General features: G+C 35.3%; 2 protein-coding genes across 2 annotated transcripts; both read right to left on the bottom strand.

Annotated features, from left to right (window-relative positions):
- Nucleotides 1–11,510: 11,510 nt before the first annotated feature.
- LOC149559030 (pectate lyase 1-like) lies at nucleotides 11,511–13,678 on the bottom strand. Its single transcript, XM_089828361.1, has 3 exons — nucleotides 12,962–13,678; nucleotides 12,622–12,725; nucleotides 11,511–11,980 (listed from the first exon to the last, which is right to left on the bottom strand). The coding sequence occupies exons 1-3, from the start codon at nucleotides 13,613–13,615 to the stop codon at nucleotides 11,626–11,628; spliced, it is 1,113 nt and encodes a 370-aa protein (XP_089684487.1). The 5' UTR covers nucleotides 13,616–13,678; the 3' UTR covers nucleotides 11,511–11,625.
- A 124,106-nt stretch (nucleotides 13,679–137,784) lies between these two features.
- LOC149559029 (small RNA degrading nuclease 1-like) lies at nucleotides 137,785–276,873 on the bottom strand. The gene is made up of 12 exons (XM_089832987.1): nucleotides 276,815–276,873; nucleotides 275,536–275,718; nucleotides 269,649–269,738; nucleotides 239,469–239,537; nucleotides 207,149–207,289; nucleotides 206,899–207,015; nucleotides 206,753–206,822; nucleotides 206,421–206,521; nucleotides 178,259–178,393; nucleotides 178,047–178,154; nucleotides 177,832–177,936; nucleotides 137,785–138,811 (listed from the first exon to the last, which is right to left on the bottom strand). Exons 1-12 carry the CDS (start codon nucleotides 276,854–276,856, stop codon nucleotides 138,398–138,400), a joined length of 1,575 nt encoding a protein of 524 aa, XP_089689113.1. The 5' UTR covers nucleotides 276,857–276,873; the 3' UTR covers nucleotides 137,785–138,397.
- Nucleotides 276,874–288,358: the final 11,485 nt, after the last annotated feature.

The following is a 288,358-nucleotide window of genomic DNA, read 5'->3' as shown; positions in this document are numbered from 1 at the left end:
ACTATTGTAGTGAGTTTGGGAACATAGGAGAAAATTGTGTGAAACATCACATGAGGAAAAGAGATACTACAAAGAGGTGTTTTATTTGTACAAAACTTGGACATCTTAACAAGAACTGCATGAACACAGGAAGAATTGAAGATGAAAAGAAAGCCAAAGCTGATAATATCATAAAGCAAATGAGGCAACAGTGGGTACCAAAATCTCTAGAGAATGCAAACCAAAGTCATGAAATTGTTGACACCCAAGTTAGTGAGATGGGTGGCTTGACCATTTCAACTTAGTTCCCTATGGAGATCACTAGAACTTTGATTAAGAAGTCATCTAACATCAGTTACATCAAACAAGCAAAAAGATCCACATCAACATTCAAGATGCACAAGGGTCATTGAGTGATGATAGAAATGCAAGACCCTACTGAGCAAGGTCAGGTCACAAGACCTTACCGAGCATGGTCGGATTATATATCAGTACATCATGCAAACATAGTTGGTAACTCTACCAAGTACCAAGGTCAGATCAAATGGTGGTAATGTTACCGAGTTTTGAAGTTCTCTGTTGGTAGTTCTTACCAAGTTAGGAGACCTTACCAAGTTGAAGGTGTCTTCTGAGCATTAAAGACCAAACCAAGTGGAGGAAAACATGTCACCAAGCGAGTATATGTGCAAAGCATTAATGGTGATTGAAAAGAGGAAATTTATTAACAGGAAGAAATCAAATGCATTATTTCACCATGAATATTTAGAGCACAAAGTGAAGAGTGAATTCAAAAATTTTGAGCAATGACATCTTTGAGAAACAAGAACATAACTAAGAAATGTTGGATATTGCATCTTCCCTAACCAATTCTAAGTTTAATGATATTAAAGACTGCACTACTGCTCATGTAATGAGGTAAAGGATAACATCTATTCATGCAGGAGACACAAATGTACTGAGAGATAAGTCTGAAAGCTTGAGAGCCAAGTTTGATGAAATGAGGATAATAGAAGGTGGGAATGTTGCTTAGTATGTTGATTGAAAGAAATAATTTTATTATACTATGAAGGAAGATGAGCACACAAATTGAAGAAGAGATGGGGTTTAGAAAGGAACTAAGAAATCTACTTCCTATTTATACAATTAGAGTTTCTGCTATTCAAGAACTGAGATGTGCTCCTGGTAATGATTTGACCTTAGATAGTTTGATGGGTAGGCTTGCTACATTTGAATTGTAAAAAATTGATAACTACTCCCCTCCTACTATTGATTCTTCTTTCAAATCTCAATTGGTTGTTCATAAGTCTAAGAAAGGAAAAGAAAAGGATGTATCTAGTGATGGATCACTCAAGAAATGATGGATCACTCAAGAAGTGATGGATCACTCAAGATGCATTCTCCACCCTTAATTATGCTTCTTTTTCATCTTAATCTCTACCATCCATACTTCTTTAAGAGAAGGTATCTCTCCTCATTCTATCATTTAAGTTTTTTATGCCAATGTTATGATGTAGGTTTTCTGGGTGATTTTGGAGCACTCATCTGGAATTCATATTACATCTTCATTCTCTTGTATTATATATTCATGGCATACTAGTTTCTAGATTTTCTTTATGCTTTAGAGTAGCTCATATAGCTTAACTAGAAGGATTTGTACTACTCTTATTTTACATTTAATATTATTTGGATTTGTACTTGCATTGCATACACATTTAAGGATTCTTGAATATTGGCACTCATTGCCTCTACTCTTTGAATCTCTTATTCTATGGTGTACCTTGAAAGGGTTACATAGATTTTTTTCATTTGAGAGCCACTGTAAATCACCATATGCACATTTGCATGTCATAGATAGAGAGCTCTAAGTTTCCATTCCAGGTTCCTAATCTATTGGATCCCTTGGATAGAATGTCATGGAGAAGTGTGACACATTTTTAGCATACAGACATAGCCCAAGGATTGGGTGAAGCATGTTATAAATTTGTTTTTTATGTTCTCTTCTATGCAATTTTTCATTTATGATATTGGTTATATTTCTATGCAATTATTATTTTTTCCTATGGTTGGTTATATTTGCATGCAATTATTATTTATGTCCATGGTTAACCCTTGCAATTTTAAATTTCTTAAAATTCCAAGGCCTATAACCAAATTCATTAATTCCATATCCAACAAATATACATTTCTTTGACTTATCTTCTAGCTTGGTTCTATTTTTAGAATCTATATGTGCAAATGCTTCACAACCAAAGGTTATGAGAAAAGAATAATTTACCTTCTTAGTAGTTCATGCTTCATCTAAAATTCCACATCCTAAAGGAGTTGACAGACCTCTATTAATCAAATTTTTAGTAGTATTAATAGCCTCCACCCACATGTTTAAGGGAAGCCCAACATGCAACCTCATGCTCCATGCACTCTCCATTATTATCTTGTCCATGCATTCAGCCATTCCATTTTCATGTGGAGTCCTTGGAGTAGTTTTTTGTCTATGAATACCATTAGTTGAATAATAATCTTCAAGTTCATTTATGCAATATTCACCACCATCATCAAATCTAAGACATTTTAGCTTATTACCAATTTCATTTTTCAACCAAGTTTTTTCATTTTTTAAAAGTTTGAAATATATCATATTTTTGTTTAAGGAAATAAACCCATACTTTTCTAGTTGCATCATCAATAAATATAACATAATAATGAAATCCACCAAGGGAAGATACCTAAGTCAGTCCCCATGCATTTTTATCCACAAGATCTAAGTACTCATCTTTCTTTTCCATCTCACTCTTCACAAAACTCCCTCTCTTTGTTTTTCATAAAAACAACTTTCATAGAAATTCATATTAACACATTTTAGACTTGGTAAAACTTTCTTTGAATGAAGTAATTTCATTCCTTTCTCACTCATGTGCCCAAGTCTATTGTGCCACTGTGTTGTATCAGATTCTAAAAAATCTATTTATTCTCCTTACTCAATTTTATAGCAACTCTTCCTGAATATTCATTCTTATCTTAAACAATTAAAGTAGAAGGAACAATATGACCTATACAAAGATATAAGATGACTACTTTCAAACCTTTTTCTACTAATAAGGAACCTTTTGAAACCTTCCAATTTTTATCATTAAAAGTAACTATGCAACCCTCATCGCCTAGTTGCCCTACTTGAGTTAGGTTCCTACTTAGCCTTGGAATATGTGTAACCTCTTGTTGTAGCCAACAATTCCTATTCTATAACTTAATTTTTCTCTTGCAATCTGATAGGGTTCATTACCCCCCCAATAAACAAGCCCAAAATTCCCTTGTACATAATCAAGAAAAATGACCTCTATAGGGAGTAGTATAAAATGAAACCCCAAAATATAAAACCCATGAATCATAAGCACTTTCTAAAGAAAGAAGCAAAACATCCTCTTCAGATTTATTACTTACTGCATTTTCCTTCTTGTTTATTTCCTTCATTGTTCTTTTGAGTCAATCAATCTTGCTTCTTCTGCCTTAGTTTCCTACAGTACAAACAATCTCTTAGTCCTCTTGATTGTGATCTCTTCCCCTTTGATTTTCCTCTTGATTTCCCCCAATTTCCAAAATTGTTTCCTCTCTCATTCATTCTCCCTTTACTTTGTGTGTTCAAAACACTTCATGATATAGATCCACCTGAGTTTTTCCTATGTGTTTCCTCACTCAGAATAACACCAATCACATCATCAAATTTTAGGGTATTAGATCTAGAAATAGAATAACCTATAGTCATGACCAAGCCATTCCACCATTCAGGAAAAGAACACTAAATCAGAAGAGCACTAATTTCTTTATCAAAATTTACACTTATAGAAGATAATTGATTGGTAACCATATTAAACTCATTTAAATGATCAATGATATATCCATCTTCATATTAAATAAATGCTTCTCGAGAAATACCTTATTTTAAGTAGAGGGCTTTTCATACAATTTTTCTAGGATTTGCATCAACTCTTTCATCATCTTAGCTTTCATAATATTAAATATCACCAATCATGTTAGGCATAAATGAATACTTCCAAGTGCATTTCTATCTAGAATATCCTAGTCCCCATCTATCATAGCTATTGGTTTCTTGGTCTTTCCTTCTAATGGCCTCCATAATTTTTTTTGATAAAGATAGTCCTCGATTTGCATTCTCCACTATAGAAGCAAAGCATGTTTCTACAATAGAGGTATCCAAGGAGATGATATGGCTTTAGATCTTCATAGAATAATTAGGATACCTATAGAAGGATAATTATTTGTTTACAAATAGACAAAGTTTCATTCATCTTGTAAAGAATTTTGCTCTACATTTTAAGACAAAGCATATCTAGTTGTGGTACCATTTCATTTCGTTAGTTTTGGATGATAGATAGTTAAAGATAGAAAATATACATACAAAGATAATCTAGAAGACATGTTTACAAAGGTAGTGTCAAGGGAGATGTTGAACTTCTCTTTAGCTTTGGTTGGTCTTCTAGACTAAACAAAATAAAAGAACAACATTGTCTAGGGTGGTTTGATATTCCAATGTGAGCTACAAGTTTATTAGTATTTTTTATTAGTCCCTAAGCGGGGGATTTGTAACGCCCCGCCAAGGGATCCAAAAGAATTAACCTAAAATTTTACTAAGTTTGCCAAACAATTTTTTTTTTGTTAAACATGAAAGATAAACCATTCATATCAAACACATAGTAGTGGAAGTAATAACATACATACAACTAAAAACATTCCTAACAAGTTACATTCCTTAAGGATCCCAAGATGTTGAGTCACATTTGATCTAATTAATACTAAGTCTAACCACTACCACATCCACATGAAATAATAAAAAGAAAGTCCAATGTCCATATTACACATTTTTTTCGAATGCCTATTCAGAAAGCTCAATCATCCACTATACATGTCACAGGGTATAAAAGGCTTAAAACAATATACATACGTAAAAATAAAGATACATCATCCTTAACGAATCCATGGTACAAGTGCAATAAAGTAAATGAAACCAATAACATACATGATACATGCATCCATCAATAAAGGTATAACAACCATCGTAAAAGATAACCATCCATCATAAAACACAACTAACTAAGTGTGTGTTTCCTCCCAACCGTCAATAGCATCATTAGACCATCATGGGCCCTAGCCATCCCCCACGTGTAACATCCCAAATCACTAAAGAAATCATTAGCATTATCATAGTAGGGATGTCACTCCTAAAACATACTACAACATATGCATAAAGAAATCTAACATGGAAGAATAAAGCATAAGATGATCCTACAAAGTAGATAACATCATCTATCACATGCTAATAATCAATATAAATAAACATGTTAGTAAATACATCCATCATAATGATCCAAGAATAGAAAGAAGATAAATACCAATAAAGAATGCTCCAACCATGGTGTCTCAGACGGATCTCAAACGGTAAGAGTGAAAAAGCACTACCACCCAACCGCGTGGAACCTAAATAGTCCACTCCCACCGTGCTAAGGAGGTAATCTCAAGTCCCAAATAGGATATCAAATCACATAACACAAGATAAAAAATCACATAACACAAGTACCCTCTAAGTTCAAGAAATCCTAAAAGTATACTAACTTAAGGGTTCCAACACACAAATCGACATCTAGACCCAGAGGCACAACAAAGACATGTAGGAAACCTACTGCATAAGCGAGAAAGTGTCATCACATGAATCATGCTAGAGTTACCCTGGTAGTCTCTCAATAGACTCCGGCCCCCTAGTGATCCCTATACGGCCACTAGTATCCTCTCGTACTAATGAGGCATACTACAGAATGCAAGGTCGCAACCAAGCGTTCTCTCTACTCCCATCCTAGTCTGTACTAGCACTCGAGGCATGGGCAAGAACATACAATTATCTTATTAGGTTCATTTTAATCCCCATTTAGTGTAAATGTTTTCACTAATGAAATAACTTATAATGAGTTACCCTGGCAGCCACTTAGGGCCTCGGCCCCCATTGCAAGCCACCTCCCGACACTACAAGTAGATAACCTACCCTAGGCTCAAGAAATCACAAATCACAAAATCACCTCAGTCCTATACAAGTGACTAGAATGCATCATAAAGATAATCAAAATAATCACATCAGTTCTCCACGAGCAACTGAAAACATCAATGATAATTCACAAATATTCATCGGTTCTCAATGAGCAACCAGAAAATATCTCAAAGTAATACTGATCGAAGACTCCAAAATGGTCAAGTCAAACATGCCACAACATGACATCATCAAGGTCAAAACAAACACTTCAGTCTCATCAAGGCGACTGAAAAGTAAGCCAAGTATAACTGATCAATGACTCAAAAATGGTTAAGTCAAGTATCTCAAATACATACACCTTAGCTTCACACAGGAAAACTAGAAAGCAATAAAAATCAATAAAAACAAACATCTCATAGAGCATGCCATCACATTATCATGGTTGGATTTTAAAAGAATCGAGACCAAATAACATCAACACGTCATCACATTCGCGTAACTCCCAAGCCTCCGGTTGATGTCCTATAACTGGTCAACACTCTAGGACCACCCAATCCCCAAATATGGATAGCATAAAGAACAATATACAAACAAATATTTTAGTTTGCTTTCACAATCACATGGTTAAGCCAAATATTAGGTTTCAATTTTCATTTCAAGTATACTTCAAGTGTATAAGATTCTTCATTTAATCTCCAAGTCAACCCATTTATCTTTTTGAATAAAAAACAATTGTCTAAAATAAACATAAGATAATAATTTACTTATTTAAATCATTGAACTAGTTCCCATTGACTTTTAGATAAAATCATTCACATTATTCAAAACATTAGAATAATACTTATCAACTTTCAAATAATTAGTTTACAATTTTCTTTAAACACTTCAAGGACAATCATTTATTTAAAATAATCCTAATTGATTTTAAGTAAAATCAATTCAATTATTTAATTCCACTGAACACTTATTAATATCTCTTTTCTTTTAATTTGTTGTCATTTAAAAATCCATTTACTTAAATTGACTAATAATTATTCACACTTCTTCTACTATTAACTAATCTTAATTTAATTTAATTTAATTAGATTAGTTAATAAATCATATAAAACTAATGCATAATAATAAGATTCTATTTTAATTCGAATCCAAACCCGAATCAATTTCCAAATCTTGATTCTACTAAGGAAAGATTGCAATAATATTTTTAATTCCCATAACTAGATGAAACAATATGCATGCCCAAATTCCAAATTACAAAATTGAAGATTCATTCATAGAGAATTATTTAGACACACATAACAGACACGACGAAGACAGAAAAAGAAAGAGGGTAATAAAATATGTGAAATAATCATGAGTGCCTACTTGGACACTGATGCTAATTCACTATGCCTCAAAAAATTGTAGAGAAGCTCCCCCTCTTAGAACCTTCTCATTTCTGAAAATTCCTTCCTTCTCCAACATCTGCAATTTCTCCAAGAACTGAACCCCCTTCGAGTGACTAGGAGTGCTTGTAGAAGCATATGAGGATGTAGAAGCATATGAGCTTGTAGAAGCATATGAGGATGTCCATACACACTAGGAGAGCCTCTATATAAAAGCCTCTAAGATGCATCTAGAATGTGTGTAGAAAGAACTAAAAGATAAGCATGACAACTAAGCACATATCCTCTATGATAAGAAGATAAAGATGATGAGGTTTCTAGAATGTTGTAGACACCATGTGCTCAAATAATATGCTAACTCCTAACACATACATAATTAGAGTGCAAACTCATGTGTTGTCAACATGACAACTCCCAAGAGCTCACATACACCTATGTGAATAAATATTAAAATAATACACATTAATTTATTTAATATTCACTTGGCTCTTTTTAAATTAATTTATTAATTTTAAATCTCATGCACTCACTTTATTAAATCCACTTTTTTTATCTTAATATATTTTAATCACATGCATGCATCATGCGATCTAGAATCTTTTAATAATTTTAATATCTTTTCCACTTTTAAATTTATTTTTGAAACTTAATTGATAAAATATTTATTAGCTTAAATAATATTATTTATCATTTTTTAAAAAATGAACTCTAAATATATTATTATTAAATTAAATAAATATTATCACATTCCAAATTCAAACTTATAACTTTTATCTTCAAATTTAATTCTTTTTATTTAATTAATTTCTCAATTAATTAAATAAAATAAATATTAAAATATCATATTAATTTTCCATTAAATCAAGCCATTAATTAAATCTTTTAATTAGACTTAATTATTATAAATTCACTAAGAAAGAGTTCGGCAACAATAACAAATTGCAAACTAGGGTAGGTACTACAAGATTATTGTTGCAGAATCTGATCAGTCTCCGCTCCGGAGAAAGGAGCAATTCTAGGTCCATCCCTCTGGTGGGTCCCGCCCGGTAGGAGCATGGCCCAGTAGGAGGAGTAAGTGGGAGATTGTTGGGATGTAGAACCTAATTAGACTCAAAGGTTACTCTTTCTCCACTTTATTTGGAGTGGTTTCCTCCATATTATTCTAAGGGGGTTTGGAGGCAGTGCCTCTTTTGGGGTCCTGGAGTAGAGCCCGAGGTGTTTTCCCTATCATAGTATAAGGTGGGGTCAAGGGGCAATGCCTCTACGGGTTTTTTTGGGGGGTAGCACCCCTGAAATCTTGATTGACTTTATTATTGTAAAAGACATCAGCTACTATTTTTTTTTTCTATTAGATGACTTATTTTAGGCCTAATTTTTTAAGCAGCAAAAAGCTTGTATAAAATGGCTTAAGGTTAGCAATTTTAGTATGTATGATGAGATTGTAGATTCTTGTGGCGGTATTGAGCTGTAAAAGATTGTGGATTATAATCATTGGATAGTAATAATTTTGGACTTGTTGTTGGTGGGCATAGCCCAAGGATTGGGTGAACCACATTAAATCTTTGTGTTTTGTGTTCTCTTCAATGTAATTTATCATTTCTAATATTGGTTATATTTGCATGCAATTTTTATTTCTATCTATGGTTAATCCTAACAAGAAGTGGAGAGAAAAATTCATCTCAAATGAATCCTTATTACAATTTGAAATTATAAGTTTACTAAAATAATCTCTTTTTGAAAATATCTTCATAAAATAAGAAAATTAAACATCACATAAGAAATTAGAGTACTCAACTCTTGCCTCTAATATTAATATCAAACTACATACAAAATATTGTAATTATATTTGTCTAATTATATTAATATTAAATATTAATAACTATATCAATATCAATATTACTATTAACAAATATAAATCAAGATGAAAACCTTCATATAATTATGTTTTCAAAACCTCACTTAATGGATATTCAATGTAATCTCTAATTAACTCATTATTGAACCACATTCCAACAAAATTAAGAAATTTGCAAATGTAAAGTATCAATGCAATCAAGTCTACTATAGATTGTGAAGTGAGTTGAGTGGACATGAAAATGTTACACATTCCAAGTACGGTCCATGGTTTCTAAATAACCCATCTCAAATAAACATAATAAAAGAAAGACCTAGTCAAAATTTTATATAATAAAATACAACCATCACCTTCTCCTTTTCAATTAGATAACATGTTATATTTAAGTATTAATTTATTTAATTTTTAATAATAGTTTTCATTTAATTGAATGATCCGTTCTAATATTATCAAAAAATTTACAGTCAATTAAATCTATATTAAAATATAAAATAGAATTTACTCATAATTAATAAAAAAGTCATTATTCAAATTCGATAATAAATAAAATATTAATCAACAATACCAATAATAAAAAATAATCTTTTTTTTTTTAAAAAATATAACATATTTTATCAAAAGCTAAAATAAGATTTGTTAGCATTTTCATATAAATTAATCTAAAACTAAAATGATCTTAACATTACTTTATTACATAAGAGTAGAATGACAAGTTTTAGAGAACAAAAGTGGCCATGTTTGGTGTATTAGTACTAATACTTGCCCAATTGAACACCTCTTCATCACTTTTCCAACTAGACTAATGTTAATTGCCACTCTAATTCTCACTCGACAATCCAACTATCACTTGATAATTGATTGTGCTATCAAGACATACATTTGGTAATAATGCAAATTGTGTTGACATTGCAAAACTTCAAGAATTGTTTGTACTTCATTACCAAATATTCATCTTTGGAAAGAAGAATTTAAATTATCAATACTATAGCTACTTTCATAATTTACAAGTAGAAATAGTAAGATTCTCTTACAATGGATGATACACCATTTGCAAGCATTGCACAGTTGAAAACGTATTGCTTGTCTATAAAATTATAAAGTTTTTTGAGGAACTACTAATTATTGTTGTATATTAGAAAATTATAATTTTTCATCATTACTAATTTTTTCTTTAAATTGAAATCTTTATTTTTAAGTTTTGTTAATAATTAACAAAATTTGTTAACTTTTGTGATTGATATCTTTTAATTTCTAATATATTTGAGTGATCACCATATAAATTTGGTAATAGCAAGCCATGTAGTTTGCTTCTATAGTGGCCCATTCAACTATAGGTTGGGACTTCTCATCAACCTAACAACTCCTTCAAACAAAATGAACACATAGCTAACTGTCCATAGACCTATTGCTATTGAATTATTAGCTGAAGCTGAATCAACAAAGCCGTTTATATCAAGCAGCTTCCCTACAATATCAATCTCATGATAACAAATAAAATTATTTTAAGTCCTTTGGAAAATATTATAAAATCCTTTTTACATAATTGTTATACACTATACTAGGGCTAGACATAAATTTGCTAAGAAATTCCACTGCTTAGGCAAGGTATGGTCTCTACCACATTAACAACCTTTCATTCTATAGGGTTTTTTCTTTGTTCATAGTTGTTAGTGTTGGATGTGTTCATATTTCCAACAAATCATCCATCATGGGAGTTGAGAGCTACTTAAGCATGGAAAAATTAAAATTGTTAGAATGTTTGTATTCATTTTGGCACTTGAATTGTGAAAGGTTATTGATTGCAATAATTTATTTGTCAGTTATGACCAATTAATCATCATTTAAACAACAAAGAGCATGGAAATGTGGGGTAGATAAATGAAAGGGAGGTCAAAATATATATTGGTCTCCAATACATAACCAAAGTCCATAATATGTGATATGGCTTTAGAATTTTTTTCAAAGCTTTTCAATGAGTTTGAATACAAATTTTGTATATTAAAATTAAGTAGGTTTAAAATGTAGTTTGTCATTGTAATAATTAAATTTATTATTAACATAAATATTATAAAACTCTTTTAATTGATTCCTAAATAAATATAAAATATACAACATAGAATATCCTCTCAATTGCAAGAGTGTACCTTATTTTAACTTTTTTAAAGCTATTTTAAGAAAACACATGCTAATTTTATTCATTACATTAGATGAAACATACAAGGTTATTTATATGAAAGCATGATATTCTCTTAGTAAAATCGACTAATAAACCAAGAATTTATTTACATAATAGTGACATTTTGTTGAAATTCTTTGTCTGTAGATTTTCAAAGCTGAAATATTACAAATAACACATTATTATATCGATTGAATTTTCATATCACACATTGTTTGGTAGGTATACATTTTAATGCTCCAGCATGTTTAGTCAATGTTGGCACCTCATTTGCACTTTCAACCTTGAATGCCTCTCCACCATTATACCCCTTACCTGATTGTACAAAATAGGCACCATTAAGGAAGACATCATCTTTTGATCTCCACTCCCATGCATCACAACTTGTAGATTTACAACCTACACGTATTGTCACCTCCTTTTTATAAGATTCATTTGGTGCAAGAAACATATTCCCTTCACTTATAATTGTTGGATCAGAACTTCCTCCAATAGCATATTTCCCCCATGGCTCATAATTATTATTAACAACATGAAAGTGTCCATATCTAGCCCTGCAAAATATAAATTACAATTTATTAATACTAAAATATAATTAAATTATAATATTGGTCCTTGAAAAATTAATTCTTAAATAATATAATAATATTTACATTAACTTCTAAACAATGGTAGAAAGTATGGTTACAAAAATTGTATTCACTTTGTTCAATATAAGAGAAACACATGATTACACAATTTTCATTTGATCTAATACTAAAATGAAGGAAAACATATGATTACACAATACTAATCATTTTGTTCAATGTAAGAGAAAAGACATGATTGCACAAATTTAATTTGTTCAAAATTATACTAAAATGAAGGAAAGCATATGATTACACAATACTAATCATTTTGTTTAATGTAAAAGAGAATATATGGTTACACACATTTCATTTGTTCTAAGTTATACCAAAATAAAGGAAAATATATGATTACACAATACTAATCATTTTGTTCAATGTAAGAGAAAACACATGATTACACAAATTTCATTTGTTCTAAGCTTTACTAAGATGAAAACATATAAAATTACACCAATTTTATTCATTTGTTAAACATATGATTACACAAATTTCATTCAATCAAAAAAAAATTAAAAAAATTTGAATAGTCATATAATTTCACCCAATCATAAATGAAGAATAGTTACCTCGGCAATCTTTGCACACAATTAGGTCCAAAATGGTTAAATGCAACTGTGACTTTCATCACTTTATCATCTTGGAATGAATCACTGTGTCCTAACAACATCACCTAATCATATCAAAAATGAGTAATCACACAATTAAATACCAAAATATAAGGGCCAACAAATTGTTAACAACATTTAAAAACTTAAAAAATGAATCAATTACTCAATTAAATACCAAAATATAAGGGCCAACAAATTGTTAACAACATTTAAAAACTTAAAAAATGAATCAATCAACAATATCATCAGAAACATTAAATTCCTACAATCCATAATTGATAAAAGAAATCTTGCTTACTTCATCATGGTCGAAGAAGTGGTTATTGGAAATAGTAACAGCAGTGGAAGCAAGAGTAACGTCGACGAGGCCATCAGTGCCATTGGAGAGAGTATTATGGTCGACCCAAATATGTTCAGAGGTCCTCACAGTAATGGCGTCACCATCTTGAGCATAAACAGGAACCACACCAATAGACTCACTCATCAAAACATTACCATAAGAACTAGGCTTACACCCATGAAAATGCAAACCATGGACAATAACATGACTCACTTTCCTAACAAACATACAAGGCCCCCCATTGCCAATACGAACTTCTGCTCCCCTCCCATCAAATGTCTTATGCCCGGCAACATACAAAGGCAAACTGAGCTTTATGTTCATATCCTTGGAGAATATGATCCACAATGGCTTTTCTCTTGTTGCCCCATAGCGCAAAGTTCCTGGTGTAGGATTAACTGGATTATCGTCTGAGCTTGTGACGGTGTAAATATCTCCTCCTTTGCCTCCCGTGGCGGATTTTCCATAGCCCGCTGCACAATCTGCAAGCTTCATTCTGTTTTGATCCCAGTTCGAATCTCCTCTCCAACACTTGTCTATGATATTATCAGAATAACAAGATACAATTGTACAAAGGAAAACAATGACTGCTATTATGCATGGTGAAGCCATTTTTAGGGTTCAGAATATAGAATTTCTCTATAAGCTGGTTGACTGCGTTGTTGAGTTGTGAGATGATTTCTGTGAGGTTTTATAAAGACCCAATTGAAGTGATGTGGTGGGATTGTATGTCTTCTGCTTGATGGCTATTCTTTCTCAGGGAAGAACACATTTCAAAACAATGGCGACGTGGGTGTATGATCCACAGTGATTTTGGCTAAAATGATATGAGATCTTTTTATGATTTGAATACTTTTGGCGATGTAAGTGGAACACGTGTTATGAAGGATTTGAGTTTGTGTTTGCGAAAGAAAATGCGCTACCAATTAATAATTTCTTACAGTTAAAAGATCGTATGATCGGTTTCAGTTTATATGTTGTGGAGAAGATCTATAACTCTTTAATGGTGAAAGCTGGTCAACCAACATCATCTTAATTACACCATCAGTCAATATAAGTGCACGTCAAATTAACAAACAGATCAAATAATGCCAGTGAGTCAAAAAACTTTTTGTATGGAATAGTGATATTTCAAATGTTACCAAACCGCATTGTCGAAAAATAAAATAAATAAATCTATTATATTAATTCGTTACTAATGCTAACATTATCTTTAGTAACATCATTTCTAGTCACTTCATTATTTTGATTCATATTATTTATATTTTCATTTACATTTTCAAAATTCTAAAAATTGACTTCAATAGAATTTATAGTTATAGTTGAATCATGAGATATTGAAACACACCCTCTGTCTTTATGGTCTCTTTAAATTGTTAGGAAAATTAGATGTTCTAAGTCTATTTTAATTCCTATTTGTATAATTTAACATTGCATTTGTATAGTTATCGATCTACCAGCTCTCACTAAATCTTTCATGCATGAATGATCTTTTATTGATATCAATAACTAATATAGTGAGATGTTTATAAGTATCTTTTATGCATAATTAATAAATCTGATTTCTTTTTTCTTATATAAAATTTAGTCTGTAGAATATTCCTTCTATATATGAAGTTTTTTATAATTTTACTATGTTGCATGACTTGAGAGATCTACTTTATTAATATAATATATTTATTTATTTTATTTTTCGACAAATGTAGTTTGGTAACATTTGAAAAATAAACTTAATTAAAACCCTATATTGATATATATTGAAACAAGTGTCATCAACATAGAAAATAAATAGTATATGACTATGTGTGGCACATACACTTCTTTCAAGGATAAAATATCTTTCAATTGTTTTATATGTTTCTCATTACTATATTAATAAGATAATGAAATAATGTATTTTTAAAATATGTTAATTATGAGGGATATATTTATAAGATAATGAGGGAGATATTTATGTTTATCTTATTCAAGTTATTGCCTTGTATAGACTTTCTTCATGATCTAGATGTCTCCTCTAGAAATTAATACTTTAAGAAGATCATACATATTGCTTTAGATCTGTATTTTCTAGTTTAATATTGATTCATTCAAATTGTTCTACTTTGTATTAAAAGAATTTATTTATGAAAAGTGAATTTTTAGAGCATAATGCTATTGGGTCTCGCATCCTTAAAACTAGATATAAAGTGTGCTTTTCTCTTGATTTTCAATAGGACCATTCAAAATGGTGGAAGAGATATCATTATATTTCTAAGAAGGTGGATTAGGAATAAGACAAGGAGGGATGCTTTTATCTTGCAATGGAAGGTTATCATCTCCAAAGAAGTAAAATAGCATGAGAGGTTGATCATTATGGGACTCTAGGGATTTGGAATCTTGAACATGTGTTGGATGGGATTGAATGTTATCTTGATCTTGATCTTGGTTAGGACTTATTTATTCATTCTTATAATTTTCCTCTTGATATGAAGTTATTTCTAAGGAAGGGATATGAGATTCTTTGAGGGATGATAGGGGATAATTTTGAATAGGTATCAATAGAGTAGAATCACATAATACCTTAGGATCTAAGACTTTTGGAGCATGGGAGGTATTTAAATCAATATTAGGATAATCTTGGATTTCTTGTAAAGATATGCCTTGAGGGTCAACATAAAAAACATCGTTATTAGATTCATTATTTTAAGGTTGATGGTGAAGATTTGATGAGGGCACAACCCAAGACAAAATGAATAGACAAGAAAAGGATAATTTTATTATCAAAAATGATATACTATTACATTGAGTATAATGAAAATGTAATCAACTACATGCTCTCTAGGCTTACAATATTATCAGATTCTAGAGAAAAACCCTTCTCACAGTACTTTCTCCCAAACTTTACAAAAACTTCCTTTGCAATGCAAGAAATGACCTTAAGTAACCCAAGTTAGGTGTAGAGTTAGGAATACATTTAGAATATTCCATTTGGCATCCACTACCAAAGCATAAGGTTCTAGAACCCATGCCAGAGGTCGGTGTAAAATTAGAAGAATACAAAATTGGTAGTCCAACTTCCAGGAGGCATAACTTTTGATCCGTGACTTTGATTGATGAACCATTTATATTTTCAGAAAGATCTCTGAGCTCTCTATATCCCAGAAGACCATATTTTCTTGTCCCCCCTTTTTTGGGCCCATAGAAGGCCATTTAGTGCCTCAAATCTGACTTTAAAGCATTCTTAGGGGGTCTCCAAGCAACTTAAAACAACAATAACTTTCAAATCGTAAAGCTTTTTGACCTAATTCTTTTCCTGAAGTGCTTGTTAAAAATTACAAGTACACTCATCCGTACACCTTACACCTTCTAACTCATCATCATTATGGCTCAATTACAAAATAACTCTTTTTATACACTATCACATATCCTGATGTGCTCAAAAACACTAACCCAAAAAACCAATAATGGAAGTGTGAGAGTTAGAATCTCTATTTGGCCCAAATGAGTATCCACAAATATAAACACATTAAATAGATACTATCACTAAGAATATTTTTGTGTGATACAAGATTGCTCTTACACCACTAGATGCTCCTGCATCAGACACTCAAGGTAATTAAAAAAGTAACCCTATAACTTTACAGCCGGTTGAGTAAACCCCAAATAGGAAACCTCCATCTTGAATAACCAGGTTGAATCTTCCATTGGTTGTCCTTGCCACTTCACTGGGTACTCCTTATACTGCATGTTTCTAGTGCTTTGGCCCACTCAACTATCCAGAATTTCTTCAATCTCCTCCTTCTCAAAAATAGGAATGAGACATGACTCCAGTATCAACTCCTCCTCTGCACCATCTTCATGATATTTTATTAAGTCTATAATATTAAAAATAGGAGAAATATGGGTCTCATTTGGCAACTCCACTTCATGTGCATTCCCTGAATAATGTTTCTTCAAAATCTTGCAGGATTGGATATTTCTTCATCTTTAGCTTTTTGTAGATGCCTATTGGAAATCATCCCTTTCTCAAGTGCACCATAACCAAATCCCCAACTTGGAACTCCATATTCTCCTATTTTGATCTTCTTGAGCCTTATACTACAGGTTCATCTTGGTAATATGTACGTGTATCTCCTCATGTAGGGTCTTGACATGTTCAACAAAGTCTTCTACCTTAGCATTAGTCCTCACTCCTTGTTCCAGCTTCCTCAACCCTGGTGTAGTCCTTGGACTACTCCCATACCTAATTTGGAATGGTGACCTAGTAGTACTCATATTCATAGAATTATTGTAAGAAAAATTTTCTTGTAGTAGAATCAAATCTCATCCATTGGGGTTATCTCCTACTAAATATCATAGCAAATTGCCTAGACTTCTATTCACCACTTTTGTTTGTCCATTAGTCTATGAATGATGTACATAACTGAACTTTAAATTTTTCTTCAACTTCTTCCACAAATTCCTCTAGAAATACCCGACAATTTTTTTATCTCTGTCATAAACAATACTTTTTTGGAGACCATGTAGTCTCATCACTTCTCTAAAAAATAAATATGGAATGAAATGTATCATCTTGTAGAATCTATCAACCACCAAAAATACAGAGTCATTTGTTGTGATCTAGAGACTAATTAGACTCAGAGGTTTATTCAGCATGGTTTCTCCCTAGATTATTTCTACGAGGGTTTGGAGGTAGTGCCCCCAAGACGGTGTCAAGGGGTAGTGCCCCTCTACTACATTCCCAGTCACAGTATAGGGTGGGGTTGAGGGGCAATGCCCGTATAGGGGTTTTTGAGGGCAATGCCCCCAAATCCAAAAATGACTTTATATTGTAAAAGGTGTTGACTGCTATTTTATATTGGATGACTTATTCTAGTCCTAATTTTGTAAGAAGAAAAAGCTTGTATAAAATGGCTTAGGGTTAGGGATTTCAAAATGTATGATGAGATTGTGCCTTCTTGCAATGGTATTGAGTTGTAAGGGATTATTGATTGTAATCACTAGATAATAATAATATTAGACTTTTGGTGGTGGACGTAGCTCATGGATTGGGTGAACCATGTTAAATCCTTGTGTCTTGTGTTCTCTTCTGTGCAATTTATTATTTTTTGATATTGGTTATACTAATGTTACTATTATTTCTATTAGTGATAAAAGGATTTGCACAGAAAAAGGGCATTGATTTTGATGAGATATTTTCTCTTGTTGTTTAAATGACTTCTATTCACACTATTTTAAGTATTGTGGCTACTAAAGATTTACATTTGGAGCCATGTCTCATTCCTACTTTTTCTCTAGTGCCATTATTAACCTTTCACAAAGATACGTTGCAACAACATGAGAAGAAAGAAAATGATTATGTACTATTGGATGATACTCCAAAAGATGATGTTCCAATAGTTCCTCATGATCTACAACAACCACAACAACAAATACCACACACACCAGTGCATGTTAGATTTTCAACAAGGCTAAGTAGACCTCCAAAAATATTTTCACCTTCTTTGTATTCTATTTTACTTATTGATACTAGTGAACCTAAATGTTATGATGAAGTTGTGTAGGTGGATACAAAGACTTAGTGGGAGTCTGCAATGAAAGAAGAAATGTACTCTTTACTGAAAAATAAGACATGAGATTTATGCAAGTTTTCTACAGGTAAAAGGGCTTTACAGAATAAATGAGTTTATAGGTTGAAAGAAGAGGATGGAGGTAAGAAAATATTTAAAGCCTAGTTAGAAGTAAAAGAATTTGTATAGAAAAATGGCATTGATTTTGATGAGATATTCTCTCCTATTATTAAAATGAATTATATTCACACTATTTTAAGTATTGTAGCTACTGAAGATTTGCATTTGGAGTAGCTTGATGTTAAAACAACCTTTCTTCATGGTGATATATATATATGGCACAGCTATAGGGATTTGAGTTCAAAGATAAGGAGAACTTAGTGTGCAAACTGCAAGAAAGTTTATGAGGCTTGAAGCAAGAACCTCAAAAATAGCATCTAAAATTTGATAGTTTTATGCATGAACATAGATACGGTAGGTGTTATTCATATCATTTTTTTAAATTTAAGAGGTTAGATGATGACAACTACATTATTTTATGTTTATATGTTGATGATATGCTTGTAGTTGGGTCTAACATGGATCACATTAAGGGGTTAGAAAAACAATTAGCTCATTCATTTTCTATGAAGGATTTGAGGGAAACAAAACAAATTCTCAGTATAAAAATTTGCAGAGATAGGAAAAATAGAAAATTGACATTATCTCAGGTTGATTATATTGTGAAGGTGTTGCAGTGTTTCTCTATGGAGAATGCTATGGTTGTTAGCACACCTTTACCTAGTCAATTGAAATTAACTAAGGAGATGTGTCCAAAGACACAAGAAGATGAGGCTAAGATTTCCAAGGTAACTTATGCTTCAGTTGTAGGAAGCTTGATATATGTTATGGTATGTACAAGGCTAGATATTGTACATGCAATGGGAGTCAATAGTAGGTATATGAGTCATCTAGGAATTGAGCATTGGAGTGTAGTTAAATGGATTCTCAAATATTTGCGAGGAAAATCCAATAAGTGTTTACATTTTAGGAGCTCTACTACTAATTTACTAGGCTATGTTGACTCACATTTGGCAAGGGATATTGATACTAGGAAAATTACTACATGTTATATATTTACTATTGGTGGGGCAATAGTGAGCTAGGTTTCTTGGTTACAGAAGGTTATGTTGAAAATAATTGTGTATTGTATTTGATGTTACACAAAATTTCATATCTTTTCTAGTTAGTGTATGCTGAGCTCACTCAAGTGATGAAGATAGCTTCCTATGTCTTTTGAGCATTCCAGTGTCTGCCATGTTTTGAAGATAGTGTCAACTGAGTTTACTCATGTGATAAAAAGAAGTTCATAGAAGTTGAGTGTTAACTGAACTCACTTGGTTAATGAAGAAAAATTTGGATGGAATCAGTGTTAATCAAACTCACTTGGTTACCAAAGGAATTTTGTTAAGATTTAGTGTTAACTGAATTCACTTGGTTAACACAGGAAAATCATTTCTGAGTTAGTGTCTACTGAACAAGGTTGGCTAACAAAGGATTTTTCGTGTTTTGGCATATTGAGTTTAATGGATTTGTTTGTTGATTCTAACTAACTGAGGAGATGAATATTAATTATTCTAAGTTGTATTCAAGCTGACTTGACAATACATAAGATATAATTATAAGGTGAAGTCAATGATTGAATGTGTGAAAGTGTATAGAAGAATAGAAGATGCTTAGAGGAAGTGAATTTGAAGGATAAGAAGAATATCCTTGTGGAGTTGCAAAGATACATTTGATCAGAAAGAATCAAGTCTATAAGCTGGAATTGAGATCTGTAATCAAAAATTTAGTTGTATCATAAATTAGGTCATCTCATTATTACTCTCTAATCATTGTAGTAGTGATCTAAATCTCTTAACAGAGTTGACTTGACAGCTATTTGTAAATCCTCTAACAAGATGGCATTTCTAGATTGAAGTTTCTAAAGACCTCTAACAAGGGCATTCCTAATATTGTGATTAAATCCTCTAACAAGGTCACACCTAACAATGTATTTTGTAACCTTTAATATGTTTAGCTCCTAATAGGGCTCACTTTAGAAGAGTGAAAATCAATAACTAGTTGCAGCTAATGGTTTTTCCTAAATTGGGTTTCCATGTTAAATCTTGGTGTCACTTGTGTTCATGATATTTCCTTTATGTGTGTAACTAACTTAAGTAAGGTTAATCACTAATAATATCTTAATATTTTCATAGTTACAGTTGTTATTCAAGTGGATACTAAGTTATAACATATTATCAGTATTAACTGAGTGCCTATGAGTTTACCAAGCAACAGTATGTTTGGTGAATTTTATCTTCTATATTGACATCTAAAGTATCTAGGATTTATTTTAGTGGTAATTGATTCACCCCTTCCCTCTCAATTATTCCTCTAAAGAAGATGCCTATCGATGATAATCCAACATATATGTTTACCAAGGCAGTAACAAGGGAGAAGATGAACTCCTTTTCAGCTTTGGTTGGTCTTCTAGACTAAAAAAAATACAAAAATAACAGAGTCTAGGTTGGTTTGATATTCCAATGGGATCTATAGGTTTAGTAGAGCTATGATCAGTCTCCAAGTGGGAGATTTTTGGTGTGGAGTATAATCAGTCTCTAAGTGGGAAATTATTGTGATGTGGAGCCTAATCAAACTCAAAAGTTTATTTGGCATGGTTTCTCCCCAGATTATTTCTATGAGGGTTTGGGAGCAGTGCCCCATGTGCACTCCCTATTGCAGTACAGGGTAAGGTTGAGGGGCAATGCCCCTGAAGCCAAAAATGACCTTATATTGTAAAAGGTGTTGACTAGTATTTTTCTATTGGATGACTTAATCTAGCCCTAATTTTATAAGCAGAAAAAATCTTGTATAAAAGTTCTTAGTGTTAGGGATTTCATAATTTATGGTGATATTGTAGCTTCTTGTGGTGGTATTGAGGTGTAAGGGATTCTAGATTGTAATTACTGGATAGCAATAATAGAATACTTGTTGTTGGTGAATGTATCCCAAGGATTGGATGAACCACATTAAATCCTTGTCTCATGTTCTCATTTGTGTGCTTTATTATTTTATGATATTGGTTATATTTTCATGTAACTTTTATTTATGTCTATGGTTAATCCTAATAGGTTACCAAGGAACTTACTATTAACTGAGTAACTCAGTTTCAGTTTCAATTGAACTATAGTAGAATAATTTTGTTTATTATTTGGTTTATGCAAGATGACTTAGTTAATGTTAATTATTCTATTTTAAGGGTATTCATGCTGACTTGACATTGGATTTCATATATATGAAAGGTCAAATTGTGGATTGAAAGATGAAGTTGTGGAAGAAGATAAGATGTGAATAAAGAAGGATATATGATTAAGGGAAGAACATCCAAGGAGCTACAAAGAATATTTTGATCAAGGAGGATCTAGAGGATAAATTAGAATCGTAATCTAAATCTACAAATCATTTTCTTCAATAATTAGGTCAATCATTGTTACTTTCTAACAATTATAGTAGTGAAGAAATCTCTTAACAGAGTTGACTTAACTGTCATTTCATTAATCCTCTAAGAAGCTGGCATTTCTAGATTGAAGTTTCTTAAAGGCCTCTAACAAGGCCACTTCTAATAGGGTGATTCAAATCCTTTAACAAGGTCACACCTAACAGTGTTCTTTGTAATCTTTAACAAGGTTGGCTCCTAATAGGGCTCACTTCAAAAGAGTGAAAAGTTGTGACTAGTTGCATTGGTGGTTTTCCCAAATTGGTTTTCCATGTTAAATATTTGTGTCTCATGTATTCATATTATTTTCTTACTACTTTATCATTCTACAACTAAGTTACTAAAGATTAATACACATTAACATCTCAAGGTTTCTTTGTTAATCTAGTTATAATGAATATCTAGTTCCAATTGAGGTGTGCAAGGATTTGAGTTAATAAAAAGTTTCTATTAACATCTAAGGGATTTGGAATTATTTTAGTGGTAACTGGTTCACCCCTCCCCTCTCATTTACTCCTCTTATATTTCCAATAGAGTGACCTTATGAGAAGACTTGCATAGAGTAGTGAAACGCTCATCCAAGGCCTCAAATTGTTCCTTAAGGGTCACTAGCTCCTCCTTGATTCCCTTGACATTACTAGACAGTTCCTGGTAACTAGCATATTTTCCTTTCCCAAAATTTTGTCATGCCCAAAATTATAAGGAAAAAACACGACTAAAATTTTATTTTTATTTTTATTTGTTGTAATTTAAACTTAAGGTATCACATATTGACATGTACATGTTGCAACCAGGTTATCGAATAGTTTGGTGGCAGTGTTAGATGATCTGCTCATTCGATACTTTAATATCACTACATAGATAATTTAATGCGAGATCATATATCATTTATTAGAGTTTAGGTTATGACACATGGGCTAGATTATAATTGCTTCCAAAGCAATAGATTTGTCTCGAGGACTTGTTGTGCATGTGTTGATAAATGATATCACTTTTAATTCCATAACCTAACTTGGAAGTAATGTTGTATTCATAAATGTGGGATATCAAGTCTTTTTATAGGTTCACAACTTAATCATGGCAATGTATTGACGATAGATGACCATATTCATTCTAGTATATATATATATATATATATATATATATATATATATATATATATATATATATATATATATATATATATATATATATATATATATATATATATATTTCCAACATTTATAAGGCAACCTCAATTCATTATTTATGCATTCTAAAATTTCATATTTCAAAAAGATATTTTAATGAACTCTTACAATTTCTAGGTATGCATTTTATAGGTTATTCACATGTATAGTATTTGCATACAAATTTAGTATTACGACACTAGTGTATAGATTCATTATTACCTCATGATACTAAAATATAAACCCTTATGCTACTATAGGATTATTGACCCTTATTTATGTACTACTAATTTCTACTTGTATTGATACACTTACACTTTATCATTTAATAAAACTCTAAGCACACTAATAACCTACTAACTATGCTATGGAGGTTATTTACTAATTAAGTTTCAATATACCCCATAGAAAAACTAATTAATGTGGATCAATTGTATATATTAAATAACCTATTATCATTAATTCATCATTTAACACCTATTTGAACACATTATATATACCTTAAGAACATTAACTTATAAATTAAGGAATGAAATAATTATATGAAAATATTGTACTTATATAATATGAAAATGTATACACCATATAACATAATCTCTATTACTCCTAATCATAAAATCACTTTATTACTAAAACTAACTAATAGACCTACACCAATCTCAAATGTGATTTCCATGAACTTATTTGATTTTCAATTTAATAACCTACGTCTATCCTAACTCTAAAATTCCTTAACTACTTTACACTCCACCTGATTATTAACTATCCTAACCACTAACTCTCCAAAACTTCAATCCCACTTTCCCCTAACCACTTAAATTATCCCCACCCCTACTCCCACATGCTCCCTAATCTCCTACTCCACTTGCATAATTCCTAGAACTTCCTCGAAGCACTATCCACTCACGTACTCTCCCCCCTTCTCTTAAAAAAACACTTATCTACCCAAAGACCAAGACTTCTAGGGTGGTGGCATGCATGGAACTTCAAGCTCATGAAGGGATGGTGTTGGCGAATGGCAAGAGGGAGTTGATAGGATTGGGGTCCCCATACTGTGTGCTAACTGAGGTGAGGTGGAGTTGTGGCAAGTTTTTTTGTCCCTCATACTCTCCCTACATACCTCTTGTATCGCCCAAGGGAGAGGTTAAGTATGTGGAGAGAGGATCGCTGACCCAAAGAGGCCCCTCTCTCGAGATTAACCTTATTATTTACTATTTATTTAATATATGTATTTTGGTTTAAAGGGTACGTAACCCCTTTTTGAAAGTGATGTCACCTAGGCATAGATAATATATAAACTTTTTATTTTCTTTTCTTTTAACATGATTGTTAGGTCACTTTATTAGATACGTGACTATCATGAGCCATCACATATCTATCTATCTATCTATCTGTGTGTGTGTGTGTGTGTGTGTGTGTGTGTGTGTGTGTGTGTGTGTGTGTTCTTATTTTTAAGGTGATTGTTTAGGTTTTATCCTCTAGAGATTTTGTTATTTTATTGATTTCTTATTTCAAAGATTTTGAGGAATATTCCTTTTGTATATTTTTAATGGATTGTATTTGACAGTAGGGTATTTTTCTCATCCCCATACAAAATCCAAAGAGCAAAATGCTCACTTTCAAACTTTGATTTGTTTTCTCATGTATTCTTGTCCAATAACTTCTACTTAGTTTATTTTCCTTACTTAAAGTATTGTGTCATGAAATGTGGTTATGTTATGGAGTTCAATGTTAATATTAACATTCTATTAAATACATCAATTGAAAACTCTATTGGAGCCTACTGGAATCATTTGAGATTAACCATTAGAACTTAAGAATTTGTACACACTAATCACTTGCAACTATGAATCCAACCCTTCAATACTTTTGAACAAGATCAACTATGAACTCAACTAGATCATTCCCTAAATATCAATGGTTATTACAATGAATCACATTTACATCGAGCATTTATGTCCATTTTGATAAGTAAATCCTTCCATCTTAATGCAACTATAAAATTAAATCTTCTATGATAAGTCAATCCTTCCATTTTAATGCAACTAAATGCATAATATTAAATCTTACAATACAAATACTTATAGTCGTATCCCAAATTTCTTTGTCCCTTTTCACAAGACTATATTCACAATAATACGCATTTAAATGAACATCCTCGTTTACAACACATTACACAAAACAACAATGGAGGTCTTGTTATCACAACTCAATACATAATGGCTTGAAGGAAAAATGCTCCTTCCAAATACTTTGCACATTGTCACATCTTTTGCTTCACCAATGCAAGGAAAAATCCCTCATTACTTCCATGGATCCAAAAGCACAAAAATTTCAAACTATTTACACAAGAACCATGGAGGCTCACCTCCCATCATAGGCTTTTAAGAAGCCACCCACCGAGCAGGGGAAACAAGGCTCAAATGGTGTTACACTCAAACATTTCACAATGTATGCAAACACAATATCACAATAAATTTATGAATCCCTCAAAGGTTTAACACAATGATTCACCATTGGAATAATGAAACAATGGTCGAAGGTGTGCTTTTCAAATAGAGGACTTGCCATATCAACCAATATCTGCAATAACAATTTTCATGCTCTATTGGGGCTTTCACAAATTAACGAATTTCATGCCCTTTTTGGGGCTTTCACAATCATTCTCCAAACACACTACCATCAGTTATAGCTTCCTTGGAGCCCATACTCCATAAACTTCCTTTCCACACATACTTCCCTTATCACCCCCAAAGCAAGATATGAATGAATATGGCATATAGTGGAGCCCATACTCCAAGGTTCTCAACTAAAATTTCAAGCCCAACTAACCCCTTCACCCAAGGAATCTCTTCCCTCCCAAGGGTGAGCGAAGCCTTCACACCCATTAACGTTCATATATAGAAAAAAAACAATTTAAAAAAAAGAGTGAAAAAATCTAAAAAAGAAATCCATCACAACAATGGCACATACCAGCATTCTCAACACAAACACATGAATTGAATTTTACAACAATATGAACAAGAACAACATCATTGAGAAAATGCAATGAGAGTTATGGCATGGTCACCAAACTTGATCCAAGCTAAAGGCAAAATGAAAGTTGTTGCAGAACTCCATTCTCCTTAGTCCTCCTCCCTTCCAAACCCTAATTGTCTCTAAACTTAGAGAGCGGGTAAACACCCCACTAATTTGTCCAAGTCCACTAAAAAGGCTCTCCCACTATCTTTTTTTGGAAAAAACATCAAGCCCTTATCTCTTATAACTTTGTCCCTACAAACTTTTCTATTTTGACCAAGTGGAAAGATGGGGATGAACTCATGGGACAACTCAATTTTCGAATTGGTGGAAGAATGCATTGGTTAAAGGGCCCCCTAGGCTAGCTAATCACTAAAATGGTCAAATTTAGGCCCCTAACATGTTATGCTAATGTATGAGTGGCTTATTTTCACAAAAGTGGCACTTTGGGACCACTTATTGACCCTTAGAAATCCTTGTCAAGTTTGAATTCGAATTTCCCTTGATGATGACCCATCCTATCCTTTCTCCAAGTGGGTTTACTTAATCTTATGAAACGTAATTAGTTTAAGGTTAAGTGTACCCATGACCAAAACCCTAGGTGACATGTCATCAACAAATAAATAATTACAAGTGTCAAGTGACACATTAAAACATATTACACATCAAAAAGACATGTCCCTACTTACTCATGAATTTTAAGTTTATTACACACATGCAAACTCACATTTACAAAATAAAAAAATCACAACGAGGCTTTAAATCTCCCAAAGATTTACCTTGGCTTTATACTATGTTCACATAAGTTTAGACCTTGTTTCCCCAATAAAATTCCATGGTTCAATTGTCTGCACACTAAACTTGAACATCAGTAGCCTAATGAAAAAAAATCATATAAAATGAATGTATATAGGTGCATGACAAATTTCATATTGAATAATTCACATCAACATGCTCAATTTTCCTAGTCAACTTTTATTTGCTAATCAACTTTTATTTTCTAATAATTTTCATATAAAGCATCTAAAACACTAAAATATCAGGATCTGCATATCAATATTAATATCTAATCAAATGATCCAACTAATATTTTGAACCACATCATAATCCATTTCGTATCATACTAATGCAATGTTGAATCTACAATGTTAAATCGGCCAACATGAAAATTAGTTCCAAATACATATCTTAGGTCAAAATCTCCTAAATGTAAACATCACAACAAGTATCCTTTGATTCAATTAAATATAGTTTGATTAATAATAGTATCCCATTATCATTATGAGATAATACATTATAAGGTATATCAATTATGTCAAGAAATTAGGATATTTGCATAGCCATATAGTTTTGAAAATTAATTATAGAATAAATCCAACACATTTTATTGGGCCATAAAATTTACCCTCGTGAATATCAGCATATCCACCTAATACTACTTGCACGATATTTAACTTATTAAATTACATCATATCGAGTTCTACCATATAGACCCTTATCTCTTTTGATATCAATTTTCATCTATGACTATAAGTAATATTATAAGGGTTGGTGTTGATTCATCTTTCCCTAATAACCATATAATTCAATTATCCTAATAGGTCATAAAATATCATGAACCCATCGACATAGTTTCTAAGTTATGATATCTTGAGTCTTCATCCCATTATCATTATGAGATAATACATTATAAGGTATATCAATTATGTCAAGAAATTAGGATATTTGCATAGCCATATAGTTTTGAAATTTAATTATAGAATAAATCCAACACATTTTATTGGGCCATAAAATCTACCCTCGTGAATATCAGCATATCCACCTAATACTACTTGCACGATATTTAACTCATTAAATTACATCATATCGAGTTCTACCATATAGACACTTATCCCTTTTGATATCAATTTTCATCTATGACTATAATTAATATCATAAGGGTTGGTGTTGATTCATCTTTCCCTAATAACCATATAATTCAATTATCCTAATAGGTCATAAAATATCATGAACCCATCGACATAGTTTCTAAGTTATGATATCTTGAGTCTTCATCCCATAGGGTCTCATCTTATCAACCTAATGTAATTTTGAATAGGGTACTTAGTACAATAATAACTAAAATATGCATCAATCTTAATAAGATCTCAAGTTCATAATCGATAAGGAAAATGTCAATCATGGCATACTTAGACTCAAAAACCTTCTTACCATCATTCTATCGTAAAGTGCATGGTAACAGTCTATAATTCACAAGAGACGGAACATAACATCTCCTTTCATTTTCTCTTCCTAGATCTAATCATATTCATGTTATTAAGATTTATAATTGGGTACTAGGGAAGGGGCCTTACATCTTTGTATCCTATACGGGTAAAAGTACACAGTTGTACATCACCTTTTAGGCTGACTTATCAAAATGACTAAATTTGAGTATTTCTATCTAAAAATAATTTTTGTTCAAATACATGACCTTGATAAATTTATTCTAGCTAAGTTATAGATAGTCTCGCACTTTTCCAATTAGAAATGTCTATTAAATGCATGTTTTATACTAGTTAGTATCCAATTACTAAAGAAATAAAATTATTTCAGAAAATTGACATTTCAATAACTCTTAGTATTTTTATTATATTTTTTTAATAACATATAAACACCATCTTATAGAGCTCAAAGTTATGAATATTCTCATATAGACTTCATAGTGTTTAAATTACATATAGTATATTGTAATTAAAAAATTATACAAACTGTATGTATTTTAACACTCGAGAAGATGTCGATTTTGTGAAATAAAAAATATTAAATCATATCAAAAAAAATTTAAATTATATAACGTTCTAGAGGAGAGAGTCCTCTTCTAGAATCTATAATTTTTCTTTTCGTTGGAATGCATTTATTTTGAAAAATGTGGTGTGAGATGAAAACTATCGATTTTAATAAGTTGAAATTTGAATTGTTATAAAAGAGAAAATATAAGTCTAAAGCTAATTTTACTTTTTGATTGTTCTAGCTACATATGTTATCTATAACATAATCTAAGATCAAAGGGTAATAAGTTTATTTCCATGTCATTCTATTGTGGGAACTAAACCCCTAATTTTCAACATCTAAAAAGTTATCTTTAAAAATATGAAAATATATCATTTCTTAGTCTGAATAATTATTAAAAATTATAATCCTAAACTTCATCCATTTGTACACATTTCATTAGTTTACTTCATTTTCAAATTCTAAATAATACTACTAGTTTTATGTCATCGAAAGTGAATAGTTATACTTTTGTTAGCATTTTCCTTTGTAAAAGGGTGACACGGGTTTGTTCTTTTACCCATACCTACAAAAACATGAGGTTAGTAGAAACCACATTTTTACCAACACGCACAAGAGAAATCATCCTCATTGGTAAGTCATATTTATGCTTTCTCAAAGAAGGGACCACACTAGATATGAAATCCATTATGTTCATAATGAAGGTAGTCGACACGTGAGTTGTGTCCTAGCTAACCTTTTCCTTCTTTTTCTAATTTTTCATCACCTCTAATGATGAACTAGTCTCCTCATTTCCCATCCCCTCCAAATATTCTTCCTTCTCTATTATCTTCTTCGATTTTTTCTCTTCTTTTCACTTGTTTTTTACTTTGTTTCCTCATTAATATCACAATTCCTATAGGTTTCTTTTGTTTCATCCTGGCCCTACTTTTAGTAAGTCTCCTAAATCTTCTTCTACCCCTGTCATTATCTTCCTTTGAATCAACTAGATTAATTTCCTCATTTTCTACTTTTGGCTTTTTATGGGTCCCAGTCTTTTTGGGGTTTCCCAAGGGTGTGGAAGGTCTAGATTGTTAATGATAGAATAGTGAGGGGCTAGGGAAAGGTGGAAACTATAAAGCCTAAGGATTAAACCCTATTGTAAAATTGTATAACATTTTCATCTTTTTTCTCCTATAGCTAGCATAGGCAACAGTGGCTTCAAGGGCATGCAAAAGAAAAAATAGAATATAATTTTACTATGTTGTGTGACTTGAGAGATTTACTTTATAGAGAGGTTATTAAAATTAAACTTAATTAAAACCCTATATTAATATATATTTAAACAAGTTTCATCAATATAGAAGATAAATGATGTATGACTACGTGTGGAAAATACACTTCTTTAAGGATAAAATAACTTTTAATTGCTTTTCACGTGTTTACCATTACTATATTAATAAGATAATCAAATGATGTTTTTAAAAAGATGTGAATTATGAGGGATATATTTATAAGATAATGAAGAATATATTTATGTTTATCTTACAGAAGTTATTTCCTTGTAAAGACTTTCTTCATGATCTAGATATCTCCTTTAGTAACTAATAGTTTTTAAAGAAGATCTTACATGGTCCTTTAGATCTATATTTTCTAGTTTACTATTGATTATTTTAAATTTTTCTAATATTTATTAAACCTTGTCATTTATGAAGAGTGATATTCTTTTATATCATAATGATATTGGATTTCACACCCTTAAAATGGGATAGAAAGTGTGATTTTCTCTTGATTTTCAATAGGACCATTAAAATGGTGGAAGGGATATCTTTATATTTCTGAGAAGGTAGCTCAAGAGTAAGGCATTGAGGGGTAATTGCATCTTGTGATCGAAGGTTTTATTTTGTGGTTTCACAATGCACGCCCCATTTCTTAAGGACAAATGGGGACCCCCTAGTAAATTTTTCTTTCCCAAACCCCTAGTCCAATTTCTAAGTTTTTATTAGGGTTCTACCTAGAGTCTAGATCTTGTTTTTCCCTCTGCCAGAAAAACCCATGTGCCAAAAGTTGAGAGTTTTAGAAGGAAATTTGATTTTGAAAGATGAAGGGGTGCACTAGCACACCTAACGCACCCTTCAAGGTGTGCTAGTGTAGGAGTGTACACATGCGTAGATGCACAGGTGCACACTCCCAAAGGATGTACTTCATCCTAGGCCTATAAAAGCCTAGGATCCCTCCCTCTTCCTCATTATTTCTTCTGGTTGTTGGCAAGTGCACCTCTGCACCCTCAGAGGTGCGCTTCATCTTCAAACCTACATGTACACAAGAACAAGTCACCAAGTTAGAAGATGTGCACTTGTGCACTTGTTAAATGTGTGTAATTGTGCACCTTTCAATCACAAAATTAAACAAACAATAAGAGAGAAGGTGCGCACCTATACAAGATGTGTAATTTGTACACCTTTTCTCACAAAACTTAAAAAAAGAAAACATTAAGGCAACATTGTTAGATTGTGGTGACTGATCAGGAAAGTACTGTACATATTATGGCCAACATGTTATAACCCTAAAGTGGTTTAATACTTGTATAAAAAGGGCTTAGGGTTGGGTATTTTTCATATGTGGTGATACAAAATTGGTTCTTGTGGCGCTATTGAGCTGTAAGGGATTACGGATTGTAATCAGGTTGTAATCACTAGATTGTAATAAGATCGGACTTGCTGTTTGGTGGACGTAGCCCAGGGATTGGGTGAACCACGTTAAATCTTGGTGCCTTGTGTTCATTTCTGTGTGTTCTATTATTTTTTGTTATTGGTTATATTTGCATGTAGTTTTTATTTTTGTCCGTGGTTTATCCTAATAAGTGGTATCAGAGCCTAGTTGTTTTTTCAGTTATCCTCTGCAGGAAAGTCTCATGGTTGAGTGGGAGCAATGGCAGATGATGGTAAGCTGAGGGTTGATAGGTTTAATGGGAAGAACTTCCAGTTATGGAAGATGCAAATGGAAGACTATTTATATCAGAAGGATTTATGGAAGCTGTTAGAAGGAAAAGCCAAGAATCAAGGAACTATGTCAGAGGCTGAATGGGATCTTTTGGACAGAAAGGCACTCGGAAGCATTCGATTATGCTTGGCACCATCGGTGGCATTTAATATTACAAAAGCAAAGACGACAGAAGATTTGATGAAAACCCTAGCGACACTGTATGAAAAGCCCTCCGCTTCAAATAAGGTATTTCTCATGAAGTGTTTATTTAATATGAAAATGGTAGAAGGTGGATCTTTTACAGATCATTTAAATGAGTTTAATACTATTACTAGTCAATTATCTTCTGTGGGTATCAATTTTGATGAAGAAATTAGGGCTCTCTTGATTTTGTGTTCTTTTCCTGAAACCTAGAATGGCTTGGTAATGGCGGTGAGTAATTTTGTTCCTGGATCAAGTACCCTAAAATATGATGATGTGATCGGTGTTATTTTAAGTGAGGAAACTCATAGAAAATCCTCAGGTGGATCTACATCAGGAAGTGCTTTAAATGCACAAAGCAGGGGCAGAACGACTGAAAGAGGAAGTAACTCTGGAAATCATGGGAAATCAAGAGGAAAATCAAAGGGGAGGAGGTCTCAATCGAGAGGACCAAATGATTGCTGGTACTGTGGGAAACCAGGGCACAAAAAGAAAGATTGCTGGACTCGAAAGAAAAATGAAGGAGATAAATCAGATGGAGACAAAGAGGCAAATGTGGTAAGTAATAAATCTGAAGAGGATGCTTTGCTTCTGTCTTTAGAGAGTGTTGATGATTCATGGGTTTTAGATTCTGGTGCTTCTTTTCATGCTACACCTCACAGAGGTTATTTCATTGATTATGTCCAAGGGGATTTTGGGCTTGTTTATTTGGGGAATAATGAACCCTGTCAGATTGTTGGAAAGGGAAAAATTAAGATTAAGTTGCAGAATGGGAATCATTGGCTACTACATGAGGTAAGACATGTTCCAAAGCTGAGTAGGAATTTAATTTCAGCAGGGAAACTCGGTGATGAGGGTTGTGTAATTACTTTTAATGATAAAAATTGGAAGGTTTCAAAAGGTTCCCTTGTAGTAGCAAAAGGTGTGAAAGTAGGCACCTTATATCTTTGTACAAGTCATATTGTTCCTTCTACTTTGATTGTTTCAAAGAAAAATGAATATTCAGGAACAATTACTGCAGTTGAGCAGGGAGAACAAATAGCTACTGTAGATTCTGATACAGCGTTGTGGCACAATAGACTTGGGCACATGAGTGAGAAAGGTATGAAAGTACTTCATTCAAGGAAAGTTTTACCAAGTCTAAAATGTGTGAATATGGATTTCTGTGAAAGTTGTGTGTATGGAAAACAAAAGAGAGTGAGTTTTGTAAAGACAGGGAAGGAAAACAAAAAGGAGAAATTAGAGCTTGTGCATACAGATGTATGGGGACCAGCTCAGGTATCTTCCCTTGGTGGCTCTCATTATTATGTTACATTTATTGATGACGCAACTAAAAAAGTATGGGTTTATTTCCTTAGACAGAAATCTGATGTATTTCAAACTTTTAAGAAATGGAAATGCTTGGTTGAAAACAGCCTATCTTCATGGTGATTTGGATGAAGAAATATATATGGCTCAGCCACAGGGTTTTGAGGTCAAAGGTAAGGAGAACTTAGTGTGCAAATTGAAGAAAAGTTTATATGGCCTAAAGCAAGCACCTCGGCAATGGTATCTGAAATTTGACAGTTTTATGCATGAGCATGGATATAACAGGTGTCATTCAGATTACTGTGTTTATTTTAAGAGGTTGGATGATGATAGCTACATTATTTTATGTCTATATGTTGATGATATGCTTATAGCTGGGTCTAACATGCATCATATTAAGGGGCTAAAATGCCAGTTAGCACATGCATTTTCTATGAAGGATTTGGGGGCAGCAAAACAAATCCTTGGTATGAAGATTTGCAGAGATAGGAAGAACAGAACATTGACGCTATCTCAAGCTGATTATGTTGAGAAGGTGTTGCAACGTTTCTCTATGGAGAATGCTAAAGCTGTCAGCACACGTTTACCTGGTCATTTGAAATTGACTAAGGAGATGTGTCCCAAGACATAGGAAGAGGAGGATAAGATGTCCAAGGTACCCTATGCTTCAGCTGTAGGAAGTTTTATGTATACTATGGTATGCACTAGGCCAAATATTGCACATGCAGTGGGAGTCGTTAGCAGGTATATGAGTCATCCAGATTTTGAGCATTGGAATGTTGTCAAGTGGATTCTCAGATATTTGAGAGGAACATCCAATAAGTGTTTACACTTTGGGGGCTCTACTACTGATTTACAGGGCTATGTTGACTCAGATTTGGCTGGGGATATTGATACCAGGTGGAGTACTACAGGTTATGTCTTTACTGTTGGTGGGGCAGCCGTGAGCTGGGTTTCTAGGCTATAGAAGATTAATGCTCTCTCCACTACAGAGGCAGAGTATGTTGCTGCTACAGAGGCAGCCAAAGAGATGATATGGCTTCAGTTCTTCTTGGAAGAATTGGGACATCCTCAGAAGGATAATTATTTGTTCACAGATAGTCAGAGTGCCATTCATCTTGCTAAGAATTCAGTTTTGCATTCTAAGACCAAACACATACAGTTGCGGTACCATTTCATTCGGTCAGTTTTGGAGGATGGACAGTTAAAGCTGGAGAAGATACATACCAACGAAAATCTAGCAGATATGTTGACAAAGGTTGTCACAAGGGAGGAGCTGAACTCCTCTTCAGCTTCAGTTGGTCTTTTAGACTAAATATGAATAAAAGAACAGCAGAGTCCAAGGTGGTTTGATCCAGTGGGAGCCCCATGCGGTAGTTGTATTGCTACAGGATCAATCTCCAAGTGGGAGATTGTTGTTTAGTGTGGAGCCTGATCAGTCCCCAAGTGGGAGATTGTTAGATTGTGGTGACTGATTAGGAAAGTACTGTACATACTTCATAAATAGTGGGGTTCGGGGCATTGGCCCGAAAAAAAAAAATTTTGGAAGTAGCCGACATATTATGGCCGACATATGGCCGACATGTTATAACCCTAAAGCGGTTTAATACTTGTATAAAAAGGGCTTAGGGTTGGGTATTTTTCATATGTGGTGATACGAAATTGGTTCTTGTGGCGGTATTGAGCTGTAAGGGATTACGGATTGTAATCAGGTTGTAATCACTGGATTGTAATAAGATCGGACTTGCTGTTTGGTGGACGTAGCCCAGGGATTGGGTGAACCACGTTAAATCTTGGTGCCTTGTGTTCATTTTTGTGTGTTCTATTATTTTTTGTTATTGGTTATATTTGCATGTAGTTTTTATTTCTGTCCATGGTTTATCCTAACAAACATAATGAAAATGGTACATAGTTGCACACCTTCCTAAGGTGCACAATTGCACATCTTCCTAAGGTGCACAATTGCACACCATTTTCTTTTAAAACCTAAGTCTTACCCGCATAGGGTGCACAAGTATACACCCTATCTTTAACACTGCACATTTTGTAAAGAAAAAAAGCATGCACATATGTGCACCACACAAGGTGTGCATGTGTGCACCCTTGGTTTTTAAAATCTTGCTAAGGAGAAAAGTGCACCTAGGACACCCTCAAGGTGCGCAAGGTGTGCAAGGTGTGTTACAAAGAATTTATCAAAGGAATTGATTGGTTTTTTGAGTATTTTTGTGATATTTTAGCATTATGGGTTGGATTTTGTAGTAATTAGGGTTTAATTAGGGTTTGAGTTTGCACCTTCTGGAATAATGTGTTTAGGTTTGGTGTAGATAAAATGGCTTCCTCATCATCCTCACTCACGAAAAAGATTGTTCCAAAATTGGTGGTCTTTAAGTTATAAGGTGTCCAACTGAAATCACACTTCCGAGTATTTGCAGGATCATGGTCAATCAAACTATGGCCTTAAGTGGCAGTGAAAAATTAGCAAATCAAGGTTATGTCAACTTGACACATAATTTTAAAGTGGTTATGGACTTTATATCAAAAAGTTGTAAGAAAATAATTTGTAGGAAATTGAATGTAGTTTCTAAACTACTGGGCCTTATCTGGAGAAAAAAATTATTGATTGGTCAAAAGTTTGCATTTTAATGTAGTACTACAAAAATTTTAGAGTGAAAATAAAAAGTAGGTGTATGTCTGACCATCTTAATCAAAATAAAATAAAATATTTTTTAATATAATTATAGAATAAAAAGTAGACTCATGTCCAGATGTGACGCATATTTTTTAGTATTTTTATTCCAAATAAATAATTAAATATGAATTTTCTACTTTAAAAAATTCAGAAAAAAAAAACTCTCGTGTCTGACCACCTTAACTAATAGAAAATTTTACCAAATTTTATTTTTATTTTATTTTTCTTATACTAGGTGAAGCATAGAATGTGATGCAATTTTTGGATTTAAAAAATGTTATACCATTTGAAAGTTATAGCTATTTTTCAATCAATATATCAATCAACACTTTATAATAATCTTCATGAAAAATTAACTAATAAATACTTATCTAACTCAGAATTTGATAGAAATTATATTGATGTAATCTCGAGAGTGATAAAAAAAATTATTTTTGTTTCATTCAATTTCGATGAAAATAACATTTTCAGATGGCTACCTGAAGTCTAAGTGTCAGTGAAACCCTTCTTAAACACATTTTTTGAGTTGACCGAATAGGCTTGGTAAATACCAAGCCTAATTGGATATCTGATTTGGAATCGGATATCCTATCTGAAATCAGATATCCGATCACTGTTGGGAATTTTCAACACTAATTTGGAGGGAAATTTGAGAGGGGATATTTTTTTCAATTTTAAATTTGGAGGGAGGGAAATTTGAGAGAAAATAAATTTAAAAGGGAAACTTTAGACTGTTTTAAAGGGAAATTTATTTTGAAAAAGTGTGGACATTGATATTATTATTATTATAATTATTATTATATTATAGTAATATGTATGATTATTATTATTAAATATAATATAGTTATAAATCTAATTATTATTATTATAACTAAATATAATATAGTAATATATATGATATATATTATTATTATTAAATATATATAGTAATATTATATAACTAAATTATTATATATAACAATATATATGGTTGTTATTATTATTAAATCTATAATCTAGTAACATATATGAATATTATTGTTATATAATCTAATAATATATTATTATTATAGTAAAATATACAATATTATATAATTATTAAATATAATATTGTAATACAATGCATCATTTCGATGCATTTCATGACAACATATGTCCCTAGGGCCACTAGTGACCCTTTCAACCCATATAAATGATTCTAATATGATTGTATGGGTACTAGGACCCCTAGAAACATATGTCATCATGGAATGTGTTGAAAGGGGTCATAAGTCATCCTATGACCCCTTTCAACCCATATAAATGATTATAATATGTGCCTAAGGGTCCTTGGACCCTTGGACACAAATGTCATCATGGAATGTGTCAAAAGGGGTCATAAGTCATCCTATAACCCCCTTCGACCCATATAAATGACTCTAATATGTCCCTAGGGGTCATAGGACCCCTACGGACATATGTTGTCATGGAATGTGTCAAAAAGGGTCATAGGTCATCCTATGACCACCTTCGACCCATATAAATGATTCTAATATGTCCCTAGGGGTCGTAGGACCCCTAGGGACATATGTCATCATGGAATGTGTTGAAAGGGGTCATAGGTCATCCTGTGACCCCCTTCGACCCATATAAATGATTCTAATATGTTCCTAAGGGTCATAGGACCCCTAGGGACATATGTCATCATGGAATATATTAAAAGGGGTCATAGGTCATCCTGTCACCCCCTTCAACCCATATAAACGATTCTAATATGTCCCTAGGGGTCCTAGGACCCCTTGGGACATATGTCATCATGAAATGTGTTGAAAGGGGTCATAGGTCATCCTATGAAACTTTTCAACCCATATAAATGATTCTAATATATCCTTAGGGCCCCTAGGGACATATGTCGTCATGGATAGTGTCGAAAGGGGTCATAGGTCATCCTATGACCACTTTCGATCCATATAAACAATTCTAATATGTCCTTAGGGCTCCTACAACCCCTAGGGAAATATGTCATCATGGAATGTGTCAAAAAGGGTCATAGGTCATCCTGTGACCCCCTCCAACCCATATAAATGATTCTAATATAGGGACAGATGTCATCATGGAATGTGTTGACCTATGACCGCCTTCAACCCATATAAATGATTCTAATATGTCCCTAGGGGTTGTACGACCCCTAGGGACATATGTCATTATGGAATGTGTCGAAAGGGGTCATAAGTTATCCTATGACCCCCTTTGACCCATATAAATGATTCTAATATGTCCCTAGTGGTCTTAGGACCCCTAGGGATATATGTCATCATGGAATGTGTGGAAAGGGATCATAGGTCATCCTATGACACCCTTTGATCCATATAAATGATTCTAATATGTCCCTAGGGGTCCTAGGAACCCTAGGGACATATGTCATCATGGAATGTGTCAAACGGGTTCATAGGTCATCCTGTGACCCCCTTCAACACATATAAATGATTCTAATATGTCCCTAGGCGTCCTAGGACCCCTAGGCACAAATGTCGGCATGGAATGTGTCGAAAGGGGTCATAGGTCATCCTATGACCCCCTTCGACCCATATAAATGATTATAATATATCCCTAGGGGTCCTAAGATCCCTATGGACATATGTCATCATGGAATGTCTCGAAAGGACCTATGACACCCTTCGAACCATATAAATGATTCTAATATGTCCCTAGGGGTTCTAGGACCCCTAGGGACATATGTCATCATGGAATGTGTCAAAAGATATCATAGGTCATCCTATGACCCCCTTTGACCCATATAAATGATTCTAATATGTCCCTAGGGGTCCTAGGACCCCTAGGGACATATGTCATCATGGAATGTGTCAAAAGGGGTCATAGGTCATCCTATGAGCCCTTTCGACCCATATAAATGATTTTAATATATTCCTAGGGGTCCTAGGACCCCTTAGGACATATGTCATCATGGAATGTGTCGAAAGTGGTCATAGGTCATTCTGTGAGCCCCTTCGACCCATATAAAAGATTCTAATATGTCCTTAGGGCTCCTAGGACCCCTAGGGACCCTTAGGGACATATGTCATCATAGAATGTGTTGAAAGGGGTCATAGGTCATCTTGTGACCCCTTCGACTCATATAGAAGATTCTAATATGTCCTTAGGGGTCTTAAGACCCCTATGGACATATGTCATCATGGAATGTGTCGAAAGGGGTCATAGGTCATCTTGTGACCCCCTTGACCAATATAAATGATTCTAATATGTCCTTAGTGGTCCTACGACCCCTAGTGACATATGTCATCATGGAATGTGTCGAAAGGGGCCATAGGTCATCCTGTCACCCCTTTCGATCCATATAAACGATTCTAGTATGTCACTAGGGGTCCTAGGACCCCTAGGGACATATGTCATCATGGAATGTGTTGAAAGGGGTCATAAGTCATCCTATGACCCCCTTTGAACCATATAAACAATTCTAATATGTCCCTAGGGGTCCTAGGACCCCTAGGGCATATCTCATCATGGAATGTGTCAAAGCCTTTAACCCATATAAATGATTCTAATATGTCCTTAGGGGTCCTAAGACTCCTAGGGACATATGTCATCATGGAATATGTCGAAAAGGGTCATAGGTCATCCTATGACCCCCTTCGACCCATATAAATGATTATAATATGTCCCTAGAGGTCCTAGGACCCCTATGGACATATGTCATCATGAAATGTGTCGAAAGGGGTCATAGGTCATCCTATGACCCCCTTCAACCAATATAAATGATTTTAATATGTCTCAAGGGCTCCTACGACCCCTAGCGACATATGTCATCATGGAATGTGTCGAAAGGGGTCATAGGTCATCCTGTGACCCTCTTCAACACATATAAATGATTCTAATGTGTTCTTAGGGGTCCTAGGACCCCTATGGACATATGTTGGCATGGAATGTGTCAAAAGGGGTCATAAGATGACCTATTACCCCCTTCAACCCATATAAATTATTCTAATATGCCCCTAGGGGTCCTACGACCCTTAGGAAAATATGACATCATGGAATGTGTTAAAAGGGGTCATAGGTCATCTTGTGACTCCCTTCAACCCATATAAATAATTCTAATATTTCCCTAGGGGTCCTAAGACCCCTTAGGACATATGTCGCTATGAAATGTGTCGAAAGGGATCATAGGTCATCATGTGACCCCCTTCGACTCATATAAATGATTTTAATATGTCCCTAGGGGTCCTAGGACTCCTAGGGACATATGTCATCATGGAATTTGTCGAAAGGTGTCATAGGTCATCCTATGACCCCCTTCTACCCATATAAATGATTCTAATATGTCCCTATGGGTCCTAAGATTTTTAGAGACATATGTCATCATGGAATGTATTGAAAGGGATCATAGGTCATCCTGTGACCCCCTTCAACCCATATAAATGATTCTAATATGTCCCTAGGGGTCTTAGGACCCCTAGAGACATATGTCATCATGGAATGCATCCAAACAGGTCATAGGTCATCCTGTGACTCCCTTCGACCCATCTAAATGATTCTAATATGTCCCTAGGGGTCCTAGAGCCCCTATGGACATATGTCATCATGGAATGTGTCGAAAGGGGTCATAGGTCATCTTATGACCCTTTTTGACCCATATAAACAATTTTAATATGTCCCTAAGGGTGCTAGGACCCCTAGGGACATATGTCATCATGAAATATGTCAAAAGCCATCATAGGTCTTCCTATGACCCCCTTCGACCTATATGAATGATTCTAATATGTCCCTACACATCCTAGGAACCCTATGGACATATGTCATCATGAAATGTGTCGAAACTCATATAAATTATTCTAATATATCCCTAGGGGTCCTAGGACCCCTTGGGTAATATGCCATCATAGAATGTGTCGAAAGGGGTTATAGGTCATCCTATGACCCCCTTTGACCCATATAAAAATTATAATATGTCCCTAGGGGTCCTAGGACCTCGAGGGACATATGTCATCATGGAATGTGTCAAAGGGGGCCATACGTCATTCTGTGACCCCCTTCAACTGATATAAATGAATCTTATATGTCTCTAGGGGTCCTAGGACCCCTAGGGACATATGTCATCATGGAATGTGTCAAAAGGGGTCATAAGTCATCTTGTGACCCCCTTCAACCCATATAAACAATTCTAATATGTCCCTAGGGATCCTAGGACCCCTATGGACATATGTCATCATGGAATGTGTCGAAAGGGGTCATAGGATTTGACATATATAAATGATTCTATTATGTCCCTAGGGGTCCTAGGACCCCTAGAGACATATGTCATCATGGAATGTGTTGAAAGGGGTCATAAGTCATCCTATGGCCCCTTTTGACCCATATAAACTATTATAATATGTCCCTAGGGGTCCTAGGACCCCTTGGGACATATGTCGTCATGAAATGTGTTGAAAGGGGTCATAGATCATCTTATGACCCCCTTCAGCCCATATAAATGATTCTAATATGTCCTTAGGGGTCCTAGGACCCCTATGGACATATGTCATCATGGAATGTGTCGAAAGGACCTATGATCCCCTTCGACCCATATAAATAATTCTAATATGTCCCTAAGGGTCCTAAGACCCCTAGGGACATATATCATCATGGAATGTGTCAAAAGGTTTTGACCCATATAAACGATTCTAATATGTCCCTAGGGATCTTGGGACCCCTATGGACATATGTCATCATGGAATGTGTCGAAAGTGGTCATAGGTCATCTTATGACCCCTTTCGACCCATATAAATGATTCTAATATGTCCCTAGGGGTCTTACGACCCCTATGGACATATGTCATCATAGAATGTGTTGAAAGGGGTCATAGGTCATCTTGTGACCCCTTTTGACCCATATAAATGATTCTAATATGTCCCTAGAGGCCCTAGGACCCCTAGAGACATATATCATCATGGAATGTGTTGAAAGGGGTTATAGGTCATCCTGTGACCCCCTTCAACCCATATAAACTATTGTAATATGTCCCTAGGGGTCCTAGGACCCCTAGAGACATATGTCATCATGGAATGTGTTGAAAGGGGCATAGGTCATCCTCTGACCCCCTTCGACCCATATAAACTATTCTAATATGTCCCTAGGGGTCCTAGGACCCCTAGGGACATATGTCATCATGGAATGTGTCGAAAGGAGTCATAGGTCATCTTGTGACCCCCTTCGACCCATATAAACAATTCTAATAGAAATAATATAGTAAAAATAATAATATTATAGTATAATAATCATATATATATAATATTTATAGATTATAATAATAATAACATAATATATTATTATATATTAATAACATAGGTCATAATAATAATAATATATTATAGATTATAATTTATAGATGAGAATAATAATAATATATATTAATAACATATATATATATATATAATATATTATATTATTATATTTAATAAAAATATAGTAAAAATAATAATAATATAATATAATAATATATATTATATTTATAGATTATAATAATAATAATAACATAATATATTATTATATATTAATAGTTACGTTATTATATTAAATAATAATAATTTAATTTAATTTAATTTCATATATATATATTAATATATTATATATTTATAGATTAGTCATAACTCATTAATTAGTCATATTATATATTTATAGATTATATATTATATCTTTACATATTTCATAACTCAAATTAGTCATATAACTCACAAATTTATTTTTCCCTCCAATATTTTTGTGCTGCCAATATCGGATATCCGATTTGATATCAGATATTCAATATGAAATCAGATATCCAATCTCAGATTAGATATCCGATTTTACTAGCATGATTTTTTTCTAATATTCCCTATCACTACAGAGCCGACAACATTGCTTTTTGTGGGTATTTTTCACGGGTTTTAGAAAAAGTCACGTTTTGGAGCCCAACCAATTGAAAAAAGTTTGATAATATAACCCTAGGTTTTCAATATTGTCATCTGAATGGGGGGCAATAGTCATCAAAAGGCTAAAAACAAAATGAAGGTATCCAATAAAGACATTGCGGCATATAAGGAAAGGGACAAAATGAAACACTGAAGGAAAAGACAAGGTATGTTAAATATTAGTCAAGTTGACGATGAATTAGAGCTATCAAATTTCCACAATCCATCAATGCTGAGATTTGCTATCTGGATTTGATTGTGTGACCAATTTTTTTACATCAACGTTTCGAATAACACTCCATGATCCATCATCAGGATGCATAAAAAAGAAGAGAAGGATGAATTAGTCAAAGATAAAATCATAGAGTAAGATAATGAATATGTGCGGTTGGGGAATGAAAATGTACCAATTGAAAATGATAATGCCAAAATTGAAAATTTAGAGAATGAAAATTTTGAGGACAAAATGCTACCAGTTCATAATGTAAATTGCATAATTGACTATGTCGAACATGATAATGCAGAGGAACGTAATGCACAAGAACCTTACATATCTCCTAATTATAATCAACATGAAGGTTCTAGAACACCAAAATGGATAATTGAAATTGATGAAACGATTATTACCAATTTCGAAGGGAAAAATCAGAAAGAACCATTCGGTTATGGGCTTCAAGACTATATAAGATATTTTCCGGCAACAAGACAGTGGTGGAGCAATGTCAGCTTTTCATGCGCTTATTAAAAATGCAAAAGATGAGACCTATGCTTTCCAAATTGAAGATTCGTGTTAATAAAAAGTTGGAAAGAAATGTCATTATTGTGAAGAATCTTTTTAGTGCTCTCAATAGAATTGAAAAAAATAGCAGGGAGAAGGATAACAGAGCTACTCAAAGGGTTATTACAACCTCTTTGGTAAGTCATCATTTGAGAAAGGGTAGATATATGAGACAAACTAGTATTGATTTGAACCTAAATTGTACTACTTTGAGAAGAGCACTTAGTCAATGAGAGAGAATTGATGATCCTCTTCAAAATGAAACATGGGCATTTGGTGGGTGACTTCCACATTTTGATAAGAAGCTATCTAATGATGTTAAGGAAGAAATTATACAATTTTGGCACTCTAGCTCACGAGTATCACCCAATGCTAAAGACATGTTAAAGTTGAGAATTCGCATGAGAGAATGTATGACACATCCTAAACACTATTTGGAGGTAAGTCAAACTATGTTGTTCAAACAATTTAAAGAGAGTCATCCAAGTCTTCATATATCACAAAGGGCTTTTGAATCTTTAAAGTTGTTTTATTGTGTTCCACTTAAAATTTGAAATATATGTTGTTGCAAATATCATGTTGAGTTTTCTATGCACCATGAACTATTATGCTCCATCCATTCTACTTTGCATAGTAAAGAAATGTTGGAGAATTGTGGTGCTAGTGGGCTTCCAAAATCATCAAGAGACTTGCTAGATCAATTTTAATGTCGTACAGTTGATGGTTGTTTCTTTTATAGAAATGCTTGCTTAAATGAGAAGTGTTCAAAATGTGGTGGCTTATCCAAGTTTGACACATGTTTCCATGAGGGGTGTGAACAAGATCTTGGAAAGACAATAGTAAAAAAAAAGGTATATGAAATAGTGAAATACACATTGAAGAGTGGGGGTGAGGGCTCTACATGTGAATTGGTTGGAAAATAAATTAGTGTGGCTAGTTTTATTTCAGATTTCAAGGCAAATCTTTTCTACACATATGCAAGACATAGTCACAGGTCTCAGTGGTTGGATCAAAAATTTAGAATGTGTAAGGAGACTTTTCCCATTGGCACTATTATATCAGTTGTTGATTTTTTTGAGAACTACACATTGCAACCTCAAAATGAGACACAATCTCAGTATTACAACTCCATTCATATTGCTATTTTCCTTCATATAACATATAGACATGCCCCTGATAGTGCTAAAGATAATCAGAAGATTATTAGAGAGTATCATTTTTATTTGAGTGATGATAGATCTCACTCTCACGAGTTTGTGCAACATTGTTTCGAGAATTGTTTTGATTTCTTACATGAGCATGCAATTGCTATGGATAGACATATCATTTGGTCCGATAACTATAAAGGTCAATTCAAGAATGCTCGCATGTTTTATTGGTTGTGTAGGATGCACATAGAGATGGGGGTGCCTCATATTTGGAGTTTTTTTGAGTTCGGCCATGGGAAAGGGGAACATGATGGAGAAGGGGCATTTGTGAAGAGAGCTCTAGTTAAGGAGCAATTGAAGATTTCAGCAGTAGAGCTTCTTGATGCTCGTAGCATTTTTGATTGGTGTAGTTTAGCATTATCATAGGCGGGGACTCTTGATTCAGTGGTACACAGGTTCTTTTGCTTGGTTGAGGAAGGGTGCATAGGTGATAGATCAAATTGTGCTACAGTGAGAGACTCATCAAAAATGCATTCATTTTGGAGCTCTGATTCTAGTACATGGACCATTTGGACATGACAACTAGCTTGCTTTTGTCCTAATTTTTTTCAATGTGATTGGGATCACTGTGAGTCAAGTGAGTGGGTGGACACATGAGCTCCACATTATCTTACTCCGTTGTCTATCATAACCTCTATCAGCAATGATGACATGCAAAGTTCACTTGAGCATAACCATCTATCAAATCTACTTCATCCAAGACATGTCTTTGCATTGGTTGCACCACAAGAGAATGATGAGAAATCTGATTATTGGTTAGCACATTGTGTAAGAGGTAAACAAAAGCTTGCACAACCGATCATAGATGATGATGGATTCACATATCCTACTAGTTTAGTGGTTGTCCCTGGAACATGGTTGCGGACATACATGCTTAGAAGGAATAGAATTCTTGCATTTGAAGACTACCAGAAGCAAAAAATAATTCTCATATATTCGTATCTTATTATAGCAAAAAATGCAAAGTTTTTGAAGCATCAAAGAAGACCAAAAGTAAAAGAACTTTTTACTATTACTAATGTTGATCATGAAGCCCTGTTGGAGACCCTAAAACAAAGAGAGGACCCTACTGGAACACTTGACTAGGTATATTTACTTCTTATGTTATTTTATTCAAAATGATTCAATGAACCACTGATTATCATATTTAATACAATAAGTTACTAATTTTTTTATGATATTGGAATGTAGGTACATCATGAAGAGTGGGGGGGGGGGTGTTGGGGAGAATTCCTAAGATTTATGGTATATTATGATGTAAAATGTGAAGTTTTTTTGTATATGGTTTTTGTAATAATGAAAAAGACAAGTTATTCAAAATAACACATACACATCCAAATACATGCAAAAGATTTGAATTATTCTATTTTTATTTATGATGAGTGGTCTAAATTACATGATATAATTTAGTACTTGAAAAGAAAAGATCAATTTTTTTTTTCATGATTATCTCTTTTACATCATTGTGATATATTAATTTCATAGAGAGGTGGTTTTTCAATTTTTATAAAATTTCTATAAGATTTTTACTCTTTAGTTACATTTCAAATTTTACTTTTTATATATAAAGGGGTTGGCAGGCCCTTGAAACCATTTATAGTGAGAAGATCCTTAGAACAACAACACAACATAAAAAGAAACTTAGTTGAGGAGGTAGGCCTCCAAAGACAAGTCCAATGGATTTTTGAAAGGAACCTAAAACCCTAAACATTCAATGATTTTTCTAAGGATCCTAAACATTCCAAGTCTACCAAAATTGCCATGTCTTCCCAACCAAAGAAAACATATATCTAGAAAATGCCCTTTTAAACTATCAACCAATGTTAGTAAAACTAGAGAAAAACCAAAAATAACTATATCTGCCCATACAAAGGAAAAATTTCTTCCTTTTATAGAAACCCAAAAGGGAAACAAGTCATATAGAGAAACAAACCCCCTAAATATAAAAACACACAGAGAAAATAATAGAAAAGAAATTTAAAGCTCAACAATTGGGAGCCAACAACCCTTCCATAAGGAAATAACAAGTATTTTTAACTCCTCCAAACACATCCCAAAAATAATCCCTGTCATCTTCAAAACCAATAATTGATCCCCGAAGAGAAGTTATACCATCACTCAACGAGAAGCATGAAAACCTCATTATTTCTCTTCTTTGAGCCAATTTCCTAGTGCAAAAATCATAGCATGGAAAAAAAAATTGATCTTCAACCATACAACCTCCAGATATCCAAAAAAAAATGCTATTAAATAAATAGAACACTTTCCACCCTTTAGAGGGGAGATCTCTAGCACGTAAGATGATCCACCAAAAACAACCATAAGAAATTTAATCTTCTAAGAAGGATGAGAAATAGAGACACTATAGAAGAAATGAAGAATCCTCATAGAGAATCCCCAAAAAATTCTCAACATCTACATGGAGAAAAAATCAAATGGAGGAGAAAGACACAAACTACTATGGCATACTTACTATTAAATTTGCATCCCAACTACCACAAACATAGATTTTAAAAAAGAATAAACCTTGAAGCACAAAGGGTATTAAAATATCATCACCAAGATAAAGAGAGAGGGGGCCAAATAAATAGCATAGAATCTTGATCTCTCACAAATTTCCTAACATTGCTCTCACATATCAACATAACCATTCACCATAGGTAAGAAAAGAAAATAATCACGAGTAAGAGAGAATAAAGTCATCACTAAGAGAAGAAGTAAGAGATTGAACATAGAGTTAGGTTGTACTGGGAAACACAAAACCTATCTCAAGCACTCCAACATGAAGACACCCTCCAAGATAGAAACCTAAACCCTATACAAAAAATTGTGTTGCTTACATAAGCCAAGACCCCAACCTAGTGAACACCAGTGTAACCCAACCTAGCCAAGACCCATGATGGTTCTAAAGACAACTTGATCACAAAGCTAGGGTTGATGTTAACATAAATTAAATGTATGAAATACTCTTTTTTTCCTTCTTATAACTTCATGCTTTTGTAGCCACATGTTATACAACTTTCTCTCTAAATGATTAATGTATGCGATTATTTTTTATAGAATATGTTTATTGCAAGTAACAATCTCAAGATTTTGTTCTAGAAAATTATAGAATATTTCTTGTAGTATCACAAGAGATTGATGCAATGCATAAAATTTTTTTAAGAATTTACAATAAAACATAGTATACACAAGCTTCATTAAATAAGATCCTCCATTTTTACTCAAAAATTTTGGATTTGAATGTTGTTTAACAATAAAAGGGGCGCTCATCAAAAGAAACATCTAGAATTCACAAAACATTTGTAGGTATCCAATTATATCAAAAAAAAAAAAAATTACACTTTTTAATATTAAACATTAGATAATATTAATATTATTAAATCTTTAATTAAAGAGTTGAGTTGTTGTCATCAAATTACACTTCTAATGTTTTCTTCACTTCATAAGTAGTTCAAGAAATGGGCATGTGGGAAATGTTTATTCTCTTCACGAAGAAAACTAAGCATATTAAATTCCCCTTGGTAAGTTGTTATAGCCACTGTCTTTATGAATACACCCACCTAAAGAGATCTATACACCTATCTAAAGAGATCTATAATATAATATTGAACTAACTAGACTACTTAAGGATTAGATTCATACTTATTAGTCTTTGTCTTTTAGACATGAGACATTAGTTTTCATGTTTTTGAATTATTCAATTTGCAAAAGTTATTCAATTTCCAAATACACATCCATAAAAGTGCATAAAAATAACATTCTAACATTAAAGGATCACCAGAGCGTAACTTTGAAACCGTTGATCTTGGCATCGAATCGTCAGCACCATTAGCTCTGGGTGGGTGGGTAAACCCTAGTGACACCCTTTTTCTATCCATGGAGACCATCCATCGTCCACGACCACCCCATACCAAAGAGTCTCAAAGGTGCTCTAAGTGCATTTTGAGGTCGATCTTTCGAGGGTCATAACTCAAAGCTCATAGGGCTATTGATGAAACATTGAATTCTACCAGATGATGATGTCAAGGCTTAAAATAACCTATCTCATTTTTGAGAGATCGCATTCTGTTTAGATTCAGCACAGCTATCTTACTTGATGTCAAAACTCACAGTGTGCCTCAGTTCATAGGTGCACCAGAGTGTAACTTTGAAACTGTTGATCTTGGCATCAAATTGTTAGTGCCATTGGCTCTGGGTGGGCAAGTGAACCCTAGTGACACCCTTGTTCCGACCATGGAGACAATCCATTGTCCATGACCACCCCGTACTGAGGAGTCCCCAAGGTGCTCTAAGTGCATTTCGAGGTTAATCTTCCAAGAGTCATAACTCGGAGCTCGTGAGGGCTATTGATGAAACATCAAATTCTATAGGACGTTGATGCCAAGGCCTAAAATAACCTATCTCATTTTTGAGAGATCACATTCTATTTGGATTTGGCATAGCGATATCGCTCGAGGCCAAAACTCGCAATGTGCCTCAGTTCATAGGTGCACCAATAGCATAACTTTGAAACCGTTGATCTTGGAATTGAATCATCAGTGCCATTAGCTTTGGGTGGGCAGGTGAACCCTAGTGAGACCCTTATTTTGGCCATGGAGATCATCCATCATCTACGGCCACCCCATACTAAGGAGTCTCCGAGGTGCTCTAAGTGTGTTTCGAAGTTGATCTTTTGAGGGTCATAACTTGAAGCTCGTGAGGGCTATCAATGAATTTTCAAATGCTACAATAAAGTGACACTAAGACCTAAAATAACCTATCTCATCTTTGAGATATCACATTCCATTTGGATTCAGCACAACGATCTCGCTTGATGCCAAAACTCAAAGTGTGCCTCAGTTCATAGGTGCACCATAACGTAACTTTGAAATCGTTGATCTTGGCATCAAATCATCAATTCCATTAGCTTTGGGTGGGTGGGTGAACCCTAGTGAAACCCTTGTTTTAGCCATAGAGATCATCCATTGTCTGCGGCCACCCCATACCGAGGAGTCTCCAAGGTGCTCTAAGTGTGTTTTGAGGCCGATCTTCCGAGGGTCATAACTCAGAGCTCATGAGGGCTATCAATGAACTATCAAATGCTATAGGATGATGATGTTGAGAGCTAAAATAACCTATCTCATTTTTGAGAGATCACATTTCATTTGGATTCAGCACAACGATCTCACTCGATGCCAAAACTCGCAGTGTGCCTCAGTTCATAGGTGCACCACAACCTAACTTTGAAACCAATGATCTTGTCATCGAATTGTCAATGCCATTAGCTCTAGCTGGGTAGGTGAACCCTAGTGACACCCTTTTTTGGGCCACAAAGATCATCCATCATCCACGGCCACCCCGTACTAAGGAGTCTCCAAGGTGCTCTAAGTGTGTTTCGAGGTCAATCTTTCGAGGGTCATAACTTAGAGCTCGTGAGGACTATCGATGAACTGTCAAATGCTACAAGACGGTGATGCTAAGACCTAAAATAACATATCTTATTTTTGAAATATCACATTCTATTTGGATTCGGCACAGCGATCTCGCTCGATGCCAAAACTCGCAGTGTGCCTCAGTTCATAGGTGCACCGCAGCGTAACTTTGAAACCGCTGATCTTGGTATTGAATCGTCAGTGCCATTAGCTTCGAGTGGGTGGTTAAACCCAATTGACACCCTTGTTTCAGCCACAAAGATCATCCATCATTCGTGGCCACCCCATACCAAGGAGTCTCCAAGGTGTTCTAAGTGTGTTTCAAGGTCGATCTTTCGAGGGTCATAACTCGAAGCTCATGAGCACTATCGATGAACTGTTGAATGCTACAAGATGATGATGTTGAGACCTAAAATAACCTATCTCATTTTTGAGAGATCACATTCTGTTTGGATTTAGCCCAATGATCTCGCTCGATGCCAAAACTCACAATGTGTCTCAGTTCATATGTGCACCATAGCGTAACTTTGAAACCGTTGATCTTGGCATTGAATCATCAGTTCCATTAGCTCTGGGTGGGTGGGTGAGCCCTAGTGACACCCTTGTTCTATCCATGGAGAGAATCCATCATCCATGGCCACCCCGTACCAAGGAGTCTCCAAGGTGCTCTAAGTGCATTTCAAGGTTGATCTTTTGAGGGTCATAACTCAAAGCTCATGAGGGGTATCGATGAACCTTCAAATGCTACAGGATGGTGATGTTGAGGCTTAAATAACCTATCTCATTTTTGAGAGATAGTAACAAAGTGAAAAAGGTTTGATCCAATCAAATCTCTTAAGTTGGGATATTTTGAGGTTGTATTGAAAATGAAAAATTGTAGTATGAGGATAGTAACAAAGTAAAGTGCTAGTTATCAAAGATTATGAGTCTACGAATGAGTTCATGGTTGGGAATAGAATCCATGGTTGAGGAGTGGAGTCCTTAACTATGTTGAGATTAGATTTGAAGCCAAGAGTTAGTTTCAAGGTTTAAGGTAGAGTTTAAAATTAGATTTGGGGTTATCTGAACCTTGTGTAGGAGGTTAACAAGTGTGTTTATGTCATGATAGCACTTCAAATTAAACATTGCATCCAAATTTGATACTAAAGGTATTTAAAATGTTATTAAAAAATTATTGCATTTTAATTGAATATAACAAGCATAATTAAAATTAATGATATTCCATAAACATGAACAATACACATGATCCACGATAAATTGAACAATACTAGATACTAAATTAATATGTATATCATTGTGCACATAAATGAAAAATATATATATCAAAATACATGTATCCATAGACAAAATTTTACACAAATATATATCAAAGATCATGTATCCATAGACAAAGTACTCAAATATATATCAAAATACATAGATCCATATACAAAATGTGGCTAATCATGCCATCGGAATGTGTATAATATCAATGTTTCTGTAAATAATGTGGCATATACCATCTCAAAATGTCTCATGAAGCATCCTACAACAACTATACTATCCTAGGGTGTTGGTGGATGATCAAAATGTAGCCTCTTTTCTGTACTAGGTGGATTGGATGCCTCCTACATAAACAAAAAAGGAAAACCCAAAGTTAGACTACTAATTTATATGATTCTTTGTATCTAACATTGAATTACTCAAATGCATAATGATCCTTTTTGTAATGAAGATTTATACTATTAAAATTTCATAATAAATACCTCTCTCATCGACCTCCTGTGCCAATTAGGAGTCCTCTCGTATGCCCTCGACAATGCTTGTACCTCATTGATTGTGTGTTGTATATGTTCAAATATGTTTGTCAGATGAATCTACAACTTAAACTATAATATTATAATTTATAGCATGCTAAATTTATAACATATTTAGTCATGAATTCAAACTACAACTTACTATTGTAGGCTCCTCCTCAGGATAGAGTGGTTGCATCATCAAATCTCCATAACTCTCCTGTCGAACCTCATGTATACTAGGAGTCTCCTACGAGATATAAAATAGTATTTGTTAATATCACAAAAATCAATTTTGAATTTATTTATGAAGATAAGGAAAATAAAAAATAAATGATACTTATACATACAATGGGGCTCTCAATACAAATGGAAATGTCTGATTGTCTACAATGCAGAATCTGTACAGGCTCATCGCTAGTAGTCATGCCCTATATACAATAAAGAATGTAATTAAATTTCATTACCAAAAATATTTTACAAGAATGCATCGATATTCAATCAAATAGAAAGCACCCAATTACCTTTCCGTTGTCAATGCATGTTGGCTCATCCCCCGCACATTGTCCCCCTGGGACACGTGGTACCTGCAAGATAAAAGAAAGATTAGCCACCATATATGCTACAATATCAAATAGAAAAAATAATGCGAACACAACATAATGTACCATAGATGTCTCAAGGCCAAATGAAATGGCTGAGAGCATGGCATCATCAATCTATCTAAGCTCCTCCTTAGTCATCAACTAAACATGAATGAAGATGTATAAGTCAGTATGGCTTAAAAATTAAATTACTCTATTATAAAAATTATATTTAAATCTCATATGGCATAGTAAAAAAATGTATACACGTACTGACACCAAAGGAGTCCATGCCTCTGCATTCCCCTCCTCTCTCGCATCAGGGTCTGTAGCCTCTGCACATGTATCTTGTGTATCCTCATCTAATACAAAATGATACTCAGGAAGATCACCTATGGGACCCAAGCAAATACTCGTGCACATAATGTAAGTGTGAGGCACAAAAATGTGTGATGAGCTAGTTGATGATGAACTGGCATCAACATCATCAACATGGGGAGGCAAGACTAACCTAGCCCAAGATATCATTAGGCTACTCAGCCTATGAATGGCTCTGATGGTTTAAGAGCTAGCCTCTGCCATAATATCAGGATGCTACACTCGAGGAGGGGGGAGATATCAATGGGGTGGATAAAAGTGTCATCTTTCTTCCACTGGGAAGAGGGTCTATCCTAAGGAGCTACTAGTCCTACACCCATGTTGGGCTTCATGCTCCAATAGTTCACTTTAAGTTTCAACACAAATTCTGCATATAATTTTCTAAAGAAATAAAATGGCACCTCTAAATTGCTATGTGGAGGGATATCAAAAACCATCCACCAATGATCCAAAAAGTTTGCACGTATGGTGTCATTTGTGCACCATTTAATTGATAGTTTGGAATTTTTTTTGTTGACTGGTATACCCATTTTTGGGTTCGCAAAAAGGCTAGCCAAATCCTCTTGGTTATATTGAGGGCTGCAACCTCATCATAGTCCAAACCATCATCAAACATCTCGTGCATTTCATCATGCCAACGAAGAGTGACATTTTTTTGGTTGGTAAGGGTTTCAATGTTATCCACTATGGTGTTTAACGTGGATAAAATAGGAGCCAATGCGGGTACATTATTATATGTTCTTCACAAACCCCTCAATTCAGTGAGATTTTCATTTATCAAATCCTCGATTTGAGGAGGGTTTTGAGGGGGTAGAAGATCATTTGGTGGATGGTTTTGTGGGGGCACTGGATCATTTGGTGGGGGGTTATGAGAAATATTATTCCTTGCCTCAGTGTCATCATTTTGATCAGTCATTCCTATTCAATTGCAAAACATAATATATATTTTTAAAAATCTTAATTTTAACAATTTTTATCAAAAAAACCCTAAATTCAACTAAAACTAACAAAATCATGATAAAATCTATTGAATTTATATTAAAATTGATTAAAAAAACAAAAAAAAACTACCTTGATATCGTATATCTGATATGCGATTCGATATCCGATCGCGAGGGCACAAAAAACTATTGAAATGAGCCTGTAGGCTCTGTGTTTTTTTTTATAATGTTTGATAGATATTGGATATCCGATATACCATGTCACCCCGGCTTTGAAACAACCCGCGGGTCAATAGTATATTACATATATTACTCGATATATTATATATTATATTATAATATATAACTTTTTTATTATTATATTATATTGTATTATATTATATTATATTATATTATATTTTATATTATATTATATTATATTTTATATATATTTTATTTTATTTTATTTTATTTTATATTATATTATATATATTATATTACATTACTATGTATTATATTTTATATTATAATTTTTAATAATATATTATATTATAGTATAATTATTATTATTATATTATTATAATAATATTATATTATAGTATAATATATTATATAATATCTTATACTATTATATTATATTATATTATAATATTATATTATATTATTATATTATATCATATTATATTATTATACTAAATTATATTATATTTATACTATTATATTATATTTTACTTGTATTAATCTTCGTAAATAATATAATATATATTTATTATTTTATAATTATATAATGTAATAACCAATTTATTATTTCATATATATTTCTACATGTTATCGGGTATCTAATAATAGATCGGATATCCAATAATATCGGGTATCCGATATCAAATCGGATATATGATAAGGCCCAAGCCTTACTTCCTAGGTTTGGTACCTAGATAGGTGAAAAAAAGTCAAAGCAAATTTTGAAGCTCTTTAGATGTCTTCAAACTCTAATTTTTCACATCGCCACTTTTTGGCACACCACGATCCTGCACATACCCTTCTAAGATGTGCATTCAGAGCTTTGGGACACTAAATTAGGACATATTGATTGGAATACATTATTAGTACTCTGCAACCTACAACCAAATGAGAGATCCCCAATGATTTTTTCACTTATCAGATCTGGGTTGGTAAATGTGGCCTCACATCTTAGTTTAGTATAGTCTTTAGAACTTGTTATGGCCTTGGCAGAGAATTTTGTATCAGAAGAGAGAGTGGTGAAAAGCATAATAGGAAAGATCATCCCAGGTCTAAGGCCAAAGAACATCAAGAAAATATTCCATCTTCTTAGGGAAAATCAGTACATTAGATTGACTTATCAGCAAGCATAAAGGTGGTACAGGGATAGTGAACAAGAAGCTACAGAGATTATTCAATCATCATATTTGATTTATAGGACACCTACGGAACAAAAAGTTGGAAAAGTTGACATGACTAGGAGGTATATGAAGGAAGATATCAAATATTCCATTGTGTTTTTGAGTAGGATTATGGGTCTACTAGCAGCAAGACACTTGAACATTTGGATGGTACATTTCCTCGAGACCATCAGAATAGCTAAAATAGCAATTGATTGGGCCACAATTCTTAGTAAGAATTTAGATGAATAGCTAGTGGTGGTAAAAACTAACCTTAGATTATATATGACTTCATATTTGGTATATCTGTTAGTAGCAAGGACTAAGGACTACCCAAGATTTTTCAAGAGGGGAAGCATGCAAGATGCTAATGCCTAGCCTTATGTGGTAAACCCCCAACTGGTGAACAAAAATTTGTTGGATTAGAGTAAAGGATATAGGATAGTGAATGATGCTTTCATTTTTTCAATCATCTAATTCATTAAAGGGGATTATGCAAAAAGATGTAATTAGATGCAGTAGCAAGAATTGCAGAAATAGGCACCTACTAAACCCAATTCAAGATATTCACCTTCCTAAGGGTAGTTGTTACAACTATAAATCCTAAGAAGCTCCCTAGGTATCCATGTGATAGACTCATTTTGTTGGAGATTGCATGACAACTCACATTTGCATATGATAGAGTGAGAAAATAACATAAGAAGTCCTAGATATGGCCCATCACCATAGGTCCATTTGAAGTCAAGCAGAAGAAGGATATCATGACTTTTGGTTCAAAATGGGATTAGTATCCCTTGGAGGACTATAACTCCCCTCGTCCATGTTTTGACAATATTGGCAGAGTTCAATACTTGGCAAGAAAATGATTTAAACATGAAGATGCCATAGAGGATCATTGGATAATTGTGGTAGATGACTATGATATCTAGATAAGGGATTATTTTAGGATGACTCTTTATTTGGAAAGAAGTACCTTAGAAATAAAGGTCCCATTGAGGGTTGTTCAACAAGACACTATAGAGGTCTTAGATCCCCTGTATATCAAGATAAGATATATGATTGATTGATCACAAATGCAAAAATTGATAGAGAATAAAATGTGGATATCAATCACAGGGTGAGGCATATCATCTATTTGACCAAGTAATGGATTAAGAAGCCATTCAAATTGGATCTAGTTCCTAAAATAGTAGTCTTACAGGTCATAGCTTGCTTAGTAAAGAGAAGAGGAAGAAAAGTTACAGTCCCAACATTCACAGCCCAATCTCCAATTAGGCCAAAAATGGTGTATCAACATGATAGGGAAGTTGGATACTTCAAGGCACAAAAAAGAAAGAATAAAAGGAAAAGAGTTTCTCCAAGCCCAAAGTTGAGGAGAATCAAGCCTAGGAAACAACTCAAGCCCAAGAAGCCACTCAAGCTTAAGATAATCCATAAATGCCACCGCCAAAATAATGATAGGGACCTAAAGAGGAATCACAAGAGGTGTCACCACAGGTTCAAGAGGAAAAAGCCTCTCCATCAACTCCTAAGAGAGAAAAGGCTAAACTCTAATCAAAAGGACTAGAAGATAGAAAGATTAAAGAAATGTTATTCCTATTCCGTTAGTTCTAGAAACCATTCCTAAAAAAGTTGAAGAGGATAAAGAAGATGAAGAGGATAACCTTCCCTTAAGTCAGAGGACTCATCTTGCTAGGTCTACCAAAGTATAACAAAGAAGGTGTTTCACTATAATGCCACCATCTATTCCTACACAACCTATTTAGATTACAACCTTGAAGGATGAGCAACAATAGTGGGTTGATGAACAAGAGGACCAAGTGACTGATTTCTTTAAAATGTCACATTTTGAATTCATGCCTATAGGTATTCAACTCATAGGTGACAAGATAAGGGATACACCAAAAAATTTTCCTTTGGGAGAAGATTGGAGTCGATTGCCACCTTCTCCACAAGGACCTCTAGGTGCCCCACCATCACTATGTTAAGATTTATCTTTCTTGGATAAATGTTCAACCACTCCTCTCCCTCCTAGTAATGAAGAGAAAGTAGAAGTTGTGCAGGAAGAGGAGCCACAAAAAAGACTCATTGATGAAGTATTCGAAGAGAGGAAAATATATGAAGAACCTCAACAAACTTCTCAAGATATAGAGGTGAGGACTATGGACTCAATAGACATAGGGATGCTTGATATAGATCTCTCACAGAAAGAGAAGACTCTAAAGAGGAGCGATAAGGGAAAGGGTATAGCAAAATAAACCAACTCTTCAACTAAGTATATATCTCTAATGGAAACTACTCTAAGATGGTCAAATAAAGAGGTGATGTTTAGGCATAAAAGGTAGTTGTATTGTAGTAAGGAAGAGGAAATGAAAGAATTAGTTAAAGCCCTCAAGAAACCTAAGTTACCTAAGGGTGATGCGTGTACATTGGCCTTTATTATGAAGAACCAAAACTAGGACTCATTTTCTCATATTTCCATCCCTCCTCTACAGGAAGATACTAGAGATTTGACCCTGAAAGATTATCAGATTAAAGAAGTCTTTCTAGGAAATCCTACTATGGTCACTGCTAAATTGATGGTTACTATAGGAATTAAAGAACTATTTAGCTACCTGGAACAAGATGAGTCTAAATTGCTAAGGCTCTGGAAATAGGATGAGCTTCTAAGAGGTTATTTGCATCAAGTGGTTGGTCCTTTGGACCTTGATCATCCTAAGGCAACTCTAGGTGAGGCACTCAATAGAAGGGAGAATATAGGTGTATAATTGGATCCATTTTTGAAGGTGTGCTAGCAATGGTGAGAAAGTTTTGAGAGAGAAGGTGTACAGATAATATAGGGAACCTTAAACTATTACACCATATGCAAAATAATGTAGATAGGCTGGTTGCTATACTAAATCAAGATTTTGGATTGATGGACAAAGTACATACATGAGGTAAAGACTTGCAAGCATTACAATCAATAAAGGGTCAAAGGTATTGTATGCTTTGATGTATATACCAGGGATGAATTTGATAAAATAGATGATTTGATTGAGAATATTGTTGCTGGTTGTTGGTGTAAATACATATTTACTATTTACATTTACTTAAGTTTACTTAGGTTAATGCATTATTTTATTATTTTATTATTTTATTTTGTGAGACACTTAGGAGTTTGTGTACCTTTTTGAGTTGTCATGTTGACAACACAGAAGTAAGCAACTCTAATTCAGCACATGGTGTTTACAACACTGGAGTTTACATCATTCACTGAGTTTTCATGTTGACAACATAGTTATTCACACTCCCTTTTTAGCACATGTTGTCTACAACACTAATTTGCATGCTACACCATTGTAGGCTTATCCTCTCATCATCGCACTTACTTTTGTGCTTAATGGAGGATAACCCATATCTGGTGGATATGTGCCTAGTTGTATGACTTATTATGTAGTTGATTCTTAGTGATTCTAGATGCATCTCAGAGGCCTTTATATACAGGCTCTCCTAGTGTACTTTAATGTATATTAAATCGAATACATTGTTATTTTGATCATACTCCTTTCTAGTCTACAATTGTGCCTGTGTTTGAGTTCTTAGTTCTTGGGTGAATTTTTCCCTAAGGAAAATTCTTACACTGGTAATAAAGTGATGGAGACATTACATGTAGATATTCATAAGCTCAAGGATCAAACCCAAGAGTAGATTTTTGAAGCTGAGAAGTATTAGAATGATGCTTGCCTTGACATTTTTGAAGATGAGTCAAGGGATAAAAGAATGTCTGTGCAAGCAGTTGTTGAATAGTTTTGGAAGACTTTTGAAGAAGCTTCAACTGATGAAGACATTAGATAAGTATTTAAGATAGAGGAGGTGTTGCTAGAACTGGATGTAAAATTGGGAGACTTTGCAAAAACTCACATAGAAGTGGGAAACTACTGGCAAATGGTAAAGGATAAGTATGATGCTTTGGATTTGGAAAATGCAACCCAAGTGATGGAGATCATAGAGAAATTCAAGAGAAAACATCCAAACATAGCTTTGGTTTGAAGGGGAAGAAAACCTAGAAGCTAGAATTTTAGTTTTGACACTTGGAAAAATTTTACATTTTTTGAATTTTCCACTAAGGTACGCTTCTCCAAAGGTGTGCCAAAAGTTTTTGAAGAAGTCAAAGGTGCACTGTCAGTTAACTACGAGTTCCAAATTTAGAGCATCAAAAATACATTCTAACAATACTTTAACTCCTACAAACATCGAGAAAAGGTGGAGCTTCTATTTTTGGCATCTGCAAAGACTTCTACATCATCTGACAACTTCCTTCTTATTTTCTCATGCTTTCAATATTTTAAAGTCATGTAAAGGCTCATGCACCCATTAGTTGATATAAACAAAGGTGGAGTCCTACTTAGCACCATTTAGAGAGTCATTTTATATATAATTAGATTTTTTTTATTAAGTTTTAAGCATATATTTGCATGAAGGAATCTCTCACTCTCAACACAAATTGAGGAGATTATTTCTTATATATTCAAGAATGTAACATGTATTCTAGGCCGATATTTTGATACAATAATATATGCTTTTGGTGCTCTCATTTTGAGTGTAGTTATTCTTGCCAGAGTCTATTATTTTTGTGGATTCTTTTTCACGATAATAATGGAGCCAATATTTTTTTTTGTTATTTTAGTTCTGGTATTTGTTGTGTATTGACAAATTTCACTAATGTATAAAGTTGGAGAAGAGATTGCCTATTTTTTCTTACATAGCTTCTTGTCTTGCATGAGTGCACTTTCCATGGCCTTGTGATTTGATAAAAAGTGAAACATCTTTCAATTTTACTAAGTTTCTATCAATGATTGCATCAGTGGATTTGAGGAAGTGTTTCTCCTATTTTCATTGGTTTCCTACCTGATCTGTTCAATGATTTAACTCATAGACATGTTGTTACCGTGGTTTATGTTCGTTAGGAATTTCTATTTCATTCTATTTAATTTTATCTATTATTACCTTATATTTGTTATTTTCTTTTCTAACCCTTGGTTAAATTAGGAATTCATATAGTTGCATTGTTAGATTGCATTGATTAAAAAAATAGAAAATACCTAAAAACATATCTTATTTTGGTTAATTTTGAAATAGCAAGCAAATTGATCATCTTATCCAAAATTGGTTTGAACCAAAAAAGGCCTCTTTGTAAACAAACACATTTATCTTCAACTAAGTGGATTCCAGTAGGTTGCAAGATCACCCAGAACCTTGGAGTTGGTCACAAATGACCTTTTCAAGAGAGGAGTTCGAAAGGATTCCTATCATTAAGCATCGTGCAAAAAAATAGGTCAATAGGTTATCATCTTCAAATAAGTACAAGGCATGAGGGGTTGATCATTATGGGACTCTAGGGATATGGAATCTTGATCATATGTTGGATGTTATTGAATCATATCTTGACCTTGATCTTGGTTAGGACTTGTTTATTTGTTATTTTGATTTTACTCTTGACATGCAATTTCTACGGAAGGAATAGGAGATTCCTTGAGGAATGATAGGGGATAATTTTGAATATGTATGAATAGAGTAGAATCACATAATGCCTTAGGATGTAAGACTTTGGAGCATGAGATGTGTTTGTATCAATATTAGGATATTTCTTGTAAAGATATCTCTTAAGGGTAAACATGGTCAACATAAAAGACATCATTATTAGTTTTATTATTTTAAGGTTGATGGTAAAGATTTTTTTCTAGGAAGCTTTAGGAGACAAAAAATGGTATGAGAAGTGAAGGCTATAAATCAGATATTGCTAGAACTAGGTTCATAATTTTGATTATGCTTGGGAATAGTATATTTTTCTTCTTTACATTTTCATTATGGTCTTCAACTTCAATCATCACCAAGGTCTTAGATTTTATGTTTTACTCTATTTAAACTTATATTCTTATTAAGTCAATGGTATGGTCAATATTTACTCAAAAATTTAAGTCTACATGAGTTAATTTTGGAAATATGATAATGTTATGCTCCGTAATATCTTTTAATGTCAACTCAATGGATTTTCCCAAAGGTGTAAATGTTCTATGCATAGGATACATGATTATGCATGTGCCTTTGGGAGAAATATCTAGTTATCTTGGAGAAGAGTACATAGTTTTTTTTACGACTTATCTTTTCACTTTAAATACCTTGTTGTTCAATCTCATATAGTATTTTTATAATCTTTTGAAGTTGTTCATTCTCCATATCTTGGATACGTCTCTCAAGAGTGATCATTGGTTGTATCCATTTGATGTGTACATCCTATATTTACCTCTTCATATCTTGGATGTTGTGAGACAAGGAAGCCATATAAATGTGAGATAGTTATAATCTTGACCTAAGAAATGGTAATTATAGATGTCACAATACTCTAGGTTATGAATTAATAGATATGCTAAGGTATGAAGACAATTTAAGACATGATGTAAAATTAAGGCATGATGTGAAAAAAAGAATGATATAAAGAAAGCATAGAGAATAAATCTAATACATTACCATGATATGAAGAAATAATATGATATGGAAGTGACATGGGTAGAGATCAGATAACTAGAGCCAAATGCACACCCAGTTATTCCAAACTACTTGCAAGGGTAAACATAGTAGAAAATAGACACAAATAAAAACAACCAAGAGATAGAGGAACAAATGCTTTTATTGATTCATTAAATCATCAAATATATGCTTAGTTTTAAGGCCTTCTAGGTTATGGCCAGCATTACAATTTAGATTCAATCCATAATGATCAAACTTCACATTTCAACATGCTTATGTTCTTCTTACTCTACTTCCCTTTTAACTTATGTGCTAAAACTCTAGAAAAGACCCTTTTAAATTTATGCACAGTCAAAAGTTGTCCTATCAAAAATACAACAAACAAACCCTTATATTAAATGCTAAAACAAACCACAAGTTGGCTCTTAGCAAATAACTATCACAAAATTCAATGTAAAGGTCGACTCCAACTAGCAACCACACATAGACAACTTGGAAAAAGGAGGACCAATGAAAATATTTTGTTAGAATTAAACGTCAAACAAAAATAACAATTGCATGCAAATATAAACAATAACAAAAGATAATAGATCACATAGAAGAGAACACAAGACAATAAGATTTAACATGGTTTACCCAATCCCTGGGCTATGTCCACCAAACAAAAAGTCCAATATTATTACGATCTAGTGATTATAACCTAAATATTGAGCCCCAAAGAATTATGAAGTATGTACAATACTTCCCTAATTAGTCACTACAAATTAACAATCTCCCACTTGGGATCTGATTAGACTCCACACTAGAAAACAATATCCCACTTAGAGACTAATCTTCTAACAATACCATTACCACATGGGGCTCCCACTAGATCAAGCCATGCTAGACGTTGTTGCTCATTTATTCTTGTTCAGTCTAGAAGACCAATTGAAGTTGAAGAAGAATTTAGCTTCTCCCTTATCACTACCTTTGTAAATATATCTGTTGGATTGTCACTTGTATGTATCTTGTCCAGCTTTAACTATCCATCATCCAAAACTAACCAAATGAAATGGTACCGCAACTATATGTGTTGCTTCTTTGAATGTAGAGCTTAATTCTTTGCAAGATGAATGACACTCTGACTATCTATAAATAAATAATTATTCCTCTAAGGGTGTCCCAATTCTTCCAAGAAGAACTAAAGCCATATCATCTGCTTGGTTGCCTCTATAGTAGCAACATACTCTACCTCTATAATGGATAAATCATGTACCTTCTATAATCTAGAAACTCAGCTCATGGCTACAACACCAATAGTAAATACATAACATGTAGTACTCTGCTTGGTATCAATATCACTAACCAAATTTGAGTCAACATATCCCTATAAATTAGTAGTAGAGCTCCCAAAGTGTAAACACTTACTGGATGTACCTCTCAAATATCTGAGAATCTATTTAACTACATTCCAATGTTCAATTCTTGGATGACTTATATACCTGCTAACAACTCCCACTGCATGTGCAATATCCGGCCTACTACATAACATAACATACATCAAGCTTTCTACAACTGAAGCATAAGGTACCTTAGACATCTTATCCTCCTCTTCTTTTGTCTTGGGATACATCTCCATAGTCAACTTCAAATGATAATGTAAAGGTGTGCTAACAGCTTTAGCATTCTCCATAAAGAAACATTGCAATGCCTTTGCAATATAATTAGCCTAAGATAATGTCAATTTCTTGTTCTTCCTATCTCTACAAATATTCATACCAAGGATTTTTTTTTCTTACCCCAAATTCTTCATAGCAAATGAATGTCTTAACTATTCTTTTTAACCCCTTAATGTGATCCATATTAGACCCAGCTACAAGCATATCATCAACATATAAACATAAAACAATGTAGCTGACATCATCCAACCTCTTAAAATAAACACAATGATCTGAATGACACCTAATTTATCCATGGTCATGCATCAAACTATCAAATTATTACTACCATTTTTGAGGTGCTTACTTCAACCTATATAAAATTCTCTTCAATTTGCACACTAGCTTCTCCTTACCTTTGACCTCAAATCCTTGTGGTCATGCCATATAGATCTCTTCATCCAAATCACTATGAAGAAATTTTGTTTTAACATCAAGCTACACCAAATGTAAATATATAGTAGCCACAATACTTAAAACAGTGCAAAAAGAAGTCATTTTAACAACAAGAGAGAATATCTCATCAAAATCAATGCCTTTTTCTATAAAAATATTTTTACAACTAACCTGGCTTTAAATCTTTTCTTACCTCTATCCTCTTCTTTCAACCTATAAACCCACTTATTCTATAAAGCCCTTTTACCTGTAGGCAACTTGCATAAATCCCAAGTTTTAATTTTCAGCAAAGAGTCCATTTGATATTTCATTGTAGACTCCCATTGAATCTTAGTATCCACCTACATAGTTGCATCATAACATTTAGGTTCACCAGCATCAGTAAGAAAAATAGAATACAATGAAGGAGAAAATCTTTCTAGAGGTCTACTTAGTCATGTTGACTATCTAACATTCACTAGTGTGTGTGGTATTCATTGTTGCGGTTGTTTCACATCATGACGAATTATTATAATATCATCTTTTGGAGTATCATCCAGCACTACATAATCATCTTCTTTCTTCTCATGTTGTTGCAACAAATCTTTGTACAACACTTTCTCATTATATATGACATCCATTGTTCTTACAATTTTATGATTTTCAAAATTCAAAAGCCTATAACCAAATTCATCAATGCCATATCTAACAAATACACATTTCTTTGACTTAGCTTCTAGCTTGGTTCTAATTTTAGAATCTATATGAGAAAATGCTTCACAATCAAAGGTTTTTAGAAAAGAATAACTCAACTTCTTATCAGTCCATGCTTCCTCTAGAATACCACAATCCAAAGTAGTAGAGAGACCTTTATTAATCAATTATATAGTAGTATTAATATCCTTTTTTCACATGATTAAGGGCAACCCAGCATGCAACCTCATGTTCCTTGCATGCTCCATTATAGTCATGTTCATGCATTCAGCCACTCTATTTTGCTATGGAGTCCTTGGAATAGTTTTATGTTTATTAATACCATTAGTGGAGTAATAATCTTCAAATTCATGACTGCAGTACTCACCACCATTATCATATTTGAGACATTTTAATTTCTTTCAAGTCTCATTTTCAACCAAGCATTTCCATTTCTTGAAAGTTTGAAATACATCATATTTTTGTCTAAGGAAATAAACCCATACTTTTCTAGTTGCATCATCAATAAATGTAACATAATAATGAGAGCCACCAAGGGAAGATACCTGAGCTAGTCCCCATATATCTGTATGCACAAGCTCTAATTTCTCACTTTTATTTTCCTTCCCAGTCTTCACAAAAGTCACTCTCTTTTGATTTCCATACACACAACTTTCACAGAAATCCATATTAACACATTTTAGACCTAGTAAAACTTTTTTTAAATGAAGTACTGTCATACCTTTCTCACTCATGTGCCCAAGGTTGTTGTACCACAACGTTGTATCAAAATCTAAGCTATCTATTCTCCCTACTCAACTACAGCAATTGTTCCTAAATATTTATTTTGTTAGATTGTGGTGACTAATCAGGAAAGTACTATACATACTTCATAATTAGTGGGGTTCGGGGCATCGCCCCAAAAAAAAATTGGTACTATTCGCCAATCGTTTTGGTACTATTCGCCATTCATAGATTCACCACTAAAGTTATGGCTAATTATGGCCAACATGTTATAACCCTAAAGTGGTTTAATACTTGTATAAAAGGGTTTAGGTTTGGGTATTTTTCATTATGTTGTGATGCAAAATTGGTTCTTGCGGCGATATTGAGCTGTAAGGGATTGCAGATTGTAATCAGGTTGTAATCACTGGATTGTAATAAGATCGAACTTGCTATTTTGTGGACATAGACCAGGGATTGGGTGAACCACGTTAAATCTTGGTGCCTTGTGTTCATTTCTGTGTGATCTATTATTTTCTGTTATTGGTTATATTTGCATGTAATTTTTATTTTTGTCCATGGTTTATCCTAACATATTTTTCTTTGAAACAATCAAAGTAGAAGGAACAATATGACTTGTACAAAGATATAAGGTGCCTACTTTCACACCTCTTTCTACTACAAAAAAAAAAAAATTTGAAGCCTTCCAATTTTTATCATTAAAAGTAACTACACAACCCTCATCACCGATTTTCCCTATTGAAATAAAATTCCTACTCAACCTTGGAACATGTTTTACCTATTGTAGTAGCTAATGGTTCCTATTATACAACTTAATCTTAATTTTTCCCTTTCCAAAAATCTAATAGGGTTTGTTATCCTCCAAATAAACAAGTTCAAAATCCCCTTGAACATAATCAATAAAATAACCTCTATGAGGTGTAGCATGAAATGAAGCACCAAAATCTAAAACCCAATAATCATCAACACTTTCTAAACACACAAGCAAAGCATCCTCTTTAGATTTGTTATTACTAGATTTGCCACCTTATTCCCTTCTAGTTTATCTCCTTTATTATTCTTTTGATTCCAACAATCTTTCTTCTTATGCACTGGTTTCCCATAGTACCAGCAATCTCTTGGTCCTCTAGATTAAGACCTCTTCCCCTTTGACTTTCCTCTTGATTTCCCATAATTCTCGAAACTATTTCCTCTCTCAGTCACCCTACCTCTGCTTTGTGCATTCAAAGCACTTCCTAATGTACATTCACTTGAGGTTTTCCTATGAGTTCCCTCACTTAACACTGATCACATCATCATATTTTAGGGTATTAGATCTAGAAACATAATTACTCATAGCCATTACCAAACCATTCCTGCTTTCTAGCAAATAACACAAAATCAAGAAAGCCCTAATTTTTTCATCAAAATTAATACCCATAGAAAATAACTGACTAGTAATAGTATTAAACTCATTTAAATGATCTACAATAGATTCAGCTTCTTCCATCTTCATATTAAATAAATGCTTCATGAGAAATACCTTATTTGAAGTGGAGGGCTTTTCATACAATTTCGCTAGGGTTTCCATCAACTCTTCTGCTGCCTTCACTTTTGTAATATTAAATGCCATTGATAGTGCCAAGCATAATTGAATGTTTCCATGTGTCTTTCTATCTAAAAGATCCCAATCGTCATTTGTCATAAATTCCTGATTCTTGGTTTTTCCTTCCAACAGCTTCCATAAATCCTTCTGATAAAGATATTCTTCCATTTGCATCTTCTAGAACTAAAAGTTTTGCCCATTAAATTTGTCAGCCCTTAGCTTACCCTTGTCTACCATTGCTCCCACTCAACCATAAGACTTTCCTATAGAGGATAACTAAAAAAAAGACAACCTCACTTTGATACTACTTGTTAGGATTAAATCTCAAATAGAAATAACAATTACATGCAAATATAAGCAATAATAGAAAATAATAGATTGCATAGAAGAGAACACAAGACAATAAGATTTAATGTGGTTCATCCAATCCCTAGACTACATCCACCAAATAGAAAGTCCAATATTATAACTAGATTACTGAGCCCCAAAGAAGTATGAAGTATGTACAGTACTTCCTTGATTAGTCTCCAAAAACTAACATGTTGCAACTTGGCAAACTCAGCAATCAAAGGAACTCAGTAACCACTCTAACTTGGCAACCAAAGGATAACTTGGCAGCAACTATGAACTTGGAAAACAAACAAACTCAACAACCAAACAAACTCAAAAACCAAAGAGAACTTGGCAACCAAAAGGAACTTGGTAACCAAAGGAACTTAGCAACCACTCTGATTTGGCAACCAAAGGATAACTCAGCAACAAATGTGAACTCGAAAAACATAGAGAACTTGGAAATGCAAGATATTGCAACTTGGAAACAACTAAGAAATTGGGTAAACATGTAGGATAGAAATGTAACCTAGGATGCTCCTGCATCAAACAACTGAGGTTGAAAAAAATGACTCTCTTGAATCATTGAGATGTCACAACTCGATCTGAATCAAACTCAGATTAAGAAATCCATATAGCAGTTTCAACTAGCTTGTTCTTTCACTTTACCAAATACTCATAGTAATCTTTTCCTCTTGTGCTCTTACCAACTCTTTGATCCAATACTTATTCAACTTCTTCAATCTTCTTCTTAGGATTTTCATCTAATACAGAAACTTCATTATATGACTCAAGATATTTGTACAAATCTACTAACATTGAATATAGGAGATATATCCATGTCATCACATAACTCAACTTCATAATCATTACCACTGTCAAACTTCTTCAAGATCTTACAAGGTCCAAAATTCTTCATCCTCGACTTACTGTATGTTCCAACAGGAAATCTACCTTTATTCAAATGAACCATCACCAAATTCAAAAACATGATGTCTCCTAGACTTATCAACATTCTCCTTATACTTTAGATTACTTTGTTCCAATCTTAACTTTAATTCTTCATGCAAAGACTTCATAAAATTAGAAAACTCTTCTCCATCATCTCTTCTCTTCTCTTCACTAGCAATATCCCTTAAATCTAATATCCATTTAGGTTGTACTCTAGTGATAATCTCAAAAGGTGTTTTCACTATACTCCTATTTATAGAATTATTATATGCAAATTTAGCTTGTGCTAATACCATCTCCTGATTATGTAGTTTGTTTCCTACTAAACATCTCACCAAATTTCTCAATTTTCTATTCACAACCTCTATCTGTTCATCTATCTTTGGATGGAAAGTAGAACTAAACTTCAACTCAATGCCCATGTTCTTCAACAAATTCTTCCAAAAATAGCCAACAAACTTATTATCTCTATCAGAAATAATACTTTTTAGTAATCCATGCAATCTAACAATCTCTTTGAAGAAAATATCAGCAACATGATTAGCATCCGATGTCTTCTTACAAGGTATAAAATGAGCCATCTTAGAAAATCTATCCACAACAAAAAAAATATAGAATCATACCCATTCACTATCTTAGGCAATCCAACAAAATCGAAACTGATGTCACTCCGAGGTTTCTCAGGAGTAGAAATAGGTGTATACAATCTAGTATTCTAACTTACTCCTTTTGAAACTTGACAAACTCCACAACTCTTTACAAACATCTAAACATCCTTATACATTTGTGGCCAATAATACTTATCCTTCAACAAACTCAATGTCTTATCAATTCCAAAATATCCAACCAATCCACCGCTATGCTTTTGCTTAATCAAATTCAATGTCATAGAACTCTTAGGAATACACAACTAATTACCCTTAAATAGCATACCTTCTTGAATAAAATATTCATCAAACTTACTTGGTTTTTCTATCAAACTAGGTGCTCTACACTCTCTCAACATCTCAAAAAATTTAGGATCAGTATCATACAACTCGTTCATCTCATCAAAACTAAGAACTTCAACCTTCATCTTGTTCACCAAAGAACATCTTCTACACAATGCATCGGCAACTCAGTTAGTGACTCCACTCTTATGCTTAGTAACAAATGTAAAAATCTACAAGTACTCAACCCACTTCATATGTCTCTGATTCAATTTATGTTGACTTCCCAAGCATTGTAAGGCTTTATGATCAGTATACAACACAAACTCCTTAGGAATCAAATAATGTATCCACTTCTTCAAGGCTTGAACAATAGCATATAACTCTTGATCGTACACATAATACTTTGTTTTAGTATCATTCAATTTCTCACTAAAGAAAGCAATAGGTTTACCTTCTTGACTTAATATAGCTCCTATTGCACTACCACTTACATCACGTTCAACTTGAAATACCTTCTTGAAATTAGGCAATGCTAATATAGGCAACTCAGAAACCTTTTGTTTCAACATTTTAAAACTATTATCAACCCCATGTGTCCATTTGAATTCCTTTTTATCTTTTCTCATTTTCTTAGTTATAACATTACAAACATAACTGAAATTCATTATAAACTTCCTGTAAAAACTAGCCGAACCATGAAATGATCTTACCTCACCCACATTCTTAGGTGTAGGCCATTCCAAAATTTCTTTAACCTTCTTCCGATCCATCTTCAAAGCATCATCTAAAATCACAAATCCCAAATACACAATCTCCTCTTGCATAAAAGAACACTTCTTCAAATTAATCATCAATTTCACCTCTTTCAATCTCTACAATAATTTTCTAACATGCTCAAGATTTTCTTCCTTAGTCTTACTGAATATCATAATATCATCGAAATAAAAAATCACAAACTTACCCAAGAATCTCTTCAAAAATTTATTCATCAACCTCATGAAAGTACTAGGTGCATTAGTCAAACCAAAAGCATTTCCAACAATTCATACAAATCATATTTTGTCTTGAAAGAATTTTTCTATTTGTCACCTTCTTTGATTCTTATCTAATGATAGCCAATCTTCAAATCAACCTTGGTAAAATATTTTTCTTCACTAAAACAATACATTATGTCATCCATCCTCGGCATAGGAAACCTATATTTCACTGTGATTTTGTTAATAGCTCTAGAATCAGTACACATTCTCCATTCTTCATTCTTCTTAGGTGCTAATATGGTAGGTAAAACACATGGACTCAAACTTTCTCTGATCAAACCTTTCTACAACAACTCATGAACTTGTCTATTAAGTTCTTCATTTTTTGTAGGTGTCAATCTATATGGTTCTTTATTTAGAAAACTACCTCCAAGAATCAGATCCATGCAATCACTTATATTTCTCATTGGAGGTAAACCATCAAGTATATTCTCTATAATAATATCCTTACACTCATTTAGAAATTATATAATTGCTACTGGAACTTAGTCAATACTACTAGTTTATGTTGTCACTTGGTTACCACTACCTTTGGTCACTCGGTCACTATTGACTAGCACTCGGTTAGGATTATTTTCTGAAACTTTGTTGTTACTAGAACAACATGGTTTCCTAGGAATTATGGAAAACTAGAATTTACTCTTCTTCATTTCCTTTTCAAATTTCTTTCCATTAACCATGCAAATTCGCATACTAATACAATTAACCTCATCTAGACTTTCAATCAAAGGCAACAATATTTTCCTTTTCCCATTCACCCAAATAGTATATTGATTTAATATTTCATCATGTATAGCATATCTATAATATTGACAAGGTCTACCTAATAGAAAATGACAACAATCCATAGGCATTATCACATAGAACTTTATCAAAATAATGTCCAATCTTGAATTTCACAATACATTGTTCACTTACAAATATCTTATGCTTGTCTTTTATCCATGAAAAATGATAAGGTTTAGGATGCTCCAACCTCTAAAACTACAACTTTGTAACCAATTCTTTTGATGCCAAATTTATAGACATTCCACTATCAATGATCACCTTGCCACATTTTCTTGCCATCTTACATCTGGTCTTGAAAAGACTTCTTATTAGGATAGGTTCCTCTTCACTTCCCTTATTACATATGGTTCTTCTCACCATCAAATTTTCTTTAGCATCAAGTCCACTAGGTGAACCCTTAGTGTCTCCTTGAACCTTAGAATTTATGTTACCTTGCCCACTTTTAGAGAATCTACACTCAAAATATATATGCCCTTGTTTACCACATCTGAAATAATTACCATGAAAACCACCTCTAGAATAAAAATTACCTCTTCCTCAGTAAGAACTAGTACCTCGTCAGTAAGAATCACCACCTTTCCACTCAATCTTTCCTTTATCATCATTCTTCCATTCAGGTTTTCTCTTATCTTGTACAGAATTGTTAGATCTACCACCTTCTCCATAAGGTCTACCTCTACCTCTCTAGAATCTTCCACCTCTACCTCTTTGTCTTTTTTCATGCTCCTTTATCAAGATCTCCTTAGCTTTCAAGGAATATTGATATGCTTCCTCTACACTTTCCAATTTCACAAAACCTATCTCATCTTGAATTCCAAATCTCAATCCATTTAAGTACCTTACAATTTTCTCAACATCGTCATCTACATGTCCAAATCTAATGTCCAATCTATAGAATTCCTCAGTATACTCCTTCATAGTGGTGTCTCTTTGTCTCAAATTTTATATCTTTCTCAACAAAATAACTTGGTAATCAACCACAAGGAACTTGTTCTTTACCTGGTTCACCACCTTTGGTTAAGTCCTGATATTTTCCTTTCCTCTCCTCTATCTATCAATTTACAAATGCTCCCACCAGAGTGAGGCATGTCCTTTCAACCTAGTAACTAAAATCTTCATCGTCCTATTATCAAGAGTCTTTTCATACTCAAAGAACTTCTCCATTTCAGAGATCTAATCCAATACAACATTGGTATCCAATTTTCTATCATAAGGAACAACTTCAACAATAGGTTTTGAATGTGCCCTAGTCAATACTCTCAACAACCTTGCCTCATCTTGATCTTCTTTAGGTTCTAGATTAGGGTTCGGTGTTGTTGCTTTGTCATCACTCACATCATCAATGTGCACTCCTCTCCTCTAGGTTGTCTCCATAGCATCAAATTGGCTACAATTTGTCTCAATGTACCCAATATGGCATTGTCAGTATTTCCTCTACCTTGAACCATCTTTACAATTTGGTTCCTGTAAGATTATAACCCTGTGCAAGTTATAGGTCAAATCCACAAATCTTCAACCCTATAACCAAATTCACTTAGGATTCTACATGATCTAATCTCCATAAGGATGAACCTCTTGCTTTGATACCACCCGACGTAGGGAGAGATGAGATAACTAGGGCCAAAGGCACAACCAACTATTCCAAATAGCCTGTGAGAGTAAATACAATGGAAAATAAAGACAAATAATAGTAACCAAGAGATAGAGGAACAAATGATTTCATAGATTCATCAAATCATCAAATATATGCCTAGTTGTAAGGCCTTCTTGGTTATGGCCAACATTACAATTTAGATTAAATCCACAATGGTCAAACTTCACATTTTAGCATGTGTCTACTCTTCTTACCCTACTTCCCTTCTAACTTACTTACTAAAACTCTACAAAAGACCCCTTTAAATACATGCATGGCCACAAATCAGCTTGTTGCAAATACAACAAAATAAACCCTAATATTAAATTTTAAAACAAGCCACAAGTTTTCTCTTAGCAAATACCTATCACAAAATTAAATACAAATGTTGGCTCCAACTAGAAACCATATATAGACAACTCAAAAAATGAAGGACCAAAAAAAATGCTACAACTCAGAGAACTCATCAACCACTCTGACTCAGAAACCAAAGGATAACTTGGCAGCAACTATGAACTTGGTAAACAAAGGAACATGACAACCAAAGGAACTCAGCAACAAAATGAACTCAGCAACCAAAGGAACTTGGCAACCACTCTAACTCAGAAACCAAAGGACAACTCAATAGCAACTACAAACTTGGAAAACATAGAGAACTTAGCAATGGAAGACATTGCAACTTAGCAGCAAATAAGAAACTCGATAAACTTGCAGGATAGCAATGCAACCCAAGATGCTCCTGCATTAGGAAGATAATAAATGACCATGATATAATATTAAAGAAAGTTTGAATATATGGTATGATATGAGAAGTCAAAATGAAGCTATGGTACGATATGCAAGGATGAAATGAGGCTTGGGTATGATATAAAGGGATGGTATGAAGCTAGTGTAGAAACACCATGAAGATATATGATGACCCTATGATATGATATTAAGCTAAGATAGTGTCCAAAGAAGATCAAATGAGTGAGAATAAGGGACAGATTTCATACTCATAGATGTGATAGATGACCCTAATAAATCATGAATTTGAGGTCCTTGGGAGTGAAATTGACTTATAGAATGTTGATTGGTCCTTTGAGAGTGTTTTTGTAAGTTTAATCTCAAAGGAATAAAGGTATAATTCTTGGAGACCTTTTGAAAGGTATAAGTGGTTCCCAATTTCAAGCACTAAGAAAATAGTTATGAACTTAACAAGTTAATCTAAAAATGCATATAATTTCTAGTATGATTTCTACAATAAAGAAAAAATATCAAGCTCAAAAATATAAACCCGTTTCTAAAAATGATGGTAAATTTAAGGTAGGATTGTGTTATTATGCATAGACCCAAGAATCAAAAACTAAATGGTGATATACCCAAGACCTAGTTTAACTAGTGAAAGGTAAATGCAAGAATGTTGACTGACTAGAATGATATGATTGATGAGATAAAAACCTAAATATTAGAACTAATTTTTTCAATCCTAAGAAGAAGGTTATGTCCATATTTTGAGTGGTCTATGTAAAAAGGTAGGCCTAGTAAAGAAAGAACATAAGTGTACAATATGAAAAGAGAAGCACATAAAAGGGATAATTTCCTTAATCCAAAGGGTACATTGGAATAGAAAACAATCACGAGACAAATATGATTAACAACACTTGGTGAGTAAGATGTTAATACAATATTAATACTTTGAACTTTTTATTCCTTTGTTTCTTAGAATTGGAAGAAGAGGAATGATGTTAACATTTGAAAGACTAAATAAAAATGTATCTAACCTAATCCAACTAAGAAAACTAATATAAAAGCGAATGGAGAAGAATTTGAATGAGCCTAGAAATCAAATATGAGAAGTTGGTTTTCAAACTCAAAATATTGATTGAAAAATCTCAAAATTACTTATAACTATATATCTAAGACCTAAGGGATCTAACTTTAAAAATTTCCAAATTTGATCTTAGAATGGGAAAAAAATTATGGAAATGGTGTTGTGTTTTTGGATATGATAGTAATGGTAATATTAATTTTCTTAATGTTTTCATTTGTATTTTTAATAGAGTGTATGACCTCTCCTAAACTAATAAGATCACATCCAATAGCTTTGCAACTTGTTCTTACAAAGAAATGATTTGGTAAGAAGGTTGGATAAAGGGATTCCCCTTATTAAAACCTCTATTTATGAATCAACCTTTAAAATGAAGGAATATTGTATTAGGAAAGACAAAATAGATACTAAATCTAAATTGTAAATCACCTCATTCCTTGATGTGCAATGCTTCTATGGATGTAATCACAAATGTTGATGAAATATTTTGATTAAAAAAAAAAATTCATGAAAAAATGTATTGAAAGATAGATGTTGTTATTTTCCAACAATTATTGATGAAGAAAGAGAAGAATACTTTGAAGGATTGAATACTTTAATGCTCAATTGTAGAAGAGACCTTGAGCTTTTATTTTTCTTGATTTCTCATGAATTCTTGAAAACTTTGAAGTTAATGATTTCACTTGATAAGGGATACCAAAATGAGGATAGATAGGGGGTTTATATACATCTCACATTATTTCAAGGATTAAAAATAAGTAGATCAACCACCAATACCTTGACATAGGGCACCAAGGCAAATTTTGAGCTTCATTCTAGGGAAGATTTTATCATTGGAAACATGTACCCACCAATAAGGGTTTAATTTTAGAATGTGATTCCTTGATAGTCAACGAGTGTAGGATTTCTAGTTATAACTCAATCTAAGGTTGGAAAAGGTCACACATGCCACAAATAGGGATATGTGGCCTAGATTGTGGAATGAATTATTTGATTAATTAAAAAATAGAGGAACACACTTAGAAATAAGGTCTAACCTTGATTTTTTTTAAAACTAAACCAATATAAGACTTAAAGTTAATTCAAATTCTAATAATTTCTATAAGAGAGTAAAATCAATGTGGGAACCCTTACATACTAAAAAAAGGCTTAAATAAGAACCTAATTAAGGGTGCTTAGTTTTTAGGATATTATCCCACTTTAGTCTAGGTAAGATCATGCTCATGGTAAAGTAGGAGGAAGGGAGAGAAAGATGAAGATCATGGGAAAATATTTTTAGTACATAAATTTTTATAATTTCCAAGCCAATTCAAAAGAACTATTCCAAAAGAATTACATGACAAAATTCTAGTGAGATGGAATTGTAGAAGTTGTGAAAACCAACTTCACAGATCGCCAAGAACACCTGCATGCAAATAACCTGTACTAAAGAGAAATCAGAAAAGGAAAAAGCAGAGCTTGGAAAATCTCAATGGTGTGAGAGAAAAATTTTATTGCAAGTTATAAAAACAAAAAGTACAAAATTTCAACCTTAAAGGTGAACAAAACCCTAAAGGGAAAGAAAATGAGGTTTGCACATTATAATTAATATAAAATATTAATTATATGCACCTAAGAGAAATCTTAAGTAACTAGAGTAATGAAGAACTTGATTAATTAAATCAACATGATCTAATTAATAAGCAAAAAAAATAATTACTCTAACACCCCCCCTTAATCAAAGCTCGGGAGGAAGCCAACCTAGCAAAGCTATGAAAGTAGGAAAATGGGTCCTGGCAACAAGGCTTGATCAAGTACCCAAAACAAGGAAATCTTTGTAGACTAGAGACAAAGGAGAAAACCCAGTGGGAAAAACCCCTTTCCAAAAGGAGATAGAACAAACATTCTAAAAAAAAATGAAGGAAGGAAGGCCTCAAGAAGACCCCCCAAGAACAACTTTCATAACCCCAAGCATAGACCACAATTGAAGATAGTGAGGAAATGCAAATGACTTGGTGAAGATTTCAGCAACCTAGGCATTAGTGGGAATATACTCCAAAGAGATAACACCATCCTAGATTAGATGATGAATGAAATGCATATGAAGCTCAATGTGTTTAGTACATTCATGGTTCACTAGGTTGTGATAAATATGAATAACACTCTAATTATCGCACCACAGAATAGTGGGATGATCAGGAGGAAAACCAAATTCATTCATCAACTGTCGAAGCCATAAAATCTCCTGACTAGCAAGCACTACTACTCGATACTTAGCCTCTATAGATGAAAGTGTGTGAGCATGATGCTTCTTGCATGACCATGTGATAGGACTAGAGCCAAGACAAAAAACAAAGCCAGAAGTAGACTTCTAATCATCAACATCATGGGCCCAATCTGAGTTAGTGTAGCCAACAATGTGAGGAGTCCTTGATGTGTAATGAATTCCATACATCAGTGTGCCTTGAATGTATCTCAAAATATGCTTTGTAGCTTGCCAATGACTCTCATGAGGCTCATGTGAAAATTGAGAGACAATACCCACTACAAAGGAGAGATCAGGATGAGTGTGTGTTAGGTACAACAAGTTGACAACCAACTATCAATACAATGTAGGATCCATTGAAGGTGAAGAGTAGGAGGTAGAGAAGGTGACACCCAACTAAATAGGTGTTGGAGCAAGCTTGCAATCAAGCATGTCAAAGTGGTGAAGCATGTCAAGAGAATACTTTTGCTGATAAACAAAAATCCCAATAGAGGACTAAACAATCTAGAGACCAAGAAAATAGTGTAGCAGACCAAGATGAGTCATCTCAAAATGTTTCATCAATGCTCTCTGAACATTTGTAATCATAGAGTATGAGCTACCTATGAGAAGAAGATCATAAACATATAGCACAAGGATCAAAACCTCAGCCTCAAGATGCTGAATATAGATGGTAGGATCAGAATGGCAGTGTGTGAAGCTTGTAGAAAGCAGAAAAGAGTCCATCTTCTCATACCAAGCTCGAGGGGCCTATTTGAGACCATGCAATGACTGTCGAAGTCTAAAAACCAAGGAGGAAATTTAAACAAATCCCTGACGCTGCTCCATGTAAATATTTTCAATAAGATCACTATATAAGAATGCACTCTTCACATCCATCTAAAAAATGGGCCATCCCTAAGAAGCTACGAGGGATAAGACAAGGTGAATAGAGTTCATCTTGGCAACAAGGGAAAAAAAATTAGTGTAATCCATACCCTCAAATTGTGAAAAAAACCTTCACAATAAGACAAGCCTTGTGCTTATCAATGGAACCACCAGCAACAAACTTAGTATAATAAAATTATTTGCATTACACTAAATTTCTTCACTTAGGAAGAGAACAAAGATCTCAAGTATGATTCTTTATCAAAAAAGAATACTCCTCCTCCATTGCACTATCCCACTCAGAATGTTCTATCACTATTGTAAATGTCTGAGGATCATCACAAATAGCATGACTAAGAAGACTAGAACCTACAGTATGAGAACAGGTGCAATGAGAAGTGGAAGGATCACCAACTAGAGATCCTACATCCTCAACTATAGCTCGAGCCCATTTAGGCATCTGGGGAGGATCCTATGGTGGAGGTAAATGGGGATCGCCAAGATCATCATCCTTATCATCTAGAAAAGATACTAGAAAGGATAAGGGAGTAATGGTAAGTGAAGTAGACTCTAGAGATAGGGTATCTACTACAGGAAGGTGCTCATCAAACTGGACATCTCATCAAAATAGGACCTCTCTAGAATCAGGATCAAATAACCTGTAGGCCTTAACATCCTCATAGCAGCCAACAAAAATTAGGTGTCGACTCTTCTACTCCATTTCTCTCCTCTAAGCATCTAGTATAAATGCCCATGCTTCACTACCAGAAACTCAGAGTGAAGATACATCAGACTTGACATGAGACCAAGCCTCCTTAGGAGTCATATTTCAAACTGCTTTGTGAGGCATTCGATTCTGAATATAGTTGGCACAATTGACTGCCTCTGCCCAAAAATATGAATCCATGGACCTAGACTAAATCATACAATTAGCCATCTCCCAAAGGGGTTTTTTCTTTCTCTCGGCCACACCATTCTACTGAGGGGTGTAGGGCATTGAAAACTAATGTTGAAGACCATGTTTAGAGCAAAAATCCCTGAAATCTTGGTTCACATACTCCCCCCATTATCTGTGTGTATATATTGAATAGAAAGACCAAACTGCTTCATAAAAAATGTCTTAAAGACTTGAAATGAATCAAAGACATTAGACTTGTACTTCAAAAAGTACACCCATGTATGTCTAGAGAAGTCATCAATGAAAGTAAGCACATATCTGGAACCTAAAAAAGAAGGAGTGGGAAATGACATGAGGTTACTATAAATCAACTCCAATGGTGCCAAAACATGAGTGGCTCCTCGATGTGGAAAAGGATCCCTATCTTGTTTGCCAAGAGCACAACCCTGAAAAACACCATCTATGCAGGAAATCTGGGGAAGCCCAAGAACAAGTGCTTGTGTGCTCATCTGCTAAAGATATCTATAATTGACATGGAAAAAATGCTCATGCCAAAGTCTGCTTATTGAATCTACATGTGCTATAAGAAAAGAACCTATGCCATGAGAAGACTCAAATCCATCAAATCTATAGAGGTGAGATATAGAGTCAACACTCCTAGTAGCCACGATCAACTCAGAATCAAGGGAATTTTGAATAACCACATCATTTGGTGAGAACTTAACTATCTTACTAGAGCCAGAGTGGAAAATCTAATAAATAGACAATAGGTTCATCGATATGTTAGGGACAAAAAGAACATCCTAAAGAGAGCCCCCAGCTAATGTGATAGAACTAGAACCCACAACTGATAGATGTGATGAGTTTCCAACAATAATATGTGAAGTAGCACAAGGAGCAAGTGAGTTGACCAACTATTGAGTGTTTTTAATATGATGAGAGGCACCAAAATTAAGAATCCAAGTAGGCCCAGAAGTCATAGCTTGTGTAGTAAGAGTGTGACCTTTCCCTATAAGGGGGATGAAGACATAGGAGCTGAAATGTGATGCTCTTGCATGGCTTCCTCTAAAGCCTCTAAATGTTTCTAACACCTAGAAATGGGATGTCCATCCTTTCCACAAAAACTATAGATCTCAACTAATTTCTTCTTACTCTTGGACGTAGACTCAATAGACTTTGAAGTAGATTTACCCTTAGAAGGGTTAGCTGGAGGTTTGGCATCAGTTTTTGGTATATCTTTCTTCGATTTGGGTTTTTGTTTTGGTTTCCCTTGAGAAGTTTGAGTAACCAATGCTTGGCTGGAAGAGCCAGAGGCATCCACCTCTTGGATCTTTGCCTATTCCCATGTCAACTGATCACAAAATGTCTCACTAGAAGGCATCTAACGTCTATTACCCAAGGCAACCATAGTGGAGTAGAAAGTGGAAGAAAAGATTTGATACTGCCCTTGCAACTTTGAGAGTATCAAAAAAAGACGCTCATTATCTATTTTATTTTTCCTACATCCCTGCAAAACTATACGCAAAGATTTGAACTTCATCAAGAATTCCTCAATGGCGGGGAAGCTAGTAGGTGTTAAAGAAGTCAACTCTACATCAAGTTGTAGTGCCCAAAACTCATTTACTATGCCAAATAAGTTGTGAAACTTGGTCCAAGTAGCCCAAGGAGTGGTTAAACCATCCAGGTGAAATAGTAGACTATTGGAGATATTTAGTGCAATCAATCCCATGGCTTCATCCATTTTGTTCCTATGTTGAAGAACCTCAAAAGGGCACTGCAAGATAGGTTGATTCCCATCCAAACATGACCATAAGCCACATGACATAAGAAGTCAAGTCATGTGTGTTTTTTAATTGTGATAGTTGTGTGGCATTAGCCAGGCCACAGAGGGGTCTGACATTTAGAGAAGAAGATGGAAGTAGAAGGGTCAATTATAAAGTAAATTACAGAAAAGAAAGTGCTCCCCCCTGCAATGGATAAATATATCCCTCCAAAACCAAAGCAACAACTATTGAAAGCACAAAAATTGAGAAAATAACCTAGATTCTGGATGTAGAGTGAGAGGAAATTGAAGCCTCTTCTTCAACACCAAAAATGGGAGCTCAAATGAACTTGGAATGAAATAAAATTAGCCTCATTGTCTCTATCTTGGAACTAGCTTTCTGGTGCTTCTTTATGATCAAAAAAAGACCTCCATTTGCTCAAGTTATGGCCAAAAAACCAACTGCCACTCCAAAAGACAAGCTCATTGGAAAATTAGAGACATAGCAAAAAATTTGATGGCCATATGATCGTCAACTAGACGTTGCTAGCAAAAAATCAAGCTACCAAAATGATGACATCAGCTGCCAAATGATGACATTAGCAACCAAAATGATGACATCAGCAAGGTCAAAAAATCAGCGTCAAAAAATGACATGGCTCACGAGGAAGATGACATAATCAATCGAGATGTTGACATATTCCAGTCTAAAAATGACATCACACCAACACAGGGGTTATCGGCAATGTTGCTAGCAAAGGTTATAGCAATGGTGGTAGATCTCGGTGACACCACTAGTGTTGGCAGTGGCAAGACTAAGCAAAGGTGGTCGGAGGGCGGCCCGTTAGTGGTGGCCAAGAGCAAGTTGTGCGGTTCGTAGGCTGGGCGTGGGCTATGCTCTGGCAATAGTGGGGTGGACGGTGTGTGGTCACTAGGAGGAGTAGCCTATGCAGCTATTTTTTTTACTTTTTTTTTTTTTTTTGCAATAAATGCTTCTGTACAGCCTTCCAGGAGGTAAAAAAAAATTTCCTGATGCTACAATAGCTGAAAAACAAACTAATTATATGGATTTTGACTGTAACGGGCCTTTTGAGCTCAATGGCAGCATCAGTTTGGACCCAAAATGAGCTGAAAAAATGTCATCCTCCTAATTGAATAAAAAAACCTCTAAAAAGCTAGGGTTTCTGACTCTGAATCATGGCTTCAAACTCTTCAAACCAAGAAGCAGCAGGAACACTCTAATACCATGTAGAAGTTGTGAAAACCAACTTCACATATTGCCAAGAACACCTGCATGCAAATAACCTATACTAAAGAGAAACTTGAAAAAGAAAAAGAAAAGCTTGGAAATTCTCAACAATGTGAGAGCAAAATTGTATTCCAAGTTATGAAAACAAAAAGCACAAAATTTCAACCTTAAAGGTGAACAAAACCCAAAAGGGAAAGAAAACTAGGATTGTGTATTATAATTAATATAAAATATTAATTATATGCACCTAAGAGAAAGCTTAAGTAACTAGAGTAATAAAGAACTTGATTCTTGATTAATTAAATCAACATGATCTAATTAATAAGCAAAAAAAAATTACTCTAATAGGAACAATGTAGAGGAATTGGAAATACAAAGAGAAAGAACATTAATAATAACAAATCTAGATGTAAGTGTTATAGATATTGATAGGTTATTACAAGTACATGTAAGTAAAATTCCAATCAAGAAAATAATAGCTAAAATAATGGTTAGATCACATGATGATGTTGAGAGAGACAGATCAAGACTATGGAATATAAGCTTTCATATTAAAGAGGCTGCAACAAAATAATCAACACCAATCAGAAAAATATGTGATTTAAATGAAAGCTAGAATATAGTGTACACCGTGATCTAACTGGAGAGAAAATCTCTATAGTTATTGAAAATGAATATGACAAGAAATCTACATATGTAGGTGTTGAGTTAGAAGAAGAAGCCAAAGAGGATGAGAAATCAAAAGAGAAGATAGGAGACCATGTAGAAGAGAATTTAAATCAATGTGATGAAGGATAAACTCAAGAAGATATACCATCCACTGATAAGGCCCCTAGTGTGGGTGAGATGGCCAATATAATTACTATAGGAGAATAGACACAAGAAATAATAAAATTTGTGGAAGAAAAGGTCAAGCCATTAGAAATGTAGGTTTCCAAAACACTACATGACATGGAATTAGTGGAATAAATGTGGGAGAAAAGGAAAAGAGAAAAAAATGATGAGGAAGATGAAGTGAATAATTGATCTAAATTTACAATATTGACGATGAATTCTTCATAATTGAGCTATGAAGATAAGATAATATAAAGATAAGATAAATTTATTAATGTCCAACAAGAGAAAAATGAGGCTCTAAGGAAATAGTACAAAGGGAAAATGCTAGCAAGGGGGAGCACCAAACAGTATCTGCAGAAAGAACATGAAAGGAAAACAACAAAAGAACAAAGAAAAGGAATAAAAACAACTAAGAACTCCTCACAGGAAAGGAGTAGTTCATAGTGGAAAGGTGGACATTAGAGCAATTAGGTACTCTAGAAGGTTTCTATCGAGTGTGATCCTTGCAAGGTCTCATAGATCTAGTATGACCCGTGATAGTATAGGGAGGCCACTTCAATCCTTGGATAGGGACTATAGGACTGAAGAAAGAAGTGATGAGCTATGTAGGGGTCAATGTCAAGAAAAATTGGAGTTTTATAGTATCCTCGCAAAGTAGCATGGTCTTCTAAAGGTAGACTACAAGACAGTGCTGGTCAATATATCTAAAGAAAGAGGGAAGAGACCAACACTTTGTGAAAAAACAATAGAATCTCCCCCAAAACTCATAGTAAATGGGACAACAAAAAATAAAATGACAAAAGGTTATGTGTATGACAACTATAAGAGAGAATTTAAATTTTAAATAGAATGGAAGATAAATAGAGAACAAAGGTTGTAAAAAGAATAGTAAGTAATTTTCAAGTTCACTACTTGAGGTAAAAATTGAAAAGGAGAAATAAAGTACAGAACACTTGAAAATGTATTTAGAAGAAATTAGTAATGATTAGCATATCAAAAATGAATTGAAAGAGAGATTGCATAAGGGATCAGATATAATAAAGTTAGTAGAAGCTACAGACATGCTATCAATAAAGAAGAGAGAATTGAAGGAATTAATAATTGAAGGATCAAAAGTGATGAAGCTAATTTTTATGACAAATGAACTTACTATTGAAGAATCATGTCAACTATCACTATATATGGATCTAATTCAAAAGTAGATGCAAAAGAAAAAGACATTCTTGAACTCATTATAGTCTACATAAGAAGAAAACATGATTGATAGAATGGTACAGGTAAAGAGTAGTTTATTAATAGCATCAAAACCTTAAGGGATGAATGTAACATAACTTTGATGAATAATACTGGCAAGAATAGACATATTCAGGTACCAATATAAAGTCAAGAACATATTACTATAGGTTCGATGCCTTTGGCATTGTTGTCAAAGGGGAGAAGAGAGTTAAGCATAAGGTATAAGAGAAGTATAGAAGAAAATATATAAGAAAGAAGGTGAATATAGTAGAGAATATATGGAGAAGCAAGAGAAAAGTGGGAGTAGGATATACTTGTAAATATAGTGAATGATTTTTTTTCCATCAATGCCAAAGAGGGAGATTGTTCACTCAATAAAATCTAGAATCTTGTGTTGAAGATTTTGAAGTTTTCCATTTTTGGAAAAAAGGTAAAAGGACACATTTACACATAAAGAAACTATTGGCATAAGAATTGCAATAATAAAAAGTGTTATCAGAAAACTAGCAGATCAATACTATAACAAAGCTCCATAAAGAAGCTTATTGGAGAAGCTAAAGAAAAAAGGTAAAAAAAGGTCAAGGAAATATTGAGAAACCTTAATTAGGTCATGAAATAGAAAAAATGACATAGAAGAAGGATGAAGAGAGAGAGAGAGTGATGAGAGAATATTTTGAAAAGTGTTGCATGTTCATAGAACAATGATTATCTATTGGAAGGAGGAACAATTGAATAGTACAACAAGCTATCAGAGAGGAGAAGAACAATACATTAAAAAAAGGACCTATCAAGAAGAAAAGGAAGACTAGTACAAGTCAAGTTTCCTATTTTTTATACCTAGCAAGTAACAAGATTTTTAAATCCTTTAACAAGGTTGTCTTTAATATGACTTAGAATTTCTTGTTTTGAACTTATTGTAAATCCTTTAACAAAGTGAACATTGTATTAGAGGGATTAAAAATCTTAACAGAGTAGCCTTTGATAGGACTATTGATAGTCCTAACATGGTATTATAAAATTTAAATAGGGTATAGTTATTCATAAGATGGTATTATTGTAAGCTCTCAATGGGACACCTTATTACTACAATAATGAGTTGTGGGTGTCATCTCCACCACAGTTTTTCCCTTTGACCAAGGGTTTTCTGAAAGGCCAAATATTGTGCTATGTTGTTATGAGTTTGATGTTTTCTTTAGTTACTTTACTTTAGATTACAATGAATAACATCAATAAAAATTCTATCTATAAATTCTATTAGCTACACTAAGAGATATTGATGTAAGTGGATTAATAGTTTATCAGTTTAAGTTATTAAAAAGTGTTCAAGATCAAACTTTTTTCTCATACTAACCCCCCCTCCAACTTAATACCTCACTTTGAACTCACCAAAATAGTATAATCATTTATTTCATCTAAATCCATGTCGTTTACCATTGGTTTCTTTTCAGCAATGATGTCATTTAAAGTCTTCTTCTCTTCTTTGGTATCTGCACCTTTTTTGAAGATATCTCATTTATCTTCAAAGCTTGAAGATAATGAAAATAATGATGAATATGTTGTCACATGTATAATTTTTTTTCTTCTCTTCATGGATTATTCTCCTCCTTCAATTCCCAAAAATGCTTCTTGCACTTCTCTTTCTTTTTTATCCAAGTGTTTTACTTTCCAACACCTTGGATCTTGGAGACATTGGCCCTAATGTTGTCGTCTCTACTTCTTCATGTTGGACTTCTTCAATTATAGAATCTTTTTTTTTTTAATGGTGACTTCTACTATATATTCTCCCTTTAAGGAGATATTTTCTCTTGAGGATCTTCTTATACCTATATAATCTTAGTTGTTGTCTATTTCTTCTTTTCCCTTTCTTGTATTGGTTCAACTAAAATAGTTACAATCTTGATGATCTCATCAATTTGTTGTTGATTTATTATATCTAGTGATTGGAGTCTACCTTCACTAGCTTGTGGAATATCATGTATGATTAGTGAGGTATTGTCTTTTTGTTTAGTATTGACAGTTTGAATTCCATGTGTGCTATATTGTAATTAAGGTTCTCAAGACTTCTATTTGGTTGCATCTATTTCCCTTTTTATGCTCTTCACTTTTGTCTCCGTCTCCCTTTGAGGACTAGGTGTGTGTTCATTTTCTCCTACTTCATATGTGCATGTGTCTAGTCTTCCACCTTGTTCTTTTTTCCTTCCTTCTCTTTCTTTATATACGTCCTTGCCTCTTGAAACTGATAATTATTTGATACTTCCTTGTGGTTGCTTCTTATGGATGTACTCGTCTATCTCATGAGCTATGGCATGCTAGTATTTATCTACACTCTATTCAACCCCATAGATATGGTTGGTTAGTATATCAATCATATTCATATGCATACTAAATTGGTCATGTATACAACTATACACATCCTCTTATGCATTTCTTCCATATTTGGCCTTATCTTGGATAAAGATTCATATAAAATTATTCCAAGATTTTGAGTATCTATATTCAAATTTTGATAAAGTTTTTTCCTTAATTCCTTAGGTACCAATGTACTGACATCTTCTATTTTTTCACTAGTTTCTTTCATGCTTTTAAGGATTGCTTTATTTTTATTATCTTTAGAAAAATTAGAGAATTTATTCTTAAATACATAATAATTATGTTTCTTAACAATCATATCTGCAAATTCATCTATAGAGAGTGAGGTATATTTTGTCTTACCTTTCTTCATTTTTTTCCTACCTTTATGTCTGTCTCAGTCTCAGATGGTTCCTCCTCCTGTAGTGGTGGTGATGATCCTTTCCCTTCCACTTGTGCTTGAGACTTGAGTGGGGAACCTCTTGTAAGTTCTTCTTCTATTTCTTCTTCACCTATCACTTTGACCTGTGTGTCTTTAAATGGCTTCACTTCTTGGCATCTGGTTAACCTCCTTGTCATAATCTCCTCTTCTTTCTTCTATTCACTAACAAGTATATTTCTTATTTTTGTACATAGGTGTTGAATCATGGAAAAATTGCTCATTCTTCCATTTCAATTAGTTGTTCTATGTTTGGCTTTTGTACTTCTTTACTCGCCTCATATGCAAAAGTTATCAACCAGTGGGTTCTTGGTTGCACAACACGAATGATGCACCTATCTATAATAACTAGAAAACATATATCATTTTTGTATTTTTAAACTAGGCTAGTGGGGATTCTGTCCCTTATGTGAATTTCCTTCTAGGGGTTTCTAAATTATTTCCACAGAGTATGTGCAAGATCATGAGCGAGCAAAAAATGGCAATATGAAAAAAAAATCATTTTTCATCTAAATTTGGTGAAACAAAAAAGTGTTTTCTAAAGGAATTATCAACTTTCCATCAATGTAATTTCTATCAAATTATGAGTTCAGTAAGTAATTACTACATATTTTCTAACAGAATTACTTATAGTGTGCTTATTTGCATACTAACTGAAAAAAGGTATAATTTTAAACTAGTACAACCTATTGACATTACAACCAAGTTTTTTTATAGTAACACACTTATTTAGATGACTAGTAGCTACGTAGCTTATAATACAGTTAACAGTGTTAATCAAGTAATTTAGGCTCTACCAAGTTCTACAATTGCTATCAAGTTCTAGGAATAATATTCAGTTTGCACTAAGCAATTTCTACCAAGTTGGTGAATATTAGTGTAAACTGAGCTTCATAGTGTTTACCAAGTTTCTCATTACAAACTGAGTTCTCTAGTGCTTACCAAGTTGGTAGCTTCAAAAATTTGAATCCAATGTTGACTGAGTCATACAATGTCAACCATGTGATTTAGTTTATAATAAGCTCATAGTGATAGTGTTGACCAAGCTATGCAGTGTCAACCAAGTGATTTAGTTTATATGTTGAGTTTCATAGTATTCACTGAGTCACCAGTGCAAATTGAGTTTAGACTACTTGGAAGTGATTAGTATGAACTGAGTTTCTACATTTACCAAGTGCATGATAATGTTGAGCATTGACAATGGTTCCCAAGTGTCAGAACCTCACTGAATTTGTCTTCAAAACCTGAGTATCTATAGTTGGGCTAACTTTATGTATTTTGGTGATACTTGTATTGTAATTGACTTTGATGAATTGTAATTTGGATTGGTATATATATAATGTATTGTATCACATCCAAATATATATAAATAACAAGTATGACAAGATGATTCTTAAGCAGAAGTGTGAAGTAAGAAGGCTACAAGTAGTATAAGGAGCAGCAAAGATTTATCTATCATAGTAAGGTGATCATTACACTCCAAAGGAATCTCATTTAGAAAATAAAGTTTGCAGATCAAAAATCAACCACTGGTTCATCCTAATAGGTGGAATGGTTAAATCCTTTCACAAGATATACTTAATAGTCTTTTGTAAATCTCTTTACTGAGTGTATACTTCACTGTATTTTTGTAAATTCTTTTGCAAGGTGGACCTAACAGTCCCTATTTTCTCTTAACATGGCAGATCATTAGAAGTGATCATTGTAAGCTTTAACAGGCCAACTTTATACTACAATACTAAAGCTTGTGGGTATCATCCCCACTCCAATTTTACTTTCTATTTGGAAGGTTTATGGGTAACCATATTTTGTGTCAAAGTGTTATGAATGTTTTAATGCTTTTACTTCATCAAGTATGCAATTAGATTAAAATACATATCAAGGATTAATTGGTAAATAAAGATTAAGTTTTATTGGTTACTGATTCACCCCTCCCCTCTTAGTAACTTATTCTATCATAGATTTCCAACAATTGGTATTAGAGCTTTGTGGTTCTTAGTGAAGAAGTTTAACAACTTGAGCAAATATCAGAGAAAATGGAGGTATTCATACTTGATAAGGCTATTGATAATGAAAAGCTAGATTTGGAATTGGCTATTGGGCAACTCAAGAAAGCAAAGGAACAACTCTCTCGATCCCTAAAAAGAAAAAAATATCTTGCAAGGAAAATGAATGACAAACTGTACATTGAAGAAAGATTTGAAGACATCCATTCAGATGAAGCTAATGAGGTAATCAAAGAACTACTACAAAAGAATGGTACACTTCAAGAAGAAATTAGAAAACTAAAAAGAGAACAAGAAATTTAGTCAGTAAGATTTTGTGAAGTCATGGAAGAGAAAAACAAGATAAAATAATAATTAGAAGGAAATAATAATGAAATTCAACACCTATCCCTTCAACAGGTAGACTTTATTGATCAACTTATTAATGAAAATGAAGAAATCATGAATTTAAGATCAGAAAATGAAATATTGTAGAATGATCTAAACACTAAAAAGCAAACCAATGAGAGGATGATGAAATCTCAAGCAAACATGGATCAATTAAATGAAAAAATCCAATACAAACAAAAGGGCAAAGCAGGAATTGGATATACAGAAGAAGGTAAATCATCCAAGCAAGGAGCTCAAAAGAATCAAAGACCTACTTGTAATCACTGTGGTAAGTTAGGTCATACATCAAAAAAATGTTGGAGCAATGATAAAGCTAAATTCAATAAAAAAAATACTACAATTCCAATAAGGATGGTCATAGAGCTAATGAATGCAAAGAAAAACCTAAATTTGAAGGTAAATGTCACAAATGCAAGAAGCATGGGCACAAATCTTCTAAATGCAAAACTAAGATATTGAATCTAGAAGAATAGATTGTAAAAGTAATATTTGGTTGGGACTACAACACTTGGTGCAGATGTCACTACTGTGGAGAATTTGGACACACTGGAATAAATTGTGTAAAAGATCACATGAGGACAAGAGACACCACTAAAATATGTTTTATTTGTATAGAACTTAGACATCTAGCCAAGAACTATATGAACAGTAGAAGAATTGAAGATGAAAAGAAAGCCAAGGTTGATAACATTAGTAAAAAAATAAGACAATATTGGATTCTACAATATTCTAAGCATAAAAGTTTGAGCAATGAAGAAAATGTCACTCAAGAATTGGTTGACTAAAGCATTTCTACTTGATCTACCACAAGGACAACAAGAACTAAGATTTTGAAGTAGACATCCTACATTAGTTCTAGTCAAGCTAGAAAGAAATATCCATATTAGCATTCAAGATGCAAAGAGATCACTGAGTATCTAAAGAAATTCTAGACCTTACCAAGCTAGGTTGGATTGCAAGACTCTACCAAGAAAGATTAGAAGTAACTAAGTTATTGTGTGGACACCGAGTCATGAATGACTCTGTTGAGAATTTAATTCAAACCAAGTGGAAGATAGTCTATCATCAAGAAAGCAAACATACCAAGCACTTATGGTGATAGGAAAATGAAATTCATTAAAAAGGGGTGAAATTAAATTCATTTGTCAAGGTGAATTTTCAGGAGCTTATGCGAAGAGTGATTTATGTGCATCCAAGCGATTTGTGTGAATTATTTTTTAGGTTTTCCATTTTTTCATAAACCTTACCAATTAATGGCATCCTCTAGTAGAAAAACCAAGAAAGGGTCTGAAATGTTAATTTGAGGAGTTGAATGAAAGGCACCTAACTTCAAGTTGAGTCTAGCAATTGTGGAAACTCTTGACCCTACCAAAGCTCAATCACAGATTCCACCCAAGGTATTATTGGTTATTGATATTCACTCACATTTTTTATGTTCAATTAAAGACATAGGAATACTAGAAATGGATGAAATTTTGGAAAAGTTGTGTGTGAACAGTGCATTGAAACTCGAGCATCAACATTTGGAAACCAAGGGTTTAACCCACATTCCACACATACCCCAAGAATTTCAAATAAAATGGATAAGGGTTATCCTTAGTCATGTGCACAATGGGTGGTTATGGTTGGAATAGCCTATTCCCATAACAAAGAAAATGATTCATCAGATCACAGGGCTCCCAATGTTGACAAAGGCTAAAACTATCAAAACCCTAAGTCGGATAGAACTGGAGAAGAAAACCCTTGCCAAATGGGATGGAAGAGGCATAAAGATCAGTTATGTAGCTGACATGGAGCTAAATTTTGGAATTCATGTAATTGTACACAAGATATATAGCTCTAGTCGACTCAATAGTGTATCATATGAAGCTATGGATCTCGCTTTCAAGGTGGTGAAGAACAACATGGCCTTCAACCTTGTCGAGTTGATGTTGAACCAATTCAAGAAAAACATGGAAAGTTTCATAACTTCAAAGAATAACCCTTGTAAGTTTGGTTCACTTTTAGCCTATTTATTCTTCTTTATGCAAAAAAATTTCCCTTCAAAACATACAGTTTAATGGAGAAAAGATGTGCCTGTACTATATCAAATCAATGAGTATATAGAGAAAATGGGTGAAAATTATGTCAATATCATGGACAATTATTTTGATTCATTCAAAAAAAATATGAATAACAAATTTAGAATTCCAAAGAAACTTGTAGAAGATTACAAGCATGACATTTTTTTATGGTAGATTTTGACAAAGTGTACATACAAGTAGTCAAATAGAGATTGGTATGGGTCAAGCCACTAGGATATGATTTTAATATTGATGACACTAGGGATATAATTGAGGAATTTTTGAATGAACTTGTAGATCCCAAGGCCACATATTTTGGTACATATGATGAAGCTAAAGTCTAAATAGAACTAGAGATAAAGCTTCCTCGGGCTATCAGCAAAGGTAAGAAGAGGATAGAAAAACTAAGACAAACTAGTTCTACTCTTCTATTGATAGAAGATAAAGGAGATGATATAATTGAAGATGATGCAAAAGATGAGGAAAAATCATAAGAAGAAGAGCCAGTCAAGAAGAAAGGTAAGGTTTTCATAACCAAACTTGCCAAGTCATCTATAGTTGTGTTGGCAAGAAGAACATCTAGAAAGAAACTGAAATAGGGTGAAGAAGTAGAGAACGTGATTTTCAAATGGCCTCCACCCACATTTCAAGAGAAATTGAAAGATATTGATTCTTGAGCTAGCATGGAAAATTTTAAATCATTAAGGTATGAAACCAAAAATGCAAAAGAGAAGAAGCAAGTTGAAGACATGGTTATGTCTAAGATAGGTAAATGGAAATATTCACAGACCAACTTGTACAGTAGATTCCCAATGAATTAATGGAGAAAATTAAGCCAAGATGGGAACATACCAAGAAAAATGCCAAGGACATATATGAGCAAACTTTAAGGCAACTCATGTTGAGTCTAAGTGACAAAGAAGTAAAAGAGTTCATCAAGAAAAATGAAGAAAAACTTACTTTGAAATTTAACACGTGTCTAATATTGATCAATGGAATTGAACATGTGGTAAGGAATGTCACTAATACATGGAAGAATATTTACAATATTCATAAGAAAAGTGATTTTATTGTTAATGGCAGTCACAAGGATGATGATGAGGATGACAAGGAAGAAGAGGACAAAGATGATGATGAAGAAACAATTAATGAGAATAAATATGATGAGGAACAAGAATAATAAGCCATCAAGGAGAATCTCCCTGAGATTCAGAGCATTGAGAAGACCAACCCTAAAAAGATTTTAGTAGCAGTTATAGCCTCACTACCTCACTCTTTAAGAAAAAATTTAAAGCTATCTAGCTCAGAGAAAGCTTCTATTGAATTGGTTGTGACAAACATTGCAAATCCAAGCACTTAACCAATCTCTACACATGTTCAGCTCAATACTTCATTGACTGAAGTGACCAGCACTTCATCTACCGAGTAGACAGTGCTTCCTCCTTCATCAATTTTGGCTACTCTGCAACAAGGTAGTTCTTCAATCAGTTCCATATCTACTTTTTTTGCTAATCCTTCCATTTCCACTATTTTTACTATTCTGAGTATGCAAATAGTTAGTTCAAAGATAATTGAGAGTAAGTTTCAACTGACTACTAAGATTTCTAGCCAAGGCAAACACAAGGAAGAAGACATTTATTTTGATAAGGATATAGTTATTCCAAACTAGGATATCTCTACTCTAAATCTGTATCAAATTCATATAGTAGGTGAACTTCTATAGAAGAAAGCTAAGCAGTAAAGGCTTAGAGAAGAAAGGAACAGAGAAAATCAAGTGCTTGAAGATGCAAAGAACATTCTTGCAGATGCACTTAGCATTAAGGTTGACACTTCTCAACCTATTTTGTCTTAGTTAGCATAAGTGGTTCAAAAATTCAATGAATATTTGAATGGGTAAGAGAAATTATTGCAAAGAGAAAAGAATAAATTTGAAAATGTATTGGAGCTAGTTGCACAAAAGATTGCCATATACCAAGTAGACTTTTCTACTATTCTAAAGCTCATTGGAAACCTCTGCCAACAATGTCACTTCTCTATTTTGTAAACTATGTAATACATCTATCTTCACACAAGAAATCAAAGATAAACTCTCCAAGATAGACAAAGATCTGAAAGTAAGTGCACACCAATTGTCACTTGATCTAAGCTATAGTTATGCTCATTTCACAAAGATCAAATTTCTGACTGATATGCAAGCACAATTGTCAAGGGAAGAAGCCAGGATAAAGGCTACACTTGTAGATATACAAGGCATGATTCTTCCAAACATGGATGCATTATAGAAATATATTTCACATGCTAAAAATCTCATCCATGATAAAAAAAACTTCTTTGTAGCTGATCACATGATGGAATTATTAGTAGAAGTTTAGACTGCATTACATGCAAGCAAGGTGTTGCAAGGAAATTGAGACAAGAAAATGTCAAGAAAGTTGGGACAAGACAATGTTACTGATTCTAAAGGTACACTCTAATTTCTTGTCACATTTTGGCATTACCATGTAGCATACACCTTTGGCATTTATGTCAAAAAGGGGAGAAAATGTAATGTATAAAAGGGGATAATATGTGATGATACAATAAAAAGAAAAGGGGGAAAAGATGAGAAGATTTATATAATGTGTAAAGTATATTAAATATATATGTATGGGGGAGCACCATAATATTATACATATATAGATATTCAAATAAACATCTCTTACAAAAGCAATTTTGAAAAACTTCAAAAACAAAATATGTTATCTAGGTGAACCACATGAGATGGAGACTAAAATTGGTTTGAACTTTTGAATTCAGTTTTGATTGATAAGTGTTTTTTTCACTAATGCCAAAGGGGGAGATTGTTGACATTACAATGAAGTTTGTTCATTAGTGACACACACACTTATTCATATGACTAGTAGCTATCGAGCTTATAGTAAAGTTAATAGTGTTAATCAAGTAATTTAGGATATACTAAGTTCTATAGTCACTACCGAGTTCTAGGAACAATATTTAGTTTACACAAAGTAGTTTCTACTAAGTGGTGATTATCAATGTAAATCGAGCTTCATAGTGTTTACCAAGTTTCTAAATGCAAATCGAATTCTCTCATACTTATCAAGTTAGTAGCTTCAGAAATGTGAATCCAATGTTGATCGATTCATACTGTATATGAGAAATATGTTAGCAAGTAATACTAATCTATCAAAAGAACAAAGCATTAACTAGCATAAAAGACATAACTTAAATGAGAGACTAAAAAGGAAACCCCAATTGGAAATGTGAGCCAAATGAATGGACTCTCCCAATGGGATTTAGCTCCTTGCTTGGTAGATGGGTCTAAAGATTGGGATGTATGCTCAAGGTTCCCAAAAACTAGCTTCAATGGAGATGAAAAATGGCAAATTGGTAGCTTTGTGAGCTCTCAATTTGGCATCATAAGGGTATGGTTGATGGCTTTTTGGCTCTCAAAAAGGAATTATAACTTTAGCTACAAGATTGTGATTGAAAATGGCTTGGGAGGGGATTCAATTTATAGGCTAAGGGCTTGAGAGATGGAGGGCTAAGATGGAAGGAAAGATGAAAGCTTAAGGAGGGCTAGGATGCACTCAAAAGGGAGCACATGGATTGTGCTTGTTTAGCACTAATCAGGGAGTGACACATGTCACAAGGTGAGTGGATGGAGGAAAGGGGAAGGATGAGTCAACAAAGGAGGCTCAAAGGATAATATCTTCATAAAGACCCTTCATTATGGCTTGTAAGAGCTTGTAAGAGTCTTTATGGCTTTTGTAAGAGCATTCATTGTTGGGTGGTTGGGATATTTTGGAGGGAGTTGAGATGGTTGACTTTCCTTGGCTTAAGAAAGTCTTAAGCTTGTTGAGGGAATGTGACAACATTAGGGGGTGGATTAGGCTTGGGTTTAGGATTAGATTAGGGATGTTAGAGATTTGCAAGTAGATGGCATTCATGAGGGTGGGTGAGTTAGTGACTAAGCTTAGTTAGTATGGGTGGATGGGGTGGATTAGGCTAAAAAGGGGATTTAGGATAGGTTAGGGGCTTTTAGATTTGAGGGTTTCATTTATCAACTATGTTTATTTAATAAATGGGGATTTTGGATTTAGATAGAAGAATAGGATTTAATTGATAAAAAATAGGTTATTTGATTTATTAATTAGGACTATAGATGATTAATTAAATTAATCAGCTAGGGGATGGCAAAGGATTAATTAAATAGGAATTTAATTAATGATGCCTTTAGAGATAACTAAATAGGATTACCAAAGCAATGTAATCAAATTTAGGTGTCTACACATACAGTGTCAATCAAGTGATTCAATTTATACTGAGCTCGCAGTGATAGTGTTGACCGAGCTTTGCAATGTCAACCAAGTGATTTAGTTTATATATCAAGTTTCATAGTATTCATCAAGTCACTAGTGTAGACCGAGTTTAGACTACTTGGAAGTGATTAGTATGAATTGATCTTCTACGTCTATTGAGTGCATAATGATGTCAAGTGTTGATAATGGTTGTTGAGTGTCAGAACCTCACCTAGTTTGTCTTCAAAACTTGAGTATCTACAGTTGGGCTGACTTTATATATTTTGGTGAAACTTGTATTGTAGTCAACTTTGATGAATTGTAATTTGGATTGCTATATATGTAATGTATTGTATCACCTTCAAATATATATAAATAATAAGTATGACAAGAAGATTTTTAAGAAGAAGTGCAAAGTAAGAAGGCTACAAGTAGTATAAGGAGCAGCAAAGATTTATCTATCATAGAAAGGTGATCATTATACTCCAAAGCAATCTCATTTAGCAAATCAAGGTTGTAGATCAGAGATCAACCATTGGTTCATCCTAATAGGTGGAACAGTTAAATCCTTTCACAAGGTAGACTTAACAGTCTTTTGAAAATCTCTTTACTGAGTGCATACTTCACTCTATGTTTGTAAATCCTTTTGCAAGGTGGACCTAGCAATCCCTATTTGCTCCTAATAGGGCAGATCATCAGAAGTGATCATTGTAAGCCTTAATAGGCCAACTTTATACTATAGTACTAAAGCTTGTGGCTATCATTCCCACCCCAATTTTACCTTCTATTTGGAAGGTTTCTGGGTTACCATATTGTGTGTCAAAGTGTTATGAATATTTTAATGCTTTCAGTTTATCATGCATGCAATTAGATTAGAATACATATGAAGGATTGATTGGTAAATAAAGATTAAGTTCTATTGGTTACTGATTCACCCCTTCCCTCTCAGTAACTTAGCCTATCATATATTTCCAACACAACCTTTACAAATCTAAAAGATGTGTCACATTCTATTTTTTTACCATTATGAGGAAATAAATAAATAAAATTAATTTTGTATAGTTTTGAATGAGTTAATTTGGCTAGACATGAGAACTTTTTAATTCTAAAAAATGTTGTAGCAGAAAATTCAAAATTAAATATTTACTTGGAATATAATTACAAAAAATATGCATCAAATCTAGGTATGATTATATTTATTATATCTAGAATCTTAAAAATAAATATTATCATTTAATTATGATAAGGTGGTCAGACATACACCTACTTCTTATTTTTCAGAGTTTTTTTGTACTTTAACATTGAAATTTTGAATTTTGATCACTTAAATTATTTTTTAATTGGAAAAAGGCTAGTATTTTAGAAACTAAATTCATTTTACTATAGATTCTATTTTTACAATTTTTTCAACATAAGGTTCATAACTAGTTCAAGGTTTCACATTAAGTTGGCTAACATTGATGACCTAATTTTTCATTGTCACTTAAGGTCATAGTTTGCCCAACCATGATCCTACACATACACCACAATAGAACATTATCTCTTCCTTCTAATTTCTTATACATCTTGCTAATTTGTGTGGTGACAAGTTGATCTTCTTTCCACTTAAAGAGTGGGCAATCTATGAATTTTCCTCTAATATAGAAGAGTATGCAAACTAATATTGAACCAAACTTCATAATTTGATCTTTATAATCCTTCTTGAATGTACCTAGATTACCCATTATTTAACTATAAAGACATCTTTATAGGTCAATCATTTTTATGTTGTGAATGTCTTGATGTGCTACATAGGTTGTGTTGGAATTTTTTAAAATAACTAAGAGGGGGGGTGAATCAGTTAACCAAGGTCCAAATGTATAAATAATTTTTTCTTTCACAGTTTAGTGAACCCATAGGAACTTTTTCATCATACATGCATCCATAAGATTATGTGTTCACTTAAAAACTTATAGGTCACTATTAAATCAATTTGTAGAAATGTAAACATGAGACACAATAGATTTAGCAACACATTTGACACAATGATTTATGTGGAAACCTAATTTGGGAAAAACCACAAGTAACATGCTACTCTTTTTCACCCTTCTAAAGTGATACCCTATGAAAGGCCAACCCTATTAAAAGTTACAATACACGCTGTTAAATGTGAACCTGTTAAAGGATTTTAATCACCTTGTTAGGAGTGAGCCTTATTAGAGGACTTTAGAACATTCACTTGGAATGTCACCTGGTTAAAAGATTTACAAATGATTGTTAGAAAAACCTTAGTCCAAAGGATTTACTCTAGACTAATACAATTATTAGAGAGTAACAGTAAGGCTTTGATTTATTAACAACTCACAACTCCATTTTTAGATTACAGATCTCTATTTCAGTCCTCCATTCTGCTTGGTTTCTGCACATTTTAGCACTGATAGCTTGTTCACCCTTCAAGCATTCATACCCTTAAGCCTTCTTTCTTAACATGTCAATGTAGACTCTTCACTTAGGTCACTCGATGAAACAATACCCTTGACTCCTTGGCTTTCTTAAGTTCTCACACATGACAACCCTTGCTTCTAACTATCCATCCCTATAAATAGATAATTAAGATCTTTTTTCATTCATTCTCCATCATCCAATTTAGAATTAGCAAAGATTAGGCAGGATTCAATGAATCTACCCCTCATTCCATATTACTTCTAGAAACTTCTCCTTAAATCCTCTTTGAATTCACCTAAAAATAGTTTACCATAAATTTTATGCCACCAGCTCATCAATCTTATCTTCCACATGGTTCACACAATCCAAGAAAACAAACTTGTCAACTTAGATCCATCAAATTCATGATCTTTCTAGTAATGCTAACACTCGGCATTAACTTGTTTTTGATGCTCGTCACAAACTACTTTGCTCAGCATCCTCTAAAAATCACTTGGCATGAACTAAAGTTTATTGGTGCTTGGCATCAACTAAATTTAACTTAGCATCCATTGTTTTGCTCGGTATATACTAAGATTAACTTTTACCCAACTCTAACTAATTTTTTGCTTAGCTTGCACTAACTTTTCTTAGCACCTACTATCCATTTGGTCAAGCTTGGTAGACAAAAAAAATTTAACTTATTATTTTGAACTTTCTTAATGTAGCCAACCTTTGCAACTTTAAATATATTATCAATACACTGTGATATCAATATCTTAGTTGATTCTTAAACTCCTCTTTTATATCATAACTCAACCTTTCCTCTAGGTGCTTTTGTTATATCTTTTTGATCAAATATTCATCAATCAAACAAGTGATAGTACTTAAATCATATAAGTAGTTGTCTTACCACCAAAAGGAAGGTTTGATATTAGTGAAAAAATAGTGATTGAAACACATTTATCATACTTATATCAATCTGATTTCAACAATCTCCTTCTTTGGCATTGATGTCAAACCAAACTAATCAACCAAATTAACTAGGTTAAAATAGTAAGACCAATAAAATACCAAAAAGAAAATAATTCCTTGTACTAAAATCTCTCCCTCTATCAACAACTTTCATCTTTTGAATAGGTTACAAAATTCTTTTGTATCAGCCTTATAACCCCCTCTAAATTACTTCTTATATGTCTCTTCTACAGTATCTCCCCCTTACTAGGTAGATTTTATCAGTAGATATATTATCTTTCTCATACTGTGTGTTTAGGATTTCTCCCTCTTTGTCCAATTTCCAATCTCTTGTATTTCTCCTTATTAGTAAAAATCTTCCTTTTTCTTGTGTTTCACCTAATCAATAACTATCTCCTTCTTTGACAAAAATGCCAAAGACTTGACATCTTAATATGTAGATATGAACTTCTTTAGTTTCTTCTATGTCACATTGCTTGTGACTGATTTGTGGTTCCAACTCTTTGATTACTTTAGGCAGCTCCTAAAGTAAGATCCATTGCATCAATTCGTAATATATGGCAATCATCTTTTTTGATGTAGGGCACTCCTTTTGTTACTCACATAGCCTTTGATAGGGGTATCACCCCCAATTTACCTCTTAGATACTCATGAGAATCCTTATGTAATGGTTTTGTGAAGATATCAATAATTTGTTCTTTTGTGTTAACATATTCCATCTTCACCTCTTTATCTTGAACTAATTCTCTCAAGTATTAATACTTGATTGCAATGTGTTTAGTCTTTGTATGCATCATAGGATTATTTGATATATTTATAGAACTTGTATTATCACAATAAAGTGTCACTAGTTCTGTGATCTCTTCCTTCATACCTTTGAGCAGCTATTTGAGCTATACAATGTTTGTATAATTTACAATAGCAACAACATATTCAACTTCAGTAGTAGGATGTGAAGTGTAGTTATGTTTCTTGCTAGTCCATGTAACCAACCTCTTGCTTAAGAAAAATCCTCCTCCACTAGTGCTCTTTATGTCATCAATGTTTCCATCCCAATCAGCATCAGTGTAGGCTCTTAATTCAAATTTCTCATTTTTCTTATAGTATAGACCATGTTGTTCTATTCCTTTTAGATATCTCAAAATTTTCTTTATAGCTATCAAATGATTCTCCCTAGGATTAGTAGAGAATCTTGCAACTATCCCTACAGATAATGCAATATCAGGTCTACTATGTACTACATATTGTAATTTTTCAATCATAGACCTGTACAATGTTTGAATCACCCTAGTTGAATCATCATTCGTTAATAATTTATGGCCTATTACCATAGGTGTACTTATTGGTTTGGAATCCTCCAATCCAAAAGTTTTCAATATCTACTTGACATGCTTTGACTAAGTGATGTATAAACCATATTTCATCTGACATATTTGCAAACCCACAAAGAACTTGATCTCTCCAAACATAGACATTTCAAATTCTTGCTTCGTTTCTTTTTCAAAAGCCTTACATACAGCATCTTGACCTCCAAATATGATATCATCAAAAAAAATTCAAATAACAAAATACCTTTGCTTTTCTCTATCTTCATGTATAGATTTTTGTTATCGTCAGTCCTTTCAAATCCAATCTTCACAAGATAATCATGACGTCTCTCATACCATTCTCTTAGTACTTGTTTTAGATCATATAGAGCTTTGTGTAATCTACACACCATGTTCTTATTATTAACATCAAAAAATCCTTCTAGCTGGTCTATGTAAACTTCTTCCTCTAATATACCATTCCAAAATGTAGATTTAATATTCAGTTGATAAACTTTGAAACCTTTGTATGCAGAATAAGCAAGCAAAGTTCTCTCTCCTTCCAGTCTAGCAACAAAAAAAAATGTTTCTACATAGTCAATTCCTCCTTCTTGTGCATATCCTTTGCAAACTAATCTTGCCTTGTTCCTTATAACTTCACCATTTCATCTAGCTTATTTCTAAATACCCATTTGGTGCCAATCACATTTTTGTCTTCTAGTCTAATTACTAGAGTCCATGTCTTATTTTTCTCAAGTTGTTCAATCTCTTCTTCCATGGCTTTACTCTAGTCCACATCTTCTAAGGCATCTTTTATTGATTTAGGCTCTTTTACACTTAGCAAGCGTGTAGCATTTCTTAAATTTTTTCTTATCATTGGCCTAGCATCATTATCTCCAATGATTTGTGTAGCAGGATGATGTCTCGACATATTTGGACAGTCTTGGTTCAACTCTGGTTTCTTCATTTGGCCTGTCTACTTCATAGTCACTATGTATATTTTTGTCAAAAATTTAAGCATCTCTCTCATGTACACTAATCTCAGAATTAGAATGTGCCTCAGCTTCATTCTGTAACTCAACATCTGAATGTGGCTTAGTTCCTAAATGCAACTCAGCATTCATATTATGTGACGTAGCAGTTACAGAAATTTTTTATTGGTTTGTAGCTTGATTTGTAGCATCTTCTTCAGCAGGCATACCTTCATAGAATTATACAAATGATTTGTATTGTTCTTGTTCTTTTATAGGTTCAGCCTCATGAACTTTTGTATATTCATCAAAATTTACATTTACACATTCCACAACTTTTTTACTATTAGTATTTAAACACTTATAAGCTTTACTTCTTGTGGAATAACTTAAGAATATACCTTCTTCACTTTTTGCATCTAGTTTACCATTCCTGGAATCTTTGAGAATAAAGTATTTTCTTCCAAATACCTTAAAATATTTTACATAGGTGATTACCCATATCATAGTTCAAAAGGTGTTGAATGAGTGCCCTTCTTGACTTGTACATGGTTCAAGGTATACACAATTGTACTTCTAGATTCTCTCTAGTATTTCAAAGTAACATTTTTCTCCATCATGAGTGTCCTAGCATAGTTCATTATAGAATAGTTCCTCCTTTCAACAATTCCATTTTGTGGAGGGGTTCTAGGAGCAGATGTTTTTCTTTTGATTCCTCTATCATTATAGAACATCTCAAACTCATTTGATGTAAATTCTCCTACTCTTGTCAAATCTCAAACATTTTATACTTTTACCTACTTCCTTCTCAACTCTTGCTAAGTACCACTTAAACGTTTGGAAAGCTTCAAATTTTTGCTTCAAAAACATAACAGTCATAATTCAAGAATAACCATTAACAAGTAGGATAATGTACTTATCTCCTTTGTATATTTGCACTTCAATTGGTCCACACAAGTCAGTATGAAAAATCTCTAGTATTCCTTTAGAGGTCTGAGTTTTCCTCTCAAAACTTGGCTTTGTCATTTTGCCTAACTGACATTGTTTGCACATTGTATTATCAGGCTTCTTCAACTTTAAGCAAACCTCTAACTTTTCTCATGATACTGATACTGACCAAGTTATCAAAATTAACATGAAATAACCTTTTGTTCCATAGCCACACATCATCAAATTTTACAATTAGACAAGTAGCATCCTCTATATCAAGGTAGAATAGATTGCTTCTACTTTGATCACCCTTTCCAATCAGTTTTTGACTAATATCATATATCTTAGCAATCTTGTTTTCAAGCTCAACCTTACATCATGAATTATTCAGTTGTGACACACTCAATAGATTATAGTTAAGTCCTTCCATATAGTAAGCATTGTCACATAAAATATTTTATGTGACTTTGATAGAACCTTTTCCTTATATCAAACATGGTGCATCATTACCAAATATTATACTATTTTCATCATAACAATTCAAGGTAATAAACTTACTTTTATCTCCAATCATGTGATGTGAACACTCGCAGTCAAACCATCTATCACTCTTGTTCACACAAGACACAAGTGCAGTTGCCTCATCTTCATCAGATTCATCCTTCATTGAAACATACACCACTTCATCATCATGTTCATCAAATTCATCTTTTTTTTCCTCTTCAACAATGTATCAATACGTCTTGCCTTTGTCTTTGTAATATTTGTTGTCTTCATCTCTTCTGCTTTTGTACTTGTTGCCACCTCTATAGTTCTTCTCTGGACATCTAGCAGTTATATGACCAACCTCATTTCAATTGAATCAAATGACAAGTAATTTACCTTTAAACTTGCCTTTACCTCTATGAAATCTCCTAGCCAACAGTACTTCAAGTTGATCAACATCCTCCTCATATGTCTCACTATCACTAGACACATATTTTGTCTTTGTCTTCTTCACATTAGGTTCTTTTGATGACAGCTTAGCTTTGAAAGAAGATTCAATATTTTTAGGTTTATAATTATCAAAGTTAGATAGCTCAAAAGTTGTGAGTCTACCTACCAAACCTTCAAGAGTTAGAACATTCCTTGGTACACATCTTAGTTCTTGTATAGTAGAAACTCTAATAGCATATATAGGTAGCAGTGTTCTCAAAACTTTTCTTAGTACTCTATCATCACTTATTGTACCAGTAGCTCCTCTTATTACATGAACAACATCTTTTATCCTTAAACAATATTGAGCAATATTTTCACCTTCTTGCATTCTCATATCATTGAACTTACCTCTAAGACTTTCAGCTTTGGCTCTTAGAACATTCTTAGCTCCTCTATAAATAGTGTGTAAAGCATCCCACATTTTCTTTGCACTGTCAAGACTTTTGATATCATGAAACTCAACATAGCTTAGGGTAGAGGCAATATCCAACATTGTCTAGTTGTGTTCTTTCTTCTTTTTCAAATCCTCAGTAGTTAGGGCTCCACTAGGATCAACATGCTCAATAGTAAGGTAGATTATGCATGATCTCCAAGTCCTCCAAGGTGTAGTTTCATCAAAATTTTTCATGCAGGAAAGTTATCTCTATTAATCTTGGGTACCTCTCTTTTTGACATCTTGATCTTTGTGCTTCTAGTACCTTCAAACTAGTCATCTTAAGTAAATAGCTTTGATACCAATTGTTGAAATTTTTTAGAATAACTAGGGGGGTGAATCAATTATCCAAGGTTCAGATGTATAAATAAAACTTTTCACAATTTAGTGAACCCATAAAACATTTTTCATCATGGATGCATTCATAAGATTATGCAATCACTTAAAACTTGTAGGTTACTATCAAATCAATTTGTAAAAATGTAAACATGAAACATAATAGATTCAATAACACACTTGACACAATGATTTATGTGGAAATCCAATTTGGGAAAAACCATTAGTAACATGCTACTCTTTCTCACTCTTCTGAAGTTATGCCCTATGAAAAGCCAACCCTATTAAAGGTTATAATGCACACCGTTAAATGTGACCTAGTTAAGGATTTCAATCACCTTGTTAGGAGTGAGTCTTGTTAGAGGACTTTAGACCATTCACTTGGAATGTCACCTGGTTAAAGTATTTACAAATGACTATTAGGTCAACCTTAATCCAAAGGATTTACCTTATATTAATACAATTATTAGAGAGTAATAGTAAGGCTTGATCTGATAACAACTTACAACTCCATTTGTAGATTATAGATTTCTATTTCAATCCTTCATTCTGCTTGGCTTTCTCACATTTTAGCTCTTATAGCTTGTTCATCCTTCAATAATTCATACCCTTAAGCCTTCTTGCTTAACTTTCCAATGCAAACTCTTCACTTAGGTCACTGAATGAAACAATACCCTAGACTCCTTGTCTTCCTTAGATTCTTGCATATAGCCCAGCCTTGCTTCTGACTAGCCATCCCTATAAATAGAGAATTAAGTTATTTTTCCATTCATTCTCCATCATCCAATTTAGGGTTAGGACTAATTAGATAGGATTCAATAAATCTACCCCTTATTTCATTTCATCCCTTTCTAGAAACTTCTCCTTAAATCCTCTTTGAATTTTCCTCAAAATGGTTTACCATGGATTCTATGCCACCAGCTCATCAATCTTATCTTCCACATGGATCATACAATCCAAGAAAACAAACTTGTTGGCTCAAATCTCTCAAATTCATGGTCTTTCAAATAATGTTGACACTCTCCATTAACTAGCTTCTGATACTTGGCACATACTGCATTGTTTGGCATCCTCTATAAGATCACTAAGCACGAACTAAATTTTATTGGTGGCATTAACTAAAATTTACTCGATATCTACTGTTTACTCGACATACACTAAAATAGACTTTTACTTGGCTCCAACTTATTTTTTTCTTGGCTTGAACTAACTTTTCTTAGCACCTATTGTCCACTCGATCAAGCTTGGCAGACATACTTCATTTATCTTGTTCTTCTGAACTTGCTTAGTGCAACCAATCTTTGTAACCTTAAATAGATTATCAATGCACTGTGATATCATTAACTTAACTGATTCTTCTACTCCTTTTTATATCATAAATCAAAATTTCCTCTAGGTGCTATTGTTATGTTATTTGATCAAATTCTCTTCATCAATAAAATAAGTGATAGTACTTAAATCATATAATCAGTTGTCTTACCAGAAAATAGCTAGTTTGACATCAGTGACAAAATAATGATTGAAACACATTTATCATACATGTATCAATCTATTTTTGACAATCTTCCTCTTCAACATTCAAAAGTCATTTTGAGTAGAATGAGTATAACTCATGAATTTCTTTATCACCCACTTTTTGTATCTCAACATCAAAATATGCACTTACATATTCCATAAGTAGAAAACCCTCAAGTAAGTATGAAAGTTCTCCTTCTTCTACATCCTTTCCTTTCAGTGGTGTGACCTCATATGCAAGATGGTCCATTTCTCTACTATCGATCAATTTTTCCTTATTAATCTCCTCAACCATTATATTGTAGTGCTTTTTTTATTTTCCACTATTCTTTGTTTATTGATTTCACTCAAAGAGCTAGGATTTTAAAATCTCAAATTTCTAAGTGATTTTAATCATGCAAATTAAAAAATGACTTGGAATGAATCTATTTTATATCAAGGAATTATAACATTATGGTTACAACACTCAACAAAAGATTTACCTAGTACTTAACATGAGTCATTAATGCTTTCAAATTCATTGAGTAATGGTCACTTTTCATCCTGTATTCTATGAGACATAGGTTGTGCTTTCTTTCTAGTGGAATGATTCCTCATCATTATCAATCAACACAACATGACTTACTGGTTTAGACTAAGGAACTAGTATAAGGTTTTTCCTTTCTTTTCTAACCCATTTAAGTTTTTGCAAGCTTAATTTATCTAGTGAGGCCCTACCAATAACCAGTGATTTTATGACCTTATTAATGTTGACTACCTCTAAAAAATTTCTCTTCTTCATCAACATTTTGGTGATTTCTTTCTCATATTTCTCTTTGTTTACAACATTTCTCTTTACTTTACCAATAGGTAATTTTCTTCTTGGTCTTCTAGTGCTTCTTTAAACTCTTACTTGATGACCAATCTTGTGACATGTCACTCTAGTGCCTCTCCATGGTTTGGCATTGTTCCTTTGTTTCATCATCAATCTGCAGTGAGTTGTTAGATGATTATTATTCCCGTAGGTTGTGTAGACTGGAGTAGGGAACCTATCCTTTCTAGTGGGACATGTTTCTTTTGGAGATGACTAGTTTGATCTTTCTCTCAATCTATAGCCCTCATCTCTATGCCCATAATTATTGCAATAGTAAAATTCCCCATCTAATCTCTTCTTATTAAAATGAGATATACACTATTGTGATGTGTGGTCATATAGATGGCAATTATTTTAGTACCCATAAAAGGTGTAATTCTTAATACTTGTGTCATCTTCTTAAACCAACACATTCTCGAAGTGTTTCCCTTCTTACCACAGTGGTAACACGTGAGTTTAGCAATCTTCTTACCTTTTAGTGACATGTCTTGACCTTATATAGTCTAGTTTCTATCCTCTCGAGGTCTCACCTTCAATTTTTCTATCACCAATGTAACCAAGATTGGTGGTACAATTGTTTCTTCTTTGAGTTCACAGTTATTTATCAATATTTTTTGAGCTCTTGTTGAACTTTATCAACTTCATGTTTCTCTTATTTGTACTCCTCAACTCTTCAATTAGCTTGAGTACTTATTTAGTTAGCTACATGAACTATTCTATATGAGTATGACCACTCTCCTCTCTCTTTTAGACTATTTGTACATACTTTCTTCTCGGTGAAACTTTAGCTTCATCTCTGGTTGAGATGACACTATCATATTCTTCTTGAGTTCTTCTCACTTCTCTTGTTAGTTGTTCTTTCTTTTTCCTCATTTGTATAATAGTTTGTTTTAGCTTTTCATTTTTATCCATTAGATTGGATATGGCTTCTTCTAAATTCTCAAATCCACTATGATCTTCCAGCAATTGTATGATTTCTTGGCTTTCACTTAGTCTTTTCATTATCTTATTCATTTCGGTCAAGGACTTTCTCAAGTTATCCTTCAAGCCTTAAATGGTGTCAAGTGCTTTATTGAGTTTTTTTTTTGTAGTCTATAGGTTGCCATTAGATCTTCCCTCGAGTTTTTAGGCTTGTCACTACTAGGTAGGCACTCTGATACCAAATGTTAGTTCCAACTAGTACTAAGAAGGGGGTGAATTAGTACAAATTTTTCTACTTGTTAACTATGCTAGCACAGAGTATATTCCTAACATCAGTCGTCTTAATAGTAATACAATAATGAAATCAATTAAATAAAAACATAAAAACTTACACACCAATGAATACATCAACTGACATGGTGATTTTTCATGTCAAAACCCTCAACAAGAGGATGAAAACCATGGTGGGATTAATATACCCACTAGCCCTTATAATGCATGTAAAGGGTTATTTGGTTAAAAGCTATAGCTATTCATTTTAGGAATTAGTAGAAGAAAAGAAGATGAAGTTCACATGCAAAAAATTAAAAGGACATGAAATGATATGGTGGGGTCACTTCCAAAAGGAAAGAACTAGAAAACAAAAGCAAAATATTAGAACATGGAGCAAGATGGAGAAAAAGATATGGGAAAAGTTCTTACCCTTGGATTACTCACAAACCCTATTTCATAAGTTCTAAAATTTGAAGCAAGATTTGTTTCCTATACAAGAGTACACAAATGAGTTCTATAAGTTATCCATGAGAATAGAGCATCAAGAAGATGATGAGAAGATGGATTCTAGGTACATAAATGGCCTAAAATTTTCTATCCAAGGTTAGTTGAGCATGCATCATATTAGCAATATAGAAGAGGCCTACCAACTAGCCCTAAAGGCTAAAGGAAAACATAATTGACAATACAATCAGAGGAATAGAGGAGGAGGAAGGGGTCCCTCAACACTATTTTGAGGAGGTTCTAATTACGGTCGAGGAGAATCCTCCCAAGGATTTGAAAGAAATATAGATTTCAAAAAAGATCCTACAAAATAGGAAAGAGGAAGGGGATTTCAGCAAGGATGAGATTATGGTAGCAGAATAGAATGAGAAAACCAATGGAGGTCCTTCACCTATTTCACATGTGGAGAAGAAGGACATAGAGCCTTTGAATACTAAATTTATAACATTTTAGAAATAAATCAAGCAAGATAGCCTAGAGTGGACCTAGTTCAACTAGAAGAGGAGGAGTAAGAAGTTTTACCAAATGTGGGAGAAACCCTCATGATGAGGAGATCAATGATCATTCCAAAAAAAGATGAAACTCCTGCAAAGAACTCTAACGATTTGTAGCTCCGAACCAATATTTTTAGAACCAGATGCACTTTTGGTGGAAAGGTATGTCAAGTTATTATTGATGGGGGTAGTTGTGAGAATATTGTATCTAGAGAAATGGTAGAGAAATTGAATTTACAATGTGAAAAGAATCTGCATCCTTATCATATTGCATAGTTTAAGAAAGGAAATGAAGTAACAGTTGATAATATATTTTTAGTCAGATTTACCATAGGAAAATTTTATAACAATGAGATATGGTGTGATGTTATCCTTATTGATTCTTGCATATGTTGTTTGAAAAACCATGGCAGTATGATAGGAAGGTCATACATGATGGGGAGAAAAATACTTACACATTTTAGAAGAAGGAAGAAAAGAAGAATGAAAGCATGTTGTCTACAAAAGAAGTTTTCAAAGAAATGAAAGTAACAGGTTGTTGCTATGCACTAGTACTAAAAAGAGGAGAATAACAAGAAAACGTGTGCCACCTAGGGCAATGAAGGTGCTAGAGGAGTTAGTTGATGTTGGTCCTGATGAACTACATGATGGTCTCCCACCCAAAAGATATATTCAACATCATATTGATCTTATTCCTAGAGAAACTCTACCTAATCAAGAATTATATTGGTTGAATCCAACATAACATGTAGAGTTGAGAAAAAAAAAGTGATAGAACTGATGCAAAAGGGTATGGTCAGGGAAAGCATGAGTTTGTGTGCAGTACACACATTGTTGACTCCAAAGGATGGTACATGGAGGATGTGCACTAATAGAAGAGCAATCAATAAGATTACCATTAGGTATTGATTTCCTATTCCTTGGATAGAGAACATGATGGATTAATTAGTGGAGGCTAAGTACATCAACAAGATTGATCTCTGAAGTGGCTACCACCAAATCTACATTTGAGTGGGAGATGAATGGAAGACAGAATTTAAGACAAGAGATAATTTGTATGAATGGATGGTTATTCCTTTTGGGCTTTCAAATGCACCTATCACATTTATGTGGTTACTGAATATAGTGTTGTGACCTTACATTAGTTGTTGGAAATGATTGAAAAGATCATGAATAAGGAATAGTGGAACTGGTAAAGAATGCTTTCAATCATTGTTTTGTCATTGATGTCAAACTTGCTACTTGCAGGAATGACAATTGCTTTAGTGATCCAAATACTATCAATTGGTTAATTGACAAGGAGGTGGCAATCAATAAGATGTAACTAGAGCACCTAGAGAAAGGTTGAAGTTATGATGTTGTAATGAAGTATAAGGATCAGCTAAGCCATTGATGAAATAGTGTATTGATGGCATACTCTAAGACATAGGGAATGGACACACTAGGACACATCAAAGATGTAAGGTTTAACTAAGTCATTTGTAAAGCCTAATTAAGTTCATTTGAGAGAGCTGACCAAGCTAGTTAGAGCCGAGAAAATTCTTAGTTGAAGCCGAGCAAGTTCAACTTCAGTGTGTGCCAAGCAATCCTTCAAGTGCCAAGTAACATAGAAGGTTTCGAACAATCCTTCGGGTGTCGAGTAACACTAAATGTAGTAGAAGTCGAGTAACTCAGGATCCAACAAGAGCTAAGCACTACGAAGTAAATAGAAGCTGAGTGATTCAAGAAAATAGTAGAAGTCGAGCAATATAGGAAAGCTTCAGGTGCCAAGTAAAGCAGAAACTATAGAGGATGTCAAGCAATCCAGACCCAGTTAATGTTGAACATTAGTAAACCAATGATGTCGAGTTGTTGCATTATTTGTTAAGTCACCAAATCAGTAACGATAAGTTTGTTACATTGAATTTTGTGAATTAGTTGGATGATAAGGATGATGAGTAGATGTCACAGAATTTCATGTAAACCATGCAAACCAATTCAAGGTGAATGTTGATGGACTTATCATGAAGTTTCTGGAAGAAACAATTTGGAGGGAAAATAATATCATTTTCCTGGATCAAATAAAATTGATGAGTGAGAAGATTTGAGTGGGAAATGAAGAATAGAACTTCTTTATAAGGAGTTATAGGTCAAAGATCGAAAGTGAGGAGTGAGTTGGTCATAAGTGTGGTTGTGAGAAGAAGCCAACAGAAGGCTAGTGTGAAGTGTCAAAAGGAGGACACAGTGAGGAGTAAGTACAGGTGATTAAGACTTTGAGTTGATCAAGTGACCATAGAGTTCATTGGCATAATGAGTGGAAGAACTTAAGGAGATAGATCTTGAAGGGTGAACAAGTTGTCAACACTACAAGGAAGAAAAGCCAAGCAATGAAAAGAACTGAAGAGTGATCTGAAATCTACAAGGTTAAAGTTGCAATCTTTATTAGGTCAAAACCTTTCTAATACTTTCTTACCATTGTATTAGACATTGAAATCCTACATTGCTAGGTTAGCTTAACAGCTAGGTGGATAAGCCTCAAGGGTGACTGTAAATCCCATGGACTTGGGTGGGCCTAATAGCTCTATGTAAATCCTTTGACAGGGTGGCATTCTAAGTTGAATGTTCTTAAGTCCTCTAACAGGGCACACTCCTAACAAGGTGTAGAAATCCTTTAACAGGGTCACATCTGATAGTGTGTAAAGCGTTTAACAGGGCAAACCATCAGAAGTGGTTGAAATATATTGCGCAGTAATTTTGTGGGTATCATCCCCACCCCTGTTTTAGCTTCTTATTCCTAGAGGGTTTCTGGGTCATCAAAATCCTTTGTGTTATGTGGTAATGCATGTTTACTTTTCATGATTGTTTAATGTTTAATTTCATACATGATAAGAAAGTAAAAAGGCTAGAAAGAAAAGATTTGAATTGGACATTATTGGACCTTGAATAACTGATTCACCCCCCTCTTAGTTATTCTAAAAGAATTCTAACATTAGTATGTTTGTTCTAGTTTACTTTGATGATATTCTAATTTATAGTAGAATCAAGGAAGAACACTTGCAACACCTATGAATCATCTTGAGTGTCTTAAGGAGAAGCTCTTTTAAAACTTGAAGTGTATATTCATGCAAACTAGTTTGACCTTTCTAGGATTTTTCATTTCTCAAGCTTGGGTTCAAATGGATTTGGAAAAGGTAAAAGAAATCCTAGAATGGCTCAATCCTTCTAGTATAACAGGAGTACAAATTTTTCATAGGTTGGCAACTTTTACCAAAGTTAGCAATATTGTAGCACCCATAACAGGCTATACAAATGGAAGGGAGTTCACATGGACAACAGATGTTGAAGAGAGTTTCAAATTCTTGAAGAAAAAGGTAATTGAAGCTCCTATATTGAGCCTTCCAAATTTTGACAAAGTTTTTGAAGTAGAGTGTGATGCTTCACATGTTGGGATGGGTGTTGTTTCCTGTAGCCTTCTTTAGTAAGAAATTGAAGTAAGAAAGAATTATTCTACCTATGATCTAGAGTTTTATGCAATTGTTTAAGCATTAAGACATTGGAGGCACTATCTGGTCCCAAATGAGTTTGTGCTATTTACTAATCATATTGCTCTAAAATATCTCAACACACAAAATATCTCAAACTAATGGACAAAAAGAGGCAGTCAATTAGAGTTTGGGAAATCTGTTACATTGCATTGTGGGTGAGAAGCCTAAATAGAGGGACTTGGCATTGCCCAAGGCAGAATTTTCCTATAATAGTTCTGTTAAAAAATCCACCAGAAAATATCCATTTCAAATTGTTTATGGTCGAAACCTTCAAGGTGTTCTAGATCTTGTGTCGCTTCCCTTGGTAGACAAAATTAGTGATGTTGGAGTTGTCTTTGTTGAACACATTCGCCAGCTCCAACAAGATGTTAGACAAAAGTTATAGGATAGTAATGCATGTTACAAGATTGTTGTAGATGCTACTCGAAGACAACAAATATTTGTTGCAAGTGACTTGGTGATGGTTTACTTTAGGCATGAATAATTTCCTATAGGCAAATATCATAAATTGAAGTATAAATAGATTAGGCCTTGCAAAATCATCAAAAAGATTAATGATAATACTTATGAGGTTAGCTTACCAACAAACCTTGACATCTCCCCTATTTTTAATGTTTCTAATTTACACACATTCCATGGAGATGTTCCAAGTGTAGATGACATCTAGGGAGTCGATTGGCAACATCACCTTCCCAATAAGAAGGAAAAGATTACCAAAATTCTTGACAAGCAAACTACCTCCACAAGGCATGGCCAACATAAAAGATACCTAATATTGTTGGACTGGTTACCTAGAATAGAGAGTACATGGTTATCTAACTAGGTATTAATGTAGTTAGATCCAATAAAATTGCAGCTATTCACAGACAGCCACTTGCAAGAGTTGTGTTTCTTTCAAGAAGGGGAGAATGATGCTTCAACTTTCGAGATTCATAACTTTTGACTTGGATGTGGGTTTTCACCAAAATTTTACAGGTAGTTGTGTGAGGAAGAGCTATTTGGATTGCCAATAGAGCTTAGCTGGATTAGTGGCCATTTTGATATTTTTTTGGGAGCCTGAAATATCATCTTGGCCTCCGAAATTGGATTTTTGTATTTTTTTCTAGTTTTTTAGAAAGTTATTTTTGTAATAAATCCGAAATCATATTCTTGATTTCGTAGATTAGTTGGAAATTCATCTTTCCTTAGTTGGTGGCTTTTCTTGGGAAAAATTAGTACTCATAGGATGGGTTTTGAAAATTACCAAAAATGGAAAAATATGTTTTTCCTAAAAATCTACCAAATATGGTACTTTTTGAAATTGTAATAAGTAGTTGTGTTTCTTTCATTGTAAAGGAGAGTAGGGTTGGAAAATTTTAATGATGAATCTGGCATTCTAAAGTGTTGTGTAATTTTCTGAGTTATTGTTTTGAAGGGTTTAGGCTACATTGGTTAGGAATGTCTATAACCTATTAGGATTACATAACTCTTTAAAAGGTACTGGGTTTTGAAAATTACCAAAAATAGAGAAATATGTTTTTCCCAAAAATCTACCAAATATGGTACTTTTTTAAATTGTAATAAGTAGTTGTGTTTCTTTCATTGTAAAGGAGAGTAGGGTTGGAAAATTTTAATGATGAATCTGGCATTCTAAAGTGTTGTGTAATTTTTTGAGTTATTGTTTTGAAGGGTTTAGGCTACATTGGTTAGGAATGTCTATAACCTATTACGATTACATAACTCTTTAAAAAGTACCTAGTTAGAGGATTTACAAATCTCTTTCTAAGAGACACCCTATTAAAGGATTTACAAAAGCATACTACTAAAGCTTTCCTTATTAAGAGATACAAATAGATGCAATGGTAAGAGAGAAATATAAATGAAAATGATCTTATAGTAGCATTGTCTTTCCATGTAGATCTCTATTGCATAATCTCAAAGATGCACTCATCTTCTATGAACCACCCTAACTGGTCTCAACTTTTGGAAGAGGTATTTCTTCATCAAAGTAGTTAGATAATGTTGTCTCTTGCAAAAGATTAAATATTGGTATCATGTGCATGAAATAAGGTGTTCAAAGCTTCCATCTTAGACAATAGGATGATCTCTCTCACCACTAATAATTCACATAAGGAAATGAATAACCAATTTTCTCATTAACCTAAGTAAGTGGAATCTAAGTCCGTCTTGGGACTCTCTAGCCTCATCAAAAAGGTCTTCTCTCATGATAATACCAAGATCACTTGTTGGTGTGCAAATTTCTCAAAGTTCACAAAAAGAGGAACATGGTAGACATCCAAAAATGAGGGATCAAGAAATCAAAATGATGAAGGGTGCCCCCTTAATACCATAGACCAAAAAGAGAAACAAAGAAACAATAGCAATTGCGAGAACAAAATATGGACTTCTTATTATTGCCACATATGCAAAATTACAGAATTCACAAGTATAATATGCTAACCCACATGGGTGCCTTCATTACAGTAATTTGCAAGACTAAGCTATGAACTACCACCCAGAGATGCCCTAGACGATGTTTGGGCCTTTCTTAGATAGGCAATTTTATGCCACCCGAGAAGGTCCTAGACATTGAAACTTAATACCTAGGGCTGACAGACCCTAACAATACATATAAAGTTGGCCAAATACATCTTTGACATTTATTTTAGGAATTTTTGGTAGCCCAACTTCAGAAGGCCATAACTCTTGAACTGTTGCTCTGATTGGCTATTATAACCACTTTTCGAAAATACCAACTCTTGATCTACAAGCTTAGAATCTGTCAGCCCTTTTGTTGAATTTTTAGACCTCTTTTAGGGCCTCTAAGACCTTCAAAACTGAGTTCAAAGATTTTTCTCCAAAATTTTCCACCGAAAATCCACAATAACTTCTCTAATACTTAAGCTAGAGAAATGATTTTTTTATGGTAGGCTTATAATTCTAAAATGAACCATCATGTAGAAAATGAAAACATCTTGAGCTCGTATGAAAAACTTACTAAAAATAGTAAGCTCCCAAAAATAGTAACCACCCTATCTACTAGTCCTTATTAAAATAGAAAAGACTGAAAAGGAAAATATTTTTGGGTGATGCAAGACTGCTCTCACACCTAGGATTCTCCTACATCACAAACATCACCTCTTGGCCACACAGTATAAGTGTGAACATGAGGGTGCAAAAGGGAAAAGAAAAGAAAAAGGTATCATAACGGAATTCCTCAAAAAAAATAGGTCAAACAAGGTCAATAGTACTTAATTATTGCCTTGCTAAAACAAAATTAAGCTCCAAAGGTGAATCAAGTGGAAACACGTGAACCTTGTGAAGTTAACAAAAGACCTACAAAACTAAAATAATGCAAAAATGATGTCTCATTAAGAACCCTCTGAATGGATTCTCACATCAAGTCAACAGTGTTCATAAGTATAATTGTGAAAGAACTCAAGAAGCTCTTGTCAGTTAGTAAAATAGTTATTTTGAAACTATTAAGTGCTCATGGCGACAAGCGCTCAGGAACATTGGTAGAATTAGCCCACCAAAGCACATGTTGAGTGTGAAGATTGAAGTTCTAAGTTTCAAGTCAAGCCCCCAGGTAACCTCTCATAAACACCAAGAATCAAGTCCTAACTTCATATACATCCCATGATGGCTTGTTGATAAAGAAATGTCTACATTATATCCTCCTTTTTTTTGGGCTATTTATTGTGGCATCACAACACACGCCCCATTGTTTACTCAAAAATGGGGACCCCCTTTTTTTCTTTTAGGGCAAGGGATTCCATTCTCGAGAATAGTGCATCTAGGTAGGCACCTTGGAGGGTGGATCCCATAGTGGGTATAGGTATTCTAAGATGTATAATCAATCAGCGTCGTTCAAGGTCAAGAAGCCAGTAAGCCATGTTTTGATAGAGAAAAGAAAGATGTGCACATATGCACCCTTCAGGGGTGCACTATGTTCTCACAATATCATCAACTTGAGGGGTGTATATATGCACATGCACACCCTTAGGGGTTGTGCTAGGTGTGCACCTCAAGACCTGGTGGATCTATGAATAGGTGGTTAGACCCCCCATCCAATTCATTTACACTTGTCACCAACTGATCATCACACCTCTGTTACCTATCAACTTGAGCCAACTCTTCTCAAGCACCCAAGGTATACTTGGGGCGCACATGGGCACCCTCACAAGTGTGCATCATGCTAGATGTTTTCTACGTGTGTATTTATAACTAAGGCACCCCACACCTATAGAGTGTACAACCAAGAAGGAAGTGCACATACACATGTATGCATGTCAAACTTCCATTAGATCTTGAAGTGCACCTTGCACATATGCACTAGCAAGCCAGAATTGGTCTTAGGACCTTTGTATCAATTTTTGTCAGTCTCTGGCTAATCTAGCCAACTTGTTTTACATCATTTTGGTTTGATAACACCAATATATTGACATCATCTCTTGTGCAGGTTAAAATACCATCTTCATCATCCTTCATGGTAACAAAGATCACACCAAAACCAATGACTCCAAGTTTTAAGGTGCACTAAAAAAGTCATGGCTCATGGAGAAACACTCAGAGGTTCACAATACTCAACTAGTCCACATAGATTGGAATGTAATATTATTGGTCCTATGCAACAAACCAGGAGAGAGGTAAGAGATTATTTCATCATTAATTTGAAGTGTCTTCGTAAACACAACTTGACATCTTGTATCTGTCTAGCCCTTAGAGTTTATCATGGCATTGGCCCATCATTATGTGCCTGGAGAGAAAGTAGTGAAGAGCATCACTGGAGAAATAGTTTTAGACATCCTCCCTAATAACATCGAGGAGGTCTTTCACCTACCAGACTTGGATTAATACCACGAGATAACTTATAATATAGCATATCGATGGTGCAAGGAGCAAGAATGAGAGGCTAAAGAACTAGTTCAAGTACTTCCTTGCCCAACCCCCTCCTAATAGAAGAGTTGACAAGGTATACATGACCCAAAGTTATATGGTGAATGACATTGGCTACTACATAGTCCTTTTGAGTAGAGCTATGGGACACCTTGTGGTTGGTCATCTGGAAACATGGATGGTTCATTTCCTAAGGACCATCAGGAGAAGATGATTTTTAATTGGATAGGCCACAATAATTAGCAACAACCTAGATGAGAATATCATCTTAGTGAAGTCATATCCTTGGTTTTAAATGATTTCATACATTGTGTATCTTTTGGGAGAAAGGCCAATGGGTTATCCAAGGTTGGTAAAGATAAGGAGCATGAATGATGCTAATGCATGGCCATACATAGTGTACCCTTAGTTGGTGTGGAAGAAGCTCCCATTCAAGGGCTCAAAATATAGATTGGTGAATGATGGTTTTGTCTTTTCCATAATCTAGATCCTTGAAGGGGATTATGCAAAGACATTGTACGTAGAAGTTGTCACTCGTTCAGCACAAGTGGATGCTTACTTCATTTAATTCAACACATTCTCTTACATCTAGGTGATTGGAACTCTCTTGTGTCCCAATAATCTTCCATTCCATCCCTCGGATGGACTTATACTCTTGGAGATTGCTAGGCAATTAGCCTTATCTTATGAAAGGGTGGGGAAGCGGTACAAAAAAAATGAGTATGGTCAATTACCATTCGAGATTTATAGGTAAAGCAAAAGAAAAATAAATTGATCTATGAAATTCAATGGGATCAGTATCCCTTGGATGATTATCTAGTTCCACAACCCTAATTTGACAACATTGGGATGGCCCAGCATCTCATAATTAAGAATAAGATAATGGCATAAAATAGATACTCAAAACAAATTAGTAACTATGTTGTATGCATAGTATAATAGAAAGGAAGGTTGGAACGTGTATGAATTAGATATTGATTTATTAGATGTTTTGTATATATGCGAGTGTCATTATATGGTCTTATATTTATAGATATCAATATGGATATGATGTGGTAGAGTGTTCCTCCCTCGTTCAGCATTCGCTGCTAGTGGTTGGAATCATCATGAAGATCAGATTCGTGCAAAAACCCTTGATTTCCCTAGTTCCTGTCTCATGAATCAACAAATCAACCTAGTCGACCTATCTTTGGCACCGGTATGAGCCACATGAACCAATAGCCTTTTATCTTTTTGCCACCCTACAAGGTCTTCCTGAGTTTGACCACGTCTTTCTTTACTAACTGTGCCAACTTGCAAACCCTAACTGCGACAGTCACATTAACCGCTAGCAGCTAACTGTTACTGCCTACACCGAACCCACTAGGACACGTGTCACCTAGGTGCTATGATGCTATGTGTATCCTCCGGGCACTTTCCCATAGCGAGATAGTGCCCAGTGTTGATTTTCCTTAATCTGACGATCGTGAAGACTCGCCGTATACTGCGCTATGCCCTCAAAACATTTGGGCCCACGAACCACTTGGTTTCTGACTCAGTAACCATACCATACCTAGCAACACATGGCATCCAACTTGCGATCCACAGAGAAACAGGTCTCGTAGAAACACATGGCGGCTACCTATTTTCTCACATTTTTTAATTTCCTCGCATCTCCATAATGCAAGAAAGCATTAGCCCTTGATCTGAACCTCTGAGAACATCTGTCATGACACCACCTAGATGCATGTCAACAACCTGCTTTCCCGCATTGTCAGAGGGTCTGACAAAGCTCAGAATGCGGGGAAGCAAGCACCAACTGATCTGCCAGCTCAGCCACCACCTATTCATCCTGCGGCCCACAAGATAGAAACGAACCCACATGCCATGCATCACAAAAAGGATTTCCCACATTATTTAAAGATCGTGCATTTTGATAATGCAGGGAAGTGGCGAACCGTAGATCAGCCTGCATCGGACGGTGCTCAAAGATCTGTATAACTAGATACCTGGTAAGCTAGATGGGCCAATGAGATGCCTTTGTACTTTGACCTGCCTGATAGCTGCCACGAAAGACAAGCCCCCTATTGATACCTTCTGAGAAAGTGGGCTCATGATGTCATCCATACCATGTGTTGCTAAGGTGCTATGTCGCTATGGTTAAAATTCTCGCAGCTCTCCATAGCGAGATAGCGCCTACCATCAATTTTTTGAGATCTAACAGCGAGCAAGATGGATCCAACTTCTCAGTATACCAACCAATAGAAACTGGCCATGTGCCAACCTATCTGAAAACCATCATTTACGGCCCGCTTAGTGAAGCAGGACCCACATTCTACACAGTCATTCCTTAGCCAATGAGAACTAATCAACTGCCAACATGTTTGACAAATTCATCACTGGTATCCGATGGGGCATACCTGGGACCCACCGTGTTTCTGAACTTCGCCGCAGTAACACTTTTCGTCGAGGTGCTATGTCACTAACGGCAAGAAGCCTGGACTTCTTGATAGCGCCATAGCGCCCTCTATTGATTTATCCAAAACTGACATCAAACAAACAACCAAGAAAAGAGGGACCCACCTGACACGCAGTCAAAAGGTGCTATGTCGCAATGGGTGTCCAACGTGCAACTCCCCATAGCACGATAGCGCCTGCCATAGATCTACCTCGATCCGACGATGTCTGTAAACTTGCGCGTTGAAACTTGGCTAAGGCCCTACATGATGTCATGTTGTCCACGTGTTAGAAAGGGGTATTCCTACATTTTTTAACTCCCTCTCATCTTGATAATGCGAGAATGCAGTGATCGTCGATCTAGGAAGATCTGAAGGTGAGGAAAGTTGCACGCCGGCGACGCAAAACATTAAAATACCTTGGGCATTAAAATATCATAAATTTGGCAGGTAGCCGTTAGATGGGGCAACATTTGAAATTCAAACTTTTGGCGGGGCGGGGGGGCAAAATGGATAACATTTCTGGCGACTCAGAGGGGATGCGAGCCTGCTACGCATAAAACAAGTGGCCTGAAGCATCCATTGGGCTACAAAGTCAAGAAAATATGAATCAATGTACTATGAAACCCTAACCCTACCTCTAAGAGGAAAACCCAGAAACCTCTATCTCTGCAACTAGAACTAGAGACCAAAAACTCCTGTGGCTCTCAAAAACTTCAAAACTTGTTGCCTCATAGAGAGACAACCCTGTGCTCATGCACTTCTTGGAAAATAGAGAACAACAAGAAACAAACTAAACTAACTATGTATAGAACCTCAACCCCTATTAGAAACACGGCTTAAGATAGATCCCATTGACTGGGATGGGCAGAATCTCACCATTAGGCTTGCCTAACTGGAAAGCATTGGCCTATTTACAACTTTCAATTAGGTAGGGACCACTCCACAGCATGTAAAATTTTGAATGTCTTCCTGGTTTTTCCCTATTTGCATCCCATTTTAGAACCAGGTCTCCCGCTCTGAAAGTTTTGACCCTAGCCTTCCTATCAAAACTCCTTTTTACTTGTTGTTGGTGTGTCTCTAGGGTCTGCATGGCTTTACTTCTTTTTTCTTCCAACTCCATCAGCTCTGCCATTCTCACTGTCATGGCATCATCTTCAATCAACTCCAGTTGATGAGCTAGCTCTAGGGATGGGAACTCCAATGAAATTGGAAGCCTTGCTTCTCTACCATAGACTAACACAAATGGTGAATTCCCTAATGATCTTTTAGGTTTTATCCTGTCAACCCATAGAGTTGTCCTTAATTTTTTATGCCAACATCTTTGGTTATCTTCTATTGTCCTTTTCATGATCTTGGTCAGGTTCATGTTGGAGGACTCAGCCAAACCATTACCCTGGGGATAGTAATTTGAGGATGTGCTCAAATAGATATTATGATCCACTGCCCACGCACAAATCTGAGCTCCAATAAAAGACTTTGCATTATCTGAAATAATGGTTGAAGGGGCACCCCAAACCTAGTCACAATTCCATCAAGGAACTCAACAACTGAAGATTCAGTAGCATCCTTCAATGCAATTGCCTCTGTCCATCTAGTAAAGTAATCTATAGCAGCTAGAATCCACTTGTGACCAAAACTGGAAGAAGGATTGATAGGGCCTATGAAATCCGATCCCTATTGAGAAAAAGGTTGATCCACCTAAATAGGATGAAGGGGAAGAGCTGAAAGCCTTTGTTTGCCAGAGAAGAAGGCACATTTTTCACACTTCCTTACATACCTATGATAGTCATGGAACAGAGATGGCCAGTAATAACCAGCCCTCATGATCTTCATTGCAGTTTTCTTTGCTAAGAAATGACCGCCATCAGGACCATCATGAAGCTCTTTGATCATTCTTTCAACCTAGTCTATATCAAGGCATCTTAATAGGGCTACATTAAAATCTTTTCTAAAAAGGATACCATCAACTATGACATAAGGAATTGACTACAATCTATACTGTCTCCTTTTAGTTCTATCTAATCCTTGGGGGTATCCATTGCCTTATAAGAAATTCTTCATGTCATCCATCCAATTCCTTGGGTCACCATTTCTCGCCTCTTGTTGCTCTGTCAGTATCATAGAAGCCTCCTGATCAAGTTCCCAAGATGATAGCATCTGCTTACACAATTCTTTCCCTCTTACCAGCTTGGTGATCTGAATGTCAACATCATATTCCATTACCTTAGTAATCCAGCCAGCTCTTTTCTCACTAATATCTTTGTTCAAAAGGAAATCCTTCACACTGGCATGGGGTACTAACAAATGGATCTTATTGTGGGATAGGAGGTGTCTAAATTTCTTTAAAGCTCCGATGACTGCAAGAGCTTGCTTCTCTACATAGATGTACTTATCTTCATATTCCTTAAGCCCTTTACTAAAGAAAGCTATAGGTTGCTCTTCATTCTTGTCATTTGTTTGAATCAGGACAACAGAAATGCTTGACTCACCACCTAAGGTATAAAGAATGAAGTCCTTCTCAAAATTTGGATTCATGAGAGTAGGGGCTGAGGCTATGGTTGCCTTGATTTCTTCAAAACTTTCCTTCCCTTCCTTGGTCCATGCAAAGACCATACCTTTCTTGAGCATAGTTGTAAGGGGTTTCACCATGGTAGCAAGATTTGGAATAAATCTTCTCACAAAATTTATCCTACCTAGAAAAATTTGCGGCCCTTTCTTGTGTTTAGGAAGAGGAAGGGCAAGTATTGCTTTTGTTCTCTCTGGATCAATAGTTAACCCATCCTTAGACACAATGTGTCCTAATAATTTTCCTTGATTAGTATCAAAGACACACTTGCTTGGGTTAAGGGAAACCCCAAACTCTCTGCATCTTAGGAATACCTATTTGAGATGATCAAAATGATCTTCTACATCCTTTGAATACACAGTGATATCATCAAGGTAAACTAAGACAAACTTTTCAATCAATCTTTTGAAGGCCATCTCCATTTCCTTCTAAAATGTAGCACCTGCATTGGTTAGCCCAAATGGCATCTTACAATAAGCATAGGTACCCCATTTAGTGGTAAATACAGTCTTGTAACTATCAAACTCTTTAACCAGCACTTGATTGTAGCCAGAAAATCCATCAAGAAATGAAAACCTCTTTGAACCACTGACCTTGGACAAAATTTTCTCCATAGAAGGGAGAGGATGGTGATCTTTAAGGGAAGCTTGGTTAAGGTCCCTAAATTCCACACACAATATAATTTCTCCATTCTTCTTCCTAACAGGGACAAGGTTTGCTACCCATGATGAGTGTTTGATGGGAAAAATTATATTTGCCTCAACCAATTTGGATAGCTCCTTTCTCATTAAGAGTTCAATTTTGGGATTCACTGGCCTCTATTTTTGTCTTACTGGTTTTACATCATCAATTAAATCTATGGTATGCTGAAATAACCTTGGGTCAAAATCCTTTAAGTCATCATATGTCCAAGCAAATACATCATTAAATTCTTGACATAGATGAACAAAATTTTCTTGTTCAATTTCAGAACATACCTTCCCCATGTTTAAGGACTTTTCATCAGCAACCATGACTGGAGTGTAGTCACCTTCATTAGCAGCTAGGTTCATGCCTCTGCCTCTTGCTTGATCATCAGGATTGAAGACACTTTCTAAGGTAATGAGACCCCTAGCAAACTTGTTAGAACTGAGATGAATGATCTGATCACCATATTGATCCTGCAGTCTTGACTGATTTCTCTCTAAAAATTCTACCTCATTCTGCAAGAAGCTAACAATTTTCTCATCAGACTCAAACACTTTCCAATGAATGTTGTTATCAAGGATGGCAGGCCTTACTACCACTCTAATTTGTTGCTTCTTCTCCTCCTCAAGATTCCCTAGCACATCATAAGATGCACCTATTGTTGCAAGTCTATCAACATGTCTATTTTCTTTTTTAGGGATGCTTTGAATATTAAATGCATTAAAACCTTCAAGCAAATCCCATACTCTATGTTTATAAGACTTGAGCAAACCATTCTTGGTGATATTTTGATTTCTCACTTGGTTAACCACCAACTCACTGTCTCCATACACCCTTAAGGCTTGTATTCCTCTTTTTTGAGCAAGTAGGAGACCTTGAATCAAGGATTCATACTCGGCTACATTATTAGTGCAACTGAATTGGAGCTTAAAGGAGAAGTAGTACCTTACTTGTGTAGGAGAAATCAACATCACACCAGTCCCTGATCCATTTTTATTTCTTGAGCCATCAAAGTACATACTCCATATCCCACTCACATCTCCTTTAGTACCCACAAGATTGGGAACTAGAGCATCTTTCTCCAATATACAATATGTACTGAGACCTATCTCAAGGATTTCTGACATAGGGTCAAATTGATATAAGTTAGCCCACTCATCCAAGAAAAAATTAGGTATCTCTACTAGGGAAGTGGTGGGCTCACTCACTATGTCATTCTCATCCATCTCTAGAATAGGGCAATTCATGTTGATGGGGTTGGGGGTGTAAGATTCAGTATGATGGAGGGCTTGAGGCTCTACTCTAATTGAAGCATTGGCTCCATATCTCATCTTAAAAGACATATATGACCAATCAGAAGATATGAAACCACCTATTTGGGCAGTGAAGTCTCTTGACAGACAGATGGCAAAATATGGCTTGACCTCAACGATAGAGATATCTTGGGTCATAGTACAACCAGGGGATTCATGTAAGGCCACCTCCACATTCCTAAGGATCCCTAAAGTCTTGACAGTACTACCATACAACTGTAATGCATCCCTAATAATGGGCTCATATTTCATTCCCAAAGCATCAACAACACACCTAGGCATCACTGAACTGCTAGCCCCTGAATCAATCATGCAATTGTGAACTAGTTTTCCCCCTATAATTAGATAAACATAAAATGGAGGAGGTCTAACCTTTTTTCTTGTTTCTACTTCCCTTGATGGTTGTACTAGGCTTGTGGCACTTTCCATGTTGGGTGTCTGATCCTTTGGTTCAATTCTTTCCAATTCTTGTTGCAATAACCTCTTTTGCATGGGTATAGTAGCAACAGCATCCCACATGGAGATATCCACATTTGTCTTCTTCATTTTCTCTACCACACTGAATGGCATAGTAGGTGTTTTGGTAGAAACTTTGGAAGCTGCAATTGTATCAGGTTGAGATGGAATAGCCTGAGGATCACCTGCATCCTTTCTGCCATGATTTTGCCTTTCTTGCTGAAAGGTACTTGATTGGTTATTTGGTACTTGCTCATGAGGTATTGCACTTGAAGTTGAGGCCTGATTGGGAGGAGGAGGGACAACATCTTCCATAGCTCTTCTTTTGCTTCTAGTTTTATGAGCAATGGAATCCTGGTTTACATTACAATGATCCTCCATCTAATGATTCATAAAAGAGCAATCACCCTATCTTTGCACATATGAGGCATCCTTAAATTGGTCCTCCTTGGATGATTATTTTGCTACAGGTTCTTGGACTGTCAAGGCCATAAAAGATTCAGCCTTCTAACACATACAATAGGCATAGAAGTAGTTACAGGAGGGACAAAAATCTTGATCTTGAGCCATATTGTTTTGAGGGACTATGGCCCTACTTTGGTTTACATTTGAGGTTGAAGCATGGCCACCCTACCTACTCTGATCAAAAGAATTGTTCCAATGATTAGGATTTGGAGGCCTGCCACTATTGGGAGCTTGATATTGCAATTGATGAGGCTTACTACCTTGATCTTGATGTCTTTCTAAAGTCACCACCTTGTTGCTCATTTTTTGCATCATAGAGAAATTATCCTCCAGCCTCTTTCCTTGATCTTCTAACTTATTCCCTTGATCTTGCAGTCTTTTATCAAGGTTCTTTTCTCTTTTATCCATGTTTTGCATCAGAGATTGCCTCATCTCCCTGATTTCATCTATCCCATTTGAAGATGTGGAAGCTTGAGGGATTGGGACAAGGGACTATGATGTAGAAGTTGTGGGAAGAGGAGCCATTGTTGGTTGATGATTTGGAACATCAGGGAAGAAAGGCATAGGAGGCCTTGGAGCTAGTTTACCTCCTTATATCAATATATTTTTTGCCCTTATTGCCATGTCATAGGCATTAGGCAACGTATCTCCTCCCATAGTTTGGATTGTACTGGCAATATCACTGTCAAAAGCTCTAAGATAATGCAAGAAGGCAGTACCAGGGGTAGGCTTCACTGAAGCAGGTATTCTATCCCATGTTTTTTGAAATCTATAATTAAAATCAGTCATACATTCATGGGGGGCTCTTTTTATGGTAGTCAACTGCTCTAGAAGTGACAAATAGTCACTTTTATCCTCAAAATGTTTGCACAATCCTACTCCTAATCCATCCAAATCTGTTATAGAACCATGAGCTAAACCTCTATACCATTGTAGTGTTTTTCCTTTCAAAGATGAGGCTAGGAGTCTAACTGCAACATCATCCTCTATAATACCATGGATATTGCAGACATTTGCAACCTCTTGAATGTGTTCTGTGGGAGAGATAGAAGTTTCACCAGTAAACTCTAGTAGACTTTTGAGTGCAGCTACTGGTATGTCATGTCTTTGGGCTAATAAGAGAGGGATTCCACCATTAAAGGTGGCAAAAGTATGAGCTCTAGGCAACACCATATAGACAAGTGATCTATTGATGTGTATTGATGGCAGTCTAGGTTGAGATCTAACAGCAGGAGGAGTAGAGATAGATCGTGTAGGGGTATTTGTTACTATTGCACTTCTAACTGGTGACAAAGATATTCTAGTCTTCTTTCTTCTAGGGTTTGAAAATGAAAGTTCTTGATACTGAAACTTACCTCTAGAAGATGCCCTTGTTTCAGCTCTAGGCATGAATCACTACAACTTTGGTCTAGAACCAGATATGTATTGAAGCTCAGATTCACCAAGTACTTTGAAGAATGAGCATCTTGAAGGCTTGAACATCGAAGCCAGTACTATCTCCTCGGTATTGGTCTTGAAATCTTCCCTTTTGACACTAGTAAGCTTGAAGTTTCCTGAGATGTTGTCCCACCGAGCGTGCCAAAAACTGTTGTCACTTAGGTTTGTACCCTTGTCCAGAGCCTATGCATGAGGACAACCTAGTGAAACATGGAAACAACCTCCAAGCTGTGGGACTTGAACTGTGAGGTTGAGTCTCCAGAGAAGGTCGGCTTCCTCTTACTATCAAGATGCACCTAACTACTCTTGGAGAGGAAAAGGGAGAAGGAGAGCATGAAAGAAAATCTACCTAATCTAATCTAAAGAGGTGATGCACCAAAATAGAGTGCTCAGACCAATCTCTGGCCATATATGCACTATTGAACCAGAATCAAACTAAGGATATACACATTCAGACTTGCTTTTAATCTAATAACCACATTTAGATCAGAAAACTAGAATGAATGACACAAGGGAGAGAGAGATTCACTTATATTATCATTCATAGGCCAAAAGAGATACACTCATGTAGGTTACAGACTTCCACAAAACAATGGCAAAGGCAAAGAGTTCTTGAACTTTCATACCAATGGCTAAAGGAGATAGAGTAGAAAATCATGCAATTCAGAGGCATAGGGGAATTTACACTGAAATTGCAAAGCAATAGCAGAGAACAACAGAGAATGATCAACCTTTTCAAAATCTACAAAAACTGCCTTTATAGTTCATGCATAACTGAGATGTCCTCTAATTGTAATAATTCTACAACCACTGCATTGAAGTCCTGTAGAGAACAATCATGGGAATCTGAAGAAATTTGATCTAAGTATAGCCTTTTGGTACCATGAAATCTGATTATTAACTAAAACAGGGCCTTGAGAAGATAGAGACGGTGCCATAATTGTTCTCTGACCAAGTAGATGGATTGGATCGGGGTGGTAGAGTGTTCCTCCCTCGTTCGGCATTCACTTCAGGTGGTTGGAATCGATCAGAAAGATCAAATTCATGCAAAAACCCTTGATTTCCCTAGTTTGTGTCTCATGAATCAGCAAGTCAACCTAGTCGACCTATCTTTGGCACCGGGATGAGCCACATGGACCAACAGCCTTTTATCTTTTTGCCACCCTGCAAGGTCTTCCCAAGTTTGACCACGTCTTTCTTTACTAACTGCACCAACTTGCAAACCCTAACTGCGACAGTCACATTAACCGCCAGTCGCTAACTGTTACTACCTGCACTGGACCCACTAGGACACGTGTCACCTAGGTGCTATGTCACTATGTGTATCCTCCGGGAACTTTCCCATAGCAAGATAGTGCCTCGCGTTGATCTTCCTTAATCTGACGATCGTGAAGACTCGTCGTATATTGCGTTATGCCCTCAAAACTTCTGGGCCCATGAACCACTTGGTTTCTGACTCAGCAACCGTACCATACCTGGCAACACATGGCATCCAACCAGTGATCCATAGAGAAGTAGGTCTTGTAGAAACATGTGGTGGCTACCTGCTTTCCCACATTTTTTAATTTCCTCGCACCTCCATAATGCGGGAAAGCATCAGCCCTTGATCTGCCTGCATCGGACGGTGAACAAAACTTGCACTTTTGAACCTCTGAGAACATCCGTCGTGACACCACCTGGACACGTGTCAACAACCCGCTCTCTCGCATTATTAGAAGGTCTGACAAAGCTCAGAATGTGGGGAAGCGAGCACCAATCGATCTGCCAGCACAGCCACCACCTATTCATCTTGCGGCCCATAGGACGAAAATGGACCCACATGCCACGCGTCACAAAAAGGCTTTCCCACAAAATTTAAAGATCGTGCATTTTTATAATGCGAGGAAGCGGGGAATCGTAGATCAGCCTGCATCGGACGGTGCTCAGAGATCTGTAGAACTGCATACCTGGTAAGCTAGATGGGCCAATGAGATGCCTTCAGACTTTGACCTACCTGACAGCTACCACAGAAGACTTTCCACCTGTTGATACCTTCTGAGAAAGTGGGCTCATGACATCATCCGTACCACGCGTTGCTAAGGCGCTATGTCGCTATGGTTAAAATTCTCGTAGCTCTCCATAGCGAGATAGAGCCTAACATCGATTTTTTGAGATTTGACGACGAGAAAGATGGATCCAACTTCTCAGTGTACTAACCAATAGAAACTGGCCACATGCCAACCTGTCTGACAACCCTCATTTATGGCCCGCCAAGTGAAGCAGGACCCACATTCTGCACAGTCATTCCTTAGCCAATGAAAATTGATCAACTGCCAACGTGTCTGACAAATTCATCACTGGTATCCGACGGGGCATACCTGGGATCCATCGTGTTTCTAAACTTCGCCGCAGTAACACTTTTCGTCTGGCACTATGTCGCTAACGGTGAGAAGCCCGGACTTCTTGATAGTGCCATAGCGCCCTTTTTTGATTTATCCAAAACCAACGCCGAAAAAACAACCAAGCAAAGAGGGACCCACCTGACACACGGCCGAAAGGCACTATGTCGCAATGGGTGTCCAACGTGCAACTCCCCATAGCGCGATAGTGCATGCCATAGATCTACCTCGATTCGACGATGCCCGTAAACTTGCACGTTGAAACTTGGCGAAGGCCCCGCGTGACGTCATGCTGTCCACGCATCAGAAAGGGGTATTCCCGCATTTTTTAACTCCCTCGCATCTTGGTAATGCAGGAATGCAGTGATCGTCAATCTAGGAAGACCTAAAGGCAAGAAAAGTTGCATGCCAGCGAGGAAAAACATTAAAATACCTTGGGCATTAAAATATCATAAACTTGGCGGGTAGCCATTAGATGGGGCAACATTCAAAATTCAAATTTTTGGCGAGGTGGGGGGGGCACAAAATGGATAACAGTAACTAATAATTATAATAATTATTGGTGAATTATTTTAAATTTCTCCAATAATATATAATATTTAGGTGAATAAAATCTAATCATTTATCAAATATTGTGGCAAATCTTTGAGTTTAATTTTTTCAAGAAAATAAATTATTGAGCGATTTTAAGTATTTTTGAACGAAATTTTATAAAAATGTGATGATTTAGGTTGCATTAAATCTTAAATTATTAGCCAAAGTATTGGCCAAAATATTCTAAAATTAACCAATTGGCATATATTAGCCACTAAAAATACCTTGATGAAAAGCCTCCAATGGCTTCTTGATGGTTTGGTTTCCTTCTATGACTTGAGACAATTAGTGGTGAACATGCGGAAGACCTCAGTGATAGTATTTAATTCCCTAAAGACTCCCCATATTGGCTTCTATTTTTAGGGGCACGAGATTGAGATTGATTCTTCATATACTTATCTCGAGGTTAAGTTCTCTAGTCCTCACTTTAGCTTGAGACCCACTATGTAGCCTAGAGTCAAGAAAGGGCTCGGATTCCTAGTTATTCTTGAGAGACAGTGCTTCAGACATCACTTTCATAACACTACATCCAAGTTGTCACTCATGGACTCCTTGGTCAGACCAACTATTTTCTATGGTTTTGTTTTCTGTGGATCTTCTCTTCTTGACACTGACTGGACCTCATTTGAGAGAGCTCAAATCCTTTTCCTTCAATGCACCATCAGATGTCATCAATCCACTATTCACAACATTATTTTGGTTGAGTTCGAGGCTCATCCCTTTAGGCCCAAGGCCATCTTTGAGCTGGTCTAGTTTCTTCACCATCTCCAGGGCTTTGCAGACTCTGTCGACGGGTGTCACAGGTACTCCTACAAGGATTATTGCTCATCTATGTCCATTGTTAGATCCTACCTTGATAGTAGAGCCCGTTGCTAGTGTGTGCACTCTTCTACCTTGCTAGGCTCAGTTAGGATTGAAATTGATCGCCTCCCTCCTTTCTTGTACTCTTTGGATTCCCTCGCCCACCTTCTCCCCTCTCAGCAGGAGTTGACTGGACATGTTTGATTTGAAATCTATAGACAATACATTACCATGACCTCATGCAATCCCATAAGTAGTCTTCAACTAAGGATTGCCTCCTATGTTGAGCACTTTTTGGACATTTAAGATAGTGTCATTATGCGCCCCCTTATATGTCTTGATGTTGGAACCATGCCCTCCACATCACTTTGGGCTCTTTCTGTGTTGGCTCTCACTATCTCTACATCCAAACTAACCACCAGATTGATAGAATCGATCGGATCTATTGTCTTTGTACCTTGGTTGAGGTTGAGACTAAGTTTCACTTTATCTTCTAGTGTTCCATCTACTATGAGATTAGAGAGAGATTATTGTTTGCTCAGAGAGTGCAATTTTTTTTATCCTTCTTTAGCTACATCGACCAACAGTGCCTTGCTATTTACCTTTAGGAGGCCACTTGGCTTCATGATCATAGCTTGCAAGCTCTTTTCCCTTTCAGGTAGGTCTATGACTAGCTTATCACTTCTTCTTTTCCTCATTAACATCCCCTGCCCAAGGCTCGAAGTGACGGCTTGAGCCTCCCACTTCTCGCGACTCTAGGCACGTGAGGTCTCACATTGGGTATTTTCAACAATGACACTCCACTTCCAACAACAATCCAAGACTCTTCCTAGACCTAGACCCAATCATTTGGTGTTGGAATTTTTCTCACTCATAAAGGATCCTTAGTCTTTCTACTTGGGTTGTTTATTTTTCCTTTTCTTTTTTTGTTTCTTCTTGAACACTGTTTGGAGCTCCTACTACTGGTTGTTTCCCTAGTTTTTTTCTTTCAATCCCTTAGACCCTTTGTAGCGTCTTGTTGGACATTAATAAATTTATCTTATCTTATCTTAGCATATTGGATTTGATTTTGAGTCTTTTCAATTGCAATATCAATTACTATGAAAAGGTTTAGTTGTTAGTCTTGCTTCACTTCAACTCTTATAGAGTGATTCACTAGTAAGAAACAAAGCATCCTCAATGAAAGAAATAAGACATTTATTGTCATCCATATTTTTAGTCACATCTCTCCAATATTTACTATCAACAATTTCTACCAACCTATCTTTAAAAGATCACCTCACCCACTTTAGCAAGTTCATGTCTCCCACAAACTTATCATCACTTGTCCTTTTCATTGCGATTATCTCTAATATTATCATTCCATAACTACAAACATCTCCCTTTAAAGAAAAAACCCTATCGAATCCATAGTTTGCAATCAACTTATTTCATTTTTTTAAAGCTCGTATAGGAAAACAACAATATCAATGTTTAAAGGCAAGAGCCTACAACGCAACGGTAAATTGTGAGCCTCTCATCAGGGAAGTCTTGGATTTGAATCTACTCAAGATTAACAAATAATAATAATTAATGTTAACAATAATAAGTAATCTAGGCTTTGGTCAATTACCCATATAAAACATATAAATAAATAATATCAATTGTTTAAAGAAATTCCAAAATTTTAGCTTTTCCTAGAGCATATATCCAATCAACCATTTAAATATGAACATTGTTGTACTTAGTGAATCTATGGAGTTTATAGTATTTAAATGGGACATGTCATAATCAAGCACAAGGGTTGTCATGTTGGAATCTAGGAGCACATTGCTAGGTTTTGAACCACAATGCATCATGAATTATTTATAGAGGACAATAATGATGTAGGTCAAACTCGAAGACCCATCTCCCATCCACTAACATGTGTCTCAGAGACAAAGACACGTCTCCATTAGTCAAGGCATCTTCAAACACTTCCCAATGTACATAGTTCTTTTAGTTGTCAACCTCTATCATATTTGAAGTCTATAAACCCAAAATTGGCGTCTCATGTTGGAAAACTTGGGGGAAAATGTATTAAAAAGCAAAAAAGGATTTCAAATATATAAAATAATCTTGAAAAATCTTTCATTTTGTTAGTTCGGATGATACAAAAATCCATATGAAATTATAGTAATTGAATTTAGAACAATGTAGACTTTTTGAGAGGGGCATAAATAGTTGTATGACTAAATTTTTGTCTTTGTAATGGCTTAAAGAGAAATTGTCTTTGCTATTTACAATTCTTGTATGCTTAATTTACTATCTTATTTTTAAAGTTTTATGTCATGGTGTTTTAATAAAAAGCATGTAATTTTATATTTGAATATTGTTCACATGGTAAGTATTGAAAGGTGGAAGGGTGTTACTTCTGAGCACTATATTGTTTTGAAGAAGAGTCCTCTCAGGTTGCTATTGAGGATAAACTTATGCCTGATTCTTGTCCTCCTTTGGATGTTGTTTTGGCTCAACCCTATACTTTTGTCAAGAGTCAGGTTGGTGTTGATTTTGTTGAGGTCATTAGTTTTGGTCCTCTCGTTGGTGTTTCTCTTGATCGTTTGATGATTGACCTCTCTTTGACAGTCCCTAATTCTAGAGGTCATGCGCTGGTTAGTTCTTCATCACCTTCTCGGTCTTCTACTAGCCCAATTTCTTTTGCTAGACCCATTTTGTCAACGACTCATTTCATGTCTTCTTTTATTTATGTTATACATACCACTCTTGTTGGCCCTTGGATTTTTATTTGCCCTCACAAGGAGAGGGTTTTCAATATTGAATTTGTTCTCTTGGCAAGGTGTTGTTGCTAAGGTGGAAGAGGGTTGGATTACAGTTAAAAGAATGAAATCAAGATCTCCTTGACCTTCTTTTGATATGACCCTTTATTCCCATAAGGGCAAGATAAAAGGGAATTCATTGTTGTTGTTTTCAGTTACATGTTGGTGTTGCTTGTCTTTTCTTTTCTTGCAGCTTTTACTTTTCAGGGGGGTGCTAGTTGGTTTGTCCTCCTTTTTTCTATCTTGTTCCACCCAATGAGTAGTCTTGAAAATCTTTAGCTTTGGGGTTTCAAGTCCCTCTCTACCCTGATTTGTACAAGGTTTTGAGAGCCTTTCAAAACCTATTTTTCAAGTAATCAAAAACTATTGGAAAGTCAAATAATGGCTTAGGATAAGCTATAAGAGGACATGATTTTTGAAAGATTTGAATTCTTCCATCTAAGAACAATATGTGAAATCTTGTTGACTTATCTCATGTAAAATAAAGGCTTTCACCTTTATTTAATATAATTTACATTCAGTTGAAAATCAAAAATAAGTGCTAAGAAAATATCTTTTAATTTTCTCAAGTTATTTTATTTTATTCCTTGTTGTATAACGTTTTTAGTATATATAGTGTATTTGTTGTGTACATAACGACTTCTTGTAATGTTTCATCTTTTGATTATCTTTTCTCTAACACGTTCTCCCAGGCAAAAAATATTTTCTACCATTGCTTTTGTTTGAAAATTTGTCAACAAATTAGTATTACCTATAGATGTATCTTTTAATTATAAATATTTACTATTGCATATTACCTTTTGAGTATGTATTATTTTTTAATTATTTATGTTAATAATTAACATACTCATGCCATTTACTTTGGAAGGTCACTTTGAGGTGTTTTCTTATTTTGACTTGTCGTTCCTTAATCACCTCTACAACCATGACCTTATTTACATTCCTTTTTTTCTGCACCATTCCTTGGGAAATAATGTTGGATGTAGCTAAGGCCAATAGTAGTGTGAAGAATTACACAATTCTTCATCAAGTTTTGGTATACTGTCTTTATAATTTTCACCTTACACTCTACCCTCTATAGTCTATCTTTGTCCAACATGCCTACATTGTTGCTTCCCTACCCTCGGTTTATCCTACACCCAAGGCTAGCATATTACCGCCTCTAGTTTAGGGAAGAATCGTTGCCATAAAAACCCGTGGTTGAAAGCTTTACAAGACCGTCAATGCACTTCTTTGTCCAAGTCTCTTGAAACGCCCAAGAAGAAAAAATTCACTACACCTAACCCAGAGAACATGTCTCCCAATTAGGCTAAAACAAACACCTACCAGGTGGACTTTGATTTCAAGATTATGAAGGGAACTAGCAACCATCCACATTCATCCAAAATTGTTGCTAAAAAAGGGGGTAACTGAAAGAAACGTGTGGATGTTTGACCTCTGATGACTCAAATGATATGGAGAGCACTGATGTGAAGGATATGAATAATGTGGTTTCCTCCTCTCATATTTCTAAAACTATAAATAAAACACCTCTCAATTCTAATATGGAGATAAAGTCTACTCCTCTCTCCCCTCCGCCTATGAATGACAATATTATTGTGGAGGTTCCTACTGAGGAGATTTTGAGTGCTTTGAAGGCCCTTGGTGGCATAATTGGGAAAATTAAAGATGATATTGCAAGTATCGATGTTGCTTTGCAAAATTTGAAGTCTGAGTTTGCTAGGATTGACAAAAGACTAGAGGATGTTAGCTACTTCACCCTTGAGGTTATGAACAACTATGCAACCACCCTCTTCCTTTTGCAGGAGGATGTGAAGGGCGAGGACTTAGCGACGAAAGATGATTGTAAGGAACTAGTTCCTCACTAAAGAATGTGCTAGGGAATAGTTGTACAATATCCCCCCTTCGAAGAAAGATTAATGCTTGCTACTAATTCTTCAATTTTTCAGTCGGTTGGATCTTAGTTTTAAGCTTTATGTTTCTAGGTTGATTATGATTAAAGACTTAGCTTTAAATGGCCCTACATGACTAAGCTCGAATACTTCTATTTCACAAAGTAACTCTTCCAGTATGGATGGTACTCTTTTTGCTTTCAACATGTTGTTAATGGTAATCTGCTTATAATTTGTTTGGATAATTACACTATGGGTCAAAACCCTTGTTTCATTGCTGCTAATATCAAAAACATACTCACACCATTACATATGATCAAGCCTCTTGATCTAATAATTAATTTTCAGTTATTTGTTCTCTGATAAATTCTTATCATAGTCCAATAGATATTAAAATACTCATATTTTCTTTTTTGATGGGTAAAAGGCTGTGGCCAAATAATTTTTTTAGATAAATATAATATCTTTATACCTTTGTACATTGTGGACACCGAGAGGAAAGGGCAGAGTCAAGAAAGCCTCTAGTATAGCCCAAAACTCTCGAGTTTGGTTTCCTAATCAGACATCAAAATCCCCTTGTCAATACATGGTCTCATTTGTCAATTATCAGATTGGCTATACATTAACTGCTTATGAACTTCTATTCCATTCCTTCCTGCAAAAAATTTGGGTTGTTCCAGCTAAAGACCAATTGGTAATAGCACAATCTGTGAATGATTGAAAGAATATTAACCTAAGTGAGTTTGTATTACCATAGGAATGATAGAGCTAGAGCCACATTACCTAAGTGAGTTTATATTACCATAGGAATGATAGAGCTAGAGCCACAATCAAGATTACCCATACTCCTATTCATAACAGACCTCTGAATTTCTTATACCTCAAAGATGTACTAATCTGAATGAGTAAGTTGAAACAAACAAATTAAATATTATCAGTCCTGATCATATAATGAAAGAGCTGAATATCTCTTCTCCACATGAGTAAATATCTGTAATTACTTTTCATCATCTGTAAATTTACCTACCTTTTCCCATCACAGAAAAAGAGTATGCCATGTAATCAAAAATTCACAACCTTCTTAAAAGATTTTAAAGATGACACAACATGAATGGACCATAACACCATTTTTAGTAACTCTACCTTCTAAAGAGTACTCAATTCTTGTTTTAAGAAGTAAATATAATGAATCTAACTGTAGCTGATATCCTTTTCCACGGAACTAAAAATAATGCAGATAAGCCAAAATATGTCACAATCCTAACCCGCTGAGAGATAAAACACCATACATTCTCTTAAGATTAGCTACTGGTAGTGCCTACTGCATAACAAAGTTAACTGCCCAGATGCCATTTTAACAGCCTGTATTATTGTTTTCATTATGAAATGCTAAAAGCTAAGTCATCAGAGCAGACCGACTAAACCAAAAGCATCAGACTATCCCTAATGCATACATGATTTCTATATAACAGAAATTGAACATGTAACAGATTTTCATCAAATGTTAGTAATGGACCATATATATATATATGCCTATATCTATTGCTTATATGTGATTCTGTGTACCCCAATACCTATAAATCTCTGATTTTTCAGTTGTAAATGTGTTTATTCATTCAGAAATAAATGCTTCCTGGTATTCAATCACTATCCTTCAAATTTTACTTTCATGTTTGAAATTCATACCATAGAAATGAATATTTTATCTAATTCAGATACTTTAAAAATTATCAAAAGATATGTAGGAGTCTATGTAATCTACTAAACACATTTAACATTTCCATCTAGCTTCATTAACAACTATATATTATGTCCATCGCTTAACAAAATATATTGTTATTACCATAGTACTGTTACCCTTATCAGGATTTAGCAGTAAAGTTGAAACACAGCATACCCATTCAAACCCCAAAATGGCCCGTTAAATATATTCTAGGACCTATACTGCCACACTATCAATACACTGAGGAAGAGTCTTTATCTGCAAATATAAATTTCTACAAGTACTAAACCAATTCAATCCTTCCTAAAAATCATAATTTTTAGCTACCCCTCCTAGTTGCTTTGTTGGACACACAGGCTAAGCCCCTCAATCTCCCTTGCTGGGATATTTTACTCCTCTACTCCGTCTGCGGTAATATATTCCTCCAACCAGTTCCGATTAAATTGCCTCCTCATTGGAAAATAATGCATTAGGAAATCCAGGTTCCGCTCAATCGCAAACCTTTGTGCCTAGAACCTTGCCATTTCCTTTGAACACAGGATTGGGTACATGATAACTGGTCGATTCCTTATCATTAACATATCATAATACTCCAGATGGAAAATAGTGAGGTTTATTCTTATATTCACCATTATTCTGTACAGGTTTCCCAAAATTTCTTCAATAAAATATTCCTTGCAAAGCCTAGCAATATCTGCTTAGTTGTTGTATATATGCATTGCTATAGCAATGAGAATCATGGGAATAATCTCACAGATTTGTATTATTTAAAATTATAAATGTTTACTATTTCATATTACTTTGTTGAGTATATACTGTTTTTAAAATTATTACATTCTGTTAGAAGTTGTAATCTTTCCTTGGTGTATTTATAAACCAAGGTTAGAACTCCTTTCTTTATTGTTGTAATATATTAGGATATAAGCCAAGGTATCTTAATATATTTCTTTTTTGTCCTTTTTCCACTACATCTTATTTTGTCATCTAGTGGAATATGTGAGGATAAATATGTATTGTAATTTCTAATTTTAGATTATTCCTCCTTAAGAGGAATCTCACACTTGGCCTCACACACATATGAATGGTGGCATTCATAGACATGGGAGTTACATTCTAACTCCTCTCTCTCATCTCTATTTAAGAGATGACCCTCTTCTCTCATTTAACAATGAGGTTTCTTCCTCTTCTCAAATATTGTATGAGCATTGCTCTCTATCTCTCTCTCTCTTCCTTCTTAGGCTTTTCATGCCTCATTCATAATGTCACAAGGGGTTTTCTTTGCTTTCCCCTTTCCAAATATCTTGTCTCATGGTGTTGGAGCTTGAAGCTTTCTCTCTCCTATTTTATGGTAATATCTTTTCATGCATTTACTCACTTAGATTCTTTCCTGGTATTGTTTATTTACAGATTTTTTTTTCCATTTCTAACACATTCAATTAAACCTCTTGGTCTAATAATTAATTTAAGTAAATTTTATCTCCGATAAATTCTTATCATAATCCAATAAATATAAAAGTAGATCACACTCCCCTTGAAGAGTTGCAGGCAAGAAAGAGCCATTACAACTATTTAAAGCGCATTTTGTGCTTCTTGGAATCTGGAATAAAACAACGATCCAACACACCAATCACTTGCAAACTCCAACAATAATACAAATCAAGAAAGCTAATTGTTCGAACAACTTCACCAAATACCTGTTAATAGATAAGAGTTTCCAGATATTACCTCGACTAGTTGATTTTCAAGGTATTAAAAAACTAGAATACGTTGACAAATTTATTTACATAGGTAGCAACACAAATCTCAAGCCTATAATCTGCAAGGCATCATAAAATTCTAGAAAACACTTCAGTGTAATACACAGTTGGAAAACTTCAACTCCCTAATTTACCACGTAAGTATGAAACAGAAGTACCATCGATCAATTGATCTATCACTGATGAGAGGACTTCGTGTATGTATTAAGACTGGTCTCTACTTTCACCCTGCAAATGCGAAAGTGAATGTTCATGTGCAGATCAAATTCTTTACTGTCTGCTTGGCTGAAGTCATGTGAATAAAGAAAAGTTTTTGTTGTAAATCAGAAGATTAATTTATGTTATAAGGGCTAGAGTAAAGATTAAAAAGCACAGTATCAAGTCATGATGAGCTGATTACAGAAAAAAAAAAATTAAGCATACAAAGATGTCTAGATGCTTATTTGCTGGAACATAAGCATAACACAGGATACCAGAAATCAGATTTGACAAAGGCAATAGAAAGGATGGCCCTGTCAATATCAGTTAAAGACCATGCTTTCTTGTAAGTGCAGCTACAATTCGTTGTAAACTTTTGATCTCTGCAGTCCTTTGTCCAAGTTCCTTTTTTAGTCTTTCATTTTCTTTCAAGTGAATACAACCATTGCATTTTTTCTCCAAATCATTCTGCATCAAATTTTCCTGATTTGTGTTTTTCTCATACTTTGTTTTCTTTTTCTTGTGGAAAGTCTCTTCTGTGTCAGACTTAGAAATATTGTTACCGATATCACTAGGATTACTTCTTGTTACAATAGGATCAATACTGAAACTAGGCAGCTGAGAAATCGGAGCTTCCTCATCTACAACATTCATCTTACGTACACGGATGTTCACTTTTGGCCCTTTTTTTGATCCTCTTTTGTGGAACCATACACATTTCTGAGGGTGACCATAAGAGTCCTGTGAATTCAAGTGAACAGACTTTAAGAAAATAATGTCACTGAATAACGTGTAAGTAATCAAATGAAAATAAATATAACTCTTCAACCAATCCTTACCAATATATAAGTAAACATCTTAAGAAAAATAGAGTTGCTATAACTACTCTATATAAACATTAAGTAGAGTGAATAATCAAAATATGCCACAAATGTTTTGCAGATAAACATAATGAGCGAGAGGTATAAAACATAAGTACAACATCTCGAAAGCATCGCGGTATGTTATAAACGTATTGACAAATAACTTTTCACATTGAGAGCGATAGCATGTGTTGATGTGAGCTTTGTGACCACTTCAACATGCAGGATGAAACAATAAATATCAAATCCTCTCTTGAAAAAGGAAGCTTAGATGCTAAACAATGTATATAATTGTGTGATCAACTAGGCCAACCTCAAGGTTCCTTCTTATCGTGGACTCAACTCAGTTGTGTGATGTGATATGTTGGGCAAAACAAAGGGGCTTTCAATGTTCATTCAATAGATATCAATTTTGCAAATGTGAATGGTTTAGCAATTATGGTCTTTCACCTACTTCCAATGAAACAGATTGAAAATAGCAATGGGTTTAGAAGAATAATCTAACTCTATAATGCATGACAATGATGATGGTAGGTAACACTTTAACCAGTCCTTGCTTTGCCTAAACAACTATGCTAAGGATGATGCTTGTTTCTAAGGATGTGGGGATGATATTTAAATTGTCAATACTCATTCAAATAAACAATGATGGCGTAATCCAAATGAATATCTCCAGTTCAAGTTAGATATATGCAATACCAATACTTACAATCAGAAAGTGCCGAAAGGTATGAACAACTGTTTCACCAGTAATCATCATTCAACAATATATTCCATTCATCTACTTCTACTTAACGTGAAATGAAATCCTACATTGAGGAAATGTAAAACCATGCAATACTCCAAAATAATAAAAATAATCCACCATGGATACAAACAATGACTGAATTTTTTTGGCAATATTATTGCAACGATCTCTCTAAGTCTCTCTTTACAAATGACAAGGCCTTGCCTTCTATAGGTGTTCCAAGTACAATGAGTGGCCAAGATCAATTTAAGATCAAGGGCCAAGATTAAGCAAACACGACCCTAATTAGGGTTTTCCCTAAGTTACCATGGTTCGTCCCTAGAACACCCGGACCTGCTGAAGTTCAAACTGGTTCGAAGTTCGGGTCTGGGTCGCAGTCCGGTTCGGGCAAGGTTCTAATTTTTGCCTGCTGGTTTGATCTGGTTCGAACTAAGTATGAACCCGGATGAAGGAGGCCAAAAAAATTGAACCAAGTTCGAACCACATGCTTTTTGGGCCCCCGCGGATGGCAATAAAGTGTTCTTTTTGAAAAATTGATTAAGTTGTTGGTGTCCACAACCGTAAAAGATTGTTATGAAATGCTTTTAGTGGCTTCTCATTGTCACTTTTTGAAGAATTTGATGCCAACACATTGTTGCTGCTGCTGATCCCATTGGCCTTAGCTCTATTGCTGAGTCAACTAATGCCAAAGAAGAAGAAAACGAAGTAGAAAAAGATGAATATGAAGAAGAAGATATAGATTGAAGAACTTAGAATATTAATAGATTTTTATTCCATTAGTCGAACAATGAACATGAAACAATGATACTTGAACTTGATGCTACAATTTATTTTTAATGTTTTGAATCTTTAATGTTGAACTATACGATGGCATGAGCACTATGACTATATAATGGCAAGATCACTATGATTACAAGTTTATGGTGTTTTTATTAAATGTGTTTATGCTACTGTGCTACATTCTAATTTTAACTCATGCTTGATAAATATGTATATATACATATTTTTTTAATAATTTTTATATGTTTTGTACTAACAATCCCAAATTAACCCAAACCCCTTTCCAAAATTTTGACAATCTTGCAAACCGGCTCTTGAACTTTGAACCGAACCTGAACCGGTAACTTAGGGTTTTCCCTAACTACTACTAACAATCATTAAATGTTGTCCAGTAACATACAAGTGCCACCTTGTGGGCCAATAATAAATTTACATTGCCTTTATAAACCTATAAGAAAATAGGTTGGGTAGAACCATTGAGTCGGTTTCACACGTACACTTGGCATGACCTAATTGGTTGATTTTGGACATGTGGAACTGGCCACTCTAATTGGTTTAAGATGAGTGAGCGTCACCTTAGCATGCTTATCTTGTGCACTTAATGATTAGCCCTAGATTGATGTTGACGGCCCAGATTCCCAAATTGCTTCATCTTTATAAGTTCTCTCTTTGGAGTTCTTCACCCTCAAACCTTTCTCATTGAAATGTTCACGAACTTGTACTTGTACCAATATCTCTGCAATAATCCAACTGGCTCTCACACAATCTGTGCTAAAGAATTGATTTATTGATTTTTTGTTCTTGAGGATTTGCAATTTTGATACAATAATATAGCAGCAAACTAGAAGATTTTACAATAATACTTTCAACTTAAATATTTAGATATTACATAGGGAATATACAACTGAAAATTTCCAGATTTCAATATCAACTTAGATACTGAGTATTTTCACAAAATACCAACAACCCAGTTGATAAAATATCCCCTATTACCTAAATCAACAATACCTAAAAAAATTAGAAGTTGCAATCCATGAACTTACAGGTAAGACATGCCTTGAAACCGTTTGAAATGAAGTCTAGCAGCAGCAAATGAATTCTCCAACAAACAAATGCAACTGCAAATATGTAAAACGTTGCTTCCAAAGTGCAAATAGAAAATAACACCTAGCAGAAAATATAAAAGGGTGCTCAACCAACTCCAAATTAACCAGCACCCAACCGCTTCTTAGCAACAAAGATAACCTATGCTCCACGGGGATGCATTTTCGGCCCTTTTATGCCCATCCCCGTATCGGCTACGAAATGGGAACGCGGGTACCTATTTCCGCCATCCCTTGCGACGTCCCGAATTGGGGAAAAAGTTATCGTCCCCGAAACTCCCAAATTTTTTTGCTAGGAAATGGGGGTACGAAATCCTGTACTAGGGACTCTGTTCCCGTCCCTCAACTGTCCCCTTTGGCTGACACCTTTCCCTTTTTCCCAGCCACTGATAGCTAAGTTAAAAGCCCAAAAAAAAAAATTTATTATTTTTTCAATTCTGCTAGGGCCCCACATGGATGTTGGAGGTTTCTAAAATAAGGGAACCCTAATGTGGCTTCAAATAACAAGAGGTAAATACTAAAAGAGCATTGTTCATTTGGAGTTGTTTGCAAGTTGGGAAGAGGAAGAGGAAAACAACAACAAAAGAGGAGTGCATTTTGGAGGTGCAAGAGAAGGTTTTGCCTTCATTTCTACTTCATTCCTGGTATTTTTTAATTATTTTTTTGTTTGATTCAAACTTTATTGTTGTTTGTTGTCATTTTTCAATTTTTCCAATGACATAGAGAGGGCATGTTGAATAGAACATTGAAATGATTTTTTTTTTTCCATAACTTGCAGCAGTATAAAACATTGTAAAATACAAAGGCAAATACATGAGCAGCAGTGAGAATGAGGGAAGTAGTGATAGCATAGATGTTGCCATGCAAGAAACTCAAGTGTCACATTTACAAAGACCAAGAAAAAGACCTAGGGTAGCCATGGATGATGAGCCTAATATAGATGTCCCTATGGAAGATGCAATGCCTAATCCATTTGAGTGCCCTTCCAAAGCCCTAAAAAAATATGCCAAAGGCCCATTCAACCCCAAGAAACCTCTCCTACAATTTGCCACAAAAGTAGACAACAATAAGAAGAAAAATTCGGGGGGTAGTAGGGAATTAAAGTGTCATATATGTAAGAAGCGTTATTTTGAAAGCTACACAAGAGTATTGTCATTTTTCATGGATAGGTGGGCAACGGGTCAAAGGTTGCAAAAAAAATAAGAATGATGAAAAACTTGAGGCCAATAGGTTGTATGTGGAGGGGGAGTTATTGAAATCTAGGGCTCCTACAGGTAGCACACCCACACTCTCATTCACTCTCACACTCACTCCCACTAGCACTGCTAGTAAAGGGAAGGGAAAGGCCAAGAGAGATACCAATGTGGCTGATTTATTTAACATACAAGCACAAGAGAGAGCTGAAGAGTTCATTGGCAGATTTCTTGTTGCTCATGGCGTACCATACCATGTTTCTCGTTCCTCATTCTATAAAAAAATGTGCAAAGATATTTATGTTGTCGGTCCCTCATTTGTACCACCAGAAGAGACTAAATTACGCACCACTATCCTTAACAAAGAGTACTCAAAAGTAAACATTTTGATGGAGGATATGAGACAAACATGGATGACTGATGGATGTTCTATCATCATGGATGGTTGGACCGATATCAAACATCGGCCACTCATCAATCTTATTGTCACTAGTACAGTAGGGGCCTATTTTCTTAGAGCCATTGATTGCTCGAGAAAAAAGAAGGATGCATCCTTCCAATTTCAGATTTTGAAGGATTCTATAGAAGAGGTAGGGGCTTCAAATGTTGTGCAATTAGTCACTGATTCAGCCCGAGTGCGTAAATCAGCTGGATTGATTGTAGAGAGCACCTATAGAAAAAAAAAGTTGGACCCCATGTGTACATGCATTGAATAACACACCTTGAAGGACTTTGGGAAAATTGATTCGATAAAGACTTTGGTGTCTGAGGCTAGAGACGTGCAAATGTTTATTTGCAATCATCACACATCTCTTGCATTATTTAGGACATTTTCCAAAAAAGAATTTCTCAAGCTTGTGGAGACTTGATATGCTAGCTACTTCATTTTGTTAGAGAGGATGCTTCAGGTCCAAGAGGCCTTACAATCCATGGTGGTCAATGCAGAGTGGAATAGATGGCATGAATCAAGCACCCCGGATGGAAGACTTGTCAGACGAAGAATCCTGGATGAGAACTGGTGGACCACAATGAGGTAAGGAACTTAAATAATTGACATCATAATTGTTATTGTTGATTTAATAAAAACATTTCTGATCTAAGCACTTGCTGATTTTTTTAACATATGATGTTTCTCACTTCCAATTTTCTTTCATTTGCAGATACATTTGCTCCTTCATTGACCCTTTTGTGCAGGTCATTAGATATATTGATACTAACTCTCCTAACCTTGGAGAGATTTATGGAACTTTTGACAACATGCTTGGGCAGATCAAGCAAGCTATTAAAGAGAAGGAACCTACTTTGGAGTTCTATGAGGAGAATCTTAAGCCCATTGTAACGAAAAGCTGGAACACTATGAACATCCCACTTCATATGGCAGCCTATGCAATCAATCCGAAATGGTATGCACCAAGGCCTGGGAGAGTGCCTCCATCTAGTGATGAGGAGGTGAGTTTAATTTATGTTAAAGATTTCTGATTTTATAATACGTTTTTAAAAAATTTATTTTATTTGTAAAGTTTATAAACTCTAACTTCTTAATTTTTGTTTGTTCAATATAGGTGAAGAAGGGCTTCTTCAAGGCCCTTTCAAAAATGTATAATGTAGAGGATGTTGCAAAAATTCGAGGGCAATGGCTTGACTTTGCCAATCTTTGTGGTCCAACATTTGGTAGACTAGAGGCGAGGACTGATGGAGCTGCATTGGCTCAAAGGGACCCAATTGGATGGTGGACATGGCATGGTAGAGACGCACCTGAGCTGAAAAGCCTTGCCATCCGTCTTCTCTCACAGGTTGCGAGTTCTTCTGTTGCAAAGAGGAATTGGTCTACATATAGCTTCATCCAATCAGTCAAGAGGAACAATCTTACCTCTAGACAATCGGAGAAGCTTGTGGTTATTCATAGTGTATTGCGATTATAGGCGCGACCGAGTCTTGAGTATCGACAGACTCCAACACTACGTTGGGATGTTAATCCTAAGGATGCATTGTAGATTGATGAGGATAACACACCTCCGGGGCTGCTTGGTGTTCCATTGGATGAGGACCCTTTGCCTACCCCTGCCAGTGATTTAGAGGAAGAGAATAACGATGATCTTGATTTAGATAGAGATTTAGATTCCTAGAGGACAGCCATATATTTCGCTTTCCGCTTTGCAGATACTCATATACATTATTGCTTTTGATTATTATGGAGTTGGACATCTCATTTACACTTCTAGTATTTACTTTCATTATGTCATTTTGATTTCATGCATGATGATGATACATTGATACTTGGAGCCATTGGGCATTTTTGCTAATTGTATGCGATATTCGGATATATCATATATCATCATATCATATTCTCATTTTGAATTTTATCTTGATAGTTTTCAATTTCCATGTATTCTATGGTGAATGGTTTATCAATGTTATCATTGTTATGATATGCATATTTGAAATATATCTCTAAAGAAGTCTAATTCTCCATATATATAAAATTTTAAATCCCTTATATTTTATAGCCGTCCCCTAAGGCCTCGTCCCCTAAATTTTGGCTTCGACCCATACCCGTACCAGAAACACGTTCCCGTCCCCTAAAACATCCTCGTCCGAGAAACTCCGTGGAGTATAAGAGATAACAGTATGAGAAGACACCAAATTCTAAATTCCCAACACCACAATATATATAGCAATGGAGATAAAAAAACAATTCTCAAAAAACTAATTCACAATACAATACCTTAGTTGTGAATTACAATGAACCTCTCAAGAACAAACCCTTATAATTCAGCAAGGGCACAGAAAAATCAAACTTCAAAAACGTCAAAAAGACAACAAAGCAAAATAAGATAATCAAATAATTGAATGCTTTACTCATCAAATGGGCTCATATTTATAATCTTCAAATGGCACAAAGTTTCCTGAATGAACTTCACTTAAGAAGCTTCCCACACACAACATTAAGATATAATAAAGTGTCATTAATATAATTTATTAATTGCTTTTGGCTCAAAACATGACCTTTTCCACCATAACTTAATATTTTGACATGCAAGGCCACTGTTTCTTGTTCCCACGATTTAAAACTTTTCATCCCACTTCCAACGAGCTATGACACTGAGGTGACCAACCAACAACACCAACAAAAATAGTAACCTCACTGTATTTAGATGAATAATAATAATAATTCACCCCTCTTGCGAAATCAACTGAAGAAGCATCAAAATCGAAATCAGACAACACCAAAGTGATCCTGACAATGAAAGACGATGAATGAACCTGGCAGGGTAACTAACTATAAATAGAAGCTCCCTCCAAAATTCTTGGAGCCCAAACTGGAAGCCCTAAATAAAAATTGAGTGCATCACACAACTCCTCTAATTTAACTAACCCTATAACCATAGGCTACTAAAAAGCCTACAACCCCACAACTGAGACCCTCAAATCCCACTATCACTTCCCGAGGATCACAATGGTGAATAGACCAAGCCAACTACAGGAACTTGCTAAAAATGGGGACATTACTAACCTTTATATTGCAATTGTAGAAATGAAGTAAGTACTTCATATAGTTAAATGGATCCAACTTAACTTAGATTTCTGAAGAAAATTCAAGCTTGTAATGATTTTCTTGCTTGTAGATTTGCTCATGAAGTTGTACTTACTCTTCAAATTCTATTTCAACATCTTAAACTTGGATCTTCATCTCAACTTGACCTTTCAAGTTTGAAAGCACATTGGTTGCTTGATGAACACCTTGCAATTTAATGGTGCTCAAGATCTTCATGTTATCCTTGGTGTTCAAATCATGCTAGCACTTAAACCATTCTACACCTTCTCACCTCCAATCTTTGAATTTGATCCTTGTGTTCTACTCTCAGCCTCAAATTTCACCTTCTAAAACAACTTTTTGTTAATCATTTGACTTTCACATTTCACTTTAAATCAAAATGATAGGAAGGCTCTCCAATGAACTACTCTTGGCTCTACTATACAAGGACCTCAAGGTTTCTTCCTAACTACAAACCCTGCCATCGTAGGGGGATTCAACTCACTTCCCTCTTTCTCTTCTAAAGCTCCACTATCAATTTAATGTGCATTAACTCCTCTCTTGAACTCACAAGGTCAAGTTTAATCACCAACTTCCTAGCCCTAACACAATCACCTTACAGAAGCCTAGAGCATCTAAATTGATCAATTCACCCACCAAACACTTCATCTTGTTGGCTATTAGCATCAATTTCCTACCGATTTCAAGATTCCTTGTTTTTAGGCCTAGTAGCCCTACTAGGTCACAATTAGGCCTCCTAAATGGGTTTTTGGGCTGTAGTTTGAAAATGTCCCAAACAAGCCCCCAAACAAATCACCATTTCCGCCGCCCATTTGGAAGTTCTTCAAGATTTTTGACATTTTAGGTTTCAGACTATCCATACAATGCACAAACCCAAACTATGTTGCTTTATGAGGGAAACAAGCTAGTTTTCAAACTTTTAGGAGAAAAACCCAATCAAATGGATTCATCAACTCCTCAATGCTTTATCAAGGCTCTGTATATACCTCTCATGTGCACATCCATGCCATTGGATTGGCTAAATCAATCAGATCCTGCAAGTTTCAACCCTTTCTTACTCTTTGCTCTTGGTTAGGCTATGGTAGAGCTCGCCTAGGGCAAGAGCTTAAATATAGAAAACCATACTTTCAAGCCTCTAACAAAAGGACAAATATAGTACAAGGACTCTACTTTCATGTCTTTAAGGGCCGTGAAAATCCCACAATGGAGGTTCATGCTAGAGCCATTTTATTGCTCAAACCTGACTGTCCAATGAAAAGAGTTCAAGGGTTTGAATTTTATATATCTTAGCAAAACTACACTACAACTTCTATCAAAGCACACAATGCAGGAACACAATGTAATCTAGCTATCTACAACAAAAAACTTCATGATTCAATCCATTTGACATGAGATGAATCAGTTTTAAGAGTTCTATAAAGAAATTGCCATAATTTATCAACGGTTTGCTATTGAAATCCGTAGCAAATGATGAGCAACCTTGGTAAAATCCCAAGGAAGGCCTTAAAGATGTCTCCTTCTCAGGTTTCAGCAATTGGTTCTGACCCATAACTGTTTTTGACCACTTTGCACAACTTTGCTCAAATGTTCTCATGCAATATTGAAAAGTTGCAAAGTTGTCATTGATAATTTTTTGCCCAAAGTCCAACTTTTCACTTCATGCCACATTTTGGCATTCCAATGATGCAAAATGGATTCCTTTCCACTATGAAACATTTACAGATGTTAGACATGACCTCCTATGCTATTCTGGGGTTACTTCACCTAATATGCAAAATTTCAAATTTGGCTTACATGGCAATTCTTGGCCAATACAATGACAAACTTCGCCCAACTTTGGCAATGACACACACACACACTATCAAACCTTTTCAAACACACTATTGGACCCTTAGATAGTCCTTATTCTCACCATGATCCCTATAGGATCTTATACACCAAATATTGAGGGCTAAAAACATTTAACCCTTAGGTGCTCCTACACCATTCTCCCCCAATAGAAAAGAAGTTACATGAGGTGACAAAAGTGTAAGATCAATACCAAGCTTCTTGAAATCACTTTCAGAGACCCAAGTGGCTTCATCTTCAGGCAGAGTCTTCCACTTAATTAGGTGCTCTGTGTAGGTTCCATGCCTTGTCTTATTTGCAACCCTTGAACCTAGCACCTGCTCTACTTGTGGCTTGATTTGAGGAGGCAAGGTCATATCAATTACCATCTCTGCAACTTCAGAAACTCTTTTATCTTCCTCTATACTATGGCCTTGCATGGCACCAAATCTGATATATCAAAGATAGGGGAATGGTAGATCTATCTTATAGGCATTGTTTCCATATTTGGCCAGAATCTTATAGGGATCAATTCTCCTCATTTGCAACTTACTAGGCACTCCTTTCTGAAGCTTTGATTTATTCAAATGCACCATTACTATGTCTACTATTGCAAATTGCACATTCTTCTTCTTTTCATCCACTTTATCCTTTATCTTTTTGTTATTCTCTCTCAAAGTTTATTTGACTTGTTGTTCATGCACTTCCTTCATTGATTGTGCAAAATCTTGAAGCTCTAGCACACCCCTAGGATGAAGTCCTAAACAACCTCAAAGGGGGGGCTCTTCCCTGTTGTTATGTTTCCAGTGTCATTGTAAGCAAATTCTTCTTGGTGAATCACCTAATCCCAGGCTTGTCCATACTCCTTTGTTAAGCACCTCAAAAGGTTAAAAAGTAGCATGTTGACCACTTATCTCTGCCCATCTGTTTGGGGATAATAAGTAGACCCAAATGATAGGTTAGCGCCCAATCTTTTCCACAAGGTTTTCTAGAAATGTCCCATGAACTTCGCATCTCTATTAGATACTATCACCTCTTTGAAAAACAGATTGGCTATTTGTCTAGCATCATGAGTCACCTTCCAAGGAATAAAATGGCTCATATTGCTAAACCTATGTACAACAACATAGATATTGTCAAAGTCATTCTTTGTCTTTGGCAAACCAAAGATAAAATCCATACTTTCACATTCCCATGGCCTATTGGGAATTGGTAAGGGTTAATAAAGTCCAACATTTGAAGAAGTACCTTAAGCTTTCTAACATATAGTGCATAGTTCAACATGCCTCCTTATGTCCTTATGCATTTTTAGCCAATAATAAAACCTTAGAACAAGCTCCAAGGTTTTATTCAATCCAAAGTGTCCACTCAAATTGCCATTGTGCTTTTCTTCGATCAAGTTTTCTCTCATTGATTCTCTTGGAACACAACTGCCCACCTTTAAACAAGATTCCTTCTTGCAATGTAAAATCTATATATTCATTGTGAAAATGGATCTTAAAATATTGGTGTCATATCCCCATTTTAAGATAGAATTTTAATAATAATTAGATAATAAAATGTTATTAAATAAATAATGTTAATAAAGTTATATTTATAAAACCAAGAAACAATAATTATTTAATCTATATTATTAATGAAATAATATTTAGTATGATATTTTAAATAATTAAAAAATAATAAATTTTCAAAAAGTAAATAAAGAAATACAATTAAATACAAGAGACAATATTGTAGAAAGTATGTTAACTTTCTAAATAGAATTTCATAATAAACACGAATAAGTAAGTAAATAAATAATATAACATAGAATAATATAAATTAACTAAATCTAATGAAAAATCAAGAGAGATTTAACAAATAGACATGACTCCTTAAAATTAAGATATAAAAGGGAGGAGAGTTTATTATACAGAGGTGAAAAAAGGAAGAGGAGAAGAGAGGAGTTCAAAAAGGAAAAATGGAAGAGGAAAGTAATATCATGAAAAAAATAAGGAAGTGACTTTTTGAAAAGGTATGACTGATATTGAAAGATGTGAACCTTCAAAAGGGTCATAATTATGAATAGTTGTTACTCTTCAAAAATATTGTGATTATAAAGTATTGGGAATTTTCCAAAGGATTTTAGTTATGAAGTGTTGTGACTTTTCAAAAGGATTATAACTATGAAGTGTTGTGGCTTTCCAAAGGATTTGTATTATGGAAGGTTGTGACTCTTGGAAAAGAAGGTAAGAAAAGTATGTTTATGGACTATATTTGTTTAATTATGTTTATGTATTTATTTATATTTATGAATCATAATTGTGGATAGTATTGTGTTAGCTCATGAGGTTAACACCATGGATATTAATGAGACTCGAAGCATGGAGCATGGAGATATTAAGATCTCCATTGTCCGCCATGGCCGAGAATCAATGTGAACTCGAAGCATAGAGCATGTGAGATATTAAGATTTACATTGTCCACCATAGCCGAGAATCAATATCGAAGCATGGAGCATGGAGATATTAAGATCTCCATTGTTTGCCATGGCCAGTAATCGATGTGCCAAAATATTCCAATGTTGTCAAACATATGCATATATCGTTGGCCTTGGATAGAGGATGCCTGGCCAAGAAGAATCTTAAGGGGAGCGCTCCCAGGATGACGGCGAGGTAGCTATGAGCTAAGAAGCCCGATCTTGAGACATCCTTAAGATTGGGGTTAACTTAGAGGGTAGAATAATATAGTTAGTTTTATTATTATTGTGATTCTGGCATTTATTTTGCAGGTATTACTTGTTCCTAACTAACTCTATTAGTGGGGACATTACACTTGGCATACCTTATAGGCTTCTACAAAGTCTTCATCCTCCTTGTATAGCTCTGTAAAGGTTTGAATCCCTATGCTTTTCAACTGCACCTCTTGGACTGTCAGTAGTCTTCTACTCAAGGCATTAGCAACTTTATTGCATTTCCCTTTCTTGTGCTTTATTGTAAATGTATATGATTGCAAATACTCTATCCATTTGATGTGCCTATGACTCAAGTTGTCTTGAGAGTTCAGGATTGAGTGCTTGGTTATCAATGTAAACAAGAAATTCCTTTGGCAAAATATAATGCCTCCATTTTCTAAGTGCTTGAACAAGAGCATACAATTCGAAGTCATAAGAAGAGTGCCTTTTTCTTAGCTTCATTAAGTTTCTCACTGAAAAATGCCATTGGTCTATTGTCTTGGCTCAAGACTACCCCAACTGCAATGTTGCTAGCATCACACTCTCTGGTGAAGAGTTTAACAAAGCTTGGTAGTACTAACGCAAGTTGTGTGGCCACCTTCTTCAAGAGTTCAAATCCTTTGTTTGCTTGTTCTATCCATTTAAACTTAGTCTTCATCCCACCTTTCGTAATGTCTAGAATTGGAGAGCACAAATCTCACTAAATTTTCTTATGAATTTCATATAAAATTGAGCTAGTCCATGGAAACTTCTCACCTCACTAGCTATCTTTGCAGTAGGCCGAGTGAGAATTGCTTCAACCTTTGATGAATCGATCTTCAAATCACCTTATACCACAAAGCCAAGGTAGACAAGTTCATGAACTCACATTTCTCCAAATTGATGGTTAGTTGTTCATCATGTAACTTTATTAATACAATTTATAAATGTTTAAGATGTTATTTTGTTTCACAAAAAGCAAGATGTCATCTAGGTAAACAACTAGAAATTTACCAATGTAGTCTTTGAGGACCTCATTCATGAGCCTCATGAATGTACTAGGAGCGTTGGTGAGTCCAAATGGCATAACAAGTCATTCATAGATTTGATGATAGCCACTTTTAAGGTCTATCTTGGTGAAATGTTGTGCTCCTAAACTGTCCATTTGGTCCTCAATCCTAGGAATTGAAAACCTATATCTGATTTTTATTTTGTTTATAGCCCTTAAATCAATGCACAATCTCCATGTTCCCCACTTCTATGGTGCCAAAACTGTGGGGACTGCACATGGGCTAATGCTCTCCCTAATTAAACCACTATCAAGAAGTTATGGTATTTGCCTTGCTATCAACTCATGTTGTTGGGATGTCATCTTGTATGCAGCTCTATTAGGTACAAAAGCCCTTGGAATGAAATCAATTTGATGGCTTATAGCCCTTTGTGGAGGCAAAGAAGCAAGCTTACCATCACTAACAATGTCCTTAAACTGATCCAATAATGCTTGCACCTCTACAAGGATGTCCATCTTCTTGACTTTCTCCTCTTCTTTGGGCTTTACAACCATTACAAACCCAACTCCTTCACCCTCTTTGAGTGTGTTCAAAAACTCTTTTTCACCTACTAATAAAACATTAGGGCCAATAGACTTACCCTCTTCTCCATCTACTATAGACTAAATCTTGTATGCGACACCACTCTTTTGAAAGGAGTATGAATTCTTCTCACCATTATGCATTTTTTTTGTCATATTGCCATGGCCTACCCAATAGTAAGTGTCATGCATCCATTGGCAAAACATCACATAGGATCTTATCCTTATACCCTCCTATGGCAAACTCCACCCAAGCTTGTTCATTTACTAGAAAATCCTACCCTTTGTTAAGCGAAGTAGCCCTACGTAGGTTAGTATGAGGAATTTTTTGCAAATTCAGCTTGCTCACTGCCTCTTTTGAGATTATGTTGTCAACAGACCCTAACTCTATAACCACCTTACATACTTTACCCATGATTTTGCATTTAATCTTAAACAAGGTGATCTTCTCTATTTTGGTTCCTCCTTTGCAAGCTCTTTTATCGAAACTCTTCTAATCATGAGGTTTTCTCCAACCTTTGCATCTAGGTTCACCTCTGGGGACTTGACACTTGCACTGTCTTCATGAACATAATTTACACTCCTATCCCCTCCTTGAGATGAGGAAGCTTTCTCAGGGCATCTGTGGACAAGGTGTCCAAGTTGGTTTTAGTTATAACATTTCATGGTGGCAAAATAGGATGCTCTCCCTGATCCTTCAGACCTAACTCTGTTGTTGCTGCTAGATCCCCTTCCTCTATTATAGCCTCTTCTGCTACTAGAATCTCCACTTTGCTCTGCAAGTTTAGATTTCCCTTGGGATCTCTGTTTTGTGCTTCTTCCACCAAAACCCCCTTTGCGACCTCTATCGTCTCTTCCCCTGCCCCTACCTCTATCTCCTTGTTCATGCTTCTTTTTACCCCTCTCCTCCACCTTGAGTGCCAATTGATAGCATTTGTGGATTGTAGTGCCCACTGATACCCCTTTTTACTCTTATCCTCCTCAAATATCTAGCAACATCAATGCCTTCATCCTCTATTACATTAGACCTTAAACACAATCTTTGAAACTCTTCAGTATATGTATTAACATCAAGATCCTTTTGTCTAAAATTCTGTCTCATTCTATGAAGTTGGATTTCATAATCTTCAAGGATGTAAGTTTCTTTGACCTTGGCAACCATCCCTTTCCATGTAGCGATGGGATTCTTGACTTCCTTCTCTCTTTGTTTGAATGAACTTTCACCATGCTAAGGCAGGCCGTCACAATCTTGATTTGGCCACCTTAACTTTCTGAGCCTCACTCACACCTTCACATTCAAAGTGGTTTTCCAAACCCTCTATCTATTCCATTACTAGGTCCGGTTTCATCTTCCCACTAACGAGTGATATTCCTTCTAATGCTTTTCCTCCTAAAGCTTTTATTGTCTTGAACAAAGGTTCTTCTTGCAGAACAGGATCTGGTCCAGGCACCTCATCTTCTACTGCCACTTCTTTTAGTCTTTCTTTTGCCTCTTTCTCAGTGACCATAACTGTCACACTTTCTATCTTATTTGCCACTTCACCAAGCTTACTTTCTAATTCATCAAGCTTTTCCTTTAGGAGGCTTATTCTCCACTTCCTAGTCTTGGACAATCTTGCCAATTCTACCTTGGTTACCATGGTGATATCACCCACTTATTCAGTTGTTACATGTACTAAATCACCAGCCCAAATCTTGTTAGGCTCTTATACCAATCTAATAGGAGGCTATCCAATGAACTATTCTTGGTTGTGCTATAGGTGGCCCCTTCAAGGACCTCTTAGAGTTTAATCCTAGTCACAAACCCTACCTTCTTAGGGGAATTCAACTCACTTACCTCTTTCTCTTCTAGAGCTCCACTATCAATTTAATGCACTTTGACTCCTCCCTTGAACTCACAAGGGTAAGCTCAATCACCAAATTCCTAGCCCTATCACAATCACCTTGCAAAAGCCAAGGGCATCTAAATTGATCAATTCATCCACCAAACACTTTATCTTGTTGGCTATTAGCATCAATTTCCTACCGATTTCAAGATTCCTTGTTTTTAGGCCTAGTAGCCCTACTAGGTCACAATTAGGCCTCCTAAATGGGTTTATGGGCTCTAGTTTGAAAATATCCTAAACAAGCCCCCAAACAAATCACCACTTGTGCCACCCATTTGGAAGTTATTCAAGGTTTTTGAGGCTTCAAGTTTCAGATTATCCGTACAATGCACTAACCCAAATTGTTGCTTTACAAGGGATACAAGCTAGTTTTCAAACTTTCAAGAGGAAATCCAATCGAATGGATTCATCAACTCCTCAATGCTTTAGCAAGGCTCTGTATACACCTCATGCACACCTCCATGCCATTGGATTGGCTAAATCAATTAGCTCCTACAATTTTCAATCCTTTCTTTCTCTTTGCTCCTAGTCAGGTTATGGTAGAGCCCGCTTGGGGCAAGAGCTTAAAAATAGAAAACCATACTTTAAGGCCTCCAACAAAAGCAAAAATATAGTACAAGGACTCTACTTTCATGTCTCCAAGAACCGTAAAAATCCCACATTGGAGGTTCATAGTTGAGCAATTTTATTGCTCAAACCCTAGCCTGTCTAGTGAACAAAGTTCAAGTGTTTGAATTTTATTTATCTAAGCAAAACTACACTAGAACTCCTATCAAGGCACAAAATGCAAGAACACAATGTAATCTAGCTATCTACAACAAAAAGTTTCATGATTCAATCCATTTAACAAGAGATGAATCAATTGCAAGAGTTCTACAGAGAAACTACCAAAATTTGTCAATTGTTTGCTATTGAAATCCGTAGCAAATAATGACCAACCTTGGTGAAATGTCAGAGAAGGCCTTAAATATGTCTCCTTACATTTTAGCAGTTCAATCCGACCCATAACTATTTTTGAGTGTTTTGCACAACTTTGTTCAAATGTTGTCATGCAATATTGAAAAATTGCAATCATTGACAACTTTTTGCCCAAAGTGCAACTTTTAACTTCTTGCCACATCTTGGCATTCCAATGATGCAAAATGGATTCCTTTCCGCTATGAAACATGTCTAGATGCCAAGCATGAACGTCTGTGCTATTTTGGGATCACTTTACCTACCATGCCAAATTTGGCTTACATGGCAATTCTTGGCCAATACAATGACAAACTTTGCCCAACTTTGGCAATGATGCAAACACTCTTATCAAACCTTTTCAAACACACTTATTGGACCCTTAGATAGTCCTTATTCTCACCACGATCCTTATAGGATCTTACGCACCAAAAATTGAGGGCTAGAAACACTTAACCCCTAGGTGCTCATGCACCACAAAAGGATGCTAGTGCTAAACAATTAAAGCTTAATATGGTGACACTTTTCGTTTGATTTTTTGAATTTGAAATCTGGTTTATATCTACTTGTTTGGATGCTAATGACAACTTGAATTCAACATAAATTAATCATATCCTAACAAATTCAAGTCCCATCTTTCAAAATGCACGTTCACAATGCCTTTTACCATCTTAATAGCAATGAAAAATCTCAGTTTTCCAACCCAGATCTTAAATGTTTTAAACTCCTTAAAGGCTTGATCACTTCCAGATTTCAGAACTTTAACACTTAACAGTAACTTGCAGCCCCAAAACTTGACTTCTTCCAAAATCGGGGCTTGACTTATCTAATACCTCTACTTCTAATGTATTTCAGATCTGATCATGAATGTTGATCGATGTTTTTCACAAATTTGGATTTGTTGGAGTATAGTGTGTTACTGGTGGGAAATTGATCTGCTCTGCATTTGATCTGCTTATGCCGATTATGTTTGTGATTTGAATGAGGTCATGATTGCCTATTTATAGGCATTGAATGAAGAGGCATGTCTATTGATGAGGGCCAACCATATCTCGTGGTTACTTATTTTCAAAAATTGAAATCATTTATTATTCTTACCTCTTGGCTGACCTTATTAATTAGTTGCTCACATTGATTTAATGATTTTTACTTTGCATTTAATTCCAATTTCTCCCATGGTCAACTAACATTTGTTTTGAAGGAATAACTGGAGAGAAGAGTCAAATGAGTTTGTGGTTGATTAATCTTTGGAGCCCGAGGGAAGTCAGAATTCCAGACCTCCCTTGGCCTCATTGAGCCCCAAGGAGGGTCAGAATCTGACCTCTTCGTGGGCTCAAGTCCAAGTGGTGATCAGTCCTCCTTTTCATTGACCCTTAAAACTCTTCAATTTCAAGGCTCTTCCTTTCAATTTCATTTTCAGATTTTCCTCAATCCTTGTAGTTCCAGTCCAAATTTGTATTTTACTTCCATCTTCATCAAACTTAACAATTTTAGTCTTTAATTTGATCTTCCAATCGCATCCCTTTTTAAGACCTAACACCTTGCAATTGTTAAGTTTCACCTTAATTTCATTTCTTTATGCACTAATTCTGATCATGGTGTTCAAGAAAATGAGGTGTGTAGTTGGATGTGGATCCCCAACAAGTGGTTAGGATCCGACCTCCTCTTGGACTGCGAGCCCAACAAGAGGTCACAACTCAACATCTACTTGGGCTCACACAAGTTAGGTCCCCAAAAATTCACCAAAAGGAGTCATAGTCGACGACCTCTTGGGCTCATAGCCCCAAGAAAGGACAAAATTTGACCTGTAATTGGGCTCACCCAAGTTGAGTCCCAATAATTCACCAAGTGTTCATTCATATTTTTCTGTTCAACCTGATTTCATGTTGAATTCTTCTTTTAATCAGGACTTTTGACTTAATTTCTCATCCTCCTCCATCCAATTTGACTTGATTTATCCTATTTTGTGTCCCTTCAATTAGCAGCGACAATAATTGATTTTCCATGCACCCCCTTCTTCCAATCTTACTTGATCTGAAGTGGAGGATCTGCCAACTCCCTGGTTCCATTCAACAAAGCATCATATTCACCTTTTGATGTCATTTTGTACACACAAATCTTTCCAAGATCTTTCTAGGAAGTTGGTTCCAAATCAACAAAAATGTTGATTTTTTTATCTTAGTCGTCAACCTAACATAAGATTTTGTAGCTTATCTTGATTTTCTTCAAGGGATACTTCTTGTTGTGAAGATTTATATGCATCTCTAATACTTGTTTTCCGATAATCATTAGATCTAACATATTTCCATGTTTATATTGCCTAATTGGCAACTTGTCTTTTGTTTAATGAGCTACACTCAGTGCCTCATTTTCTTCTTTAGAATCTCCTTCCTCAAGGTGTATATGTTGTGGCAATAGCTTCCTACTCATTTTTCAAATTTTACCTTCCACATAAGGTGTTACTATTTTTATTTTATTTTTATCTATAAATGGCACTAGGCCTATGTTAATTTTATCAATTGAAATTAATCTTACATTTAGGGTCCTCCTTTCAATGCAGGCACCCAAGGAAAAGAACCAAGGTCCAACACATTCATACGGTTACATTAGGGTCCTCATGGGGCATTCCCAATGCTACATAAGTACATTACCTAGTTACATTATTTTAAGGGGCGTTCCCCATATTACACAGATACATTCTAACCTTTCATTTGATTAGCCCTTAGGTTGATCCCTTACATGAGTTCTGCCATAACTCAAAGCTGATCCAGTGGATCACAGATGACATCTGTGTCTTTGATTTGGATACCTATATTTCCTTTATCCTTTAATCGTGTTTTAGATTTCAGCAAAATCCTTCTTCTTGACCAAGATCAAGGTCAGTAATATAGATAAACTGAGATTAATTGAACTTGATATTACTTTGTAGATTATTAGGTGTTAAATGTAATGGGCTAATGTATTTGTACTTTGTCAATATGTAGATAACAGGAACAAAGAAATATTCCTCAATATGTACTTCAAAACACAAACAACTATATCCTACAAATTAACAAATGCTACCAACATAGCATGGATTCCCCAAATTATAAAACCAAGATAATATAAAGTTGTATTGTCCCCACAATTAGGTTTAGTTTGGGACAAGTAATACTTACAAAATAACGGTTAGAATCACAACAATAACAAAACTAACTATATTATTCTACCCTCTAATTTAACCCCAATCTTAAGGACGTCTCCAAATCGAGCTTCCTAGCTCATAGCTACCTTGTCATCTTCCCGCGAGCACACTCCTTAAGATTCTTCTTGGACAGGACATCCTCTATCCAACGCCAATCACATATGCACATGTTGACATCATCAAAATATTTTGGTACATGGAGATTATCCATTGATTCTCAGCCATGGTGGTCAAATGGAGATCTTAACATCTCGCATACTTCAAGTCTCATTAATCTCCATGGTGTTAACCCCATGAGTTAACACAATATTATCCACAAGTATGATTTATTAATATAAATAAATTCATAAACATTATTAAACAAATATTATCCATAAACGTACATTTCTTGAAATGTCCCTTTACTGATTTTGCATGGTATTTCCAGCCTCAAATCTGATCTTTAAAATCAAACAACCAATATTACAAAGATCTGCCAATTTCCCAATAAACCCAAATTGAGTATGTCCAAATTAGTGCCAAAAAACTTCACAACTTCACAAATTATTAATAATTCTGAGAATGGACATTTTTACAGAAATTTCAGCAGCATAACAGCCTACAAAATGACATTTCCAGATTTGTATAGCCTTTACACAACAGCTCACAAATGTAGGACAAAACTATGCTCAATCAGGCTCTCGAAATTAACACACAATGCCCGGAAACACCACAAAAACACTCATAAACTATCTCAGAAGTTTAATCACGACCCAATACATATATTCAGCTCTATTTTAACATCTTAAAGTCTGAAATACAGCAGCAACCCAAACTGATATGAAACACTCAACTGAAAACACCAAACTCAAACCAAAAAACAACCCCGAAAACCCACAAATCGGCACTATTCAGCACAAAGGCAAACTCTGTATGAGCATGCACATGGAATGGCTTCAAACTCCCGTCCTTAGCCTTCCTGGAAACCTGCAAACTCCCGTTCTTGGGTCTCCTTCTCCACAAGTTTGGCGGCCTCTGAAGAACAACAAGAAAATTAGCAAAAATCAAGTTTTGGAATGAGCCCAAAATGCCTCCAAACCCCTTAAAAGAGGGCATAACCCTAACTCACGTCCAAGAGGGGTTAATAAAATATAATTTAATAATAATTTTTATTTATTAGTCCATTGGTTTCCAAAGATTAGCCTCTTTTTCCGAAACTTCACCTTTTTGGAGCCTGCCTACCTTAGCAAAGTTTATTATTTTTTAATTATTTGAAAAAGGGACATGACATTTCTTACCTTCCTCTTTTCTTGGCCCATGTGGCTCTATCCTTAATCGACCCTTTAATGAATTATCCATTCTAGATTATCTCCTCTATATTTACCTTCTAAAATTCTTCCTTTTCTAATTATAAGGAATGGATAAAAGATAATTTTTGTTTCTTCTTTTCTAAGAGTCACAACCTTTCATAATACAAATCCTTTAAAAAATCACAACAATTCATAGTTATAATCCTTTCAAAAAATCACCACACTTCATAACTAAAATCTTTTGGAAACGTCCCAATACTTTATAATCACAATATTTTTGAAGAGTCGCAACTATTCATAATTATTACCCTTTTGAAGGTTCACATCTTTTCAATATCATTGATACCCTTTTAGGAAGTCACTTCTTTAATTTCTTCATTTTACTTTCCTCTTCCATTTTTCCTTTTTGAACTCTTATCTTCTACTCTTCTTTTTCCCCCTCTCTAAAATAAACTCTCCTCCCTTATATCTTAATTTTAAGGAGTCATGTCTCTTTGTTAAATAAATCTTGACTTTTCATTAGATTTAGTTAATTTATATTATTCTATGTTATATTATTTATTTACTTACTTATTTGTATTCATTATTATTTGTTATTAAATTCTATTTAGAAAGTTACATACTTTCTACAATATGGCCTCTTGTATTTAATCTTATTTTATTGTTTACTCATTGAAATTTTAATAATTTTTAATTATTTAAAATATCATACTAAATATTATTTCATTGATCCTATAGATTAAATAATTAATATTTCATATTTTTATATTTTTCGTATTAGTTTTAAGATAACTTTATTATCATTATTTATTTTAGAACAATGTATTATCTAATTATTATTAAAATTCTCTCTTCAAATGGATATATGACAGAAAGATATACTTCTAGTAGATGAAGTTAAAGTATATGATGGAAAGGTATTAAGGTCTCTAATACCTAAGTTGTCCAATTATAGTAAAAACCTTATACAATTCTTCCATAATAAGATGTCCGTCGACCCCTTGTTTGGCTAGCTTATTAGCTAATCCATTCTCTTCTCTATAAATATGACCTATTTTAACATTTCTAAAGAGTTTTAAAAGTTCAAGAGTGATTTCTAATTTTGAGTTTAGAATCTAATTTGGAGTTGCTCTTGCTCTTATTGCATTAATAATAACGAGTGAATCACCTTCTATTTCTAGATTACAAAAGCCTTTATTACTAAAAATCTCGAGACCTTCTATGGAGCTTGAATTTCAGCTATGTTGTTAGATGCCATTCCTCGAGGTTTGGCAAATTTTACTAATTTTTCCCTTGACTATCATGTATAATCCTCAACGCCTAGCTATATCTGGATTGCCTCTTGATGCCCCATCAAAATTTAATTTAATCCAACCTTCTTGAGGGGGAGTCCATTTACAAGTTTCTCTTGTAGTTTTGCTCACTTTACCCCCTTTGTCTACCAAGTTCGGGACTTTAAGCTCAAACCATTCTTTCCTAATTTGTTCATCCCACTAAGAAAAGCATCCTTCAAAAAAATTTCTATTAATTACCCTATTATTCATTACTTCTACTATGTTTGCTTCCATTTTATTGATAAGAGAAGGAATTTCCATCCTCGTTCCTTCAAATAATCTTCTTTTGTTTCCATGATTCCCAGGCCACTAAGGGAGCTATTCTCCAAATGATATTATAGAAAGAATAACTACATGGATTAGGCCATGCTATAAGGCAGTTAGTGAGTTGTTAAGAATTTGCTGATTCTGATCCTAATTTTTGTTGACGCCACTACCAGCATTTTTGAGAGAACAAACATTGCCAAAGAAGATGGTCGACATCTTCTTCACTACTCTCACATAATAAACATCTTGAGGGCCCTTCAAAACCAACCTTCCTAAACCAGCCTGCAATTAAAATCCCATTTCGCATTGCTGCCCATAGGAAGAAGCTTGTCTTTGGCAAACAACTTTTATCCCAACAAAGATGTAAAGAGAGTTCTCGACTATAAGTAGCACAATTTTGATTAATCAGATTATAGCCTCCTTTACAAATTCTCCTATTTTAGATTTAAGGTTTTTAACCCATTTGAAATTGTCTTCTCTATCCTTTGTCAAAATATGTCTAATGTTTAAGGATATCTTGAAGGTCTTCTCTTTCTTTTGGGCTTAAAGGCGTACCTTCTAACGATTTCCAATTTCATTGCATAATTGGATCACCCATAGGTATTTCTAAGTGATAATTAAGAGTGTCCCCCCAAAGGTCTTTGAGGATGCTTTTAACTCTTTGATATTTAATTTGTTGTTCTAATGGTATATATCCTCCCCAAGAATCTTTCCAAAATAGTGTTGAGTCACCCCTTCCTACATCCCAGCTTATATTTTTTGATATAATATTTCGACATTCCAACATGAAGTCTCACACCTTGGAGCCCTTAGATGGGTTTTTAGTTCTAAATATACTTATTGGATCATTAGGATACAAATATTTATTGTAGATAAGCCTTGCATGTTTCTTATATAATCTCCATCCTAATTTGACCCCTAGCGCAAAAAATTTCAGACCTGTATCCTTCATCCCTGCCCCTCCTTGATTATGTTGTTGGCAAATTCTATCCCATCTATCAAGAGAAGATTTACATTGGTCACAGGTACTTTACCAAAAGAAGGTTCTTAGTTTTTTAGTTAATTTAGTTCTGATCATTTGAGATAGAGGGAGACAGGACATTTGATAGATTGGGACAGCTAACAAAACGACATCAATCATTGCCGCATGTCCTGTGCTCGAGAGCCACTTCCCTTTCCATCTATTTATCCTCTGATCTAATTTAGATAATATTTTATCCCAAGATTTAGAGGAATCACCCCCTTTTTCTATAGTCATACCTAGATATTTATAGGGGAAAGTACCTTTAATAAATCCTAATATATGGCAAAGTCTAGTTTCTAACCTTTTTGGGGTGTTTAAAAAGAAAATCTCAGATTTTTCTCCATTAACATTTTACCCGGATGCTCTTTGGTACCAATTGAGAATGTTTTTGTATTCCTTGACTTCTGAAATATTGCTCATGGTTGGTAGTATAATGTCATCTGCAAATTGCTAATGAATTATATTATCTACTCCATCTGTAACCTTAATTCTTGAGATTCTTCCTTCTGATTGTGCCTTTTTAAGGCTTTTTTCCAAGGTTGCATGGGTACGTGGGTACAGAACGAGAACGGGAACTGGTACGCATATTTTTCAAAATAGGGGACGGGGGTACATGTGTATGTCTAATTTTTTCTATATAATTAATATTTTATATAAAATATAAAAATCAAAATATATGTCATGAGTCATGACATTGAGCATTCAAAACAAGAAATTTGAAAATATGAGCCATAAGTCAAATTATAATAGATATATGCTATTGCTGAATGTTTAATGTTTAAAGTATTTTTTCATAATAGGGGACGGAGGTACTTGGGTATGTCAAACTTATTTAAAAATTATACTTTTATATTTATAAAAAATCTGAAATTATGACTCATGACTCTGGTTTTTCAAAACAAGAACAGTGATAAAGTTTGCAAATGTAATGTATTGTTTTCAGTTTCAGATTTGCTATATGTTTGAAATAATAATACATGATAAATGCTTAGATGAATAAAAAGAAGGCAGACTTTAAGCATGAACAAGAAGATCCTAAATCATATGACAATGACATATTGCAAATGATAAACTTATGACTTGAACAGTGATAAACTTTATTGTTAATGAGTATCAAAGTTTCAAACTGATTTGGTATTGAATTAAGTTTGATAAACAACAAGCTAATACAAAAATAAAAAACCAAAAAAATAAAAATCAGAATCTTAATCAAGGTCCTTAGCTATGATGCTCTCCACCGAGTACCCGGTACGTGGGATACGTGTACCCGGTACGCGGGTACGCGGGTACGAGTACGAGGGGTGTGGGTACGAGTACCCATGCAACCTTGCAGTTTGTTCCAAATGCCTCAGCCATGATGACAAAGAAAAAGGGAGAGATAGGGTCAACTTGTCTCAATCCCCTTGAAATGCCAAAGTATCCTTCTAGGGTACCATTTACCAATATAGATATTTTTGGTGTAGAAATTCATTTAAAGATTAGATTAATCCATCTCTTAAAGAAACCGAAGGTTTCCAAATATTTGCATAAAAATCTCCAATCCACCCGATCATATGCCTTTTGAATATCATGTTTAATCAGCATACTTGCTTCTCTCCTAGAATTAGCATAGTGAATCATTTCCTAGGTGGTGACCATACCATCTAAAATAGACTTGCCAAGTACAAAACTTGTTTGTTCTTCAGAGGTTATCTTACTTAGGAGGGTTTTTAATCTGTTTGCAATTGCTTTAGTCACAATCTTATAAATGGTGTTATATAGAGCTATAAGCCTAAAATCTCCTGCTACTTCTAAGAATTTAGGTATGAGGGCAAAGAAGGTATTATTAATTTCTTTAAGAAAACTTCCCGCACTTTGAGCATTCTCCAATGCTTCCCATAATTCATAGCCTAAAAAGTCCCAACATTTCTAGAAACCCCTAGTGCTTTATCACGATGGAGATCAAAAAGGGCTTTCCAAATTTCTTTAATAGAAAATCTTGTATTTAGAAAATTATTATCTTCTTCTATTATAATATTTGGGATATTGGTCAAAAGATGTCTTTGCGCTTCTAGATCCGAGTGTACGGATTCATTGAAGGCCTTGTGAAAAGATTCTACAAATACCTTTTTTAGTTTTGTTGGATTATCTATAATTTCTTGATTGTCATCTTTGACTAGGGTTATCTTATTCATTATTCTTCTTGCTTTAGTGCTGTTATGAAAAAAAATTGTGTTTTTATCACCTTCAGACAACCATGTTTCATGAGATTTTTGTCGCCAAAAGATCTATTCCTTAGCTAGCATGTTTTCATAATTTTGTAACAACTCTCTAGAGTAGCTATCCCTATTCTTACCTTCTCTCATAATTTTTTCTTTAAGCTCCACTATCGCATCTCTATTTCCAATTTATTTGAGAAAATATTACCAAAATGTTCCTTATTCCATTCTAAGATTCTCTGTTTGGTATGTTTTAGTTTAGACACAAAGCAAAATAACTTTGATCCTTTGAAACTCCTTTCTTTCCACCATATCTTCATCATCTCCAAGAACCTCTCATGTTGGAACCATATTTTTTCAAATTTGAAAGAACAATGTTGAGGCTTATTGTCTTCTTCAATCTCAAGTGCTACTAGGAGATGATTTTATCCTCCTATCATGATGATTGAGGTAGACAAAGTGCAATTTAATGAGGCTAGATTTACTTTATATTAGAATCAGTCTAACTTTTCAGCTATAAAACATGATCCTTCTAGTTTATTATTCCAGGCATGTGTCCCATTCTTATTTTCCACCCATTCCCTAAAGTCTCTTAATGATTGTGGCCCATAGTTCATACCCCCCTTTTTCGTTCCAATTAAGGATTGTGTTGAAATCTCCTCCTCAAATAACATGGTTGTTGTCAATTTGGTTATAATTTCATTGATTTCACTCCATACTTCTTTTTTGCAGCGGCAGAAATGGGTCCATATACATTGATAAGAAAGAACTTCAAAGAACATTGTGTTGTTTTCACCCTACCACCCTGTCAATTATGGTTATTGATCTGGGGTTCAAAACTTACTTTCCTGGGATCCCATAGAGTAGCTATTCCTCCAAAGACCCCCTTGATTGATTGTACTCTCCTTGCCATAACCCAAGTTCCCTTTTCAGATTGACTGCCTCTTCCTCTGACAATTTGGTTTCTTGCAAGAGTACAATATCTGATTTAATTATTTTTAGTGAACGTTTTAGTAAGTGTGGTTTGTTGGGGGTGTTTAAGCCCCAAATATTCCATGTTGTAATCTTCATGACTTATTGGGAAGGCACTTCTCCTTCTCTACATGGAATAATGAAGTGATCTTGGCTTAATTTTCAGCCTAACCAGCTTGGGAAACCAATTGTGCTATAGATTTCCTTCCCCTTCTCTTTGTTGAATTCCCAATATTCGGTTTCTCCTTTCCATTGTATATCTTTGCCAAACCTAGGCTAGAACCATCATTTTGAAACTCATTCCTAGGTTCTTCACTTTCTCCTACATTATTGTTCTCTTCTTCAAAGAATTCCTTATCTATTTCTTCTTGTAATTCTAGGATTACTTCTTCTAATGCAAGATTCTCGTCTACAATTTCTTCATTGGCTTCAACTGCCACACAAATTATTTCTACCTCCAGAGGAGCTATAATCGCTCTAACATTGTTCTTGTCTTGAGAGGACTCTTTTGGTATTTTTAACTCTCTTGATCATCCTTGCTTTCTTTTGATGTTAAAGTCCTCAGTTGTTCTTCCTGCCTCTTCTTCTCACTCTGTGCTTCAAGGTTTTCTCCAATTTCTATATTTTGATTACCTACCTTTTTGTTGTTGAGCTCATACCACAATTAGATTTCCTTCCTTACTTCATCATGTGTACCTATGATGACTTTAACTAGGTCTGCTAGGTAAGATTTGCTTCAATTTTATTTACTACCTCTTCCTAGTTTAGATCTAATTTCAAAGGCTTAGACACTTTAATGGGTCTATTGATACCTGTTTGGATATTTGGCATAATTTCTCCTAAGTTTCCTGATTCTAAGATTGAATGCACTTTGAAGCCTCCCCCATTTTCTTTAAGAGTTATATTGAGCTCAAGATTAGCAAGGTTGCTTGGCTTATCTAGTAAACATCATAATGTTCTCAAGATATCTTCAAGGGATAAGTTTTTAGATTTAACCACCCTAGGATCATCAATCAAACCTGGATATTTTTTTGGGAATATTTCATAATTTGACACCTTTGTTGATTATCTAATGGATTTGCTTTTATAAATCGAACTACTTTTTATAAGGATCTTAACGTCTCCCATACCTAGGTTTTTCAAAACCTAAAAATCCTCCCATGGTGTTCCCAATAGCTTCAAGATTATCCTAGTTGATTAACTTCGAAGGAATATGCCCTAGACTATAAGGGTTAGGAACTATCAACAAGGAAAAAGTAGAAAAATCAAAATTTGGTACCATTCAAAAAATAAGAAAGGGTATCCATTAAACATTGAGTTTATACCAGACATCATGTGTTCTTCAAGGAATCTGATTTACACTCTTAACAGTAAAAAAAAATTCTGTCACGAATGTTATACTTATCTAATTGCTAAAGGAGTTATTCCACCATTCCTCCATTTTCTCCCTACCACATATTGTGAAATTTCACATTGCCATAAGTTGTTTGGTTTGAAGCATGTCCTTGATTTCATTCTTTTTTTCCCCTGTGTTAATGATGGAAGGATGTACAACCATTCCCGAAGAGGTAGGTCAATGTTTCTGTTAGGGAGGGTTAATAAAAAAAAATTGGCTGCTCTTTCCTATTCGAACCCTCGTTGGGGGAAATCTTAAATTAGCTCTGACTAGCTCCCTTTGGTCTTGGGGTAAAACATAATTTTTTTCCTCCAATCTATGCCCTATTTCGATGCAATTTGCACCAGTTGCAAAGGGTGGAGTAGTTCTTGTTAAGGGAACTATCCAGATTCCACCAAAGCGCTTTGCTTTAGATTTCTTCCAAACTTTTGCCTTTGGATTAGGTTGTTTTTACTTGAGCAATTTCAATCAGCGGAAGCCATATTCCTCTTGCCACTTTTCTTCTTGAAATCTTTCCAACCTTTTCTATTTACTCTTGTGTGGCCAGGCCTCCATCTTTTACTTACTAGGTCATCTGCCATTTGCCTACCTTAATCCTACCTCTATCCTCAGATCTAGGATTAAAAGAATCCGTAACTCGCTATTTACTAATTTATCCAAATGCACAATTCTTTTGAGTTACTAAGACTTGTTTACTTATTTACAATATAGAAATCAACTTGAAGAATGAAACAGATGAGAGGCTACAACTAAATACAAGATGCTAAACTTCCTTTTTATAAATACAGAAATGAAAAACAAACAATTAATAACATAGTTGCAATTTATGCACAATAATTAAATAAACAATGAAAATAGAAGAGTAAATAACAGACCAAATAACTACAAATTACTTGCTAATAGTGAAAATGATTTGTATGTGCAGCTAATCTAAGGTTGCTATTGCTTCTCCAATCTTCTATTGCTTTGAATACCTCGAGATCAATGGGGAATGTATGATGATTCGTCTTTGTCCTTTCGGAATCAAGCCCACAGCAGCCTTAGATCGTTGTTGACTGATTAAATTGTTGCTTAATTCTGTAGACTTTTTCTTGATCACACGGTAGAAGCAAAATAATATTTTGGCACAGAACCCTAATATTTTCCACTTCAACAAGTAACCCCGATGTTTTTCCACTTTGGCAAGCCTTTCCACCAATCGTAGCAACACTTTGGAGATTTTCTAGTAGGTGTCTGAAAATTTGCCAATCTCTAAGTTTTATAAATTTAATTGCAGTCCCACCAATCTTGTGCTGGGGATTTGTTCCAGTTTTGATATGTTCCCTCTCTTTGAATCTGATTTCATTTATGCTTCTAAGGAAATGCGCTTGACCGGATCTTGGAACTCGCCCTCAAGGTCTGCTTGCACCTGATTCTGATTTCAATCTAATTGGATCAGAATCGTCTTTGCTTCTAATTCACCATTCAGCTCTTCACTTCTAAATTTTGCTTCTCGAATTCAATCTGCCTTCTGCTCTGATAATCGCTAGAATTCTGATTATGATTCCTCATATTGTAACAGTAAGCTTGGTCTCAACCTATGGTTTGAACCCAATTTTATGGTTCGCCGAAATTTCTTTCTGAAAAAAGAGTCTTTCGTAATTTTTTGTTCTTCTCATCAATCGTGAAACTGGTCGTGTACTCTTCTTACCTTTCAATGGGAATAACAATTCCCTAGGCTGACATTTATTTCTTTTAAGATAATCTGGAATGTCGATTTATTCATTCCAATCAGTTTGGAAAGAATCGACATCATTTCTTGCTTCTGATTTACGTTATAGCCGTTATTAGCGACATGTTTTGTAGGCAGATGACTCTACTAAACAATGCTTTGGAGGGCTGCTGATAACCCTAGCTTTGATTTTTCAAAAGGTTTTTTTTTCTTCACTGCAGATATTTGCCCGAATCGCTCTACAATTTTGTTAACACAAAAAGTGTTATTGTTACATCCCATATTGTATGTTAATTTAAAAACATTTTGAATATAACTAATAGCTGTTAAGATTTAATGTGAATTGGATATGGTTGGTTAAATTGGTTATTCGTTATGAATTCATGCTAATCGGAAATGGTTGGTTAAGTTGGTTATTTGATACAATTAAATTATTTGCATTGGAATTTATTGGAAATGTACTTTCACTATGTTATTTTCTTTGCAAGCTTGCGGCGAAGGGGAGAAGGCATTGACAGGGAGGGATTAGGGCACAAACTCCAAACTACCACTGAGTTTGTCAGGTATTTGTCTAAAACCATCTCGGCCAGGGAAAAGCAGACTAGGAAAGATTAAGTAATACCAAGTTTCCCCTCTGAATTGACCAGATCATCTAATTTAAAAGATATAAATACATTTATATAAATAATACATCAAATAAAATTGTTACCTTTAAATTGGAATTTGGATGTTTTGCATTATCTGATGTCGGATGTATTATTATAAAAGTAAATACCCATAGTATTTTGTATATTTGCATGTATGTATGTATGTATACTTATATTTTCAATATAACGTATATAGACAAAATAATACGTACAAGTACACGTTCAATATTATGAGTATTGATTATATAATAGTATGAGTAAAGATTTAATTCCCCTCTCAAATTTAATTCACCTAATGAAAAGCCCATTGGCCTCTCATAATTCATTTTATTATGTCGACCTTTTATATTTCTTCCTACATCGTCATTCCATCGGCCAAGATAGCAACATATAGACGCATGTCTCCTCCACCCTGTTCTTCATGCAAGCGTAGCTCATTCTTTCCAATGTTGGCCAATCATTCTTCTTTATATTTACCAGACGCAGTTGATCATGGGTCTTTGGCAGCTCATTCATTATTATTACTGAATCTGCAATTGTATGATTCTGTGATGTCCCCAATTTTAGAATAGGTTTCAATAGGAAATTAAAATTAAATATTAGTATTAAATTATCATCGTAATATAACAATTATTGTCTATTTAAAAAATACAAATATTCAATATAAATAGATAAATTAATAAGTAATATAAAATAACTTTAATATATATAGCTGGATATATTTAGATCTAAAATATATAATGATAACATATCATTATTTACTAATATAATAATATGATAATTTAAAATCACTAATATAAAATATATATATAACAATAGTGAAATTAAAGTATTAGCATTGATAATTTAATATCAAATATATTAATTATTATACTACCTATGTTGTTGATATGGTGGGTTATAATATACTTAATCAAGGATTTGAAAATATAAAAATGACTAATAATTAATTTAGATATAAGATTTAATATTGATATATTATAATCATAACTATAATAATTAGATTAATTATATGAAGAAATGCAACCATTAGCGATAAGCCACCAATAATGATACCATAAAAAATAGGACAAAACATAGCTAAAAAATTAAAGAATAAAAAAATTATCAATCTGAAATGAATTAAAAGAAACTTTAGTATGAAAAAAGCAGATGCAAATTTATAATACAAGTTGGGGACATTGCAAGTGGTATCAGAGCATGTTCCTACCAACCTGAGGAAAAAGAAATATAAGATTGAATCAACAATGACTGAAATTGATAAAGAAAAGAGAAGGAAAAAAAAATAGATCTTATACAGAATCATATAAAAGGAGGCCATACAGAAATAAAATAAAAATAAGAAACTACTAGTAACATATTTATACTACTGAAAATGAGAGGGAAACAATGCATATCTTATATGAAACTATTGTAGGCGAATTCTGCCTGGGGCAATGCCAAGTCCCATTGTTTGGGCTTCTCACCAACAATGTGACTTAACAAGTTTCCCAAGCTCTGATTGACGACCTCTATTTGCCCATCTATTTAAAGATAATAGGCACCACTAAACTGTAACTTGGTTCCCAATTTTGTTCATAAAATCCTCCAAAAATGACTCAAGAACTTAGTATCTCTATCAGATGTAATAGTCTTTGGAAGACCATGTAAACGGACTTCTAAGAAGAATAGTTTTATTATCCTAGTTGCATCATTGGTCTTTTTACATGTAATAAAATGAACCATCTTTGAGAATCGATCATGAACTACAAAAATAAAATCATTACCTCGTTGAGTATGTGGAAGACCCCACTACAAAATCCATGCTTAAATTAGTCCACAATTTAGTGGGTACTGGTAAAGGCATGTATAGTCCTGTATTTTGTGAATGTCCTTTAGCCACTTGACAGAGTTTGCACCATGCCACATATTTAGTGATGTCCCACTTTATCCTGGCCCAATAATACTTATCTTCAACTAGGTTTATTGTCTTGTCCTTGCCAAAGTGTCCAGCTAGTTCACCACTATGAAATTCCCTGAAAAAAATTTCCCGCATAGATCCACCTGGTATACATAGTTGTTTACCTTTAAAGAGGTACCCATCCTACATAAAATAATCACCTCTCACATGGTCTGACTTACCGGGGCTTGAAGCCTTTAATTGTTCTACAATTTCCCAGAAATCATCATCAGTCTCATATAAAGCCTTAATAGCATCAAAACTAGTGATTTCAGTTTGCATGGTGGTTAATAGTGTAGCACGCCTGCTCAACGCATCAGCAACCTGGTTTTGTTTTCCAAACTTATGTTTCAGAACAAAGGTGTGTCCTTGTAAAAAGGATACCCACTTGGCATGTCGGCTATTCAACTTCTTTTGAGTGTTTAGATATTTCAGAGCAATATGATCAGTAAATAACACAAACTCTTGTGGAATGTTCTGAGCAATATGATCAGTAAATTGCATAAAACTCCAGTTCATAGGTAGAATAATACTTTCTTACTTCATTCAATTTTTCACTAAAGAAAGCTACAGGTTTACCCGCTTGGCAAAGAACAACATCTATTACAACATGAGAAGCATCACACTCGACTTCAAATACCTTGTCAAAATTTGGAAGTGCCAATATAGGAGCTTCTGTTACCTTTGTCTTCAAGAACTTGAAACTTTCCTCAACATCTGTTGTCCATGTGAATTCCTTCCTTTGGTACAATCAGTTATATGTGCTACAATACAACTAAAATTTCGAATAAACCGTCGGTAGAAAGTTGCCAATCCATGAAAGCTTCTTACCCCTGTTATGCTAGAAGGACTAGACCATTCTAGGATTGCCTTGATCTTTTCTGGATCCATCTGAACACCACCTTTAGAAATGACAAAGCCTAAAAAAGTCAAACTAGTTTGCATGAATTTGCACTTCTTCAAATTTGTATACAGTTTCTCTTTCCTTAGTACGCCCAAGATGATTCTTAGGTGTTGTAAGTGTCCGTCTTTTCCTTTGCTATAGATCAAGATATCATCAAAATAAACTACAACAAACTTACCAATGTAAGGTCACAGTACAGTATTCATCAACCGCATAAATGTACTAGGTGCATTAGAAAGCCCAAATGGCATAACCATTCATTCATACAAACCATCTCTTGTCTTAAATGTTGTCTTCCATTCATCTCCTTCTCGAATGTGGATTTGGTGGTAGCCACTTCAGAGATCAATCTTGCTAAAGTACTTAGCCCCCACTAATTCATCCATCATGTCCTCTATCCGAGGAATCAAGAACTGATACTTAATGGTAATCCTATTAATTGCTTTTCTGTCAGTACACATCCTCCATGTGCCATCCTTCTTTGGAGTCAACAGTGCGGGTATTGCACATGGACTCATGCTTTCTTTGACCAAGCCTTTTTGCATTAGTTTCGTTACTTGTTTAGTCGGTTCTACATGTTGCGTTGGATTCAACTAATAGGTTGCTTGATCAGGTAGAGTTGCTCCAGGAATAAGATCAATATGATGTTGAATATCCCTTTTTGGTGGTAGACCATCAAGCACAATGTCAGCAATTTCCTCCAATATCTTCACTACATCAAGTGGCACCAAGTTTTCTTGTTCTCCCCCTCTTTTTACTATTAGTGCATAACAACATCTAGTAAGTCTCATTTCTTTGACAACTTCTTTCGCAAACAACATAGTTTCACTCTTCTTTTCATCCTTAAGTGGTAGAAGAATCACTTTAGAGCCATCCTTTCAAAATGTGTAAGTATTTTTTCCCCCATCATGCATGACCTTCCTATTATACTACCATAGTCTTCCCAACAATATGTGACAAGCATCCATAGCGATAACATCACACCATATCTCATTTTTATAGAATTTACCTATGGTAAACTTGACCAAACATCTTTTATCAACAGTTACTTCATTTCCTTTTTTAAATCATGCAATACAATAAGGATGAGGATGCTTTTCACATTGTAAATTCAATTTCTCTATCATTTCTCTAGACACCATATTCTCACAACTACCCCCATCAACAATAACTTGACATACCTTTCCACCAAAAGTGCATCTAGTTCTGAAGATATTGGTCCGAAGCCACGAATCATCAGAGTTCTTTGTAGGAACTTCGCTCTTTTCTGGAATGATCATTGATCTCCTCATTAGGAGGGTTTCTCCCACATCTAGTGAAATTTCTTGCTCTTCCTCTTCTGTCTGAACTAGGATCACTCTGGGCTACATTTCTTGATTTCTTTCTATCATGCTATAGTTGGAGCATTTAAAGGCCCTGTGTCCTGCACATTTGAAACAAGTGAAAGGCCTCTATTGGTTTCCCCAACCTCTTCCACTGCCATACCCTCATCCTCTCTGAAATCCCCTTCCTCTTTCCTGGTTTGCAGAATCTTGTCTAGTGTTTGTATTTCTTTCAATTCCTTGGGAGGACTCTCCTCAACCATAATTTGAACCTCAACGAAATGGTGTTGAGGAACCTCTTCTTCCTCCTCTATTCCTATGGTTGTACTGTCTATTTTGCTTTTCTTCGGCTTTTAGGGCTAGTTGGTAGGCCTCCTCCATACTGTTGATGTGATGCATACTCAGCTCATCTTGGATAGAAAATTTTGGACCCTTTATGTATCTGGCAGCCACCTACTCATCATCTTCTTGATGTTCTATTCGCATTGTTAACTTATAAAACTCATCCGTGTACTCTTGCATAGAGGACAAGTTTTGCTTCAAATTTTGGAACCTATGAAAGAGGGTTTGTGAATAATCCAAGGGTAAGAATTTTTCCATTCGCTTTTTCTCCATCTTCCTCCATGTTTTGATCTTTTCTTTATTTTTTCTGGTTTGTTCCTTCTGGAGGTGATCCCACCATATCATTGCATGTCCTATTAACTTTGTGCATGCAAACTTCATCTTCTTTTCCTCTACCATAGGTTTCAAATCAAAAAAATTGCCCATCTCATTCAGCCAATCTATCAACTCTTCTGGCTTAAGACTTCCAGCATAGTCTCAAACTTCAATCTTGATTACTTCGCTTCTTCCTTCTAAAGCCCTAAGAACTCTATCTTCATAGCTCAGTTCTTCTAACCTCTCTTCTATATTTTCTTAATTTTGATTAGCACCTCTTTGATTTTCCTCTTCATCAGATTCATGCCCTTGTAGCATTCCTTGATTATCCATTGGTTCATTGAGTCATTCAATCTGCCTCTGCATATCCAACATAAATCTTTGCATCAGGGTGACACCTCTTCCTCTTCCTTTTCATCTCCCAACCATCTTCCCGCTCTGATACCGAATGATGTAGTACCAAGTATCCACTCACAACATTTCATTCAACAGAAATAAAACATAAAAGAGAGAAATACAGATGTAATGCATAATTTTCAAAACTCAATATTTTTCCATTCACCATCCTCCTTCTACATCGATCTACAGCTCCTTAAATAACCAGAAATACCCTCAATTCGAAAAAACAGAAAATTACCTTTTTTTCGCAGATTTTTACAAATCTTGGAATTTGCCATTTTTTAGTAACTTTTGAAATTACTCCTAGAAAGCTGAAAATAAAACTAGACTTTCCTTAAACTACGACAACTAGACCTGCCAACTAATATTTGAATTTGGGAATACTCATTTGAAGTTATTACAAAACACAAATTCTGAAAAAGGCACAAAGATTATGGAAACCGAGTTTTGGGAGTCTAGATGGATTTTTTGGGACCTGGAAATAATTTTTTCTAGACACAATGGAGCAAAGCTGAATTGTCAGACCACCAAACTCCTAATGCAACCACTATAAAAATTCGAGAGAAAACCCAGGTCCGAGTCAAAAGTTACAACTCTCGGAAGTTGACGCATCATAATCCTAGATGGATATAGTGATTATCCAAGTAAACCACCTTGATGGATGCCTAACACCCGCCATTATGGCCAAGAGGGTCAAAGTCCCACCCTTGGGCTTAGATTGGGATTATAAATACGGAAGAAAACAATCATCTTGCTAAGTAGCCACCTCATGCGGATGCCTAACACCTACCACCGAAGCCAAGTGGGTCAAAGTCCCACTCTTGGGCTTAGTATGGAATTAGCTTGAGCCTAATTTGTCATGACATGCCTTTCTCTGACATTTATGAACTAATGATTTTGTGGTTGTAGGGTTCATAATCAAGTACTATATGGAAGTAAATTTTGAGTTAATTAAGAAATTACATAATGTGTGTATTATGTGTTTACACTGACTATGCTTTGTGTCTTCATGTGTCTACTCCATCTCAACTTCATGTATTTATGAACCAATATATATACTCTATTTTCTTACATCATTTTTTATGGATAAGAGCGTTACATGGAAATATTTGTGTGAGTTGTCTTTGCTTGACGACATGCAAATTTTGAGAGGGGACGACTGTGATGTCCCCAATTTTAGAATAGATTTCATAGAAAATTAAAATTAAATATTAGTATTAAATTATCATGGTAATATAACAATTATCATCTATTTAAGAAATACAAATATTATTCAATATAAATTGATAAATAACTAATATAAAATAACTTTAATATATATAGTTGGATATATTTAGATCTAAAATATATAATGATAACATGTCATTATTTACTAATGTAATAATATGATAATTTAAAATCAATAATATAAAATATTATATATATATAACAATAGTGAAATTAAAGTATTAACATTAATAATTTAATATCAAATATATTAATTATTATACTACCTACATTGTTGATATTGTGGGTTATAATATACTTAATCAAGGATTTGAAAATATAAAATGATAATAATTAATTTAAATATTATACAATAATTTAAATATAAGGTTTAATATTGATATATTATTATCATAACTATAATAATTAGATTAAGTATATGAAGAAGTGCAACCATTGGTGATAAGCACCAATGATAGACTATTGGGAGCATAGTTGGATGGATAGACTATTGGGAGGTACTAATAGTCTAGCCGGTTGTGTAGTTGACAACTCTAACACAACGTTGCTCAGGTGACAAGATGAGATGGTATACATGTGCCTTATTCCGTGCAGGGTAGGGTCATTCTCAATAGAGAATGAGTGGGGATCACACTAGGTCTGTGGTTGGGAGGTTAAGCCTATGTCAATGCTTTTCCTCTCCTCCAAATGCCTAGACTTGCATAGTGCAAACCAGTTTCAACTTCTCTTGATTGGGGGGTGATCTAAACCTTGTTAGTAATCCTTTATTTGTTTTAGTTGCTTCTTTTCTCAGTTTCAGCGTTATATTTTATGCAATTACATTCCTATTCATATGAAATGGTGGTTAGGATTTGCAATTAGTTTTAGTATTTTACATATAATGTGTAGTATTGTTAGTTAATCTATTATAATCGTTCTTACTAGTTCGTCAAAAAGGTAGTTTAATTCATTCACTTGATAGTTAATATCTTTTCATGAGAATGCAATTCCAATTTAGCAGTTAGTTATTTTTTATTGATTCCTTTTCATCTGAATGGGTAGCCAGTTTTACTTCTAGTCGATAAAAGAAAGAGTATCACAAGTGTTTTTAGTCCTTAAAAATTTCTGTTGTTATAGTTACCTAGGAATATTTTTAGAACTTGATATTGTATTGAACATGTTCGTCAAGCACCTTCACTATTATTCTATAAAGCAGCTCTCCGTCCAATGGAAGAATTCGCAACTTAATATGCCATGTGAAACACACCAGCATTCTTTCTAAGTTAGCTATCTCTGGCTTTGAGGGCAAAGTTTTTGAACAGAAAAGCAATACAATGAACCCATGCCACTATAGTAGTTACTATTAATAGGGTAGACATGCTTTAAAAGTCATCCATAGGTAATATTTAGATAAAGATGGACACATGTGCTTTGCCAGTGCTAGGAGTTGTCTGTTACAAGACTGTATATATTGTAATGACTTACCAACTAGAAGGTAACTTAGATTTTTATAATTGGAGCCTATGCTCTAAGGCAAATTTAGGAGGTTATGCCCTCGAAGTCGCACTAATGAGTTAATAAAAGCATTTTGTCTCTCATTTATGCATATTTCTAACTGTAAAGTTTAACATGTCATTCAGGTTCATCATAAATATCTACAAACAAACACTAGGCATTCTCTTTTCTTGAAACAGATTTAAGTCAGAAAGGACAAGGACATGCACAAACTAGGCTAGATTAACTTTTCATTGTTTGAAATGTTTATTTAAAATGTTAAGGTTTTTCTTCTTTGTTGATAAATGTTGAATTCATAGTATTCGTATCTCTTAAAATGTTTTAATTTTATATTAAAGTCTTAGAGATGAATAGTGGGAAATTTTCAATGCCACGTCACCCAACCTTTAGAGGATTACCATCTAACTGTTGAGTTAACCATGCAGACCACTTCAAGTTGTACTGGAGTTTCCTAGATAGTATTTTCTCTATTTATGCTCAGCTTAACAAAACCATATTGAATATACTAAAAATTCTGGATGACTGAAAATTTGTAGAAGGAAAATGTGAAAATAATATTTGCAAAATACAAGACTGATGAAATATATATTATACAGGAAACTACCTTTCCAAGTATCCCATTTAAATTTTCAAATGCTCCATTTGCATCTTCAGAAGACTTGAAAATGGCAAATGTTGTACTAGGCTTGTTCTTGATACAGGAGAATTCCTGGACACATACTGCATCTAATAAGTTCCCAACCTTCAAATGCAAATTAAAATCTTTAGGAGAACATAAATGACTCATACAAGTTGTTAGAAAATAATATTTCAGCATACCTGAATTTCAACTGAATACTCTTCTGGAAATAGATTCACCAAATCTTCCGTGGAAATACAGTCTGGTATATTATGAATATATAGCTTTGATAAGTCCTCTCCACTTACCTACATTTTCTCATTTTCAAAAGAGACATAGCTAACTGCTGAATTATAAAGGATACTTCAAGTAAAAGAGTACATTTAGGATCGAAAAAATCTTAATCCAATACCTCACTCTCTCCCATATCAATAGGATCATTTAGTCCAAGTTCTAATTTGGCAAGAGTCAGTCTCATTGCAGCAACTGCATCATCCAAGCAAACATGGGGCTTTCCTCCTTCTCGTAAATCACACCCTAGTATAACCTGTATGGGACAAATGATCAATGAAGAGAATTAATTTAAATTAAATCTCATTTCATACTCAGTGCCAATCTAATGAAAAAGCATTCATGCACATTTCATGGCATGTCCCCCAAGGCCGACCTCAGCTCCATTTGTTTAGAAGTGCAATTTTTTGTCATGTTCCCCAATTTGAAGACCTATTGGCGATATCCTCATCATCCAACACCAATTTTGTGAAGTCTGTGAGAGACTAAATTGCAAAGGTGGCAAGCAAACAAAGAGTATTGGTTCACGCTTCACGTGAAAAGATTTAATAATAAAATAGTAATCAAAATATAAAATAATAAATAAATAATATGTTATAAACAATGCTCAAATAATAATAAATAATAGTAAATATAGAATAAGAAAATAAAATAATAATAAATAACATTAAAAATTAATAAATTACAGTTAAATGGTAAAATTAAATTATAAAAATTAAGAATTTTCTAAATATATAACATATTCTCGCCTTTTGATATGATAAATATATTATATAACTACAATATTTCCATCAACTAGTGGCAGTGATATCAACTACAACTAAGTATTTAATTTGGTGGAAGCTTACATCAATTGCCATTATAGATTATCAACGTGGTATTGCACAGATAATATTTATAAGTGTCGCACGTGCTTAAGGAAACAAACTTCCACTAGTATAGAAAACGTCAACTGCTTAATTATGAAAACCAATAATAGTAAGTACTTGCCAACACTATGACAGAGAATCAAACATTAAGGAATGTTTATTATGCATGGCTAAATGAGATTTGCATAATCAATTATGAATGATGATAAATAGAATGATAAGTAAAGAAAATATGTGATTTGTTAAATAAAATGATGAAGGGACACATCTCCTATCATCCAAAGAAGATACTATTCAGGTTTACAAAGTATATAATATTAGAATATTATAATGTTTCTTTAATGATCATTTTAGTTGGTCTATACTATATTAGGTAGTTTCTATTTCCGTCTTTAGTTCACAATTGTTTCTAGTTATGAAATTTCTACGATGCAAGTCCAATTTCAGATCTGTAGTAAAGGCATAGACATTAGTTGCACACCGCTAATGTCGAAGGGTTAATTGAATAGCAACACCACTACTTTCAGGATCTAAGCAAAATTTCAATTGCATGTTGGTCATCTACATCAAGAGTACGTGCATATTAATACTCAATATTGTTATTTTCTCAACATAAAGAAAGGCTTAAATTGTCATTCAGCATTTAGTACATTTTGCGATGAATTTGTTGTTGAACTCAGAAAAACATAAAACTATTAAATTACAGATATATATCGAGGAATATTACATTTCATTGACCTATATTCAGGATTACTTTATGGTGTTAAATGTGTTTCAGAGAATAGTTTTTTTGGTTCAATAATTATATAAAAATGTAATCAGGATAACTGTTGACAGCAAAGAGGAAAAAGAAAGCTATTGTAGGTGTAATGGAATTTCAAGGAGAAATTTAATTCAGAAAAGAAATTTCTAAAAAGGATTTCTCCTGCAACGTACCTGAGATTGGATATGGCACAAATACAACAAATACTGTATCTTGCATGATAAAATTAGAGGATTTATTTTTATTTTTTAGTACAGATGGATGTAATATCCAGGCCATATCCCATCCATACTATACCCTGTACATCAATCCACATGCCTAGGCCAAAGGAATGCCATATCCTGAAATACGGGCTATTTACCCTATACTATGGCCAGCCATATTTGGGGCAGCATATGAGAGGCTAAGTTATTAGGGCATATTTAAAGTTTCCCTTGCTAAAGGAAGTAATTTTAAATTTCTTCACCATGGTCTACTAACTTATGGGGACCAAGAGTAGGAGATAAAGTGCATCACCCACACCCACATTGTGAATCAAACAATCAGTACACCATTTATTCACATACATCTTTAGATCTTAAATGCACTTTGAGAAGGATTCCATGCACAAAGTTTCATTTTGTTTGGCATACACACTTAGGGAAAATGTTGGAAAATGTAGAGCAAATATATAACCACAAAATTAGATGGTTATTTACCTTGACTTCAACATCTTCTGGCTGCATAATGTATATACTATGTTAATGTTATAATTCAGTCGGATAAATTAAATTTTCTATATGAGATGAGATATATAATATTTAAATAATTTGTGACAAATATTATATATGCAATAATTTAACTTATAAGTTAAATTATTGCAAATATAATATTTGTCACAAATTATTTAAATATGATACATAATCATGTGATGTAGGAGATGGGTGTAAGCGCAATCTTGCATCACCCAAAAACATATTTTTGTTTTGTCATTTTCAATAAAGGCTATTTTAGTATAGAGTTACTATTTATGGAAACTTACTATTTTTAGTAAGTGGGTCATACGATCTCAGAATGTTCTGATTTCACAAGTAGAGGTTCATCTTCGTCATATCAGCCTACCAGTGGAGCAGCATTGTCATGCCATATGTATTGCAGAAATTATTGAGGTTTTTGGGTACGAAACCTTTGAGCTCAGATTTGAGGGCCTTAGAGGCTCCGAAACGGGGTCATTCCTAGGTTGACTAACGCTTGCATGTGTTAGGCATTGTAGTTCAAAAGCCAACAATTTTTAGAAGTATTTATAGTTGAAAATCGGGCGTACGGTTTGAAAGTTATGACCGCTGGAAGTTGGGGTACCTAAAAAATTAGGGCCAACCCTATATAATAATTTAGGAATAATTCTTAATTGGGATTTTGTCAACCTCAAGGGCTAGGGTTAATGTCTAGAACCATCCCGGTCGGTGAGAAATTGCCTACATAAGGAAGGCCCATAGTGATGTTTAGTCAGTTCTGGGTGGTAAGTTGTGGCTCTATGTTGACGAGTATTATAAAGAGATTTCCCATGTGGGTTTGCATATTGTATTACAAGACTCTGTAATTACGCATTTGCAGCAATAATAAGAAGCCCATATTTTGTTCTTGCCAATTATTGTTATCTCTTTGTTTTTGTTATGTGTTTTCGGTATTAAGCAGAGCACCCTTCATCAAGTGGTATCAGAGTAGGGGTTCTCGAGTGTGTAAATAGATCACCGACTGTAAGGCAGTTGCACCAAGACCGTGGTTTGGGCTAAGCATATAGACAGATCGTCAATTGTGAGGCAATTTGCACTAAGGTTTTAACAAAAGCATGAAAATGCCTTAACAAAGAGAACGTGGTGGAAGAGTCGTAGGTGTCAAACTTGAGGGTTTTAAAGCCCTCCAAAGACAAATGCAAGCATTGTAAGAACAAATGCGTAGAGGGATAAATCTTGTCGTAAGAGATGAAAGTGTAGACGAAGGAGGAGAAGAAAATGTTGAACAAGAGGCAATTCTAAACCCAGAAGAAGAGCGACTTTTTAGGGTCATTTCCAAGATTTGTAAAAGACCTAAGTTTGAGGTTCCCACATTTTCAGGAAATCTTAACTCAGAGGAGTCGATCGATTGGATCAATGAATTGGAAGAATACTTTGAAGATATTGAGGATCCTCATAGGGTCAAGTTTGCGAAGGCCAAACTGAAGGGTCATGCGAAGATCTGGTGGTAGGAGATTGGAGCGAAATAGAAGAGGGAAGGACAGACTGGATGATAGCTAAATTGAAGCGAATATTCATTCTCGTGGATTATGAGCTTGGTCTGTTGAAGAAAATGCAAGGGTTGAAGCAAGCTAGAAGATATGTTCAAGAGTATACCAAAGAATTCTACCAAGTTCTCATCAGAACAAGCCATGCAAAAGCTGACAAGGAGAAAGTTGCTCGGTATCTTAATGGGTTGAGGCCAACCCATTCAGGAGGAATTGAGTATGGTCCAAATGAACAGTATTGAAGAGGCATACCAGTTTGCCTTAAGAGTTGAGGAAAAGATGAACAAGAAGTTTAAAAACAAGAATAGTGGAAGAGGTCGCGGTGGAAGATCTGGCGGACGGTCTTATGGAGGCCGAAATGACGATTAGAAGAACAAGAATGAGGCGAGCAGTAGCAGTCAAAACCAGAGGGAAAACAATTCCAATCGTTTCCATGATCAGAAGAACAGACATTAGAGAGGAAGAGGGGCAGAGCAAGGATCTGGAAGAGGAGGTTTTCATAGAAAATGTCTTCACTGCGGAGAATAAGAGCATAGAGCATTTGAATGTTCCCAATGCCAAGGAAGGACTGATAGAAGAACTAAAGGCCAGGCCAGAGTCGTGCATGTTGATGAAGATGTCAAATCATCACATTTTGAAGATGCTAAAATAGAAGTCCTAGTTAACATAAGAATTCTACTAAGTGGTGAGAATGAACCAAATCAAAGGAGTCTATTTCGCACAAGGTGCAATTATGAAGAAAAGTGTTGTGATGTGATCATTGATAATGGAAGTACTGACAACCTGGTGTCAGAAAAGATAGTCACAAAGTTAAAATTGAAGAGGCAAAAACACCCACATCCATATCGTATTGCTTGAGTGCAGGATGACCACAAGGTCATGGTCAATGAACAATGCCTAGTGGAGTTCAAGATCGGAAGCTACCAGGATGAGGTGTTGTGCGATATCATACCTATGGACATTTGTCATATGTTGATGGGTAGGCCATGGAAATTTGATAGATGCAAATATCTACACTCTGACAAAGGATGGAGTGAAACATAAGCTTGAAGTCATTGAAGGATACCGATGAAAAGGTATGTAGTGCTACCAGAGTATGTTTTGTTGATGGAAAGAAGTTCCTAGAGGGTATTAGGCATGCGCATATGTGTTTTGCTATAATTCCAAAAGATGGTAAAGAAGAAGTAGAAGAGGTACCTACAGAAGTTGCAGATATGTTGGAAGAGTTTCCAGATATTGTCTCAAATAATGTCCCTAATGGATTACCACCAATGCAAAAAATTCCAGGAGCCTATTTTCCAAATAAGGCAGCACATGGAATGACACCAACAAAAACTTAGGAGTTAAACAGACAAGTGCATGAGTTATTGCAGAAGGGTTGATTTGAGAGAGTCTAAGTCCATGTGTTGTACCAACAGTACTAGCATCAAAGAAGAATGGAGAATGGAGAATATGCACAAATTCTTGAGATATTAACAAGATCACAATCAAATACAGATTTCCATTGCCACAGATGGATGATATTATGGATTGTTTGAGTGGAGTTGTGTGTTCCACAAAGATAGACCTAAAGAGTGAGTATCATCAGATTCGCATCAGAGAAGGAGATGAGTGGAAGACATCATTCAAGACAAGGGAAGGATTGTATGAGTGGTTGGTCATGCCTTTTGGGCTAACCAATGCACCGAACACTTTCATGTGGCTCATGAATGAGGTATTGTAGGAGTTTCTGGTTAAGTTTACCATTGTTTACCTAGACGATATATTGATTTATAGTAAGATGTTGGATGAGCATTTGATGCATATTTGTAAGGTGTTTGATAAGTTGAGGGAAGAAAGCTTGCTGATAAATATGAAGAAGTGTAGTTTTGTGAAGGAGTTGGTGTACTTGGGATCTGTAGTTTCAAAAGAAGGTCTACAATGGATCCTAAGAAATTGACGGCTATCCTTCAATGGCCTACTCCAAGGAGTGCCACTGAGGTAAGATCTTTTCATGGACTAGCTAGTTTTCACAAGAAGTTTATCAGAGGTTTTAGTAGTATTTGTGGGCCCTTGACTAAAACAATGAGAGGGTATAGGAAAAAATTTAAGTGGACTATACGAGCAAATAGGAAAAAAATTTAGTATTGGTGGATTTCAAATCAAATTAATTGGATGGATTACCTTTAACAAACAGATTAATAATTCATGTAAATTTCCTCTCAGTCTAAGTTTGGACACACTCATGGTGATATTTGGTTCATGTCAGACTTGAAAACAAGTTTTGTTCTGGGTACTTAATTCATTAGATTGAGACTTTATATTTCATCAAAAGAAGGGGGTGAATTATTTATTTTCTTGAGTATTAAATTATTAGATCAAAACTTCTTTATAGAACCCAATCGTATGACAGTAGCACCAAAGAAGTTTTGACCTAGAATTCATTAGTCAACTAATGATCATGTTGGATAAAGTGAAGATCTTGAAGTGAATATCTTCGATGATTGAGATTATGAAGTATCCTTCTATATCAAGAGGGAGTCTGAATTAGAGGCAACCTTGGACAAAGAGGAGCAAATAGAGGATATGCTTCAATCAAACTTTCGATGATCTTGGTCACATTGATTCAGAGGGAGTAGACCATGTCGAGATGGATTCTCCAGTGATCAGAAACTATAGCAATTAAAGGACCATGATTCATGGGATAAAGTTTCATGTATGTAGGCTAGAAGGTCTTATGCTATCAAGGTACTTGTTGAACAAGGGAAGCATGACTCGACTTGCTGCCAAGAGGTCAGAAGGATGATATCAGACTCAGAGGGAGTTTTGACACTCCCTTGTAATACATTCTTGTCTATGAGAGATAAGTTTGAGGTGAAAACCTTATTCTCTGATATGGTTCATGGTAGATGTCATGACAACACCACATGACAGTATCTATGGTGACTTCATGTAAACTTTTGATGTCATGTGTGTCTGGGCTTGCCCCCAGTGTACATGAGGAAGTGGACGACTTTAGAATGATCATCACTTGTATTTGCAGAAGTTATGGGGAAGTGATGACTTTCAAATGACCATCATCATATATCATTAAGTTCATCGAGCCCATTATGAGCATGCTTAGGTACACTGACATGGATAGGTCTTGCCTTGGAGAGATCTATGATGGCATAGACTCAATGCTTGAGAAGATCAAGAAAATTGTAAATGAAAATGAGCAAGATCCTCGAGAGAACTTCAAACAATTGCAAGCAATTGTTGTAGAACAATGGAACAAAATGACCAATGGAACAATGACTGACACCCAAATACTATAGCACCCAATATACTGATGTATTAGGTAGGCTACCACCCTATAGAGATTTAGAAGTGTCTAATGGATACAAGGCAGCATTTGAAACTCTCTCTTGATGATGATAAGAGAGATTTGATTACAGATGAATTCATATAGTTTGTGGATGCAAAATGTCTAAGTAATGATGCTCGTCATCATCAATTTAGGAAGGATGCTCATTATTGATGGTACCTCCATGACCAAAGATTCCAAATGTTGCAACCCCTTACAATCAAAGTTATATCACAAGCAAGTTTTATTTAAAAACAATTACTATTAGTTTACTTTGTCTTCATAAATTGCTAGAAATTATAAAAATAGAAATTAATTAATTTTACATTACTTGTTTACTTTGACATGTCTTTATAGGTTACTAGTTCATCTACATCAGAAAGAAATTGGAGCACATATTATTTCATTCACTCAATAAAGCGCAATAGGTTGCAATCAAAAATAGCGGAGAGCTTGTATTTGTGCATTACAATGTACATCTTGTCTCACACAAAAGTAAACAATACAAAGAAGAGGAGATGAAGAGGTGGGATGTAAATGCAAAGCTTGCGAACTTGGATGCTTCCACTTCTTGGCGTGTAATTGAAGATTTTGAAGATTTTCACGCCAATACCATTATTGCTCTGCTGACCTCATTGGTCTTAGCTATGTTGCTGAGTCAGCTAATGCCGAAGAAGAAGAAGATTTTGATGATGAAGAAGCTGACGAATATTAATAATTTTTTAATCTAGTAGTTGAACGTGAAACAACAATACTTGAACTTAATTTAATTTTAATGTTTGAACCTTTGATGTTGAACTTGAAACATATGATGGTATGCTCACTATTCATGATGCTATGATTACAAGTTTTAAAGTTTATGGTGTTTGTATTGTTTAAAGCATATGATTTTATAATACAATCTGACATTCTAATTTTAACTCGTGCTTCTAGGCTTCATAAATATGTATATAAATAGTTTTTACATATTTTTATACGAACGAACCCAAATGAACCCAAACCCCTTTCCAAGAGTTTTTCGTACCAACGAACCTGTTCTTCGAACTTAAACTTAGACCCAAACTTGAACCATTAAATTAGATTTTTATGCAAACACTTTCTTAGCACCATTAGAGCTAGTATTGTCCCTTCTGGCTCTTATCTTTCTCCTAGACCCAAGTTTTCTCTTCTCCTGCTAACCCACACAATTTTTAGTGACCTCGCTAATAACTTCTTCCATTTATTTAATCTAATGTGGTACATTAGCCCAAGACCCATTTTTCATCTGTATTGTATTCTCTTGACAAGCTATCTCACATTCTCTCATGTTTGGGACAAGCCCACAAGGCTGATTGGGATCAATCTAATACCCTCCCCGACTTGGACATGATCACCGAGCTTACTAGACAAGCTATTACAAGCCTAAGAAGCCTCAATTTTATGTAATTCCTCCTCAATTGGGAGGCTCAAGCTAGTATTTTGATCTCTTTATAGAACAGTATAAGTGATATTAGACTCACTAGTGCCCATACCCAAGGTAGGGGTTCGATCTTGGAGACCTTGGAGAGCATTATCCACTATTGTGGTCTTATTCCCCACTAGGAGATTGTCAAATAGGTTGGAAGAGACTTTATTGCTGAAACTTCTAAGGTTGTTGATTTTTTCCAGACATACATGGGCCTCAACCCTATCCTTGATCTCAAGGGTCAGTTGTTGAGCATTCTTAGTCCCATGGGGAGTCACGACATCAACCGAGGGTATAGTGATAAGGACCTTTTGTACTTCACAAACAAGCCTATCCAGTTTGGCCTCAAGATTAGTGTTTCACACTTGGAAGGAGAAGACATTTCCAATGGAGATTTATCGCCCAAAGAGGCGGGAGCACTTCCTTCAAAAATCTTTGGCTTAGAGGGATGGTTAGTCTCCCCATCGTGGGGATATTTATCACTATTTTCATTCACTTTAGAAACAACATTCTGTTCTGGGTCAACGGAGACAAGATCAAGATTTTCGCCATTATTTATTTTCAATCTATTTTTATTTCTAAAAACAAGGCAACTATTTCTTAGGTGCCCTTCTCTTTTGCAAAGGTAACAAGCATTAAGCCCCCTAGGAATTCCATAGGATAAAAAATTTGTTCATCGTGTAGATCGACAAAAAATTGCCTTGGAAAATCTAAGTCAAGCTTAATAGAAATGAGCATCCTAGTATCAAGATGAGGGAGGAGAGATGAAGATTCATCCATCCTTAGGACGTTAGCGACATATTCTAGGGTTTTAGGGATAACTTTCTACAGAATAAGTGGAGTATTTTTAATTGCAATCCACCTATGGCACAAAAATGCCACAACTTTTTGGTAATTAGCCTCACGTGTGTATCCAATTTCCCTAAAACACATGTTTCCTGTTTTCCGGAAATCCTTTTTAAGGACTTCATTCTTACTCTTGGTATCATTTAAAAAAAAAAATACACAACACTCTTTGAATCATCTTGCAAAAGAAGAACTGAAACCGCAATTTCTTCTCCCATACAGAATAGAGCCAATTATTCATATAGTTTCTAGAAAGTAAGCAATTAGGGTCCTGGATAGCAATAAAATTGCAATGTCTCTCAATCTATTACTTTCCTTACTAAATTCTAGAGAAATATCTGGATTAGGAAACAAGAACATAGTGATAAAGAAAAGATCCTTACCAGGTCTTCCTCTGTCTGCAACTTTTGATTGCTCTTTTTTTGGAGCCACTGAAAACTTAGCACTGGCCCTCACTCAATCCTTCAACTCCACAGCTGCAAAAACTATTTTTATTCCCTCAAAAGTAGGGTCAGAAGATCATATATCTGACTGGATCCCAAATTTGCTAGCACCCATATCCAGACCAAGTAAACAGGCAAGAAATTTTTCCCTCTGGAGAAGGCCGCCACCTCTTGTGCATGGCAGGCCTTCCCCAGCCCCATTCTAAAGATGCCCTAAGCCGCAGACCCTGTCATTGATCTAACTCCTATTTTTGTTCTAAATTTTCACTTTTAAGGAATCATTTTATATAATTAATTTAACTTTCTTCTTTTCAAATGTAGCTTGATTGGAAGGGGCACTACAACTGTGGGTGTAGTAGAATCTGATCACTCTTGAACTTCCAAGATCTTACAGGGTTGCAGGAAAAACCCGCCTTCTTCATTCAATGGAGGAAGCTCAAGAGATATTGTGCTTTGTTGTCCTGGGGTTTGTTAAAGGATGAAGCATGAAACATTGTAAGAATCCTGTTGGTTCTATCCCTGCTACTTCTGCTGATTGACAGGTTTTTGTTGTTATGCAATGTCTTGAACTCATACATCAGCATTTTATCACACACTTGTAAGCTTGAATCAGATTTAAATCTCTAGCCTCATACATACACAGGACAGACATTTAGACAAACGCTTGGCAGATATATCAATCTGAAAATGCACCAGACCATTCAAAGGCATTCCGTCATACAGTTTGCATACAAACTAACTGTTGCTTTAAGTATACTGCTGGTTACTACAATCTCAGAACCAAAATTCCATCACTCATGTGACAATTTTGAAGACTTAAACAGAATCACAAATAATTACACATTCATTCATGGAAGCAATTCATTTGCAACTAAAAACATGGCACTCATTTGCAATGATAAACAAAAATTGGTAAATCTCTAGCAAATATAGAGATCTTTGTGCCAAATGCAGCTTTGAAACCTTGAACAAATTCTTTTAACATTATTATAAATGCACCACTCAACCTTGGATCAAATCAACACTCCCAAACACAAATGGCTGTCCTTAAAGTCAAATGCCAGTCCTTAGAGGTCTCACTAGAGCATGTTAGGAAGATCAGATCAGTAGTCTTTAGCCCCTCCAAACTCTATCCAAAAACTGTGGTTCCATCATTAATAGCTGCCTATGAATTGATTCTGCAATTACTCTTTTAATTATCCTGTAATTATCAATTTTCTTCCACCAATTGGAGCAGAAATGTAGCTTTAAAATAAGCCACTCTATAATAGCAGATTTAAGTGTTTATTTCAACACCTCAAATGCTGAATCAGAGAAATCCATGTTTCTTCAAGGTGCAAAACCCTAGGAAACAGTATCACCAATTCCCAAGTAAAACTCACGCCACAAAATGTGAAAAGCATTCATTTATAATGATTCCACTTTTCCCTTTCGTCCCTTAAATCCTCTCACGCCGAGAAACTTGCTTTTGTTTTTAAGTCATTAGATGCATTTGCTTTTTGTCTTTTTCCATAGGCTCACGTTGACTTGGGAAAACATTTAAATAATTGGCCTCCTTTAATATATGTTATTAGCTTAAAGTCATTTGGCCTCTTTCATTAGAATGACTTTATAAATTAACTTTATTATAACTTTATCATTAATAAAACAATTGTATTAATGATCAAATAATTCTAATGTACTCAATAAAGTCATTCCACTAAGCCAACTAGCAAATGAGCCAACCACTATGTAGACCATGAGTTAATGTGCTCTACCAGATATAGTAACTCCTCAACATTGACTTACTACAAATGGTAAGTCCCTAAATAACTATTGCAATCAATGGTGCCAAAACTCAACACTGCCACCAACCTATTCAAGTGCCTTGTTAAAGATAGAAATCCTGGCTTTCCTAGAATTGAAACTTACTATAAATTCTAAGTGTGCCAAACTAAACCAAACGAAGAGTAATCTTGAACTCGCCTATCCTCTGAAATGGGAATTGACCTCCAGTTTTGCCAAATGAGACCAAACAATTGATTTACCCTATGAGGGCCACTGATAGGCTAATCCAAACCACCAACCATGGCGAGCTCAAAAGGGGGCATCACAAACACGTGTATCTTGCCAGCTTCTAGTAACAGTAATTCATATGCCACTTATCCAACTCTTTGTTTTATTTCATAAAGCCCATAGTAACATGGTTCCAATTTTTTGGCACCACTCCTTTTCAATGAAGATTGTCTGTAGGATGAGAAGTGCAAGTAAACATATCACCAACATCTAAACTATACTCAATTATGTTCTTATCTACATTCATCTTTTGTTGGTTACGTCTGATGGTGATATCCTGAAGTGATTTGAGGAAATCTTGGATATCCTATATCTAGTCCTTGGCCACAATATCATCAAATGCCATATCTAAAAATGAACAGGCATCACATCCATATAGAGCTCTGAATGGAGACATTCCTATCAACCATTGATAGGTAGTATTGTAGCAGTATTCTCCTAAGTGTGGCCTTCAAATCCATTCTTTTTGTTGCCCTACAACATGGTTGTGCAAATAACCCTCAACCCCTACTCATTTATTATTTTTGTATGATTATTTGTCTCGAAGCAATAAGTGGAGCTCAAAGTTAGTTTAGTGCTAGCTAATTAGAATAAAATGTGCCAAAATGCACTAATAAACCTACTATCTCAATCACTGATGATATTCTTGGGTAGTCTATGAAATTAGAATACTTCTTTAAAAAATAGGTTTGCTAACTATGATGCTTTGTACTTTGATAATATGGAAAAGAAATAAGAAATGTTAATTAGCCCATCAACCACTACAAGTTGCAATCCATGCCTTGTAATTTGAATAGCCCAATAATGAAGTCCATGATGACACCCCCATTTTTGTTCCAGATTACGTAGTGGTTGCAACAATCCAACAGGGAAGGAATGCTCTGTCATATTCTGCTAGCAGGTCATGCACTCCCTAGCATGTTGCAATACATCATCCTTTAGGACCTTCCATGAGAACCCTCTCAAACCTGCCTAAGTTTTAAATATCCAAGGCAACCTACTAGTGGAATATCATTAATATCCTTCACAATTCTCTCCTTCAGCTTAGATTCAAGAACTAGATATAGTGTCCTTAGTAGATGATACCATCCACCAACTAAGAATTTGTCTTTTGCAAGCTTGTCCTAGACGTTGCATGCAAAAGAATTTTTCGAACACCCAACAAAAATGTGAGCCTTTGAACCAATCGATTCCTCAATCAAAAAGCAATCCATGGGTCTTGAAGAAAGAGCATTACCAACAACATTTGTCTTTCCCTTAGAATATTCAATATCAAAGTCATATGCCTGAATTTTGTTGACACACATCTATTGTATCTCATTAAGATCTTTCTCTACAAGGAAGTACTTAAGGCCGTTATGGTCTATTCTAACTACAAATGTTCCCCCTGTAGACACCTAAAAACCTTTAGAAAATAAAGTATTTTTATTTTCTGAAAAAGTCCTAATGACATCATCATTTATTAATTAATTATTTAATTAATTAATTAATTAATTTTTATGCCATTAAATCCCTTTATCTTAATTAAAAATATTTAATTAAGGAATCCCTCCCAAAAATGTTTAAATCTTATTTAAACATTATTTCCTTATTTATTAATTATTTAATTAATAAATTGACCAAAAATCCTAAAATAAATAAAAAAATTATTTTTTGCCCAAAACTTGGCCAATTTCCTTATGACCAATAACCTCTTCCAAAATCTTCTAATCCTTCTTTAATTTTGATTAAAGGTTAATCCCATCATTTCCTACCCCTAATCCCAACTCAAAATATTTAATTAAGATTAAATATTAATCCTCATGTTTATTAAAAAAGTTTTAATAAATATCTCCTCAACCCAAACCCTTGAAATAAATAAAACTTTATTTATTTCCTAAAAATCTAATTTATCCTCATCCTAAGAAGTTCTAGACTCTTCTAGAAAGTCTTCATCCTCATCCTAGGAAATTCTAGACTATTCTAGAAAGTCTTTATCCTCATCCAAAATCTAGACTCTTCTAGAAGATGTCTTTAAACCTAATCCTAATCCCCTCCTAACCTTGTCACATTCCCTAAACATGGGTTAAAACTTACTAACTCAAGCCAAAGTTAACAAATATCTCCTCTTTCACTCACCCTCATTAAATGCCATCCACTTGCCTATCCCTAAGCTAATCCTAAACCATCCTAATCCATCCTCTAATCATTTGCACAAGCCTAAACAAGCTTAAAACCTTCCTAATCAAGTCCAAGTCGAAATTGCTCTCATCACCCTCAAAATATCTCAACCATAAAATTTTATGAAGTCCACTAGGTCATAAATGACTCTTACAAGCCCTTTTATTGCTCTTACAAGTCATTATGAGGGTCTTTATGAAGATTTTATCCTTTGAGCCTCCTTTGTTGACTCATCCTTCCCCTTTCCTCCATCCTCTCACCATGTGACATGTGTCACTCCTTGATTGGCTATAAGGAAGCACAATCCATGTGCTCTCCTCTCATGCAATCTGAGCCCTCCATAAGCCTTTTCCCATCCTTGCATCTTAGCCCTCAAACCCTCAAGCCTCTTGCCTATAAATTGGATCCTTCCCCTTTGCAAAATAACACAATCCATGAAGTAAAGTCATAATGCCATTTTGAGAAGCCATTTTACATCCAAACCATACACTCACATCCAAATTCCAACTCCATTTGAAGCCCTTTTTGAAGAATAAGCTTGAGCATACATCCTATCTATTTAGACAAAGCTACTCAACAAGAGAGCTTCTCATTGAGAGAGCCCATTAATGGCTCATATTCTCAATTGAGAGTTCATCTTAGTCTATCTTGAAGTTTATGAATTTTGTTTACTTTGTAGAAGCTTTATTTAAATTTGGTTTCTATTAGCATATTAACATTGCTCATATACATTTTGGCACGCCCGGTGGGACCCCGCATGGGTCATCTTCATTAGCTTTTTTAGTCAAGTTTTGTATGTCATTTGTTGATTTTGGCTAATTTTTCTTGTTTTTGTGATTGGTAGGATTGTATAAATTGGTTTTGTAGGTCCACATGAGCATGAAGAAGACAAAGGAACTCATAGTATATCTCATAGTGTTTGCAGATTTTTCAAGCTTATAGGTGGACAAAGCACTTGAAATTCTTCTTCCTCTTCTTATCTATATTCTTCTTATTCCATCTACTTCTTCTTCTTCTTGTGGGAGATCTTGGCCATTTTTTTTTTAAGGAAGCAAAATCATACACACTTCTTTTTAGTGCTTAAAATGAACCCCCAAATCATACTTAAATCCATTAAAAACTAAAAAATTTGCAAAAAAAAAAAAAAAAAATCTTTTAACAAGTGAAACTAAACCAATCCAATCATTTGCATCCTTGCAACATCAAGGTTTTAGATGCATTCAAGCAAAGTTAGGAACACTTCATTTTTGGGAATTTAAAAAGAACTTCAAGTTTCCATTTCAAAAGGTTCAAAATCAACACTAAGTGCACACTAAAATCCAAATCAAACTCAAAGCATCAATCAAGGATAAAATGAACCTCATTTGAAAACATTTTAAAGTTCTTTTAAAAATCTCATGAAAACTAAGATTCCTAAAAGTTTTGTTATTTGTTCCAAACAAATGTCTTGTTGCAAAATTTTGAATGTTTCTTAGGTTTTTCATGCATCAAAACAATCTAGGAATATCATTTTTGGGCTTAAAACATGCAAAACTAAAACACAAAATCTTGAATGAAAAGCAAAGTCCAAAAACAATCTTGAATGATCTAAGGTTAAAACAAAGCACTTCAAAGTTCTTAAAACAACACATAAAATCTCAATCTTGAATGCTCAAAGGAAAAAAACTTGAATGTTTAATCACTTCTCTTTGAATGCATGTTGCTAAAATCACTCTTGAGTGTCATGGATTAAAATCAAGTTTTATTTTTTATTTTTATGAATGCATGATTAAAACAACAAATCCAATCTTGAATGACATAGATCAAATAATCATCTTTTGGGGCATAAAAAGAATCCACATTTTTGAAATCTTCTAAGTTATAAAAACTAATAAAGACGCTTTGAGTAAGTTTGTAGTTGGACTCACCCTTTTTAATCACCCATCAATTTAACCATTGGTTGCAATCTCAGCGCCATCTATGGGGATGGGTCTACCTAAGAGGGTGTTAAGTGCTCCACAAAGATCAAACTCCACTCACTTGGGTCTTTAGTGGTTTTTCTAAGTTAGAAAATTCCTTGAATGTGCATTAATCTCGCTCACACTTCATTTGGGCATAAAAATTGGACAAATCTTGACGTGGAGGGCCTCCGAGCGCGCGCTTGGCAATCGAGTGTCACACATCCTTGTTTTGGGCTTAAAACAAACTCACACTCAATTTTGAATGCCTAACAATCAATGAACATCGCATGGTTTTGATGCATTTTCAATGACGCTCGCATTTTTTATGTTGACGATCTTTCGAATTCCATTATGCTAACGACGCTGTCAAATTGGAATGAACATTGTATGCCATAATCACAAGTGTCTTCAATCATAGCTTACAAAATCTAAATCATCAATTGGAATAAACGCGTGTCTTTTAAAGCCCAAGATCATGTATGTGGTCTTGTTTTACACTTTTTAGGAGGCCTGCTTGGGGATTTCATCACCCCTTGGGACGACCTCAACTCCAGCGTTCCAGTGGAGTATAAGAACTGAGAGGTGAATCGAAAGACACCTCTCTTGGAATCAAGATTTTGTCACTCGAGCTAAGCCTCAAGGAACTTTATACCCTTGAGAAGTGAAAGAGGAGACGTGGGTTACCGCTCCTCTCGGCTGTGTGACATCTTTTTGGTTTCATCTACGGATTTGGGCCTCACGTACCTTGCATATATCGAGGACTCCCTAGCTAAACCAAATTTCATCCTTGTAGAAAGCTTCCTAGGATGTTGGTGTGTTTGATGTGCTTGCTCCAAAATTTTGTCTGCTTGTTTATTCATAGCTTTTGAATGAATGTTTGCCAACTTTGGTCAAAATCCCAGAAAAGCAGAAATCTCCCAGCTCAAGGCATACTTAGCGTAGTCACTGCCTTATCAGAAAATCATCCAAGCTCCCCCGTTGCAACTGAATCTATCTGGTTCTTTGTCTTAGAACAATCCCAAATCCAAAGTCCATCCAAATCATCCCCCCAGCCAGCTAGCAACCCAATCCAAAATCACCCAAGCCTTTAAAGAGTTGTGGTTACTCTGCCAGAGTTTGCTATCCAATCAATCCTACCAATCAACCAATCTCACCAAGGTTATCCCTCTGACAGAGCATTGTCTAGGGTAATCTAGCTTTGTCACTTGCATCCCTCATCACCTTGAGCTAAAGGTTGGGATCCACAAGTGGTCAATCTCGTGTCATGCCCATAGGATCATTAGTCTATCCTCAAGTTGACACAGCCACCACCAAATCCAGCACATAGGAAAGCAAAACTCTCACTTTTTGATAGCATACCCTTGAAGTCTTCCACCCACAAGACAGCCAAAAATCTCTAGCCAATCCTCCTTAGGTCTGTCATGCAACTTTGACTCTCCCTAGGAAATCTTTCATCAGCCAATCCAAAATCTGTGCTTAACCCAAATCCAACCATGAGCTTCCGTGTTCATCCATACGCAAGACCCCATCCCCATCAAACTCATCATCAAAGCATGAAGTACCAATCCTATCATGATGTGTTTAGTCGCATTGTCCTTGCTCCCGCCACCTCCTATTCCAATGATGATGAAAATCTTGTTGACTATGACGGGTATATTGAAAGCCTTAAAAACATTCCCCCAAGCATCCCCAAAAATCCAAGAGTTATTCCAAACTATCTAGTCATGCCATCTGATATTCCAACTTCCTCTCCATCACCCCATCAACCAAGCTTCCAATCTTCCACCCCCATCACACTAGCTATTCCTGTCAATCCACCTCCACCTTCGACACACGAGTCTCCAAGGAATCTCCTAGAGGAAATACAAGAAAAGGTTCCTCCAACAGTCGATAAGCCATGTCATCTAATCCAACCATGTGAAGTAGTCAGTGATGAAGCTTCCCCATCTATAATATCACCTCCATCTCCCATAGCTATCATCCCCATACCATCCATCAAATTGCTTAAAATCCTTCCACTTCCTGCAAGCATCAAAATCCCACCACCTATCAAATCCCTCCAAATCCTATCCACATCGCCTCCAAGCATTTCCCAAATCTCTCGTAATGACCCTTATGCATCCATCTTCTACTCACCCATCTCCACTACTGAATCTCCCATCTATCCATCCGCTGCCTTTGAAGAATCCATCCCTTCACCTCCTATCGCACCATCCACTCCAAACCAATCCTATCAAGATCCTGCCCAAAAGCATGTTGACATCCCCCAAAGCATAAATGAAGATATCATCATACCATGTCTTCCATCCATAGTGCAATCACCATCTCCTCCATCTCCAAAACCTCAAGCCATATCTCCTCCACTACAAGATATCTTGTCATCCCACCAGCTACATCAAGATCCTATCCTTCCATCTCCCCCGCTCCATGCTTCCATCTTACCACCTATCCAAGCTATTCCACCATCTATAATCTACCCTCTTGGTTCACTTACATTCATCCACGGTGGCCCTCTCTCAGCAGAAGAATTAAGAACAGTATCTCCCCATTGCAATACACCTAATAAATCACTTCTACCATTTTCTGCAAACAAAAAGTTTCCTCAGCTTGTTCAAATGCTCAATCGATGGCATTATCAAGGTCAAGGTTTAGGACCACAAGAGCAAGGAATCAGAGAGCCTATTATTGCACAAAAAAATCTAGGATCTCATGGTCTTGGATATGTATCCAAAGGCTCACCATCTAAAGGTGTTGGTACACCACACCCCCAAACCAAGCCTATCTCCAAGCCCACCATGCCAGCCTCCCATCACTCCTTCAAGAAATCTTATGTCATCCCCCCTCCACCATCTTTACAACCCAAAACAACCTACCATATCCCCCCTTCATCCGCTAAATCCATTTTGGGTCCCTATGTCCCAAAATCTACCATCCTCCATCCTCCTATTAGCCATCATAAAAATCCTATTCTATCCATTTCTATGCAAGATCAACAAAGGCACATATCAGGGCACATCATCCATCATCATCCCCCTACATGCTCTTTCATATCCTCTCCATCTCACAAAGCTTCTCCTAACCATCTTTCCAAAGCTTACCACAGCAATGTGAATGCCAACTTCAAAATGCATAAAGCTAAAAATCCACATCCTAGGCAATCATATGTCTATTCTAAAAGACATACTCCAAAAAGGCAAAATCCAATCAAAGAATGCAAAACAATGCAAAAGCCTATGAAAAGAAAATCCAAAACCATGTGGATCCCCAAGAAAAAAGTTGAAACCCAATGCATAATGGCATCCACCATTGCTAATCCCCCATCTAGTGACTCATGTCCCCCATCTCCTAACTCCATCTTGGGTGCCTATATCCCCAAGCACGCTTCCACAAATCCTCCATCATGCCCGCATCTACCATCTATCCCCAATACGCTCTTTTCACACCCGTCCCAACATGTGCCAATGTTTCTCTTGCAAGCATCCCCATCTCATGCTCCTTTCCAGCATTTTCATCCCTCCATCTCCTACCATCAATCCCATCTAATCCGATCTATTGCATAAATCACACATCCGGTGTACCAACAGCTAGCAACAAAATTGAACATTCCAACAGCCAGTGAAAAATCCCAAAAAAGCCAAAATAGCTGAAGAAAGCCAAAATCATTCCAGCTAAGTCCAAAGTCAAAAAGTCAAAAAAAGAAAAGAAAAATAAAGCGTCCACTGGTGAAAACTTGGCAATTCAAGCACCTTGGACAAGTACCATGATGAAAACTTGGCAAACAAGCGTCATGCGCAATCCTGCCATCCCCAGCTTAGCCTATCACCCTCATGCTTTTGGTCATCTCTTGACATCCACCTCCATCTTCCAATCTATCCACCTATCCTCCATCCTCCAGCTTCCATCTCACACCATCCACTAATCTTATGCAGCTTCAACCAATCATCTCAGCTATCATCCATCTCCCTAGCCCCTGAAGCTTTTTCCATCCTAGCTTCAATCCTATCACATCCATTATAAGACCTCCTTCTGCATGTTATATTCTGATTGGGGGCACTATATTCCTTGGAGATCTTGTCTTGTCCATCCTCCCTTGTCATTGGTATCTAGCTCTAGGCTATCCTCATGCAAACCCAATGTCATCTCTTTATATCCATCATAATCCTAGCTATCTACCATCCTATCCAGCCATCTCATCTTGCTCCTCTAGCTATCCTTGGTCACAAAATCTCTCATCATCATTGGACGCATCCTGCCAAATCCATATCTTTCGCTATCACCCCACCCTTAGCTTTCGCATCTTGCACAACATCGAACCATCCCGCTATCCTATCATCCTGAGCTTTTGCCTGCTTGTAACTATCTTGGTCCGTTAGCTTGTACCATATCTTGATTAGCTCACTTGTAAATATCTTGGTCTGTCAGCTTGTACATCCTCTTTAGCTTAGTACCATTGTATCTATCCGGCGTTCGTGTCAGTTCGTCCTTGATCAGCATCTTGCACCCATCACACATCTTGGTTAGCTATTCCAACGCATCCTTTAGCTAGATTTCCTGTCACCAAAGTGTTATCTTTCTTAGTTCAGCTTGCCAGACGCATCACTCATCCAAATCCACCAGCTTTGGTGCTCTCCGATAGGTCCTTGCAGGATATAGCTTTCCTCATGTCTGATCTTGGTCCGTTAGTACCTTGTCCTACCCATCTCATTGGCAAACGACTCTCTTTTGGATTTTCACTTTCTTTTGATTTGGGATCTTCCCTTTTGGGTCTTGAAGTATCTTTTCCAAGCAATCTCCTTGTTCCCTCCTCAAGGTTGCCACGATCTTCCATATCATGGTATGCTGCGAATGGGGCAATTAGAGCGTAAGGTCTTGATCAAGTCTTTCGTTTGTTTTTCTTTTTTGCTTGTGGGTTCTCTAGTGTCGTTTCCACGCTGCTTCCTCTAGGATTCATGTGTGATGCTGGGTCAATCCTTGTGTGTTTGTTTTGGGTTAGTTTGTCAGTCCTTTGGACGGTTGGTGAAAAGGCCTTGATGTTCTTGGTAACCTTGGCAATTAACCAATAGTCCTATAGCAAATCTAGTGCTCAACTACATGGTGGTACTTCTCTTTGAAGTATCCCCCCGCTCAAAAAGCTTCAATGGTTTTCCTTCATCTCCATTATCCCCCATCCATATCCAGCATCCGTCTCTCCTACCCCAGCTGATGCATTAGTATCTCTTTGAATCACTCATCACTCTTAGCTTTAAGGATCCACAATCCTAGTCTTAGGGATCCACCAATCCAAATCAACCCACCAAGCCTCATCTTTCGAGATCCACAATCCTAGTCCTAGGGATCTCCGAAACCCATCTTCCGCCAATCTAACTCTTTGAAATCCTGTTGCATCAGCTTTATAATCCCCTCATCCATCTCCCTATCTTGGATTCTTTTTTATAGCGCTCCACTCCTTCATCCTCTGCAATCCCTGAGATCTTAAGCTTGCTTCCTCTTGTGCCTCTGATTCTCCCTTTATCATTCTCCCATAGTGAGAGTTTGAGCTAATTCAGCCCCTTCTCTTTGCCAAACCTGTGTCTTAGCTCATCTCAATTTCTTGTACTTTTCAAGAAGTCGTCGAGCCTCACTTTCTCTCCCCGCCGCCTTCTTGAGGGGGCATCTTGCAATCCATCCTCTAATCATTTGCACAAGCCTAAGCAAGCTTAGAACCTTCCTAATCAAGTCCAAGTCGAAATTGCTCTCATCACCCTCAAAATATCTCAACCATAAAACTTTATGAAGTCCACTAGGTCATAAATGACTCTTACAAGCCCTTTTATTGCTCTTACAAGTCATTATGAGGGTCTTTATGAAGATTTTATCTCTTGAGCCTCCTTTGTTGACTCATCCTTCCCCTTTCCTCCATCCTCTCACCATGTGACATGTGTCACTCCTTGATTGGCTATAAAGAAGCACAATCCATGTGCTCTCCTCTCATGCAATCTGAGCCTTCCATAAGCTTTTTCCTATCCTTGCATTTTAGCCCTCAATCCCTCAAGCCTCTTGCCTATAAATTGGATCCTTCCCCTTTACAAAATAACACAATCCATGAAGTAAAGTTATAATGCCATTTTGAGAAGCCATTTTACATCCAAACCATTCACTCACATCCAAATTCTAACTCCATTTGAAGCCCTTTTTGAAGAATAAGCTTGAGCATACATCTTATCTATTTAGACAAAGCTACTCAACAAGAGAGCTTCTCATTGAGAGAGCCCATTAATGGCTCATATTCTCAATTGAGAGTTCATCTTAGTCTATCTTGAAGTTTATGAATTTTGTTTACTTTGTAGAAGCTTTATTTAAATTTGGTTTCTATTAGCATACTAACATTGCTCATATACATTTTTGGTGCATCTGCTTTATAATCCCCTCATCCATCTCCCCATCCTGGATTCCTTTTATAGCGCTCCGCTCCTTCATCCTCTGCAATCCCTGAGATCTTAAGCTTGCTTCCTCTTGTGCCTCTGATTCTCCCTTTATCATTCTCCCATAGTGAGAGTTTGAGCTAATTCAGCCCCTTCTCTTTGCCAAACCTGTGTCTTAGCTCATCTCAATTTCTTGTACTTTTCAAGAAGTCGTCGAGCCTCACTTTCTCTCCCCGCCGCCTTCTTGAAGGGGCATCTTGCAGTCCATTCTCTCCTTTTCTGCTCTAGCCTTGGGCATCTTATTTTCTTATCTTTGATGCCATGCCACTTGCGGCATCACATCAAAGAGGGGCAAAATGTAGACACCTAAAAACCTTTAAAAAATAAAGTATTTTTATTTTCTGAAAAAGTCCTGATGACATCATCATTTATTAATTAATTATTTAATTAATTAATTAATTAATTTTTATGCCATTAAATCCCTTTATCTTAATTAAAAATATTTAATTAAGGAATCCCTCCTAAAAATGTTTAAATCTTATTTAAACATTATTTCCTTATTTATTAATTATTTAATTAATAAATTGACCAAAAATCCTAAAATAAATTAAAAAAAAATTTTTTGCCCAAAACTTGGCCAATTTCCTTATGACCAATAACCTCTTCCAAAATCTTCTAATCCTTCTTTAATTTTGATTAAAGGTTAATCCCATCATTTCCTACCCCTAATCCCAACTCAAAATATTTAATTAAGATTAAATATTAATCCTCATGTTTATTAAAAAAAGTTTTAATAAATATCTCCTCAACCCAAACCCTTGAAATAAATAAAACTTTATTTATTTCCTAAAAATCTAATTTATCCTCATCCTAAGAAGTTCTAGACTCTTCTAGAAAGTCTTCATCCTCATCCTAGGTAATTCTAGACTATTCTAGAAAGTCTTTATCCTCATCCAAAATCTAGACTCTTCTAGAAGATGTCTTTAAACCTAATCCTAATCTCCTCCTAACCTTGTCACATTCCCTAAACATGGGTTAAAACTTACTAACCCAAGCCAAAGTTAACAAATATCTCCTCCTTCACCCACCCTCATTAAATGCCATCCACTTGCCTATCCCTAAGCTAATCTTAAACCATCCTAATCCATCCTCTAATCATTTGCACAAGCCTAAACAAGCTTAAAACCTTCCTAATCAAGTCCAAGTCGAAATTGCTCTCATCACCCTCAAAATATCTCAACCATAAAATTTTATGAAGTCCACTAGGTCATAAATGACTCTTACAAGCCCTTTTATTGCTCTTACAAGTCATTATGAGGGTCTTTATGAAGATTTTATCCCTTGAGCCTCCTTTGTTGACTCATCCTTCCCCTTTCCTCCATCCTCTCACCATGTGACATGTGTCACTCCTTGATTGGCTATAAAGAAGCACAATCCATGTGCTCTCCTCTCATGCAATCTGAGCCCTCCATAAGCCTTTTCCCATCCTTGCATCTTAGCCCTCAAACCCTCAAGCCTCTTGCCTATAAATTGGATCCTTCCCCTTTGCAAAATAACACAATCCATGAAGTAAAGTCATAATGCCATTTTGAGAAGCCATTTTACATCCAAACCATACATTCACATCCAAATTCCAACTCCATTTGAAGCCCTTTTTGAAGAATAAGCTTGAGCATACATCCTATCTATTTAGACAAAGCTACTCAACAAAAGAGCTTCTCATTGAGAGAGCCCATTAATGGCTCATATTCTCAATTGAGAGTTCATCTTAGTCTATCTTGAAGTTTATGAATTTTGTTTAGTTTGTAGAAGCTTTATTTAAATTTGGTTTCTATTAGCATACTAACATTGCTCATATACACCCCCTACTAGATACGATTGGAGCTTCGCCAATGCATGCATGATAGCAAGCATCGTGTCATATATGGAGTAAAGTCTCTTTGCATCCCTAAGCTTCCAACTCTCATAAGCAATGGGATGCTTGTTCCACATCAACACGGCTCTAATGCCCTCACCAAATGCAGCACACTCCAATACAAATGGCTGCATAAATCTTGTAATGCAAAGATTGGGCAAGATCTCATCACTTTCTTGAGTTTATCAAAAACTTGTTCAGCCCCATCTATCCATCTAAAAGCTCCACTTCTTAACCCATTTATAAATTGTTTATAACTTTATAGTATCTCCATAAATGAAAGATGCCTCGTAACTCTTCGAGACTCTTTAGTGGTGGTCACTAATACTTCATTAAGTTTTTAAATCAAGCATAACTAAATGAGAGCTCAAATATCAATTCTTCTCTCCAAAATTGCTTTTCGTAGAGCTCTCAAAATAGAACATTGACCTTTATTTCCCTTCAACCTTGACATCCACTTTGGAGGCAATAAAATAGTAATATCTTATAATATTACAATAGCTCCATATATTGGCTTCCCCTTAAAGAAGTTCATTTCTTTCATTTTAAAACAACTTAAAGTCCACACTTCATTACGTGATGATCAAGGGGATATCTTGTGAACGCATTATCCTCACTTAAGTTATAAAATAAATTTATTATGCACTTTGATAAAAGTGAAATATCTCTTTTAAAACATTAGAACTCACCAAGACCAAAATAGGAAAGTATTGCATTCAGCTAAAGGAGAATGGAAGCCAAGAAAAAGTGTTAAAAATAACACTTACTAAAATAGTCATAACTATGCAAAGCTTGAAACTAGAGATACTACATATTAATGTTGTGGGGAGACCAAACCTAAAACTAATTGTCAAAAATAGTGGTTACTATAAATAGTAACTTCTTAAATAGCAATAATTAAAATAGTAACTCAGCCAACACTACCAACTAATTAATAAGTGTCCAAAATCATACTTAGTAAAAACTAAGTCGAGAACAAATTGTCAAAACTTATTCTAATAAGTGTCGTTCATTTCCATTAATTTGTCTAAACACATGGCTGACATCGAAATGCCCGTCTGACCTTGTTGTGCCAACCTAAAAGTCAATATGAGTTGTACTACAAGAGAACCAAAAAATGGGGGCATTATAAACTACCAAGCAATATCTACAAAAATGAAAAACTAATAGGATCCATTCTAGAGATGCAAACTTCAAAAGAAGACAATGGTAGCCTTCTTTTTCCTACAAAAGATGCACATCTTTTACAAAGGGTATTTCAAAATAGTGTAAGGGACAATCTAAGCTTCTATTCAATCTAATTAATCACCATAGTAGTATAGATGAGGTCCCTAAAAGCATACACATATTGACTGTAAAAAGGTCATTGTACTTATGCCAATGGACTTCCTTTTACCCCCCATCAACTCACCATTCTAGTAGGAAATATTAAGTGGGGGGGAAGGCCCCTAAAGGGCATACATGATTTAGTTATGAAAAGGTAAACATGAAATTATTGGTGAAGGAAATAAAATATGAAGATATTTCATTATAGCTCCTTTGGGATCCTTTTGCTAAAACATGGGTTCAATTGTTTTGATCATATATGAAATACTCATCGAGTAGTGAAAAACTTGCAAGTTTCTATGCTCAGCAAGTATTTATGCCATTAATTCAACAAGTATTTAGAGAGTTTGTAAAAAAAACTTGGTGATTTTTCATGAAAAACTCGGCCATGGCATAATAAACAACCCAATTTGCCAAAAAGTGAGTTCCGTATCATTGCTTTGAGGCTTGGGATGCAATCGGAGCTCATTTGAGACCTTCCACATGAAGAAGAGGAACAAATTAACTCAGAATTGCCTCGATGACCTTGTATTTATGCATGATAATCTTAGGTTACACAAAAAGAAGGTAGAGGAAACACCAACTAGTCCAATCGATTTTGATGATGTAGATCTTTAAAGTGATTGAACATCACATGAGAAAAATCCATTGATTACAGAGGATCAGATCTATGATTTGGAGAGGCAAACTATTAAGGAGGGGGTTGGATTTGGATTCGCACTGGATGGTGTACAGGGTGAGGAGCTTGAGGATAATGATGAGTCATTGTCAATGCTGGCAACATCTAGATCCAAGATGGAGGTCAAGCTATGGCCAGTCACACCAAACAAGGAGGCATACCCAAAGCGAACTCCTAGGACTGGACCCTCAACCTCTCCTTCAGATTTTACTACAGCTGGCAAGATGACGATAGTAAACTGTTTTGGTGTTAAATTTACTTATATTTTTACAAAAACAGCTTGCTATTTTAATATTTCTTCAGACTATCAGGCATCCAACCATCAACAATCCACATGAGGATGCCATTTTGCACCCAATCTGCATTTACAAATAATCAAATATATTTAGATTGGGCTTGATTGTTTTGTGTACTCATTTCACTCTTTAGATGCATCTCCTTATTGAATTTTGCAGAAAAAGGGAAATTCTAATTGAATTAAGCAAATTATTTGAGTTGCTAGGATTTTGCATAGTTTTTTAAAGGCCTTGGGAAGTTTTTTTCTGGCGATTTTTTCAACTATGGTTTTGATGGATGAAAAGATTGTGCGAAAAATGCCTTTATGTTGATGTCTCAGTAGTGTGCATCAAAGGGGTAACTGACTGTGATAAGGTGAAAGATGTAGACTTCACCAACATCCTCAAAGAATTTAATGAGAAGGTGGGGCCTCAAAATGTTGTTGAAGTAATAGTAATGGGCAAAAAGAAGTGCAATGAGGTTTTTATTTGAGGCAAGATACAAACACGGATTGGAGACCATGTGCTGTTTACTCACTCAACTCAATATTGCAAAAGCATGGCACAGATATAAAGTGGAAAACAAAACTCCACATTAAGGCTAATGAAATTCAAATAGTTGTAAGTAATACCATATGTCCATGACAGTGTTGAAGGTTAGTTTTTGAAAACTTAATATTTTATATTTCATTTACTATAATTTTATACCTTAAAATTTTATTTTTTTTCAGACCATATACTTTAATTTTAAAGCAAGTAGATGAACTTTTAACTTCAAATTTTATTAATTTATTTTAAGCTCTTTTTATCAACATATGGTGACTATATTTTTCGATGATATAATGATCTCTCTCTGGTAGAGCATTTGTGACCAATTTCATCAGGCTCTAAATATTGTTTATGTTTATTTTAATTTAGACCATCTCATTAGTTTTATAAAACAAAGTAGATGAAGTCTTAACTTGGAATATTTTAATTTGATTTAAATTTTTTTATCAAAATATTGTGACTATCTCTTTCAGTGATATAATGATCTCTCCCAGTGTAGAGAGAATCTAATGTTGGGTGTCCAGTGTTGCCCCAGACAGTTCAAGAAAATCATAAGGCTTCATAAAAGTCAATATTGAAGCTGATGGACTGTAGTGCAGACCGGCCAGCAAGAGTTTTGTATACTGATCGCAAGTTACCAATAAGTTTGGCTCGAGTCTTGCAGAAATCTTACATGTATTTTTCTGGACCAGCTTAAAACTAAATAAAAGTTTATTGAAATTCATAAATTCTTCAGTGAGATTGTAATTCATTGGCCACTGATATGAGACCTTCAATTAAATCTACAAATATTTTTAAAAATAATCGAAACATATATAAATTGACCCTACTCTGCTTCACATAAAGTATCTCTACTGAAAGCAATTCAGCCTATTCCTTCCATCTATCCTCATTTTTTCTCTTAGATGTTGCACATTGGATATTGATGGCCTAAATACAGGCTGCCTAATCGTATTTATAGTTTTCTGCTTTATAACATGGCACAGAAATGTATGGGTAAGAATTGAACAAAATGAAATTCATTTGGATTTACCTTACAAAGTTTACTCAAACTAGGGCTGTAACAAGTAGGCTTATTCTGGTACCGAAATATGAATGCTGTGTCTATGACTCTTGCATGGTCTATTCTCAATGCTGTATAAGACAAAAGCTATTATTAGTATACAAGGCAATATTTTAACAAACAAGTATACCAACAGAGATTAGTCACACCATAGCAGTGATAAAGAAGCCCCCTAAATAAAATTCTGTTCATACCAATGGTATCAACCCTTTCTCACCATTCAAACAAGAGTTTATCTAAGCCTTATTGTAATATAACAAATAATTTATCACCTTTGTCTGGTTATCACTGAGATAGCATACCTTGTAGGTCATTATATAAACTGTGACCAACCAATATCATGTCCTCCTTGATTAATCTCTTAAGTGTTTTCTGCAGCATACAGTTGTGTTAATCAAATGTTCAAATGACAGAATTACAACTCCAAATAACTTATCAAGTCTATTACCTGTATATCTTGTAAACTGCAAGTCACATCATTAAGATCTTCAGCAATAACTCCAGTTATTGATGTCATATAATCCACCACATGCTTTGAAGGTTTCACAAAACTATCAACCAATGTCTGCAAATGAAAACCTGACGGTCAGGAAAAGGTGCAAGAAAATGAAATTTTCATCAAAGAACCTTGCAACTTGCATTAAGAATAAAAATAAAAATAAGCTCAAAGCTACCAACAAGATTTTTATATCTATTACCTCTAAATTCTCGTTTACTACACAAACTTGCACAACTTCCTTTGTCCCATCTTCACATTGAACCATTTCACAGTCAATAGCTATCATTGTTTCTGCACTGCTTGCCTCAGGTAATTTCCCCAATTTTGTTGTCAACCATCCCTGAAATAATTCATAATGATGTTTATAACAATTTCAAAATGAAGACACCAATAACATGTTCCAAAAGCTTGAGAACTGACTTGTTCAATATTTGAATAAATAAGCAACACAGCAGTCAATACAGGAATGCAAGATAATTTTAGGTTTCAACATTTAATACTATACTATGAAGTTGTCTCCTGACATGGAATACGATTGGCTGAGCCTAGATTTTCTGACATTGTTATTTTGCAACTCAACATTTCAATCATAATGCATGTGAACTACCTTGCAGAAAGACAATGGGGAGGATTCTAATGATTTATAAAAACCATCACCCAAAAAAATTGTTTTTGCCACATGTACAGGAACGTCCCTAATCTACTTAAGGCATTCAAAGAACAACTTAATGCCATCCACATCAATGTTTCTTTAATAATTGGAAGTAAAAAAATTGTTTTGTGGGTGAGAGTGGATAGTAAGGAAGTGGAAGCAAATATTTATATTTTCATGATTGTTCATAACATAATAAAATAAAGATCTTTGTATTTACAATTTCATATTTAAATTTCAGTGTTCACTTAATTTTAGATTTCAGTGTTCTGCAGTTAACAGTCAATGTTCAATGTAAAAGATGTTATAATTGTTCTTTGAATTTCAACGTTTCAAAATGTTTAGTGATGTTTAACAGTTGAATTACAATAGATGGTACAACCCAAATTTTGCTACATTGAGAATAATTTTAGCTGTTGGAAATTCATGTAAAGTTAGTTGTTGGGTAAAGTTGTTGAAATAATTGTTCACGTGAAATTGATCTATCAGTGAAGTTGTTGAGATATTTTGATTCTTGTGAAATGGAATTTCGGTTATTAGTTATTGTTTCTTGTGACATGTTTGTTAGCCATTATGATGAGAATTGAAAAATGAATATCTTAGAAATTGGAAATGTTTATGTGATATTTTATTATTATTTCAAATTATGAAAATATGTTATTACCCATAACCATTTCCATTTTGCAGGAGCACGATGAAGGGGGGAAGTGTTGCCAAAATGATAGTTAGGAAGGGGACACCCAAATCCACTATTAACCATCAGGTATGTAATCTAACCACTTGGACCAAGGATAAAACGGCTAGACAAGCAAGAAAGTACAAAGGATGACCATGAGCTAAATTAAAAACATTATAAAACTCAAATAAAAATTAATACCTTCATGATATGGTTGAGTCCTTGTTATGCTATCATGTCTTAGTATAATAATATCGTGTCTATACTCATACTTGTGTGGGTATAAAATGTGTACGTATGTATACACAAACACACACACATGCGCATATATATATATATATATATATATATATATATATACATGTATATATATATACATGTGTGTGTGCGTATATATATATACATACATATATATATATATATATGTATATATATATATACATACATACATACATATATATATATATATATATATATGTATATATACATGTATATATATACATGCATACTAAGGCTACTCAAACAAGCATGAATATAAAGGGGCGACATTAATATACTACAGCATGAGAAAAGATGTTGCTGCCACCCTTATTCTTTATTTTGAACCATTGCTATGACTTCTTATTTATTTAATTGCCTTGAGTGGACACCCTTATTTCTTGTCGCCTTTCTATCATCGGGCTATAGTCTCTTATTTTCATTATTAAAAAAATGTATTTGAAAGGTTGTATAAACGTTTCCTTGCCACCTCAGTCTTGGCATAATTGAGCATGCACACGGGTGATCCTTGCCTATCCTTGCCTATCTTGCTCACTCTGTTTGTTGCATTATATATTCTCTTCTCTCACCCGCTCAGGCGTTCATATTTTTCCTACATTTCGCACCACAGAATCCTTCCTTGTTCAAGCTAATTTGTCTCTACTCAATCCCAAGTAAGAGGGTGATTGTAATCGGCGGTTGTGTTATGTCTATGCCAAAGCTTGTGAATTCATTCAGTGTTCCTTTTTGGAAGCCATTGGAAGCTTGGTAGCACAGGCGGGTGCTCTATTCATAGTTTCTCAAGTCGTGCCAACTGAACAGGTCATGCTCTACGTTTACATACAGTACATCATGCTTATGTTTTGAAATCTAAACTTGTCGTTTGCTTCTTAGAGTCAGCCCCTATATTTGTTTGAAATTCCAGAATCCAATTTCTTTATTTTGAAGCATTCTTTTGATTGTTGAAATGCTTTGCCTGTGATAAGCATTTTGAATTCAAAAATACATATGTTTTTGTCATGAGTGTTGACCCATATGCAGATATGATTAATATATCTCTGAGATGGTATACTGCTTTATATGATAAAATACCAATCAAAATGATGGCTTAATTCACTTATGATGCGATTGACCAAAATGGCAAATTTATGCCTTGAATGTTAGAGGGTTAAGGTAGAGCATCGTTATCCAACTTGGCTATTACATCCAAAGTTCCATAATGGAATGGCAAATAATTAACATGGATTTTATTCAAGGGTTACCCATGACTCGAAACAAACATAATACCATTCTAGTGGTTGTGTATAGGTTGAGTAAGGTGGCTCACTTTATACAAAGTAACCTAACAGATGGAGCATCAGAGATTGCTCACAAGTTTTTAAGAGAGATTTTTAGAGTCCACAAAATTCCAGAGAAGATTATCTCCGATAGAGATGCCAGGATAACATCTAGATTTTGGCAAACCTTATTCTCGGCCTTGGGAACCAAATTGAATATCAGCTCTGCTTATCACCCTGAGACCGATGATCAGATACAAAGGGTGAACCAAGTACTAGAGTACCTCATTAAGGGTATATTGTATGGATCGGTAGTACCAATAGCAAATTGGTGTAGAGGCACCTAAAGTAAAATAAAAATGGAGGTTAAACACCTTAATGTGAGAGATCTAAATTGATTTGAGTCATAATTTTGGTTTATGTTGGGTTTATTCAGAAGTTGTAATGTGAAAATGCATAAAGTGCATAAATGTTGTCATAGTTGCATAATTATTGAAAGAATGTAAGGAGATGTTTAAAAGGTGGTTTGGAAGTTATAACCAACCACAAAAACTATAAAAATGGATGTATGGTCGAACCAAAGCATTAATGGAAGGAAAGAGATACATTTGAAACAAATTTGGTGAAATTGTGAGTTGTTATTTTGATTGGTTTTCATTTTTAATGTTGGTTCCAGGTCTTGTACGGTCATGTATAGCCTAGAAACTACGTAAAATCTGTATATATGGATAGAGTAGTGAATAACCTTTCTTTTGGCTTTGGTTTGGATTTATTTCATGTAGAAATGAAGGAGTTATGCAAGTTTTGGCAAAATTTGTTATTTTCAGATTTGAGAAGGCCCGACTACAGTAAGATTAGAAAGTTTGGTACGGTCATAATTGGATGAATCCAGAACTCTAATTGTATTTATTGGAAAGATATATGAACTATCTTTCCTTTACAATTGGTTTGAGTCATTTTCATTTAGATTTGTGTACGTTATGTTCATTTTAATGAAGACTGGTTTTTATAGATCTCCATTGAAGTTACAGAACACAATTGGTGCTTGTAGAATAATTTATGCATTGTAAGAATTAATGGCTTATAGATTCAGGAACTAGACTCATATAAGGTGTTATTTGAAATTATCTTGAGAAAGTTATTTGATGCCCTAGGCAGGGTTGCTGGTTTTACTCCCGATTTATGACAGAACATATGGGTCTTGGTTCAGAGCACATAATTTGTAATTTATTTATTGGATTGGCCTCAGCTTTGGATATGTTTTAAAAGAAATAATTTGGAACAAATCCTCCAAAGGATTTGGCAAGAAAATTTCAAGATTGAAACTTATGAATAATTTATTCGTGTATAAAAGTCAGATTATGTGAAGGAAGATATTGCCTTTATTGGTGTATAATGTTAGAGTTCTTTGTTGATCCTAATTCCTTGATGGAGTAACATACCTTTTGTGAATCCTAAGTTGAATTAGTGTTCCTTAAAGGTATACCAAAGGGCTCTGCATCAAAAACATATCTTCCATTAGTGGAATTTGCATATAACAATTCTTACCACTCTGCAATTAAAATTGCACCCTTCGAGGCTCTATACGAGCGTAAGCGTCGAACCCCTATGAGCTGGAACAAGATCGAGGACTGAATCATTGTCGAGCCTGAGATGCTTCTAGAAATGGAGGAACATGTAGTTTAGATCCGTCAGAGGCTAAAGGAGGCAAACGACCAACAAAAGAGCTATGCAGATGCAAAGAGGATCCCTAGAGAGTTAAATAGTAGGAGAAAAGGTTCTCCTAAACGTTAAGCTGCAAAAAAAACACTATCAAGTTCGGCAAGAACTCAAACTTGCCCCAAGATATGTGGGACCATTTGAAGTGTTAAAAGTCATAAACCTAGTAGCCGACAGAATAGCTCTACCTCTAGCCCTTGCAAGAATGCATAATGTGTTTCATGTATCATACCTTGTGAAATAGATAACCCATCATGAGTTTGTCATTGATTGGAATCTCTTGCAGGTGCGAGACCTAGGGGTGGTGGAAATAAAACCACTCAAATAGTTGAGGTGCATAAGTTGTGCTAATTTGTCTCTGCTCAATCCCAAGTAAGAGGGTGATTGTAGTCTGCAATTGTGTTCTGTCTATGCCAAAGCTTGTGAATTAATCTAGTCTTCCTTTCTAGACGTCGTTGGAAGCTTGGTAGCACAGGTGGGTGCTCTATTCATATTTTCTCAAATCATGCTAACTAAAATAGGTCATGCTCTACATTTACATACAATTCTTCATGCTTATGTTTTGAAAACAAAACTTATTGTTTACTTCTTAGAGACAGCCCCTATATTTGTTAGAAATTCCAGAACTAGAAGTGTTTATTTTGAAGCATTCTTTTGATTGCCAAAAAGCTTTGCCTGTGATAAGCTTTTTGAATTTGAAAATACATATGTTTTTATCATGAGTGTTGACCCATACAGAGATATGATTAATACATCTCTGAGATGGGATACTGGTCTATATGATAAAATAACAATCAAAACAAAGGCTTAATTCACTTATGATGCCATAGGCCAGAACTAGCATGAAGTATGGCAAATGTATAAGTATTCTTGAATCAAATATCATATAAGGAATCTCCCTAGTAAAGAGGACCAGCATGATCAAGATAAAGGGAGAGAGAGGGGGAATAATCCTACAATGAAAGAAAAATATAAAATCAGTATTAACATTTAAATACAGTAACTAAGTTAGCTCATGCAAATCTTTTGTATAAATTCTTGTTTACAAGTCGAGTAGTAGGCGATCAGGCATTTAAGTTGCCCATCCAAAATCCTTGGCCAAGGTGGTTAATGGCACGATTGCCACCATGATCACCAGAAGTCAGAGTGCTAGCAGTTGTCAAATGCACTGAATTGGAAAGTGTTTGCAGCCTCATCAACTAACTAGTCGACACTCTAACACCAAGTTGCTCAGTCGCTAGATAAGGGTGTCCCAAGCCAACTCCCAGGGTAGGGAGGGCCTTTCTCAATGAAGATTGTGTGGGGATACTAAAGGTCCGCGGTTGGGAGGTTATGCCCGTGGCAATGCTTCTCCTCTCTTCCAGATGCCAAGGCTTGCACAACATAGGATCATCAATTGCTTATTCTCTAGTAACCTTTCCACGTTCTTCACATTTCATTTGATAAATATGTTGCTTTCATGTATTTGAATATTTTCTTGAAGTCAAGAAATTAGTTTAGGAAATAAAAGTGAAATGGTAGTTATTAACTGAATGTCATGTGAATCTAGTAGCTAAACAGTTGTTAGTTTCTAATTGTTTGGAAATGTAAATTATAATTATCTCGTATTTTTCCTTCATGTTGAAGAGTAGAATAACTGATTTAATTGTATCTCTTTTCATTTGGTTAAGAAAATTGCTTTTCTTTTAAGATAATTGGTTATGTAGACTTCGGATTTTTAGTATGTCACACTAGATGCACTATAAAATTCAAACATATGTACATAGGCATTCATTGCTTGTGACTTACACAATGTAAACTCTAGGCACAGATTTAACTTCCCTGTATATCTATAAATGTAGTGTACACACATTGTATATATATATATATATATATATATATATATATATCCTCTCAATCTCCTGCAACATGATTCTTATAGCATTTAGAACTAGAGCAAGTTGTGACTAATGAAGTAAGGAAGCCAAGCATAGAGGACACTAACTAATTTGTGGAAGAAAAGAATTCAAAATAAAATTTAAAAAAGTTGTAGTGAGGACCGACACCTGACACCTGACATATTTCACAGAATGCTTTTCTTGGGTAACTGGTTGTGGTGTGTTTTTTCTCACAGTCGGAACACTATAGTTCCTACCCTCTTTTCGTCCTTCCTTGCTCGCCACCATTTCTTTCATCATCCTCATCATGTCTCTTTGAAATGCCTCAATTGTTTTGGATTCATTTTTGCTTCCTTCTGAACTCTCGCTCTCGCTTCCATGCCTCCTCCTTTTTGAGGTTTTGCTTTCACTTTCTATATCCATAGTGCGAGTACAGGAATCCTTGAAGGATGATGATTGTACTACTTTCATCTTCCTACGTAAGAATGGAATGAGCCCCTCAATAAACCATCTTTTCTTTAACCTATATGCTGGTTTATTTTCTAGTTTCTCCATTAATTCTTTCATCCTCAAACTATAGGCTCTTGTGGCTTTATTCTTCCCTTATCTCATTTTTTATATTTATGTTACTATCTTATCATCATCTCCTGAGTCTAAATTCTTCCTCAAAAGTTGTGCGAAGGTCCTTCCATGTAGCTTTCTTCCAAGCCTCTAAATCCATGTGCCAGTCAATGTTGATCCACCTTAGGGTAGCCAGGAATCCCATTAACCACTTGTCCTCATTGTTCTTCCCATTAGCCTACAATATGATTATGTGTGTTTTACAATGTCATACTAGACCATCTGATCCTTCTCCCATGAATCTAGGAATTTTTTGCTTGTCTATGGTTTCGTCCATCTTGGTTCTCCCAATCTCTCCTTGCGTATTCGTTCCTAACAGGATTACTTCTTGAATACTGGTCCCTAGCCCAACTACATCTCCTTTTCCTTGTAGTTCCCCCTCTGCATGACTAGAGTTTTGTTCTTGGATAGGTCGATGCTCTTTCTGACCAGGGGTTCCAAGGTTCGTCCACCCCTCCTTCCTTCCTGGTTCTTCTAAGATTGCCAAATTGGCTATTCCCCATATAATATTTTCAGTCTGATTCTCTTCTATTTGATTTCGCACCTGGAATTGGTTAATAAACCCTCTTAGATGGCAACACCTTTCTTCCTGGTCCCCATTATGTAGAATTTGTCGTAGGACAATTTCCCCCTCCCTTCTTCTTGCACTCACCTCAGGTCCTTATGTGAAATTAGGGGCACGAACTATTTTGCTATCTGAATGTCCTTGAATTTTCCCTCTCCTGGAGTTGACATGTCCTTTTTGCAAACTGTTGGACTACTTGTTGCCTTCTTCACTCTCTTTGCATTTCATCTCATTCTTCCTCCACTCGTACCAAGTTCCTTCCCAGTAACCAAGGTATCTATCCAAGGAATTCGAACACTACTGGTGAAACTAAAAGTTCGTCCCATACCGTGCTCTTAGGAACCGCTCTCTCTCGGGCTTCCTTTTGCACGTATTGGTCGACTAAAACTTCCCAAGCTTCCACCAAATATCATGTCACTTGATCTTCCCCATCGCTATATGTTAGTCGTACTTGTGGTAGGTCTGCCGATTACTCCATCTTGTCTATGACAAGACCTCTAGGCTCAACTTAGGTGCACCAAAAATGTAGGATGGTTGTAGTACAGTACACCAAAACATGAATCCAATATTACCAATATATGCAATTATTACCAATGATAGCTATATCAAGTATATACAAGGGAAAAATAGTATTCTTTTATTCATTACCAAAAACAAGTACATCATTCATGTTCAAATGTTCTTAACAAATGCTTGGTTGGTTTGGGAGGTCAACCAACACATCCCCTCGCTACCTAACTACCCAAACCCACCACTAAATATCTCTAATTACATTATTGTTTTATTATGCTCTACAATCGTTTGTAGCCCTAGTGCTATACATGGACCAAACCACCTCACTGATGTTGGAGAAGGTGGAGAGATGATAGTAAGGTAGGCAGGTGAGGTGGATGGGGGGCTAGTCGGGGATGTCGTAGAGGGTGGAGGTGTGAGATCAATGAGTTGATGTCATGGTGGGGGAGGTGGTAGGGGAAGAGGGTGCACTAAAAAGACTTGGAGGATTGTAGAAGATAGGTGCAAATGTAGTGCCTCCCATGTTTGCATTTTGTACTTTGTATTTTGGTTTTGAGAGAAACTTTGATACTCATGTTCAAGGACATTCGAGATGACCTGATGATCAAATACTATATTTTGATTTACCAGTATTGTAGATGTTAGATGCTATGTTGTTCAGTTTGATCATCTCTGCATGATGATGCTTATTGATCTGTCATGATGCTTTATGATGATATTTGGTTATTTTGTATTCGGGCATATACTCTGTTTATGATTATATAATGAATTTATTGGATTCTGGATACTTTGACTTGATGCTACGATTATTTACTTCATTCTTGCTTTGGGACGTTTTATGATGCAGTGAGTGATTTAAATAGATTATTTTTAATGTGATTAAATAAATGGTTATTAATGTGATTTAAAGCATTTATCGCTTCAGCTATGTTATTATATGCAATTGCACTTGATTGTGTTGTTCAGTGTGTAGGATCTATATCCCCGACAATGGCACATGGAATTAGTGATTCGGCTGTTCTTACCTAGCCAATGTCATCCCTATACATATTTTGTTTAATTGATTAATTAAACCCTCCCGTGATTTAATAAATCCAGACTCATTTGCATTATGTGATTAGACCAGTGAGCGTGTCTGTGCATTTAGAGGTTTGCAATTGTTGTGAAAGTTATTTTGGATTATTGTGATTTTATAGTTTAAGGAAATTTTTTTTATTGGATTTAACTATTTTAATTCCCGACAGCTTTGCCATAGTTGAATTCCACTTACTTGGAATAGCCTGTTTTTGTTTGGCTTGATTAAAGGTTTAACTAGGTGATCTAATTAATTACCCTAATCCTTTTATTCACTTGAAAAGTGAATATATATCCAAAAAGGAATTTTATTCCCCACAACTCACTTTTTGAAATAGAAAATTGAGAACAAATTCAAAATCCTCTTCAAGAGGAACTATTGTTTTGTTCGCTATAGGAGCTACGGGCATGGGATCGTGGCGAGGTTGGTCTCGTTGGATCCAGCTCGGGGAGACCTTGGATTGTTGTGACTAGAGTTTTTTATTTTACTGCTTGCATTTCTGTATTTGCCCTTTTGGTTGTCAGGTAGGGCTCTCCTATTTTACTATTTCAGCTCCATTTCTCGTTGCTAGCTCTACCCGGTTGGGCGAGTATTCGCATTTCCCTTTTTTTAAGGATGGGGGTTTGGGGTTTTGCACCGTTATGTTGATCGTTTTTGCATACGGACTCCGAACCCAGATTTTATTTGATATTTGTGGCTTTTGTACCCAAAGGCAAAATGGGTTTTAATTTCGAAATTTTTGACTTTTTGGGTTTTCACCTCAATTTGTCTGCCACCTGATTTCTCAATATTGCTTAGCACTGCAGTTGGTTGTGAATCTAGATTATCCGTAGGGATATCTTTCCGACCTTTGTTTTATTTCATTGCATTGGGATTGCATGCCTTCCTAGACTTCGACAGATCAAAGATTCTAGGTTTCAAATTGTCTTACTTTCATAGTCAGTAGATCGCATCATTAAGTAGTGACGCTTGGAGATCGTTGGATTTGTGGATCATTTGGTTAAGTCTTCCGTTGCGATCTCTTGATCGATTGCATGTTGATGTGTTTGATTTCATGCTTATTCTTTTGAAAAAAAAATGTATTGGCTTTTATTTATCATTGTTCCAAGGATCTCCAGGCGAGGCATTACAACAAAGGGATCTACATTGTCTCGATGAAAAGGTGCTTCTTATGATGAAGAAAGCGACAGTAGGAAAGTTTCAGTTGGGTATACGAGGGGGTATGAATAGATGGTGTCGTGCAAATAGAGCAACGGAATGACTACCACTCCTTGTCGAAACAATGGTTCATAGGACAAGTGTTCTAGCATTTGGGGTTGTGGGCAACAAGGGTAATGGGGTGTGGTAAGGCAAGGAGAGCGCACTCCCAAATGGCAATAACTAGATAGTTAAACACAATTAAAGCAGACCCAGTGGCGATGAAGGGATCAAGGGGAATGAGTCATCTAAGATTGAGGGTGAAGATCTCTGCGTCGCCACCATCAAAGAAGATGGAGGTGTGGGTGGCAAGCGGCTTTGGGTGGGAAGGGGTGAGAGGGATGAGGCGGCTTGGATGACACAGTCCAAGAGGGTGTGGTCAGCTAGGGGAAGGTGGGAGATGGTGAAGCGGCAAATGTACAAAATGAAAGAGGTGCAAGAGAGAGCATAGTCCACAACACTAGCACCCCCACAATGAGGCCAATAGGGGAATGAGCTAGAGCCAAGTAGGCAAGAGAGACCGTTCAAGATCACCAAGCCCGAGGACTTACACAACCACAACAAATGATGACCATATCTAGTGAGGCGTACCTCTTTGTCCTCCGAAGTATGATGTAATCCCAAAGTGAACAAATTAATATCATAAGTACAAATTGAAACCCTAACCCAGTCGTGAAGGGGGGTCTGACGGTCTCTAGTTCGTTCATTTAAGTCCCCTACGATGATAATGTCCCCCACGATTGAGAATCGAGGTGCAATCATTAAATCCCCGTAGGGATCATCATCTTGTGGATTGTGTATAGCATTTGATGATGAGGCTAGAAGAAAGTAACAAACTACAATGAAGATGTCTCTAGAGTGTGTAGCTACCTGGTCGATACAAATCCACCTAACTTTGGCTAAACTGTCAAAGTAAACCTTAGAAATTGCACCCCAACGGTTGTCCTTGACTAAACAGGCAACTCCACTAAAACCCTTGACACTATTAGAGCTATTGACCTCATCCCTAAAAGCTAATAACCACTGAAAACTGGTGACCCCAGGAAGGAACAAATGGAGCTCTCAGAATTGTCGTCACTAAAAGAATATCGCTCGACCCCACGACATCCAAAACAAGACCTAGCAAGGACCACAGTGTACCATTACCATTCTGACAGTTAACAAGCAAGGACTGACTATGAGCCTCCCCCCATGCCTAATTACCTTCATGACCGTCATTTGGCCTTGGAGGCCAACCTCGAATCCCACCTTGGAGGAAAGTTATCCTGAATCATTGCCTTCAAGTTTCTAATCAATGCTCACTTGCCCTCCTAACGAGAAACCACAATGAGAGCACAAGCTAGTTTTAAGTTCAATAACTTGTGATTTGGTAAGATCCTCATTGAGATAAATCTTTCAGGCTAACAGGAATAGTTTCCTGAGTGCCCTGAGAGCACGCAATCTATCTAAGGATTTGTGGAATTTGTGGAATTTGTGGAACAAGGTGGAGTCATATCCTACCTAGGCCCTATCAAGAGAAATATTCAAGAGCATATACAGCATCAAGAGGCTCTATGGTGGAAGGCAAGAGGCCACGAACTTTCATATTCAGCTCCCTGGCCCTTATGGCCCTTTAGTATGTAAGTTTATAATGTACCAAAGCTTCCACACCTGCAAAATGAGGGTGGGTTTCCTCATTGCAAACCACTGCCCAAGTTTGAGTTGAGACTCAATATCATATTTCAATGAGTTTTGCTTGTTATCCAGTTCCAACAGTTCGTCTTAGATATTTTTGATGTCAACATATTGTAGGCTCAAGCCTACTAGTTGTTTGAGACCAGCAATCTCTGTTGTGGCAGAAGAAATTTTGGTGGAGGTGTTTGCTATCAAAATTTGATTCAGATACAGTTGTTTTACTTCCGAACAAGTCTGGTCCCAAGCAATGCAATCAGTTAATGGGGAATATTTAGCAAACAAGGCACTGAGTGAGTCCCAAAGTATTTGGTTCTCTGTTTCTAGCTTGTCCACATTGTTAATTTTTGTAGCGAGAAAGTTGTCCAGCCCTAATTAAATAATTATTTATTTTACCGAGAACCTTGGTCAATTAAACAATTGTTTAATTATTAAATGCTTACAGCCAATTTAATAATGGTTGTTAACATTTATTTTATCTCAGCCAATGTCAGCCGTTGTTTTCTTTTCAACAAGAGTAGTGTAAAAAGGGGGCTAGGGGGCATTTGTAATCATCAAGTTCGAAGATCAAGCCTTGAAGATACATTTGTAATAATAGCAAATGTATTTGTAGTGTTAGCAGATCAAGTAGATGATCAAGTTTTGTCAAATCATTTGCAGTGATAGCAAATGTATTCGCAGTGAAAGCGATTAATCTTATAGTGGGAGCGAGGGCATAGTGTTAGTGTTGGGATGGCAGTGGGGGATATCAACGGAAGATATTGGGAGTTTGTCAGAGTTTTGCCAGTGAGAGGCAAGGAATTCTTTCGTAACTCTTATATTGCTGAGATTAATATATTTTCCGTCTGAAGAACTTGTTTTCCCTTAATGATACTACATTGTGTGAGTATCGTGAGCATTGGAGAATATTCATCATGTTCAAATCCGTAGAATATTTGTGAAGTTGCAATTGTGTTGTCATTCAATATTTGGTTGTGAATTAGTTTTCGACAGTTAAATAATCATTCAAGATAGAAGATTAATAATCAATGATTGTAATAATTATTTTTCACATGGTATCAGAGCAGTATTGAGGTTAAAGAAGCTGTGCCCTAGGAAAGAAATAAGGATTTATTAAAACCTAGTTTGATCTCTATAGAGTTTTTATTTCTTTAATCCCTTGAGATAGCTTCAGCTTGTTTGAGAGATCAGGACAGATTTGATGGTGCCTTGAATTTTGGTGTCTAGAAGGCCAAACTTTCTTTATTGTTGGAAGAGAATGGTATTAAGAATTATGTTACCAGTGTTGTACCTGTACCTACAGATGTGACACAGCTTGCAATATACAAGAAGGACGATGTCAAGGCTTGGAGGATAATCCCTGATGGTGTTAAGGATCATATTGTTCCACATATCTCGGAGCTACATAAAACGAAGAAGATGTGGTATGTCATTTTGAATCTATACCAGAATGCTACCACCAACAAGATGATTCTCAAAGAGAAGTTGAAGAATACCCGGATGAACCATGCTTAGACTTGTCAAAGACGAGTTAGCAACTGTTGGAGATAGCCCTATTGATGACGAGCTAGTGAGAATAGCCCTAAATGGGTTTACTAAGCAGTGGAGTATCTTTGTTCAAGTTGTCAATGGCCAAGACACCTTACTAAGTTGGGATCGACTATGGACTAAGTTCACTCAGGAGGAGTTTAGACTATGTCTTGTCAATGGGGCCAACAAGGGTTAGAAAAATGAGGTGGAAGAGAAAAACGTTGACCTAGCGAGAAAAAGGAAAGCAAAGAAGGGGTCTAACAAAGGATCAAATTCACAAAGTGAGAAGAAGGACCTTTATAAGGTCAAGTGCTTTGGTTGTCACGAGTATGGTCACTATGTCAGTGATTACCCAGAAAGGAAGAAGGAAGAGAAGCGGGTGGCAGCTTCAGCGAGTGCAAAAGAACTCTCTAGTAGAATGGAAAATGAGTCTGCACTCATAGCTTGTATGGTTAGCTCAACCTCACAGTGTGTTTGGTATATAGATAGTGGGACATCATTTCATATGACAGAAGTTAGAGAGTACTTCTCCAATTAAAAGGAGGAGAACACCAATATCCAGATTTCTATGGGAAACTTGTCCAAACTCAACCCAGTTGGGAAAGGAAATGTTCAATTTCAGAGGGAGAATGGAAAGATAATTCCACTTCATGATGTGTTGCATGTGTCAGGCTTAGGTATGAATCTGATTTATGTGTCTGCTCTTTGGGATAAGGGGTATATTGTACTCTCTAGAGGGACTCATGTGTTGATTAAGCATAAGGATTGGAAATCACCCATAACTATTGGAGTTAGGAGTGGTCACCTTTATAGGTTGCATTTTGATACTCCTAAGGCACTCATAAGGAGCAGTAATCTTAGATATCTTGGAGAGCTATGGCTGATGGGTGTTCCAAAGGTGAGCACAGAGCATGATGATGTATGCAAAGGATGTGTGTTGGGGAAGTTTGCGAAAGCATCTTTTCCAAGGAGTGATACCAAATCTGAGGGTGTTCTTGATCTAGTTCATACAGATGTATGTGGACCAATGTTGCCAAAGTCTCTTAGAGGATATGACTACTATGTTACTTTTATTGATGATTTCTCTAGGAAGACCTGGATATACTTCTTGAAGACCAAGGATCAGGATTTCAATCGATTCCAAGAGTTCAAGGTTCTTGTGGAGAATGCAATAGGAAGGAAGATAAAGGTTCTTCAATCAGACAATGGCGGCGAGTACAAAGGACACGTCTTCCAGGAGTTTTGTACCAAGGAAGGAATCGAGAGAGAGTGGAATGTTCCATACAATCCACAACAGAATGGAGTTGTTCCGAGGAACAACCGTTCTATATCAGAGGCAGCAAGAGCTATGCTATATGACTAAGACATGCCCCATTACTTATGGGCGGAGGCGTGTAGTACAATAGTTTACATTCAGAACAGGGTTCCACACAAGGTGCTAGGAAAGATGACACCAGAGGAAGCTTTCACAAGAAAGATGACACCAAAAAAAGCTTTTACGAGAAAGAAACCAAATGTTGGTCACCTCAAAATATTTGGGAGTTTGGCATATTGTCATATTCCAGGTGATACACGTACTAAGTTAGATCAGATTGCAAAAAAGGGGGTACTTTGTTGGGTAAAATAAAACCTCAAAGGCATATAGGATTTTTATTCTAGGGACTAGAAGAGTTATAGTCAGACGTGATGTTAAGTTTATGGAGTACAAGGCATTTAGAAGGTCCAAAGATTTGCCAGCAGATGATCAGAGTGAGCAGCCAACAGAAGCTCCAAGACCTAGTCAAGGGCAGCAAAGCTCAAGTACAGTTACTAGTACTAGCATTGACTCAGCTAGTGAAGATTCATAGAGTATGGAGCAACAGGTGCAACAAGAAATGCATCTAGAAGACTTAGAGGTTGATATTCCATCTTCTACAGTTAGCAACAGGAACCATGAGGTTCAATAGACACAAAGGGATACTCAAGAGTTTGTGGGATATCCTAGGAAGAGTACTAGACAGCGGAGACAACCAACCAAGTTCAATGACTATGTGGCATTAGTTAGTCAATTGATAGACGATGAGCCTTCTAGCTATCAGGAGGTTGCACAACATCAGGTATGGAGAGATTATATGGTTGAGGAATATTCCTCAATAATGTAGAATGATGTGTGGAAGGCAGTACCTAGACCAACAAATATAGCTTTTGCAGTGAACTCTCTTAGTCAGTTCATGGTTGAACCAAAGAGAGTGCATTGAACAGCGGCTAAGCATGTGTTGCATTACTTGCATCGTACAGTTGAGTATGGGATCAGACATGTTCGAGGTGAAGGAATCAGGTTGATGGGCTATACTGACGCAGATTGGGCAAGCAGTACGACAGACAAAAGGAGCACTTTAGGGTGTTGTTTTAGTTTGGGATCAGGAGTTTCTTCTTGGTTCAGTAGGAAGCAGAAGTTTGTGGCTCTGAGTTCAGCAGACGCAGAAAACATAGCAGCTAGGATGGCGACATGTGAAGCTATATGGCTTCGAAAGTTGTGACAATCAGAGTTGCATCAAGTTGTTTGAGAATCCAGTGTTTCATGATAGGTCATATAGACATCAAATATCACTTCATCAGAGATTGTGTACAAAGAGGGATTGTTCAGCTACAATACATACCTATAGATGAGCAAGTAGCAGACATTCTGACTAAGGCATTAGGGAAGGCTAAATTCATCTTCTTCAGGGATAAGTTGGGTGTCATGCACAACAACTTCCTCGCTAAGAGGGGGTGTTAATTTTTGTAGCGAGAAAGTTGTCCAGCCCAAATTAAATAATTATTTATTTCCAACAACCTTGGTTAATTAAATAAATGTTTAATTATTAAATGCTTACAGCCAATTTAATTATGGTTGTTAAAATTTATTTTATCTCAACCAATGTCGGTCGTTGTCTTCTTTTCAACAAGAGCAGTATAAAAGGGGGGCTAGAGAGCATTTGTAATCATCCAAGTTCCGAGATCAAGTCTTGAAGACATATTTGTAGCAATAGCAAATGTATTTGCAATGTTAGCTGATCAAGTAGGTGATCAAGTTTTATGAAATCATTTGCAATGACAACAAATGTATTCACAGTGAAAGCGAATAATCTTGCAATGGGAGCGATAGTGCAGTCTTAGCGTTCAGATAGCAGTGGGGGATATCAGCGGGAGATATTGGGAGTTTATTGGAGTTCTACCAGTGAGAGGCAAGGAATTCTTTTGTAACTCTCATATCAATAAGTAGGAGATAGTTTCCACGGCAAGTCAAATTGTGATATTGCTATCAGGATTTAACTGTGTGATTTTTGAGTCAAACTCATTGACCCATGTTTCATGAGTAGTGATTCAACATGAATCTGTCTCTCATGAAAATAAATGGAACACTTAACACTCATTGGATCTAGGTGATGCTCACAAGGGCTTTCTAATGAGTTTAAGGGGCTGTCTAATGAATGGTTCATAAGGCACAACACTTGGTGAAGGTTTTGCAAATGGGGTTGCAAGCTTTCGGTTTAACCATGGAGGAAACTCCGTAGTTAAGCGCGCTCAGGCTAGAGTAGTACTGGGATAGGTGACCTCCCAAGAAGTCCCGGTGCTTCACCCCTGTGGGCATCACCTAGATCCAATGAGTGCTAAGTGTTCCATTTATTCTCATGAGAGATATGGATTCATGTTGAATCACTACTCATGAAACATGGGTCAATGAGTTTGACTCAAAAATCACACAATTAAATCCTAATAACAATATCACAACTCTTATATTGCTGAAGATTAATATATTTTCCATCCAAAGAACTGATTTTCCCTTATGGGTTTTTCAAGGGACAATTTTGTCCGAAAATATTGTCATCGTGTTGAAATTTCTTTGTGCAGAATATTTGTGAAGTTGCAATTTGTGTTGTTATTCAATATTTGGATGTGAATTAGTTTTTGCAATAGTTATTTTTCACACACATGATCTAGAAGACCTTCAAACACAGTCCCCTCACATTGCTTACATTGCTAAGTGTGAAGAGGTGTTAACAATATTCCAACCTAGTCAGGTTCCATTATGAGCAGTGTAATGTTCCCGTTATAAAATAAATCATTAATCAAACTATTGTAATAGGCCGATTGATTTAATATATCTCGGACCCATTTTTATTTTTATTTCCGTAGTTTGTGTTGCCGTCGGCTATCTTTGTACACCCTCGGAAAGTTTTCCCCGACGGGTATTTAAGCATGGCTTATAGGTAGTCATTAGGTATGCATTTTGGATGATTTCTTTATACTGCGAAGTCCTACTAGAGTTCTAGTTTGTTCGCCATTTCAGAAATGAAAAATCTTCCCTATTTGGCTCATGCAGTTTCGATGGGACTCAACCCTCACCCTACTTCATTATTGCATGTAACTCTTCGCTCGGATCTGGCAAATCGAAGCACCGTCTTTTGGCAAATCTCACTGAATGTTTTGTGTTCTATTTTTCATTATTGTTTGGTATTATCTGATGAATTTGGATCTCTAAAGTTAGCTTGCATGATTAAGTTTTCTTTCTTCCATCCGCACACCCCTTCATCCTTTCGCACTTCAAAACATCTGCCAAACAGATCGATACATCACTAACAGCATACTCTGTTGCACAAGTTGCTCCTCCGCCACCACACGGCCACATAGCCCCTCCCGTACGGCCACATAGACCTCCCATACAGCCACATAGTCCTGCCCGTATGGCAATCTAGGCCTACCGTATGGCCCTCTCTTCCTACCATACGGCCTCCTTTGTGCGGCCATTTTGTCCTCCCCCCGTACAACCTATCCCACGTACGGACTCCACTATCCACCATGCCATACGGCCTTCCCATCCTTGGTGTACAGTCGCCTACCATCTCCACTCCATCATTTTGTCCAGTCATATAGACACCGTACGACCTCTAGTTGGCATCCGTACATCAACGCCCCACATGTATAGCCTACCAAAATCGAAGAGAGAGATTGTTAAGAGTAGTTGCGAGGGTCGAAACATTATAGTGGTATCAGAGCGCTTCGATCCTGCCAACCTATGAACGGTGAATGAGAGTTTATAGCCAGAAGAAACAAAGAACCCATTCCATTGATAGAATGGCTGCCGAATCAAAACCAACAACTGCCAAACTCGTGGCACTACTAAGAGAACTTGCAAAGAATCGGGCACAAATCAATGATACTTAGCAACTCATGGAAGAAACTCTCAAGAAATTGGCAAACAATAAAATATCCGGAGAACAAAACGGTCATAGCGCAGACTCAGTGTCGGGTAAAACAAACCCTCATCCAACACGCTCTCAACTTTCCATGCCATCTTTTCCCCCACAGACGGAAACACCACCCAAAGGGAAGCAGCCGACCTTTGATGAAATGCAAGAACAGCTGAGAGAAGACTAGAAGAATGCGAATTTTGAGAAAGATATATCTTGCAAAGATTATGCAGATCTAAGAATGAGATATTCAGGAGACAGAAATAGAGGATGTTTTAATGATGATCTCAAGAGGAAGTTGAGTAAAGTAAATTTGTCTCCATTTGACGGATCCAGATCCATATCTGCGCAAGCGTGGGTAATGAAGGCCAATACTTACTTCCAGCTTAATCCCATGCCAGAAGAAGCAGCAATTAAATTAGCGGCATTGCACCTGGAGGGATTTGCGCATGAATGGTGGCATCATGGCACGATCACACTGGGGCATGATCAAATAAATACTTATGTGAAATTCACTAAGAGATTGATAGATCAATTTGATGGTAAAGATCTGGAACTCAATTTCAAAGATTTGACACAGCGGAAACAAACTGGATCGGTCGACCAGTACATTGCGGAATTTCAAAAACTCTCTGTTTTGGTCACGAACATTTCTAAAAGAAGACGAATAGTGCTCTTCATGGACGGACTGATAGAACCACTGAAAGGTTGGTAAAAGGGTTCAATCCTGCCACTCTATTGGACGCCATTAAGAAGGCATGGAGTATGGCATCATCATCTGCATCATCCTCATGCAGTTACTCACATTCCAAACCATCGGTGTTTCCAAGGGATAGAGATACTAAACCTCCGCCCAAGAAGACGTCATTGGACGAAGCCAGCAGACAGGAGCTCTGAAGGAAGAAACTATGTTTCAATTGCAAGGGACCTTGGGAACTTGGCCACAGATGCGTCGGAAAAGGGAAGATCCATTACATTGAGGTCGTGTTTGATGATGAGGACGAACAGGAAGAAATACCTACCGAAGACAACTAAACGATGACCCCAACATGGTTAGTTTGAACTTTGAACCATACGAAAAGAATTGCAGGATTGGTACAGCACGGAGGAACTATCGCTCTAGTCAATAGCCCGAGGTGTACAATATTTCGTGTACGGGGAACCCCTCAAGGACAAAGGGTTATGGTGATTCTTGATAGCAGAGCCACTCTAAATTTCATAAACTCATCCCTAGTGAAGCGAAGAGGTCTACCTACGGAGACGCACGCAGGATTTCAAATCAAAGTTGCCGGAGGGACTCTTTTGTCCTGCACACACCTTGTTCCTTAGCTAAGTATCACAACAGTGAATCACACAGTGACCGAGGATTTCTTCATAGTGAACCTTGATGACATGGAAGTTATTTTGCGTATACAGTGGATGGAGACACTTGACGAATACACTCAGAGTTTCAAACAAATGGATTTCACTTTTGTCGTCGATGGAAAGAAGGTTGTTCTCTGCAGAATGGCAAATAAGGGTCCGAAGGAAGTTTCTGTGCATTGGATGGAGGCAATTTTTTGGGCGTGATGACATTGCTTGGGCTGCACATTGTTTTGTTTTGGCAAAATCTATAGAAGGGCAACAAACACCTCCCCAAGATGATGATCTCCAGAATATTTTAAGTAAACACGACAAAGTTTTTATAGACATTCCTCCTAACATACCGCCTCATCGAGGATTTAAACACACTATTGAGTTGGAAGCAAGAGCCAAGCCAATCATAACCACACCTTACCACCATCCTAAGAAATTCCAAGATGAGATCGAGAAGACAATTCAAGAACTACTAGAAAAAGGATGGATCCATCCCAGTTCCAGCCCCTTCGCGTCATCAGTAGTTTTCGTCAAAAAGGACAGGATGATGCACATGTGTGTGGACTACCGTGCATTGAACAAAAAAACAATAAAGAATAGACATCCCATTCTAAGGATAGATGAGCTTCTGGATGAATTACACGGCGCAATTTATTTCTCAAAAATAGATCTCCATTTCGGATACCATCAGATCTGCATGAGGGAGGAAGACGTGGAAAAGACAGCTTTTCGTTGTCACTACGAGCATTATGAGTTCCTGGTCATACAATTCGGATTGACAAATGCACCTGCTACATTCCAATCGTGCATGAATCGCACCTTCAACAAACAATTGTGTAAGTACTTATTGGTATTTTTTGATGATCTTATTTATAGCAGGACATGGTAGGAGCACCTGAAACATCTAAATGAAGTCCTAAAGATCATGAAGGAGCAGTATTTGTTCACCAAGCGATCCAAGTGTGAATTTGGTATGACAGAAATATTGTACCTAGGGCATGTTATCAGTAAATATGGAGTTCAAGTTCATCAGGAGAAGATTCAGGCTATCCTTGATTGGCCTCCCCCAAAATAACTCACGGATTTGCAAGAGTTTTTTGAACTATGCAGTTATTATCGAAGGTTCATTAAAGGATTCTCTTAGCTTAACGCACCCTTAATGGATCTAACAAGGAAGGGGTCTTTCCAGTGGAATGAGGCACAACTCACTTTTGATAAGCTAAAAGAGGCAATGAGCACTTGTCACGTACTTGCATTACCTAATTTCACTTGACCATTCATTTTGGAGTGCGACATGTCCAGAGAAGGCATTGGCACAGTATTGATGCAAGATAGACACCCATACCTTATGAGAGCAGGAAGCTTACGCAAACAAAATGCTTATATTCCATCTATGACAAAGAGATGTTGGCCATCATACATGCACTAACCAAGTTCTGATAGTATCCGGTAGGTGCCCAGTTTGTCGTCCGCATAGATCACAACAGTTTGAGATATTTTCTGGAGCAACGGGATTTGAACGAGAGGCAACAAAAACGGGTAAGCAAGGTTCAAGCCTTTGATTTTAACATTGAATATGTAAAAGGAAAAAACAATGTGGTTGCAGATACTTTGTCCAGGAAGCTCGCCATCTGCTTACTAACCCAGATTTCAGCCGACTGGAAAGCACGTTTGTTGGTAGAATATTCCAAAAACACATTTGCCTGTGAGCTAATGGATGGCAACACAAAGGATGATTGATACAAAGTGGTGGATGACATCATTTACTATAAGAGTTGGATATTTTTAGTGTCAAAATCCAAATTAAAGTAGAAAATCTTGAAGGAGGTACACGACTCACCCTTGGCAGGACACCCGAGCTTCCTCAAAACTTACAGAGGTCTCCGGGAGAGGTTTTCATAGAAAGGACTTAAAGGAGACGTATTACAGTATGTAAGAGAGTGTGCAGTCTACCAACAAAACAAATCCTAACATACTCTACTAGTCGGGTTACTACAACCTTTGTCGATTCCAGAACATAAGTGGGAAAGTATCTCAATAGATTTCATAACAGGGCTTCCCATGGTGAACGGAAAGGATTGTATTTTCTTGGTGGTTGACAGATTGACAAAGTACGCACATTTCTTTGCCATCCCCTCGGATTTATTTTCAGGCCACACAAGTTGCCGATTTGTTTTTTAGAGAAGTCTTTCATCTACACGGGTTATCCCGAAACATGTCAGTGATCGAGATGGGTGATTCATCAGTATCTTTTGGACAGAACTATTCTGATTGGCAGGGATAGAATTGTCACCAAGTACTAGTTACCACCCTCAGACAGATGGACAAACGGAGATTGTGAACAAGTGGCTCGAAGGTTACCTTCAAATGAAACTATGTTTTAGCACAACAACAGGCGTGGGTCAAGTGGATACACCTAAGAGAATATTGTTACAATACCACATATCACATGTCCATCAGGATGGCACCATTCAAAGCAATGTACAGGTACGAACCTCTCTCCTTCATCGATACAGTGTTGGGAGATAGTCACACACCAAGGGCGAGGGATTGGCTTTAGGAGGGATAGGACATTCTATGATACCTGAAGGAGAGTTTACAACGGGCACAAAATCAACAAAAGATGTACGTCGTCAAACATTGAACGGAGAGGAGTTTTGAAGTAGGGGACTTGGTTTATCTCAAGCTCCAGCCATATCGACAATCCTCATTGAAGGAAAAGGGAAAAGAAAAATTGAAGTCATGATTTTATGGCCCCTATCGCATAGTTCGTCGTATTGGCAAAGTCGCTTACGAGCTAGAACTTCCGGAGGGAAGCCGTATTCATAACGTCTTTTATGTTTCATGCCTGACAAAGGCCATGGGCTGGAACATCACGGTAGCCACAGACCTTTCACCGTACAATGAAGGAAAACTCATATTGGAACCAGCCAAGATCATCGAAGTATGTGAGAAGACCCTGTGGAACCACACGGTGAAGGAATATTTGGTGCGTTGGAAACACTTGCCATTGGACAACGCAACATGGGAAGGCGAGCACATTCTCCAACACCCGGCATTGCATTTGCTTGAGGACAAGAAAAATTTGGGACAGGAGGACTATAATGTTCCCATTGTAAAATAAATCATTAATCAAACTATTGTTAATGGGCCGATTGATTTAATATATCTCGGACCCATTTTTATTTTTGTTTTCGTAGTTTGTGTCGCCGTCGGCTATCTTTGTACACCATCGAAAAGTTTTCCCCGACGGGTATTTAAGCACAGCTAATAGGTAGTCATTAGGTATACATTTTGGATTATTTCTTTGTACTGCGAAAAACTGTTGAAGTTCTGGTTTGTTCACCATTTCGAAAGTGAAAAATCTTCCCTATTTGGCTCGTGCAGTTTCGGTGGGATTCAACTCTCACCCTATTTCGTTGTTGCATGTAACTCTTCGCTCGGATCTAGAAAATTGGAGCACCATCTTTTGGAAAATCTTATTGAAGGTTTTGTGTTCTATTTTTCATTATTGTTTGGTACTATTTGATGAATTTGGATCTTTAAAGTTAGCTTGCATGATTAAGTTTTCTTTCTTCCATCTGCACACCCCTTCATCCTTCCACACTCTAGAACAATCAACAAACAGATCGATACATCACTGACGGCATACTCTGTTGCACAAGTTGCTCCTCTGCCACCGTACGGCCACATAGCCCCTCCCATATAGCCACATAGCCCTCTTGTACAACCACATAGTCATGCCCGTACAGTGATCTAATCCTACCATATGGCCCTCTCTTCCTATCGTACGACCTCCTCCATATAGCCATTTTGTCCTCTCCCCATACAAACTCCATTGTCCACCACATCGTACGACCTGCCCATCCTTGGTGTATGGTCGCCTACCATCTCCACTCCATTCTGTCTAGTCATATAGACACCGTACAGCCTCTAGTTGGCATCCGTACATCAACACCACCACCCGTACTGCCTTCCAGAATCGAAGAGAGATTGTTAAGAGTAGTTGTGTGGGTCAGAACATTGCAAGTAGTAAGTCCAACACTGCAGCCAAACCAGAGATACCCACCCATACAGTAACACCAAACCAACCTCTGCAACACCATAGCCCTAACTAGATGACGACACAACTCCAGAGCACGAGAGCATGCAACAAGAAACACACCAAAAACAAACCCACAACAAAGACAGACCAAGCAATAGCTAAAACAATGTAGCCTACAAGCAAACGTGACACCCGATCAACAAGCTCGCGTACAGAAAGACAACTTGGCCATAGAGATACCCAACCCCATAGCAATACCAAACCAACCTCTGCAACACCATAGCCCTAACCAGACAACGACACCACTCCAAAGCACAAGAGCATGGAACAAGCAGCACGCCAAAAACAAACCCACAACAAAGACAAACCAAGCAAGAGCCAAAACAATGCAGCCCATGAGCAAACGCGACACTCGACCAACAAGCTCGTGTGCAAAAAGACAACTTGGTCGTACAGAAAAAGAAACAACAAGAAGCTTGACCACAAGAATGGGCAACAGACTCTAGCTCGACCACGAGCAAAGAACACAAGTTGAGGGCAAACACAAGCTTGGTTGTAACAAGCACGAATAGGTTCAACATGAGAGGAGGATCTGGGATGGATGACCTCTTAGAAAGTCTTGGTGCTTCACCTCTATGAGCATCACCTAGATCCAATAAGTACTACGTGTTCCATTCCTTCTCAAACAAACGATGAATAGATAGGAATTTGCAACCTAACGGGGAAAGAAAGGAGTCAAGCAAGCAAGGACACGAACACACCAAAGGTGCAAACGGGCGAATGGTATGCTTGCATGTGATCACAAGCTATGAAGCCATGAGCAACATGGTCCCAGCCTCCAATCATCACTTCAGGACATTTGAAGAAGAAAGACATCACCACAACTGAGTAAAGATGAATGTTAATTGATGAAGCAATGAAATTCCAAGCAACAATAAAGTATAAGAAAGGAATTCTTATACTTGAATATTATATTTTATATAAAAAAAATCTCTCCTCCAAGCAGTAACCTAGTAAAATTTTGACCTAGTGATGATTAGTGACTAACAAAGGTATAGCTGGGGACGTCCAAACGTCGGGACACTCATGCGTTCCCCTCAATATCTCGAGGATGTCGATGAAAAACTTAAGATATCCTGAGGGGGAGGGGGCGAATCAGTATTTCAAAAAAATTAAAGTAAATGCAACTAAAAGAACACAAAGAAAAACAAAGACACAGGAATTTATCTTGTGGAAACCCTTTTGGGTAAAAGCCACGGTATCACTAATCACTGCAAATGTGGGCTATGACCTAGTACTGATGAAGTAATTGTATTACAACCAGTTTTTAATCTTGTTTTATCATGAACTGATAAAACGCTATAGACAAGAATACAAAAGCAACAATTTCTTCCTTCCTCATTTTTTATCACTATCTTCTTGCTTCAAATGAAAATTTCACCCTCTGATTCACACACTACCTGAAGAATTGAAAAACCTCTTTATGTTCTTCACTCTCTGCATGCATATCAAAATTGTGTCTCTAATATGGGTACGCAACCTATTACATCCCAATTTTCGACCCAATTTACAATGTTCATATAGTCATTGAGATTCACATGAAGTCAGTTGACAGTTAAATTTGTTATAATCCTACAAAATGGTAAGATGGTTAGTCGTTATAATTTCACATGAAGATAACATGTTGATTGATTATTTATCATGAATTCATGGAATTGAAAAGGTGGTTAGTCGTTATGATTATTTATGATTAATAACTTGTTATGATAATATGATTTAACTACAGAGAATTTTCTTGTAGGGAGCACGTCAAAGAGGTGGAAACATTGTCAGAAAAAAATTGGGCACAAAAGCATCACCATCACTAGGCAAATAGGTATGAATCATAAATCATCATGTTTGAGGACCTAGCGACTACATAACATAATACACACATTAGACACGAATGAGCTATTAAATAAACATTTAAAATATAAATAATTTTAACTTAATTAATGCGTACCTCAAATGGCTTTTGGTTGACTTTTCCACCACATTATTATAATACATATTTATGTACGTACACAGAGATATAAATTAAAGGTGATATCATAATATTATTCTTATGCAAGATTTTATCTATTTGATACGTACATTTAAATGCATGTACAAGAAGATAAAATAAATCTTCCAAGATGAAACATGTATTTAGATATACATATTTAAAAGGTACGACCTTGGATAAACATTTACGTGTCATCTTAATAAGATATATTTACGAGCAAGTAAATTATAATATTCTTTTGACTTATAACCTTGAAATTCTTTTCCTTATTTATTCAATTCTTTACTTATTTATTCAATTCTTTACTTGAAACCGAAATTCACACTTGGCATATTATAATGGCGTCCAAGAAGGCAAAACATTTCTTTAAGAGTTACGGCTTCTTGGAAGCCTTTGAGAAATCAAATGCTCCTTATATATTTGGAAGCTGTGAGAAACCACGGGCATATATTATGAATTGTATTCTTCTCCTTCACGAATTTAATTATGAATTTCTGGCCATGCTATTTCCCTCTCTTTACCTCTACTAAAAATCGCGATTGTTAATCACTCTAAAATTGCGTACAGGATATTTTACGAGAAGGGACTGGTTGATAGCGTCCAACAAAAGCTCTTTTTTCTCACAAGCTAATAAGGTTATGTGGTCGGCATACCATTTCCGAATGAAACATAGTATTCTTTTCTATATTACTGTGCATGTATTTACAGCAATAAGGATTCTTTCCATAGGATGTCGTATATCATCTATGTTATATAACATTAATAGTTTCTTACAAAGTCTGAATTTCCCAAGCCAAGAGAAGGCAGGGGATGAAAATTGTCTCCACACGATTTACCTCTGCATATTTTTCCATGTTATTACTCTATGTTCTACCCCCTTGTTGAAGGTCGGAAATCAAAAATATTCCGGAAATTGCATACAAATTGCTTCTGTGAGGGAACCGGCTGTTTAACATCAAGCCAAGGCCCACATTTCCATTAAATCAAACCAGGTTAAGTGGTCATTTCCTTTTCAAGTGATACATTTTCATTCTTTTATTCCTACATTCAAAACTATAGCAAAAGGAAGTACGTCCATGAGAAATATGTATTGTATTATCAATGAGCCTAATCTTTCCGTATTGAGTCAAGAACAATTGTTCATGATAAGTCTAAACATCTTTATTTTACTGCTGTAAGACAAAACCGAATTGTACTTTTGCAAGTCTTAAGATTATTTTCTTAAGTCACAAAAGCTATGATATACTAAAACATGTAATATTCATACATTAGCTGAGGATCAACAGAATGAGTTGGTTTACCCTGAGATTTATACACCTGAGACTCACGTGGTTGTATGGCAAGGAAAAGGTGAAGAGGTGAGAGAGAGAAATCTACAATAACATGAAATAGAATCATATGTGACATAACAATATATATTGTTTTTAAAAGGAATCATTTAAAAGCTTATGCATGTCCAATTCATTCTCTGTTGTCAAGTCGAGTGGTGTCATTAAGTGTCAAGTATGCTCAGTGGTTGACAAGGTGTTCCATGTCTATTCCGGGTAGGGAGGGTCTTTCTAGTTAGAGAAAGTGTGGGGATAAGTTTAAGGTCCGTGGTTGGGTGGTTAAGCCCCTGGTAATGTTTCCCCTCTCCACAAGATGTCAGGACGTGCATCAAATAAGGATAAGTTGAGCATTCAAACATTTATTGGTAACAAGTATTTTACTTTTGTGATGTTTATTCAAGTAAGAAGATAAAATGGATTTGTTATATATCATCGTTTCAGATATTTTCGTTTATTGAAAGCAACATTTCTCGTCAATATAATCTGTAACCAGTTAGATCGGTTGACCTTCCAATTGAATATGGAATATATCTATAGGATTTTTATTTCAATCTTTCATTTATAAGAATAATGATTATGAGCATATCTTCTAATCTTATGTTATTGCCACAGTTAGCAATAAGAAGAAAAGAAATGATACAGTGGTATCTGATGCCCTAAATGATCCAATGGTAAATTGATGGCCTAAATAATACAGTGGTATCTGATGCCCTAAATGATCCAATGGTAATTGATGCCCTAATTAACACAGTAGTATGTGATGCCCTAAATGATCCAATGATAATCGATGCCCTAATTGATATAGTGGTATTTGATGGTAATCGTCATTTGATATTGATATAGTGGTATTTGTGGACTAACCTGGGTGTTTGCAGAAGCATCCCTAGATTGATTTCAGTTTCGAATTCCATGGTATGCAGATTTTAATTTTCATAGTAAATTCATTGATGGTGTTTTCAATTCTTAGTTATGAAATTTCGTTTAACTAATTATAACCATTAATCTCATTTACATGAATGTAACTGATATAACTGTCTTCCTATAAAAATGAAGTAATAACTGTATTTCTTTGATATGTTAGTTGTTAGTTAACACCCGGAAAAAAGTGGTTGTTACACAACCTGTCCATAATGTTCTTATTGCTACCTGCATGAAAGTAACCTTTGAAGTATGATCATTACATCTTGCGGTCAGAAATTCAAGAATCTCACATAGAGTGTCAACGGTTACAAAGGGTGCAGTGAAAAAATACTGCCAAGGAGTTCAACAATAGGCAACTTAAAGAAACATAGTGCAAGAAGGGCTTTTTGTAGAACCATTTCCCGCAATCTTCACTTTCCCGTGGACTAACATTCTCCCGTGGACAAACTTTCCCATGGACAAACTTTCTCATAGAGAACTATCTGTGGACAATCTTTCCCGTGGACAAGCTTTCCCGTGGAGAACTTTCTTGTGGAAAAACCTTTCCTGTGGACTAACTTTCCGTGGACTTCATTTTCTCGTAGAAACAAGTCACTCAGCCTAGAAGACTGAAATGAAAAATACTAACAATCTCCCCCTATTTTTCATTCATGGCAACCCATATTTATACCACAATATTCCTTAAACTAAGTTGTCCTGAAGCTGAACATACAACTCCCCCTACAAGCATACGACATAACTCCCCCTTTGACATCAATGACCATGATATATAGGAATGAAAATATCCCCTTGAACATATGCCATTTAATTAGGCAAAAGAACACCAAGTTTGTTTCGAAGATACTCAAAGCGCTCCCGAGATAACGATTTTGTAAAAATGTCAGCAACTTATTCCTTTGAACAAACATATTCTAGCTTGACCACCTTGTTAGCAACTTGCTCTTTCAAATAATGATAATAGGAATGTGCTTGGTGTGGAACTGCATAACAGAATTCTTATAAATATCAATGGCACTCGTATTATCACAATATATACAAACGGGATTATCAAACTGAATCTTGCAATCAATCAAAGTGTTTTGCATCCAAATTACCTGAGTGCGAAATGAAACTGCTGCAATGTATTCTGCTTCAGCAGTAGATAAAGAAGTGCAAGACTGTTGAGCCATGAAACCAAACAGTTTCCTAGGAAGAAAGCACACCCACTTGTGCTCTTTTTCTCATCCACCGAACCACCCCAATCTGCATCTATAAAGGCTGTAGGAGAGAAATCAGAATGCTTGGGAAACCAAAGACCGTATTCAGTAGTGCTTTTCAAAAATTTAAAAATTCTCTTAACCACTTTAACATGTATTTGCTTCGGAGATGCTTGAAATCTAGCGACATAACCAACAGCCTGCATGATGTCCAGTCTAGTGGCAGTAGCAAACAACAAACTTCCTACCATAGACCTGTAGAAAGTTTGGTCAACACTAGGAGATACATCATCCTTGCTTAGTTTGCATCCGCTTTCCATGGGAGTGCTAACCGGATTGCAATCTTTCATCTTAAACCTTTTAAGCAGCCCTCTGACATATTTAGCTTCTGAAATAAAAATACCTTCAGCTGATTTACTAATTTGCAGCCCAAGAAAATAATATAGCTCCCCCATCATAGACATTTTGAATTCATTTTTCACGCAATTAGCAAATTTCTTGTTCATTTTGGAGTTATCACTACCGAAATTCAGATCAATATAGACAACAACAATAAGAGTGTTGTTACCTTCATTCTTGACATACAAATTGCTATCCACATACCCATTCTTGAATCCTTGCTGCTGTTAGTAGTTGTCCAGCCTGTCATTCCAGGCCCTAGGGGCTTGTTTTAAGCCATAGAGTGTCTTTTTCAGCTTGCACACATAGTCCAAATAACACAAAACCACCCAGCTGTTCCACATAAACTTCTTCATTCAAGTCACCATTTAAGAATCCTGATCTGACATCCATTTGAAATACCTTAAAACCTTTGAAGGAAGCAAAAGCGAGAAATATTCTACTTACTTCTAGCCTAGCAACAGGAGCGAAAGTCTCATCAAAATCCACTTGTGACTAGCCTTTGCAAACTAACCGAGCTTTTTTTCTAACAACTTTACCTTCTTCATTTACCTTATTACGAAACACCTATTTTGTCCCAATCACGTTCTTATCCTTGGGGCTTGGCACAAGCTCCCAAGTATTGCTCTTGTTGATTTGCTCTATCTCTTCCTTCATGAGAATCACTTCATGCAGCCACTATTTGAAATTCAGAAAGGAAATATGAAACAAAGGTATTATAGGTTAACTATGTTTTTATCATTTTTCTTTGGTCTTGAGTCTCTCTATTGGACTCATCAAGTCCAAGCAAATCTCTCATAGTAACTCTCCAAGTAACTGGCAAATTTTGGAATAGACTCAGTTGCAAGTCTTGTGCAAATTACTCACTACGCTGAAAATCTAGCAAGTACTGATCGCGTTTTAGAACAAAGAATTAACCATCCAAAAGATGCACAGCCTGAGATGCAGCCAACAATTCCACCTAGTGCTCCTTGCATCATATACTTATTTCAATGAATAATACAAAACCTCATGGTAGAATGTATGCACAGAGGATATCATACAGTTGAGTAATTGACAACCTGTGAATATGGTGTGTGCAAAAGGTAAAAGGGACTCAAAAGTATTTCAAGTTCCAATAAAAAATCAAGAATGCAGAGAGGGACTCCAGCCTCGAACAAACATATACAAGCTCAAGTAAAATAATGGTGGATACAATTTTTTTAAAGAGACACACATGACAAAATCCTTTAAGATTAGGAGTGTAGCTGGGCTAACATAATCTAAGCAGAACTCCAAGGATATCTGTGGTGGAAAACCTCCTAGCCTTACAGCATCTGTCTTAATGCCTTGGCTGGTAATTTGCTCTTATCCTCCCTGTACTTTTATACTTTATTACTCTGATTTGTATTTGTGATACACCATTGTCAGTGTTTACTGAGTGACACGAGAATCTCATTATTTGATTTGACAAGATGTGCATTTTGTTCTCTCTTTTGACAACCTAGACAATAGTTAACACTAATGTTTAAATTTAATTTAATTCATTTTCATTTTTGTCAACTTCAAACACTCAATAAATTGATCTTTCTCTTTAAAGTCCAGGTATTTGAAGTTTGAGAAAAGAAATGTAGGATATTGGAGAAAATCCATGCTTAACATAAGTGCTTGAAGAAAACTATTATCTCAAACTACTCATCAACTCAAACACCCAACCATGATTATAAATCCAAAAAGTGAATATGCTCATCAAGCACCATAAATTTCAAAGTATGATTTAGTTAAAGAATATTAAAATGCAACAATAAAATTAGCAAGATAGCAACGTAAGGTTTAAAATATAGCACAAAGGTTTATTTAAAGCAACTATAACTGAATTTAAAATGGTAGTCAAGACTCAAGAGAAACATTTACAATTTCCAATAAAACTAAGACTGCTTATGAACATGTTTCCAATACGAATGTGGTAGTGTAGGAGTATCGTTAATATTAAAAAAAATTGCCAATGTGTCTAACGCATGAAAATGTTTCCACGAGTGCTCTTTGCCGATGTGCATAATGCATGAAAACAATTCCACAAGTGCTCTTTGTTGATGTGCCTAACGCATTAAAACATTTCCATGAGTGCTCTTTGCCAATGTAATGTATTATAAAAATCTTACAGCAACCTCCTCCAGTAAGACCTCCACATAGTTGTCCTTTTATATATAAAAGCAATAGATTGGTTCAATGTTTATTTAATTTTGGCATTACTTACATCATATATCATGCTAATTTTGGTAATAATAAACCAAAAATAGTGAGAAAGGTAGAAATTTGTCTTGTTCAATGAAATCTAACGAAGCTGTAGTAGCTTTTACTTTGCACCAAAAATATAAGTCATAAAAATGAAAGTTAGAAAGCACACCTTTTGGTAAGAAGGAAATGAGTAGAGCTTGGAGAATCTTGGGTGCTCAAAAGTTAGCAGAACTAATTCCTGCTTTGCCACGTTGATTCATTAGATTGGAACCATCAAAAATTAAAGCTCTTTTGCCAGAAGATAACTGTAACACGAGGAACAATGCATATATTATGAATACAGATAGCTATGAGATTAATATGATCTTGTCTGCACATGCATATGCAAGTGTGCACATGTCTAACTGAATATGATCCTAACATAAATTAAGCAGTGCCTCACACCAGATATATATACTACAGAAATAAAAGCTTATATTGCAAAACTATAATAGAACCTTCATGCATCCAAAAGAATGTGTACTTTGTAATTCGACCATAGAAAATATTTTCCAACTTAAAGAAAACCTTCCCCATCATAGTGTTGGACAATACAGTTTTATGACTGTTGTACAATATAATAGCAAAATTAGGAGGGATGGGAAAAAAAAAGTTGTACTTTATGCTTCCCGGTGTCACAAAATAAAATGGGGGTTTTGTTTACTCACAGTATTTTTAGTACGTGCATGAAAAAAACTTTAAAAAATTAAGAACTGAATGAGCTAATTGATGATATTGCCCTTCCAGAGACATAACCATTCAGAAGTATCTTTCATCAGCAATTATCAATAGTTTTGTGCACAGTGCCATAGAGATATCTGAATGGTCTTGGCGTATGAAATTCCAAAAAATAATGCACACTTTTTAAATTTTCTCCATTTTTTCCAAGACTTATTTGAAACATATTTCATGTTTCTTTTCAACTTCCTGTATCTCATTTTTAATGAAATTTATTACAATGTTGTGCAGTATAGATGGTGTACAACACTTCATAGACTATACCATTAATATGACCCCTTCTCAAATCTCAGAAGTTCAGAACACTGTCTTCCATAGATCTCTACAATCCCAATGTGAACACATACCCACAAAATAATCAATTAAGTTCTATTGCTGTAGTTCAAAATGTCCAGATAGCCTACTTATATATGTCAAGCAGATAAGTGACAAAACTCTTTACAATTTCTCCACAATCCTTAGTTCAAAATGTGTTTGGTATTGAAATATGAACAAATCACATACAGAAACAAGGTTTGAAGTTTCACCATAACGAAAATAATTACTGCCTATGCTTTAAGATGTGAAATTCAGATCAATAATATGATATATCAACTTCCATACCATTAGATGCAGTTTCCATATTTAAAGCTACCATATCTCCATGAACATAGTGTTCGAATGTCCCCCAATGGTTCTTACAAGATAGCAAATTGAGATTTTACTTGCACTGGTGGAATAGACTTGTGAATTTTACACAACCTTCAGAATTTAAGAAATTACTACTATATCAAAATCTCTCAAGCTGTGGCATTTTATCTATCATTTATTTTGACTCCCCTTAATATTTAATGTAAACTTCCTCCCCCCTAGATAAGGCATGTGAATCAAGTTACATAAAAAAGAATCTATTTTAGGTTTAGCATGCTAGTTGTTTTGGTCTCTATAATGACCCCTTTTTGGGAACATTCCTAATTTCTTCTTGAACTCCCAATTGGAGTTTGAATTATACTTGGGGATGGCGACTTGTAATATTTCATAATAGGAGAATACCAATCCCCAATAATTATTAAATATCATTATGCAATTAGATCATATTTAGGAACAATACATACTTAAACCTCGATTCCTTAATCCTCTCCTAATCACTAACCCTAATGCAGATCATAGAATTACTGTGCTTGGATAGAAACAGTCTCCAAAAAGCTCCCTCATGAAAAAAGCCCATTTTGGGTATCCCCTCCTCATTATGACCAGATTACTCTCCCCTACACAAACTCCCTATCCGCTTAGTTGAACTAGTGAGTGATTAAAGAATCAGCTAAGTATATATCACTACCACACAAAGATGTTGTGTACTACGAGGTTATCAATTTCCAATTATTAAAAAATATATTAAACATCCAAGGTAATTAATAAATAGTTCATAATACATTTTGGTTGTTAATAAATTTAAGCCAGATCCCTTACTTCTCTCCTAAATTTCACCCTACAGAGAGCGTGCATTTACTTGTTGTAGGGCGTTGACACCAATACATTCTTTGATTTTACTCCACCTCTCCCTACATAACACTATCACCTCTAGGGGCTATAGAAAGAGATTATTGAATAGGCTACAAGTATATATTAATATTGCTTATGTTACAAAGCATACATATATTTATGCAGATATGTTTTATTGTCTAACATATGTACCTTTCTTTTATATATATAAAAAATTCATAATCAATTATATATTTGTAATTTAAATGATTTATTATTCGCTATTTAATATGAGTTTATTGCATAACTACATTAGAATGTCTCATTACTTACCAAGACCCCATTGATTTAATATTTGGTTTAATTCTCATCCCTCTTATTAATAATAACCTTAAAGTTATAAAATTTACCTTAAAACTCAAAAAGGGTAGATACATTTGAACCCTAGAATCTCTCTTTAATTTATTTATTCATGGGAGTGTTTTTTCTCTTATTTCCACACTCAGTTGTGTTTTTTTATTAGTCTTCTCTCACGTATAATGCCTTAATGTATTATACATAAATTGACTACTGTGCATTTAATGTTGTCATGTTATGTATATCCTTATTCCTATTTCCCTTTTGTTCCTTACATCGACTCATATTTATATGGTAGTTGATCCATGCCAGCAATCACGATTCTAATCATATCGACATTATGTTCATATAGTTGATTATCATTACTAATGATTCCTTGTTATCTATTAAAATTGTTGACTATTATTATAGAGGACCGTCGACTTACATTGCAACTACAATTACATAATTGTTTGTCAATCATTTGTTTATCATGGTTATGAGTACTCCTGACTTAGTATTCTTGACTCATTATCAGAGTCGATCAAGTAATTTTCTTATATCATGTTTGTTTATATATTGTTTGCTATTGTTAACATTACAATGGATTTACTTTGTTCTTGGATCAGCCCCCGTTTTGGTTGCTTTTTAATTTCAAAAACATTAACATGGATTTAACATTAATATTCATAATTATATATATTTCAATTAATTATATTGATTCATCTACTATTAATTGTGTGTGCGTGTGTGCATTATTATCAATTAAAACATTAAACTTACTAAGTTATTTAATTAAGTCAAACTTAATTAATAACCTCCATTATACTTTTATTATCAAAGCTCTATGAAAATACTGAGATATCCTGACCCAAGATGTCACCACTGTGCCCTTCTAAAGATAGAAACCAACTCTCCTAACTTATTATAAATAGTAAGTCGACCAAATAGAGACCCTCGAATCCAAGTGTTAGCTCACGAGGATCACGATGATGAACTAACATACCCATACTCTTGAAACCTGCTAAATTGGGCACATCACAGTTGTCCCTCCCCAAGATTGTTTGTCCTCGAGCAATCGCAATCCATTAGCACATCAAACCCCAATCTCCACTAGGATCCCATGGAAAAATGTGTCTAATGTCCCAATCATACCAAAAAATCCCTGTAAATACAACACCATCTGTGTGAACGACATAGTCTGCAAGACCAAACTCAATGCCAGTATTGGTGATGTAGAAGCAAGAACATCACATGGAAGCAACTCAACAGGAAGTCTAGATTTGCCCCCTTTCTCTGAACCAACTAAGTTATCATACCAAACATTAGACTGAGGGGCAGACAAACTCTACACTCAGTAAATATTTTGTACATGGGGATTGAATCTGAAACTATACTCACTATATACACCTTTGTGAACTCCCTAGTAAGACCTGTCGTAAATCTATAAGGATTGACTAACATCCTAGTATAGTCAAGGTGGAATCCCAAATATCATCCTCACTCATCACTTGATGGAGATCAACATCAACCTGAAATATTGTATTATCATATGATAGAGTGACATCAATATCAAGCAGGGGATCGTTCAGAAAGTCAACTAAACCCATTTGTTGATCTGAACTAGGTAACTATGAACTACGGGAGATGATGTGCAACCCACTCCACCTAAACTATATCATGCTTTTGTACATCCCCCCTATCCACTACCCACAGAGACACAGTACGTAAACTCCCCTCTAGGATACCCTACAACACATACCTCCTGCCCCGACACTCAAACTTCATTTTCGTCGAACGCACACTAAGGAAAAACTCAAGAATATCTTGTATCAACCACATCCATAGCACAACATCCATCCCTCCAAGTAGATCACATAGAAATCTGACTGCATCTCATAATCACCAAGAAATAAAGAGAGATGTATGCACCTAGTATAGGTAAGAGTGTAACCATCTGCCACCCTGGCTCAAAACCCAGCAAACTCCTCCACCTGAAGACCTCATTGACTAACAAAACCCTCATGTATGAAATTATGCCTAGCCTCAATGTCTAACATGGAGATGCAATGATGCCCATCTAACAATCCTCGCATTTAGAAAGTGGAGGGAAGTGGTATAGCAATATATAACACTATAGGGGACAACCTAGTATCAAGACAAAACTCAGTAGAGATACCCTGAACATCATCAACATCTAAACAAACAAGTAGTTGTGAAGATTCAGCGTCAACCTCATCGTAATACACCCACATAGAACGGTTTTTCCTTCCTTTAGGCCTCAAAGAACAAGAGTCTTCTTTGTCATAAGGTTCTTTGCACCAATAGCAAAGTTGCCTCCTCAAACCCTTACGAGTTGCCTCGTCATGTTTCACAATAGATTTCCTTTTTCATCAGTAACTAGTGGGTGTGCCTCATCTGCAAGCAGAGTGGTAGGTTTAGCTTTTGTTTGCTTCTTAGGAGTTACAAAGCTCCATGTTCCTGGCCTTCTTGATGGCCTCCTATAGAAAAGGCAGATCAAACGCCTTAAGCCACTCTCTAAGTGGTTCCTATAACTCCTCTGTAAATAGTATAACTAAGTGTTTCTCTGTCACATTAGAAACCTTGACAGAGTCTCAAAAACTCACTATTGAAAGACTCTAGGCTTCATGTTTGCCTCTCTACCAATCTACCCACAAGCTCCTGGTAGGATCTAATCTAGTCATGATGTAAAGTGACCAACCCATGGTACCACCAATCATGGGCTATACCATCTAGATGCAACACAATGAACCGTATAGCATCCTCCTTAATCATAGGACGTAATGTAAGATATGTATCGCTCTAGTTGTAACCTTCCCATTTCCATTAAAGTGAGTCAAATTCATCTTGTTGATTGCCTACTTCAGATCATTTTGTCTAGGCCTCTGTCTTATATCAAGTCTAGGTATACCTCTAGAGTGCTCTCTCTTCTGAGTCAAAAACCTATCAAAGTCCAAATTTTGTTTTATTGCTTGTGATAATGCATCCCACTCTGCAAAATAAGCTACCACATCATCAGCAAAAGGGGTTGCCTCAATCTCAGGACTAACCACATCCAACTCAGGCCTCAAGAAAGTAAGATGTAAAGGCTCGTCACATGTATCTGCGGGATCCTCGCTGTCATCATCTCTAAATCTGTGAGAGCTTACTGATATACTCCTCATACCCTTGTCTCAGTTGCGACCTCTAGGTAAAGAGATGCATTGTGATGTGTCAATAAGTTGTAGAACATCAGCAACCTGCTGTTGGCCTACTGCTAACTAACGTTGTCCCTTTGAAATATCTCTAAACATATCCCTAGCCTCTCTGATTATGTCACTACTTGAACGACCAGCATCTTTGTCACCTATAGTGCCAAACTGTATCTCTTGTTCGCCTTTACTTGGTCATGAAGTTCTACCCTACGAGTATAATGTAATTCTAGTATAATAAATGCTGGTAGGAAACCACTCTGATACCACTGTAATGAACCATGCTAGCTCACACTCTATCTATGCTGAAGGAGTGATTGTTTTTGTGGTTTTGAAGTTTTGTATTTTTTCGTATTTTGAGAATTTATGCTTTTATTGTAATTTTCAGATTGCGAGATAAGAATGCACATCAAATTGAAAAACTAACACAAATTTATGCAGCAACTTTATTTGCTATTATAGATTTGCAATTATTTACAAATGTCAAAGCACTATGCAATAAATTTATTAATTGAAGAAACTTGCAATGAGAAACATCAACGTTTGATTCTGTAGATGATGAATGAGATGGGAATTGATTAGTTGCAGCCTGTATGTCCCAACATTGCCACCTAAACACAGATCACAGCAAAGAAGACTGAGACACTGCTCCTCAATAGAGATCGCAGCCTGTAAAATCTGAACACTACCATTGCAATCTTGATGCCACCACCCAATAAGCAATGCAATCACTTCAGACGTAGGCTGTAATGACAGAAACCAGCCTTTCCTTTATATCCCAACAATATTGTATTAATTCCTTGCAAAGAAATCTCTGTCAAACATCAGATCGATTTGCAGATAGAAAAAATCAGAAAGTTGGCACAATTCATTGGCAATGTAGAACCAACTCAAAGTGCTGAAGATTGAAGATATTCACAACTTCATCAACCATGTCCAAACCCTTGGAGCTCACAATTCACAATTTCCACAAAACATAAAAGCATAATGAGATAAATCGATCTTTTTGCAAGGCATTGGATTTATAACTTTGTTAATGCATAAGCTTCTTCATTACACTCAACACCAAGAATCTTCTTGTGCACACCTTTCACTAAAGAGGCTTCTCAATGTCACCATTCAATTAGAACATTAAGCTCGTTAAGTTATATAATTAAGTCAAACTTCATTAATAACCTCCATTATGCACTTATTATCAAAGCTCTATGAAAAAATACTGAGATACCCTGACCCAAGGTGTCACTACTGTGTGCTGCTAAAAATAGAAACCAACTCTCTTAACTTACCATAAATAGTAAGTCGACCAAACAGAGACCCTCAAATCCAAGTGTTAGCTCACGAGGGTCCCGATGATGAGCTAACATACCCCAACTCTTGAAATCTACTAAATTGGGGACATCAAACTTTATTAATTAATTAGCTATTAAATTATTAATTATCGTTATTTCTCACAATAATTAAATAAATATAAATATGTATTAATGCATCAAAATTATGGTTATTGGCATTCTCATGGATCAGCCTATTTGAACAATAGTAGAGATTACTTCATATTTTTAGCAGTCTATATGTAGAGGTTTTTTCCTCATTTGTACAAATCCTTTGGTTCCTGAGCAGTGGAAATGATATTTCTGGCTTTGTTCTTCATAACTTGTTGCAGGGAATGTGCCTTTGCTATCATGCATGTCTTTGTGATCGTCTGTTTATGCTCCCCTCAAATAGAAGCAAATTATATCTGCAAATCTGAAAGCCATTGGCTATTGATGTCAGCTGAGGGAGTCTAGTACACAAATAGGTTGAATAAGTTGAGGAAGCCAATCATAAGATTTCGCACGTTCATGTTTGATTGATTTATTGAGTGTATAAAAGAGCACTAACTAATCACTCCTATTGGTGCCTTACTACACCATTTTATTTTATTTCCTAATACCTATCTCCTATCCCTGTGCCTCACCAATTTATTTTATTTCCTAATACCTATCTCCGAACCCTATGCCTCCTAACCTTTTCTCTAAATTCATTAATTCAAATGGAAAGCCAACCTTCTTCAATGATTGCTTGCATGCTTGAAAGTCATGCATTGGGAGTTGCATACTAGGTTGTCTCCAAATATGGCACTACTAGCCCACACAATTAAGTGCCCTTTTGGAACAGCCAACTTTTTTCACACCTGATAGGACTTCATTCTTAAAGTTTTCATGTATATTTTGTTTGTTTGCTCTTCTTTTTTAACAAAACCCTTGATAAACTTTGTACTAGGTCGGGTATTCAGGAAGACAACTTGAGGAATCTACTTTCTGTAACAAAACCTAACACTTGATGCATACATACCACGAATTTTGGTGATAAACTATGGCTATTTGTTCTGCTGAAAAACTTTTAATTCACATAGCAACTCTGTTGAGGAACCTTGAAATTCTAGTGGTCCAAATGACCTTTTAAATATTTTGTAGATTTGTGCATTATTGCAATGACTAATTTTAATGTGCATAACCCTTGATACTGTAGTAACATACTAATTACTATAAAATCCAATATTTAGTATTAATTAGATCAACACTATTTGTTTTTTGTATGCATTTCATTTCATAAAGGAATGTAAATGTGTTAGTTTAATTAGTATATTTTTAAGTAGAAGTTAGAAAATTACCGAGGTTTAAAATTAACCCCACAAAATTAAATGCACAATAATTGCACGTGACCAAATGCTTTATTGCACCCATGAACAATACAAAGACCTTTCCAAATCGCATAGTAACTTACATAACATAGAGAATCCAACCATTGAATAAAATGTACTTAGGCGTGGTTTTGAATTAGAAAGATAAACAAATGAAACCCTAGCAAATGCTTATCAAATTGCACTAAAACCATCAATAAATTCTTCCAATCACATGAGAATCACTTCATGCAGCCACTGTTTGAAATTCGGAAAGAAAATATGAAACAAAGGTATTATAGGTTAACTATGTTTTTATCCTTTTTCTTTGGTGTTGAGTCTCTATTGGACTCGTCAAGTCCAAGCAAATCTCTCTCAGTAACTCTCCAAGTAACTTGCAAATTATGCAATAGACTCACTCTGCAAGTCTGGTGAAAATTACTCACCAGGCTGAAAATCTAGCAAGTACTGATCAAGTTTTAGAACAATGAATTGACCATCCAAAAGATGCAGCCTAAGATAAAGCCAACAATTCCACCTAGTGTTCCTTGAATCATCTTCTTCCATTGAATAATACAAAAGCCCATGGCAGAATATACGTGCAGAAGATATAATACAGTTGAATAATTGATAACTTGTGAATATGGTATGTGTGAAAGGTTAAAGTGAACAATTGTGCATCCTTATCTTTTTTGGTGGACATATAAGCTCCAAAGTAATTATTAAGATAATATCTTATACTTTCTATAATACTCAACTACTTGTCTGTAGTCCGTCTTTCAGTCTAGATAGGAATGTTTCCTATCCTGTCTCTTTTGTCTTCAGTCCAAATAGGAATGTTTCCTATCTTGTCTCTAGTTTTGTTTCTAATTCGGTCTTCAATAAACGTTGTTTCTAAAAAGAAACAACGTCCTTGTAATTCTTTATAAGGAACACATTTGTTCCTCTGTTAATCAATCAATCATCCGGAAATCCGTTAATCTGCCAATTGTTGAATCTTGTAACATGGTATCAGAGCCTAATACGCTATTATTTCGAAAATTTATAATTTCTTTTGAAATTATCAGTGCATAAATTTTTCGACATAATTCTTTGCATTTCTTGATGCTTGTTCCATTTGCAAATCGCGTTTAAATTTTTTGAAAAAATTTCAGAGTTTTCCGTGTTTGAAAAAGCCCGGCTAGGGTTTCTGTTCGAATTTTTGGAGTCATCAAAAAATCATTGGATTTGTTTGAAGATTGAAGCATCTCTGCCCTCAAAATCGCGATCTTTCTGTACTCACGTTTCTTTCTGCTCCCGTGTTTATGAACTAGCATTTGTGGCCGAGGAAATATATGTAGGTCATTTTTTCAAATCTGGAGGTCATTTTTTCAAATCTACTCACGCCCAGAGCTCAAAGAGTGGGATTTTCTGGTGATTTCTTTTTCAAAAACACGTCTATCTATCCCTGTTGGATATTCTGCTCGCATTTCAGCTGCTGGGTTTTTTTTTGGTGAGAAATCACGACATACAGTGTCATTTTTCTGAGGACGTGCGTTTGCCGTTTTTATGGTGCAAAATCAGGGTTCTTGGTCTCCAATCTTCCTTCTCTCTGCTGTCTTAGATAAAACGCCTGTGTTCTGGAAAAAAAAAAAAAAAGGGGCTTTTTTACCTGCAAACATCATTTTTCTAATATTTTTGACCTACCTAGCTACTGACTGTTATTCTGCTCATAACCCTAGTTTTTTTGGCTCAGAAATTTTTTTGTTTTTAGATTCTTCGTGGGTTTTTCAAGACCTCATTTGGGTCTTCATTAGAATTTTCTGGGTACCTCGTTTTTTGTGCCTCGATTTTCGGGCAGGCAGATTTCCATTGCGACTACAGATTCCTTCTGGGTTTTCTGTCTACTCTTTTGGGAACTTGCCATTTTTTTCTAGGTCAACCTCATCATTGCCTCGATCTTCGTGCAAATGGCATCTTTGACTAATCTGATGTTGGAGGGCAGTCTACGATTCAATAGCCGCAATTAAAATCACTGGAAGCAACGCATGTTAACCATCTTCGAATATCGTCGTTTGGATGAGCTTGTTCTAGGCACAAAGACTCGTCCGACCTCTGACCAAGCAGAACAGGACAAGTTTGATGATCACAATCGAGAGGCTGTTATGCTTCTTAAGCTCTCTGTTATCGATAATCAGCTACCACAAATTCCTTCCGCCAAGTCAGCTGCAGAAATCTAGAAATATCTGAAGGAGCTGCATGAAACATCTGACAAAAGTTGGGCATTCTTTCTAAAGAATTAGTTGTTCTCCATTATGATGGATGAACGTATGTCCTTACAAGAGCATCTGACAAAGATTAAGGACATCCGTGATCAGCTTGAAGCTATTGCTCGAAAAATGGAGGAAGAGGATATTGTAGTCATCACTCTGAAAAGTCTACCATCATCCTATGAGCACTTCATAGAAACACTCAACATTACGTCAACTAATGTTGATCTGAAGTTTCCAGAATTATGCACCAAACTTTTGCAGCAGGATCGTTGGAAACAACAGTTTGGCAGCAATGCTTCTACAGCCTCCTCAGAGCAGGCATTTGCTGCAAAATCCTTTCAACAGAACATCGGCAACCATCAATCTTCTCAGCCTTTCCAGCATCAACCTTCTGCTCAATCCCTGGATGGCTCTACGAAGCAAAATGTACAGTGTAATTACTGTCACAAGTTTGGTCATATGAAGTTCGAGTGCCGAAAACGTTTGGCTGCGCAAGCAAGGCAAAATGCTTCCCAACCAACAGCACAAGTTGTCGAGCTTCCTGATCAAGGTGAAGCTGCATTTTTCGCCTTCTGAATCTGTTTTTGTTTTTTTTTTGGTTTGTTGGTTTTCTCCTCAAAAATCATTTCAAGTTGTCTGTAATATGCAAGGTTGCGTGAGATTCTGGGTTTTACCGTTTTTTCCACAAAAAATGAAGTTTTGTAATTGCAACCTATTTTGAGTCATAACACTCTTCCGGCAAAACTTCTTGGTTTCAGCATTTTGTAGATCTAGGGAGGGTCTCAGTTATCACAGAATGTTCCGACATCCATACGTTGACCATTAAGGGAGGGTATTAAGATAATATCTTATACTTTCTATAATAGTCAACTACTTGTCTGCAGTCTGTCTTTCAGTCTCTTTTGTCTCTTTTGTCTCTTTTGTCTCTTTTCCTGTCTCTTTTGTCTCCAGTCCAGATAGGAATGTTTCCTATCCTGTCTCTTTTGTCTCCAGTCCAGATAGGAATGTTTCCTATCCTGTCTCTAGTTTTGTTTCTAATTCCGTCTTCAGTCTACGTTGTTTCTTTTAGAAACGACGTCCTTGTAATTCTTTATAAGGAACACATTTGTTCCTCTGTTAATCAATCAATCATCCGGAAATCCGTTAATCTACCAATTGTTGATTGCTGAATCTTGTAACAGTAATCAGTAAGCTCTTACTTCCAAACCATGGATGTCAGAAGCCATAAGTAGAAAAGGAATAAGAGACTATTGTCCAAATGTGACCAAATCTAGTCATGGGGCTAAAAAGTATTTCAAGTTCCAATAAAAAATCAAGAATACAAAAAGGGGCTCCTGCCTCAAACAAACATATACAAACTCAGGTAAAATAATGGAGGATACAAAGTTTTCAATGAGACACGCATGACAAAATACTTCAAGATTAGGAGTGTAGCTGGATAACATAATCTTAGCAGAACTTTAAGGATGTCTGAGGTGGGAAATCTCCGAGTCTTACAGCATCTGTCTTAATACCTTGGCCGGTGTTTTACTCTTACCCTCCCTGTATTTTTATACTTTATTGCTCTGAATTTCTTTGTAATACACCATCGTCAGTGTTTACTAGGGACATAAAAATTTCATAATTTGATTTGACAAAATATGCATTTCACTCTCTTTTTAACATTTAGACAATAGTTTGTTGAGTTTTCTCAGATCGCTGCAAATGTAATAGCACTGTCATAATGTCTAGCATATGTTTTCCAAATGGCAGCGCCCTTGGTTTTTAATGAGATATAAACCAAGAGAAGAGACATGTCCCTTCATGGGACATGTCTATTCAACAATATGATTAATATAATTGAAAACTTAATTTTATATATATTATTTTAATTAATTTCTCTTTGATCTCACAGGTTTATCCTACTAAAGGTACCAAAACATCAACACTCCCTCTAAGCTAGGGAGGATAAACACATGACATGTACTACACCATTGGTAGTATTAGGTATGGCAAATGTTATGATATCTTTGATCACAAGATATCCACCATTTTGATATCACGAGTCTTGGTCTCCCAGAATATTGACATTCGATATTCACTAAGTACTCAAAAGGTTTTGATATCACATCTGATATCAAGAGTATTGGTCTCCCAGAATACATGATATTCACCAAGTACTCAAAATAAGGTTTGATATCACATCTGATATCAAGAGTATTGGCCTCCCAGAATATCAATGATATTCACCAAGTTCTCGAAATAAGGTTTGATATCACATCTGATATCAAGAGTATTGGCCTCCCAGAATATCAATGATATTCACCAAGTACTCTTTGAGTAATGGCCTCCCAGAAAGTTGAGATGCAAGACATTCACCATATATTCGATTTGTTTAATCTCATAATACAAGTTATTATAAGATCATCACCTTACAATAACTTCTGCAAATACAAGTGACATCATTTGGAAGTTGTCACTTTTTCATGATGTACACAAGGGGTAGGCCCATTTAAATCACAATCCTCTTAACTAGTATAATTTATTGATTATTGGAGAATCCATCACAACATGGTTTACTCCCTCTGAATCAATATGATCAAAGATCACCAAAGGTTGACTAAATCATATCATCTATCCACTCCTTTAGACATATGTGTCGGACTCCCTTTGAATCCCAATCTCCCTCTTCCTGTAATAGCATTCTCAACGGAAAAAGTCAAGGCACATAACTCTTATAGAACGTATTAAATCAATATAAGATCTTTTCCAATGGATATAGATAATTATAAAACCTCATACTTTAAAAATGATCTCTATTATTCCAAAATAATTTATCATTTTTATAATTATAAATCCCCATTATAATCTCATTAATTATTAATGTTCTTAATCAAAATATTATAACATATTCATAAAGAAATAAACACTATTATAATATATTCACACACGCTTACCTTCCCTTAATGATGACTTGTCTCTAATGTCACTGTCAGCTACTCATTGAAAACATATATCAATTTGGATTTGTGGTTTGTAGAAGTGATTGAAAAATCACATGTATTCACAATGTGGGGTTTGCCGTAGCTTTAAGGTATCTTTGACCTTTACACTGTTATGATTGTTCGCCCACAATTGAAGTTTATTTAAACACTCAATGGATGCCAAGTAAAGATGTTATGGTTTTCCACAATATACCCCCATTGTGTAAGAATATCCCCTTTGCCACATAAGATTTCCCTCTGTGCCTTATCGTTATTTCCTGTTTCATATGCCAGGGGTGAAGCCATTAATCATTGCCCTTTAAACATCATTATTATCCGTTCCTTTTGCGGCAGTAATTATTCTAATGCTCTGAGTCTTTTCTCATTACTTATGTTAATGACTTTCATATTGTTAATGTTCTGAGTCTTTTTTCCGTTACTTATGTTCATCACTTTCGTATTGTTGTTGCTCTCTACCTACGTGGCACAATCTTTCTTTTACTTCCAATAACCTATAATTTGTGTGGATCCCTTGACTTGTAATACATGGGTGCCATGTTGTCAACTATGACTTAGAATGCCTCCTAAATTTGTTCGACGGAGCTCCTACACCTTATCATGGGTTGCTGATTTTACAAGTTGATCTTTATCACTTACACAACAATCCTTTGTGATCAGTGACAAAGGTCACGTGAAGATAAAGGCAGGAGTAAACATTGTCACTGCGCACACCAAACATCTTCTACGTGGAATGAGTATTGCCATCATACACTTAACGTCTACTATGTGGGATTCCATATGCTAACATATAAATCATTTTAGTCAGAGTCTTCGATTCATTATTACTCTGTCATTCATCACTCTTATATATGATTACTGAAACCCATATTGGCAACCTGTTCTTCTAAGAATAATCATTATTTTCTATGATCGCAATATCACATAGAGCCATCGATCTTCATTAGTGATCTTCTTTCTAGATTTCTCATTTAACATTACCTACAGTTGGCATTTCTCTATACCTTTGCATAGTTTGTGATTTGCTCCATCTTTTTTTTTTTGCACAACCTTAATAGTTGCGGTTGTGTTCTTTCTGCGAACTTCAACTTTCAAATTTCATAGGTTGAACTTCAAGCTTCCTTACAACTGAATATCTGTGTAGAGGTCTTAACTAAAGCTTTATTTGAATCAAACACTTTGGAATAGATGAGAAGACCCCAACCAATGTACAGTATCAGATATAATCTCTGCTTGCATGGTGGAGGAAAAAATAATAATGCGTAGTTTCAAACAGTTCAAGTTTAAACCATGTTGAGATAAGATAATAATATTAATGTCCAACGAAAAAACCACGAGGATTTATGGGACTGAGCATACAAACAAAAGAGTCGACGCAAGCAGCAGCACCAAAACGGTGATTGAGAAGAAATAAAACAAAACACAAACTCAGAGAAAAACAAGGTAAGGACTACAGATGGATCCTTGTCACAAAGAAATCAATAATAGAGGGATAAGGCTGTGAACAATCAAGAGCCTTAGAACGCCTCTGAGAACCACTATCTGAATGTCGTTGCCTGGAAAGACTAGTGCAGTGTCTAACCGATCTGGAATGAGGAGTGCTGGATGGCCTTTTTAATCCCCGCGTAGGAGACATGGGAGAGAAAAAGGCGGTAATACACTGGTCGAAAATATGACCCTGAGGTATGAATGATTGCAGGGTATTCTCCCGAAGCTGGGTGGCCTCCTGAAGATAAAGTGCATGACACCACTGGTCAATATAGCTGAAGAACTCTAAAAGAGAAAAAGAATCTCTGAATAGGCAATAAAATCTCCCTCTAATCTCGTAGTAGATAGGGCATCGAAATAAAAAGTGGGTCTCAGTCTCAAATTTTGCCAAAGTACACAGTCGACAAATCTGCTCATCCCTATCCATATGGTGATCAATCTGAACCCAAAGCCGGTGAGAGCCAACTCTGAAAGAGCCCAAAGAGAACCACAGAGTGTGACTCCAACGCCAATAAAGATAAGCAAGATGAACAACAATACCATTCTAAATCTCAAGAAAATGCTCAACATAGAAGGCCATCCTAGGACGCAACCCCCCGGGGGATTAAGCCAAGTAGTAATAATGTACTGTCTATAGATATCCTCTCTGACATGCTCATTCAACTCCTGACACAAGGGGAGGAGGTGAGCTGGAGCATCAAGCGAAAACTAGTATGGAAGAAGACGATCAGTCTCAATCCCAATCGAACCCAACAGAGAGGTGGCCTACGCGTACCAACAGCGAGATCTAGTACAAGTGTCAGATCTCATGATCTCAAGAGAAGAACAGTATGCCAAATAAGAGTACCTATGTCGGTCAATCTCCGACTCCATAAAACCTCGAAGCTGATGAAGGAACCAAATCAAGTCAGAAATGGCTGCAAGTTTGAGAAAAAATTGTTTATTGTGTCTCCGTCTATATCCATGCATACTCCAGGTGTTGTTAATATTTTATATCAATAACATGACTTCTTTTATTTCCATCTTTTCTATCCTCTCTTACATTTGCAACTAGGCTCTGATACCATGTTGAGTTTTCTCAGATCACTGCAAATGTAATAGCACTGCCATAATCTCTGGTATGTGTTTTCCAAAGAGCAGCATCCTTGTATTTATGAGGAATAAACCACGAGCAGGGACATGTCTATTCAACAATATGATTAATATAATTGAAAACTTAATTTTATATATATATATATATATATATATATATATAATTTTAATTAATTTCTATTTGAACAGGTTTATCCTACTAACGCTACCAAAACACCAACATAGTTCATGCTAATGTTTAAAATTTAATTTAGTTCATTTTTATTTTTGTAACTTCATGGGTGGAGATCATAAGTAGGCTCCTCAGCTCTCCTAAGAGTCATTATTGTCAACTCTATGACAGCCTACTTACTTAGCCCTCCCAAAATCCCTTTTACTTGCACCTTAACCCTTCCTTTGGTTTCAGATAGTCGTATTTCTCACATATTTGTCATTATAGGCACCACAATCATCAGCATTGATGTTGATATACAACAATCAACATAAACTTAAGCATTATATATATAACCAACATAATTTTATTAAGATAATATCTTATACTTTCTATAATAGTCAACTACTTGTCTATAGTCCGTTTTTCAGTCTAGATAGGAATGTTTCCTATCCTGTCTCTTTTTTCTTGAGTCTAGATAGGAATGTTTCCTATCCTGTCTCTAGTTTTGTTTCTAATTCCGTTTTCAATTTACGTTGTTTCTTTTAGAAACAACGTCCTTGTAATTCTTTATAAGGAACACATTTGTTCCTCTGTTTATCAATCAATCATCTGGAAATCCGTTAATCTGTCAACTCTTCTTGAATCTTGTAACATGGTATCAGCGCGAAGTTTTTTTTTTGAAAATAATAATTTCTTTTCAGAAATTATCAGTAGCTATTTTCGAAATTAAGTATCCGTGATATTTTGCTTCAAACTGGGTTTTTCCATTCGGAGAAATCTCACTGTAAATCGAGAGCAGGGTTTCCGTTTTCTGTGAGAAATTCATAGAACTCCTGGTTTTTGGCTAGGGCTTGTGAGACCAGTAAAGGGTGTTTTTTCTGCAAATCATGGCTCTACATTTTCTCTGGTCGGCTTGTGTTCTGCCTGGTTTGTGGTTCGAATGTGCCAACTTTCGGCCGCAATCTACAAGGCCTGAAGTCGTGCGTTTTTTGGCCGTTTTTTACTGCCGTTTTTCTTGCAGCCGGGCTTTAGCTTTCATGCGCCTGTAACAGCAAAATGGTGTTTTTACCATGCTTCTCAGCTCCTTTTTTTTTTTTCTGACGTTTTTTAAAACAAAACGGCTCTCAATCCGGCCTCTGCGATTTTCCTAAATCTGCGACTGTTTTTGGAAGGTCCTCTGTCTTTTTGGCCACTGTTTGCTTCATATTTGGAGTCGTTTTTTTGCATACTCAATCTATAATCGTGCTTGGGAAGCAGAATCGACCATTTTTATCAAAAAATCTGAAGATTTTTCAAGCATTTTTCAGCCAGGGCCGTTTTTTTTTCGAAACCCTAATTTTTGGGGTCGGAAAATTTTTTTTGTTTGCAGATTCTTGGTGGGTTTTTCGAGACCTCATCTGGGTCTTCGTCAGAATTTTCTGGGTACCTCATTTTTCGTGCCTCGATTTTCGAGCCGACGGATTTACATTGCGACTGCAAATTCCTTCTGTGTTTTCTCTCTACTCTTCTGGGCACTTGTTAGTTTTTTTTTTTTTTCTTTTTCCCTGGGTCAGCCTCAACATTGCCTCGAACTTCATGCAAATGGCATCTTTGACTAATCTGATGTTGGAGGGCAGTCTACGATTCAATGGCCACAATTATAATCATTGGAAGCAGCGCATGTTAACCATCTTCGAATATCGTCGTTTGGATGAGCTTGTTCTAGGCACAAAGACTCGTCCGACCTCTGACCAAGCAGAACAGGACAAGTTTGATGATCGCAATCGAGAGGCTGTTATGCTTCTTAAGCTCTCTGTTATCGATGATCAGCTACCACAAATTCCTTCAGGCAAGTCAGCTGCAGAAATCTGGAAATATCTGAAGGAGCTGCATGAAACATCTGACAAAAGTCGGGCATTCTTTCTAAAGAATCAGTTGTTCTCCATTATGATGGATGAACGTATGTCCTTACAAGAGCATCTGACAAAGATTAAGGACATCCGTGATCAGCTCGAAGCTATTGGTCGGAAAATGGAGGAAGAGGATATGGTAGTCATCACTCTGAAAAGTCTACCATCATCCTATGAGCACTTCATAGAAACACTCAACATTATGTCAACTAATGTTGATCTGAAGTTTCCAAAATTATGCACCAAACTTCTGCAGCAGGATCGTTGGAAACAACAGTTTGGCAGCAGTGCTTCTACAGCCTCCTCAGAGCAGGCATTTGCTGCAAAATCCTTTCAACAGAACATCGGCAACCATCAGTCTTCTCAGCCTTTCCAACATCAACCTTCTGCTCAATCCCTGGATGGCTCTACGAAGCAAAATGTGCAGTGTAATTACTGTCACAAGTTCGGCCATATGAAGTTCGAGTGTCGGAAACGTTTGGCTGCCCAAGCAAGGCAAAATGCTTCCCAGCCAACAGCACAAGTTGTCGAGCTTCCTGATCAAGGCGAAGCTGCATTTTTCGCCTTCTAAATCTGTTTCTGTTTTTCATGGGTTTGTTGATTTTCTCCTCAAAAATCATTTCAAGTTGTCTGTAATACGCAAGGTTGCGTGAGATTCTGGGTTTGTTGATTTTCTCCTCAAAAATCATTTCAAGTTGTCTGTAATACGCAAGGTTGCATGAGATTCTGGGTTTTACCGTTTTTTCCACAAAAACGAAGTTCTGTAAATGCAACTTATTTTGAGTCATAGCTTTCTTCTGGCAAAGCTTCTTGGTTTCAGCATTCTGTAGATCCAGGGAGGGTCTCAGTTATCACAGAATGTTCCGACATCCGTATGTTGACCATTAAGGGAGGGTATTAAGATAATATCTTATACTTTCTATAATAGTCAACTACTTGTCTATAGTCTGTTTTTTCAGTCTAGATAGGAATGTTTCCTATCCTGTCTCTTTTTTCTTCAGTCTAGATAGGAATGTTTCCTATCCTGTCTCTAGTTTTGTTTCTAATTCCGTTTTCAATTAACGTTGTTTCTTTTAGAAACAACATCCTTGTAATTCTTTATAAGGAACACATTTGTTCCTCTGTTTATCAATCAATCATCCGGAAATCCGTTAATCTGTCAACTCTTCTTGAATCTTGTAACAACTTTTACCTAATAATCATGATGGAGAAGGGTGTTAACAAAATAGATATATCAATTCTATTGTTCCCAATGAACTATCTCAATTCATGCTTGCTACTGACATGGTTTCTGTCATACATGTTTGACTACTCAATGATAAGAAGGCTGGTTTTAGCTTGTTCTTGTTGGATGCTCAAAACTGAAATGAATCTTAAAGATTTTTAGATTTGATTAAGATTGTATTTTATTACAAAGTAATTGGTAAAATACAATAATTGGTTTAAACTTCTGAAATACAATAAACACATCTGATTTCTTTTTAAGAATATATACCCACATCTTTCTACTAAAATCATCAACAAACAGCAGAATATACCTAGACCCAAGAACAGAAGGAGTAGTGATGCAGGGAGCTGCAAGAAACTCAATAACATGTGGAATAAACTCAACTTAAACATTCAACACTTTCTGCTTAGAGTAACACACGGAAGCTACAAATTGATTAAAGAAACCACATAGAACACAAGGCCAAATGCAGCATATTTGGAGGTGTAATCATTTAACTTCACATATAGAGAAACCACAACATGCACTGCTGTGAGGCCTTCCAAGTTGCGGCCTTATACAAAATAAAAAATATACAATCATAGAGTCTTAGCTCGCATCTTCTATCTTCTATTCTCTAAGAATGCTACTTTCCTATATCTAACCAAGCTTCTTTTATAACCAACTAAGCCACAACTCGGCTAGTCAAGGATTTATTCACAATTTAGGTCCATACTTGGAAAGGTAAACAATAACCCGCACAAATGGTCATATGAAGTGATGCGCACTTGATGGTAGGTCCACAAGTGTGTTAGGAGTCGGGTCCTAACTGTGCAAGACGCCACATAATCAATCGAAACTGTGCCAATCAGAACAACATGCTATGCAAGGTGGGAACAGCAAGAAAGCAGGACTGCAAAGAATGACACAGAACTCGAGAAATATAGAACATAAGAACTCGCGCTTAGGACAAGGATCAACAAAAGGTCCTCGACATGATGACAACTGTGCATAACATGAAAACAAAAGCAACAATGGCTCCTTCACAAACAGCAAACTGGTACAAACAACTGGAAATATTTTTGGTTGATGCAAGATTGCTCAAAGACCCAAGATGCTCCCGCATTAGACACCTAGGGTTGATAAAGAACTGATGTCCACATCAAGCATGACTGACATTCTGACTTGAATCATAGAGATCCAACTCAACTTGCGTAATCCATGAATGTCTTCAATTGGTGTCTTTCCACTAAACTAGGTATTCCATGTAGTCTTTTCCTTTGGTGCTTTTACTTATTCGGCTACTCAAAATATTCTAAATGCCATATGTTTTCTTCTTAGGGTAATCCAAGTTACCTTTCAACTTTTCATCTAATTCAAAATACTCAAAGATATTTGCAATGTTGAATATAGACGAAATATCCATGTCTTCTGGTAATTTAACTTCAAAGGCATTTCCACTATCAAACTTTCTTAGAATCTTACAAGGACCAAACTTCTTCATCTTCATCTTCTATAGGTACCAACTAGAAATCTGCCTTTCTTCAAGTGAATCATTACCTCATCACCAACTTCAAAAGATTTATGTCTCCTTCGCTTATCCCCTCTCTGTTTGTATTCCAAATTACTATCTTCCAGGTTCCTTTTAACTTTCTCATGTAAAGCCTTCATAAACTTAAGCGCTTCTCTGTCTCAAGGTTCAGATTTTTCAATTCTGTAGTTCCTTTAGGATTCATTACAGTAACAATCTCAAAAGGTGTCCTCTTCGTGCTCCTATTCATAGAATTATTGTATGCGAACTCTACACCAAAATCAAGTCCAAATTAGTAAGCTTATCTCCAACCAAGCATCTCAACAAGTTACCCAAACTTTTGCTCACAACTTCGGTTTGTCCATTTGTTTGCGGATGAAATGTAGAACTATGTATTCAACTTCTTCCAAAGTGTTCTCCAGAAATAACCAGTGAGTTTGGTATCTCTGTCTGAAACAATGGTTTTAGGCAATGCATGCAATCTCACCACTTCCTTAAAGAATAATTCAACTACATGTACAGCATCAAATGTCTTCTTACAAGGTATGAAATGAGTCATCTTTGAAAATCTATCAACTATCACCATAACAAAATCATTACCTCTCTGAGTTCTAGGGAAACCAAGAACAAAATCCATACTGATATCTTCCCAAGGCTTATCAAGTATAGGCAATGGTGAATATAATCCCTAATTCTGACTAGTGCCTTTTGTTGTTTGACAAATTCTGCAACTTCTTATCATTTTCTGCACATCTTAATATATCTGCACCCAAAAGTACCTGTCTAAAATCAACTTCACTATTTTATCAATGCCAAAGTGTCCAGCAAGTCCACCACTATATTTTTCTTTTATGATGTTCTCTCTCATAGATCCTCTAGGTATGCATGATTAAATTCTTTTAAACAACATGTCTTCCTGAAAGAAATAATCAGTCCACTTGTCCCTCACCATCTGTTCCTTACAAGCCTTCCAAGGTTCTACGAAATCAAGATCAGTATCATACAAATACTTCAAATCATTAAAACCAAGTACCTCAATTCACATTTCTGCTAGCAAATTCCTTCTTTGGCTCAAAGCATCCGCAACCTTATTTGACTATCCACTCTTATGTTTCAAAGACAAGGAAAAGTTTTGCAAAACTCAACCCACTTTATATGTCTTTGATTCAACTTATTCTAACTTCCCAAATACTACAAAGCTTTATGGTCAGTATACAACACAAAATCCTTAGGCATTAACTAGTGTCTCCATTTCTTCAAATGCTTGAACAATAGCATAAATTCTTGATCATAAACTGAATATTTCATCTTAGCATTATTCAATTTCTCACTAAAGAAAGCTACAAGTCTTCCTTCTTGACTCAAAACAGCTCCAAACAGCTCCAATAGCACTTCCACTAGCATCACATTCAACTTGGAAAACTTTACTGAAATCGGGCAAAGCAAGTATAGGCAATTCCGCAATCTTTTATTTCAATGTTTTAAAATTCTTATGCACTCCATGTGTCCACTTGAAATCCTTTTTATCTCCTCTCATAGTCTCAATTATAGCATTACAAATAGAACTAAAATTTCTGAAAAACTTTCTATAAAAACTTACCAATCCATGAAATGATCTTACCTCTCCAACATTCTCAGGTATAGGCCAATCAAGAATAACTTTCAACTTTTTAGGATCCATCTTCGAACCATCAGCTGAAATAACAAAACCAAGATACACAATCTCTTCCTTTATAAATGAACATTTATTTAGGTTAATCAGCAATTTCTCCTCTTTTAATCTTTGCAACACTTGTCTAGCATGTTCAAGATGCTCTTCCTTAGTCTTACTGAATATCAAAATGTCATCCAGATATACAATCACAAATTTACCCAAGAATCTTTTCAAAACCTCATTCGCCAATCTCATAAAAGTACTAGGTGCATTAGTTAAGCTAAAGGTCATAACCAACCACTCATATAGACCTTCATTAGTCTTAAAAGCAATTTTCCGTTCATCCCCTTCCCTAATTCTGATCTGATGATAGCTACTTTTCAAATCAATCTTGGTAGAATACTTCACTCCACTCAAACTATCCATTATGTCATCCATCCTAGGCAAAGGAAATCTATATTTCACTATTATCTTGTTTATAGCTGTAGAATCGGTGCACATTCTCCATTCTCCATTCTTCTTAGGTGCTAACACGGTAGGTACTACATAAGGACTCAAACTTTCTCTGATCAGACCCTTCTCAAGGAATTCATGCACTTGCCTATTCAATTCGGCCTTTTCATTAGGTGTCAATCTATGCGGTGCTTTATTAGGCAAACTAGCTCCAAGTATCAAATCCATACAATGACTTATACTTCTCACAGGTGGTAAACCATCAAATACATTATCAAAAATTATGTCTTGGAATTTTGATAACAAAGACTCAATCTCAGGTGCATGCTCTAACTCATCTTGTTTCTTGGTCTTTATAGGAATCAAAGCAAAACAAACATTTTGTTCCTTCCATCTCTAGCAAATTGATTACCTTCAACCAAACATACTTTGACTATGGTGCAGTGATTTTGTTCAGGGTTCTCTACCAAGTGTAACAATATTTGTTTCTTTCCATCTACCCAAATAGTATACTGATTCAATCTACCATCATGCAAAGCTTGTCTATTATATTGTCAAGGTCTACCAAAAAAATTATGACAACAATCCATAGGCATAATATCACACAAGACTTCACCAAGATAATTCCCAATTTTGAATTTAACAAGGCATTGTTCACTTACAAGTAATTTATGCTCCTAAATCCAAGCAACATGATAAGGCTTAGGATGTCTCTGTCTTTGCAACTGTAACTTGTTAACCAGCTCCTCAGATGCTAGATTGTCAAAACTTCCACTATCAATGATTACCTTGCAACATTTTCCACCTATTTTGCATCTAGATTTGAACATGCTTCTTAAAACAAATTCTCCATCAATTTCCTCATTCCACAAGATTCTTCTTCGCATCAGATTCTCACCATTTTCAAGTTCATTGGGCATTTCAGCAACTTCTTCACAAGCCAAAGTGCTCCAGCTATTACCTCCAATCTTCTTCCCAGAGTTAGTACATTCAAAATCCCTATGTCCTCCTTCTCTGCATTTGCAACGAGTACCTTTAAACCAAGACCTTTCTTCTCTTTTTCCACCATTATTATTCCTAATGTAACTAGGTATAGCTACCTCTAGTGTAGTTACTAGGTATAGCTACCTCTAGTGTAGTTACCTCTTCTACCAGTAGGTTCTTCCTTCCATTCTGATTTTCCTTTATCCTGTATTGTACTATCAGATCCGCTACCTTCTCCATATGTTTTGCCTCTGCTTCTCTAAAATATGTCACCTCTTCCTCTCTATCTTTGATAATGTTTTTTTGCCAATCTTTCTTCAGCCTTCAAAGCGTATTGATATGCTTCTTCCACACTGTCCATCTTACCATAGCTGATCTCATCCTGAATTGATGCACTCAAAACATTCAAGTATCTTGCCACCTTCTCAACTTCATCATCTACATGTCCAGATCTGATATCCAATTTGTAGAATCCCTCAGTATATTCTTTTACACTCATGTCCTTTTGTCTCTAATTTTGAATGAAAGAATGAATGATTTTTAATGACATCCACGAGGCCATAAGCCTAAAGGACCCACATAAATGATTTTGAATCTTTCTCAACAATTTAACTTGATAATCAGCACGGAGAAACTTCTTCTTCTTTTTCCCAATCGTCTTTGCCCATTTCTTGATCTTTTCTTTTCTCCTTTTTTGTTTTTTAGTTTGTAAATGATCCCACCAAAGTGAAGTGTGACCCTTCAACTTTGTGACTGCTATCTTAACCTTCTTATTATCAAAAGTACCTTCATACGCAAATTATTTATCCATCTCAGCAATCCAATCTAACAAAACATTAGTCTCAAGTCTTCCATCATAGCAAGCAACTTCAACTAGCATTTGCCCTAGACAAAACTCTCAAAAGCCTTTCTTCATCTTGTTCAACCTCAGGTTCAGGATTCGGATTCGGTGTTGCCTCTTCATCATTGCTAACATCTTCAAAATGTACACCTCTTCTCTGCGTTGTCTCCACAGCTTCAAATCTCACTGCAATTTGCCTCAACATGTCCTTAATAGCATTGCCAACATCCCCTCTACCATGAACCATCTTGACAATAGTTCCTGCAAGATTGAAACCTTTTGCAAGTTATAGGTCAGATTTCAAATCTGCCTCCCTACAACCAAACTCACAAGGTCCTCCACGATCCAAGCCTCAAGAAAGACTCACTCTGATACCACCTAACACAAAGAGCTACAGGAAACTCAATAACAATATGTGGAATAAACTCAACTTAAACATTCAACACTCCCTACACAGAGTAACACATGGAAGTTACACATTGATTAAAAAAACCACAAAGAACACAAGGCAGATGCAGCATATTTGGAGGTGTAATTATTTAACTTCACATATAGAGAAACCACAACAACATGTCCGGCTGTGAGGCCTTCCAGGCTGTGGCCTTATACAAAACAAGAAATATACAATCACAGAGTCTGAGCTCACATCTTCTATCTTCTATTCTCTAAGAATGCTACTTTCCTATATCTAACCACGCTTCTTTTATAGCCAACTAAACCAAAAGTCGGCTAGTAAACAAAAACCCGTGCAAATGGTCATATGAAGTGATGCGCACTTGATGGTAGGTCCACACGTGTGTTAGGAGTCGGCTCCTAACTGCGCAAGACACCACATAATCAACTGAAACCACGCCAATCAGAACAACACGCTACACAAGGTGGGAACAGCAAGAAAACAAGACCGCAAAGAACAATACATAACTTGAAAAATATAGAACATAAGAATCCGTGCGCTTAGGACAAGGATCTAGGAAAGGTCCTTGACATGATAACAACTGCGCATAACATGAAAACAAAAGTAGCAACGACTACTTCGCAAACAACAGATTGGTACAAAACACTGGAAATATTTTTGGTCAATGCAAGATTGCTCAAAGACCCAAGATGCTCCTGCATCAAGTAGCCATAGGGCCACAGATATCGGCATGAGCAAGTTGAAGTACCTAAGAAGCGCGCCATGAATCGCCAACAGGAAAAGGTGTGAGATGTTGCTTCCCAACCTAACATACATCACAAACTCCAAGCTAAGTCTAAATCTCTGGCAATTTGAGGACAAGTTGTTCCCAAGCAAGCTAAGAGAGACAGTGCACATTTAAGTGCCCATATCGCTAATGCCAAAGTGAGCTGATAAAAGACCTCTGAGCAGCCATAGCGAGGTCTCGAGAATCACCAGAATCAACAAGTTGGAAAAGACCATGATCCTCAAGGCCTACTGCAACAACAGACTAAGTATCCCTATTAGTGATGGTGCACTGATGTGAACTGAAGGTGATATCCAATCGTGGTGAGTGGCACAGCATCTGACTCACTAAGAGGAGATTGAGTTCATCTCGAAAACACAGTACACATTGAGGGAAATGAGATTCCTCCCAACAGACTAAGTTTGAATGTTGCCTTTGTCGACAACAGTGTACTCTTCCCCTCTACCAAAAATAACTAAATCTATAAAAGGTTACTAGTCTACGAACCAGCCTCTTTGGTCGGTGAAATGATGAGAGGCACTTGAATCAATGTACCAAGCAAACGACTTCATGCGATCTACAAGTCTTTTAGCCATTAAGGTGTAAAAGGCAAATTTTTTCTACTTAGTGTACTTTGCACACTTCGCTTTGGGCTGCGAATTAGATTACTTAGCTTGGGCAGCTAAGCATTTCCAAAATTCAAACCTTCATGTGACCATACTTGTGGTAGTAGTTGCATTCAATGTTCTTTTTCTTGGAGTCTTATGATGCTAGAGCAGAGGACTTCTACTAAGAAGACTGTTGGGAATGAGACTTGCCTTTATCCTTCTAAAAGGATTTAGCAGCAAAGGCTTGCTCTATGGAGGTGGAGTTGGACCTGCTACTGAACTATTGTTTCCATTGATCTTGTTGAAGTAAAAGCGTGTAAAGATCTGTGAACTTCAAATCAACAACAATAGAAGTGATGTTGACAGTCTCGATAAAATACTCGTAGGAATTGGGTAAACTATTGAGGGTTATTACCATAATGTCCTCTTCCTCCATCTTGCATCCAATGGCAAGAAAATGATCATGGATATCCTAAATCTTATTCAGGTGTTCCTAAAGCAATTTTGGCTCATCCATGATGACAGAAAACAGAGTTCTTGAGAAAAAAGGTTCCCATATCTCAACAAATGTCTTGTCGGATGGAATCTAAGGGAGTTGATCATCAACTAAGGATAATTTGAGAAGCATCACCACCTCCCAATTATTTTGATCCCATATATCCTAATCAGTACCAACTGCAGTCAAACGTTGTGCAACACCTAGAACAATATGATCAGTATTCCAATATTCAAAGAGTATTAACATCTGTTGCTTCCAAATGCCATAATTCTGACCATTGAATTTTTTATTTCCCTTGAGAAGACTATTTGTCGAAGATGCCATAGTCTTCAAGGCAAAAAATCAAAAGACTATCTGTGAAGGCACGTACTTCAAGGCAAAAAGTTAAAAGACTTGGAAAAAAAGAAGAGGTGAAGAGAGCTAGATAAACCCAAAAGGAATATGTTGTCGAATTCTAAATTTGTTGGCTCAAAAATTGAGGCACCCAAAACAAACGGACAACCTAGTTGAGCTCTCGAAAAACTCACCAAGATCGGATCCAATACAGAAAATTATGGTTTCGAACAAAAACGACTTGGGCTGCAAAAAACACCTTCAAAACAATGGCGAATTTGCAGTTGAATCAAGAAAACTGGGCGCAAATTCATAGTAGAGGTTGGTAAAAAAACCCTAGACTGTAAGAGAGTTAAAAACGACCATAAAAATCTGTAAATTCATCCAAAAACATAGGCTAAAAACAAACAACGTCAGGCAAAAAACATAGGGATTTTTTGGGTGTTTTTGGCACTAAATATCTGCAACTCGAGGTCAAAGAATGGCGTCAAGACAGATGAAATTTGCAGGCAAAAAACCATAGCTAAAATAAATCCAAAAAATTGCGACTTCAAAACCCTACAGAGGCAGAAAAGAAAATGTGTCCAAACAAGCTCTCCTTTGAAAACAAATAGGAGTTGGAGTAAATGGTTTTCCTAGTCGCCAATAAGAAAATTTTAGACCAAAAATGACCGACAAAAGGGTGCGATTTGTAGACAAAAGGCACTGATAATTTCAAAACCAAAATTATTATTTTTATTCAAAAAAAAAATTAGTATTTGCTTTGATACCATATTACAAAGTAATTGGTAATATACTTGTTTGTTATTAATAGTGATCAATAGATCAATATATACAAAAGAATAAACGTTTTCCTTAGGAAACAATCGTAATGAGAAGAAAAATTCTATTCTAGCTAACAGTTAATTAACAACTAACTAAATATTAGAAACATTCTAATATTTACAATAGATTACAAATAGATAACCATAAAATAATAATAGACAATAATAGAGGCTATCTATAATGTTTTGAATGCTTTTCTGATGCTTCTTCTATTGCAGCCTCTTTCTTTCATGTCCATTACTCTTGTGAGGGGTGGCAACTCTTGGAGGGAGATATGCTCCTTAACTAATTATTTTTGCTTGCTTGTTAATTGCACCCTTTTATATCTATTAACTATTTGATAACTGCTTCCTCTTATCTTAACCACTATTAGACTTGATCAGTAATTAAAAATTGTCTAAATTTTTTATGTTGTTTCCTTTTTTGTTCAATGGCTGCTTCTATTTATCTATATTGTCCTCAACAATGACACACTCGAGTTTTCTCAAGGAAAGACACTCGTAGGAGGTACCCGAGGGAAAGTATCTAAGGGAAAGTACCTGAAGGAAGCACCCGAAGGAAAGTACCTGAGGGAAAGCACCCGAGGAAAGCACTAGAGGGAAAGTGCAAGGGGAAAAGCCCCAAGGGAAAGTATCCGAGGCAAAGCACCCGAGGGAAAGTGCCTGAGGGAATGTACCTGAGGGAAACACCTGACGGAAAGTGCTCAAGAGAAAGTACCTGAGGGAAAGTTTTGATGCCACGGTACTGTTTGACAAATGTGTCGAAGGGAGTGAGCTGGAGATGTCGAGGAGAAGATATAATCCATTGAATACACCAAATAATAGTCAAACAAGCATACGTCAACACAGAGATATCACAATTTATTGTTGAAACTCAAAATATTATATTTGCAAAACAACGATGGCACTCTAGATGTACCAAATCTGAAGCAAAAGTAATACAAGATGGAATAGGGTGAGGGTCGAATCCCACTGAAACTGGAATAGCCAAGTAGGGAAGATCTACCATTTCTGAAATAACAAACAATACAGAATTCCAACAGGAATTTGCAGTACAAAGAAATAATCCAATTCACACCCTAACAACTTCCTACATGTTGCACATAAATACCCCTTCGGAAAAAACTCCTCGGGGTTTACAAAAGAATGCTGACACAGCAAACACATACGAATAATTAATAAAAATTGGGCCCCTTTATTTATTCAATAAGTCCTTGTGATATTATTTAAATTTTAAGACCATTTAATTAATTATCTTAATTAAAATATTTTATTAAAAATTGGGCACATTACATTCTCGTGTGCTTGTGATGTGCACCTTCTCCTGATGTGGGGGCATGACAGAAGCACCCTGAGCAGTCACATACATCAACTGCACTTACAGCGTGATTTAGCTTGGTTTGTAGGACACTCCTTTATGACAATAACATTTGACCATGTTAAAGTTTGAACTGTCTAATCAGGAACAAGAAATTGGCATTTAATCAAAGTAGGCAGACTTAAAATTTCCTGCTCTGCAAAAGATGCAAATAATTACTTGGATCAACAGGAATGTAAGAATAATGTCAACATATGAGATCTTCTGAATGGAAAATCTAGGAGCAGGTTCTCTAATATCAGAATTTGGGTCACGGACTATATCACTACAGTAAAAGGAAAGCAAATTTTGGTGCTTTATGATTCCAGATAGCTATACTGTACAAGCAACCACTATAAAAGCAATGTCTGTTATTTTTAATAACTGGAAAGGTGTGCCATATTATCCAATTTCATTTATTTAAAAGAGTTTTAAACCTTGCTGTTTTGGCTCATCCTATCTAATTTAAAGTTAAACCATCATCATTGAATAACTTGCATTACAATCACAAATTTTGATGAGAAATAAGCTTTGCCTCTATTATGAAAACTACCGTACATCTATTTGAACAAGTACCTGCTTAGGAGATGCTTTGTGTAAAACCTTCTTCATACGTGATTGCCAAGATTTTGAGCGTTTATTCCACTTAAGAAGTCTAATGACCAACTGCACATTCAGGTACCACAAACACAGTTTCAGCATGGACTATTGTCATTAAAAACATCCAGTTCTACCAATTATATAATCAAGAAAAATATTGTCATTATACACTTGCCATCTTACCAGTTCCATTACCAATGAACTATTTCACCAGAGAAAAGACACTCAAAAAATAACAATAATCTAACAGTGAGATATGAACTGCAACCTGTGCTTAATAAGAAAACGTAATAATCTAATTTTAACATTTTAAGATACTAATATAATATTTTTCAATCTCTAACCTCTACTTCCAAGAGGGAGGATTAGTGTGTGACTACATGTAATGTGACTTTTTTACCTTGTGCCATGTTGGTGAAAACAACTAGGGTTACTAAATACCTGTCTATTATATCTGTCTGTCTATTATATCTGTCTATTGAAGGAGATAAGTAAATATCCCAAAGATCATCAGAGTGAAAGGTTAATTGGTTATAGAGAATAAATGTTAAATTTGAAAACTATGTAACCTATCACAAATGTGGTTCTATCCTTTATTATAAGTCTGAATAGAAGTAGATAAAGATGTAAAATATTCATTCACATCAACAATGGCATAATATCCATAAACGTGCAGGTGTCCCTCAGGATATTCTACAGAGAATATAGTGGGGAAAACACAGAAAATTCTGCACAAGAAAGATTCAAAGAAAGTGAGTGGCAAAAATTAAACACAAATGGAATCCCCAAACAATAAATAACATTGATAATTTGATAAGTTGCATGCATTTTCAAAGATGCAACATTATTTATGGAGTAAATATTAACTGAGATAACAGAATTTAGCGTATTAAAATTGATGGATCCAATCTACTCCTGTTTTCAAGAACAGCATGAAGTATCATATTTTCCCACAAATTCATGATGGCTATATAAAAACCTTTCAGGACGTTTCAGTAGTGCTGTGTTATAAATATTCACACCCCATTGCAATGGAGACACCCTCTTTTTTGGTTTCTAGCTTAGTATTTTGTTAAGCTGTCCTTAGGTTGGCAACATTTTTGGGTTTATTAATCTACTAGAATGGACATGTCAAGAGATCAAGAACAAAAGAATATTTTAGGGGTTGCGCATCAATTGCAAAATCCAGGTTTGAGGAGGATTTCCTTCAAGAAATCCACCTCTAGCTCAAGTTTCCCTTACAATCAATGTTTCAAAATGCTAAATGGGGATGCTTAGTGGAATGAAAAACCAATACTTGAAAAAAATGAAGGATGAGAGATAAACAAAAGAGGAATTCCAAAACAAGAAAAAGGAAATCTTTGATAAAAGGAATTCCTAATTTTAAATACAGAAATGAAAACTCGGTCCAAATGATGATTTGCCCTCAAAAATTTCATCTAAGTGAACTTCAGCACAAAACCCTTGCATTCCATTCAAGAAATCTAGGTCTCTAGCAAAGTTCTGCACAAGGAATCCATAAGAGGTTGGAATTTCCAACCAATGGTAAAGAATTTTCAAAAGGTTGAAAAGGCAAGAAAAAATGAGGAACAAGATAATTCTTGTTGGAGGAAGAATTTCCAGTGCAAAAAGGTGAGAAGGATGCAAGCAAATTTCAAAATGAAATATGACCTTCAAGTTTGAAAATAAAAATCATTACTTAAAAGATTCCATGATAAAAAAGTCAAAATCCTTAGTGGAAAAGCAAGAATCAAGAAATTTCATCTGAAACGTGTATTTGCAGTCACCTTGCTTGGAAAATTCCAGCCCAAACATGCATTTGCACCCACCTTTGCTTAGGCTAATCCAGCTGAGACATGGATTTGCACCCGAAGAATCCAGCTAATATGTGTATTGTGCCCATCTTGCAAGAGATTTTCAGCAAAAATGTGAATTTGCACCTACCTTTGTAGATAAATTCCACCTGAAAAGTGAATTTGTGCCCACCTTGGTTGAGAAAGTCTAGCAACATGAATTTGACCCTAACTATCCAGCTGAAGTGCAAAATCGTGCACAAGAAGTAATGGTGTAAAAATGCAAGAAGGAGGACCAGACTTAAGGTGAATTTAGGCAGACCTGAAAGCGAAATCTTCCAAATAAAATACAAATTCAAGGTAGACAAGGTGAAATTTAAATCAGATCAAAATCACAAATATGAGCTTCAGGCCAGAGTTAAAAGTGCATTTCCAGATTTGTGTCAAGCATTGTGAAGGAAGTCAATTTCTAAATGAGAAGAATTAATTCCAATATCCAAATCCATGATCCCATTGAAGAATTGTTCATCATGGAAATCATTTTAAGTTCTTCAATGTTCATTAGTAACTTGTATTTCATTTTATTCATTACTTTGATTTACAATGTTTTCTTTATTTTTTAGATTTGATGTAAAGTTGAGATGGTGGAATGCTGTTGATCATGAAGACGATGGAAGACTTCCCCAGCATGGGAAATCAAATCGTGCAAAGAATTCCAAAGCTTCAAGACAATAATGCACGGAAAAGATAAAATTCACACTTTGATAAGGAATAGTTCAAGATGTTCAAACTTAAGGAACGGAGCTGAGACAAGACTGATTCCTTAAGAAAAAAAATACAAGATAAAGGATGCAAATTTCTCTATAATTGAGGAATGTTATGACAATCGTAGATTTCCTTTGGAAATCATGAAGAACCCAATTACTACAAGAGGGTCACTATTGTTAAATTTCCTGGTCCGTGGTTAATCTCGGGGGCATTCAATGTTAGACATAATGACGTGAGTAAAAAAGAAAGGATAAATCCTTGAAAATCGTTTGGGAGAAGGAGTGCCTCCTCAAAGGAGGTCGCAGTGATATCAAGATGGGGAAACATTCAAAAAGATGAATCCCAAGAACAATGATGAAGTCTAAAGGATGAAGAAGAATATTCAAGATGAAGCAATTTGAGAATATGAACCATCACAATCTGTCAAAAGGCTTAAAGATGTAGTGTCAAGATATATTGTTGAACATGCAAAGACTTCTTTGTGATGAACTACAAAAGATTGCAAGGTACACATAGTGATGTGGCACCCACTCATCTTTGACCAATCGATAAAGTCCAAATCAAAATGTCCAAGCTCATCCAACCTGACACATTCACAAGTGGGCATGTGGAAAACATTTAGTGTACACTATCATTGATTCATCCTTGAAAGGATATGTACTTTAAGATTTCTAACCTCTACATTAGATGATATTATGTATTTGTAGGTGGTAATGCAACAACCCTAATTAGGCTTTCTTAGAATTATTTTGACTGTTGATTTAGAATCAATATGGGAACTTCACTTGTAATTAGGAGGTATATAAAAGGCTTGGCCTTCTCATTTGTAAAATCATTAGTTATCAACATAGTAACATGGGGATGCATCCCCCCCCCCTTTTTTCCTCCACGCACCGAGGACTTGGGGACTCCTTTCCCCCATCCCCAGTGGTGCCACCAAATTCCACCACCTCCACCAAGGATGGGGGGATGTCCTGATGTTAACTATTTGCTGATTTCACTATTTATGTCCAATGTTTGATGTTCCAATTCAATGCAATGTTCAAGTATTTACTCTTTGACATCTTTATATCTTATATTGCAATACATCTTTTCATAACTAGCACTCTCAGTACCATATGTATAGTATATACAGCCCCCCTCCGCCATCCCCTATCGCCGTCCCCTTGCTGTCCCCAGATCAAGGCCCCTCTGTCCCCTGTCCCGAAAACTTGTCCCCCTGTCCCCAAGGGCGATGTAACTATGGTTACCAATATTAGAAGTAGCAATAAGTAGAGAAGGTCAGAAATTGTTGTCAAGATTATGTTGAAGTTAATATACAATTTTCATTGAAAATATCCTAGATATTTTTGTGTTGTTTCAGAGTTTAGTTAAATTTCACCGATTTTAATAGAGTATAGAGATATGTGATAAATTCCTTGCTCTGTGCAATCTGTAGTTTGTCAATTGCAAATTGCAGTGTGTGGTTAGTTTGAGACCACTTAAGCAGTACTTCAATTGTGGATGTTTATTTGGATTGCATTAATGTTGGGTATTTGGAAAATTGTTTACAATATGAAAATCCTTCATTACCTTTGGAGATTGCATCAATTTTGTGTAGTTTCCTCATGGCGAAGCAAAGCCTGATTAAGAAATTAATTTATCAAAGTGTTATTCATTTCATCATTGTCCTTAGGTGTACAAGTAGATTACATTCTCTAAACCCTTATCCTTTTTGTCTTTTATTTGAAGTTCAAGTCAGTTTAGATCAAGTTCTAGCTAGTTTGAGGGAAAAGAATTGACTAAGTCTGGAAATCTTTATGTAAGTCCGTGTATGTTACCAGCAATATCACATCAATTCACTGAGTTATATTCAACACAAAGTCGCATGTTCACTGTGTAAACCTTTGAGTTATCTTATTTGATCACACTGTTTCACGTTGCTTAGCATTTGACATTTCCTTGTTCAAGAGAGTATAGAACACTTGGTATTTTATTTTGTGTTGGCGAGTATCACAAAACACACATCAAAAAGTAGCTTCACTAAACATTATGTATGGAAAATGATAATGTTAAGCTGAGGTAGATGGAAAGAAAGCTCTAATCTGAACAAAATTACTTATGTCAGTAAATCCACCAATAAAAACTGTTCTGTGAGCATCAGTACCCTTCACAGAAAATCATAAAAATCAACCTTGCTTTGTCCAGACTAATTCATGTTCCAGAACCTGTGGGAAGGAGATTGATAAGTTGCAGTACTCTGATGCTGATGGCTCGGATTTTGTCGAGAGACATCTCGAACTCATTGGAAAGGAGTGGAAAGGTGGTGGTGATCTTAATTCCCTCTAATTATATTGCTGTTACCTGAAGCTCCTTCAGCTGTGATTTGGATGTATTGATGTTTGCTTTTAGCCTTTCTCTTCCCAGGCAGTCTCGCTCTTTTTAGGACTTTTTATGGCTTCGACTGCTCTTTTTTAAGGGATGGTGCTCCTTATTTTTTTAACTTTTCAGCATCAATCCAAAAAGTAGCTACATTAATCATTTTTACTTCAAAGTTCATAGCTAAAATATATACATCTGGGAAACGTATACAGCTTTTAATTCAAGATAAAAGATAGGGGCTCAATCGACATCAAACAAGTATCCTTGCGAATTATAAAAAGAGACTATAGGATCTCTGTCAAAACAAACAAAATAATCCCGGTGCTCCTTATTTTTTTAACTTTTCAGCATCAATCCAAAAAGTAGCTACATTAATCATTTTTACTTCAAAGTTCATAGCTAAAATATATACATCTGGGAAACTTATACAGCTTTTAATTCAAGATAAAAGATAGGGGCCCAATCGACATCAAACAAGTATCCTTGCGAATTATAAAAAGAGACTATAGGATCTCTGTCAAAACAAACAAAATAATCCCACCAAATTCAAAAAACCATTGGTCCTACTTGCTTGCACTTAACAATCACCAAGAAGATTGTGGCATATTTGATTACAAAAAATTTAATAAACATTATGCAAACCATAAAAGTTTTAACATCATACAACAAGCAAATCACCAATAAGGGATTGTTGATTTTTTTTCTTTTTTTCTTTTTGACGCATCTATTCTACATAAGATTATTGTTTTACCTTCATCACAAATAATAATTATGAGGACATTGAAAAAGCATGTTATCTCATTAAAAACAGACAATTCTTTTCCTACCAAGAGCATTTGAAGTGTATGAAATTTTGTATCAATATCATAATGGGTGCAAAAAATTGAAGGCAAAAATGAAGTCATAAGGAAGCATATATTCATGTCCTAGAACCATGTTACCTCTATATCTTCCTCGGCAGTAAATGTCTTTACAAAATCTGCTAAAACATCCCATGATCTTCTTCTAGGATCATTCAACGATGGACTTAATTTTTTATCTCGAACATGCAAGAATTCTTTCCAATCTCCTTTTGAACCCTTGATTTGATATTCTTGAGCTAGCTCAACAATTTTGACAAGAATCTACAATTTCATGTAAGAAAACAAAACATGATAAATCAAAATTAAATTATTATAAGTTACAGTATGTAGGATATTCCTAATTCTTGACCTTCAATTAGTTCAAACAACTTTGATTAAAAAACACGAGAATAAAAATCATGTGCATTATTCAAACAATCAACTCTCAACTAAACATGTAATCGTGGAAAAAATTCAAATATTCTACAGGATTTAGAGAAGCTACTTGAGTTATTAGTTTAATCTAGAATAGTGCAATAAGCTGCCATGGCCACGGAAGCAGTGAGTAATCTAAGTCAGGAAAACATATAATTCAGCTATAGTCAATATAAAATTGTGAGTTTGTGACAAAGATTGTAGCAACAGTTTTTATAGCATAATGTGGGGACACCCCTATGGAGTCTCATTGACTCATTTTAAGTCTTATTTAGGGCACCTTCATAGTTAGAAATAAAATGTACAATGATCAAGTCAAAAAGGTCGCAGCAAATGTAAGGCAGGTGCAAATATTCATATGCAACCACCAAATATCGTTGTATTGTTTCAATCCATTTCAAGGAAGAAATAGCTCAAACAGGTTGAAACTCTTTTTCCATTCTACTTCATTATTTAAGATGATGCTTGAGTTGCTTTGAGTCCTTACAAATTACAACCAATAACCGTGGCATGGGAGTTGCATGGAATTTGACTTGCAGCAAAAAAAACATAACATGCTTGATAAATTTTGCCATGCTCATTTTAAGATAACCTCCAATATTATTCTGATTCGGCCTAGCGTAGCAGAGAGGTGATAATATGGGTTGAAGAGATACGTGAACCATTTCTGGAGCTCAGTTTAATACGGCTGCTATGGAATAACTAGCTGAAGCATTGTTGCTCACATCTTTTATTAAAATATATCTCAGTTTAACAAACATGTGAAGAGCAAGGAAAGCATCTAAAAAACGATTGCATTAGGGTAATCTTTTGTAACTCTGAGACAGTTTCGTCATTAAAACGAAATTGAAAGATTTTGCTCCCAAACTTATAGCGATAAATTTTAAAGAAACTAATTGAATTTTTGTTATATGAGTCTGAAAAGGAAGAAAATGTAAAAAACCTGTTTGTTTTCCGCTCTGAAGACCATCTTTTCTTCCGCCATTTTGCCGTTGGGAGAACAATTCCGAAACTGTTTAGGTCTGTCCTCTTAACAAATACACACTACTTCAAACCTATTAATTTTTTAATTACCTAAAATAGAGTATAATTTTACTGCGATAATTATTAATTTTAATGTTAACAAAAATATAAGCATTTGTATAGGTGGATATAGAACATGTCATTATCCTATTATTATGACAATAGTGAATTTGTTTTTAACCAATGAGCACTAACTATTTTTCTATAACTTCAATTTTTCTAAAGTTTGCCTAATTACTTATAATTTTTATATATGACAAAAATTATTTTTCTGAAATTCTATTGGCCAATTTCATTTGGTCTTATGGGACCTCTTTCGCCAAAATACTTCATAATTCTTTTTTTTGACAATATTTTTGGAGATACATATGTAATATAATAAAAATAAACCATAGATGATTATGTAGATAAAATATAATTTAATTCTAAAACAAATATAATTACTACAATACTTGAAGTTTTTAATATAATATAATTTAATCTTTGCACTTATAAATTCAACCAACAAAACAAATTTAACAATTAAGAAGCTAAAAAATAATAATAAATAACAATTTTCTATAATAATGCGCAATAAGAACTTATAAGAAGTAAATTGTATTAATTTAGTTTTGATAACAAATAAGAATCTATTTTAATAAGAATTAATGAATTAAAAATAAATATTAGATTTTTGTAATTTAAGAATTTAAATGTAAGAATAAAGTTATATAAGAAATATTTATTTTCTATTAAGAATGTTTAAAATTATTAAATTTGATTTTTTATATATTATTATCAAATATTATATTTCAAAAACTCATTAGATAAATTAGAAAATGCTATGACTTTTATTATTTCTTTATACCTAAGTATTAAATATTTTTAAATAACTTAGAAAATGCCATGACTAAACTCTCTTTCTTTCAATAGCGACATCCCAAAAATAAAATTTATAGATTGCTTCATTACAATATTTATTACTTTAGAATAAATTATTTTATTTTATTAATATTTAAATTTTGATTTATTATTATGCGAATATATTTATAATTATTAATGTTATTCTTAATTAATTATTTTTTTAAAAAAATAATATGTTTTAGAATAAACTCTCTCTCTTTCAATAGTGATATCTCAATCAATCAAAAATAAGATAATTTGTATTTTATTATTATAGATTAGTCATTGTTTCTAATTACTTGATTACAATATTTATCACTTTAGAATAAATTATTTTATTTTATTAATATTTAAATTTTGATTTATTATTATGTGAATACATTTATAGTTAGTAATGTTATTCTTAATTAATTTTATTTTTTTAAAAACTAATCAATTAATTTTGATTATGGCAAAAATACGAGCCACTAGCCACTATGTGGCACTTGTTTTTTATTTCTTCTTCTTATTCTTCTCCTTTCCTTCTTTTTTCTTCTTTTGCCTCCTCTTTTGCCACTATCTACTTACCTTTATTCTCTTTTTCTTCATATTGTCCTCATTTTCCTCCTCTTTCTCTTTCTCTTTCTCCTTTTTTTGCTTCTTGTTTTCCTTCTTGATTTGTGTCTCCTCCTCTATCTCCTTATTCTTCTTATCCTTCCCTTTCTTCTTCTCCATTTTCTTTTTCTTTTTCTTTTCCTTTTTTTCCCCTTTTAGTAATTGATGATTATTTTTAAACTAAATAAAGTGAAATATTGTATAACATAAAAAAAATTAACTATTAAAGATATAGAACTACCCTATATAAGTATATAAAAATATTTACCTAATCTTGTAAAACTTTGTGAATATTCAATTTTATAATTTATTATTATTTTAAAATTATAATTTTTTTATCTTATAGTTTTTTAAATATACGTTATATTTTCATGTGGCAAAAGATATAATATAGTTAAATATATTGTATCTTATAAATTATTAATTTTAGAGATAATATTGTATAAATTTTACATATAAAATATGTTGCAATGCTAATAAATTGTATTTTTTAAATCAGATATAATATATGATATTTATAAAGTAATTTTAAATTATATTAACTAGCTTGTGTGTGTGTGTGTGTGTGTGTGTGTGTGTGTGTGTGTGTGTGTGTGTGTGTGTGTGTGTGTGTGTGTGTGTGTAAAGAAGTCGAGAGATATCTTTCTGAGGTGTGTATTGCACTGAGTCAGGATATGAAAATAGGTGCCTCAAGAAGGATATCTCTCAGCTTCTTTATATATATAAAATATGTATATAAACTAGTAGTAGTCGTAGTGCATAATTAATCATAGTATTTGTTTAAATACATTATTTTTCATTATTGTAATTGTCATAAGGTAAGAAAAAATTAAGGTTCATATTTTTTAAATATGAAACAAAATCAAATTAATATTGGAGGATAATTACATTAAGTAAAACATATTCATTGAAGAAATGTATTATCATTAAAGTTATGTTGTAGGATTAGAATGAAGGTTTATGGTTGAGTATTATGACAATGGTTATGAATAAAATTATCATTAGTGCTAGGATAACGATTTAAGTTTATGTCATGTTTAGGATTAGATTCGAGTTACAATCTTGTTTTGAATTAGTATTATGGTTAGGATTAAAGCTAAATGATTATGTTACTATTTAAGGTTAAGGTTAAATATTATGGTTAGTGTTATATGGTTGAGAGTAACTATTATAGTTGGAGGTAAGATTTACATCATGGTTAGTATTAGGATAAGGGTTAGTGTAATGATAAGGGTTTTGATCAAGGCTGGAGTTATAATTAGGGTAAATGTTATGATAAGGATTTTGGATATAGATTATGATTAAGGGTTTGCAATGCAGGATTACAATTATGATTATGCATTTGTCTAAGATTGGAACATAGGGTTTTCTATTAGAATTGTTGTTACAATTTAATGTTTATGTTATGGCTAATATGATGGTTAGATTTTTTAGGGTTTAGACCACAATTAGTATATTATAGAAGGGTTTGGAGTTTCATTAGGATCGATATTTAAGGTTAGAGTTCATATTCGAGTGAGAGTTAGGATTATGGTTAGGATATAAGATTAGGATTCTTTGGTATGGTTATGACTAGGGTTAGCTTTAAAAAAGATATATATAGTTAGCATTATTGGTGAGGGTTATGGCTAGCATTATGATTACGATTAGGATTACTATTGGGGTTGGGGTTTACTATTAGGGTTAGGATTTATATTAGTTTTATGGTTAGGACCTTAGATTTTAGGTCATGGTTAGAGATGGGGTCCTAATTAAGATTAGGAATATATTTAGAATTGGTGTCTAGTGTTTAGGATAGATATGATAAGGGTCATGGTTTTTTATGGTTAGTAGTTAAGTTTAAAGTTTATAATAAGGAAGATAAGTTAAGATTAGTTTTAGGGTTCAATATTTAGAGTTAGGAATTAGAATAAGGATTATGGTTCGGTTTTAAGTTTAATTCATCATTACTATATTCCTACCTTATTTCTGACCTTCATCCCCTTGTATCACTCTCTCACGTGTCCCTTGCTAAATTAGCTCTCTCTCTCTCTCTCTCTCTCTCTCTCTCTCTCTCTCTCTCTCTCTCTCTCTCTCTCTCTCTCTCTCTCTCTCTCTCTCTCTCTCTCTCTCTCCGTAATTATTTCCTACTATCTTTGTCTCATGAATCTTTATCTTGCATCCTCTCTCTCAATCTTTACTCCATGTCTCACCCTTGTGCACGTGTCTACCTTTATTCCATCTCCCTCCCCTTCTAATGATTGCTTCCTTCAATACCAATATCTCTCTCTCTCTCTCTCTCTCTCTCTCTCTCTCACACACACACACACACACACACCCCTATTTACCCTCTATATCTACCTCATGTCTCTTTATATCTCATAATCCTTCCCTATATGGTGATTGCATGTCTTCTGACCTATATCACTTTTTCTCACTCTCTCTCTCTCATGTCCCCTCCCTCTTATCTCTTTATCACTCTATGTCTACCTCATTACTATTGTCCCTTTACCCTCATCTCATACACTCGCTCTATAATGCCCCCTCTTGTTCTTACTACTTGCTCTCTTTGTTTTATGTATCTTTATCTCACACTCGTTTAAAGTGTCTACTTAATGCCTCACCCTCATCCTTGTTGAAATGCACACACATGTATATGTTTTGAATTAATTTATAAAACTTGATTTTATTTGTAAACTCTATCTCAACTTTCAAAATTTGTCTCTACTTATTAACATATTTTAATTTTAGCTTTATATGTTTGATTTACAATAAAAATAGTTCAATAGTTAATTATATTTAACATTCATTCAGAAATCAAAAACAAATAAATAAAGATTGCAATTGTATTCTATTAACTTTAAGTAAGTTTAGAAATTTATTTATTTATTTTATTATTTTTAAGTCAAAATTGACATGTTTTGATCTATTTAAATTTAGGGATTACTAATCTATATCAAAAATTAAAATTAAAAATATATTAATTATTTTTAATATGAATTATTTAATATATTTAAAAAAGAAAACACTATCTCTACGTCAAAATGTGTTTTGTGTCAAATGAAAAAGTTTTTTAATTTTTTTTAAATATACAATAAATTATATCTAATAGAAAGTTTTCAAATTTTATTTCAAATACCTAATATTATCTCTACATAATTTTGCATATAATTTTTACAAAAAATTTGCATAAATTCTTTAAAGTATTTTCCTTTCCTATGCTTTTACATTTTTCATATTTGCCTTCAAAGAATTGTATGATTTACTTTGACAAACAATTCATTCTATGAAATATTTAGAGCATGTAAAGCCCATTATTTTGAGGAATATAGTTTCTACTTTTATATTTTGCATGCATGTTAATATGTAAGACTAATTCCCCCCCATCTATTTTGATAACCTAGAATGGTTAACTAATAATGTAAACAATATTCACTTAATTTTCATAAAAACCAATAATATTCAATGTAAAATGTCACTTCTAAAAATAGAAAAAATAACTGAAAATTTGGATTTTCGTCACCCAAATAAATTGAATCCTCACTTGCCTTTAATCCCATGTTGCCTCTCCAAAAAACTTGTCAGGCTGCCAAAGTAGACATACACCACCAATCTATTTTTGTACCCATCCAACCATTCCAACCACTCACCTTCCTTTGCATTATCAAGGATCCTCCTCCCACCAAGAGGAAGACAGGGGACCTAGTGACCAAATTGAACACCCTAAAATTGGTGTGTTTGAGCATATAAAACTCAAGTTGTGTTTGATGGACTCATTCACCGAATTCAAGCTTGTCTAAGGTTGTACTAGACTAGAGAGTTGGTATTTGACAAGAGTGTTCCATCCATTAGAGGCATGGGCCCTTGATCCTCATCCTCATCACCCTCTAAATATTGTTGAATGGACTAAACAATATAATACAGTAGCATTATAATTGGCTAACCCAACTACGAAGCCCCTTTTTGTGGTGATGTAAGCTTCATTTGATAGATTAGACAAAGAGTTATTGGTTGTGGATACGAAAAAAACTCATTTAGTTCACCATCATTCCTTATGATAAATCCATCGGAATCAAGTATTAAGATAAAATTAAAGTTGTGATAGTGTATGAAATAGTTGTTCAACCATATGCATCCACCCTTACTCTTGGAGCAATATTGACGAATGTGTTATTCCCTTCCACCACATAGTTTGAGCATTTCACTATAGATTTATCTCCACCACACTATAGGGGACTATAGATTGAAGACCCTATGCAGAAGTTTATTCCATTCCAGGAAAGATGTGTTGTATGCTCTTCTCTAAGGTCTCTATGAGGCCTTAGAAAGAATACACGAGGAGCGAAATGCTCTATAAATATCTAGGTGATGCGGTCCTTCCATTTGAGGAAGGGGAAGGATGAGGGATTGGAGTGAAGGTCATGCATGAACCGCTTCCTGATGTGATTAGTACTATGAATGTGACAACTCTAGAGGTGAGAGAAAGAGAGATCCAAGAAAGGAATGATATACAAGGAATGAGAATACGAGTATGTGAGATGGATTCCTCTTCATTTCTAGTTCTATGTGTTTCATATTCTTCAAGTAGTGTAATTTAATAGAATTTTAATTCAACATAAATGTAACTCACTAATCCACATGTTTGTTCATTTCAAAGTAATTGTTCACAAATATAAACAGTTTATTGTAATCAGTATCTCCTTCCCATCATAGGGAAGCAAAATCATTCCAACTGCCTGTCAAATTTTTCAAAATTGCTCAAAAGTTTTGTTATAGTTTCACAATGCATGCCCCATTTTGCCTGACAAAATGGGGACCCCCTAGTTTTCAAATTCTCCTACTAAAAATGAAGATTCCTCTAAAGGTCGTGGAAAAGGATGTACCCGAAGTTATGGATCCTTCATACAATAGAGACAAAATCTACGACAGGTCGATCATGAATGCTAAGATAGGATGAGAGGAAAATGATGACATAGATCATCAGGCCAGATATGTGGTCGAGCTGACAAGGGAATGGATCTGGAAGCCATTTCATATGGATCTAGTTCCTTAAGCCATACCTCTACAAGCCGCTACTAGGCCTATCAAAGGTAAAGGTGCAAAGGTCCCATACCAACCTAACCCACTCAATCCCCAGTAGGGATAGAAGTAGTACACCAACATGAGCAAGAGGTTGAGTACTTTGAGGTTGATAAGGGCAAGAAGAGGAGGGTATCTCCTAGGGAAAAGAGACAAGCAGTTGAGGTCCAAGCACCTCCAAAACAAGCAATAGTTCAATAAAGCTTTATGTTTTGTACTAATTTATGGATCACAAACCAAAATATGTATGTTTTGTTATAGCAATTGTTGACACCTTACCAAGTTGTTCCACCTGATGAGGGCACTAGTGTAGCTCCTATAGGTATGTGATTTCAATTTTCAATCATCATAAGGTACATTATTTTCTTCATGATTATTATTGACAATTTTATATTATTATTGTCATGTTTTTGCAATCTATATTTTAAAAAGAAAATACATTGTATATATATATATGATTATTTTCTAGGTCTTGATGACATGCATACGCCTCCTTCCACGAGGTTGACTAGCACTCTAAGATCGTCGACTGCATGATCGACAACAAGGAGCATGCAAATATCCACACTTACTACAACTAGAGCTAGTAATTCCTTGTTTTACTACATTTTTTTGTGTTAAATATGATTTGATTTGAACTTTCTTGTTTATTTGATCAAAGTATGACATTGATTAACATTTTATAGGGACAGGTACACCTTTTCATGATGATAGAACTAATACTAGTATTGGTGATAATTTACCAGCCTTTCCTGGAACCACTACTATAGTTGGGCCTAAATTATGATGGTAGGCCGTAGTAATTACAACAGTAATCTGTCGCCTAACTGACATTAGTCAAAATTGGCTCTCGTCGAATGGGCATCAGACTTTTGTTGTCACAAGTTGTGATGACAAGGGTTACCATCACAATTGTGATGACTACAGGTGTCATAAATTGGGCTACCATTCTAGTAAACTGTTCATTTTTACTATAAGAATTATGACAAAAATCTATCAAAGACACCGTCGCAATTATGACATTTATGTGACAAAAATGTTATGGGTCCCACAACAAGCCATTGGAAACCTCTGTCACAATTGGGACAAACATATGATAGGAATATTGTGGGATCGATAGCTAGTCGTTGTAATTAAGACAATGTGTTGTATTAATAACAAAAAATATTAGCGGCAAACATTGAATAGCTATGATGCAATCATAGGTTAATATTGAGCTTCACTTGGTTTTGAGAATAGTTTAATATTCTCTACTAATCAGGGTCAACCACATGAAGGTGGAAGCTCATTTATCCCAACCCCCGCCCCCCCAACAACTAAATTCCTCGTTAACATCTAAAATATTTAAGAAATGATCAATGTTTAAAGTACAAAGAAAGTTTCTAGACCTACAAAAGTGACATCATTTTCCCATCTTTTGGTGCATGTCATTTTTTTGTTGCATCCAAAATAAGATTATGCCACTCTGAATCAAAAATGCACATGCAACTACGTTCAAATGCATGGACAACAGGCAAAGCTGATAAAACACAACACAGTTATATTTATTCAATGGGTCTATTAAGTTTTTTAAATTATAGACCATCATCATGAATAATGTTTGTGATGGTCTATAACTTAAAATACCTAATTAAAGACCTCTAACAAAAATACAAACCTATCGCATTTTTCAGCTCTGCCTAATGTAATATACATATGAATTGACATTTCATATTGAACTATGGCATCCTTTTGCGATGCCAGAAACCAAGAGATTCACACAATTAGTTGTCATACAATCATAGGTTATTATTGAGCTTTGTTTGGTTTCAAGAATAGTTTAATATTCTCTACTAATCAGGGCCAACCACGTGAAGGTGGAAGCTCATTTCCCGCCCCCCCCCCCCCCCCCCCCCCCCAACATATAAATTCCGCGTTAATATCTAAAATCTTTAAGAAAGGATCAATCTTTAAAGTATCTAGAATGTCCTCATCACCTCCTGCTACTCTTAGGGGAATTCCATCTTCATTGGTCACAAGCAATTCATCACACAAGTACATCCAGGAATGTCCTCATCGCCTACTGCATAAAATGAATCCAATATTATAAAATGCCCCCTGAGAAAATTTTAAGTGAAATAAACACATGAAAAATGTGAGAGAGAAAGATGAATCTACTTACCAATAGGTGTTGCCATCGCATCTGTGGCAATGTTACCCGTTGATTAAGTTTATTGTTTTTATGTTGTGCCAAGATCTCTCTGTTTATATACATACCTACATACATATACACATATATATACATACATATACAAAGATCACAAGGGCACGACAATGAGATGTGGAGATGACAAAGGCATGTCAACGAAATGCAGCGATCACAAGGGCACATACATACATACATATATACATATACGTACATACATACATATATACGTACATACACACACACACACATGTATATATTTATGTATATACAGAGAGATCTTTTTTAAGGTGCTAAGTGACTTACCTCAAGATCCTCCACAAAAATAATGCAGACCAGGAAAAATGGGCAGAGTTCACAAGAAATTTTACAAAAACATATCATAGCAGATGTTTTTAGAAAGAAACAAGCCATAACCCAGTTAAATTGGTCTAGTTGTTGATTAGTTGGGTTGATATATACATATATTTAACTAGATTATGGCTTCTACAAGGGAATGAGCCTCGTGATTATGGTATTTACACTAAAGCAAAACTTTATTCTTCAACTCCTTACACTCAACTCTTCACTAAAGTTATTCTTCCAGCAATGAGAATATCTACTACAAATTCTTGGGAGCTAAAGGACCTTAAATCTATGCTACGTTTTCTAGAGATGTGGGAGAATTTACTACCAGCTTCAGTACTTCATAACATTCTGGATCATATAGTAATGCCCAAATTAATAACAATAGTAGATAGTTGGGATGCAGAGATCACAAGGGCACAACAACAAATTCCTATAGAACTATCATCATATTAGGTACAATAAAATGAAAAAGATGCAGAAATCAGAAGGGCATGACAATGAGATGCAAAGATTACAAGGGCATGACAACAAAATGCAACAATCACAAGGGCACGAAAACAAAATCCTAGATCTCCACATAATATATACATACATACATACATATACATGTGTATGTATGTATGTATGTATACAAAGATATCTTTTTTAAGGTGCTTATTACATCTTAGCACAACAGGAAAATTGATCCAGTTGCATGCATATTCCAAAATCCAAATAAATAAACAATAAAACTCACTCAACCCATGCTAAGTGACTTAACTCGAGATCCTACACAAAATAATGTTGATTGTTCCTTTTGTTGTACCTAATTTGATGACAATTCTACAAGAATTTGTAATTAACCCAAGTAATCAACAACTAGACCCATTTAATTGGGTTATGGCTTGTATATATACATATATTTAACTGGGATATGGGTTCTACAAGGGAATGAGCCTCATGATTATGGCATTTACATAGAAGAAAAACTTGCTTCATCAACTCCTTACACTCGACTTTTAACTGAAGTTATTCTTCTAGCAGTAAGAATAGTTGCTACAAATTCCTAGGAGCCAAGGGTCCCTAAACCTATGAGACATAGGAGAAGTTTTTGATTAAAGAAAACAAGTTTTACAAGGACATGAAACTCGAAAGTTTTATAGCATAAAAGATAAGACAAAAAAGTCCAACAAAACACGAAACAACAACCAATAGCCAAAAAGAAACGAAAGGCCAGAGGCCAGGAGGCAAAAGCCAACCGCCAGACCGACAAGGAAAACCAAACCTAATGGTTCTCCTTATCCAGATCCTATAGAGTTTTTGTAGCTTCATTATCCTTCTGGTTGTCTGCTCCTTCCTGGTTGATGTTTTGGGCTTCCTCTTGGTCCAAATGATCCACCTGGTCTCTGCCTTCATTCAGATCGACCTCTTCCTTACCAATGTTCTGGCTAGTCAGCTTCTCTGTGTTCCCCCCAATGCTAATTCTCATAAGAGTATCCCCCAGGTTGACAATGTTCTCATTCAAAGTGTGCAGAGTGTCCACAATTTGATTAGTTAGAATCTGGATGATGTTGTCTAACATCTAGAATTTATGTTCAATGCGGGAAAATCTATCCTTCTGATCATTTTTGGAGTCCTGGGCACTGCAGTGCTTCTGGCTGTCATCCTGGTCGTTCATCCTTCCGGTGTTCTCCTGGATTCTGTGGGGGCTCTGGCTACTATCCTAGATAATCTTTTCCTTTAGAGCCTCAATTTCCTGAAACAACCATTTGATAGATCAGAAGTTATCTATCAAGCTGTTCTTCGCATTGTTTAGAAAGTCGAAGCTGGATTCTTGCATGTTGTTAGACAAGACTAGAAGAGCGGGGTCGATGAGCTCATCATAATGTGGTGTTGTTGAGGTCCTCCATCACCTGGATGTTCATTGGCTCTCTGACAATTCCTAACCTAGCAGTATCCATGTTAAAATTCCTACAAGCCCTCCTCCTATCCTTTGTTATCACCTCCCCACTTTTTTCCACAATCTTCTCCTTAGGCAGGGAAGAGGGCAAGATAGGACCAAGGGTCTCAGAGGTCAGGGCAATGGGGTCTTCCTGTAGTAGGGCTTGTTTCACTTTTCTTTTTCTGGGGTTATCCGGGGGAGCAATGAGGGTATTGAGGGTTTCCTCCCTATCTCTCCCCCACCCCTTTTCCTCATCCTTTATAGTGTCCTTCCCCTTCACCTTGTCCTCATCCTTCGACTTAGTCTTAGTCTCCTCTTCATCTTCACTATCATCTTTCACTTCTTGGGCTCAGGCTTGGGAAGAATGGGGGGGAGACCTCTAGGGCTCTTTCTGCTAGGAAAGTGGGGGATGAGGGCAGCAGAGATGGCTTTGGTGGAAAAATCCCCATCCTCCAATTTAACAACTTGAACATCCT

Source organism: Cupressus sempervirens, chromosome 5 (genome assembly GCF_028749045.1).
Source record: "Cupressus sempervirens isolate cs-2001-9-10 chromosome 5, ASM2874904v1, whole genome shotgun sequence".
Taxonomy (NCBI): domain Eukaryota; kingdom Viridiplantae; phylum Streptophyta; class Pinopsida; order Cupressales; family Cupressaceae; genus Cupressus; species Cupressus sempervirens.
Note: the sequence above shows the minus strand (reverse complement) of the source record. Positions and strands in the feature narration are given on the sequence as shown.

Coding starts and splice junctions, on each gene's coding strand:
- LOC149559029 (XM_089832987.1), bottom strand. CDS start 276,856: ATGGCGGAAGAAAAGATGGTCTTCAGAGCGGAAAACAAACAG. Junction 269,739..275,535: donor CTGCCGAGGAAGATATAGAG/GTAACATGGTTC, acceptor CTGAATGTGCAG/TTGGTCATTAGACTTCTTAA. Junction 239,538..269,648: donor ACAAAGCATCTCCTAAGCAG/GTACTTGTTCAA, acceptor GTGGCAAAGCAG/GAATTAGTTCTGCTAACTTT.
- LOC149559030 (XM_089828361.1), bottom strand. CDS start 13,615: ATGGCTTCACCATGCATAATAGCAGTCATTGTTTTCCTTTGTACAATT. Junction 12,726..12,961: donor ACTTCTTCGACCATGATGAA/GTAAGCAAGATT, acceptor TGATATGATTAG/GTGATGTTGTTAGGACACAG. Junction 11,981..12,621: donor TGTGTGCAAAGATTGCCGAG/GTAACTATTCTT, acceptor TATATTTTGCAG/GGCTAGATATGGACACTTTC.